The 202472-nt window shown below is 48.0% G+C and overlaps 6 protein-coding genes across 7 annotated transcripts in view; 4 read left to right on the top strand and 2 right to left on the bottom strand.

Moving 5' to 3' along the window:
• The first annotated feature begins 10593 nt into the window (after positions 1-10593).
• LOC104337213 (cryptochrome DASH-like) lies at positions 10594-34962 on the top strand. 2 transcript variants are annotated; one of them, XM_075419840.1, is made up of 14 exons: positions 10594-10735; positions 10860-11032; positions 12887-12980; positions 14236-14366; positions 15232-15380; positions 15738-15826; positions 18649-18722; positions 20417-20506; positions 22419-22498; positions 23926-23985; positions 25055-25212; positions 30846-30965; positions 32001-32177; positions 34344-34962. In XM_075419840.1, exons 1-14 carry the CDS (start codon positions 10679-10681, stop codon positions 34446-34448), a joined length of 1557 nt encoding a protein of 518 aa, XP_075275955.1. In that variant the 5' UTR covers positions 10594-10678; the 3' UTR covers positions 34449-34962. The 2 variants fall into 2 exon arrangements, with proteins under 2 accessions (XP_075275955.1, XP_075275954.1); XM_075419839.1 differs by having other exon boundaries at positions 34341-34962.
• Positions 34963-35670: 708 nt separating this feature from the next.
• MYD88 (MYD88 innate immune signal transduction adaptor) lies at positions 35671-50895 on the top strand. Its single transcript, XM_075419837.1, has 5 exons — positions 35671-36007; positions 40496-40627; positions 42745-42925; positions 44067-44158; positions 47202-50895. Exons 1-5 carry the CDS (start codon positions 35671-35673, stop codon positions 47354-47356), a joined length of 897 nt encoding a protein of 298 aa, XP_075275952.1. The 3' UTR covers positions 47357-50895.
• Positions 50896-61632: 10737 nt separating this feature from the next.
• Positions 61633-154845, top strand: OXSR1 (oxidative stress responsive kinase 1). Its single transcript, XM_075419836.1, has 18 exons — positions 61633-61799; positions 80713-80825; positions 91656-91764; positions 103918-104059; positions 119583-119638; positions 129081-129190; positions 132624-132725; positions 135234-135367; positions 137478-137526; positions 139777-139842; positions 140089-140211; positions 144229-144264; positions 145907-146062; positions 148644-148717; positions 149669-149721; positions 150137-150205; positions 151228-151292; positions 152203-154845. Exons 1-18 carry the CDS (start codon positions 61730-61732, stop codon positions 152275-152277), a joined length of 1602 nt encoding a protein of 533 aa, XP_075275951.1. The 5' UTR covers positions 61633-61729; the 3' UTR covers positions 152278-154845.
• Positions 154846-157698: 2853 nt separating this feature from the next.
• On the top strand, positions 157699-164029 carry LOC104337209 (solute carrier family 22 member 13). The gene is made up of 10 exons (XM_075419835.1): positions 157699-158093; positions 159142-159245; positions 159591-159745; positions 160311-160479; positions 160853-160973; positions 161547-161641; positions 161958-162172; positions 162660-162768; positions 162924-163134; positions 163668-164029. The coding sequence occupies exons 1-10, from the start codon at positions 157722-157724 to the stop codon at positions 163761-163763; spliced, it is 1647 nt and encodes a 548-aa protein (XP_075275950.1). The 5' UTR covers positions 157699-157721; the 3' UTR covers positions 163764-164029.
• Positions 164030-172087: 8058 nt separating this feature from the next.
• On the bottom strand, positions 172088-177802 carry LOC104337208 (solute carrier family 22 member 13). The gene is made up of 8 exons (XM_009943102.2): positions 177431-177802; positions 176122-176225; positions 175220-175374; positions 174923-175091; positions 174437-174557; positions 173768-173862; positions 173043-173257; positions 172088-172200 (listed from the first exon to the last, which is right to left on the bottom strand). The coding sequence occupies exons 1-8, from the start codon at positions 177800-177802 to the stop codon at positions 172088-172090; spliced, it is 1344 nt and encodes a 447-aa protein (XP_009941404.2).
• A 12634-nt stretch (positions 177803-190436) lies between these two features.
• Positions 190437-202472, bottom strand: part of XIRP1 (xin actin binding repeat containing 1) — a 13499-nt gene continuing 1463 nt past the window's right edge. Inside the window, exons 2-3 of the mRNA XM_009943079.2 lie at positions 202384-202437; positions 190437-200756 (exon numbers count right to left, since the gene is read on the bottom strand). Coding sequence (XP_009941381.2) covers positions 193059-200756 — 7698 coding nt within the window. The 5' untranslated portion in view covers positions 202384-202437 and the 3' untranslated portion in view covers positions 190437-193058. The remainder of the gene's footprint in view (positions 200757-202383; positions 202438-202472) is intronic.

Below are 202472 nucleotides of genomic sequence, written 5' to 3'. Positions count from 1 at the left end.
CTGGAGCTGGTAATGGACTGGAGTGGGATTTCAGCAGGTAGTCACAAGCCCGTGGTCCCGAAACCTCTGCATGGCAGCGCCTGGGCTGGGCAGAGCTGTGTCGGCTGCAGCTCCTCCTTGCCTAAAAGTAATCAGGAGGATGGGGCCAGACTCTTTTCAGTGGTGCCCAGTGACAGAACAAGGGGCAATGGGCACAAACTGAAGCACAGGACGTTCTGTCTGAACGTGAGGAAGAACTTCTTCACTCGGAGGGTGACGGAGCCCTGGAACAGGCTGCCCAGGGAGGTTGTGGAGTCTCCTTCTCTGGAGATATTCAAGACCCGCCTGGACAAGGTCCTGTGCAGCCTGCTCTGGGTGACCCTGCTTTGGCAGGGGGGTTGGACTGGGTGACCCACAGAGGTCCCTTCCAACCCCGAACATTCTGTGATTCTGTGATTCTGTAATCGTGGGTCTGCTGTTTGCTGTGCAAAATGAAGGCTAGAGCTATCCTGTGTCCCTCCTAGTGATATTACCTGCAGAGAAGACACGTTTATTTTGCTGAAATATTCCCCCATTCCCCACGTGCTCTGGCTGCTGCAGAGCTGAGCGGTCTGGGGACTGCCTGCTCGATAAACCTGGTCAGGAGCCGCAGACCCCACGTGTCCTGAGGGGTTTCTGCTGTTCCCAGAACGGATGTAGGCAGGGGTTTGCTGGGGACAGACATTCCAGTGTGGCACTTCGCCTCTGCCTCTGCTTCTGTTTTACAAAAGCCGCATCGTGGAGCGGTTGAGAAGGGTGAGAGTCAGTCTCTGAGCCCTGCTGCTGAGGGGCCGCTTGTTTCCCGCCTACCTTCGTCTTCCTCTCCTGCGACATTAAACGCTGCCTGGCTGGCACGACCCTACGCTCTGCGGGGCAGACGCCGAGATCTGCTGCGTGAAAGCCCTCACAAGCAGGCAGGAGCAACACGTGATCTCTCCAGCTCGATGGGTTTTGAAACCTTTCCTCTGCCCTGGCAGAAGACTTTTTCTGGCAAACAGCAGGTAACACCTTCTGCCCACACAACGGATTAACCTCGTGGCTCAGAGCTGGGGTTTCTACCCTCTGGGGCTGGGGAGGGAGTCCTGGGCTCCTTCCCAGGCTCGGTGTACAGGATATTTCTACATCCACTCTAGCATAAAAGGTAGGTGGCAGCAGCAGCAACCATATTTTAAAAGGAAAGGGTGAGTCCTGAGCTTGAAAATAAAATGCAGGGGCCTCACTCTAGAGGAGAGGGTTTGGAGCATGAAGAGCTAAGAGCAGAGGAGCACTCTCCATCCACCATCGCCCATCGACCCCTTGGGAATACTGCATCACCCTGTCTTGGGGAGTCAGGCCGTTGCTCTGGGAAGGGCAATGGGCACAAACTGAAGCAGAGGAAGTTCCAACTGCACATGAGGAAGAACTTCTTCCCTCTGAGGGTGACGGAGCACTGGGACAGGTTGCCCAGGGAGGCTGTGGAGTCTCCTTCTCTGGAGATATTCAAGACCCGTCTGCACGAGGTCCTGTGCAGCCTGCTGTAGGTGACCCTGCTTCGGCAGGGGGGTTGGACTGGGTGACCCACAGAGGTCCCTTCCAACCCTGACCATTCTGTGATTCTGTGATTCTGTAAACGGTGAAGGCTAAGTGTGACACGGAGAGGACAGCATGCAGCAGCCAGCAGTGTCGATCAACCAAAAGCCACAGATTTTTACTCATATTTCAAATGAGCTGGGGGTGACCACAGTGAGATTGAGTTGTGTGGATGATTTTTTTTTTCCTGGTAGTTGTCACGTGCGCTTTCATGGCTGAATGTAGCTTTCCATGCTGTCTTTTTCCATGACTCTCCTTCTCTGCCCAGAGGGAAAAACGTCTCCGAAAAGGACAAAGTGAAAGTGAAGAGGATCTGATTTCTGGGTGGGTTGTTAAGCAGACATCACTGGAGAGCATTTCTCTCTGATGCTTTTTCACGTATGCATGGAGCTTGGGACCTGTGTCCTCCAAACAGTGTTTGCAAGGTGACTCTATATATCGCACTGGTGAAAGGTGTGGAGCTGAAAGCCCTGGAGAGTTATACTGCCTGTCTGCAAACAGACCCAGTTTAGACTTTCTCAGGTAAGGTCAGAACTATCCCAGAATATTTATGGGCTCATCTGGCACCTGAATGTTGTGGAAAATAGCAAAAGAAATACCATCCCTGTGGCATTTGCGGTTGAAACTTCAGGAAAGCCATAAATCGCAGGGAACGTCCTGCATTTCCATCCCACCTTCCCAGAAAGTTCAGAGAAAATCTTCATACTTTCCTGAAAAGAACTAAGATTCTCCACCCTGAAACTGACCCCTCTCGAGTAAAGTCTGAGGGGTAAGAGAAGGACTGAAAGAGCCTTGGTCCAGACATGGCTTTAGGTAGGTGTCTCCAGCCTGCCCTGTTCTTTGATGCCACTGGCTTCAAAGGGGTTTTGCTCCTTGCAAACATGACCCTGTTTCTCCAGTCCCTCTCCTAATTTGAAAGGTAACGATCTACAGGGGTGTAGTCAAAGCCACCCATTATAATCACTGAATTACAGCTGCCATTTTGATTGGTATTCTGCGCTCCTTACTGTGTTCTTGATAAAGAAGCTCCTACCAGAACCCCTCCAGCATAATTGTACTCCTGCAGCTGAAAGGGAATCGAGCTGCCATCACGCCCGCGTTTCCTTGTAGTTCTTCCCATCCGCACACGTGGAGCTGGATTTTAGCTGACAGAAATCAAAGGAAGTAGAGACTAATTTACCGCAACTGGGATCTGTCCCGTTGGCCATAAACTTATCTGCACGCATCAAGTAGAAACCGACAGTTTTTCCTTTACATCTGTCACGAGGGGGAAGAAATCATCGAAACAATCAAAACCTGACTGTTTACACATGTTTTGTTTTATAAATGGACTTGTATAGAAAGTTGCAGCACTGTTGCACAGACAGCTCACATAAATCTCTTATCACAAAAGCCATATGTCCTCATTTCCTCATCTGCGGTAAAATACAAGCAGTGGCACTTGGATAATTAGGAAGCTGGGGGTAAACCACTCGGCATCCAGCAGTAGGAAAGTGTGCCTGCCTGAAGGTTACAGAACACAAAACAGAGCAGTTGGGTTTCGAGCGGTGTCGCTTGTCCGTACAACTTTCCGTTGCGTGACTGTCGTTTGTGTGTTAACAAGCCAGTTCCTCCACGGAGGAGATACTGGAGAAACTGGAAAGGTCTGAGAGGTGCCTAATCTTCTCCATTCGGTTTTCTCTGAGCTGGCAGCCTGGTTGCTCACCTTTGATGGGCTTTTGAAGGACTCAAAATCAGACCTCAAATGATCTGATGGTCCTTTGGAAGGACTCAAAATCAGACTTCAAAATGCAGTGAACTGACCTGCTCCCATTTAAGTCCCTTCGATACGATCTCCAGACACGTAGAGGGGTAGAAGAGCATCCATGGTTGGTCCCACTGAAAAGCTTTCTCCTTCAGACGGATGGCACAGTGTGGGATCCCCTGTTCCCTGGAAGGAGCTAACATGGTTTCGCCTGGGAAGGAGGAGCAGAAGGGTCTCACAGGACCACTCAGGCATTTTTGCCTTCTCCCTTACCAAAAACTTGGACTACTGTCACCTGTGGCCCTTGTTCGGCACTGGTAAGCCAAGCCAGTGCCACTCGCTAACTTTTAACTTCACCTGCGTGTTTCCATAAAGCTACTCTGAGATGGATAAAAATTAACCGAGTGCGTACAATTAGCACAGCTGCCTTTATGGGATGTGTAGAGTCCTTCCAATCCTTTATTTTTTCCAAAAAGGAGACATTTCCTAAATTTCAGAGCAGCCAGCAATGGTGAAATGCCCTTTTGCCCAGCTTGGTGTGCTTTGTGTAAGGGGTATTTATTTAATCCCTCTGAAACTACATAAGAAAGGAGAGAAATATCCCGGCGGCGAGATAAGATGATTATCTTCCTGGCAAACAATAGAAACACGGTCAAAATTAAAAATAATTTGATTGCAGATAGGAAGCCTAGTAAAGCAGCATGACTAGAGGAAACATGACTAATTTTTTTTTAGCTTGTCTGAACTCACACAGCAGAGCTTTGCGAGAGCCGTAACTTTGAAATATAGATCTGTAGAAAACCCGTGGGGGGAGGATGGCAACAATCCAACTGCAATAGTACAATAGCAGCAAGTTAATGCAGCTGGTTGATCCGACCTGAATGGCTCAATAGCAACAGACACAAGCTATTTTAGGTGTAATTTGGTGGGGACTACAGTAAATATGGTTCAGGGAGGAGTGGAGAAAGTGAAGACTTTTTTCTCAACTCTTTTTTGGTGTCCATTCGCTTCCCATTCTCCTTGGTAACACGTGGCCAACCCATGACGCCAGTGCCACCGGCAGGATCAGTACCAAGCTGTCTATGCCGAGGCAGCGGGCCAGTGCTTCACGTCCTTCGTCAGTGTTGGTTCTTCCCATCTCCAGCAGAGAACCTTATTTTCTGCAGGGGACAGAGGAGGTGGCTGCTCGACCACGATGACCTTGGGGTCTGTCTCCAAGAGAAAATTCTAGCAGATGTGAAACCTATACAGGGGCCCTTATAATTTCCTTCTGATCATGATTACCCAGCAAAAGCCTTTATATGATTCCCAGAAGTACTGCGTACTGAACTACTGCTTCCTTAAAACAAACTCGGCATGAACCAACCTCTATCCAGTGGGGATGTGAAGAGGAAAGTGCTGTATAGGACAGCTGCTCCTCAGCGTCCGTGGCAGGACTCTAACATCTTCCTCTGTCCCAGACAGCACTCGTATCTGCTGTAGACAGGCCATTGAGCTGGGCAGGCACTGAGACTCACCTAGGCTGCAGTTCTTGTTGTCCTTGCACCACAGCCTGCATGTCAGAAATGGCCTAGTGACTATGGATTTAGTCCAGCAGACAGTAACATTCGGATCTCTGTTTTTAAACGTCTAAGATGACTTGACTGTATCCTTCTAGAAATGTTATTGTCTAGACTATTCTGTGCTTTTATTAGCGTCGTTAGAGATGGGTCTCTAATACGAAGGCAGTCAACACTCAAAACGCCCTGTGTGCTAGGGAACTGATGTTGCATCCATTTCACAGCAGAATAAATTCCGCTGTAGATAGAGGGTTGAAATGATCCGTTCCAAGAACATCGGGAGAAGCATGGATCAGAACACAACAAAGACATGATGTTCCCAGGTCTGGTTTCGACCACAAAACCACAATTTCTTTTTTTGCTTTAAAAGCCTTTCGAACTGACATTTTTAGTCAACTGAGGGTTGAAGCAAATCCTTGGTTAGCTCCATTGAAGCCATGTCGAATTACATCAGCCGAGGATGTGAGTACACTGAACTGATACTAAGCTACCTCTGCTGCAGTTATGCATGTCTGGTCCTTTACCTGGGAAGATACGTTTTCTAGTATTCTGAGGGCAGAATATAAGTCAGGAGAAAGTGTGTTGCAGACCCTTGTGACAGCCATAAGCAGTAGCTGACACTAGATGCTAAATGCTATTTAAGCCGCTTGGCAAACCTCAGCCAGGTCCAGTAATTGTAGGTGGATGAGAGCTTGCCGAGGGTCATTAGGTTCCTGATGGAGGAAATACCGCTGAAAGGCAGAAGAGGAAATGACAGATTTAATGAATAGTGGTCACAAGCTGAACTACAAAGAGCAATCGGTCTGTATGTTTTCCTACAAGAACGATGATAGCAGAACCAAGGCCAGATGGTCCCTGCAAAGTACCTGATGGTAAAACCCCTCCAAACCAGAAGGCATGACAAATGGCACCAGGCAAAAGTCTCTGACCAGTAAGAAGAGTAGCTGCACTTATGCAGGCAGTGAACCGAACACTTTGAGCGGGGCTATGTCCTCCTTCTTCCACCACAAAGGAGAGTGCCAAGTCTTTCGCAGTTGAAACATCAAAGCATTGCCTCTGGAATGGGAGGTCTCAGCATTAAGGGCTTGTTGCCACTGTTACCAATGGTTCAAAAACCTGAAAGATAGATCTAGGTGGAATATCAGATATGCATGAAAAGAAAGAGGTGTTTCACGCTGATGGACAGGATTTAGCATGCTAGTCAAATCCAAGAAAATGAGATTGTACTTGTCATAGTCAAAGAGACATTAAAAGCCTATGCTTGGACAGCGCGGCACTGGCAGCAGAATCCCTGCAGTCTGTCTCTGAGCAGTGCTGCGCTGTGTGTTGATCACGGGGGTTTTACGCTTTTGTGGAAACAGCTAATGATGACATGATTCAAGATTCTGTAGAGGGCTCAGAGGGAGGCTTAGTAAGACATCAAATAATGATGTCAAACTTTTCATGCATGACAAGCTAAATGTAAAAGTGTCATTCTCACAGGGACTTAAACAACAGTTGGGATTTGCTTTCAAAATGGAAGAGGAAATCATCCGGGCCAATTTGTTAGTTTAGACACATGAAACACCATCCGAATGAAGATGGTGGTCTGCATCATGAATGAAGCGGGGCACAGACGTTTCTGCCACGGACATCGATGGATGATGTGTCTGTAATCAGCGATGCAATGACACAGCAGCGCTGGAGGCAAACTGTCAAGTGGACAAAAGCTTTATTGTCCTGGGGAAAGGTCATCAAGTCTGAGCCTTTAACATCGTCAAAACTTCTCAAAAGAACACACAGCCAACCACACACTATTCACAGATAGTCACCTTCTACCTTCTTGCCTGCCATGCTGCTCAGTGCACCGGTGGACCTGCTGCTGCTGTATCTGCTGTCTTGAACACCGTTCCTGTTCAGCAGGAGGCTGTCACTACTGAGGAAGAATGCCATCTTCTCCTGCTTCAGTGCTTCACTGCAGCCTGTTTCTGTCTAGGAAAACAAAAATGGTGGCGTCTGTATGTTGTTGAACATCCATCATAGCAAGCTAGCTGCAGAGAGGAGAGGAGAGGAGAGGAGAGGAGAGGAGAGGAGAGGAGAGGAGAGGAGAGGAGAGGAGAGGAGAGGAGAGGAGAGGAGAGGAGAGGAGAGGAGAGGAGAGGAGAGGAGAGGAGAGGAGAGGAGAGGAGAGGAGAGGAGAGGAGAGGAGAGGAGAGGAGAGGAGAGGAGAGGAGAGGAGAGGCTGGACCCACCTACATTGCTCCATCACAAAACGGCCTGTCTTTCTAACAGCTTTGTTCTGCACAAACCTGAAAAGGAGAGCTTACTGCAGGAGCAATGAGGTGCAATTCCATGGCTCTGTTGTCCAAGATGGGTGCAACAGACATTTCTGACTGTAACACTCAACTCCAGGAATAAACAAGATGATAAATGGCTTTAATGAGTAAAAATGAACATCTAATGCAGCAAGGGGAAGAGCAGTGCTAAATGATTATTGACTTGTGAGTTGGGGCCCATCGAAGACCTGGTATCCCATGAGGTTGTCTCTGAGGAACAAAGGGATAACGTGCTGCCGTTCATATTGCAAGAGGCAATTGCTGGATAAGGTCTGGCCTGGTCCCTAGGTTACACCCAGGACTGGATAGTCCATGGCCATCCAGTGCTTTTATCATAGGTCCCCTGTGGACCTTCACCCAAGCTCACAGGCCTCCCCCCATGTCTGATGCATTGCCTAACAACTTCAGGGCTCCAGGCAGGAAGCTGTTTCTTGGAGGATACTTAAGAGAACAATAATGACCATGGAAAGCTTGTTCCCCTGCGTACTGCCATGAAGACTGTTGGTATTGCAGTGCCTGTTGGCAAAGATTCTCTGCTTCCCAAAGGGAGAACGGAAAGCTGGAGCACCATCTTGGAGTAAAGAGACAGATGTCAGTGGAAAAAAACCCAAAGCTTTTGTTCTTCTTGACTGTGTTCATTGGAACGGAAAATCCAGGCAAGGAGACTGGAGAGCCTGCCGTTCACAATGCCAGGTCTCCTGGTTTCTAATTTTAGAACAAAGCACTCCTCACCGCCGCTTTTCCTAAACGCCCCCGTTACACGTATTTTCGGAGGATGATTTCATAAGGTCTCACAGCAGCAGGGACTGAGCAGACGTACATGCAGAATCTAAGAGGGAGAAACAGCTGTGTAAGTAAAAATCTACCATCTCTTGTTGTCAGGGTAGGCTACAGAGTAGAGGCAATCAGCACTACTTTAGAAAGCACTGGCTTGAGTGTGCAACAGGGTTTGTATCCGCTTACAAGAGTGCAAAGGAAATAAAACCGACCTCCGACCACGTGACGGAAAGGGTACGGTGTCGGGTGTGAGGAGGACGGGGTTCTGTTCTGGGCAAACTTCGTCCGTCTGTCCTTGTTGCCTCCACTGTCACGTTTAACAGCCGTGTCGGTGCGGAGTCTGCCGTGGTGCTCGTGTCACTACCGCGGTGTTGGGCACCTTGCGTCCTTGGTGTCTATACCGACAGCAAGCCGGCAGAGGCTCACTCGCTTTTAAACCCTCTTTTACTTCCTCATAGGCATATCGAGGGTTCCAAATCTTTTCTCTTCTCTTAATTTACGTTGCAGAGGTTTCTGTTCAGTGGAAAGCAGCCCTCCTCGCCAATGGGAACTAAACCCCTTTCAGGCAGCAGGGCTCTTGCCCACCCGTTAATTAAGACCTCTCGAAGCTGCAGTGCAAGTGGGTGGCTGTCGAGTAGCTCTGAGTAAGCTACAAGAGCGTGTCATCATTGCCAGGCTTGGCCCAGCTTAATGTCAGCCAAGACATTGTGGGGGAAACCTGACTGCAAACAAAAGCAGAGCCAACTGCACTGTTTGTCCTTGTCCAAATGAAGGTAAGGGCAAACGGGAAATATTTACAAACAGGATTCATAAAATCCCTCCATTTTTAATACAATAAAGAGAGGTGTTGGCTTCCACGGCACATGCATTGCAAGCTGACAACAGTGTTTTCCTTGGGCACGAGCCAACGCTTTGGCTCTCCTGCTCTTTCACCAGACACTAGCCCTCTGGGATGAGTCACTGGTTCTTCTGGCGGGGCTGCAACCTGCTGAGCCAGGAGAAGGAGCCCTTGTTGCACAGAACATGAGGAGATGATGCGCCGTGTGGGTCACACGGGCAACCAGCACCGCTTCCCACCACTGGCTGATGCAGATGGCACAAAGAGGACTTGCGGGCTTGGAGGAGATGGAAATAAAGCCAGGACTCCCCAGGACCTGACAGAATCACACAATCACAGAATAGTAGGGGTTGGAAGGGACCTCTGTGGGTCATCTAGTCCAACCCCCCTGACGAAGCAGGGTGACCTACAGCAGGCTGCACAGGACCTTGTCCAGGCGGGTCTTGAATATCTCCAGAGAAGGAGACTCCACAACCTCCCTGGGCAGCCTGTTCCAGGGCTCCGTCACCCTCAGAGTGAAGAAGTTCTTCCTCACGTTCAGACGGAACTTCCTCTGCTTCAGTTTGTGCCCGTTGCCCCTTGTCCTGTCGCTGGGCATGGGGTTTGGGTACCGCATGTAATGTCTGGTGACCATCTAAGAGTCCGCGTGGCTCCACCAGAAGCTCCAGTCCAGCAATTTCGGTACTTAAGTGAGCTGCAGCAATTAATTTCTGTAAACCTCGGTCCTCAATCACCTCCAACTCCTTGCTGTGATGCATTAACCCCTTACCTGTCCTCTCCCACCCCAGGAGAACCGGTGGTTACATGAAGGGAGCACGTGGCCGGAGACCTCCGAGCCAAGCAGGGTGGGTTTTGTTTGCGTTTCTTTTTATTCCGAGAGCCCTCGAATGAAAAAAAGAAGGATGATTCCGTGAGTAAGGGATGTGCGATCACGGGTGTCCAACGTCGACTTGTGGAAACTATAGGAAGAGGCAAGGCTCTTCACTTCGGGTGCTGCCATCAGTGCTAGGAGTCAAAGACATTAATGATTGCTAATCCACAGCTTGCCTTTTGACGGGTAAGTGCTAATCAACGCTAATTGCGGGAGCTGGGTGAGTGGGGTCCTGGCAGCGGCCACGCTTCCCTCTGAGGCGGTTCCCAGCCGCTCTCGTGTGGAAGATGAAGAGCTGAGAAACCCCGCAGTCAGTGCGGCCGGCCGGGGCACGGCTCTGTCAGCGGCTGCCATGGAGGGAAACGGCCCTCCGGCCCCGCCGCCTCCCCTGCGTTCGCGCAAACCCGGCCGACGCCGCTGAGGGCTCGGCCCGGCCCCGCCGCCCTCCCGGGACACGGGACGGGACCCGCCCGCCCAGCGGGCCCGGGGGGAGGCGGCGGGGGCGGCCGCAAGGAGCCGGAGGCGGGAGGGCTCCTCCGCGCCGGGCCGGGCTGAGGGGGAGCGGAGCGGGGAGGCGGGAACGGTGCTGAGGGGGAGCGGGGCGGAGAGGCGGGAGGGGGTGAGGGGGAGCGGAGCGGGGAGGCGGCAACGGGCTGAGGGGGAGCGGAGCGGGGAGGCGGGAACGGGCTGAGGGGGAGCAGGCGGGGAGGCGGGAACGGGCTGAGAGGGAGCGGTCCGGGGCGGGCTGAGGGGGCCGGGCTGTGGGCGGATAGAGCCGAGCCCGGTGAGGGAGGGCAGGGCTGGGCCGCTCTGAGGGAGCCGGGGCCGGGGAGGACAGAGACGGGCCGGGCTGAGGGAGCCGGGCTGTGGGCGGATAGAGCCGAGAGCCGAGCCTGGGGAGGGAGGACAGGGCCTGGCCGGGCTGAGGGAGCCCGGTGAGGGAGGGCAGGTCCGGGCCGGGTGAGGCGGGCACCCCGTCGAGGCACCATGCCGGGGACGGCCATCTGCCTGCTGCGCTGCGACCTGCGGGCCCACGATAACCAGGTAGGGCCGGGCCGGCCGCCCCCCGGGGTCCCTTTGGAAGTAGCCCCGCTGCTGGGCGGGCCGGGGAGCGGGGCGCGCCGCGTCCTGCCCCCGAGAGCTGCCGAGGCCCTCTCTGTGTTTCCAGGTGCTCCACTGGGCTCAGGGCAACGCAGATTTCGTTGTTCCCCTCTACTGCTTCGACCCGCGGCACTACCGGGGCACCCACTGCTACGGCTTCCCGAAGACGGGGCCCCATCGGCTCAGGTTTTTGCTGGAAAGCGTGAAGGATCTAAGGGAAACGCTCCAGAAAAAAGGAAGGTAGCTGAGAAAGCGCAGTGCAAATAACACGTCTGGGTTTGTTTTCTGTCTCTTTTTCAACATGTTTGTGCTGAGTCAAATCGTGTAAGATACTCGGGGCTCTGATGACGGCTCGTTTCAGAGAGTCACAGCCCATCTGTTATGTCCAGTGAGGTCCCTGACGTAGCCCCGGTTCAGATGACCTGCTGTGGCATCGGCAGGGGAGCGAAGAGCCATCCAGGCTGCGTGCCATGCGGGGTTTCGCTTTCTTGAGCTTAGATACCACAGGTGGACATCAGCCTTGAGCACTTTGCCCAGAGTCCTGATGGCTGGAGACAGGAATGGCAGTCTTCCAAGACGTAGGCGACGACATGAGCCACTGTGCGGTGTGTCCTCCCTTGTCCCTAGCGAGTTTTCCCTAGGAGCTGGCTTGAGACAGGCCAACATGGATCTTGGCTTGTGAGACTGGGGAGTTAGGTTTGCTCATGCCCTGTCCAACTAAACCCAATGTCTTTGTTAGGCTGCACTGTGGGAAGGGGATCTTCGGGGGTTCCTCCTTCGTTATGCCTTTAGAAACCATGACTGGGATAGGCCAGAGCCGCAAGGTCTACGTGCTGAAGAATCCCATTGCCAGATAACATCTGACTTTGCTTAGCAAAAGAGGCATCAGCCAGGCAGTCCTCTCCCCGAGCAGCATAACAGTGGTGGTAGAAGCAAGAAGAATGGCTCAGGGTTTGCAGTGCAATGTGGACCGTGTATATGGTGAATGTTATAGGAGACTGGAAGAACTGGTCAGTGGGTATCTGCACCCACACCTTGCACTGAACAGATTCAGAGGTGCTTGAATGCTGCTGTGCTGTTGTCAGTGGCTGATTAGAGATTGGTGTTCTGCAGTGAGAGATGTGTGGCTGTGAAGAGCCACACTAAGACCTAGGCTCCATTTCCACAACCGCAATGTATCTTCTTAACACAGTGGTGAACAGAAAAATCTCCTCCATGTCTGATCTGTGGTGTTCCCTGTGGGCAGCTTGGTCACTGCTTTTCTGTGGGAGGTAAGGGGAACAGCTCTCTCCGCAGCACCCCTTGCTCCTGCCTTCTTCAAACCCAGCCCATCTTTGAAGAAACTTTTCAGTTATGCTTTAAATTATTCTTGCAAAAACACTGTATTACCCCGTCAAGAAATTCTTCTCCAGCGTAGGCCTCTGTTAGATGATGCAGTAGCGTGTGTGTGTGAGCATGTGTGTTTGTTTGTGTGTGTGTGAGCGAGGGAGACAGGAAGGGACAGTCACGTATCAGGCTCCTCACAGAACTCAGCACCCACCTCTGACCAACTTTCTCACCACAGCTTCTCTTTTGGTCTGGTGCCCTGGGTACACAACTGGGCAGTTGGTGAGGTTGCAAGGTGGGAAGGAAGTTTTGCTGACCTTTACGAACACAGAGCATTCGGAGGAAGGAATTCCTCTGAGTATTCCCACATGAAAGCGGAGAGGGGTCTGCCCACAGGCCACCACTACCTGTGAAGGGGATTGAAAGAGGAATCAGTTCTTGAATCTCAGCCTCTGTGCGTGAGGATGAACAGATGTGACAGATTTACTGTTAGGTAACAGCCTGGCTTTCTGCCCAGTCATGCTTTCTGAGGCATCCGGAGTGGTGGGAATGTGTTTGACACAAACTCAGCACCAAAGGCTTACAAACTGTGTTCAGTGGGTCCTAAAAAATGTAGGCTAGTCAAATCCTGTCTGTCTGCTTCCACATGCTGTCCATGCTCCGTGGAAGACAAGTATGTGGGTGCCTGGGCTGGGACTAGGGCCTCCTGTATACACATAAATAACAATAACATCAAACCTAATTCAGACCAATCTTTTGTGTTTGCAGTACCCTGGTTGTGAGGAAGGGGAAGCCGGAAGATGTGGTCCGTGATCTGATTACTCAGTTGGGCTCTGTCAGCGCTGTGGCTTTCCATGAAGAGGTAAGGGAAATATTTTGAGTGACATTGTTAAAAGATAAAATTAGGTTGTGGAGGTTTCTTCTGCAGCCGAATGGTGATGCAGATCCTGTGTGCTCGGAGCCTTTCTTGTCTGTGCTGTTGTTAACCTTGGGCAAACTGGCTAGCTCCTGGGGTGGGAGTGGTGTAGGTGTCCGTGTGGGAGTCCTTGCTCAATGACAGTGGCTATTTGTGATTGACCACTTGTAAGTGCTGTGTCTTGAGGAAGAGGAGTTCCTGGTATTTTAGGTCAGCCGAGTCCAGTTCTCCTCCTGCTTTCATCAAGCTGCCTTTTCCTGGTGCCTTCCTTGCGCAGGGAGCTAGCTGCCAAGGGGCATAAGTGTAGAAAAGGCCCACGGTGAGTTGAGAGCACCCATATTTAGGCAGTTGCCTACCAATGTGTTAAAGAACAAAACACGAGTCCGGTCCTGGACTGCGGACGGGGTTGGTGTGTCACTGACCTTTCTTCACTGAGCCAACTTAGTGGTTTGACCCAGAGCCTGCTGATTTCAGCAGAGGGCTCTGGATCCAAGCCCCTGGGCCTGGAGGCTTTGTGTACACTTACACACACGTAGATACGTACGTAGATGCACTCAACATTAGCAGAGTCTGGGCCTCAGAGCGGTCTAGTGCAGGAGTCACTCTGTGACCTGCACTGCAGGTATTCCTGCTGTCGGGCCTGAGACCTTTGTAACCTGGCCACCTACACACCCCATAGTGCCTTATTCCATGCAGCACCAAGAACTATGACAGAGAATCAGACAAAAGGCCCCGTCTGACTCCATAGCCTTTTTCCTGACAGTGACCAATAACAGATGCCCAGAGAAGACCACAGGAGCAGGACAAATCTGTAAAGATACTTCCCCTGAATACTTTCCCAGCCTCCAAGAATCTGTGGCTCAAGGAATTCTTGAATCAGGAATGCTATCCTGATACTCAGTAACCCTCAGTGGATTTCTTTTACGTATATTTGTCCACTTTCCAGTATATGCAGGCTCTAAAGATCTGCAACGTCCTACGTTGAGGAGTTCCTTATTCTGGCACTGGCACTACTAGTGGAGAGTGAAAACACTTGTTGGGTTTGGCAGAGGGAAGTACCCAGAGGTTGTGTGCACCTCTCCGAAGGGAGGAAGCTAAATGTGGAGATGAGGAAGGAGGGCAAGAGCAGGGACCGGGGTCTGTGTGCATGCGGGAGCTGAGTCCGTGCGGCCATGGCCTCACTGCATTTTATCCTCCCTAGGCCACGCAGGAGGAGCTGGATGTGGAGAAGGGGCTGTGCCAGGTGTGTGGTCAGCACGGCGTGAAGATCCAGACGTTCTGGGCATCCACGCTGTATCACCGGGACGACCTTCCCTTCAGGCCTATTGCCAGGTGGGCTGCTCCGTGCTATCACTCACTCCTCCATGGTCCCGTTTGTTTCTCGCTCCAGTGAATGGCTCAGGAGGGGCCTTAGCCATGCGGTCCCATAGGGAAGGGACCCGTTAGTCCATCTGCATGTATGGAACAGTGCTGACATGCTCGTACACAACAAGGAGAAGGGCCACGTTCACCACTCTGTACTAGCAGGATTTACGCTTCAGTATGCATAAGCCGAGGGGTTTGTCTGACCATTGATTGAGGAACTGATTTCTCTTGGCCCTTCCACCAGCATAGTTTGGATACTCGGCCTGCAGCACTCGAAGTCCTTGTGACATTGGATTGGATTGCTCTGTCACCCCTTCTGGCTAAATGCAGCGGCCTGTGACAGTAGCTCTTTGCGTATGAACTCTTCATGGCTCCCTCAATCGTCACTTGAGGTGCAGTTGATGGAGTTGAGTGATTCGTGGTATCCTGTGGAAAATGTATAAAACAGGGCAGAAGTCAGGACATAAAAATGCCTGTTTCTCTCCACTGACTGAAAAGGCAGCGGGAGGTTGCAAATTTTTACACTGAGGTCAGCCTTGTGGGTAGTCAGAAGCTAGGCGAGATCAATCTGACCCTCATGGATTGCCCCACCAGGACACACCTTAAACTGAAAAGGCACCATTTGCATCTGAAGCAGAAAGAAATTGGGTGAAGGGCTGAGCTTCCTGTTGCCTGGGGGCAGCTACCTCTTTTGTGCCAGGGATCTACAAACACGCATCACAAATATGAACTCTAAAAAGCTAACCCTCGGTCTGCAGAAGCTGTGTGGTGCTGTGTGGAGGGGCCAGGGTGGCCTTCCTACGGAGATCTGACTGCGCTGTAACCTGTGCAGGTTGCCTGATGTCTACACCCAGTTCCGAAAAGCGGTGGAATCGCAGGCGAAGGTCCGGCCAACCCTGCGGATGGCAGATCGGCTAAAGCCTCTGGCTCCAGGGGTGGAAGAAGGGTGTATCCCTACAATGGAGGATTTGGGACAGAAGGGTGAGGAAACTTACTTTGGCAGTTGCTCCCATGAAATCGTCTCTTACTGAGAATCAAAACCTGGAGGCCTCCCAAAAGCAGTGGTCGCCCTGCAAACTGTAATTAAGCCTCTGTTCACTCACACGGCAAATGAGGGTAAATTCCCTGCATGGAGGAGCTGCCCTGCAGCTGGGTAGAAAACGTTCTTTTGGTCAGCAATTTTTAATAAGTTTGGTGTGGACCTTGTTTTAAAGGAAGACCAGGGCACAATCTTTTACGTCCCCAAAGCAGATTTCCATACTGCTGAGCGTCCCTAGATTTTAAGCTGTCCAGATGCTTTCCAAGGGGGTAACAAGGTGGTGGTGTTTTCTGTGGCAGATCCTGTGACTGATCCACGAACAGCCTTCCCCTGCAGTGGAGGAGAGGCCCAGGCTTTAAAGAGACTGCAGTATTATTTCTGGGACACGGTAACTCTTACATTTCCTTGTCTGCATCCTCCCCCTTGTACATAGGGCTGTGCAAGTGGGTGAGGCTGCAATTTCACTTTGTAATAATATTTCCTTAGCTCCTGTATAACACTGCACAAAGGAAGGAATTAGCATTATTTCAGTTTTTCAGAGAGACAAACTAAATCAAAAAGAAGTCATCCAGGAACTGGGAATGTAAGCCAAATACTTCGGAACCTAGTTTAGTGGCCATCCCTCCTAAATATTTTTTTCCATCAGCTCTTGGGAATTGGGACAATTTTTTAGCTCCTTTACTTTGATTTGTCCTTTCTACTCTCCCATCCTATGTCATCAGCGATGTAGTTCCTCAATGCTGGAGGAGTGAAAGTGGCCTGAAGGGCTGCAATTGCAACTGGTGAGGAACAACTGCCCCAAGCTGCTGCCTGGAGTTAAAAATAGTAGGAGGTTCCTGGTAGCCTGGTTTAAAGACTTACAGCCAATAATTACAGCTACTTGCTCCCTGCTTTGGTGGAAAGATTCCTGGGATTCTTCCAGCTGTGCTATGGAAGTGCCTCCATTCCCTTGCTGTTGGGGAGCATTGTTGTGGTTTAACCCCAGCTGGCAGCTCAGCCCCACGCAGCCGCTCCCTCACTCCCCACCAGTGGGATGGGGGAGAGAATCAGAAGGGTAAAAGTGAGAAAACCCATGGGTTGAGATAAAGACAGTTCAGTAGGTAAAGCAGAAGCTGCGCATGCAAGCAAAGCAAAACAAGGAATTCATTCGCTACTTCCGGCCTTCAGGCAGGTGTTCAGCTGTCCCAGGAAAGCAGGGCTCCATCACGCTTAACGGTTACTTGGGAAGGCAAACGCCATCACTCCAAACGTCCCGCTGTTCCTCCTTCTTCCCCAGCTTTATATGCTGAGCACCATGTGACATGCTGTGGGACATCCCCTTGGTCAGCCGGGGTCAGCTGTCCCGGCTGTGTCCCCTCCCAGCTTCCCGTGCACCCTCAGCCTCCTGGCTGGTGGGGCACCCTGAGGAACAGAAAAGGCCTTGAGGCTGTGTAAGCGCTGCTCGGCAGTAACTCAAACATTGGTGTGTTATCAGCACTGTTTTCATCACAAATCTAAAACATAGCCCCCTGCAAGGTACTATGAAGAAAATTAACTCTATGCCAGCCAAATCCAAGTACAAGCATGCGTAGCTTCTGCTCTTGGCCAAGCATTAATACAATCAGTGCTGGAAAAGCTGTTCCTTTTTTTTTGTTTTGTTATGCCAATGTTGCCATCCCCTGGTGAGCAAGAACAGCCCTTTAGCAGCTGTAACCTGTGCAGCGAAGGGGATCAAGGAGAGATCAGGCTTCCCTATGTCCTCTGCGTTGTCAGTGGAGTGCCCAGAAAATGGAAGATCTGCACCATGCTGTAAATGTGGGTGGCCCAGAAGTTGGAGGCTGGTAACTAGTGGTGTCCCCCAGGGGTCAGTACTGGGCCCAGTCTTGTTTAACTTCTCCGTCAACAACCTGGATGAAGAGTTGGAATGTACCCTCAGCAAGTTTGCTGGTGACACAGAACTGGGAGGGGTGGTGGATACACCGGCAGGCTGTGCTGCCATTCAGCGTGACCTGGACAGGCTGGAAAGTTGGGCAGAGAGGAACCTGATGAGGTTCAACAAGGGCAAGTGCAGGTCCCAGGGCCTGGGGAGGAACAACCCCATGCACCAGTACAGGCTGGGGCAGACCTGCTGGAGAGCAGCTCTGCAGAGAGGCACCTGGGTGTGCTGGTGGATGACAGGTTGACCATGAGCCAGCAGTGAGCCCTGGCTGCCAAGAAGGCCAATGGCATCCTGGGGTGCATTAGGAAGGGTGTGGCCAGCAGGTCAAGGGAGGTTCTCCTTCCCCTCTACACTGCCCTGGTGAGGCCTCATCTGGAGTACTGTGTCCAGTTCTGGGCTCCCCAGTTCAAGAAAGATGACGAGCTACTGGAGAGAGTCCAGCGGAGGGCTACAAGGATGGTGAGGGGACTGGAGCATCTCTCCTACGAGGAGAGGCTGAGCGAGCTGGGCTTGTTCAGCCTGAAGAAGAGAAGGCTGCAAGGGGACCTAATAAATGCTTATAAATATCTCAAGGGTGGGTGTGAGGAGGATGGGGCCAGACTCTTTTCAGTGGTGCCCAGCGACAGGACAAGGGGCAATGGGCACAAACTGAAGCAGAGGAAGTTCCATCTGAACATGAGGAAGAACTTCTTCCCTCTGAGGCCGACGGAGCCCTGGCACAGGCTGCCCAGGGAGGTTGTGGAAGTCTCCTGCTCTGGAGATATTCAAGACCCGGCTGGACAAGGCCCTCTGCAGCCTGCTGTAGGTGACCCTGCTTTGGCAGGGGGGTTGGACTGGGTGACCCACAGAGGTCCCTGCCAACCCCAAACATTCTGTGATTCTGTGTTTCCTGCAGCTGAGTGCTGGGTGCTGTCAGCTGCTGTGGTTCTCAAACCCAAGCGAGCAGCCACATGGACATGGGAACCGGCCGCCAGTCCGGATTATTGATCCAGAGTCGGATGGGTGTGGGCAGGGAGCAGCACAGCCAGTTTCATAGTGTTTGTAGACAGATGTGGTACGGGCTGAAGTGGGGAGCATAGCCTGTGACACGCATCCCACAGCTACAGTGAAAACTGCTGGCCTGATTGATTCCTGTGCGCTGGAGGCAGTAATTTGGCAGCTCTGTAATCCTTGCAGGCAGCCATGAGAGGAAGCCCAGGCCTGCCAGATTGCCCTGGCTCCAGTATGAAAGAAAACATATTTAGCACATCGCACGTAAAGTATTAAAACCTTTTGTCCTTTTGCTCGCACAGAACCTGGTTGCCTCTTACAAGGAGACTCGGAATGGACTGCTGGGAATGGATTACTCAACTAAATTTGCACCATGGTAAGTGAGACTGGACGCTCGTTCTCTGCTCCCATCCCAAACTGATGTTACCTGTCTGCTGAGTGCTCCAAGGGCAAGGGTAGGGGTCTAGGTGTGATTCCCTTGCCTTTTTTGTTGGGGCAGAGCAGCCTCAGAGCTGCTTGTTTTTGCGCTTCCAGGCAGTGGTTCCCTGGGAACATTCCTGCTGAATTAGGAATTGCTGAAGTGTAGCAGTACGGTGCGCAGAGCCCAGTGTGTCGGGAGCAGCGATGAGGGCAGGACGCTGGGCAGACACACCACTTGTCTTTGGCTTTGCCCAGTTATGTGCATCCAGCGGGGCTGAGAGCCGCCCAGGAAGAAGTGCAGCTTCAGGATGTTGATGGGGCTGTAGCAGAACTCGATCCAGTCCTGGTTTGCTGAATTCTGTGGAGCAAGTCACCTCCCTGCCATTCCATCTTTCTGTGGGGTGAAGAGACGCTTCTGATTATTCCTGTTGCAAAAGGATCTCGTTTGGGTAGATATGATGACTCTAATTAGGAGTTTTCGTGTCCGGTTCTGGAAGGGGCAGAGTTAATTCTGGACTGAAACCGCAGCAGCAGAACTCAGTTCAGCCTAATACTGAGAACATCTGGAGTGTTTTCCCGACAGTATTGCGATGTGAAACGATTTTCTGAGGCTGTTAGAGGTCAGGATTTCTTAACGGCTTTGTGCTTCAATGGTTGCAGTGGATGGCTCCACCTGGTGGCACTTTGGGGTTCCAGGACCACTGGCACTGCGGAAGTTCTTTATTTGTGGCCTCCATTCGAATTTCTCCAAGGTGGCCATTTGCCCAGAGCAGACAGTCCTGATCTGCCTGCCCCAAACTGTTCCCCTGCCAGATAATGAAAATCAGACCAGTTCAGATTGCAGCCAGTCATTTGCATCTCATGCTGGCCATTTCTAAATGTTAGGTCAACAGTTAAGGAAAAACTCTTCAGGCCCTTTCTTCCTGTTTTCCAAAATTCATTAGAGCATCAAATGTTTCCACGAGCCCTAGTAGGAAATTGCAGTAAAATACATTTCTAGGAAAATCAAGGTAAACGTTCCTTATCGCGCTTTGTGATGGGGTTGGAGCCTACAGGCTCTTCCTGTCTTGCACAGCACTGGTTTGGAACAAAGGGAGGGAGGTCAGTGGGTTGAAATGGCAGAGCTGCGTTCGATGCCCTAGTTCTCCTACCCTGCTGGAGATTTTCGGCAAGTCACTTGCCTTCTGTGGTTCCTCAAATGAGACACTAAGGTGCTGCAGGAAGAGGAGCCGTGGGCATATGACAGATAGGTTTGTAGCAAACGGAGGGCTGTTGAACAGCTGGGACAGTTGATGTGGAGGTTGACATTTGAGATCCATTCCTGGGTTTGTCATGGGTGCACTAAGTCACCAGCTGATCGAGTCGTTTAGGCAAAGCTTGTCAAACTTCTGTAAAATGATTTATCTCAGTAGCTTGGAAACTCCCCTAACAGTTACACGCTGGCAAGGGGAGGATTTCGAATCTCAGATTGAAGAGTTGCAAAGAAGCCAAGTCAAGCTGTTGGGGAAGTCAGTGGCAGAACTGCAAACCAAGCGGAAGTTTTCAGACGACAACTCTTAGACACAAAACTATCCCCTCCACTTGACGTCTCTGCAGACAGCACGCTGTCCGGCCTGCATTGCATTCAGGACATCGTTCTTCTGCTTTCAGGCTGGCGCTGGGCTGCATTTCACCTCGATACATCTACGAGCAGATCCAGAAGTATGAAGGGGAGAGAACGGCAAATCAGAGCACATACTGGTATGTCCCTGCACGATCACTGTGGCTTGTGTTCTCTGAAAAGGAAACTGGCATCTCACGTACAGGAGAGAGCGATTTGTTAGCTTTCTTAATTACTGTTTGTTTTTTCCTGTGCGTGCTGTCTGGTTTCTCTGGGTTGCTTTGCAGTTCTGTTCCAGTATGGATTTATTAGTCTGCCTTTGACATCCAGAGGCTTTAGGCACTTTGTAAGTAAAGATTATTAATGCTAGTTGTCATTATTATTGCTGGGAAATTGCAGTTCTTGATGTTTAATAATGATCTCTGTAAATCAACACCATCCCTCTCTGTATTGTTATTGTGGGCTAGGTGAGAGGGAAGAAGAATGATTTAGAAATAAAAGCCAAAGGGTTTCTCACGCCAAGGATGTGAGCAGGGTTTCACCCAAAAGGCTCAGCGACTGTGTGACCTGTAGGAATCACCTGGTGTCAGCAGGACCCCTGGCCCAGGCAGCAAAGGGTCCCATAATTGCTCGGCTCCCTGGTCATGACCACACCACCACGGCAAAGGCGGAGAGGGGACTGGGAAGCGGGATTAATGCATCCCGCCGTGTCACCCGTGCTCCTCCTCACCCCGCCACTGGCTGCTCGCCTGCCTGCAGGCCGTGCTGAAGGAGTCAGGGGACAGCTGAGGTCAATGTATCCATCCCTGGGGTGGCCTTCAGCTTGCTCACGCACTCTGATCTGCCCGGACACTGTGAATCAGAGCCTGGCAGGGAGCTCTGACGGAGAAGCAGGTTCATGTTAAGAGCCTGGCATAACACTAGACCTGGATGGGAAAAAAACCAAACTAGGAAGTCTCTGCAAACTGTAGAGCTATATTTTCATATTGTTTTGCTACATTTGCAACATGTCAAACAGCGCAGTGGTTGGTGAAGAATAGGCAGAACATTGCCATCAATTCCGACCAAAATGCTCAATGTTTCATTAAAATTCAAATGACAGATAAAATATTGACCTTTTCCTGTTGACGTGTATGCTTTTTTTTTCTTCAATGACAATTAAGAGAGGAAAGATTTCAAGAAATGAACACACTCATGTTTTTCTGTCTAATAGCCAGCCAGCCTGCCTGCAGCCGGGGTGCCATAGTGATCCGAGCATTTTAAAGTGATAAATAATTATAAAAAAGAAGCCTTCAAGCTCCAGGCACTGCAGTCAGTTGTACAGTGAAGTACAGGTTGTGGTGGCTGCACGTGAAGGACTGATCGAAGCTCAGTATCACGATACTGGTTTTTAGCACTTGGACAGTATCCTGTTTCTTAATCAGATTTTCCAGAAAGATCTTGTGAGCCTAAACAGCAGCCAAGCAGAACATTTGCAGTATGCCAGAGCGCTGAAGCAGGTCTCAGAGGCTGAGGTGCCATCATTTTATGAGAAGCTTTTTTTATATAAAAGTTTTAATATAAAACAAAACTCTTATTTTCTGTTGGCCTAGCACCTGACGTCATGAGCTAGACCATTGCAAACCGTTGTGAAAAGTGCCTTTAGCTCCCTTACGAAGGTTATTGCGTAAATCAATGCAAAGCTCTTCAGAATGTGCTGACATGCTTGCTCAGGCGGGAGTGTGAAGCTGGATCAGGTCGTCACCCTGCTCTTTGGAGAATTGCATCCCAGCAGGGACGAAGGAGAAACAGGTTTCCTGAAATTCTGCTCCTGCGCTGGAGTTAAGGAAAGCTTCCCAAGGGATTCCTGCCAAGTTTGCTTTCACTGTATTCACCCAGCTGCAAGCTAGACAAGTAGGCTTGGGGCACGAATAGCTATTATGGGAAGGTACGTGAAATTGCTCCTTGTGCATAAACCTCACGGTGCTGATCATGGGTGCTATGGAAGCAAAAGCTTAATTTGGTAATTTTATCTGACCCACAGTGAAGTACAGACACGGCTTTGTGTTTTAGGGTCCTGTTTGAACTGCTGTGGCGGGATTACTTTCGATTCGTGGCCCTGAAGTATGGCAAAAGGATTTTCTCATTAAAAGGTGCGTATGGATCACCGGATTTGAAGAGGAAAGGGGCAGTCTTACAACAGGTAAAGCAGGAGAAGCGGCTGTCGGCGTTGTGTGTTGTACAAATGTTCTTCTCGTAGCACTTGTGTCACCACCCCGGGATGTGGCTGGGGACTCACCGTTGGCACAGAAGTGCCTCAACACCACGGTGCTGGGGACACTGTGTAGACACTGAGACTTTTGCCCCAAATCTGATTAGATACAGGGATTAATATTAACACATGTCAGGGGGAAACAGCAGCACAGGAAGAGTAAAGGTGCTGTTTCTGGAAACACTCCACCTTTGGAGAGAATCCAGGCTTCGGGCTTGTCCGACTTCACCAGAGAATCTGGGACGGAGCAGGAATCGACCCAGCAGTGTGAATCCCAAGACGCCAGATACCCTTTCTGCCTTGCGCTACGTAGCAATCAGAGTGACATTCAGCTCCGGACCCTGTCACTCGCGTGCAGGTGTCTGTACATGAAACGGGAGTCTGAATTCTCAGCGCACCAACAGATATCTAGTCCGTGTAGCCAGGAAGCCCCACAGCTGATGCCCGTGTTGGGTGAGCTGTTCTCCATGTGACGTAGCTGCCCACTCTAAGCATACAGCACTGGTTTAGATGCCCTGGGGCGATCTGCCTGGCATCCAGCTGTGGCTGCAGAGGAGCACGTCTCCTTCAGGGCCTGTGCCACATCTGCCAGGCCTGGGTGGCTGTTTCAGATGCCCTACAGCATCTCCGATGGCGCTGGATGCCAGCGATGGGCCTCAGCTTAGATGTCTGGAGCCAGAGCGGAGTCGTCCCTGCTGCCTCCATTCCGCTGTACGGAGGGCTGTAATTGCCACTGGACCCCTGCACACATAAAGTCACCCCCCTCGTCTGTTCATAGAATCATTATGGTTGGAAAAGACCTCCAAGATCAAGTCCAACCATCAACCCATCACCACCATGCCTACCCCGCCGCAAGAGCAAAATGTTACTGGGGGCTTCTGCTAGAGAGTTCTGGGTTCAGGATCTGCTGTAGAAATGGATTTCACATAAACGTTGCCCTGGAGTAAAACTGAAGGAGAAACTACTAGCTTGGACCAGAGCACATCTCCAGCTACCTGTGAGGTCTGAGTATTTCTAACTAAAAAAAAAAAACAAAAAAAACAAAGAGCAAACGCCAACAAAACAAATAATCAAAATCTGTTATGGTTTGAGCGCGTGAGATGCCCCTTTGCAACACTTGAAAGGAGGAAGAGATCATCTCTAAATCTTTCCAGAAGGAACGTGGCTTGTTTGTAATACCACTGAGAGGGCTGGCTTCATCCTGGTGCCTGGTGTCAACCAAGGGGCCTCAGGCTGTCATTGTTTTATTAATAACTGCCTGTGTCAGCATTTGTCTTCATTAGTGGTTGATTTTTTTTTCCTCAATAGGGCTTCAAAGTAAAGAGGTCCCCTGGAAAAAGGACCTTCAGCTCTTTGACTCTTGGAAAGGTCAGTAGAAACCACCGGTTTGGCTAAGCGTGCTTTAGTTTCCACGTGTCCGCATGCTAACCTGTGCCCAAATGCTAACTCAGATCTATGCAGGGGAATTGTCAGCGTGATCAGGCTCTGTCATTTAAACTGTCACCCCTCGGTTCGGTGCGAGTGCGGGATACTTGGCTTCCCTTCGGAGCCCGAGCGCCCCAGAGGAGCCGGCCCACGGGGTACGGGGAGTGGCCAGGCTCTGTCTGGCTGGCGTGCGCTCTGCGAGATGTGCGGCGGTTAGGTTTGCCTGCCCCGGTGGAAGTGCTGATGGCCTGCTGGTCCCTCCTGTTCCGTCACACAGAGGCTGACCAGCACCACCAATGCTAGATGGCCAGGCCTGCTACGCTTTGTTCTTCTGATTGGTCTGGGTTAGAAGATTAAAACGGCGTTAGAAGACATCATATCTTGTGTTATGCCACAGCCTTTTAAAGTCCTGGCTTTTTAGCTTTTATAACTTTGCTGTCACGTGAATATCAAGCGTAATACCTCACGCTAGAACTTGGAGGGGCTCACAGATTGAAGCAGCGGTGAAATACCCGCCTGTATGTCTTCCTTCGCAGTAACGCCGTGTGTGTCCGTTTGCACACAGGCACAATAAATCCTCCTGCCTGACAGCAGAGACAGCTCTCTGCTTTGCAGTGCTGACCCCTGGGACTCGCCCAGTACATCCCTCTCTGCGGTTAGTCCCCTGTCGAGAATTTTTCTGTTCTCGGCCCATCTCACTATTGTGTGTATATTTATTTTGCTCTGCAAAATGCCCTGCAGTCCACGTGATTCATTGTTTTTCTAGTTTGAGATTTTCCTGTTCCGTGTTTTTTTTTCTTGCCCAAAATTCTCATTTTCAGTATAATTTCCCGTTTAATTTCCAGTGGATCTGCGTTGCTGCTTGCTAGCTAAACCTCACTGAAATCTCTCCCTGCTGCTGCACACTGGCACTGCCTTACCTGCTCAGATGGCTGTGAGTGCGTGACCACGGGTTCGTTTACGAGTGCCCAACGACGTCGTCATATCCCAGCACCGTCTCTTGTCTCTGCAGAGGGCAAGACGGGCGTTCCTTTTGTCGACGCCAACATGCGGGAGCTGGCTGCGACGGGCTTCATGTCGAACAGAGGGCGGCAGAACGTCGCCAGCTTTCTCACCAAGGACCTGGGTCTGGACTGGCGGATGGGGGCGGAGTGGTTCGAATACCTGCTGGTAAGACTGAGCCCTTTGTGTGCCTGGGGTCGTTCCTGCTCCCTGCCCTGAGCGACAGGCAGGAGCACAGCTCTGCCTAAGAAGGAAGGATACAGAAGACCATCAGTAATTTTCGGGCTGGTACAAATGCGTGTACATACTGCTTCCACGGTGTGTACTTCCCAAAGCCCACGTAAGAAAAGGGAATCCATCAACTGAGGTGTAGCTAGGAAGGTTGCAATGACAGTTTTGACCTTCCATGTAGGGTTTTAGCCAGACATCTGTCACACTTCAGACTTTCAAGCGTAAATTACGTTAACAGTGCTCTGATTTGCTCATCCCAGAGGCTGGGGAGGAGGACAGCCCAGAAATAGAACATAAAAAGAAATGTGTACAGGCCACTGGAGCCACTGTTGGCACAGCGTCTTTGCACTGATCGCTGTGGACAGGGAAGTCATCTGGTGAAGAACAGGCGAGTGTGGACAATAGCTGGGTCAGCTTCCAGAGAGCTCCACCTGTGCTGGTGAGTCGCAGGCCACCCTGCCGGCTGGGGCACCAGTCCCTTCCTCGAATGCCCATCAGCAGTCGTGCGAGCTCAGCTCAGCCGCAGGGTGCCTGCTCCATCCTCGGGCCCCACAGCTGCTCCCCACGGAGCTCTGAGCAAGCTGGCAGCCCCCGGTTGAGAGGCACAGGCTCTGTGCCCCTGCGCAGCTCGGCGTCTCTGCTCAGGTGCCGTTGTCTCTGGGGTTACTGATGGAGACACCGTCGGCAGCACCAAGCTGAGCGGCAAAAACAGGGTGAGGAGATGATAATCTGCATTTGTTCTTCACCAGACCCAACGGTACACACTGAGAAAGACTAATATCAGCCTCACATTAAAGATCTCGTCCGTAGGATACAGGAGACTATTAGTAATCAGGAAACTTTCTACTCACTGGGACGGCTGGAAGTACAGAGAAAGCCCAGTCACCTCACCGTTACCTGCAATTAAAAGAGCTTCCTTGGAGCTGGGCCCTGACATGGGTTTGGCTGCGGAGATCTACAGGGAGATGTGGGTGCTCTTCCCATTGCTGGGCTCACGCCAGTGCTGTGAGCAGCGGGGGGCTTGCGGAGCGACACGGGGCAGGGCTCCTGCGGGATCCTCCAGAAAGAGGTGCCGGTAGCTCCGTGCAGCAATGCTGTTCTGGATTGAGAGCCCCCAGCAAATGGCGCCAGAGAACTTGTAGCAGAAAAGCGGTGGCCTTACCCGTCATACCCTGGCTGGAATTTGGGGTGCAAGGTCTTACCTAGAGTGCATTTTTTCTGCGGTGTCAGTGGGTTGTATAAGATAGCTGATACCCCGCGTGCCCCAAGCTTTGTAGCAGTGAAGTGCCAAGCAGGGGCTGCATTTCAGCATGGACCATCTAAGTCCTGTAGCCTGAGGGCATTGTGTGTGGCACGTGGTGGCCCTCCAGGAGAATGGTGCTGCACAGGCAAATGTGCAGACACGCCTGTGCCTGCCTCTCCTGCAGAGTGAGCCACCAGGACTGTTCTGAATGTTTAGCAGTATCTGCCCATCTGTCAGCAATGGCTTTCAGAGCAGTTACGAAGGTGGCTTCATTTCACAGAGAGGGCAGCTTGCTTCAAGTGCGAGCAAGCCTTGTGCTCAAAGTCACCAGGTGATTAAGAGCTGAGAGTGAGGAATTGAGGCTTTGCTCTGAGGGGCAGGCAGCCTCGCCTTCACAGAATCACAGAATGGTTGGGATTGGAAGGGACCTCTGGGGGTCACCTAGTCCAACCCCCCTGCCGAAGCAGGGTCACCCAGAGCAGGCTGCACAGGACCTTGTCCAGGCGGGTCTTGAATATCTCCAGAGAAGGAGACTCCACCACCTCCCTGGGCAGCCTGTTCCAGTGCTCCGTCACCCTCAGAGGGAAGAAGTTCTTCCTCATGTTCAAACGGAACTTCCTGTGCTTCAGTTTGTGCCCGTTGCCCCTTGTCCTATCACTGGGCACCACTGAAAAGAGCTTGGCCCCATCCTCCTGACACCCACCCTTCAGATATTTGTAGGCATTTATAAGGTCCCCTCGCAGCCTTCTCTTCTTCAGGCTGAACAAGCCCAGTTCCCTCAACCTCTCCTCGTAGTGGAGATGCTCCAGTCCCCTCACGATCCTCGTAGCCCTCCGCTGGACTCTCTCCAGTAGTTTCTCATCTTTCTTGAACTGGGGAGCCCAGAACTGGACAGAGTACTGCAGATGGGGCCTCACTAGGGCAGTGTAAAGGGCAAGGAGAACCTCCCTCAACCTGCTGGCCACACTGCTGGCTCATGGTCAACCTGTCATCCACCAGGACACCCAGGTGCCTCTCCACAGAGCTGCTCTCCAGCAGGTCCGCCCAAGCCTGTACTGATGCATGGGGTTGTTCCTCCCCAGGCGCAGGACCCTGCACTTGCCCTTGTTGAACCTCATCAGGTTCCTCTCTGCCCAACTCTCCAGCCTGTCCAGGTCACGCTGAACGGCAGCACAGCCTGCTGGTGTATCCACCACCCCTCCCAGCTTTGTGTCATCAGCAAACTTGCTGAGGGTACATTCTAACTCTTCATCCAGGTCAATGATGAAGAAGTTAAACAAGACTGGGCCCAGTACTGACCCCTGGGGGACACAACTAGTTACCGGCCTCCTCAGATGGGAGCGTGGTTTACCATGCAGTCGGACTCAAGAGGACCACGGGAGATTCCAGGTTCTGTTCCCCAAGCGAGGAAGGCCTGGAAGGTCTCACACTGGCAAGATGCTCCCTGGGCTGCTTGCCTTTATTCGTATGGGCATGACTGCTGGAAGCAGGATGTAGCACTCTGCGCTCGGCCTTTCATCTTGGGAAGCCCCAGGTGCTGACTGCCGCTGTAGGCTGGCGTGGCGTAGGCAGATCCTTGTGTCCTTCTGTCCTCTCCTTCAGTCTGTGTCGCACTGATCTATTGCTGCACAGCTCTGTTGCTTTAACCTGGTGGCATCCCCAGAGTTACACGCCGGAGACATCGGTTTGGTGGGGGAGAGACGGCGAGAGAATGGTAAAGGCCAGTACAGAACTGAAACTGGGCTCACTTGCCTCCGAAAAGGGAAAATAATGCATTTTCCACCTCTGAGACTTCCACCAAAGGCCCACTGAGTGTTTGTGCGTGCCTGCGAAGAAGAGGGGGTTTGTCACCCACACCACGTGGGCAGGGAGACTCGGGCCAGCTCTCTGCAACTCGCCAAAGCTGGCGAAAAGGCCAGAGACCCCTGATGTCCTGAACAGAGAATATCTCGGCTATGATTGCATTCCCAGGGTCAGGCCCCAAGGAAAGGGAGAGAAGCAAACAGAAGAGAATGCCAGGAAGGGACAAGGCTGAGGGGGAAATGAGCCTGCCTCCTCCAGTCCCCCTCGGATTTGCCCTCGCCTCCCACGCAGGCTTTCCTGGACGTTAATCGCACCCTCAGGCCTCCGGTGGCATCGTTCTCCCCCTCCTTATCTCCCCGGCTGGAGGAAGCGCTGCTGGGAAGGGGAAGCGAGTGGAGCTGGCCATCGATCACCCCGACCCCAGCTCTGGCTGGCTTTGCACAGCCCGTTCCCCGGTGCCTCCTGCCATCCCCACTCTAAGGAGGGGCTGAGATTTTCGAACCGCCGCTGGTTGTTGCTGCCAGAAAGGGAGGGGAGGACAGCACTGAACCTGCTTCGTGACGTGTCTGTGCAAACCTTCTGCCGCTTTCGCAATGCGAGCACCTCTCGTAGGAACGCACAGAGGTCCCATGCCCTGCTTGGTATCGCTGCCACTCCCCGCCTGAGCTACGTTTGAGCTGTCTGAACGTTTGGATTGAATTTGAACTGAACTGGAAAGCTTCTGGTGTTGGATCGGAGCCGCCCTGCCCAGCTGGAGACCCCTCAGACTGAACCACGTTCCGCTCTCATTCGTGGCCATTTCAGGAGCCTCGCTCCGTTCTACATAAGCACCCTCAGAGAGCTTTTTATTTGTTTGGATGTAGAATAGCTTGATGATGTGCAGCCTGCTGAGTACGTCACGAGAGCTCTAGTGTTTCCCGGAGTAAAGCACCTCTCTCTGCCAAGTCCCTGCGAGTGGAGGCTCATGGCCTGATGAAGGCCGAGTACGGCAGGGAAACCACTGCAGCGTTTGTACGGGCTTGGTACACTCTGCGTGGTCCCTCCGTACAGCCTGAGCTGCACTTCTCTCCAGCCTGCAGAGATGATTTTGTTAGTCTGTGGTCTCTATCTTCCCATCAGGAAGAATTTTCTCTCGTGTTTGAAATGTGCTGGGCGACTGTCCCTTGGAACGTGAGCGCTCAAAAGCTGGGGCTATTGTCGTGAAGTCTGCCAGATGATAGTGGAAAGAGAAGCGTTTTTTTTTTTTTTAAAAATGAAACTGAGAGACTTTGGCAGGACTTTGCCTGTCTCACTGACCTAAGGACCGTGAAGTGAAGTAGCCTGGGAAGCTGACCCCAGCTGTACAAAACAGCCAGGCGGCACGGAGCTCCTCAGAGCGAGGTGGCTGGACCTCCATGGGCGAGCTCTGACTACCCCGGTGCGGCCACACTACTTCCCACGCAAGGAACGTGGCTGGTAACTAGTGGTGTCCCCAGGGGTCCGTACTGGGCCCAGTCTTGTTTAACTTCTTCATCAACAACCTGGATGAAGAGTTAGAACGTACCCTCAGCAAGTTTGCTGGTGACACAGAACTGGGAGGGGTGGTGGATACACCAGCAGGCTGTGCTGCCATTCAGCGAGACCTGGACAGGCTGGAAAGTTGGGCGCAGAGGAACCTGATGAGGTTCAACAAGGGCAAGTGCAGGGTCCTGCACCTGGGGAGGAACAACCCCATGCACCAGTACAGGCTTGGAGCGGACCTGCTGGAGAGCAGCTCTGTGGAGAAGGACCTGGGTGTGCTGGTGGACAACAGGTTGACCATGAGCCAGCAGTGGGCTCTGGCTGCCAGGAAGGCCAATGGTGTCCTGGGGTGCATTAGGAAGAATGTGGCCAGGAGGTTGAGGGAGGTTCTCCTTCCCCTCTACACTGCCCTAGTGAGGCCCCATCTGGAGTACTGTGTCCAGTTCTGGGCTCCCCACTTCAAGAAAGATGAGGAGCTACTGGAGAGAGTCCAGCGGAGGGCTACAAGAATGATGAGGGGACTGGAGCATCTCTCCTAGGAGGAAAGGCTGAGGGAGCTGGGCTTGTTCAGCCTGAAGAAGATAAGGCTGTGAGGGGACCTAATAAATGCTTATAAATATCTCAAGGGTGGGTGTGAGGAGGATGGGGCCAGACTCTTTTCAGTGGTGCCCAGCTACAGGACAAGGGGCAACGGGCACAAACTGAAGCAGAGGAAGTTCCGTCTGAACATGAGGAAGAACTTCTTCCCTCTGAGGGTAACGGAGCCCTGGAACAGGCTGCCCAGGGAGGTTGTGGAGTCTCCTTCTCTGGAGATATTCAAGACCCGGCTGGACAAGGTCCTGTGCAGCCTGCTGTAGGTGACCCTGCTTCGGCAGGGGGGTTGGACTGGGTGACCCACAGAGGTCCCTTCCAACCCCGACCATTCTGTGATTCTGTGAACTTTCCCCTGGAGGTAAGGGGTGGATGGGGAGAGGAGATCCACCAAGCCCAGCTCTGCTGACTGTTTTCTCCCTCTGTTCTCCAGGTGGATTACGACGTTTGTAGCAATTACGGCAATTGGTTGTACAGCGCTGGCATTGGCAACGACCCGCGGGACAACAGGAAGTTTAACGTGATAAAACAAGGCCTGGATTACGATGGCAGCGTAAGCCCCGTTCGGCTGCCTGGCGATGAGCAGCGCGGCAAAGCAGCCGCCGTAGTTTCAGGGAACAGAGGAGATCGGTCTGCTCTGCGGATGCTGCTGCAAAACCAATTCTGCGATCTCCTCGCCGACGGTCGGGCAGGTTCCTCGTGGTTGTACGGGAGGACATGACGTTTACAATCTGCTCCTGTCCCCGGAGAGGCTGGTGTTCTGCACGCCCTCCCTGCCCGGCCGTTGGTGTTCGTGCTTCGTCACCGTTTCTTCCGGGTGGCAGCCACATCCCAGCCGTATCTCACGCAGCCATTTCCCTTGGCGCAGAGCAGCTTCTTGGGGAACTCGGCAGTGACGGCAGAGACCGAGCTGCTCCCGTGGCACCTCGGGAGGCTCTGGAGAGTAGATTAAACCTCTGACTCTCCTCTGTGAGCGGTGGGAGACGCTAAATCGCCCTTTCCATGTGCTTAGCCGGTGCTCACACACCGAATTAGCTGTTTCCACCCTACTCTCTATCTCCCTGGCAAGCCGGCAGTGTTGCCTTCCAGCACTGCAGCTGGCAGGACGTGGCCAGGGGCGAGAAATTCGTCCTAGCATGGGACACAGCAGTGGAGTTAACGGGAGGTGCGGGCGCGGGGGGGTTCGTCTTGCCAAGCACAGAGGTGGGCGTGCAGCTGACCCAGTCACCCGGGTTTCCTCCACAGTCACTGGAAAGAAAAAAAGGGACATCTTGGGAGTGACTTCACCTCGCCTTGTCCCAGGCAGGGCAGGTGAACGGTTCCAAAAAAGCTCCTCTGTCTCCCCTCACTGCCTGCAGAGTGAGCCCGGGAGGGGAACTCCTGTCTCCGTGGCTCGCTGTGCGGGCACTGGCTCTGGGGAAGGGGTTTGACAGGAGGGGCTGAGACTGGGCAGAGGTCACTGGTGCTGCCCTGCACCAGCTGCCTCCCCGGGAAATCCGGCTGCTTCCTTTGCTGGTGAGAGAGACCCTGGCTGGGAAGCACTCAGACTGTCCCTGCACAGATCCTGTCGGTTTGGCTCTGTCCGCAGGGGGAGTACGTCCGGCTGTGGGTCCCAGAGCTGCAGGGCCTGAAGGGAGCGGACGCCCACACCCCGTGGGCCCTGGGCAGCGCTGCGCTCTCCCAGGCGGGAGTGACTCTGGGCGAGACCTACCCGCAGCCGGCCCTGACAGCCCCGGAGTGGAGCCGGCACGTCCGCCTGAGGCCCGTGAGTACTGGGAAGGGTCGGACAGGGCGGGAGCGCTCCCGGCGTGTGCTCTGCCTGCGGGAGCGGCTGTGAATTCCACTCCGCTTCCTCAGGTATGAAGGGAAAAAATGGCTTTAACGCAAAGTCCCGTTGCCTTATGGCAGAGGGTGACCCGGGGTTGATGCACAGTTTCCACTCCGTTCACGAGGCGGGACTCCCACTACGCCTGCGTGCAGCCGAACTGGAGCCGGCAAGGGCAGTAAATAGAGGGACTGGCCCTCGCACTTCCCGTTCGGGGCGTATCACCTGCCCTTTGCAGCGGAGACCGGTTAAGGTGCGGGTGCTGCGACATGTCGCGACTTGCCGTCTGCTGACGGCGCTGCTGTGTTGGAGGAGATGGGGCTGGGAGGGGAGTGCTCCATAGGCCTGGGTGGGGTCATAGAATCACAGAATGGTAAGGGTTGGAAGGGACCTTAAGGATCATCTGGTTCCAACCCCTCTGCCATGAGCAGGCACATCTTCCACCAGACCAGGTTGCTCAGAGCTCCATCCAGCCTGGCCTTGAACACTGCCAGGGAGGGGGCAGCCACAGCTTCTCTGGGCAACCTGGGCCAGGGCCTCACCACCCTCATGGGGAAGAATTTCTTCCTAATATCTAATCTAAATCTGCCCTCTTTTAGTTTACAGCCATTCCCCTTGTCCTATCACTACACACCCTTGTGAAAAGCCCCTCTCCATCCTTCCTGTAGGCCCCTTCAGGTACTGGAAGGCTGCTCTAAGGTCACCCCAGAGCCTTCTCTTCTCCAGGCTGAACAGCCCCAACTCCCTCAGCCTGTCCTTGTAGGAGAGGTGCTCCAGCCCTCTGATCATCTTCGTGGCCCTCCTCTGGACTCTCTCCAACACATCCATGTCCTTATTATGTTGGGGGCTCCAGAGCTGGACGCAGGACTCCAGGTGGGGTCTCACGAGAGCGGAGTAAAGGGGCAGAATCCCCCCTCACCCTGCTGCCCATGCTGCTCTTGGTGCAGCGCAGGGTACAGTCGGCTTTCTGGGCTGCGAGCGCACATTGCTGGGTCATGGCGCTGGGGCTGGAGAGGAAGAAGGACGTGGAGGTAACCAACGGCTGCGTGTTTCAGGGGGTTTTCAGCATTTTGTCCTGCCCCATGCGGCCTCCCTGCCTCCTCCCACGTCAGGCTGCTTTGGGGAGGCTCAAGTTGTACGACGCTCAGTGAAGTGTGAAGCAGCTCCCCACTGCGGGTGTTCATCCCACGGTGCAGTACCAAATTTCTCAGGCCGGATTCCTTCGCCCATCGGTGGGAAGCTGTGCAGCAGCAAAGCCTTCTGCTTCCAGCCACGCTGCCACAGGGCCTGGGCCATGACCCTTCTGTTTCGGGGTGCACCTGAGCTCAGAGAACAGGCTCGGTGAAGGAGCCCCTCGGCGAGATGCTGGTCTGAGGCAGGGATGAAACTTCAACCTCACAAGCTGCTCTGTCTGGCAGGAGTTCCATTCTGATCAACTCTCCAGCTCTGCAGGCCCACGCTGCGCTTATGAAATCGAAATATTCCTGGGAGGGGCTGCTGGCCCGATGTTACTGGTGCCTGGAGAAGAACCTCTGCCCTCAGCCCCCATAACCTTTGAAAACACCAGCCCACACCTCACTGGAAACCCTGGTTTCCTGCGTTGAAGCCCAGAGCTGTGCCCAGGCCTCGCTGCCTTTTTGCAGACAGAATCACAGAATGTTCGGGGTTGGAAGGGACCTCTGTGGGTCATCTAGTCCAACCCCCCTGCCGAAGCAGGGTCACCTACAGCAAGCTGCACAGGACCTTGTCCAGGCGGGTCTTGAATATCTCCAGAGAAGCAGACTCCACAGCCTCCCTGGGCAGCCTGTGCCAGGGCTCCGTCACCCTCAGAGGGAAGAAGTTCTTCCTCATGTTCAGACGGAACTTCTTCTGCTTCAGTTTGTGCCCATTGCCTCTTGTCCTGTCACTGGGCACCACTGAAAAGAGTCTGGCCCCGTCCTCCTGACACCCACCCCGCAGATATTTGTGAGCATTATAAGCAGAGGCGGGGTTAGAAGTGCACGCGCACCTTTTTTTGGTCAGTAGTGCATGTTGAGGCCGCTTGGTGATCAGATTCGCGCTTCGGTGTCAGGCAGTATCTCACTGTTCACCTTTCCTTTGCAGCAGGAAAGACGTCCCCACCCTGGGGGCAGGAGAGGACCCGCACCCGCGCCAGCGCAGAGCAAGGGCAGAGGGATAGATTTTTACTTCTCTCGCAAGAAAGACGTCTGAGGAGGGCGGTCTGGCTGCCTGCTGGAGAAGCGCTCCCTGGGGGCTTTCGCTGCTGAAGGTGCCTGGTAACGGTTAATGTCCTCGATGCAAGCAGACGATACAGGTCTGGATCTGCCTCGTCGGTGGGGACAGGGACAGGAGGTGGCCGTGGGTGTCCAAGGCTGTGTCCTGGCACCGACCGTGGCGACGGGTCGGATCTTGTGTCCTCTCCGCGGCTCGCCTGCTGCTCTGCTGGAGCGGCTGCCCCTCGGCACCGAGGACGGTCTGTCATCGTGGTCGGACGGGGCTGTCTGGCTCATCTCTGGCTGGAGGTGGTGTGGCTGCTTGTCCAGTGCCGCTTGCTTCCTGCTGGTGCTTGCAGCTCTGACAGCGACGTTTCTGCCTCTGTACAGCCTGGAGCAGGCGGTTTACGTGGCAGGCGGTCAGTCAGAACTGTCTAGCAAATTTTCTTATGCTAATATTTCATGTTTTAAAGCTTTAAAAATACCAATCATTGCGCGATTAAAAGTTTTGCTACTGGAATGTTTTATCTTTCTCATTTCCACTGATGCAGTGGAGATCATGGAGTCACAGGATGCTTTGGGTTGGAAGGGACCTTCAAGAGGCAACCCCCCTGCAGTGAGCAGGAACATCTTCAACCAGACCAGGTTGCTCAGAGCCAATCTGGCCTTGAATGCTTCCAGGGATGGGGCATCTCCCACCTCTCTGGGCAGCCCGTCCCAGTGCCTCACCACCCTCGTGGTAAACAATTCCTTCCTTACATCCAGCGTAAACCTCCCCTTTTTTAGTTTAGACCCATCACCCCTTCTCCTGTCGCAACAGGCCCTGCTGAAAAGTTTGTCCCCAGCTTTCTTGTAGCACTGGCAGCTGCTCTGAGGTCTCCCCGCAGCCTTCTCTTCCCCAGGCTGACCAGCCCCAGCTCCCAGCCTGTCCTCCCAGCAGAGGGGCTCCAGCCCTCGGATCATGGCTGTGCCCTCCCCTGCCCCGCTCCACCAGCTCGCTCCCCGCGGAGGACGCGGCTCCGGGCTCGGCCCCGCCGGGACCCGCTCGGGCCCCTCTGGCCGAGTCACCGCTCACCCCTGCGCCGCGCGCCGTGCGGGGGCTGGGGGGGGGACACAGAGGCGGGCGGCCCCGCCCGGCCCCGCCGCGCTCCTCCCGCGCAGGCGGCCCGGCCCCCGGCGGGGCGGGAACCGCGGCGGGAAGCGGCGGGCGCAGCGCGGCCATGGCCACGGCGCCGGCGGGCCCCGACCCCGGCCCCGGCCCCGGCCCCGACCTCCACGCCGTGCCCATGGTAGCGCTGAACTACGGCGTGCGGCGGCGGCTGGGGCTGTACCTCAACCCGCGGGCGGCGGCCGCGGCCGACTGGACGGCGCTGGCCGAGGCGCTGGGCTGCGAGTACCTGGAGATCCGGCGGCTGGAGGCGCGGCCCGACCCCACGGCCGCGCTGCTGGAGGAGTGGCAGGGCCGCTGCCCCGGCGGGGCCACCGTCGGCCGCCTGCTCGACCTGCTGCGGGGCCTGGGCCGGCACGACGTGCTGCTCGACCTGGCCGGCAGCGTGGGTGAGGACGGGCGGGACCCCCCCTTCGCGCCCCGGGGACGCTGCGGGGGCCCGGTGCCGGGCAGGGAGGGAGAGGACGCGGCTGCCGTCGGCCTCTGCGGCTCTGGCTGGCCGAAAACGCATCCCCCGGCAGGCGGGAAGGCTGCCCGGGCCGCGGAGTGACCTCCCCGGTGGTCTGCGGGGAGAGGGGAGGGCTGCGCGGAGCTGGGCGGTGGAAGGGGAAAATAACTCCCTGGGTGATGGGAGGGAGAGAAAATCAACCGGTAACGGAAGGGGAAAATACTTCCTTGCAAACTGAAGAAAGCGGAGGTGGCTCGGCGGGAAGCGCGAAGGTCCCAGTGCCGTTCGGGTAACTTCTTCGCTGTGGGCTCGTAGCGTTCGTCACGGTGGCAGAAATCCGGCGGGGAGGCGGCTGTCATCGGGAGGGGAAACGCGTTGCCGGAGGATTTCCGAAGCCAGAGGCTGCGCTGGAGCCCCGTGCTGTGGAACGCAGCTTCCTGGGTCAGCGATGAAGAAATAATAAATCTCATTTCCTGTTACTCGCGGAGATAAGCGTAGATGGAGAAATTCATCTGTGTGGAGAAGCCTGACCGCGAAGCGATGGAGGGCTTTCCGTACTCCTGCGGTTCTCCCGACTCGAGAACACGCGCTGAAGGCTCGGTTTTGGGAAAGACAACCAAAAAAAAAAATAATCAGCGTGCTGCTCCGTGATCCAGCGCTCTGGGGCTCGTCACAAAGGGCAGAAGCTGCGCCGGGGAGCTGGGGCGTCGCAGGAACGCTGGGCATGGCCTGGGCTGCTTCTGGCCCCGAATTCGGGGGCTGGCCCGCAGGAGGGGAGCGTGGTGGGCGGCAGCAGGGCGGGCGGGGGGAACCCGAGCTGCAGGAAGGTCGCAAGCCTGGCCCGGTGGGAGGCCACGCTGATAAGAGGAGACAAAGATAAGATAAGAGGAGATAAATCCTTGGACGGAAGACCCGCTGAGGGCTATTCGACATGAAAATATTGCCTCTGACTGAGGAAATTCCTTAGCTGCAAATTGCCCGAAGGATAAGGGATAAAAATGGATTGTGGATTGTACCTAAAAGGTAGATTATTTCAGGAAAATCTCACTGTGCGCTGATTTTACTCTTATGTTCTCCCCTCGGCGTCCGTTTTTGACCGCTGCTGCAGTCAGGGTGCCGGGGTCGCTGGACCCTCAGCCCAACCCAGCAGGACCCTTCCTCTTGTTACCGTTTTTGGCTGGGTTTCGCAGCTGGGGCTGCGACCCGCGGCCAGCGGCCCGAGCTCTTGCAGAAGTGGGAGGCGTTCGCGCTCGCCAGGGGAAGGGAAGTGGACGGTTGCGTGCGCTCCCGTGCGCGGGGTTTCCTGACGCTGAGGGCATCTGTGCGCGCCGTAGGCCTCCCGCGGTGGGGTTCAGCTCAGCGTCGGGAAGCGTCGGTACTGAGGTTTCCACAGTTTGTGCTTTCGTTGCAGGGGGTGCAGATGTGGGGCACGGCTCGGCTGCCCACACGAAGGCGTCTCAAGTCATTGGAGAGGCCTCGGGACTTGCCCTGCGGCCTCCACCTCCTGATGGACACGGGTCATTCGTGGGTCCGGCGTGGGACCTGCTGGCCCAGAACAGATTTCTGGGACGCTTCGGGATCTCTGGAGTGACGCCTGATGCCTTTGTGCGGGCAGACGAGCCACGCTCCTTCGGGACACGGCATCCCCGTTGAGCAGGACTCGGTGGTGCCGTGCAGCGCCGGAGGACACCTCTGGCTTGTGGTTTCCACTGCAGAACCAGTTCACTGTCTTCTCGTCGCCTGCTCCATTCCTGGCTATGCTTAGGATGTTAAAATGGGTGTCTTCTGCAGGCGTGCCGTGCGGTGGGGCTGGGTGTAGCAGCTCCCTGGTTACGGGGTCTGGAGCGCAGCTGCTTGCGGGGTGCCACTTCCCCACCCCAGCAGCTCCGCCCCGTGAGCGAGCCGTCTCGGCAGCGCGTTTCGTTGCACGATCGTCTTAGGGATGTGAAGCGCTCTGCTTCGCTGACTCTTTGCTGCTGAAACTCGGTGGTTGTTGTTCCTTCCTGGGCTGTTGCACAAGTGCTGCTTTCCTGCTTGACAGTTGCTGGGTGTGTTTTCTCTCTCTTCTCATCGCGCTCAGCATTTTGCACTTTAGGTTTCATGTTGTTGTTCTTTCTCTCCGATACCTCAAGCTTCTGTTTGACCCTTAGGGAATGTAAAGCCTGCGCTGTGTTAGTTAGATGCTGGGTGGAGTGGGCCAACTTCACTTGTAGGAGTTTCTTGCTACTTCTCTATGTTGGAACATGAGGAAGAACTTCCTTCTGAGGGTGACAGAGCACTGGAACAGGCTGCCCAGGGAGGCTGTGGAGTCTCCTTCTCTGGAGATATTCAAGACCCGCCTGGACAAGGCCCTGTGCAGCCTGCTGTGGGTGACCCTGCTTCGGCAGGGGGGTTGGACTAGATGACCCACAGAGGTCCCTTTCAACCCCTACCACTGTGTGATTCTGTGTGATTCTGTTTCCAGCTGGGGACTAATCCATGCCACACCAGTGAATGTCTTTCATCCCTCCCGGCTCACTGGGCCTGCTGGCAGTGTCAGTGCCATAGGGCCCCGGGTTTGTGCTTGCAGTGGAACCGCGGGGCTCCGGTGCGTTGCTTTGAAAGCTGCGCCCCAGCTCTCAGGTTTATCCTGTGGGGAGAAGTGGGGTCTGGGAGTGCAGCACGGTGCCATCAAAGCTGCGTGCCTAGGCTTGGCTGCATCTCCAGATGAATCGGGAGAACACTTGCATTAACGAGTGCTGCGCGTTGGCCGCGGGCGGTGTGGTGGTGAGCTCCGGGCCCCAGTGCAGAAAAACGCAGGTCGGGCCGGCCGGCGTAGATGCCACTTCTGCAGCTGGGAGAAGTGAGGAGAGAAGAATGGGGCAGATACACGTCAAATGAGCATTTCTGTGCTGAGCACTAGTATTAGTGTGCCTTTAAATAAATGCCTGCTCTTGCCTATTCAGCGATGTTTTGGATCGTGACCCTGGCTGTCTCGGGGACCACGGCAGATGTACGGTGGTGCCTGTCCTTCCTGTGGAACTTCGGAACTCGCCAGCCAATTCAAAGTGGCTTCAGTCCTGATTTCAGAGCCACTGACTTCCCCAGCACGAAATGCACACACCTCACGGCGAGAGGCAGCTGGCAGGGAGGTGGGACGCCAGTTTGTGCCTCGGTGAGGAAGGACCTGAAGCCGGAACCTTCTGGCTGGTGAAGAAGGCGTTGGATTCTGCTCTCTGCCACGGGACTGGGGAGGAAGCGGGAGGAGGGAGGCAGGCTGGGAATGGCTCAGCCGTGGGAAAAGCATTGGTCGGAGCGGACAGCTTGTTAGGTTGTGGATAATCCAGCCACGAGATGCAGAACTGGGAGACAGAAGCAGAGGATGGGGCTTCAGGAGCTGGGCTGCTTTGCCGACCGGGGCTGCGTCCCGGCAGCGCTTCCCAAGCTCCCACGTGCGCTTCCAGCAGATCCTTCGCTCTGCGCTGCGGTGGCTCTGCAGCTGTGCCAGCCTCGGAGGGATCAGTACTCTCCTAACTGAGACCTGGGTTTTGTGTTTTTAATCTTTAGTAAAGGAGAAGGCTCCGGGGAGTTTCGTCTTTTTGTTAATTCCTGGTTTCAAATCTCCTTTTACTTTCCAGTTCTTCTGTAATTGCATATTGCAGAGCGGCAGAGGCTGCGGGGTTTCTTGTCACTTCTCCAAAGACCTTACATTTAGATTTATCATTCATTTCTAAACGAAATCTGTTCACGACAGATCTGTGTCCGTCGCTGTCCTGTTTGGGAAGCTCGCGGCAGAGGAGGTGATGGCCCTGCGTGCCCCCCAGTTACCCAGCGGTGACTGGATCCCCAGGCAGAGCGGATCTCCGCTAGCTGGTGCAGGGTACAGAGCCCGCGGCAGGGGCTCGCTAGAGCTGTACGTGGTCCTGCTGTGTGCGGGGCGTGTACGCACTCATCGTCACCTGCGGCTCGCTCTGACGAAGGCCGGTGGTGTGAAGCAGCCAGCGCGTGTCTACGTTGATTAGAGAAAGACAATATGAAGGCTTGTAATTGAGATTCCCCCCGTAGTTATTTGATGATTTTAAATGCTCCGGAATGCTTAACAGTGAGAGCAGCTAACAGAGTTGAGACCTGTTACGCACGTGATGCGTGCTGTTTAAAGTGTGCTGGGATATACTAGAACTAAGGATAACAGGAGGAGATTGGTTTAAAACAAATAAAATAAAGCACTTCTTTACACAGTGAGAGTGAGCTTTGGGAGCTTATTGCTAGAGGAGGTGGTGGAGGCAGAGATTCCAGGGCATCGGGTCCATAAACAGGTACCAAAAACCAGACAGGAGTTTCCCCTCTGACATCCCTGATCCATGACGTAGCTATTCATGTTTTAAAGAACACCAGCAGCGTAAAACCGCTGCCACGGGAGCCTCTCACCCTGGGCTGTGTGTTTTCACAGAGGAGGACTGTAAGAAGTACTTGCAGAGGAAGCAGGAGCAGGCTGACCAGCCGCTTCAGGTGCCAGCGGTGGACAGCAGCGTGCCGAGGACATCCGAGCTGATGGGCATCACCACCAGGGACGACCCGTACGGTAAGCGCCCGCGATTACATTGCGGCCCGATACCGCATGTTGGGATCGCCTTCAGCTGCGGCAGGTCCCCAGGAGCAGTGCAGGAATCCTGTTTGCTCTCATTACTCCCCGTGGCTTTCTGTAACCCAGGCCAGAATGCTTCAGCTGGTCATCTGCGGGCATTTGTGTTTTCCCTGTTCCCTAGGGCAGAGAGGAGAATCACAGGATCATTAAGGTTGGAAAAGACCTCTAAGATCACCAAGCCCAACCGTCACCCCAACACCACCATGCCTGCTCAACCATGTCACAAAGTGCCACATCTACAGGTTTTTTGAACCCCTCCAGGGATGGGGACTCCACCACTGCCCTGGGCAGCCTGTTCCAATGCCTGACCACTCTTTCAGTGAAGAAATGTTTCCTAATATCCAATCTGAACTTCCCCTGATGCAGCTTGAGGCCATTGCCTCTCGTCCTATAGCTAGTTACCTGGGAGAAGAGACCAACACCTGCCTCACCACAACCTCCTTTCAGGTAGTTGTAGAGAGCAATAAGGTCCCCCCCTCAGCCTCCTCCAGACTGAACAGCCCCAGCTCCCTCAGCTGCTCCTCATAAGACTTGTTCTCTAGCCCCTTCACCAGCCTTGCTGCCCTTCTCTGGATGCGACCTTGGAAGCGACCCTGGGGAGCGGCGTACCCAGAAACAGGCCGGCACAGAGCCCACGGGACGCGCAGGGGAGGGGGCTGCCCAGAAATGCGTCCCATAGCACGGCCCGGCCCAGAGCGACAGCTGCCGAGAGCGCGGGGGCTTGGAGGCGAGGGGGAAGGATGCCAGCGCTCACTGCCTTGGCTGCGCTGCCCTGTCTTCGGCAGATTTAACCATCCTGAACGAAACGGAAGCGGGGTTTGAAGTGCAGCTGGGTGTGAAGCGGGGGGAGAGGGGAAGCGCGGTTCCGTGTGCGCGCTGGGCTGCGTGCGCAGCTGTGGGCCGAGGGGGGATGCGTCAGCTCACCCCGTCGGACGCTCCCTGGCCGCTCCGACTCTGCGCGCCCACCTTTGTTGTACTGGGGGGCATCATTAGCGCTCCCCAAGTGTCCGTCGACCAATATCGCCGGTGTTTGTACGTGGTGGCTTTGCCTGGCGTGACCCCGAAGTCAGCGCTGTGCCCCCAGAGCAGTGCCCTCGGTTTGACTGACCTGGCGGACAGTTACCCTTCCGCTTGACTGGATGCTTCTTGGGCTGGATTTGCCTGCTGGCTTGATAATTTTCTCAGCAGCTTTTAGAGCCTGACCTATTTTTTCACTGTGGTAGGCTTTAACTGGCATAAAAACTTGAAAATATATACAGTGACATTGATACGGGGGAAAAAAATAACACAGTGGAAAACTCTCCAGCAGTATTAAGGCACTTAATTGCGAGAGACGTTACCCCTAAAATATAGCACTTCAATATTTGGATAACTGCTGAACAAACAAGAGCTGCCGGCCTTGTTTATTAACAGGGCCCTTTACTTAGGATGTGACTTCAGGTACCCAAGTTTGACCTCGTAGCCGTAGAAATTGCAGGTTCCAAATTTTACAGCCTGCCCCGTAGCTCAGTGGGCAGCGGATGTCGGGACGCTGCCGGATGGAGGGCCTGCAGGAGGGCTTTGCGTGGCGAGTCTGGATCTCTGTGAGCTCAACTAGAGGACTAGGAGCTGGAGCCACAAGGCTATCTGAGACACGTAACTCCCAGCGAGACCCCAGAGCATCAGGGCGCTGAGCTGCATCCTCTGGGGTCCCCTGCTCCCGCCGGCGCTTCCCAGGCTCTGTCTCCCCTCGGCTCGCTGCGGCTGGATGCTGTTGGCGTGTTGGTGTCCCAGCTGCCCTGCTCGAGCCCTGCCAGCAAGCCTGGCTTTGTGCGAATAGCCCGGGCTGTGGAACAAAGCGGTCAAGGCACCGACGTGTGTCACCTCCTGCCAGCCCTGTGATGGACACGAGTCTGGGCTGGGAAAATGTTAAATTACCTTCACGAGTTTGGCCAGAGTTTGTCTGCCGAAGCTCCTCGTCCTGAGTGAAAGTCCGTGGGGGCTAGCGAAAGGTCACTACAGGAGTTCACTTCATTTACAGTAGAAGTTGACAGCTAAATTTTTAATGGTTTCAGGGAACGGAACAGAGATGTTTGATGCCTTCATCTGCTACTGTCAGAAAGACCTTCAGTTTGTCCAGGAGATGATCAGAGAGCTGGAACAAACAGAGTTCAAACTGAAGCTCTGTGTGTTTGATCGGGATGTCTTGCCAGGAACGTGTGTGTGGTCCATCACCGGAGAGCTGATAGAGAGGAGGTAAGTGAACCGTGCCTGTTTGGGACGGCTGATCGTAACGAAAGGTTATGTTCGTTTTACCGTGATGTCTGCGGTGTGGTGCCAGTGAAGCTGTAAAAATCCCCGAGGGTGTCTTTATGGGGTTCGTTTTATGCTCTTGGCTCAAGAAGGAAGACTCGGGCATTCCCAAACGTGTCGCTTCGTTGTGTTCACGAGGAAGATGCCGCTCTGGTGATGCTGCGTGCGTTTGATCCCTTTTCTTTGGGTGGAGTATCTGCCGTCGCATCCTTGGAGCTGACCTGCAAAGGAACGCAGCTCTGGGCTGAGTTAGCTCCAGCCCGCAGTGTGGAGTTTGAGGCGGCAGCGCTGGTGTTGGCTCTGGCGCAGACTTCAGGGATCCTCCAAACCTTTGTGGGTCTCGGGCGTGGTGGGAGCTGGGCGATGTAAGAGCAGCTCCCCAGACGGAGGCTTACCTAGAGAAAGCGCTTTCTGGTGTGAACAGTGGACGTGCTGGCCCTCAGAGCGATTTGCTCTCACAGTCCTGCCAGATTAGGCTCAGTGAAAAGTCCCGAGGCGGGTGTTTGGGTTTTAAGCATTGGCCTGTCAGAGGGAGGCAGCTTGGCGTTAGCAGAGGCCCTCGTGAGGCCTCGCTGTCTGGCTGGTGTGCAGCGCAGCCCTCCGCAGGGAGTCTAACGCGCGCTTTGCAGCCAGGCACCTCAAATGTAAGCAACAAATGGGAGAATAAAGCTCACATTTATGAAATCAGGTGAATTCGCAGTAGCAGGAGTACGATAAAGCTCTGTCCAGCTCACTCTAACATTAACAAGTAGGGGTTGTGCTCAGTCAGTAAAGCAGCACGCAGGCAGACCGTGAAGATGGCATTGTTGGTGACATATAGACAGAGGATCAAGTAAAGATTGCACAGACGATCCGGGCTTTGCTATTCCTTTGTTTTTAGCACGTGAGTGGGTATCTGTCATCAGATTTTTGTGTGCAGCATAGCCAGCTGCCTGTCAGTAGTCCTTGCTCTGTAGTTCATTCCTGCTGGAACACGGCTGGCGGGGTTATTTCTCCGCGAAGGAATCCGTCCTTCTACCCGTGCGAATGAGAAGCATCTCTGTTGACGTTTTGTTTTTTTCTCCCCTGACTGGTTTATCTTCAGGTGTCGGAGGATGGTGGTTGTCATTTCAGATGATTACCTGGAAAGTGAAGAATGTGATTTTCAGACCAAATTTGCTCTTAGTCTTTCCCCAGGTAAGATCTCACAAATATTTCATTTAAAATTGCACATCAGCATTGTGATTTTTACTGCAGTAACATCTCCAGCTGAGATCAGTGCTGTACTGTCGGGCACTGCACAAAGGTAGAATGAGGGTTAGTCTCAGATGTGTTTCAACAGGTTAGGCAAATGCAGGTGAGAAAGGAGAAAACAAATAACTGGTAGTTGCAGAACTGCTAACTTGGTCTCAGACCTGGATTCTCACCACTGAGTGACATTTCCCATGTGTGAAAGTCCACCCAGGCTCGGGGCTTGCCCTGGGTGCAGTGCCCTTCACTAAGCAGAGATTTGTCGCTGTGAGGTGTAGCCACGAAAACTAACGGTGGCTTTAGAATGTTGTTGTGCAGGCAGGGACCTGGGCTCGGTTCCTTGCCCTGCCGTTGACCTTCTGCGTGACCGCGAGTGAGCTTCACTCTCTGCTTCAGTGCTCCGGCTGTCAAGTGGGCTGACGCTGCCTGCTTCGGAGACATAGCTACGTGTCAGGCTTGTGAGTGCCTCAAGATCTGTATGGGAAATATGCTGCTAAAGAGAAAAATATTGTAATAAATTCAGGGTGTGAGTAAACGCTGAGAGCAGGGTAGCAGCTAATGAACACGCAGCTTTTTGCAGAGATCCTTGAGTATCGTGGATGGGCAAACAAAATATGGAATGAATGCTCAATTTGGATTGAAAAGATCTGTTCCCTATTTTGTTCTGAACTGAAAAGCCATCAATTTTTTTCTGTCGAGTCTGTTCAGATTGCTTTTCTGTAACCACTGGTTATCCTACGCTTGTGTGTGTTCCCGAGGAGTAAGTGCAGCACAGCCTAACAGGATGGAGGATCTCTTTTCTAGATGAGGTGCCTGACTTGGTTTTATAAGCGACATGCCAGAGGTTAAACTGGAAGCCAGTGGCAGAGCTAGGAATTAGCTCTATCTTCCTTGACACAGTAATTTCATACGATGGCCGTTAATCCACTGCACATCTCTAGCGTGTGGCCTCAGCCCCTAATCGTCAAGATTTGCAGCAAAGTCCTTTTAGTTCTTCACCATTTTTTTGTTGGTGTCGCACCTTTCGTTAGAACGGCAGGAAAAGAAGCGCCCATCTGTGTGCGATGACCTGAGCGCTGCCAGCAAAGACACGCGTCGAAGTGCAGGCTTATGGGAATCGCGGAGTTACGTGTCTGTGTGGGGTAACTGATGCACAGCAGGGTTTGGTGGCAAGTTCTGGGAGCTCCGCCGATGGCTTAAGCATCTGCTGCAGCTACAACATCAGGGTTTCTTGCCTCACCCAGGTCTCGGCGTCATCAGTCACAGAATCACAGAATCACAGAATAGTAGGGGTTGGAAGGGACCTCTGTGGGTCATCTAGTCCAACCCCCCCGCCGAAGCAGGGTCACCTACAGCAGGCTGCACAGGACCTTGTCCAGGCGGGTCTTGAATATCTCCAGAGAAGGAGACTCCACAACCTCCCTGGGCAGCCTGTTCCAGTGCTCCGTCACCCTCAGAGAGAAGAAGTTCCTCCTCATGTTCAGACGGAACTTCCTGTGCCTCAGTTTGTGCCCATTACCCCTTCTCCTGTCACTGGGCACCACTGAAAAGAGCTTGGCCCCATCCTCCTGACACCCACCCTTCAGATATTTGTAGGCATTTATAAGGTCCCCTCGCAGCCTTCTCTTCTTCAGGCTGAACAAGCCCAGTTCCCTCAGCCTCTCCTCGTAGTGGAGATGCTCCAGTCCCCTCACCATCCTTGTAGCCCTCCGCTGGACTCTCTCCAGTAGCTCTTCATCCTTCTTGAACTGGGGAGCCCAGAACTGGACACAGTACTCCAGATGAGGCCTCACCAGGGCAGTGTAGAGGGGAAGGAGAACCTCCCTTGTCCTGCTGGCCACACTCTTCTTGATGCACCCCAGGATCCCATTGGCCTTCTTGGCAGCCAGGGCACACTGCTGGCTCATAGTTAACCTGTCGTCCACCAGGACACCCAGGTCCCTCTCCGCAGAGCTGCTCTCCAGCAGGTCCACCCCAAGCCTGTACTGGTGCATGAGGTTGTTCCTCCCCAGGTGCAGGACCCTGCACTTGCCTTTGTTGAACCTCATCAGGTTCCTCTCTGCCCAGCTCTCCAGCCTATCCAGGTCACGCTGAATGGCAGCACAGCCTTCTGGTGTATCTACCACACCTCCCAGTTTGGTGTCGTCAGCAAACTTGCTGAGGGTACATTCTAACTCTTCATCCAGGTCGTTGATGAAGAAGTTAAACAAGACTGGGCCCAGTACTGACCCCTGAGGGACACCACTTGTCACCAGCCTCCAACTAGACTCAGCGCCGCTGATGACAACCCTCTGAGTTCTGCCATTCAGCCAGTTCTCTATCCACTTCACCGACTGTCACGCTGGGCAGCGCAGTTTATGCGGTAGCGGATGTCCCTACGGAGAATTGTGAGGGGAGACATTCCTCTATAGAGGAGCTGCTCCTTCAAGCAGTAGCCATCACAGGAAGAGCTGCCTGATGTTGTGCATGCCTCAAAAGAAGCAGCTCACGTTAGCGGAGTGATTCCTCGCAGCCCCTTGTAATCGGTGGGTGCTGTCTGCAGCCTGAGTGAGTCGGGGTAGGAGGAGAAAGAACTGGAGGTAGCCCAGCAGAGCTGGCCATCTAGAAGCAGCTTCGTCTCTCAGTTTTCTCTTCACGCACACCTGGAAGCAGTCAGGACTGTACACTCCTGTTTGCGTTCCGCAAGAAACTGTGCTCTCTTCTTTTACGTCTGCAGTTCATTAGGCCGTTATCACTCCCATCAGCGCAAGCTGCCCTACGCATGCCGTGTGGGGCCCTGCTACATGTTTGAGTGAAACGTTCTTAGCGAGGGGCTTGGGGTTCAGAAACTTGCTCTCCAGGGAAGAGAGGCAGTGGCATTGTAACGAGGTGACACAAAATCAGGAGCAGGCCTGGATCTTGTGATGCGTGTGCTGCCCTGGGGAGAAGATGGGTAGAGGATCCGACCGTGGCTCTGGGTAATCCTCTGCCTGTGTGTCCTCTCTTGCAGGCGCTCGTCTCAAGCGGCTGATTCCAGTCAAGTGCAAAGCCATGAAGAACGAGTTCCCAAGCATCTTACGGTTCATTACCATTTGTGATTACACCAATCCTTGCACCAAAAAATGGTTCTGGATGAGACTGGCAAAATCCCTCCTGCTGCCGTGATGCAGAGTCATGAGAGCTAGGTGCTCTTTTGTAATCTGTCCTGGCTGCGCCGTCAGACCGTGGTGGTGTGCCCGCGGGGCCTTTTATCACTTCGGAACCTGAATCCTTGCAATCGGTGTTTGGAGCCTGCGACTGGGAGCAAAGAATTTTCTCTAGCACTTTTTCATAACTCGGAAGGGGAAATAAAGCAACTGCGTGGGTGTTGCTGTTGAAGTCAGTGAGCAACAGCATCCAGCGTTCTGTGTAGTAAGCACTTTCACTGAAAATACAGAAAATATACGTTTAAAGACGGAGTGTCTAATACAAGAAGGCTCTATTGGAAGCATTTAATAAGACTTCAGATCCTCAAACTGCAGGCTTTCTTAAACAAGTATTTCCTATTATTTCAAAAGTGGTTTAATCGCTACAGTAACGTCTGGTTGTTTTTTTCTATATTCCAGTGAAATCCCGTGGCTGCTTGGCAATGTGCAGGAACTGAGGTTTCAGACTCTGTTTCCTGCTTTGTGACCAGCCAGCGCCACGAGAATGACCAGTTTTGGGCAGCCTTGGTGGGGAAGGAACGACGTCCCCTGCCCTGCGCCGCAGCCCTGCTGCTGGGCAGCACGGGGCCAGGCGCGTGGGCCCTCCCTGGCCACGCTTGTGCTGAGGGTAGGCAGTCTCCGTCGGTCTGGGCTTTGAGGAAAGCAGAAGCGTGTTTTAATTGTTAAAGCACTGCAAAGAAGTCATCAGTTCTCCTATTCTTAGCAATATCTGCAAAATTAGAGCAATTATCCTTGTAATTATAACTAATGAATTACGGAGCTTGGTTTTATTTTCTGCGGTTGCTTTCCTCCTCCAGTCACAATATTCCTGTCCCGTGTTCGTTTACAAGGTAAATCCCTTGTCACTAGTGTTTTCTGAGGCAGTCCCTCAGATTTGCTGGAAATGGTTATTTTTTCCTTGTTGAAAGCAAGAAGTGTGAGGAAAGACACACACTCATACGATGTTGGCCATGTCTGTCTGTGTTCAGGTCACATTTCAGTCAGTGCCTTTATACCAGCGTTTTATATTCCCGGATCTTGTTAAACGTTTACAACAGAGCCTTTCTTTAGTAGATATTCAGTCTTAAAATAGGTGTTTTCAGTGAAAGTCCTTACTACACGAAGTGTGGGATGCTGTTGCTCATTGACTTGACCAGGAGCAGCACTGTGCACCTGAGCAGGTCCAAATCTTAAATTGTTTCATTTCTAAGAGCCTTCCAGAACACATCAGCTTTTAGGATGCCTCAAGGGTACAGGGATGAATATTGAAGAAAGAATGTATTGTCAGTTGGGCTGTTTAAAATAGAAAGACTAATGTTACATTAATAGGAAAGAGCATATTTTAATTAACCACCAGGGTCATGAATGTATTTCAGTGACGAAGGCTAGGAGCAACCCTGATGCTGCCCTGCTTGTTAGGCTTGGCCATGGATTCTGCGCAGTGACTAGTGGATCTCATGGCGCCCAGGGGAGGGGGGCAAGACTTCTGCCCGAAGTAGCATTTGAAAGTAACCCGTTGGTGTATTAAACAGATTTTCAGTAAATATTTACTTTCTAGATTGGGAAGAGAGGAATCTTGCTTATATATCTGCAGTTGCTTGAACTCTGCCGCTTGGTTCATTACTTCAGCCACTGACTCACGTTGATTTTATGGCTTAATGTTTTACTAGTTTACATTTTTAAGTTTGCATCTGAATGTGGTTTTTGTTGTTGTTGTTAGGACTTATTTTAAAGCATTACCAGGGCTGAGGGGCAGACAGACATCTGTGCTCCTGCCTTTTCCTCACCCACCCTGTCGGTGAGCGGTCCCTTACCAGGCGGTGCGGCAAACTCCTCTCCATGAGTCGCTGCTGGCTCCTCCTGGCTGAGAGCAGCCAGCCCTGGACCTGAGCACGGCCAAGCTCGTTCGTGCACCTCACGTTAGTGTCAGGGGCCGTTTTTGGATAGCTTGGCCCACGAACTGGGTGGTTTTCAGTCCCTGCCTACAAATGTCACTGCTGCCATCATGCCAGGGGCACGTTTGCACCTCTCTCTCTTGCTAGTACAAGTGAGAAGTCTGCGGGCATGGGAGGAGAAAAGTTAAGCTGATGATGGGTTTCAAAATAGTTTGTCTTCATGTCCTGTTGCCCTCAGGCCTCTCCTGCAGAAGCGGAGACAGCTGCTTGCCTCGGGGTTTCTGCATAATCGTTAAATGTTAATTATAGAAGAGTTTCTGGAGGTTGCTTGATCCCCAGGCGCGCCGGGGGCTGGGTGAATTCTCATACTCTGGCGTGTCTATAAACATTAATTACGGGTCGTTACTCGAAGGACCAAACCCGATTCCTCTGGTGTGAGCTGAGAGGGCTCTGGTGGCTGCGGAGCGGGGAGCCGGTGGAAGGGCGGCTGCGCGGCCGACACTAGAGGGAAGCAATGGCCCACGCTGGCACCCTGCGAGGGCTTCTGGAAGGGATGGACCAGCCGCCCACTGAGCCCTCTCACCGCCGCGATGGAGAGTGGCTGCCTTCCTCTGCCCCTTCGCACCCTCTTCCAAGGAGGCTAGAGCAAAAATTTTGAAGAATTTTGGCAAGATTGAACCTGGTGCAGTGTCTTCTGCGCGAGTCTTGACGGGTGGTTTGGCGCTTGGGGTGTTGCAAATGAGGAAGAAGGAACAGCAGGAAAAATCAAAATGTTTGTAGCGGATGGTCTGGTGATCGCCGAACAGAGAAAGTGCTGCTTCTGCAAGGGAAAGCAAAAACAACAGCTGAATTTCTAAATTTTCTGACTTCCAGTCGAAAAATGCAATATTCCAGATAATTGTGAAAGATGTCAGTGCCTTGGCCGGAGCTCGTCATCACCCCGCTCTCTGGGCCCTGGCCCTTCTGCCTGCCTGGCTCGGAGGCCGGGCAAGTGTTAGGGTTGCCAGACTGTTACTTTATTGCCAACAGTTACAACTGTCTGGTAGGCTAAAATAATTATTTGGGGCTAAAGTGAAGTAACAGCCCTAAATCATAAAATATGTGCTTTAAATACATATCCTACATAAAAAGCAGAGTTTATGCACTTCTGACATTTTCATATCGGTCTTGTCATGAAGTGACTTGAAGTGTGACGCCCGTGAATGATACAAAATCTAGTTATTGTAAACACATTTCAGTGGCAATTGCGGTTCTCCTCCCCTCTTTCACGCTCAGTGGAAGGTCAAAATTTTGAACACCTTTAAAAAAGGGATTTACAAAATTGTGATGTTACTTTTTTTTTTTCCATTTTGCTTCTTTCCCTCACTGAAATTGTGTTAGTTGAATCTGTTGGTACTGAATCATTTATTTTTATATATATGCATATATATTTATATTACTTTCTATCCTGATGCAGATCTGTGGAAAAGCATACGTGTTGTATAGCCACTCTGAAAATAGTCAACAATTCTGTGGTTTTTCCTCCGCAAAAACCCAAACTTTTGCTACTTGTGTAAACATTTTAAAATAAAGAATTAAAACCCAGCCCACTGAATGTCCTTGGGCATTGGAGAATAAACACAAGGTCTCACAATCAAGTTAGTGAGAAACGATACAGGCTAGTTCTTTCTTGTTTTCTTGCTTTGCCTAAACAGCTTCTTCAGTGGAGGTTTTTGGCCGTGCCTGAAAGAGGGAGGTGTAGAGTTGTGTCAAACCAGGAGGAAAATTACCAAGGAATCGTCTCAGACACGCGTGGTTCCTCTCCGGGTCTCATTTTTGGCTTTGCGGTCTGTGTCTGTCGGCAGGCCGGCCTTCCTTCAGCCCTGGTACCCAGCAGGCTGGAGGGGACGGAGCAGGGCTTCCGCTGCCCGCCGCCAGCGAGCAGGGATGCTGGATGGCTGGCTCTGACAGGGGGATGGAGCCCGGGCTGCATGGTTGGCTCCTGCTCGACACCCTTTCTGGAGGCCCTGGCAGGGGATATATTGCAGTGCAGCGATCTGGAGGATTTCGGCAGCTTTATTTCCTTTGGCTGGGAGTCAGCCCAAGACAGGGAAATAACTTAGAAACCCAGCAGCTGTCAGGCCAAGGCCCTCCCTCAGGAAAAGATGAAGGATCACTGAATCGCTGGAGCGTTGGTTGGAAGGAATTTCTGGAGGTCAAGGACGAGCTGCACTTCACAACAGGAGGGGCTATGCGCTAAGCCGCTGTAGGACAGTATTCCCTGTAGAGCACATGAAGTAACGTCTTTGCTGTGGCTACTACGAGTGAACATATGGACAGCGATACAGAAACCATCCCTGAATATATTATTCTAGATGGAAGTGGCTGATGAGAGCAGCCTCCCGGGAGACTCCCGCTCCCAGAAGCGCTGGCATCCTATCGCTTTCAGTGTGGCTTTGCACCACCCGCCTGTTTGCCTGGTTCCAAGCAGTTAATGATTTCTGTCTGTATTTGGCAGGAGCTCAGACTCAGGTGGAGTCAGGGGGTTCGGCTGCGGTAGCTCTTTCTGTCTGTCACTCTTCTTGTGCTGAAGAAGTATTCCCAGTCCTCTGTTTCACTTCGACACAGGAACGTCGGCACCGTTTCCTTGTTTACTGGAGGAGAGCATTTACCTGTTGAAATTCAGTAACGGCTGCAAAGTGTTCTAAGCTTCAGAAATGGAGGGTGAGAGATGAAGTGCTGCCATTTGACAGATCAGATTCTGTTCTGACGTGAAAAGAGTTGCTTTACCATGATCAAGGCACTGCTTGGTCCAGAGGGCACGTTCACTAGTAAAAAATCAGCATAGGGAAGAAAATGTATGCATAAAAAATGGCTGGGAAAATGTTTGAGCATCCTGGAAACATATTTTAATTAGGCAATGAAAAGAAACAAAACCTAGAAGGTTCACACTAGCGGCAAGCATGCTAGTAGAGCTTATTAAAAAGCACCTCTGTCAGACCTGTTGGGGTTTTCCTAAACAACTAGACATGCACTGTGTACAAACATTTCTCTAATTTTCTCCGGGTGCTATGTTATAACCATTTTTGGTTCAGCTGATCCCCACCAGGATTTTGAGATGACTTTGAACCCGACCCAGCTTCCTGATAAGCACTATCAAGCCCAGCCCAGAAAACTTGTTTATTTAGTAGCAAAATCTGCGGTCAGGAGAATGGATATTGTTGTATCCACGCCGGAGCTGTGCTGCTCTGCAAAGCTGTAATTAATTGAAGGTGTATTTAAGTGTTAAGCTGTTCCAAAGTCTGATGTACAAACAATGCGTTTTCTGTTCCTGCAGCAGAGCCTGGCTTAGCGAGGCGCCTTTCCCTCCTCCCGTTCCTGCTGGTAAAGCTGCTCGTGCAGTGGCCGAGGTTGGGGCTGTCCGTGCCCACCGGACAGCGGTTTATCACAGAATCACAGAATGTTTGGGGTTGGAAGGGACCTCTGTGGGTCATCTAGTCTAACCCCCCTGCCGAAGCAGGGTCACCTACAGCAGGTTGTACAGGACCTCATCCAGGCAGGTCTTGAATATCTCCAGAGAAGGAGACTCCACAACCTCCCTGGGCAGCCTGTGCCAGGGCTCCATCACCCTCAGAGAGAAGAAGTTCTTCCTCATGTTCAGACGGAACTTCCTATGCTTCAGTTTGTGCCCGTTGTCCCTTGTCCTGTTGCTGGGCACCACTGAAAGAGTCTGGCTCTATCCTCCTGACACCCACCCTTGAGATATTTATAAGCATATATTAGGTCCCCTCACAGCCTTCTCTTCTTCAGGCTGAACAAGCCCAGCTCTCTCAGCCTTTCCTCGTAGGAGAGATGCTCCAGTCCCCTCACCATCCTCGTAGCCCTCCGCTGGACTCTCTCCAGTAGCTCCTCATCTTTCTTGAACTGTGGTGCCCAGAACTGGACAGAGTACTCCAGCTGGGGCCTCACCAGCACAGAGTAGAGGGGGAGGAGAACCTCCCTTGATCTGCTGGCCACACTCCTCCTAATGCACCCCGGGACACCACTGGCTTTCTTGGCAGCCAGGGCACACTGGTGGCTCATGGTCAACCTGTCGTCCACCAGCACACCCAGGTCCCTCTCCACAGAGCTGCTCTCCAGCAGGTCAGCCCCGAGCCTGTACTGATGCATTGGGTTGTTATTCCAGCTCAGCTGGATATGAGGGTTTCCACCAAGGCCTGTCATGGTGCACCAGCAGCTGGGAAGGGCTGTCCCGATGCATCCCTTCAGAGCATGGACTTTTCATCAGCTGCACCTCGGGCTTCTCCTGGCTGGCAGTCACTGGAGGGGGTTCAATTCCAGTTTCCCCAATTCCTAGGCTTGCTTAGGTTGGGTTTTTGATGGGGCTGGACTGGAAGGAGGGAATCAATGCGGTCTGCGTGGGCTGTGGAGCACTTACTATGTCTCTTTACAAAGGGTTGCTCGGAACATTTTCCCTCCTCCTGTCTCACGACCGCCTTCCCGCTGCCTGGCAGAGTGGGGACAGCCGAGCGCGGTGCCTGGGACTGAGCCTGGGGACAGCACGGTTGCTCCAGGCTGTGCTTTCAAGCCTCCCCTTCCCAGCAAACGCAGAATCCCGCCCCGGGTGAGAGGCAGGTGACAGATGGCTGGAAGCACAGAGGCGCTGGGAGGAACGTGCCAGGTTTTCCTCAACAGCCAAGCATCCAGACCCTCCCCGGACCAGACAGACTTCGTAACAGCTCTCAGCTCTACCTACATTCACGTGGGGAAAGAGCAAAGCAGCGTGCCAGGCTGGGAGCCAGCCTGCAGGGAAAGGACCAGCGGGTCCTGCTGGCTCCTAAGGCCGATGGCTGCTCGTTCTGCTGCGTCGAGGGAGCAGGAGGGCTCTGCGGAGGAGGCAGACGGCGAGACCGCGCAGGACCAGGAAGAGGAGAACCCTTGCTGCAAGCCCAGTGAGAACGCATGGGCTCTTGTCTGGTTTGTTAATGGAATCAAAGTCATGAGGCGATGAAACAGGTCCTCATCTGCTGTTTAGGGTGCTAAAGTTGGACTCACGGGAAATATGTTCAGGCAAATGTAGGGGTTACGATGAAGTGAACTTTCACAAAGTTTCTGCAGCATTTTTCTGGCTCTAATCTGCAGCTATGTTCGCCTTCTGTTTGTGTCAGCCGCAAATGTAGGAGCCGCAAGTCCTAAGGTGCTTAACTGCTTGTGTGCCAGTTTGCCATCTGTTGCCTCAGAAACAAAAAACACCATTCAGGAGCGGAAAACTGGGTAAGCAACCCTGAAGGTCCACGTGCCATTCCCTGTCCTGCCAGAGCCATGGTGGACCCTGCGGACTGCTTTACAGCGACGTCTTCAAAAGCGTTCAGAAATCTGGGTGACTGATTTAAAACTACTGAATCGTGGAAGATTTAGTGTTTGGTTTTCGGCAGCACTTGGCAGACACCCCCAACTGAAACATACATGGAAATGAGATTTAAAGTGCTTTGAGCGGGGGACTAAAATGGACGTTGGCCTTAAAATGTCACTGTCTCAGCATCTCCAAAACCTCACATGGGTATTCAGAGAATGTAATTTTTCAGTATCAGTAAAGAACTTTTGAGATCTTTAGAAAGAAAGGCAAAGAAGAGAAGAATCACAGTTTTTTTACTCTACAGCTATTTAGTCTAAAAATGAATATTCCCTGTTTTCCCTAACAGTTATTCTTTAGCCTCCTTGGTGACTTAACCTCTCCTAGCACTGCACCTGGCATCTGCTTCGCTGCATTGTCCTACTGAGCATGAGGAATGGAAGCTTTTAAGGTTTTCTGTCTGAGCTCTCAGAAATCTCGCCTCATCAGCATGCTGCTCTCGGCAGACGGGTTTTTCTTCAGCTCCAAGACATGCATATTGATCAGTCATTTTCTTTTGTTACCTAGAATCCTGTCATCGATTTTAATTGTTTGGTATTGAAGAGGAAGTATTCCATACACGTAGAATTCCCGGCGATGAAATTTTGCTTTCCGCGCCTTTCACCAGACGGTGCCCGCAGCTAAGCCCTTAGGAGCTGTGGATATCTCTCTCTCTCAGCTAGCAATCTGCACAAATCATGCAGCTGTCAATTTTTCTCTATTAAATCAATTTCTGATTCTCTGCGACAGCTTTCCCTGCCGCATGATTTCACACTTCAGCAGTTTGTTTCTGAGGTGCCATGCATTTTTTTTTCCCCAAAGGGGGGGTGGTGGTAATCTATTTAATTTGCAGATAACTTACTCGTGTCTTCCCAGTTCCCCTTTCCTACTGCTGTCCTGAAGAGATTTGTATGACTTCAAGTGCCTCCTGGTGAGTCCCCTCTCGTGGCTCCTCTCTGGCTCCTTGTCAGCCCACAGGGCTGCTCCTGGGCTGTTCCCTGAAGCTTCCTCTCCTGCTGCTGAAATGGGACAGCTTCTCCAAGACGAAACTGCAGCTTGGTCCTATATCTGATAGAAAGATGAATCTTCCCATCCCCATGGTGCAACATATCAAAACTGGGAGCCGGTGCTATTCATTAACTCTTCTCCTTCTTAGTGCAAAATATCTTCTTAGGCTTAGATTGCTCCCATCCTTTGAAAACATTCCTGCACTCTCAGAGGGCTTTCATTACAAATATCTCCTGAAGGCTCTGTGTGTAAGGACCTTGGTCCCCTCCTACTGTCTCTCTGATTCGTGGTTTTCCTTTGCTTTAGATACACAAAAAGGATCCTATTTTTAGCAGCTGGCAGTCAATGGCACAGGAATTCATGAGTAGGGAGGAAAGGATGTGAACTATCTAAATAGATTTTCTTTCAGATGAGATCTCTTTACATTCCTATCTCCATAGTAATAAGCTATGAGTCACTGTTACACTGACTTTTATTGTAAACTCATGTCATTAGAATCTGCTGATGTGAACCACAAACCTTGCCTGGCCTCAGCTTAGTTGGGTTCGAGAAGATGTTGGCTGTTTATAAGGATAAGAACAATATTCCCTCACAAATCTTATTCCCAGATGACAAGAAGCGAATGAAATCTTATTCAATCCTATCTTTCTGTTCCTAGGGTTTCTCTTCTCACCGCCTTTTAAGCGAATTTATCTTGCTTCGTTGTTATGTCACAAAAGATGTTTTGTTTTTTGTTTTTTGTTTCTTCTTCCAAAGTTTGCAAGCTGTAAATTGGGTCCAAGGGCTCCCAGCTGACAGCGTCCATGCTGCATCACCTGAGAGCAGCAGCGTCTGCTCCAGAAGCTGCTTTCTGTGCTCAGTCCTGCCGTGGCCAGCCCTCAGAAGGAGATTTAAGTACCCAGAGACACTCGGGGCCTCTCTGCTGCAACAGCAGGCGGCAAGGAGGGGATCTTCTCTGGCATTCCGAAGCTGAATTCTGTCAGCAGCTATGTCCAGACGAAGTATTTTTCTGGAAGAGTTTTGTTCAATAAGAAAATATCTGAAACAGTCTTAAATACACACACAAAGGTTTACGTAATAGACGCAACAGTCCTTGCCCACCCTTCATCAACTGCAAAAGAGGAGTCAGGCCAGGTGTACCCGCTTGTCTGTCAGGGTCTGGATGCCTGCATCAGGCTTATTTTGCACTTTCAACAAAGAGGGAAAAGCCCTGAAACACATTCTCAAAACTTCCCCCCCCCCATCCTGCTCAGCTGCTTAGAAAATGTTTTATGATCGAGATTTACCCTCCACAGAAAAGGCCAGTGGGAAAACCTTTCTGTCCTTAGAAGCTGTGCCATTCCCAGGGTGAAAAGAGGTATGGGCTTGTGAAGTGTCTTTCATGAGCCTCTTTAAAGACAAAGCAGTATGAAGGAAGCATTATTGAGAGCAGAGCAAGAGCTGATTATTAAACTGTGGCTCAGGTATGTGGCAATCAAGATCCTATAATTATTTCTTAAACCTAGCATCGATTCTATATTAGATCGGAAGGAGGCAGCAAGCTGTGATTTGTTACAGAGAGGGTTAACCGGCTTTCAGTTTTTACGCTAAGAAATCGTAAACTTAGAAGACTAAGAAGAAAAAATCCTGTCTTGGTCATAAGCTTTTCGCTTTCGTTTCCTGGAGCTTAAAATCTGGGGGATATTTTCAGTGAGGAAGTAAGAAAAGAGCTCAGCATTTCTGTTGAGAGGCAGCGGTGATGGGATAAGAAGTGTGTTTGCAAAGCGAAAGCTGTTTTCAGTAAACATACTGTGAGAACCAGAATTCACCTGTTAAAACCAGGCCTTCAGCTTCTTGACTTCAAAGTGACCTCAAAGGTGAATTTAAAATGACATCGCACGCTGGCACTCAATGACGGGGCGGAGATACGTGGTAGCACACAGGGTCACCTAGGAAAACCTGCTGGTGTGGTTTAGACCGGCGTTTGGCTGGTGTTTTGAAAACAACTGTTATGAAAACTTGCTCCAGCTGGAGGGTTTTAAATCACTGCTCCTTCCTCCACTGCATGGTCCTTGCCTTATTTCTCAAAACTCAAAGCCAAGCTGCCAGGGGAAACCCCTGGAGATAAAGTGCAGTGCCTGCCTCCGTAGGCTGGTAACTCCCTTGTACTTTGTCAAAAAATCAGCTGCTGTTTGACAGGGTAAGGGCCTTTCAATAAACCTGGAAGTGTTTCCATGAAGAAAGAATAGCGGGCAAATTTTGTAGCGACACAAGGTCAGGCATTTGGCTTGCCAACGCACACTTGCCCCATTCTGAACACAGTAAGACAGGCATTGTTGGGCTCCCCCTCGCTTTAGCAAACCATGCCCGTACCAAGCCGTTCAATAAGCACATTAACTGCTGCTGTTCGCAAGAATCACGGTAGCTAATGCCCAGTCGCTTACAAACAGCGGTTTATGATGCTTTTTAATAAAAGCCTTTAACTAGAAACAAGGCAACAAATGCCGTGGCCCCAAACACTGCTGAACTGTGACAGCAAATGCCTCTGCGCGGCTGTTCTGAAAGAGCAAATTTGACTTGAGCTGTAAGAAGAAAATTATATATCTGAGAGCCTACATGAACAGTAAGATAAAATCTGTAGTGCCTTGGTAAGCAAACTAGAGTTTAGGCTAGTTTTCTATAGCCCAAGTATAAATGAAGCTAGTTTATGTTCACACTTGTGATGATGATAAAATACATCAACCATCAAGGATCCTCTACAGGTACTAAAGCTAGTAACATCTGTGAGCTGAGTATTAGAATCACCAATCTATGCATTAAACATCAGTTTTAAGATAGCCAATATTACATGAATGGGGGGGGAGGCAAAGAGCTGGATAGTGCCAGTAAGTTTCATTGAAACAATACGTAATTGGCCCACAAAGGCAGGAAACCATGTGCCTTACGAGCAGGTGACCCTTTTGTGCGAATGCGTGCGTTGTGTGCCTGTTGTGTGTGAAAGCTCCCAGCCAGTCGACGGGGTACATGAGCCCCAGGGACGTCAGCGAAATGCAGGTGTCAGAAGAAAGCTGTTACTCTGCAGCAGAATCAATGGGAGGAGGGCACTGCCTGCTCTCATCACCGTGGTGTTTTACTGGAAGTCAAAAAATACAGGAAAGCCAGCTCCGAGCAGCCTTCCTACCTGAAAAACGTCTGGAGTTTTTCCACTTCTCAGTCTCCCCTAAAGCCTGGTCCGGAGGAGAGGTGGATACACCAGGAAACTGCTTTTCCACTTCAGATTTCTACTACAATTTCTTGTTACTACAACAAACCACTCCATTCAGCAGCACCACTACATAGGCTCTTTTATAAACAGAGATATTGCTTCTGCCCTGAAGAGCTTACAACCTACATGAGACAGACAAAATAAAGCAAATCAGGAAAAGCAGAATAGCAGAATATTAACGATGGAACAGGAGAAGGTGCTGCTTGGAGATCTGAAGTGGGCTAAGGATTAAGATCTTCGTGGAAGCCAGCTCCATCTTTTCATCCCTCACAGGACCTGAGTTGAAACAGCCCGCTGAATGAATGAATGCAACAGGAATGCCTGACTTTTGAGGGACCCAAAATGCTGAGTTCATTTAAAAAATAACACAAAATTTGTGGGACCTGGATTCTATGTAGATGAGAGATTTTGGGTTAAAAATGTGGAAATGTATTTTTCACTGCAGAGCTGGAAAGATAAAATACTTCATTCATCTGTGTATGCTCACGTGGCCACCAGTGGTCTCATCAGTGCACATTTTAAATTTTAATTTCGATCAAAGTCTGTGCTAATTCTTAAAGAACATGGTTCATTGTGGACTTAATCCAGCCCCATTGATCTAAAAATAGAGTTTTAGCATTGGCTTTAGGGGGAGGATTTTCAGCCCAAAAGAAGAGAATTCAAAATATGGTTCTGACTTTAAAAACATTGTGGCAAAATTAGGAATATATAAGTCTCCTTTTTTGTTGGTGCCTGGCTCAGATCCAGTTTTAACATGCTGTTAGCTATCAGAAATATGACACTGGCCACCCGAGTACACGCTCTGGGGTAAAACCTGTTTTTAATTGCTACATAAACTCCTTTTATAACATGGTTAAAAGATCACAGAGACAGTCTGGGCGGTAATTAAAGCGTATTTACCAAATATTAAAAATTGCTCAGCAGAGAAATGTTTAACACAGACAAGTAGGAAACACAAACAGCTTTTCAGCTGGAAGCTCTGCCTTGCAGACAGAAGATCGTTGCTGAGCGCCTGCACAGCAGCAAGCGAGATGGGAGTGTGAGCCTCTTGCTTCTGTAGGACAAAGCAGGAGTAGAAGGAAGGAGCCTGTCAGAAGCAGCCTGCTGTAGGTGACCCTGCTTTGGCAGGGGTGTTGGACTAGATGACCCACAGAGGTCCCTTCCAACCCCTACCATTCTGTGATTCTGTGAGTTAGTGTCCTGCGTTAGGTAGCACAAGGGAAAACACTGGAGTCAGACCACGCATTTGGCCAGGTACAGTGGCCCTCTACAAAGCCTAGTTCATTAGAGGCATCTCAGGAATTTGTCCTAATAAACTAAAAATATGTGTAACTGATGTTCTTTGACTCACAGTAGTGCCTGACGTCAAGCTACAAGAAGAACAGTGACCAGCAAACAAGAATGAAACCTGATACAGGAATTCCCAATCAATTCTCCTGATCGTTATTATCAGGCCTGGTGATAGTGAGAGACGCATCGTTTTATCTATTTTATGTCGAAAAAAAGTAGATCCCCGGACTGCAAGCACTTTAAATCTAAATAGATAGACAGCAGCCTTCATGGTACCAGTTAGCCTCACATTCCTCACTCTTTTAGTCTGACTTTTTTCCTCCACTGACCACCAGATGTACTTCTGGACGTATCCAGATCAGCAAAGCTCCGGCTCGTGGGCCATGAACCATACCATAAGGGCGTTGGGCCATATCCACCCATGTTGAAATCGCAGTGTGGAGCAAGCAGAAGCATCCGGCAGCTGGGAAACCGGAGAACTGCTCACCCTGGGAGGCGGCGAGGCGAAAACCAGACCTCCTGATCCCTCCATACCCATCATAACCCAGGATTTATTTTTAAATGCGGAATGTGGATCTCCGAAGTGCCTGGGCCGGGCTCCACACCTGCCCACCGCAGGGCTGTGGCTGGTCGGGGAGATGTGGCTGGAGATGGGAGACAGGGGGCAAGGCCGCGCCATGCCTTCCTGCCCTTCCGTCCCTCCGGCGGCTTCCGACAGGGCCGGCACACCAGGCACACACCACAGGGCTGCGGCACCAGCCAGCTGCTACCGCGTTTCGGAGAAGGCTGCTGGCACGCCGCGCCCGGGGCCACCTCCCACCCGCCAGGCTCCGAATCCCCCTCATGGCGGGGCCAGGCCGCCCGCTCCCGCCGCTCCCGGCCTGCACTCCCAGCCCTGACCAGAGGCCCCACAGGCGAACGGGCCCTGGAGGAGGACGAGACTCGACTGACAGCCTCTCCTCCAATAGGAGCTGCGCATTTGGCAGTTGACGGCCAATCGCAGCCCACAGGTGGTCTTAAGCCAGCAGCCCCTCCCGCCTCTTGCCTGAGGGAGGGGAAGGTGTGGGCAGCCGCCATCTTGTGTGTGGCATCCCCGCCCTTCCCTTTCTCTTCCTTAGGGACTCCCCGCTCCGCCGCCCGCTGTCTCCAGCCCGCCGTACCAGCCCGTCCCCCGAGCGCGGTGGCGGCAGCCGAACAAACCTCGGCGGGGCGGTGTGGCGGCGGCGGCGGCGGGGTCGCCACTCTCAAAATGGCGGCGGGCGGCTCCCCGCCGTGGCGGGCGGGCGGGCGGGGCGTGAGGCCGGCGGCGGCGTGCATGGGTGACGTCAGGGCGCGCTGGCCATGGGCAGGTGGAGGGAGGAGGCAAAGTTTGGCCGGCGGTAGCGGCGGGCGGAGGCGGCGGGGCCGGGGGAGCCGGTGTCGGCGCGGGGCTCGGCGGCGAGTCGGGGCGGCCGGGCCGGGCCTCGCCTCAGCGCTCCCGCGTTGCTGCGTGGCGCTCCCCCTCGCGGCGCGGAGGCACGGCGGGAGGGCGGGCGCGGCGCGGCCATGGCCGAGGACCCCAGCGCGCTGCCCTGGTCCATCAACAAGGATGACTACGAGCTGCAGGAGGTCATCGGTGAGCGGCGGCGCGGGAGGACCCTTCGCTGAGGGGTTTGGGGGGTGGTGGTGTCTGCCCGCTCTCGCGCGGGAGAAGCGTGGCGTGGGGTCTGCGGGAGTGCGGGGGGGGTCTGTGGGTCTGCCCCCCCCCCCCTTCATGGCGGGGTCCACGCTGCGGGGCTCCCCCGCCCGCCCGTCCCGCCGCGAACCGCCGCTGCCGTGGGCTCCCCCCTTCCAGGGCACCCCGGTTCATTAGGGGGGGTGGGGGGGGGATGCCGGCCCCTCTCCCGGCAGTCCCGGAGCCCCGCGTCCCCTCTTCATGGCTTCACGGTGCCGCCCGGCAGCCTCTGACCCCGGGATTTTGCTGCTGTGAGTTTTCATTCATTGTCCTCACAGCTCGAGGCCCCAGCCCTCTCTCCATTAAATGATTTATTAATTTTTTTTCTTTTTTTCTTCTTATTTCCCCCCTCCTCTGGCACTCCCGACTTCAAACCTCGCAGTCACCAAAGCCCTCCCGCCGTGCTGGGGTGTCGGGTGCCCCAGCCGTTCTCTCGGGGTGGCTGCTGGAGGGATGTATCGCTTCAGGGCGAAGGTGTGACACGTCCCAGGTGGTGCCACAGGTGACGCGGAGGTCAGCGGCTCCATCTCGCTCTCCGGAGGCACGAAATAAAGCGAGAGCCGGCAGGGCAGGCTCCTGGCCAAAAGCTTGTAGGAAGCGAGTTAATTATTTTAGAGTAATCCTCGCGGCGTGTCTTTATTTGAAGTTTAGAAATGATGCGGTGCTGCCATGCCCAGGCCTTCCACCGCCGCCTCACGGGGAGACTTGTTTTCTGTTAAGGAGGGTGGGAGAGTTTTGTGAAAACGCTGTTTCAAGAGATTAAATTCTTGGCATTGTTTAAAAGTAGGAAGGAACTAAAGCTGTGCGTGTGGGGGGAAATCCTTCTGGAAATCCCTGTTGCTCTGTGGGATGAGGCTTTGTCCTCTCCCTTTGCTCAGTAGGAGCAGCAGTGCTTTAGGAAGGAGGCAAACTCCCCGTAAAGAGATGTCGTAATCTTACGGATCAACCCTTTAAACCTCTTTTGGAAAATGCACCCTGGGGGGAGGATGGATGATGTTCAGCCTCTTAGAGGAGCAGGAGATAAAGGTGCGGGGAGGAAGGGGGAGAACACGCCACCCGTTTCCAGGAGAAAGGGAACTGGATCTGTGTGTGTGTAGGAAATGCTTTTTTTTTCTTCTGGGAGCCTGCAAAGGGGTGCTCTGGTAGCACTAAGCAGGGATTTGAGCTTGAGTATCCAAGGACAGGAGCAAACGGACTGTCTGCCTCTCGGTAGCTGGGGAGCAGAGTGGGGCGGGAACAAAAGGGGATGGAAATGCACTTCTGCTCTGGGGAGAACTTGCTGCCAGAGAGGCACAACCTACAGCCTCGGAGTGTTAGGAGGAGCACAGAGATGTGTTGTCGGCTCACGTTAACGGACAGAACTTGGGGAGTAATCAGGAAAGAAGTATTTAATTTCTTCTGTATCTTTTCCCTGTCGCTCTGTAAACCAAGTTTCGGGGTGTCGCCTGCTTATTGAAAGATTGTGTTGGCATTCTGGTGTGTGATGGAGTGTACACTGAAATGTGTGTATTGCAAACATATGGTTTCTCTTTTTAACTTTTCCATCCCCCTTCCCCCACTTACTTGGTTCAAACTTTGGTGTGTCTGCCAGCGTCCTGGATGGAGATGTGACGTAAGTTTCCTAGTACGTATATGACTTGTGGGACAAAATGTCACTGTGTTAACTGAGCTGGACTGCCTTGCCTCCTGCTTCATCTCTCCTGTAAACCTCAAAGGGCTTTTTTTGATCTCTCTCTACTTCTGTAGAGCTGTAAAAGTCTTTCAGCAGGGAACAAAGAGACATCCTGGTGTGGAAGGAGATGAACCTTGCACCGGTGCTTTTAAAGGATTTAACTTGTTTCCTGATGAAAAACGTTGCTCTTTACATTTGGTGTTCCAACATTCAGTAGATTACCAGCTCAGCTATTTTTCCACATCAGAATAAAGGAATTCCACGTGCAGTCCAATTCCTTAATTTGTGCTGGTTTTGCCTGAAAACAGCCACGTGTGACTTTCATTTGGTGTGGATGGCTCCGTACCATTTCGGTGCAGGAATTGAAAGAGCAGATTTTCTACCTGCTAAGGGAACTTCTACTGTCAAACTGCCCTCCTGATTCTGTCTAATACTAAAAAAAAGATTACTCAGCACTGGGGGTGACTCATGCCATTATAAAGGTATAGATTAATGCCTGTGTTTATTATGCTTGGTTAGTGTTAGTAATTGCTGAGTAGTCTTAGGCTTAAATAAATTCTCTTGCACTGAATCAAGGAACCTTGCTCAGGATCAGAACCTGACTTTGATTTCAAAAAAGGATAAAATGGATGTGGGGTGGAAGAAGCAATTTATGAGTGTTTCTGTGAAATGTACCCTCAGAGTAGCAATAGTCTTTGCAGGTGAATAGCGTCTCTGGAGACATCTAAATTTTCATCTAAAAAGAATAATGTCTTCTGTGCTGGTGGTTGTGAAGGTGTTCTTCCAAGCGTGGAATGCATATAAATCATGGCAGTCTTCCTTTTGAAACCTGAAAAAAAAAAAAAAATTATACCTCATGCTGCTTGTGCTGATCAGATCCTTGCCCATGCGGGTTCCCTCGGATCTCACAATTCCTGTTGGAAATGCTGGTAGCAGTAGTGAAGCTGGTTCGAACTGGGTCATTCTCATTTTGCTGCTTTTTTTGAAAGAGGAGAGCTGTGCTGGCTGTGGCTGTTTGATTTAGGAGCATCCTCTTTGCTGTGAACAGTCTGTGCCAGAAACAGAAGATAAATTAGCGGTGGGAGTGCTCCCTTGCTATGCTCCTGTGCCCTTTTCTCCCCTGACAGATTCCTTCGCAGCGATGAGGACAACGCGGGCTGTGCGAACAGATGTGGTGGGAGTTTCTTCTCCCCTCAGAAATGAAGCTTAAATTGAAAACTGAAGTCACCATTTACTGAATGATTAGGTTTTTTAATGACTGTGCTTCGCGTTGCTTTGGAATTGAGCTTTGCCTGTGAACATGTTGATCTTTTTGGAGTTGAATATTTAGATTTCTAGCCCTGTTCTTCCCAAGCTCTACTTGTGAGCGTACGCACACCCGTGTGTGAGAAATCTTCTTTTGCAAGTATAGAGGAACGGCTTAGAATTAAGATTTCCGCTTCCCCAAATTTTATTAAAATGTCTGTGGTCACCCATGTTGTGCTTGGGTAGTAATCGCATGGTCATTAGAAAAAAACAGCCTGTAAGTACTCAGCAGGTACGATCAAAGTATTTGGATGTAAAAACCAGGCTGGAGTGGGAGGCTCTTGTCCAAGGATAACTTTTTAGGTTTCTTTTTTGAAGCGTGGTCTTGATTTTTACCTGTGAGTCTTACGTGCTAGCTGCAGCCAGTTTCATATGCCTAACTATTTAAAACCCATTCCAGAAAAACGTTACACTCTGTAAAATATAACTGCTTGAGAACTAAATTGAGTGTTTAGACTTCAGGCTTAGTGCCATATGTTTTGTTTTAGCATTTCCTCGTGGATTCCCACTCCTCCCCCCCAGCCTAGCTAAACAAAATTGATTCCTGCAGTGTATTCCCAGTATTCAGGCTGGTTAATTCATCTGAAGACTTGCTTTGTGTGCTCGTCTGTAAACTTTTTCTGCTTGAAGTTGGTAGAAAAAACGGTTTGTTGTTTTATATTATGTTAAAGGTTATATGAAAATTATCCTTGGGCAAATGTAGATTGGTTTTTAAAACAAGACATGTTAGTGGTCATTCATAGCACTTAGCCTGCCCTGGCACTGAAGTGAGTGGTGCTCAGTAGCGCAGTTTCTCAGCCGCTTGGATGTAGACAAATAAATCGTGTGCATTCCTGGGTGACCCTGAATAGCCAGGTTACTCCTGCATCCAGGCTACCCTTCCTTTGAATACTTGGCACATCTCATGTCTTCCAAGACCTTCGATACCATCGCTCTGCTAGAATAGGGCTAAACTGAGTCGATCTTCACCTCCTGGGAAGTGAAAGCAAAAGGTGTTTAGCGTGCCTGTGTCTGTTTAGTGTTTCTGTTGTTTGCTCTCTGATAGGAAGGGGGATAAAATGCGCATGGAAGCAGAATGAGGACATACAAAGCCAAGTGGTGGTGAGAGAGGCTGGCTGGGAAGAATGCATCGTTGTTAGCGAAGCGGCCTGGCTGGCTTGCCTGCTGATTTGAGGGGAGGGCAGAGATGGTTCCTGCTGTTTTCAGCTATTCTGGGGTATTAAGAAAATATCAAGTGGGGCGTTTCATGTGGAAGTAGTTCATGCTTTCCTGTGGTTGGTTTCTATGTGGTAGTTGCTTCCAGTACTACCAGGTTCCCGGTCTGATTAATGTTTAACACTTTCATTTCTCAAGAATACTGTTTAAATAGTTTCAGTTTAATGCAGATATCTTGGCTAGTGCTGGGAGATTTGGGTGTGCTGTGCTCTTGAGCGCACCTGAGGGGTGTATGTGCTGGCTGACAAATGCACGCCTGGGAGGCTGCTTCCTGCTGCAACTGATGAAATCTTGGAGCGAATCAAGTCTTCCTCGGAACACTCGTCTATTGAAACTTGGCAGCATCTATTTTATATCTGAGTGTTAGCAGCGTGCCCACCAAGTCAGTGTCTGGAGAAGTAATCTTTTGTTAAAAGTTGGAGCTCTTTAAAATGACAGGCAGTAACGCTGGTTCTTATTGCTAATTATGTTAGTGAATTGCGAAAAACTGTATTTTGGTCAAATTTTCTTGGAAGGCTTCCCTTAAAACGCACGATACCCATCATAAATCTCTGTAGCAGTAAATTTAGCTGTGGACATGCTAATGGAGCGCTTGTAAACTTGGTGTTATTAAACTCTTTTAATAGGGAGAGACAGACTGGAGATCTTTGTGGGTGTAGAAGAATAGCTGTTGGAGCAGTGGAATTTGGCATTGCAAAATCTTTGAAATATCAGGATCTTGGGACTTTCCAGATGAGTTCAGCCTATTAGTCTAAGCTTGTTTTAGAATCAAACAGAGATGCAGATATGAAGAACTTGGCTCTAAAAGTTGCTGCAGTTTCCTGTGACTTCACCTATGGGAGTTCAGCCTTGACATTTCTAAAGAAACATCAAACTCCATCTATCTTTCTGGCAGTTGTGTGGGAACGTCTCGGAGGCAGGGTTAGGTCCCTGGCTGACAGGCAGTCTAGGCTCTTTACTGGAAGGTCATGGCTCTTGGTGTATGAGAGGAGATGGTACCTCTGATGTGCAAAATAATGCATATGCTAATGAAGGGACGCGTACTAAGAACAAAATCAAACTTGTCTGAGTAAGACAAGATCACTGTAGCAAATAGTGTAAATACAGCTAAATGACAACGGGGTTACAGGTACCTGACTAGGTCCATGATACTGCTTCGGTATTTCTCGTGTTCCTCTCATGCACGAATACAAACAGAGACTGACCTTAGTGTGAGATTGTCAGCTGTAAGTTTGATCCCGTAGGTTGGGTGCATTGTTTGCCTTGAAACACTGCTCATGTGTGGGGTTGTCATGTTAATCATCACAGCCTGCATATTCCTTGTTTTTAACCAGTTTATGTGGTCCTGTCACATAGTACAAGCAGTTGGCGATTTGTGGTGATCCAAGTAGAGGAAAAAAAAATACTGAATTTTTCCTTTTTACTCAATAGCTACAACATCCAGCAACTTTTTTTTTCCCCCCAAAGTCCTTTCTTTCACCACTCCCCACGGTTCCTGAAGGTCGTTGTTTCCTGATGTGCGTCACTGCATGCAGAGTTTTTGCTTAGAATAGATTTTCTTGCAATTAAGAGAAATTCCACTGTGGAAAAAAATACTTGCTTATTTGTCAGCCTCCACCAAATCAGAATCTAACGCATCTTGGAAGGATTTCTTAGACCTCTTCGGTTCTGCACCCTGGGAGGTCTGCAGGGGACAGGTGTCGTCAGGGCTTAAAGGCTTCACGAATCTCGTCCATGAGTGGAGTAAATTCAGAGCACTGATTCACTTTCTCACCAACTTGCCAGATTAGCCAAATCTTCCTTCCACCTCCCATCGTTCATAGTTGTATACAGCTTGTACTACATGCTTGTGAAACGACATTTTCAACCTCATAACTCAGATGAATTAAAATGCATTTTTGAGGGAATACAGAAGAGCTCATGTGAAGAAGGTTTTCATTTCATACCAAACTGCAATTTTCTGCCCTGTCCAGTTTGTCTTGAGAGCTACTGAGTTAGGGGCAGGGGAGAGAGAGATTTCTTGGTTTGTTTCATTTCACTGTTTCATGCTAAACTGACTTTATAGCGTTCTCCCAAATGGGTATTTCTTTCAGGCAGGAGCCGAGCCTATGTAAATTCATCCTGGGGAGAAAAGGTACGAGCAGCTATTGAAGAAGAATAGTGAGAGCTGAAATACTTCAGTGATCGTCTCTGACTGTAGTACATTCTCCTTGGGTTTCGTCAATATTTTACCACTGTGTAAGAATGAATGGTAATTTAAACACAAACTTTACTCTTTTTACTGCTAGCACCTTGCTATTAATATAGCTGTGTGGGAGGAAACTCTGTTTTCTTTTCATCCATCCACAGAATTGTTAATGAAGTTAAAACTGCAGAGTGAAACTTCAGCCTTGAGTACCTGACTGAGTCTTTTGAGCACATGGCTTGTCCTATGGTACCCACTGCGAGCTTATTGTGTGGAAGCATTTAAGTTGCCTTTTGTCTTAGAGCAGAGTTAATTGACAAATTTTGCAGTTCGTTAGAGGGGAGAGTGTTGTCAAATAGCAAAATGTTCTAAAACTCAGTTGTTGTGGGATTGTATTGACGTGGTCGGGGTGTGAGATTATTTGGTTTTGTGGCAATTCAACGTATGTTTTGTAAAACTGAAGTTTCCCTGAACTTTGGATGAAAGCTCCATAGTTACTGTTGAACAGGTGGTGCATTTTCATTTTCGATTCGGTCAAAGTTACGCTTTTACTCATTTTTGGTCTTCAGGGGATTGCAAGTCCATTTTCTCGGGATCCAGGATTCGTTTGAGCTCTCTGAAAAGGAGGCTGTGAAATCGGTGCAGGGAGTAGTGGAAAATTATAGTGTTTGAAAAGTGAGAGAGCAAGTTAATAACTGTGGGATGAGAGCACTTAAAGAATATTTTTCTTAAGAAAAGGAGCTGGCCGTGCTCAGAGCTGATACCTGTTGAGGTAAGTGGGGCAGCTGAAACCGCAGTCAGGCATTTCAGGCCATCTCCAGCTTCAGGCAGACAACACAATGTTAGGTTATTTGATGGCTTAAAAACTGATAAAGAAGATGCTTCTTGTTGTGGAGTAGATGCCTTCCCTGCAAAATCCCCAGGGATGGATTTCATTATGTCGATTTTCAGAGCACTGATGGAAAGCTACTGTCACTCACTCTGCCGAGACGCCGAGCTAGAAAGGGCTCCCAGGGTCATGGAGCCCAGTTCCCTGCTGTAGCTGGTGCCAAATTGTATAATCCCTATACCAAATTAATGAGTGCTTGTGTTTGAAATGGCGCATGGGGGAATTACAGGCACATGTTCTATTAAACACTCAAACCTCCGTGTGACCTTGTCATCGCTGTATGAAACAGCTGCTTAATGGATTCCCTACAACAGTGGGAAGGAGCAATGCCTTCTCTTTTAGAGGAAGCGTCTATAGCTCTGTTTTTATGCTGCTTGCCTTGCGTTCAGGCTGTATCTGCAAGGATGCTTCTCAGTGAAGGCACGGGAGAGCTGTAGCTTGGCGTTCGTGCTGTCTCCAAACCTTAAACCTATTGACTACAAATGTCTCTGATTTGTGATTCCTTAAGATCTGCCCGTGGAAACTGAGTCCTTTGGAAACTTGATGTGTTGTGTGTCCTCACCTGTAAGAACTTCACTTCCTAGGCCACTTCTTTGTGAACTTCCTTCTGCCTCTCACCTTGCGAGGTAGCGTGCCAAGCGAGTTGAAAGCCGAGACAGTAAGTTCCCTCCTTTCACTAAAGTGAAAATTGCAATCGAGGATGCCAAGTGCTGTCTAATAAATAACTTGGTATTAATAGCAAAGAAATACCTGGATATTACAGGATCACAGAATCTGTACTTCGCTGGAAGAAGTGTCTTGAGCATGAACTCTTTTCCTGTTGGACGACTCACTGGTGCAAATTGTTGTTTGAACAGCTGAGAGGCTGATGGACTGGCAGCCTGAGCATAGTTATTTGTCCAGATTCTAAGGCTCAGGATGGTTCTCATTGCTCTTGGTTAAAGAATGTAATTTTTAACCAGTGGGATAATCTTGTGTGCTGAACACACTGATAGATGCAGAAAAGACTTATTAGATCAAGCTAGTCCCTGAAAAGGAAGGATAATAGCCTTCAAGAGAGGACACGTCTGATATTTAAAAGCTTATTTACCTAAAATAACCACTGCACTATCAAACATCTGCACTGTATGCAGACAGATTGTTCTGTTTAGTGGAATCCTGGCCAAATAAAATATCCTCTACAGCTGACAATTACAGTTGAGACAGAGTTTAGAGATAAAGGTTGGGAGGGAAGAAAGGAAAACGCTGGTTTGGCTGCTGTACCAGGGCTGCGTTTCGGGCCTTGGTAATGCCTGATGACAGCCGACATGGTATTTACATTGCTGCATATACCATAAAGACAACTGACAGTGACTGAAAGGGAAGGCTAAACCTTCTCCAGTAATATTGCTGTGTTTGGAAATGAGACGTATGAGCCTGCTGTACATCACGCAGAATTAACACTGCATAGCTGCAGTGCCCTTTAAATTAGCCAGAGATGCTGGCATGAAGTCGAATAAATATAATAGGTTTTAAACTGAAAATCTAATTTGGGCATGCTAATAGCATCTTAAGTAAATGTAGCAGGTCATGCAGGACTTGTGTAGCTGGCCCTCGGAGCTTGCTGTGGTTACTGCCATGGGGAAAACGGTCGCAAAGGCATTCTCCAAATCACCTGGACACCTTGTGCAACTGGAGGGTGTTTGTGTTCTCTGGTGAGGTTCTGCTCGGACCGTCAGCGTGTCAGTGGAGTCTCTGTATTTTTCAAGGTGGGCTTCAGGTTAAATCCTGCCTGCGTAAGGGTGTGATGGGATATATGCTAGTTTGAACTCACTGGGGTGTCGTAGGGGCTGCAGGAGATTAGGCGTACAGTCAGCAGCAGCACACTCTGGCTGTAGCTCTCTTCCATGCTTTGGTGTTTGCAGTGGAAAGGTTGGGGAGAGTATCAGATGAGCTGAGACTCGCCCCTGTTAATACCATCTGTGACCAGTGGCATTTTCTCTTGTCTCTTTTTTTTCTTGCCTCTCTTTCTCCAGCGTAGAGTCCGATGGCTGGGCGGATGCAGCTCTTTGCAGTGTACAGCACGGCTCCGTCTGAGGGAGGCGGCTGAAAGCCTGGCTCAGCTGCTCACACAGTGGACTGGAGGCTGTAGGTGAAGCAGTTCCTTGGTGGAATCAGACAGCGCAGTGACCCGGTGACAATTTTGTCAGATATCTTCAGATATCTTGCTAACGTGCTTTGCGTGGCCAGCCCTATTCCTCACCCTCCGTTCCAGTCCTGGCCTGTGTTACGTTGACGGGCTGACTGTTTTCTCTTCAAAGCTGTCACTGCTGTGCTTAGTTTAGGCTGTAAGGATTCCCAACCTGAATGTTTGCCGAAGGTGGGAAAACAAATGATGTTTTTCTGTGTTCGGGGCCGAAGAGATATCGAAAGAGTTTCAAGAGAACAATGCGGTGTGGGGTGGGGTGCAAATTTCCATAAGACTCCTCTTCCTTTCTGCAGAAACCTTGGCGCTGAGTTGTGCAGTTTACAGTAGTTGGATCTCTCTACTGCTTAGAAATCAGAGTCATTTATTTATAACATGGAGTTCAGTGGGGCCATGGGGAGATGTACCCAGTCGCGGCTTTGCCCATCAGTTGCTGATGGCTCTGAAAATGGTATTGGACTCCTTACAAGTGACTGGATACAAGTTTGTATTCCTCCTTTTGTGTTTGAGAACGGAATTAAGGACCTGGGCAGTAAGTCTGCAGTGCCGAGTGTTTCTGTACTGATGGACCACTGGAGGGGAAGCACATTTAAACAAGTGCTGGCAGCACTGTATGAGCTTTACTGGCTTATCCTTGCGCTCCGCCGTACATGAAGTGTTAGGAGTCTTGAGAAAGACATTGTCTTACATGGGCAGAAACCTCTGAACACAATGTGTGGGTTTCCGTGGTATTGTCAGCAGCGAGAGCTCGCATCAAGATGGTGAATAATTCATTGTCAGCAAGTTTACGTGTAGTTCAGATTTTTTGACTGTATATCTGAGTTTCAGAAATCGACTTCTGATTTTCTGGAATTTTTTGAACATGCTGGATTAATGCTGAAGTATTAGTTGTCTGGTGGACACTGCAGGTACTAACACGAAATGATTGAGCAAAGATTCTCGGGCTTTGAGGAAGACGTGTAATTGAGTCTTAACAACAGAAATCCCTGGTGTGTGAGTACCGTTTGAAATAAACGGCCTCGCAACTTGCACAGAATCACAAACTGCTTGAGCTCTGGCTATACTGGAATAAATGACCAGAGGTCATTACAGAGGGATACACCTGCAATTTAAATGAAACAAAAATAGGATTTCACTAGTTGTAACTATGCTTTGTTGCATTCCTCCTACCAATTCTTTCATTAGAAGGTCTAGACAGTAGTCATCAGACGTGCTGATGCGAAACAGAAGTCACTTATATTTTAGTCTTAATTGTGTGGCTGGACATGCCACCTCCCAATTATCACGCTTTCTCAGTGTCGTCCAGTGCGTGCTCTGTGCCTTAACGTACGGGCAGTCACCTTTGGCTTGAACCCAGCTAAATGTTTGCAGCACTTGGCTGTGCTCAAGGTGAGCCTGAAAGAGGAATGAACGTGCCTCTTTCAGTGATGAATTATGCCGTGTTGAAGGGCGCAGTGACATTTTGACATTGACCACATGGAAATGCAATGTTTTAGAATAATTTATTTAAAAAAGGGTTGAGCTATTCTTTTTAAAGCCTTTTCCCCAGAAATACAAAGGTAGCTATTTTCTTGTAAATGTGCGAGTTCAGATATTACACCTGCCTGTGGGAGTGCTGCACGCTCGTAGCACAGGCATCTTCATATATAATGTGTACTTATGCTGTGATATATAGCCAGTGGGGATGGCTGATTGTCCTCCACCCCCCAGTATGGGCTTTAAAATTGGCTTGCTCACAACTCTTCAGTTAAATCTGCTTTCACTTTCTGGCTTCGCCTGTGCTGCTTTATTATAATAGATGATTTATTTCTTCCCTGCACAGTATTAGCAAGTATTTATTTCCCTCTTCTTTACTCAATATCTTTCTGCCTCCGCTGTAGATCAGATACCGCATGACTGGAGTTGGGAGAGGGTACACAGAGTTAAGCCTGGCCTTTTACTGCCTCTGTCAGGGTTTTAGGTAGGATATTGCCATGTTGTGCCGTGGATGTGTCATCCTTCAGCTTGCGGAGAGATCGGCATAAAGCCCTGGTTCCTCTCTCCGTGGCAAATGCTATTTGTAGTGAACCCATACCAGGAGTGAGCGGTGGAAGGGTCTGGGAGTGAGTGTGGCTGGGTCGGTGCAGCTCTGGGAGCTTCCCAGGGGTAGGTGCGTGTCCATACTCCCTGTGTTCCTGCAGGAAGGGAGCTCTGCTCACTGTTGGGGTTTTGTAGCCTTTTTTTGTTGTCTTGGCCATGGATTGCTCTGCTGCTGCTTTAGTTTCCCACAGGTTTTCCAACAGAAGCAAAACCAACTGTGTTCTCCCTTGCTGGTTTCACTGCTGCTTGCACATTTCGAGCAGCAGCGTTCAGAGTGGTCTTACTGTGTGGGTTCGCTCTGAGCAGTGCTAGAAGCACCCAAGTGATCTTCCTGCTGATTCAGGGCTGTAACTTCACTTCCAGGGTCGTTAACATTTCCAACACTCCTCCTGCAGTACTGGGCTGAGTAGACGATGCTTTCCTGTGAAAGCTTTCTCTTCACTGTGGGTGAGCAGATTTTTTTTTTGTCCACTTTGTGGCAGTACTATTACTATGCCTTGAGTCCCGTTCCGAACTCCCTTTGGTCTTATTAATGCTATTTGTAACTGTCAGTGTGGATTGCATCTTTCATTTTGCAGCAGGAATTTGACACATAGTGGGGAGATGGCTTGAAGAACTATGACCGTATTCAGGGATGATTCATGTTGCATTACCCCACTGAATCGTGGGGCTTGTGCCAGGAAGACTTTTGACACCGTGTGGACCCTTCTTCCCAAGTCTTGCTTGGGGAAAGGGGTGTTCCCACCCCATACTGAGCTGCGTACAAATTTAAGAGTAGGGTTTTTTGCTAGCTTGTATTTAGAAGAGGCCCATTCTTTGCAAGAGAACTATCTTCTCACCAGAAACCTCAAATGAGGTAGAGAAGATAGAGGTGTAGCTTTGCCTTTGTAGCAAACGGATCAAGCAATGCAAGATCAATCTGAATTTGCAATCTGATGTTTAATTTCTCCTTTAATTAGATTTGTATATTCCCTGTGCTTTGTAAGAGCACTTAAGAAATTCTATTCCCAGTCTTGTAGCTTCTTGTTTTATTACTGTATTGTCCTTGGAACAAGTAACCGTAGAGCAGGGCTCCCACAGCTCTTTGGCATGAGGCTGTCAAAGAGTGGAAGCACCCAGAGGTGGAGGTGGCCGTCCCCATGCCTGTGGTGGCAGATGTGAGTACTGAGTCTGTGTTATAGAGCATTAAAGGTCTCCTGGGCTTTGGCTGTCCTGTCTGCATGATCTGGAGTGAGGACCGTTCGTGTCACATCCTTGACCAAGAGGCCCTGGAAGGCAGGGGGGTGTGTGTGATTCCATGGCTGGATCTTCTGCTCATTATCGTAGATGGGTAATCCCGTAAAAAGATGTGAAGTGAAGCCAGCTGTCTGCTTCTCTCGCTGCTTCTGCAGCTAATCACAACAGGAGGTTTCTTTGGTGGGTGTGTGATAAATCCATTGAGAGACTGTGCCAGAGCCCACAGGACTTGATTCTGAATTTTTATCTTTTTTTACCTGAAACTGGATACCTGGAGCCTGAAAGCCATTTCTTGGTCCAGAGCAGCCTTGCAGGGAAGTGTTTTGTGTGCATTGTTCATAAGAGGAAAACCCGGGCTCACAATTATAAACAGAGCCTGCGTCACGAGCGGCTTTCTGGCACTGCGCTCCAGATAGTGGAGGATGGATTCCAGATCTGGCTTAAAAATAGAGAGCTTGTGTGTGCTAGGGAATGGTGAAAGGGGAGGGCAGGGTTGTGCAGAGGTCTTCAGCTGAGTGTGGTCTAATGTTGGGGGAGACTTGGGAATGCAACTTACGAGGGCAGGCTGGGAGAGCTGGGTTTCTTCAGCCTTGGAAGAGTGAGCTGAGGAGGGATGCTGTTGCTGTCCTTTGCTATATAGTGGGGAGTTACAGAAGAGATGAAGCTGGACTCTGCAGAGATGCACGGCGAAAGGCCATAGTTGTAAGCGATGTTGGGAAATCTGATGAGATAGTGAGGGGGTGAAAAAAGCTTGATTATGAGGGTTGTCAAACACAGAACAGCCAAAAAGGTTGTAGAAATATCTGTTAAAGATATTCAAAATGAGATTGAATGTGATGCTGCTGGAACCTGATCTAACTTGGGATTTGGTCCCTGCTTTCAGCAGGAGAGCGGACTAGAGGCCTCCAGAGGTTCCTTGAATTGCTTGTAACATTCAGCTGACTCCAGAAGAGTGTATTTGCTCTACAGAGGGGATTTGATACTGCAGTAAGATAAAGACTGCTCCAAGACTGTTACAGAAGGTGTTGATTGAAACAGCTGAATTACCCTGAAGGGAAGTTTTCACATCTCCCAGGGTACCTGAAACTCAGTTTCCAGTGGTGGGACAGATTTAAAGTTTGGGCCACCCTGTTTTGAGACGACTCTTCTTGTGTAGCTACTTTGAATTGCCATTGCACATGGTGGGCGAATACAGTTCTAGAGCCAGGATTTGATGTTTGTCTTGTGATGGTTTGGCATAACCATTCCCATTGCTTAAGGAGATATCTCTGCCAAAAGGACCTCTGGCTTCAATTGCGTTTGCCTGGGAGGAGGCATCAGTGCAATTCATCCCAGTCTGACTGGGAGAGCTGCAATGTCCTTACGTGGCTGCAAAGATTCTGTTACCTTTGGAAACAAAGTGTATTTGAACGGGCTGTGGCCTCAGGTCAGTCCCCTGTCTCTCCACTCCTCCAAATGGCCTTGAAATCGTTGGTTGCCATTAACAGAGTTCTTGGAGGTTTTTTTGTTTTTTTAAAAAAAGCAAGCTTCATATGAGTTATGTGACAGCAAGTGACTGCAGAAGAGGTGGCGTGCAGCCTCCCTTGAAGGCTGTCAGTGGACTTCTGCAGGGAATTTTTCTCAATCTACGGAGAAGTTCAGGCTGGCGCTCTGGATGCTGAAGATACAGGAAGCATGGATCAGAGGACCAGAGGAGATACTCTGGGAAATCAGGCTTCGGTGTCTGCGTGCTTGAGGACTTTTTGGGTTGGGCTGTTTTCATCGTTTCAGAGGTTGGTTTTATTTCAGAAAGAACCATTTAATCACAGACATGAAAGAAGCAAGGGTTAGAAAGGGTACGTTTTCCTCCTTAGGCAGTGTTTCCTAAAGCAGGTCGTGACCCTCTTATGCAGGAATTTCGCAGCTGCTATCCTGAGGGTTGGAACTGTATCTGAGAGCCTACAGAGGCGAAAGCAGGGGGTATTAAACAGATCCTAATACCCACTTGGGGTCTCTTTCCTCCCCCTCAGCCCTCAACAAAATACTCTCCTGCTTTTCAGGAATAAAGCAGCGAGCATGTGGCCGTGCCCAGTTTTCATTGTTTTGCTAAGCCGTTCTGCTGGAAGAGATTAACTAGGGAGCGAATTTTCTCCGAAAGCTGATCTTGAGGAAGGCGGAGGGAAGAGCCTCGGCACTGACCTTGATCAGTGTCTTGAGGTGGGGAGCAACGGTGAACAGAGCAAGTTAGACAGAGAACATTAACCCAGTGCTGCCCATGGCGCTGCAGCTGAGCAGCGTGCTGGACTGCAGCTGGCTCTGATTGCAGCAGAGAGTTGCTTTGTCCAAGTTGTCCTACCCTAGCACAAGCTGCTCTTGTAGGTTTTTTTCTCGTTGAAGGTGGTTCATAGCAGCCAGGGAAACAGCTTCACTCCCCACTTTCCCCATATATTTGTTACCTGCTCCTAAAATTTAAAAAACTTCCTTGCCAGGCTTTTTATTTTTTTTCTCCGTTGATGTTATCATCTCTATCTGTGCTTGTTTTCACTTAGCAATGTGTTTAGCTTTGATACACCTTTTTTCCTTTCTTTCTCTTGCCACCCTGGAATTTCACAAACAAATTGTATGGCTGCAAAGCCTGGAGTGGCCGTGTTGCTATGTTTTCTGTACTCTTCAAGGAAGCATGGAAACCTGTCTTTGTTCTGTCCCAGAAGCATGGCACGCTGCCGCCGCTGCTACCAAAGAGCAGCTTGCTTGTGGCACATCGTGCTGCAGCTTGGATTAATCCTTGCTTGATATGCTTTTGAGATTTCATTGTTTCTCTGTAATTAAGTGCTACAGAGGAGCTGAAAGAAATGACGAATTAGTGGGAGAGGGGGGAGTGGGGAGAGCAGGTGGTGATCGAACTGAAGAGAGCTGCCAGAGAAGTAGGAGCAGCAGGGAATTAAATGGGAGGAGTCTCGAGTTCGGATGATTCCCTGCCATGTGCCCAGAAGGATTTAGTTTGGAATTTTGTTACTGTTCAAATAATGCCGTACACCCATAACAGATCGGGTCCCTGTAGGCTGGGGCATTGTCCAAACACTTTTTGAGAAGCAGTTTTTGCCCTGAAGTCCTAGCAAGCATTGATCAGGCAGGCTTGAGGACTGGGAAGGAACTGCGGCATGTATGGTCCTGCGTTTAATTAGGCTGCATCTATTGTTTCTGGTAGTAACATCTTAAAAAAAACAAACAACAGAAAAAAACAAACACAAAGCTGTTCTTTGTGTAGTCACTTCTATAAAAGCCTGGACTTCACTGTCATCTTGTGAAAGACTTGGTGTACAGTAGTGGCATCACGCCTGGATTGCAAGAAGCATCTCTGCCAGTCATGCCTACACCAGCTGGGTTTAACTGGCACAGAAATCCCGGTACATCATGTTGTGGGGGGAAGCAGGTATATGCTGAAACTATGGAGTGTCCGAGATATCTGTCCTCAAAGACTCTTTCTGGATACTCTTGTGGTGATGAGGACCGGGCAGGTAGCTTGAGAGATGAAAATACGCACTGCAAAACTGACGGAAGAGTGAAAAGGGCTGCGTGACAAGACAGTTGAGGTGCATCCTCATATATTCTTACAGCATCTGGCTTGTGTTTTCAGCCTCTGTCTATTACTATGCACCAAGACATCCAAAGAAAGAAATCATGATACTGGTGCTTTGAATGTGTAAGCAGCAACGTTTCTTCTGGGATCTAACCCTTTCCGAAGGAATAATACAGGCACAAGTGTTTGTTTTTTGTTCTGACTTTCAAAAGGCTATTGCTTTAGGGAGACCAGCAGTGCTGGGAAACACAAACTCACTTCTCCTGCCTTTTGTCACCACTTCTGTATGCTTTGCTGTCGTTATCTTGAGTTACTTTATGTGTTTTCACTTTTATCCCCCCCTCTGCAAGAAGCTGCAGAAAAATTTAGAGAAGCAGGTACTGGGTGGAGAGGAGCAGGTCAGTGCAACCCAGGATTCCCAGTGGGTGGGAATACCCCTGTGCTGGGGCTGCTGCTTTCAGGTTGGAGTCCTGCAGCTCCTGCACCTCATACCTGCTGGGCAAAACGACCACAGGGAGTGGGTGTGGAGGTTTCTGTTTGGGATTTTTGTCCCCTGTGTAATATTGTGTATTTCAGCCGTACTCCTTGCAGTCTAGCCAAACTCGCTGTTAAAGCCTCCTCCCCTTGCTTTTTCTGAGTCCTTTTTTGTTAAATGTCTGCCTAAACTTTTCCATCATCTCCATCCTTTGCTCAAGACCTTGCTTATGACACTGAAACTTCATTTCCGAAGTCCCTTGTAAATATTCTTGCCCCTGTTGCTATCCTTTTTTTCCACCGAAGCTTCTCCTGGTAGCTTTGTTTTGCCCTGTGCGATGAATAGTCTCTGAAAAGTAATATGCGTGCAAGTAATAAATGGTCTCAGTCTTGAACTTCTTAAAAACCCATTTGCTTCATGAAATAGTACAGCTTTAGCAACCTTGCCTTTTTGTGTTCTGTGCATTGCTGCCTTCTGCTGTTAAAATGTAAACTCTTAGGTGCAGGGAATCAACTGATGAGCTGATGCTGTTGTCCAGGGTACACTTGCAATGCCATATAAAGTGAAGTGAAACTCCTGTAGCTCCGCTGTGGCGGGTGCTGGTTGACGATTAGAGGAGCAGAGTCCCGTAGTTCAGGGCTTTGTAATTTATTTCAGTGTGACTTTGGATGGAGCAGTCTTTCCTGTGTCTTTCAGGGCTGGGTTTCAAGCTCTTTCCCCCACCTGGCATTTCGAGTTTGGCTGTGACTTGGTGGAACTTACTGCGGAAGGCCATTGGTGGTGGTTGTAGGAAGGCTCAGCAGCCTTTGTTTGAAGAGAAGATTGAAAGATTTTGCCCCCAGTTTGTCTGAACATACTAGAAAAAAAAGTAGTTTTCAAAAAAGTGCTTGACCTGTATGGCAGAATCTGGAAGCAGTTTTTACAGTGTTAAGAATAGGAGAATCTCGTAAAATACGTGTGTTATTCCAAAATGCAGAATAGCTGTTCTCATCTCCCTCATCAGCTCAAAGGGGCTCAAGAGTTATGCCTGGGATAATGAACTAAATTGCTGTGGGTTTATTTTTAATAACACTTTTAAGAATATTGACAATAAGAAGCTATTCCTATCTTTTCTACCTGTCCCACTCCCTTCTTTATTCATTTCAATGTGTTCCTTTCCAGTGAAGCGTGGAAATTTGGGGAAGCAAGATCAGGGTAGAGAATAAAGCAGTAAGGCCATCCTGTTGATGAGATGTGAATGTTGCAGCTGTTTCTGGAAGCCGACAAATACAGCTTTAACATCAACTAGATTTTAAGTCTCATTGTTGCAAAATCCCTGTGATATCAAAGGATATGATATTGCTGAGCAGCTGAAATCCAGAATTCTATCCTTACTTCTAGCCATTTGAGCAACTGTACATTAAAAGACAGTGTTTTTTTCCCTATTTGAATTTAAACGTTCTCTGGCTGTGGTTTTCAACTCGGACACCAAGGCGGTGTGCTACGATATGAGAACTGGAGCTGAACAGGCTTGAGTGAAGCCTACCTCTTGTCTTTGCATAAGATGAGGGGAGATGAGAACAGCAATTAGGACATAAAAATATTTGAAGAATCTCATTAGTGTTGGTGGCAAAGAGCGTGGGTTGTTTCGACACTTTGGGTGAACACATCAGGTTAAAAGTCTGTGTGACCTCAGTGGCCTTTCGTTTAAAAGCACACAAGAAGAATCACTCCTCTGTTATAAGTAAGCTGGATACTGTTTTTTATTTTTCTGTCTGCGGAGCTATAATGATCCTTGCAAGGGATCGTGAAGATCCACTTGTTTTTGTTCGGTTAGCCCAGTACTTCGATGTTGCAGCTGAGCCGGTGCACAGAGTTGCCCAGACCTGGAGTGGCTGTGGGGGTTGCCTTCGCTGGGTTTTCACCTGGCTCCTGCTGCCTTTACTCACCAGCACTCGTGATTTTGTTATCTGACCTCCCTCCCTTTCTGCAGAAGTCCTGTAAGATGTTTCTAACTAATTTTTTTCACCCACAGGGAGTGGAGCAACTGCAGTGGTGCAGGCAGCCTTCTGCGCTCCAAAGAAAGAGAAGGTGGCAATTAAACGGATCAATCTGGAGAAGTGTCAGACAAGCATGGATGAACTCCTGGTATGCAATCAAATTGTCTGGGGGGTTGTATTTCTGTTTGCATAATCTCCGCGTTTGCTAAGTGCCTTAACCTTTCTTGAGGTGGTGTGAGAGGACTTGACTGATTTCACTAGAGACAGTTCAGTTGTCCTGGTTGTGGGACACAGTATGTAATGTTAGCAAGATGAACTATTAGAGAACTGCAGGCTGTTTGTTTAGAGCTAAGCACTTTGTATAATCCCTTTGTTTTAAACGGAGTTAACATGCAAGTGTGAAGCTCAGCTCTACCCACGACAGCTCTGCAGTTTGAGGGGGATCCAGAGCTACGTGCTTCTGGAATCTTTAAAATTTAAGGGAATAGTTTTGCTTTCTTTTCCTTTCCTTACAGTTCTTTACTTTTTTCCCCCTTCACCTGTGAAGAGAAAAACTGAATGAGTTAGCTCTTGTTCCTAATTGCTTTCTGGTATTGATGCCAGCTGAGGGATCACTCCCTCGTGTTGCAGGCTGCTGTATGGAAACCTCCACTATTTCTGAGTTCAGGACGGGAGGTAGAGTCCTTTGGAGCTGTAGCTCTGTAATTTTCTTCTGCCGTGTGCCTTTTTTTTTCTCAAGACTTTCTGAATGGAAAACAGTTTCTGGCAGGTAGCTGTGGTAACTAAAATTTCCTTTTCTCATCTGACTTGTATGGGCTTCGTCTTCTGCTTTTCTGTGTGTGGGAGCTGGTGCTTCTGTCGTGCAGCAGCTGTTGCATCCACCTCATGTGTGGAAGGTCCCTGGATTTAAGCCAGGCAGAAACAGGCGTTCCTGTGAACATTGAGGCGTCTTTACTGGAGCTGAGAAAGCTCTCTCGGGTAAAACTTTCCATAGTAAATACTAGCTGGCAGGGGTTGAGGGAAGGTGGGGAGATGAGGCCTTGTATTGCCTTTCCTTTTAAAGCAACTCTCTAGGATTTTTTTAATCCTACCTGTCTTGTCTTTCCACTTGCATCTTGACAGCTTCTGTAGCATTAACCCAGGCTTTTGTTTTGGTGATTGCAATTAGGAAGTAGAAGAGAGAATTCAGGAGTGCTGGCTGGCTCTACACGTGTATGATCTTCAGCAAGTCACCTGAACCACAGTTCCAGTTTCCATCTAGTGACTAATGCTATTTTTACCATTACAGGTGCCTGCAAATCTGCTCTTGTAGTGAGGAACGACTTCATTCAAGCTGTCACATTTTAGTGTGTGTGAAGGGTTGCATGTAGGACTTTTGAGATGACCTGCCTTCAAATCCTCTTATGGCTCGTGCTAGTGTAGGAGTTCGAGATCTCTTCCCTTTCCCGTCAGGTCTTTTTGTCCTGATACTATCCCTTGGTACTCTTCTCAGATCTTATAAGTGGCTTGTACATACTGCTCTGCCTCAGTTGTATTCCTGACTGAATGGTCATGGTGTAGTAGTTGAGAGAGCTGGAATTGGCAATTACTAACAAAAAGGGTTAAGTTCAGACAGATACGCTGTGGAGAGTTGGCATCTAATTTTAGATAAGTACTTCTAATTGCATATTTTAAATCTCTGGCTGACCCATTCCTCCAAATGATTTTTCTAGTTATGGACAGGACTGCAATGAATTGCTGTTGTCAGCTCTCCAAAGCTTCCAGCTTTGTGACCACATCTGGTGCAGGTCCTGGTGTAGGCTTGTGCATAGGTCTGCTGTGAAAGCAAACGTTTATGTCTTGACATCATGTATGAAATACTGTTCGTTAGTGTCTGGGATGGAGGCAGGAATTTGAGGTCTTCCCATACCTGCTGTCAGTAAACAGACTTTTCATGACTTGCCTTGTAGCATTTTACAGGCAGCAATGCAGGCGTTAAATGACTCCAACTGACAAACTTGGGCATGGCCTATAAAAAGAACTGCTTTAGTAGTGAGACATTAGGCCAGGAGGCTGGGCAAAAGTGGCGAGAGATCCTGATGATAAACTGTTCTTCAACCAAACCAGTCAATATCTCCTCAGAAGCCATATTTCAGGCTGAAGAATAGCAAAGATTTTATTCTAACGGTGTCGTATAGCTCCTTTAGGAGGGTAAGGCCTAAGGGTGGTCGGTGAGTGGTTCTCCTTTTCTGCATACCCCAGAAAGCAGATTGTGAGCCTGGTCTTTGAAATAAGCCTCTGTGCCATGCCTTTAGTTGTGCCCACAAAGTTTTGTAGCCCCTCTAGAAAACTTGTACGTGATTTAAGAAGCACGGGTAAGTGATTAATAGCTGGTATTTCAGAGGAGAGTGGAAGAATCAAGCTATGGGCAATTTTGGGATAATTTCTCCCCAAACAGGTTGTTGTCTGGACCTGTAACAGTTGAGCTTTACTTATCCAATTTTAAGCTGATCTCTTAATTATTTCTGAAAGCTCTTTAAAATGCAGCTATAGATATTCTTGAACTTAAAATCATGGAGGGGTGGAGGGGGGAAGAGGATGGTTCTGAGCTGTAGCAGCTCCCTGGGGCAGTGGTCGCCAAGGTGTCTGTATTGTGTGAAAAAATGTTTTCCCTGGGTTTGTTCTGAATCCACCAGTTTATTAGATGTCATTTCCTCGTGTGAGAGCCAAAAGGATGGAGGTTCCCTGCTCTCTGCTCTTACCTGCCCTACTTTTTATCTTGTCTCCACATTTGCTTCTTCCCCAAAGTAAATACTCTCAAGCTTTTCAGTCTTGTAGTCTCCCCTCATGGCAGTTTCCCTGATCAGTTTAATTACCTTTCTTTGAACAACTACTTCTTATTGCAGGATTGGTGTTTGTTTTTCCTTCTTCCAAAAAACATAAATGCAAGTCCTTGAAGATTACAGTGGTTTTAAGAAGCAAGTGTGAAGAGAAATGAGTTCAAACTGGGGTATCTTAGGCCCCCTCCTTGCTTTTTCCTCTTCCCTAATGCCGTTAAAATAACCCGTGAACTTGGGTTTTTATTAGATCCATTATCCTTCTACTGTGCTGAAGGTATCAGAGCACAATAGTCAGCTTACGGTAAACTTTGATGTACTGCCTGGGGTCAGGGCAGTGCTCTTGTGTTACAGCACTGCCCAGTCATCAGGCTGTTGGATGGAAAACAGAAAATTGTACTTAAATCCTTTTTTATTTTTTTCTGTTTCAACAGTGCTTCAGACCCATAGACTTCTCTACTGAAGCCAGCTTGTTTATTCGCAGAATCTGCGTAGGGATGAGGGTAAAACAGTGTCATGGTGCTTGGGAGAGGGTAGGGAGAGCAGCAAACAGTTCTAGCCATTGATGAGGATGAGTTGTTTCTTCTGTGGCTCTTTCAGTGTCCATAGTGCGTAGTGGCTGGCGCTTCTATTCCTCGGGTGGAGGGGAAGAAGGAGGTTGGTTTGGAGTGCAGTTAGGAAATGCACGGTGAGTGCTCTATCGCTAGCTGAGTGGAGGAGTAGCCTTGAGCTTCCTTTAAGCTTCTATAGCAGCAGGTGCCCAGCGGCCAGGGAATCTGGGAGCAGCTCGTAGCTTGTGGAGACGCCATGCTTAGGGTATTGATCTTGATCTGTGTATCTTGACATACACTTGAGCCGTGTGGGTTGTCAGGGATAACCTGCACACTTTGCAACTGCTGCATGACAGTTTAGGTTACTGCAATGGATTAATTTATTGCTGCTACAGGGTACAGAAGTGTAGGAAGGAACAATTGTGTTGCATCATGAGCAAAGCAAGTTAAGGGCATTCAGCTTTTCTGCAGAAGTGCTAGTAGCTATTGTAAAGAACGTAGACAGGCAGAAATAATGCAGTGCAGAGATGTGCCTCTTTGTAGCCCAGCCACTGAATCAGGTGATGTCAGTCACAAATTGATTTCAGTGCTTGATTTCAGTCTTTTTTCTATATATTTTTGAATGCTCCCAGATGTTTTCTAGATGATAGGTGGGGTTCAGCTGGAAGGGAAGTACAATATAGTTCATAATGATTCTTGCTCACCAGCATGACTGGGAGTGGAGTGTAAGGACGAGTGGTCAAGTACAGCATTGTCTACAATTTGTCTTGGACTTTTTGTTATTAAAGTTACACTTCTTGCTTGTCTTGCAACCCACAGTAGTTAACAAAGTTATGCAGCATTTGGTGTGGGTTTGAAAACAGTGTGCTCGTGTGGTGTATTTCACAGCTGGACACTGTTCACTGGTGTTTTGCTCTTACCTTTCCTTTTTGGGACGCTGGTTGTGTTGCTGCTGTTGCCGATCCTTGAACCACACTGATATAACATCTCCCTCAAAATAACCATGCCTCCAGCTTTTTTTTTCTTGTATAAGTGTTTTCTTGTTTTAAAGAATTATTGATCTAAAAGACCCTAAATCTCCCCTCTGTCCAGCAAACTCTCCTTCATTTCCAAGCGATTAAAACTGAGCTAGCTTTCGTTTGTCCAGATGGGTTTTTCCTCTATGCTTTGAGTAGCAGATGACGTGGGTTGTCAGCTTAGCAGTTCGCAGGAATGTTGAACGGCAGAGCAGGAAACATAAGCTAAGGGATATTTCACACTGGGCTTTTCCAGCTGGGGGGAACTGCTGCCTGTTTAGTTCCTAGGATGATTCACCAGGAGATGGGTTCAGGAAGGAGCATGGGAGATGTAGCATTGCTGCTCCTCGGAATGGACTGCAAACTCTTCCTAGTCCAGAGACTGATAGGACTCAGCCTGGCAGGTCTACACAGAAGTGGAGTGAAGTGAAGGTATGGTCAGAATGCAGTTAAGGAGGCCGAGGGAATAAGTTTAACTATAGTAAAAAGAAATGTCCTTTTGAATTTCATGGAATTTACCTGGGGAGCTTTCTGCCAATAATATGGAGATCAAACATTGTGTGAGATTAAATAAATCAACCTATAGTTGAAAAGGTTAAATTAGATAGGATTTAAAAAAAGGATTATGATCTCCTCTGGTTTAAAGCATAAGCCAACTGTTAACTGCCCAGGCTTAGTCAGAAGTCTTCCCTCTGGGCAGATAATCGTGTAACTGCTTGTTATAGGGTTTTACACCTTCTTTTGAAGACTTGGACAGGATATTGAACTGGCTTTGATCTGACAGAGCAGTTCCTACAAGTGGATTAACCACACTAGAAGGTTGTTGGGAACAAAGCAGCAGACTGCTGTAGAAGTAATACAGACATTTCATCCATGCCTGTCATCTTATGGGAATTGCCATTATAATTCCATTTCCAGTCCTGAGGACCTTTAAACTTGCTCTGGGGGCAAAAGTCCCGAAGTGTCAGGACCAGAGAGTCTGATGTATACTATGTGGTTTCTGCACGGTTGTTTGATGTGCCATGTTATGTGTTTCTTGCATGATGAGATTGCAGCTTTACAGAATACTTAAACCTGAGTACACCTTGGTCGTATTGTTTCTCAAAGCAGCAACAAAAGAAACCTTAATGTGCTAGTTGAAGTTGGTGGTTTTTTGTTTTTTTTTTTGTTTTTGCAAAGTTCAGTGTGAACATCAGGATTAATGGTGAGTGAAATTCCTAATGCACGATGTCTTCCTCCACTTGTACTGTATGAACATGAGATGGTGCCTGAAAATAACTTCAGAGAGTTTGCAATTGACTGCATGGACTAATCACAGATTTGAGGCGTTATTGAGCTGTAAACACTGGGTATTGGTATGAACGACTGTAAGGGTCAGTGATATGTTAGTTGGCAAAGTGGGTAAAGCTGGCTTCGCTTGTGTCTAGGAGCTGAGTCAGTCACTCGCCCATTTGCTTTGTGGCTGAAACCAGTAAAAAATGGGTGCGTATGAATTGCTACACCCTAACAGTTTTAAACATTTGCTTCCTTCAGTATTTTGTCACTTGATACTGCAGACCTTGAAAGAGGGAACAACCACTGAAGAATAGCCATTGAAATGGGCAACTGCTGAGTGACTTGCCATAGGGGTGGTTTGTTCCCATCACCTAAGATTAACTAATTTATGGATGAAGACTTTTTATCCCTTTCAGAATAATTTTTTATCCGCTGTTGGTCTGGACGGGCTAATTTAACCCCTTTTTATTTGTGCCAGTCTATCTCCTGTAGCCACATCTTGAGGTAAGGAGTTGAACTGAATAATCCAGAGGTGGAAGTTAGATCAGAATCTCTGATTTTGAGCTTTGTGCTCTTTCCCCATCTCCTTCAAAAAATATTTCTCAAGTTGATTATGGTAGAAGAACAAGGGTTTTTTTATGCTGATGTTTAAAAAGGGGAATTAATTAATCTTCTCATTTTTACAACCTTTTAGTTAAATCATTGGAATTTCACTTGGAGCAAAACTTGAACAGTTATGGCTGCCTGTAGGACTGGAGCTCTAAATCCTGCTTTAAAAGGTTGAAGAGAAGCTTTAATGCCTTATCTCTCAGCAGAAATCTCAAGGTGTAAGTTCTTTGCCAGCCATAGTTGAAGCATTTGTGTTTTCAGGGGGGAGATCACACCTGACCTGCTTTGATTTCCCCCCCCCCGGGGCGTGCCTTCCCTCCTCAATTCTCTTATTGTTGTGATTTATTGTGTTGCGAATGGGATAGCCAGGCTGACAGCTTTCTGGATTCCTGTGAAGCGGCAGGTAGCCATATAAAAGCAGACTGCTGCTGTGTTGTATCTCTTGAGTTCTTGTCAACATGTGGGAAGTAAATCTAAATAAAGCACATTTTTCACTGTTGTATTTGAGAACAAGTGTCTTTGAAACATGCCTCAGGGGCGAATAAACACAAGGAGTAGAAAGTGATGATGTGAACAGAAAATACCAGTTAAGAAAGTTCAGCCTAGTAGCTTAGCTGCAGCCTTACCAGCTTTGTATCTCTGCTCCTCGTAACTCTACTTCAGTTGGATGTCAGTGGGCAAATAAACGCGCTTCCGAAACAGCAGATCTCCAGAAGGATGCCTGACTTACAGGAGACTAATAGGTTTCTTATGATTGTAAATTAAACTTCACAGCAGCTTTAGTAGTGTTTTGCAAGCCTTGAAATGCGTCTTTTATTGCCTGCAGGATTACTAGAAACATTCATCAGAACCCTTAATGGAAGACATGGAGGCCTTTATAGCTAATCCCAGTCTATTTGCTTTTGGTATTTGACAGTACAGATATTTTAAATATCTAGCCCAGGGTGAGCATGTAACCATCTCCAAACCATTGCCTGTGTCTGGACATGTTCTTGTCGCTAATTCATTCTCTGTAGCTGAGCAGAAGGAGGTGTAGCTTATGGATCCTGCCATGGGGAATTGGCAGTAAGGCTGTGTCTCATCACTGAAGCCATCTAGTGTGAGGAGTGTCGGTGCGTAAGCGACTGGGTGGAAGATCTCTGGATCTGCGGATGGTTTGAGGGCTCTGTATCAAGTCACCCATGACTGTTGGCAGGGCGGGAATAAAGCAACGTCTGCAGCTTAAAGCTTGTATGTAGCAGTCCAAATAAATTCTGATGTTTAGCACTGACATTATTGCAGTAGTGTAGAAATCGCTGAGATTTTTATTAGGAGTCTTCCGATATAGTTTTGGTGCTAGTGAAAGTGAGGGGAGCACAGTCGCAACTCGGTTATTTCTTCGTGTAATTTGGGGGTAGCAGTCTTGTTAGGGAGGAGGTAGGGAGAGGAAATCTTTACTTGCTGTGACTTTGTCATGTTTGAAGAGCGGCAAACTCTGTGAAAAGCTTTAGAAATGGTATCAAAGCTGCGCTTGCTACACGCAGAAGGGCTGTTGCTGCATTTTGTCCCCTCCTGCTCCCTTTTCTCTAAGTGTCCTTTTGAGTAGAGCTCTCTGGTGATCCTTGACTGGGATTTCTGCCTGAACTACAGTTCTTCCACCCTGGCGTTTGTACTGCCGTAGCAGAGACTGTTGTATGTACGACAGGACTGGCTTGGTTTCAGTTATACGAGGAAATGTTTTAACTGCAAAGCCCACTGATTTGCCTCGATCAGTTAGAATAATTGTATGTCTTGAGCTTCCAGGATGGCGGTACCCTCTGTGGGGGTGAAGAGGAACGAAGCTGTGATGTACCTGCTGTGAGACTAGCCAAGAAAACTATTGAAAATGGGATGGGTGTGTGTGGCTGAGAGGGAAAGTCTGCTTGACCGCTGCTCTTTCTTATTGGCAATAATGTAAAAACACTGGAAATCATGGGCTGTGCTGCAATTAATTATTCAGAGCTGTGCTGCACTGTGTGAGAAATGGTTTAATCTGCCTGTGTTACACATCCACTAGCAGAAGGAGGTGTTGTATTGCATAGATCAGGTTTGTGGTTATTTTCCACATCTTTTTTTGTAAACATTTTCCACATCTTTTTTTGTAAAATGTACTGCTCAGCCTGGGGAGCAGGCTGTGGTAATGAATGAGAGAGGAAGTTCTTGGAAAATAATAAAATAGTAACTAAGTGTCACGGAATGCCTGAAAAATGCTCTAGTACAGAGCCGCTAGACTGGCAAAGATCTGATCAGGTCTAGGCTCCTAAGTAAACTTGATCCAGACTTTGTCTCACTGTCTACTGAATTCTGGTGGGATACACTAATATATATAAAATATACAGTGTTTGTGTATATGTCTTTCTTCTTTCTACTGTCTTGATCTCCCAGGAAGCTGGTTCAAAGTATTTTGAGTGGTCTAGCTAAGAAAAAGTGAAAACAGCTTCTCTAGATCTTTTCTGCAAATGGTGGATTTGGGGCAGGTCTGGCTGATGGGGTGATTCACCAGTCAGCGTCCTGCTTGCTGCTTTCCATCCGTGTTCCCTCTGGTGCCACTTGTGCCCGTGTGATTTTTTTAGTTGTTGGAGAGTGAAGTTAGGCACCTGGATTTTGCTTGCACATTTAAAAGAAAAAAAAATCATCTTTAAAGTTAGTTTGAAGCTTTAGGCTTTAAATTAAAATGCTAATTTCAGGCTCAGGGACCAAGATTGTGTCCGGTTTATGGATCCCTTAACTAGGGGCTCAGTCCAGTGCTCTGAGCAAGTCCAAAATGGTCCTAGGATAAGCAAAGAAGTTCAAAACTCTGAACTCAATGAGTTTTGGAAAGGTTGTGTGAATCAGAAGTGTTGCGCTTATGTTTACAGACAGCAGCCCAGCGCTTCCCAACCAACTGGATTTTGTGCAAGGAGTGTGATGGAAGGCATGAACCAGTCACTGAGCCTGACCTGTTTTACCCAGGGCCCCAGTTCCCATCCAGGCCCTGTTAGAAATTTGAGGCGGGGAAGTGAAAAGAATGTTTTTGTTGCCATCTTTGTCTGGTGGGGGATTTTCCTTCATTGTGAAGAAACCTAACTAAAGACCTTAGAAAGCTCCAAAGGTGCTGATTTATTTCCTTTTTGAAAAATAGCTTGACACAAGGGAGTGTTTGCAAGGAAGGGAGCTGGAGCTGTCAGAGTAAGCAGAGGATATTGTTTCAGGCTGTATTTATTTTCAGAGTGGTTTTTAGTCAATGAGTATGCTGCCCTGAGATGAATAGCCTACTGCCCACTCTTCAGATATCCTTTCCTGTTTAGAAGGATTCTGCTTTAATCTGCTTGTTGGAGCTTCCTGGAAAGTCGATGCCTCTTCTGGGGAAGCAGAAAGGGGAATCCATTGCGTTTAATTCCTCAAATGCACCTACTCCCTGAAAAGCAGTACTAAAGTGGAGAAATCAACATTAGCATGGTTTTTTTGTAGCTGTCATTGCCAGCTAAACCCTTGCCAAGGGGGAAGCAGTGTGCCTTTACGCTACACTCAGTCACAAGCAGAGCTTTGTACGTAGCAGGAGAAGGGCGTCCTAGACACAGGGGAATCCTTCTCACAACATTTTCTTGTACTTTGATACCAGGGAGGTCTTGTGCTGAGGGGGAGGTGTGATGGGCCCTTGCTCCTCTCCTCCTTCGCAGTGTTTGGGATTATGGCACTTGGCTGAGTCTGTGTCGTGGGCAGGGGGCTGACAGTGAGCAGTGATTAAACCTTTGAAAAGTAAGTGTCATCCACATCTTCTGCTCTCAACCAAGACATTCCTGAAGTTCAGGGTATCAGGGATCAGTGTCTGGCATGGGTGATGCTGGAGAGTACAGCTTGGCAGGTTGGGGGGCTTGGCTGAAGCACAAAGGCCCAGCTGGGTGTAGTGCACGGTGCCAGGCTTGGCTTAATGGCTGGCTTTTGTCTGTGGACAGTCACGAAATTGCGAGGATTTCTGTGCAAATTGGTGATTTGTGCTTCCATAGTGAAAAATCAGTCAGTGCTTTCTGTGGTGGTGGTCCCCCTGTAACCTGGAAAACCTCAGCCCTTAATTAACACTCAAACAATTTAATGTCTGAGCATATTTCGTATTGTACTCCATCCGTAGTAGCTAGCGACTTTCTAATCTCAAACTGATTTCCCTCTTCTTGCAGTATGACATAAGATAGAGCTGTCCTTTGTGCCTTCAGCCTGATTGAGCTGAGCCATCTGCTTTCCTGCTCGGAAGAAACATTAGGAATAAGAGACCTTTCTTTTTTCTTAGAGGCAAATATTTTCCTTTCTTATCCAAATGATAATCTTCAGCAGTTTCAGCATCTGTTGTGTCATGTCTCACTGAAAGGAGGAGTCAGCATGAGCTTCTTAGGTAATAAACTGGTGTGAATTTTCGGGAATACAGCGTTGTATTTGCATGCGGGTGTTTCAGTTATGACCGCTTTGTTGCCCTTGCCAGGGGCATTTTGGTCAACTTTTTCTTTCTTCTAGACAGACAGGAAGAGCACCCTAAAACACCTTGGGGCCCTAGTATGATGCAGGCTGCGTGTTCAGTATTTCTGGGTTTTCTACGTTTAGCTTCTAGGTATCCTTTTTCTTCTCACCCTCGTTGAACATTGTCTCTTGAGGAAGATAACTTCTGTGCCTGAGGAATAACAATCACTGAGTCCAACTGATAATGCTTTATTTTTCTTTACAGAAAGAAATTCAAGCCATGAGTCAGTGCCATCACCCCAACATTGTATCTTACTACACATCGTTCGTGGTGAAAGATGAGCTGTGGCTGGTGATGAAGTTACTTAGTGGAGGTGAGTGGTCCAATTTCTTTACGCTAAAAGGTCACGTAAGAAGCTGTCTTCCTCTAATACCCTTTTGCTTGTTTACTTCCTAAGCTTCCCACTTGTGAATTGAGATATTTGAATAACAATATTTAACTTAAGCCATTTCAGCTCAGAAATAGCTTTTCATGTTATGCACATCAGTAGTAACACCTAACCACATGACTGTGCTAGCTTTTTTCCCCCCTCCTATTTTGTGTCTTTGACAGTATTTTGTAGAGTTACTTTGAATGTGTTTGCTGAATGACTCATTTGAGTGTTTGAAAACTGGAGCGTGTGACTTCAGACACTGACAAGAGAAACTTAAATGCAGGCGTAGTTGTTGGAACTATCCTAAACTTCTAGAAAACAAATCTCCTTGTCATTTTCTCAAATGATGGGTCCAAAATGGTGCTTCTCAGGTCATGTTAACAAATGTTTCTTCATCTTGCTCTGTAAGCCTAGCATAAGCTTTTGAACTGGAGAAGTGCACAACTAACTGCACTGAGCCCAACCATTCCCACTAGCTTTATCGTGAGAACTGCAACTCCTCTTGCAAGGCCTTGACCTTTTTCTCACTTGGAGGCCTGCATGGTGCTGATGGCTTCTTGGTAACCAGCCGTTCTGTTGATTTTTACTGATTTACATGTTGGCTGCCCTTGTGAGGAATTCTAAAACACCTCTATTTTGGGCAGAGCTACTTCTAAAATGTCAGGGTATGGCCTTAAAAAGAGAGGAGAACATCAGAGTGGGTGCAGCTTGATTTGTGTAGCATCAATCCTCTAGAGCTTGGGTTACTTTGTCCACTTGATCTGCTTGACAAAATAACTGGGAATACTTGGGGCAATTTCATATTACTACCCCGTTAACACGGAGCCAGGGAACTTGCCTTTTCTGCATTTATTCTCTCAGACATTGGAAAAATAGCTTTTGGGAGAGTTTGAAAACGTCTTATCAGTAATGCTTTATTTGATGTCACAGTATTTTCCAGGATCCCTGTTTAAGTTACAGTCAAGACAAGAAATGGAATCAAGTTTCTGGATGATAACACAGAGGACTGTTGCTACATCTTAGGCCTGTCTTTAGGAAGACATGATTTTCCTGGCATGCTAATGAAAAGGAATCAAAAGCTGAAAAAAACCCGCCTGTTTTCTCGCTTTTTAAAAATACTTCTTGGCTTCTTTGTTCTTGGATTAATACTGAGGACTGTAAAATGCGAGAAGATGATGTGGAAAAATCTGGCTAAACCTGCTGGCTTTTTCCAGAGGGGCTCGACAAACGACCATAAAACATGTGTCTTTGAAGATCATCTTCAGAGAATTTTAGCAGTTCTCTTGGGGGAAATCAAATTTTGTGCCAACTGAAGTCTGTCTTAAAGGGCTTTTAATGTCTCATGTGTCATTAAGCAATACTCCCTCTTTTCTTGGAGGCACATGTAGCAGGTCATTAAAGATATGGTGGCTGTTTGTGTAGAAAAGAAGCCCCTGCCAGCTTAGTGCAAGTAGTTTTGCTGTGTATGTAAAAAGTGTATTTATGGGAAGGTTTCCACAGTGTGAGGAAATGGTGTTTCAGGGATGCAAGAGAGGCAGCACCCATCTTCTTGGCCTTTTTCAGGAGAGTGCACAACCTCTTTGAAGAAAACGCACAGCTATTCTCACAGTGGTTTTCTGTCAGAACCAAGTCAGGCTCATCCTTAAACCTCCAAATGTTGTTTCTGTTTGTCCTCATTTTTTGTGAGGTTCTTCTTTGTGTAAAGGTGGAAAAAAATCAGACTTTTCATGGACAATCTTTTAATTATCAAGGCACCACAAATGCGAAGACCACAGCGGAAAATGTCTGGAAAAATAATCATTGCTTCAGAACCAGGCTCTTGATGGTGTGAATGATGACCTGCTTGTCATTTAATATTCACTTTGAATGGCCATCTTCCTTAGACTGATCATTGACCCTTGTGCAGCTCTGGCATGAAGTGGGGTACTTTTAGTGCAGTAGTACTGTGAAATCTCACTGCTTCTTACTCTGTTGCATACATTGAAGACTAGGGTCGTACAACAAAAGATGGACTAGTAGCAGTGTAACCCTCTGCCCCCATAACATTTCCGTGAGCCAAGTGTTAAATTTTCTCACTTAAAATGAATCATCTGGGGGCTGGGGGAATTGCTAAAATAGACCGAAGGACTCTGAGTATCACCTGTCAGTACTATTTATGCAGGAGGGTACCCTGAGAGGTGTTTTTCAGCTGTTTTCACTTTGTACTTTTTTTCATGGCTGTACTTCAGAAATCTCATTTTACATTTCTCTTGCAAATTCTACAGGATGATTGTGAGGATGGGGGCAGAAACTTGTGTATTGGAGGTTTCTGACTGAAGAGCTTTTTCGTTCACTTATAATGAGACAATTTCCAGTTGGTTTTAGGCTGAGTGATGTATTTAACAAGAGGTAATTTAAAAACTGCTTCTCATTCCTTTCAGCTTACTTCTTATCAGTAATAAAGTGGCTAGTTTTGTGGTCATCTGTCATCCAGTGGGAAAAATAATGATCTGAGTTTCTCAACAGGAAAAAACCTTTGAGCTGTTTTTATAAACCGGAAAGCAAAAAAAAAAAAACCAACCCCAAACCAGAGTGCAGCCTTACTCTTTCATTCTATCTAACTGTTCAGAGAGCATGGACCCGAGACTTGTACATCCCAGTAAGCACACATGAAGTCTGGTTTGATGTCCATTCTGTATCTTGACTATGGCTTTTGTAATAGAGAATTGCTTCTGGGCTAAAGTTCAGAGTCTTATTGCTTCTCTTCCATCAGTGTCAGGGTATGCTGGCATGTGTTTTCAGGCTGAAACTAGTTTTAATTTCAGCTTACTTAGACTGACTTTATTACTTTGATAAACAGCCCATGAGACGGGCCAGTCTGTAATGCAAGCCTTTTTTTCTTGTTGTAAGTGCAATTTAATTTATTTTCTGATTGCTGAATTTTTGTTGAAATCTTAACCTAGTCATATATGCAAGTATTTTAGAAATGTCTCTAAGGGAAAATACTGTAAATCTGTGAAGCATTATTGTCTGATGACAGTGCCTCGCTCCTCTGAGCAGCCAGCCCGTGCACTCAAAGGTAGCTTAATTGTCTGGTGGGCGTTGTCGCTAAAACTGAACTCTTTGTCTGCACTTTGCAAGTACCATGTTGGTGGAAGAGACCATTTTCTATCTTAGACAGTTGTCAGCATCGAGGAGGTAACGTACTGGTGAGCTTCTGGGGAGCAGCACGTAAAACTGCTAATCTGCTTCAGAGCCAAGTCAGACAGGCTGGCTGAAGTTAGTGCCGAGAGCAGTTTGAGCTGGCAGATTTGACACCAAAGCAGGCGTAGCGCAGAGTTGTTGCTGATGGCAGAGACGTGCCTGTGATGATACCCAGCTGGGAGTGACAAGAGGTGCTGGTGTGTCCAGCTACTCTCACACCCTCTTGTAGGTCTGGTGCTGCGTGCCTGAGTCAGGTTTGTGAAATATCTGCTGTTTCTGTTCCCTTCAGGAGGAATTTCAGACCCTTTCCTCCAATGACAGAACTGTTTTGTAGGGATCTAACCTTAGCAATGTCAGCTTGGCACCCTGGCCTTTTGGTCCAAACTAAACTCCAATGGCTATTTCTAGATAGCTGCTGACCCGCTCTTTGCCTCCCTGGCATTCCCGTTGCGGATTTTACTCATGCCTCTTTAAAGCCATCTGAAGCCCAGTCCCGCTCTCTGACTCTCGCAGCTTCTTAGTAGGAAGAGGAGCAGCTGTCCTTTTGTTCTTGTGCTTTTTCTGATTGTGACCTGTTTGCTCCTCTAAATTCTCGCTGGTTTTAACAAGAGCTCTCATTTCACAGGTGACCCAAGGCCATGACTAACTCTACAAAACAGTTGCTCCTGTGAAGCAGACGCCTGTGGTGGCTTGCCACATCGTACAACAATTTCTACTGTCCTAGCCTACAGCACATGAGACTTCCAAAATACTTTTAAACTGTTTGAATCCTTTAAGTATTGAAACGTTGCAAGATAGGGCTCTTGGATCTCCTGACTTCCTGAAGGCTCCTAATTGAGTCTGCTAAGGAGATTACTGTACTGAAATAGTTAAACCTTGTATTTTCCAAAAGTTTTTCAGATTATCTAATCAACTTCTTACTTCAGCCTTTGATCTTGATTATCTGATGAAGTGCTTGGCCAGCAGTTCAGCAAGCCAGACTGAAAGGGAGGTATGGCAAGTTTTAGTCCTATCTCCCTGGCGGAGACCTGCTTAGTCTACTTCTGCCATCTTAATTTCTGATCTGGCCACTACTAATTCCAGCAGTGAGCTATGATCAAAGTATAAGCCACAGGTTCTTAGAAAGCCTTGTGCTTATGTTTAATTATTTTGTTAGGATAAAGCTATGCTATTTTGGGTCCATCTGGAGGTTTTCTAATTTTATTTGTAGAGACACAACTTAATTTCAAACAATTAAGGATGGGATAAGTCAGAGGCAGGAGATGGTAGGCTGTACATGATTGCAAAATGCAGAGTGTGTGGATACATTGCCACTCCTAGCTATAATAAGAAAAGTATGAAAAAAAAAAATAGTCTTCAGATTTGCTCTTATAAATGTCTCAGTCTCAACTGCACTAGGCTGTTTTGCTGCTTTATTATGTTACCTTGCTCCCTGCCTTAATCTTGTTGTATTCCTTACACATCCATGGAAGTGCTCTAGAGGGAAGGAGGCAAGAACTGCAGGTTTCCTTAACTCTCTCCCTCTGTACTGAGGTGGTTTAACCAGGGTTAAGAAGAAACTTCGAAACCAGAAACCCCAGCAATCTACTTGGATATCTTTTCCTTTGTTTTGTATAACTTGTTCTTTTCTTTACTTGGGTGTTCTTTCGCTGTATCTGTATCCCTCAGCCCCAGAAGTACTGAATCCAAGCAGCTGTTCCTTCTTCTTTCACATTTTCTTCCTCCGTTTGTCAGAGACTGACAAGATGCAGATTCAGTTCTTGGCTCTGATGACCGTCAGGCTCACCGAAACCGCTGGCTTCGGCCGAGATGTCTTAAAAGAAGCAGCACTGAATCCTGCCAGCTCCTGGTTCTCAAAGATGCGCGTGTTCAGCATCAGTGTCCATCAGCTTTGGGGCAGGTCTTGATTCTCACAAAATTGTGTAGTGATCCCCAGCACTGTTTTCCAGCCAATTTATGCCAGGCCTTTAAATGGCAAATCAATGCAGGTACTGTTACCTGCTTTTTTGTTGTTGGAGATTAAGTTAGAGTGTTAAATTTTCTTGTTCCGCTTGCCAAATTTAAAGGAGGAGTTTTCTTTGCACCTAACTTGTCCTGTATCTTTGTCCTGACACTTAAGTTATAGTGTAACATGCAAGATGTGGTTCCCACAGCAACTAGCTCTGCTGTACATTTCTTTTGCTTCTCGGGGCACGTAAAATTCCAGCCCTAATACTCCTGCATTTATCTGTAATCTTGTTCTAAACAAGCTGTCCTTTCTGCTCAGGTTTTTGTACTCTTCAGCCCCATGCACTGAAGCATTAAGCAGCGTGGCTGATGACTGTCGCGTGGATACTTTCTTCTCCTCCTGAGGAGGAGCATCAGAAGCAAGCTTCCTAAATGCCATTACGCGTGCTTGCCGATGTAGGTGAGGTCAAGGAAGTGTGCTCTGGATTTGGAACAGGAAGCCTCGATGTTTGTGGTGGCTTGCTGTTGAAGGTGAATCAGTGGAACAATTAGGACTTCTTGCCTCAAGTGCAATTACACACAAGTTTTCTCCAGCAACAAAGCTGGTTTAAGAAGTTCCTGGCTGCTTGGTCTCCACCCTGCCTGGAAAACTGGATTACCAGTTACTGATGTGATCTCATTTACAGTATGGCTTTGCAAGCAGATGTGTTGGCACAACAGGGAGGTGGTGAACTGTGGAACTCTCTCATTTTGCTGCGAAAGAGAACACTGGCGTAGCACGTAGTACAGGGCATTGAAGGAGACAGTTTTACTGGGTACCTGTGTGCGGTGCAAGACAGGACTGCGCTTGCTGCGTTTCAAGACCATTTACAATGGACTGCCTGGTGTCAGTATACGAAACCTGAAAGTTGCTCTCTTACAGATTCAGGATATCGCTCTGCTCCTGGGTTTCTTGTGTCTTCGTTGCTCAGATACTGCTGTCATGGGTGGAAATCAACTGCTTGCTTCTGGGAAGTTGGAACTGGCTTCTGTGGATCGAGTCAGGCCTAATCAGATACACTCCAGCCGTGGCAAAATGGGAAAGGCGAGCTGTGGGGCTTCCTGCTCTTCACTCCTGGGGGGCAGCGGAGGGAGCAATGGGATGTCTGTTCCGTTCGTGCAGCTGGATGGACATTCGCCTGTCTGCTGCAGAACTGGTGTGAGCAACAGGGACTCCAGAAAAAGTCGCTCTCTGCACGTTTGTCTTCGACCCGCAGCAGTTATAGGTCGGGTTTTACCGAGTGAGGGTAAGGCTGAGTACAGCTCGTTCCTGGTGACTGCTGCTGTCAGTAGGAGCTATTGCCTTAGCAGCTTTCAGAGCAGACTAGGAAGCTTGTGAGTTTGAGCAGAAAACCACTTAACTTTCAATTGCTGTACAGCATGCACTGAGAGATTGTGCTTTACTAAGTAGATGTAAGATGGTTTGCGATTGGCATCAGAATGTACTGAGACACTTTAATGGTGAATGATAAATAATGCTAAATGCTTCATCAGATTGCACAATATTTTGTAGGCTTCCTGTTGGTGTGCTGCTCGGTGTATATTGATGGACAGGAGTTTGTTTATAGATGCATTTTTTCCATATCAATCTGTAAATGTCCTTTCTTTTGTTTTCTGTTGGGCTTTGAAATCGGTTACTCATCACCAGACTTCTTTAAACATCCTTATTAATGACAGCATTATTTATATTTATGTTTAGGCTCCAGTTCTGGCTCTTCCTTCTGTCTTTTGTTTTTTCCTGATATCCTTCCCCTTCTGGGCTTGGAAGAGCTTTCCAGTCAGCATCAGCCAAACTCCATTTCTTTCTCTCTCAGCTTAAGCCTGATCCCCTGTTCTGCAAATCTGTAGCTTCTACTTGTGCACTGGAAAACTCAGGAGGGAACTGTTGTAACCAAACCTAGTACCGTGTATAATACACACCATTAGCTGAAATAGAAGTTATATTCTAGGGAGTAGCCAAAGATTTTTTTTTTTTTTTGAAGACATTGTAGTAGATTTTTTCCTCTCCAAAATTTTGTAACTGTTCTGTAATGTGGAGTGGATGCCTTAATTTTAGTGCGAACCTCGTCATCTGGCCACTATGTTGTGGGAGACATTTGTCTGACGTGATTGAACAGTTTGCACATGGAGCAGAAGTCCGTACCGACACTGCGTTTTAGCAGAACTCCAACTGTCTGTGGATGTACTCTCAATTCCCCAGTTACTCTTAAACTGGTTTGGAAGCTGGCTCAGAAACTGGCAGTATCTGAAATCATGCTGGTGTTTTGAAACGGGATGATCAGTTTATAAAGCATGTGCTCTTGTGCAGATGGGATCTTGGTTCCAGTTCAGCTGAATTATTTTCCAGTTAGTTACTAGCAGTTAATGTATTGCTGGGTTGGGAACAGGCCAATTTATGCAAAACAGTCATTTTTGCCCTTAGGCTAAGGATGGGGCTGCAACCTACTCATCTGTTGTTTGAATGTAATACAGAATCACAGAAAGGCAGGAGTTGGAAGGGCCCTCTGTGGGTCATCTAGTCCAACCCCCCTGCCGAAGCAGGGTCACCTACAGCAGGCTGCACAGGACCTTGTCCAGGCGGGTCTTGAATATCTCCAGAGAAGGAGATTCCACAACCTCCCTGGGCAGCCTGTTCCAGTGCTCCGTCACCCTCAGAGGGAAGAAGTTCTTCCTCATGTTCAGACGGAACTTCCTGTGCTTCACTTTGTGCCCATTGCCCCTTGTCCTGTTGCTGGGCACCACTGAAAAGAGTCTGGCCCCATCCTCCTGACACCCACCCTTCAGATATTTGTAAGCATTTATAAGGTCCCCTCTCAGCCTTCTTCAAGCTAAACAATCCCAGCTCCCTCAGTCTTTCCTTGTAGGAGAGATGCTCCAGTCTGCCTGCCTCCGAAGGCAGCAGAGGCCTTACCTTAGTAAGGGTGTCACACGCTTAGCTGAGATCTTCAATGACTCCATTTCGGCATCAGCCTGAAAAACTCAAGGCAGTATCCACCTTCTAGCAGAAAGCGTTTCCCTCTGTGGTGAAACTCCTGTGACTTCTGCTTTCAAAGTAGCTTCGTGCTTAGCGATGGGTTTCTGTGTGGGGAGCTGGGTATTCAGCTGCTCCACCTCAGGCTTCCTGAGCCAGAACGCCAGAAGATTTCGAACACGGCACGCAGCAGTGCGTGGAAAGGCAGCTTGGCTTCGTTTTTCGTATCCTGTGGTGCTGTGCTTTACGAAGTTGCAATTGAGTCAGAAATCGGTACCTACCTTCCAAATTTACTGGTCTGTGAGGTGGAAAAAATCATAACTTTATTGTGTTGTGGTGCCAGTAGCAAAACTTTTTTCCCTGTGCAAACAAAGTGGGGGTGATCCGAATAATGCTGCCTTCAACAGGAGTGTGGCTCTGGGGTTGCTTTTCTGCCATTTCCTGAACTAAGCATTTTGCTGATGGATTTTTGCTGTTCTCCTTTCTCTAGAAGACTGGCAAATTCCTCCACTTCTTTGAACATCTCAGTGTGAAAGTGGTTTTTAAAAAATGTGCTTAAAAAGTGACAGGCTGGACTGGGAGCAGATATAGTACGGGTGTGAATCAGCCCTTTCACAATGAAGGCTGGCTCTGTATGTGCCCCCCTGTCTGTCTAACCCCCACCTCCTTTTCTGGGTTAAATGCAACCTTTAACTTGGCTAAATACAGGATTTTTTTGACCAAATGAATTTGAGCACCATATGATCTGCCTCCTCATGTTCCCTGAGCCCTTTGCAGGAGACGGGAAATGTTTTTGAACAAAGTCTGCTAACAGAGTTGTGGGTGGAAAGAGGACAAAACGAGTACGTGAAGAACCACATATTTTCACTGGACTTTTAAAACAAGTGACAGTTTGTTCTCCAGATAAAGGCACATTTGAGAGGAAAAACCTGAACAGTGGAAGTGGACGTTTTCTTGGTGGGATTTTTCTTAAGTGTTGCAAAAATTCTTGTCCAAAATAAGAAGCATTGAGGCTTGCCAGCACATACTTTTAAAATATGAATACGTGACAAGCTGAATCCCAGGTGAGTCCTCAAGACACACAGCAGAGGGTCTTTTTCTTAGACACTAGAACCTAAAGGTGAGATTTCAGTGAAGGGGAGCATACTCTTACATCTGGGGTTTTACAGTTTCCTTCGGTAGAGATAATCTTGCTCCCATGCAGGAAGTCCAGCATATGTCGAAACAAACTCAGTTACAGCTGGGTGAAACCTTTGCCTAACTACTGAAGACCCATGTGAAAGCTCACTGAAGATGTTTCTATGCTTGGACAGAGTAAAGGAAGGCTGAACACAGCTAAGAATATTCTTGCAGAAAATATTGGGGGGAAGTTACACAACTTCATTTCGATTTTTTTTTTTTGTAGTTTGCCTGGTTTTTTTTCTGTTTTGTTAGTGTCTGCTGTGTTAAGATCGTGCCTTCTGCAAATATCTCAAACCAAGGAAGGTGATCGTGCCCCTGTACTTGGCACTGGTGAGGCTGCACCTCGAACACTGTGCGCAATTTTGGGCCGCTCAATACAAGAAGGGCATTGAGGTGCTGGAGCGTGTCCAGAGCAGAGCAATAAGACTGGTCAAGGGCCTGGAGCACAAGTCTTATGAGGAGCGGCTGAGGGAGCTGGGGCTGTTTAGTCTGGAGAAGAGAAGGCTGAGGGGAGACCTTATTGCTCTCTACAGCCTACCTGAAAGGAGGTTGTAGTGAGGCAGATGTTGGTCTCTTCTCCCAAGTAACTAGCTGTAGGACGAGAGGCAATGGCCTCAAGTTGCATCAGGGGAAGTTTAGATTAGATATTAGGAAAAATTTTTTTACTGAAGTAGTGTTCAGGCATTGGAACAGGCTGCCCAGGGAGGTGGTGTAGTCCCCATCCCTGGAGGCGTTCAAAAACCGTGTAGATGTGGCACTTGAGGACATGGTTTAGTAGGCATGGTGGTGCTGGGTTGAGGGTTGGACTTGATGATCTTAGAGGTCTTTTCCAACCTTAATGCTTATATGATTCTGTGATTCTAAGCAAAGGTTTTTTTGGGGTGTGTAAGCTGGAGGTGCTGTCCAGGGCAGCCAGGGAGCTGGTCTAAAGGCTTGATGCTGACAAAAGGGGCCTCCTCCGCCACTCACAAATGTGTTTTTCCTCCTTATTACCCTCCTTTTCCTCTTATTGGCTCCGAAATTCATCTGTGTAGAGGTTATGCTCACTGCCAACCAAACATAGCTTCATCCCCTCCCAGTTTATTTTTCAGTAGATGTAGTGGGTGGCTTGGTGTTCACCATGAGCACTGACACTGGTGGGCCAAAGAAGATGGAAAGCCTGCAGCTGGGCAGAATGGGGAAAGGTGGCTCTCCTGACTGCAGCAAGCAGTTTGATGAACTCAGCACACAGCACTTACCACAAACTAAGGGACACTGTGCACCCATGTAACTGGTTCCTCTGCAACTTGAATTGGGCAAAACAAGCCTTTCCACGTGGTGTTCGGATTTGAACCTTGCAACCTTTTTGTTTTCATGTGAGAATCCAAAAGTAAAATACTTTGCTAAGCAAAAAGCTATCTGCGTGATTGTTTTGGCCAAGAAATTCGAATAGGATAGTTAATAAAATGATTTTTAAAGGGGGAGAATGTTTTTGTCAATCTGAACCGTAAGGTTGAAAAGAGAAAACAAAAACCTCTATTGTCAATTCTTGAAGCAAGCAGAAAAATAGAAGGTGGAACTTGTTATTTCCCCATTGAGCAGATTCATGAGACTAAGTTTCTTAGCTTTTACTGTTCTTCAGCTACAAAAATGTCTTTTCTATTACCTTTTTTTTTTTGGTTGCAAATGAGGAAGAATGAACTTTCAGCTTTTCTGCTTTTCTAAACAGAGTTAGTACTGAGATGTTCTTTCCCTGTAAGCTTGCTGTTCAGTCAAGGCTGGAATTTGTGCTTTGCAGTTGTGCCTGCTGTTCTTATTCTTTAAATACTTCCTATTACTGCTGACATTGCTTTGTGCCTATAGCTGTAAAAATCCTACTAGCTGACTATCCAGTCATTAACCCATAGAAACCCAAGTTTGAAGGGGCTAAATAGCATGAGCCTGGAAAACAATGTCAGACATCCCATACTGAAGCAATAAAAATAAAGTTCTGAAAAGACTGTCTTTAGTCCAGATGCAAATATGAAGAATACAGTACCAATATATCATGAAAACAGGACCTTACTAGTCACTGATTCTGTTTATTCCTGGGTGCAATTCAAGGAGGTGGTTCGCTCTGTGAAGCGTGGTTTGTCATGCAAGATGATGTAATTCCCACCATGGCTGGGAGAGAGATGAAACACGATGTTTCTAGGGAAGGACCTAAGCCATTCTAGTTTTGCATGCAGTGAAGAAGTGACTTGTTGTCAGAATTCAGCCTCATTTGTTCTCTATTTAATTATTACCACTTTTTTCCTGCTAGGGCAGTGTCATCCCTTAACGTGTTAGAATTTTTTCCTTCTGTTCCTCTGCATAGAGTTTGCAAGAGCTGAAAATAGTCTAACTTTATCAAGCTTGCTGCCTTGTGAGTCCTGGCAGCCCCCTGCTTTTTCCATTTCCCTCTCCTGCTTCTCCAGTACTCAGTACTAAAACAGCTGTAGCATCGGTACCTACTTAAAACCCTTCCAAGAGTCCTGTGTATGTACACTTTACATTTTGGCTTGTTCAGATAACTTCTCAGTTACTTGTGGTTGCAGGGATTTGGCAGCCCACCTTGAAGATCTGCACCCCTGCATGGCTCGTGTGCGCTGTTGCTGCTGCTCGCCTGCAGCAAAAGCTTCAGCTACCGACTCTCCTTGGTTCCCCTCCCAGTGAATCCCTTGGACTTGTACATTAAATGGTTATAAAGCACGCTGAGCTGTGAATCAGTTCTTCTAGTTTAATCTAACGTGTTTCACTCTTTTTTTTTCTAGGCTCAGTTTTGGACATTATAAAGCACATTGTGGCCAAAGGCGAACACAAGACCGGTGTCCTGGATGAGCCCTGTATAGCCACGATCCTTAAGGAGGTGCTGGAGGGGCTGGACTACCTGCATAAAAACGGGCAAATCCACAGGTATGTCTCGGTTTTTCTTATCTTTGTCCCAAAATGTATTTCACTGAAACAGAGCAGGTGAGCACATACCATCTCATCCTACAACTAGCTGTGAGGGCATGGAAAGAGGAGAATAAAGGTGAGAGCTTAAAGCTCAGAATTCAAATGTCTGTGTAGTAGCTGCTGCTTTAAGAAATATGATGACTAGGCCAAGCTTGGGTAAACTTTGGGGTATCAAAAGTTCTGATACAGAGAACCTCTCTCCAAGTGTGAATGTCGAGATGCAAAGGGTAGTTGTTGGAGCTGGAAAACTTCAGCTGGTTTTGTTTCTCGCAGAGCTACAAATCACCAAGAGCACTGCAGAAGAAGTGTTGAGCAATTTTAATACAGAGCCCTTCAAGCCCTGTTCTTTTTTTTTTCAAGGCTAGTTGCAAGATCAACATAATGAAACTTGAATTTGGTAATTTCATGTAAAAAAAAAAAAGATAGAAACAAAATTAGTGGAAAAACTTCTTCTGTAGGCAAAACCCAGTTAACTAATGGCCTGTGATTTGATGGATTGCTGAAATGTGTGGGTTTCTGTGCTGCTGTATCATTTGGGAGGTATTTTTAAATCATGTTTTCCTCTCCCCTGGTGTCAAGGTGTGGTATAGTTCAGGAAGAGAGGATACCAAGTCAGTATATTCTGCTGTTTAGGAAAAAAAAAAAAAAAAGATGATTTGAAATCTTAAATATGTGCTGAAAATAGAATGTACTGCTTGTGGGTAATATGCATCACCCCAGCCAGAGACTGCTGCTAGGAGCAACAGCCTCCTCTTGCTTGGGAGTTTTGTGAGCTTGGCAGTCTTCTGGTACAATGCCATCATAAGCATTACTGCTGCTGTGCTGGAGTAAGTTTCTGTCCTCTTATGATAGCTGCAGAAGAAGAGGTAACGCGCTTTGCCAAAATGTTACTTTAATTGGAAAATCTGAGAAGTATTTATTTCATATTTTTGGTCGAACTGACTGGCTTTTGTAGGTGGTTGTGGGTTACAAAGACAGAAATGGTTGGAAACAATTCTGGTGGAATTCTTTTCTCTGAAGGAACTCCTCAAATTTCGGTTTCCAGTTGCCATTAAAATTCTGAGTTAACAAGAACAGTCATCTTCAGTCAAGACAGCTTTGATTTCATAGCTGGCTGCTTGACTTTGTGTTTTAGAGATAAGACTTCAGACAGCTCTGGGAATTTAGAATAAAGTAATAGGCCAACTTACTTACAGAGTACACAGTAATTTTTCACCCTTCCCCGAAGTAATTGACAAAACTATGTTCCTCTGACTTGCAATTGATTTGTTTGGCTGATTTAGTTGATGTTTTCAAAATACATATCTTAAAGCAGTAGAAACCTGTTAAATTTCAGTTTTTCTGAAGATGTCACGTAGTGAATTCTGTATTAAAAGAGGGAGTTCTCCATGTGACTTGCTGTAGGGAAGCTGCAAAACTAGTAATTGCAGTAAAGATTATAGAGGATGTACTCATGTTGGGGTTTTTTTCACTCCACTCAGCGAAAATATGATGTTCACAGAAAGTTCAAACTGCGTGGTCTGAAGAAAATGTGATTCATTTTGAATCATTCGGGAGTGGACTGAACCAAACCTGCTGCAGCCATTCTTGTCCTGCTCGTTTGAAGCTTTTTGCCCTTATTTAGAGGACTTCAGCAACGGAATCAACGCTGTGTCACTGCTGCAGCTTAAGGTTGCGGTTGTGCGTCAGCTGCTCTGCATGTGTTGCATCCTTGTATTTTGGGGCTGCTCTGCCAACTGTGTAATGTTTTAGAATAACAAAGCATTTTGGATTACCTCATGGTGTTAGGGCATGATGGTCTGGGAAATCTGGAGAAGTGGTAATAGTCACAATACAGAAGGAACTGTGTAGTTTCCTACCTGCGATGCAAAGGCTGGGAGTTTAACTGTTGGCAGAAGGCAAGCTTGCATGCTTTTGAGGGATGAAACACGTTTGCTTAATGGGGTTAATTGTACTGTCTTGCATTTTATCCAGATGCGTGTACACTGCTGAGAAAAACTTGGTCTAAAGTTGTAGTGCAGATGGGTCCTTTCCACATACGTAGGAATATCTGTATGGTTTTCCCATTTTGCTTAATGCTAGTGGTCATAATATGGGGCATGCCTGATGTGAAAAGCAGGTGGAAATCTTGCAGACGTGCCAGAGATGCTCTGAGAGAAAGTGTTTAAAATAACTGAACTTTGGTCCCCTGGGTCAGCTTAAAGAATCTGGCTCTAAAGGAAACGGCATGAGGTGATGGCTGAAGCACAGAATGTAGTGGCTGTGATGTGGGGCAGCTGTGGCTGGGGTGAACTTCAGGCAAAACAAGGTCACCTGTGAAGGGTCAAAAATCGAAGGGCTTTGGTTAGACCTGAAAGAACCAATGCAAAGCAAGCAGCCATCCAGCAGAGCAAAGCGTTCAGCACTAAATATCCCAACTCCGTTTGTGTTACACCTAGGAGAAAATGACTTGAGAGAGACACAGTGTGTGAATGTGACTGGCACATCTTGGACAGCCAGGCTGGTGGCAAAGCCTGAAGGATGAGTATCTGAGCCCAGATGTGATTCTCTGGGTACTGTTGACCTGAAACGGGGACAGCTTGTTACTGCTGTAAATCATCAGCGAGACCAGGGAGTATATGTCTGACAGTGGAGCTGCTTGATACTCTTAAATTATGCGTCATCTTAAATGGGTAAATTAAGTTAACGCGTGGAAGACTGTCTTAATGAAATTCCGCTGCTCCTCAACCTTACTCTGCGTAAGCCCGCCTTGAACTTAGTGCCACTTCCAATTAAGGTTTGGGGAGCTGGCTTCACATGGAAGTGTAAATCCCCTGCTTCGGACAGGAGAGTAGCTTGACAGTATGCTCTAGAGGAGATTAGAAAGCCAAATGTCTAGTGAAGGCTTAAATTTAATTTTTTTTGTTTACTTTCTTAATTAACAGCCAGAGCGAGGTTGAGACTTGAGTGGGTGCCGTGGTTCAGCAGCAAACGCTTGAGTCTCCCACATTGGCCAAAGTGGTATTTTTTTGCTTCCGTCTTGCAAGGGCTGTAGAGAACAGTCTGAGGCCTTACGGAAAACACAAAGGAGAAAGCAGAGTCAGTTTTATTTTCATGAAACACTCTATACCAAGGCAACGATTACAAATGATCCCTGTCTTCCTCCAGAATCACCGCTGCCTGCTGTGTCTCAGAGCTGGCAGCTCCCTGCTTTCATGGCCATGTCCCTGTCCCTGGCTGTGTCTCCCGTGCCAGCTGCCGCCGTCCCCGTTGTGGTTTTCTGTGTAGCACAGTGATCCCAATGACAATCCGAAATCCCAGTGATCCGGCTCATGTTAAGTGAGTTAAATACCTGGGCCCCAGCCAGCGTGCTGAGGACAGGGCCAGGCTCGGAAACCTTCGGATGAAGGTGTCCTGCAGGGATCTGCTCGGACAGCTTTTTTGTATGGAAGTTGAGCAAGACTGACGTACTGCGAGGGGTCGCTCCCGGGCTAATCTTATCTAGGTGACCCACGGGGTGTGTTGCCCCTCTTCCCCATCTGGACTCTGATTCCTCCGTGTATTTGGGGATTAGTGGCAGTTTGAATGACTTGGAAATAAAACTAAAGCAATACCAACCAAAGAGGTTTTATTGCTTAAGAAGACTTACTGGAGGGAAGTTCAAGGCTTTTTTAGGTGGTGCTCTTTATGGCAGTCTGACAAATGAATCATGCTGCTTAACTGTTACAAGGTCTCCCCGTCTTCCTATTTTTATCTCTCAGCTTATCTTCTGTTCTTGATTAGCTGTTGTGTAACTGAATATTTCAGTTAGTCCAGGTGAAATGATATGCTGCTCAAATATAATCTGATTCTTCTATTGCAGCATAGTAAATGTGATACTCCCATGCATTTTTCTAAAAACAAAAAAGCTTAGGAAGTGGTTTACGGTTGCATGCACTTGAGATGTTGGCATGGCAGTGATCCAGCTATTAATTTGTTTGCTGCTCTGCTTCTACAAAGGTGCAACAGCCCATTTGATACGCTGAATTAGGTCAGCTTGTGCCCCCATACTGAATGTTTCGGGGTGTTTTTTGATGTCATTTCAAAATCACTTTTATGAGCATGGGGCAGCAGGGAGCCGTGGCAGCTGTTTGAATGTTGCTTTGAAGGGACCCTGGAAACAAAATTCTTGCTGTGTTTTGATGCCAAATATATTAGCTTATTTTTTTGGGACCTTAGGATGGTTTTGACACAGGTTCAAAGTTTAGTTGTCTGCATCTTCTACCTATATTAAGAGAAAATAGCTTCTGAAAGAAGGTTGTCTGTATGTGAGCACATGCACATCACCAACACTTGTGTTGGGGGATGTTTGCAGGAGCGCTCCTTCAGCAGTGAGTTTCAGATTTAAGACGAAGAAGCTGATGGATATATTTTGGCAGAACTCAACTGTCCTACAGGATTCAAGCTTAATTTTCATGTAGCTGATTAATGCATTGATAGCCATGCTGGCAGGTATTGTGGTTAAACTGTATTCCAGTATGTCTCTGATTATTTTGACGACTGAAATGCTGTACTTTTATTTTCTGTACCAATACTGTAGGAGAACTTCACAGCGCTCCTCTCCACAGTGCTATAATTTTGCTTTGGGGAGCACATTTTGGAACTGAAGTTTGGTAGGAGAGAATTGAGGGGAGTGGATAACAGGATGTGGAGCCTTTCACCTCTCGTTGCCAGTTTGATTTTAGGTCAGGACACTAATAATTTGAAAACTAGCTATTGCTTAGCTGTGGGAAGTGGAATTTTGTATTCAGAGTAGTGCACTTTGGTGTCTTCTCCCCTGTGGTACAGGATGGCAAAAGTAACCTTTAGAGGTAGTTAATATCAATTTTAATTTGTAAACAGTTCAGTAGCCAGAATAATAGAAATGTTACTCTTGGATGTCTCAGTGGGAAGGAAGAAAAGATGCTGCTCTAGATTGTAGTGGGTGATTTGTTCCCCCAAATAAACACCTTGCTGTGCAGTGTCAAGGGCCAAGAACCACCGAATCTGCACGCTGTCTGCAGGGCAGTCAGACCAAGGTGCACTGCGGTGGTTTGGTAAAGCAGCATGTTCTCCTGATGGCTCTTTCTTCCACTGCTTCATCCAGAAATTCATTGTTTAAAAAAAAAAAGTTCCTGTGGTTGCAGACAGAAAATATGAACCAGATGTAAATCCAAAATCTGCAGACAGCCAGAAACAATAGCTCCTGTGGAGACAGTTTTCCTCGAAGTGAATAAAGACAAGCTTTTCTCTGAAGCCTGAAAACCTGGCAATTAGAACTCTAATGGTAAATATTGCTGCTGCTGAAGGCAGGGGAGTGCAGTGGCTCCCAACTAAGGCCAGTGCCCCAGCCCACAGGGGCTCTGTGCATTGCGAGGGTCTGCGTCGCAGCTCGCGGGGGGTTGCCTGGAGCCGGGGGGTTGCTGTACGACTGTTGCATTCCGGTGTCTGTCCCCGCGTCGTTCTCCTTGGACCAGGGGCTCCCTCCGGAGCTTGTCACTGTGGGTCCTGCAGTTACTCAAAGTAACTTCAGTTTACTCCAAAGGGAAAACAACTTTTTGGTACAACTACTATGTACCGCGTTAAAAGGGAGGTGAGTTTTTAGGTTTTTCTGCCCTGCTTGTTACACGGAGATGAGAAGCAGGAAAAATACCATGAAGAGCAGGAGATGGAGGTTGGGGTGATCTCTGAAAAGCGCAACAGCAAAGACAGACTTTGGTCAGTGACCCGTGACTGAGTTGCACACTCAGCTGGTCTGGTTTCTAGCAATTCCTGAGTTGTCAGGCATATTTGGGCTTGGCGTGTTTCCAGGGGGAATAATCTTCATTTGCTGTCTGCAGCATTAATTGTATCAGGTGAAAGCGTAGCAGACTCTCTTAGCTTCTGACTTTGAAGAAACAGAGTGCCATTCACATGTGTGTCCAAACACTCTGTTTGTGGTGACCTTCTCATGTCACTGCTTTTATCTGATGTAGCTTACTGGGACCGAGAGCACCCAGCATAGGGTCTCACAGCATCTCTCCAGCAGTAATGTAATGGTTTAAGTCACTGGTGTTCATCCTCTTCATCCTTTCTACTGTGATGCACAAAGCAAATAACCCACTTCAAAAAGATAGCTTTGAATAGTCCCCTGTTGTAATGCAGCAGACTTTCTGGCCTTCAAATCCTAAAAGCTGCATATGTGGAGATGCAGCAAGTGTTTATTCAGACCACTACAGTCTTTTCCTTCACAGAATCACAGAATCACAGAATAGTAGGGGTTGGAAGGGACCTCTGTGGGTCATCTAGTCCAACTCCCCTGCCGAAGCAGGGTCACCTACAGTAGGCTGCACAGGATCTTGTCCAGGCGGGTCTTGAATATCTCCAGAGAAGGAGACTCCACAACCCCCCTGGGCAGCCTGTTCCAGTGCTCAAGTGTGAGAAGGTCACTTGCTAAGTTTGTGCTGCAACACATTAAGCACACTTGAAAATTTTGCAAGGCTGCACCAGAAATTATTTTTTCATGTTTACTAAGTCAAATTATATTCTGTCTTGCAGAGTTCTTATAACACGTTAAAAAGTAAAGCTTAATAATTTAAAAAATAAAGGTGAGACAAAACCCATACATGTTTAGGACAACAAATAGGGACCTGCCACAGAAAAATCTGTCATTTCGTGGCAGCCTGGAAAGCATCACCAGGTTAGACTGGGAGTGCCGAGAGGACTGTTTCCGTTGTACAGATATATTTATAATGGTTTTCTCCATTTCATGGGAATAGCTGGATGAAATAAGGAGATCTGCTTTTCTCCTATCCTGGCCATGCTTAAAACTGCCGTCTTCTAGATTTTGGAGAAGGAAATTGAGCTGGCAAGTCTCTCACGAGCACTAGTGGTCTTGAATTTCTCCTTCTGTGTCACGTTGCAAACGTTGCTGAGCGAAGAGCTGCGGGTGGCTTCGTAGATACGGGCAGCTCTTGGCTGCCAAGTGGAATGCCTTGGACCTCCTGTGTGTATAGATATACATACTGCTTCTCCAGAGCAGGGGGGCTTATTGCCTTTTGGACATTAAGACCTTTTCGAGCTGCCCTGTGTTAAAATTTTTGGGCCTTATTTGATCCAGGTTGACTGTGTGTTTACTGGAATGAACTTTCTCTCCAGCATGGCAGGGTCAAGGCAGGGAGAGCCACGAATTGCTGGCTTTCCTGTTTCTTCTGCTTCCTGATCCATCTTGTACTCAAACCGGGGTGATCTCTGTGTGGTAGTTTTGGGGAAATGCCTGTTTCTGAGCTCAGCAGGAACGTGCTTTAGCATGCAGGAGATGGCACAGCATGGTAGTGTGCAGCACTAGGGTTGCCATGTGAAGCATGCCCACCACCTTACATGTTAAATAATTTGACATGAAACATTGAAAGAAGGCCACCTTATAACTTGACTATTTGTCTCTGTTACCAATGATTAAGGCACGGCCTCCCAAAAATATCTGGACCTCCAGGGGTAGGAGGCAGACCCTGTGACTCCACAGCTTGTTGTGTGTGTTGCTTTTCATGCAGCAGCTGTTAAAGGAGCTTTGTGCCTTGTCCCCATGGCAGCCCTTAGGAAGTGGGGTCAGGAAATGGAAGGGCTGAATAGATGAATTTGTGGAAGAATTCCTGGCACATTTTTTAGCTGCTGTTCAATGGTATGAGAACTTGACTTTAAAGCCTGCTGGGCAGGGTCATTCCCTTATGGGGATACAAGAAAAAAAACTGCAATTCTGACTGAATAGAGAAAACTTCATAAAGTGATGTATGAGGTCAGAGATGTGGCCTCTGTCTTGCATTGACTGCTGAAGGGCTGTAGCTTGTCAGAAGCCCTAGCTGCTTGGCGAATCCTGCTTGCCATAAGCTGATCCTACAACAGTGATGTGTGTTGGGGTGAAAATGTGAAGCAACAGCCTCTTCTGTAGGAGAAAGAAGTGGGGCTGTGAGGCTGGTACAGTTGGATTGTCTCCATGCTGGGAGACAGGGCTAGGTCTGGTGTTCGTAGCGCTGTTTCTGGCTGAAGGAGCTGATCTGTCTGAAAACTATTTTTTAAGGTTTTCATTTTAGCTGAGTGACTTCCCTGACACGGGTGTGCAGTTGAGGTTAACTGAGCACTGATGCTGGGCTGGAGGCATGGTGATGGATGGGAGGTAAAGTCCAAGGCAGATGGGATCCGTCATTGAACCGCACCTCCCTTTAGCCATCGTTAGGCTTGTAAACACGTGGGAAGAGAAGGAATTAATGAGAGCACAAAACCATCAAAGACGAAGTTGGCACAGGAACAGAAAACATAAGCTGGATATAATTGGCTGAGATAAAGGAAAGTTGCAGGCGCTGTGATAACAGTGACTGTGTGACAGGCAGGACTGCATGAAGTGATGTGACGCACCGCTCGCTGTCTCGCTTCATGTTGGAGACTTGCACCAAGTTAGCCCAAGGTCTGCAACTCTTTCTTTGCTGCCTCAGCATCTTCCCAGCCCCTGGAGCTATTCGGATAATGAAGATGACAGAGTGAATTTCAGGAGGATCCCCTGCGGCTTTCTTTGGTGAGCCCTCCCTTGTCGGAGCTGACATAGCGACTTAACCTAAAATGAATCAAACTTCTGAGTCATGGTTTCTTGGATACCCCAAACCCTCTACTTAAATTAGCAGTCCACTTCGGCAGCGTTGGAGGGCAAAAAATCAGGAGGAATTGTACCTAGTAAGTGCATCATGAATCCTCTGAAAGGTGTTTTATGTTTTAGCGAAAATAAAGTACAGTAGGAGATTAATTTCTCATGTAGCCCATACTGGACTTGCCGTTGGCCTATGCCGGGAGACTGGATGTAGTTACCTTTCCCAGGAGGCCTCTTCACTGCGCTGAGTGTGATCGGCCTCAATGTTAAGGGTAGGGCACGGAGAAAATAAGTCCTCGATGTGCTTGTATAGCTTGTCTTGTTGGAAGTTGAGAATCCTTTCCAGTAGGCTTTGTCTACACACCCCTCTGTTTGCAAAGCCACAGGCTGTCAATCACTTCTCTTTCAAAGCCTTGCTTTACACTGTTATGAAGAACTTGATTTTTATTCCTGCTACAACTGGATTATTCATCTAACTTTCTCCAGCTGTTAGATGAAGAGAAGTTAAAAAGACAGTTAAAGTCCTGGAATATTCCTACCTACCAATGTGAAGCTAGGGCTTTAAAAACATGTCTGACGTTTATGAGACACTGAGTAAATCACTATTTGCCTAGTGCAGCTGGCATTTAGCTCCTGTGTTGAGGCCCTGATCTTTCACCACGGCCCGGCAGCCGGTGGAGAGGCTCAGAGGAGTGGGTGGAAGCAGTTGCTGTGCATCCATGATCCTGGGCAATAAAGCGTGTCACTAGGCTGGTCCCCCGCTGTCATTTATAGCAGCCTGGCTGCTGCTGCTGGTCCCGGCTGCCAGTGGCCACGGGAGCCTGCTGAGAGGGCTGTGGATGAGCAAGCTGTGGACTTGGCCCTCTCTTCCCTCAGCTTATGCCTGTCTCAGCAGGGCGGCTGGAGAGAGGAATATGGAAGCTGCTCTGCCAGCTCTCTGCTGTTGGAAGACCTTCAAGCTTTGGGAGATGTTCCCAAGCTCTGCAGAGTGAACAGGCAGTGACTGCATCTCACCCAAGAGCTTGGGACTTCAGGCTCAACCCTGTGGCATGAAAATGTCAGCACACATGGGTTTTCTGGCAGGAACAGGGAGCATGCAAATATACATCTCTTTGAATGCAGTTGTCTTGAATGCCTTCTCCTCCATTGCACTGAATATGCTGATATTTGAGGACATAAAAATACTACTACTCTGCTTGCGTGCTCCAAGCCTAGTTTCTGTTTTACAGCTCTGTCTCAAAGGGTAAAGCTCTGCGTATAGCTGGCTTTTTATATCTTGGCTTTTAAGGCAAAGGGAAGAGGTGACATGGGTAACAGTGTATCATTGAGGGAGAGTAATGTTCAACAGTAGGCAATAGTGCTCATTTGGTGATAATGTCACAAATTGCTTCATATTTAACTGTAAGCAGAGATATTGTCCTGGAAGTATTTTGCAAATTACTCAGAACAATGTCGACCCCAGAAATTGGTTGCATTCAGTATAAATATTTCGAGTTACTCATTACCATTAACAGAAAATAGTAATTCTTGTATATTGTACCTTTTTTTTTAATGAAACTTGGCAGGTCCAACCACTCCTTCCCCGTGCCAAATTATGCACTATAGAGTTCAGTCCATGAAAATTTACTGCTATGGTTGATGTAAATTGCATCTAATGGGCAGATGACTCACGGCTGTGCTGACAGCCAGCATTGCATCCTAAAGGCACATACGAGCAGGTTGGGAGCGAAGGCATAATAAACAGGGCTTCTCTCCATTTCCCCCTTCACGTGACAGTTTTCTTCTCAATGCTGGGCTAAGCAGCTTCTGGGATGCCGCTCTTTGCTCAGGTCACTTGTATCACGGTTGCAGTGGCCTTAACAAATTTTCCTAGCTATTGTTCCCAGTGTAGACTTCTGAACACAAGCCAAGTGCACCCTTTTCCATTTCCAAACAATATTAAGAGGCTTGTTTAAAAAAGCAGTAACTTAACGTGCTTCATTGCTTTTCTTGGAAACGCCAGGTTTTTAAGTCTGCAATATGAAATTTTGCTACACATACGGGATTTGCAGAGTTGCAGCTGGTTATTGATAATGCCGTGCTCCGTTGTGGACCAGCAAGTCTTGCTTTTCCCCTTCGTGTCGTCACTGCCATGACATGACTATATGCAGGTGCTAAGGACTGAGGGCTATGGGTGAGGGCAGATCTGATCATTGAGCAGGATTTTAAAGACTCATGGCATTTTTTAATAGTGGGAACAGACCATTAGGATACAGTTCCTCCAGTTCCCCCCTACCCTATTGAAAAATTAATTGGGGGGAGTGTGGGAATGCTGCACTCAAAACTGGTGAGCATCATCTCCTTGTTTTGCCGTGCTCCCAAGCCTCCTGCACCTGGATGCCCGATTGTAATTCTGTTGGATCGGGGATTGGTTTTGGTTATATAGCACCTAATGCCTATGGCCCAGCCCAAACCTGGAGGCATTAATGTGATGTAACTGGTATATTAGCTTTTGATCACACTGGGAAGCTAAACCAGTTTGAAATGTAGATGAGGAGGGATTTCTGCCCTGCTGTGAAACCTTTCAGGGCTGTTGTGGAGAATCCAGCTTTGCACTGGAGCGAGTCCAAACCCCTCTTCCCACTCTGGTTGTGAAGTACGAAGTAAATAAAAACATAATCGTTATTTTGCGGAAGGGCTCTTGGAGGCTTTGGGAGAGAGGAAGATGACAGCTATGGAGCAGGAATGTCCAGAACTACAGTAGCGTTTGTTAAGCTGCTGGCAAGAAAGAGTTTAATCCAACCTTCTGCAACTTCATTTAAAATGTGATATAATTACTGTTTACGCTACAGCCTAACGCTCCTTCCTGTTTCCAGTAATTATGCCAGAGGCACCCCATTTATTCCGAGTGTATCAGCCCAGGATATGGTCATTACCGCATTAATGGGAAGTACCTTCAAATTGTTGTATTGGCAACAGCTATATCCTGGAGTAACAAACTTCTCGCCATTTAGCACCGTTCCTCTCCCCCACCCCATTGCTTTAAATGCAATAAATTAATCTTAAAGATGGCTTTAAAGAAGAAAACCTCGTTTGAAGATAGGATTCACCCGGTGCTATTGCTGCTCGATGTTCACCGGTGCTGTTGCAGTGGGCAACACGATGCCAACACACTGGGGTGAGGAACGGGAAGTCTGGAAATTGTCTCTATGGTACAGTAACTCCGAAACGGATTCGGAGTCCCCAGACAGCTTGCTGCCCTGGGGTGGAGTGTGCCACGCTGGGGTGAGTAATGGCCTTTTCGGAGGGTTGGTCACTGGGAGGAAATGCCGCATCAAGTGGTGATTTAATTCTGCAGCTTGACTTGGATGCTTGGCAGTGACTCGTGTTGGCCTCCTGGATTTCTTATTGTAGCAACAATTTATTTTAATTTCTTAAACTAGCTTGAAGCACTGTGTTTACTGACTTTTGTTTCCAATGAGAAAATATGTAAATTTTAATTAATCCAAGCTGGAGTTAAAAAGAAACCAAGCCTCCGCATTGGAGGGGGTCAAGGGACTGGAGTCTTTTGGCTCTTTTTTCCTATTGGATTCAATCCGAGTGCTTGTTTCACCACTACTTTGCACTCCAAACCTGTCCAGCTTGCTCTGTTATGGTAGGATGGTCTGGTGGTATTGAATACGTGCTGTTGTCTGGCCGCTCTTGCTACGTCAGTGAAACCTGCCTGAGGTTTTTTGGAGTCTGAAGCACGCGATGGTTGAGATTTCATCCTTAGTTCTGCTTAAAAACTTCCCTGGCGCTTCCTTCATTGCTGAGCATGGTCTGCTTCGGGGACTTGGTGAGTTGCCCATGCTGTCGTGTCGGCAGGAAAGTTTGGAAAGGCTGCACAATACTGCACAGCCCACCTTACCGGGGAAACGCTTCAGCATCCTGGGCTGCCTTGGAGTACAAATGGAAGAGGAAATTACTCTTACTTGCGTCCATCTTCAGTAAGAGGAACAATGACTTCAGCAGGCAGCCTCAGTGCGTGCGATTCCTTTTCCCACAACGGGGAACTGACAGGCAGCTTTGAAAGGGCCTCGTGTGTCCTGGCTGTCGCAGGAGAACCAACTGTCTGGGTAAACATTTCCAGTAGTTGGAGAGTTTCCTGAACACCCCCTGTTCCCTCTGACTTGGTGCGATTCCTGGAGATGGTTGTGTCTGTGCCAAGGACATTTGGTGCTGTGTGACACAGCCCTTTACCTAGGAAGCCACAGCCTTGGGCACCGGCTCCTGGGGTTGGATCCCAAACGCATCTTCTGCTTAAATAATGGCAGGGAGCTGTTCCATTCCCTTCCTGTTATGGACCGTGAGCACTTGGTGGGAGTGCATAGGTTGGTCAGGTTGGTGTATCTCATGGCAATTAACTCTCTAGAGCTCTGATTGTATTGGATTTGGCTGACGGTTGCTAAGGCGGGGTAGTGTAGCTACGCGCTTAATGTTGCATTTAATCCCTTCAGGTCCCTCCATCTACTTAAGAGTCTCCATCCACTGCAGTGCTGATGCTTTCTTGTCTGCAGCGGCTGGAGATTGCAGGAGGAAAACAGAATAATGCTTCTTGGAGGGAAAACTGACTCGCCCCTAGATGCCTGTTCACGTATTTGGACAATGTATAATGAGCCGGACTGGAGCTGACTGGCAGCGATCGTTTTGCGTTTGTCTACTTATTCCAGCGTCACTGCATTCTTCTTGCAGCTTTGAATCCCATTCTGCTATGAAGTCAGCTTCTCAAGGCTGTCTCGCCCTACAACTTCAGTGTTTCCGTATAGATCTGTCCAAGTGTTCTTGACCATTAAAGCAAATCAGTATTTTCCTGCACTTGCTCTTACACTTGGCTTCAAACAGGGCTTAGGCTCCAAGATGGTCACTGCTAGCGAGAGATGTACATTTGGCAGGACTTGAAATACTTGTTTGAAGGCTAAAGGCTGTTCGCTGCTAAAGTAATCTTCAGCAGGGCTGTCTTACGGGCAGTTGTTTCGGTTTCGGCTGCCGCCGGCAACAAAATCGCCACGCGGCCGCCCCTCCCCCCGCCGGCGTGCGGAGGAGAATGGAAAGAAACGGGCAGAAAACTGGTGGGTCGGGATAAGGGCAGTTTAACAGAACAGCAAACAGAGGGAAACAGGAACAACAACGATACAAATAAGGAGAAAACACAACCACGAACCGTACAACAGCCGCTCTCCCGAAACCGGACCGGCGCTGTGCCCGCCCAAGCCGCGAGTCCGTTCCCGCCGCGCCGCCCCCCCCACCGGAACCCAGCGTGACGTCACATGGTATGGAATACTGGGCTCTGTTTGGCCAGGTGGGGTCAGCCCCCACCCCCCGGCTGTGCCCCTTCCTGGAGTCCGGTGAAAATTAACCCTGTTCTGGCCAAACCCAGGACAGCAGTCTTTGTTCACTTTTGTTCTGCTGTGTGCTGGGGGAAAGCCTTGCCATGCCAGTGTCCTAGACTGGACATTAGGAGGAATCTAACAAATGCTAATGCTGGAGAGGATGTGTTTAAAATTATCCTGGTTTGGAACTGGCAGTGGCTCAGGCTCTTCTTCAGGAGACCGAAGCCAGGAAGGAGGAGATTTCCAGGGCCTGAACCAGGGCCTTTTGGCCAGGCCATCACACTAGTTCTGTTCTAGTGAAGCATGAGGGAGGAGAGGAAAAAATAGCTTTTGACTTCTTTTTTTTTTTCCGTATGTGTCTGTGTGAAAGGATTTGGAATATTGGCAAAAGAATCTCCTTGTCTTGGTTGGGGTTTTTTTTTGTTTCTTTTTTTCTTTTCTCTTCCATGCAGGTGGTTGCCATAAAGGTGAGGTGTGCTGGGAATTGCTGTCTGTTCAGTGGCATCCATTCCCCAGGCAGTTGCTTTGCTTGCAGCCTGTCTTGGGACAGCACCTGCGTGTGCTCTGGGTCTGCCTGGCGTCCTGGCCAGCTCGAGCACAGCAGTCATGCTGATGGATGTGCGTGTCAGCTATAAAGGTGCTTCTCTTGGCTTTGCCAGGGGAGCAGCCTGCGAAAATAAGCTGTAGGACTTCGAAGCGTGTTTAGAGTGAAAGTAGCGTTGCCCTCGAGGATGGAGAAGTGCTGCTGGTAACCTAACAAACCAGAGCTTTTTTGGGTAGAAGGGGGGTAGGCCAATAACTGTCATAGCACATGCTGGATGTTCTTTTCTGTTTGGTAGTGGAAAAAGTCTGTCTGAGTTTTCTTCTGAAGTTGGGACTTCACAGGACAGCTGAGCGCCCCGCTTTCCCATTCTCACCGTCTCTGTTGTGCCAGCTCTCCCTTGACCCTTGGGAATGTGGTTCGGTTCATTAAGCCATGAGCAAACAGCATTTTCCTTCTGTCTGGAGCTTCACTGGTGTATGGAGCTAAACTGGCTTCCTGAGGAAGCAGATGAACTCCTCAGGGGCTGGAGAGCAGTGAGACTTGGGGCTGGGGAAGGATGGGATGAATTCACTGGCAGCGAGACATAGAACAACTCGCCGTCCCTTGGAGTCTCCTTTCCCGCCCTCCCCAAAAGGGTGCGTGAGTATCAGACCAGTGCTAGGTTCTGTTTTCACGTTTTTAGCTAACTTCAGAACCTGGGACAAACCACTTCCCATGGATTTTTGAGGGTATCTTCTGCTATGTTTTTCAATTATTTTTTTTCCTGTACATAGTACTTAAAATGCTACTGGCTATAAATCTTACAAATACCACTTTGTGTCTGTCTACTGAAGTTACAATTGGTGTTAACTCCCTACAGAAGCAGGAGGTGCTAATGCAAGAAACAAAATGTAAGAAATAATGGCCTTTTAATATATTTTTATTGGTTGAAGATTTAATGACTTTCACTTATTGTTGCTTTTTATCTTTCTGCAGGGATGTGAAAGCAGGAAATATTCTTCTTGGAGAAGACGGCTCAGTGCAAATTGCAGGTAACTTTCTTGGTAGCTTTGAGTAAACATAGGCATAATGGTGTCTAAAGAGATGGCTTAATGGGCAAGAAGAATCCTACCTAAAAATGTTAGCTTCAGGAAGCCCCACATTTCTTAAAACAAATCCAACAGCACCAAAAAACCCAAAACAAAACAAACCCTAGGGTTTGCTACATCTTGTTATCTTAAAATACTGTTCGTTGGAATAGTGACAATCAGCATGAATAAATCCTTTGACTGTGAAGTCCTCAGAATCAAGAGATTAGATAAAATTTTTGGCATAAGCTAGTCAGATTTTTAAAACAGCGAGTTCATGGGCTGGGAAATGGACTGCACAGACATTACTGATTTATCATCGATGTGTGTCATTGTTTAACCCAGCAGCAACGTGTAAGATAGTTTTCAAAAGGACCACGGTGAACAGTGGATAGATTCCTCGGAAAGAAACTGGTATGTCTGGCGGTAAAAGTCACTTGCAGCTTTGCCGTGACCAAAGATGTGGCGGTCTCATCCCTGCTCGTGGGATGCTCCCTGGCCCGCTTCAGTGGAGCTGAGTGGCAGAGTGCGTGTTTAACTGCCCTGACCCAGCCCAAACTGGGGTGGACTGCAAGTCTTGGAAGCAGTCGTGCAGGCAGCTGAGCGGCTGTAGCAAGGGACGGGGTAGGGAAGACTGTTAAAAGAGTTGCTTTAGCTAATGCAGATGTGCCCAGAGGGGACGTCAGCTGTAGTCGTTGCTGTCATGAGCTGCATCAACAGGATATGTTGGAAACAGTCCTTGGCGTACGTGGATCGTGTGTGGTGGGGGGTTTTGGTGTTTCTTCCCCTGTGCTACTTTTCTGGTCTTTTGTTTCATACATGTTCCTACAGACTTCACTCTTCTTTCCAGAGATCAAGATGATGATGATGATTATTGTAGACTGTTGAGTAAGACAAGATTTTTGGAGAGTACATTTAGAACCTGTAAGACGTGTTTTTCCTCTTCTTCCCAGTGTGCTGTTTTCCCATCGCGCATACAGAAGATTCCCTAATAGACACGCAGGTCCCTGTCCGACTCTCCTGCCCCTCAGGACTGTGCTCTTCCCATGAATCTTGTGGTGCCGTTCCAGCCCTTGTGCCACCTCTAGCTGGAGGGCAGAGCTCACGTCTGGTCCTGCCTTCGTAGCAAACATCCTTGCACATGTTTAACTTTCGCAGTCTTATATTTAATTGGAAAGAGCCGTATCTGCTTGTGATGAGGTCTCTTTTTCAGTGCCCTGCCTTGCTGGTGGAGGCACAGCAGTGGGTCACGCCAGCATGCTGGGGGTTATGGGACAGGGAGCTTGCAGCTGGGTGGTAATGCCTGTCGTGTCAGATGGGAGTGCCTGTTGCGTTGTGTGGTGCTGAGGGGTATGGACTCCGCTGGTATATTTATGCCTGGATATGTGTCTTGGAATGAGAGGTGTTAGATTTTCCACCACGAGGCAGAACACATTGCAGTGCATGGGTTTTTTTAATAAGTAGCTCTTCTCCCTCTGCAGAAGACAATAAACCCTTTTACAGGACATAACACCTACAATACAAGACTTCTGTTTAAAACCTGTAGTTGCTTTATTTTCCCTTGTAAGTCTCCCAGTGCTCTTAATGCCTCCTGTTATATTTCTAATGAGGTGTAAATAATTCATTCCATGTGGCAGCTGATGGAAGGTAGGGAGTGGCTTCTAAAATGCTCAAAGGAACAAACTTTATACAGTGGAATCCTACCGTTTTTTCCATAATGGAGCCAAGATGCAACATTTTAGATTTATAATTCTACAGAATTTTAGATTATGCTCTGGAAGAGGATGCAAATAGCTGTTGCATTAGAGCAATGCACTGTTATTCCAAGTGTTTCTGCCAGCCTAGCAGAAAGCTGCTTGCGTTTCTCTTTCAGAAGCGTGCCAGGGCTTCGCTTTTTTTTTTCTTTTCAATTAAGGCTCACTGGTAATAGGTACATGTTTAGCTTTTTTTTTCCTGCTGAATAAGTTTTAGTTCATAAGTAGTTTTAAGGTTGACTGGTCTTACTTGTACTGATTTCAGAGGGTTTATTTTATCTGTGATTTGTTTGTATTTTCCTGCACTGAACTGTCTACTAGTGGTTTATACATTTATAACGTTTAAATGATGAAATCCATCTCTCTGCATATCCTGCGGAAGTAACATTATGAGGTGTGCAGAGTTCCCTCTTTACAAGTTCTTTCTCTGAGCATGCAAAAGGACTAACGCTGTAACCTTTCATGAGACGCAGCAGAGCGACTGAACTCAACCAAGGTCAGCAAGTTCACCGCAGTGGCAGGAAGCACTTTTCGTTTCTGCGAAGGCAGCTGGTGACTTGAAAGAAACAAAAATAAATGCATGACTGAATACTAGAAAGAGCCTGACCTGGTCCTAACATGAAATTTTGTTTCTGTGGGAATTTCTGACACTTAAGCTTCCTTTCCTCCTGACCCAGGATGAAACAGCAGAGTTTCTTGTGAATTTTTTGAGGAGGGAAAAATACTGGAAGCAAACCAATCCCAATAAAGTGAGTTTTTGTTTTGGCAAGATCAAAGCACTTGCCTTTGACAATATTAATGCGTGTTATGAATAATTCCGTTGATTGTTGAGTGCTTTAGTTATCAGCTGGATGACATCACTGCGTTCCCATGAAAAAAAAAGTGTTGAAGTTTTGCTGGGAAGCTACATTGTGAGGGGAGAAAAAAGATTGATCAGCTGTGGAATGAAGCCTGAGGGTTAGAGTGAATGGGGCACCTCCCTTGGAGGAGCTGGTCTGGTGCATGTTACAAAATGCAAATAATGTAGCAGGAAAGAATGATTTCAATTCTGTTATAACGACTCCTTTCCCTTTTGCCATCCCTCTATAAAAACACTGCCCATGAACAGTTGTTAAGAAGGTCTTTTTCAGTGTTTGGCCTTTGCAACCCCTTGTTCCTGTGTGTTTCCTACTGCTTGACACTCAGAATAAATGTAAATCCTGAATGTAAATGTAAGGAATGTAAATCTCAAACTGGAAATACTTTGGGGAAAAAAGCTTCTTTCAAGTTTGTTTAAGAAAAAAAAAAGTATAGAATTCATGGCTGTAACTTTGCTGCAGGATTACACAGTTCTCACCAGTGAAGCTAAAAGCCTGGTTTGTTAATTTGGGCTGCACAATTCTGCTATGGCTGAACAGCAAATGCACCTCGGTGAAGGTGTGTCCCACGTTTCTCAGTTCCCTTTGTAACTCCGAAGCGGTGGCTGTGCGTCGGACGTGGAAGCTGCTGGCAGGAGCACTGTGAGCTGAGGCGGGCGCAGGTAATGCTGTGGAGGAGAAATCTGTGAGCTCAGGGGCATTTGCTCCAAGTAGGAATTCTAAAAATTCCTCTAATGGCCTGCGCAAATGCCCAGCTGCAGACTCCTCCCCAAGTCCTGGGACTTGGTGTTTTTACTCAGAGCTCTATTTTTAACTGTGTAGCTTTTACTTTTAAAATGTGCATCCACTGAGCCAAGGCATAGAATTGCCTTTAACGGATCCAGCTGACCAGTGAGACCTCAATGGAGGCCGTTTGCCTCTATCTTAACTTTTTTTTTTACCCCCCCTAAGGGCACTGGCTTGGACTTGTGGCTTGGCACCAAATTTTTTGGAGTCTGTTACAGTTCAGAGACTATCGCTTTCTCAGTTTGAAGTATTTTCTTGCACATTGAATTAATTAATATATCTTCTGGAGAGAGCAGGACTCTTTCCCGGATACATTGGTTTGGGCTGTGCTGACGGTGGTTGTTGCAATGTAAATTGAGATAGCTGCTTTCTTTTGTGTTGCAGCCTCTCCATGGCAATTGCTGTAATTTTTTTTTTGTCTTCCCAATCAGAGCATAAAACCTCTTTGCCCTGGCATTTGTTGGCTCCCTGCAGTCTAAAAGCTGCACAGGTAAAAACCCTCTTTGTCAGCATAAACTGCATTGGCACCAATATTGCTGCACAAACCAGGAGACTTCTCATAGTCAGCAAGGCTTAATTTTCTTCAGTTTATTTAACTGTGCAGGCCCTGTAAATGACTGGGAAATGAAGCAAGAGTCTCGATAGACTGTGAAGAGATGGGAGAGGTTGAGGGAAACTCTCCCAGGGTGCTTGAGACTTGCTTGGTACGAACCATACCCCAACCATGGCATGGTAAATGGCATTCTGCTGAGACTGGGTGCAGATTAGATCTTTTTTTCCCCGATTTTATCCACTGGGATATTAAATAATGTTCTCACCCACCCCTCTGTGACTGAACATGGAGGAGCAAGGGTCTACTGAAGGCTGAAAGGCACGTGTCCCTCCACGTGTGGGATTTTTCTGTTGTAGGGTTTTTAATCCAGTTGGGATCATTAACGCATACTCCAAGAGGCGCTCGGTGTGCCTGCCATGTCCCAGGCAGGCCGTGTTGCCAAGCGGTTGAAGTAGATTGAGATTTCATGAAGTCCTTCAGGACTTGCTAATTGATACTGGGCAAATTGCCTAACCCCTCTCGCTTTATCTATTTATAAAATGGGGATAGTTAAGGCCAGGCAAAACTTGTGTAACTGAATTTGTGTAACTTTCCACAAATCCATGCCAGCTTGTCACCGGTTCACTGTGTTCCTGACTGCTCTTAATTCATTGTACTAAAATAGCGCTCTACATAAACATCGAGCTATGATGCAGGCAGTGTCATTCACCCACTTTCCCTTAGGAAACTCTTAACTTTGGGAGATTAAATTGCTTTAACAAGGGGCAAGGCACGAATCTCACTTGGGAAGAGGAGAGCCGATCGCAGGGCGGACTCGAGCAGCCATTGTTGTGCCATGGACACCTCTGAGCTTCTGCTCTCTCGCGAAAAAGGGGCCAAAGTATTTTTCTCTGTGGCTGGTGGAGAGTTTTGGTGCCTCCCCTGCAGCACCATGGTGTGAAGTAACTTATTCTTTGTGTCACTTGTAAGATCTGCATTTCCTGAAGAGGTGTTGCGCTGTTTGGTGGTTGAAACCACTTGTGAACTTCTGCAGGGGGCAGTGGCTTCACCCGGCCTGGGCTTTGTTGTCCTTAAGTTACTTTGTGCAGTATTAGCATATCTTGATTAACATGCTGTTGGGGCTTGGTTTCAGATGTGGTCTTTATGTTTACTTGGGAGAGGGATCTCGTACATCTTTTATGTGCCTTGACATTATTGCAAGAGGCTGAGCTTGTGATGCATATAGAAATAAAGATGCTGTTCTGCATGTGAATTGAGTAGAAATGTGTGTGACTGTAGAGATCTACCTTTCCAAATGAGAACTTGGAAGAACAAGTATTTATTTCTAGATCCAATACCATGCAGTCCTTAAAGGAAAGAATTGTTCTTCGTTAATCTTCCTTTTCCCTGGTGTCTTTACCACCCTGCTGCGTTCTCAGCACAAAACTGCAATTTACCACTGCCTTCCTCCTTTTCTTGGCAGGCTTTATTCATCTTCAATGCTCTAAAAGCTGTGAGGTTTGCAGAAAAGCACTAAGTACAACTGCAGGTATTTTCTGATGGTGAACTGAGCAAGAAGGAAGGTGACCAGTGAAGAAACCACTTAGCACTGCCTTCTGAAATGCTTCTATTTTTGCTTGAGGAGGGATAATATCTCAGCTACCCAAGTTTAAAAACAGCTCTGAGTGGTTTGAAGTCAGGGTTGGTTTATTCTGTTGTTCTGCCTCCTCTGAAGCTGAGGACTGCTGCTTTAGGGTCTGATCCAAACCCACCAAACTCCGTAGGAGCCTTTCTGATGCCAGTAGGCTTGGGTCCTGGCTTGTGATCAGTGCCCAGTCACCTGTCCCTTGTGGTAGCTACCTACACTAGCGGGTACTTAGGCTTTTTAGGATTAAGGTAACATTACAATACCAGATGGCCAGGGAGAGATGATTTTTTTTTTAACAGCTGACTTCTAGATTTGGATGAAATAATCTGATTTACGATACTGTAGAACTCTGTCTTCCTGACATACGCAGCCGCAGTGGTGCCTGTTGTGATGTGGTCCTGCCTCAGCATTCTTGCCTTGGTGAGTTGTTTAGACTGCGTCTTTTGTTTTTGCAACGCAGAATAAGAAGAGAGATTTTCCTTTTCAGTTTTTGCATTTCCTGAGTGGCTAGAATAGTTTTAAAGTTTGTCAGCTTGGTTACCTTAATAGCAGGAGTTGTTGCCTGTATCAGGCTTTTTCAAACACTAGCCTGCAACTTCATTGTCACTGTAGAGTGTTTTGTAGGGTCTGTGGTTTGGAACATGTGATGTTTCTACTGAAAAAGACAAAATTGACCATGTTTTCTGCAGAGCCTCCATCAGCAGAATTGTCATTTCCATTCTGGATAGGTTTTGCTGTGATGTGAGAGTCTGGATTTTCTTTTTTTAAAGAAGTCTTTGGTTTATATCACTGAAGCATGTCCAGCAGATAAATCTTTGCAATGTTGCTTCAGAAAAATGATTAAAAAAAAATGATCCTATCACTTGCATCCAGACATCCTGGAGACTATTATTTGCTAGCAGACTGCTGGAAGTCTGCAATTTTTTGGGCTCCTTTAGAATATCTGGCAGTCTTTGGATTCCCAGCAGTGGTGGTTGCTGGTATTGCAAGCCAGGTCCAAACATTTCCAGTTCCTCCCTGTTTCTGATGATGCTGTCCTTTCCAGTTATCACCGTGGTGCACTAGTATAAAGTACAAGCTACCAAAGAGGAGTGCAGATGTAAACACTTCTGGGCTGTTGTACCACTTGAATTTCATGACTTTCCCCATTTTCTAGAGTTAAATTCATTTGCAATAACCTAATTCTGGTTTAGCCTTTCTGAGGGTGGTTAACAGCAGCAGAGAGAATGAGACACAGACCATACCAACTGCTCAGAAGTAAGAACTGAACCCTAACTTGTGGCTAGGATTTTATTTTATTGCTTTACAGATAGTTCTCAAGAGCAGGCACTTTCTTATCTTAGTACCTGGGACTTGGATAAAGTTGGTAGGATGGCATTTGAGAAGACAGTGTCAAAGTCGTTCCTCACAGCAGAGTAGCCCAGCCTGGTTGTGGCTCTTCAGCCCCCTGGAAATGAGGGGAAATTGAGTGGGAAAACATTGAATAAATCAACCATGTAACGGAATACAATTTAATTCCATTTAAGCTTTCTGCTGACCTCAGATAGCAGACGTAGGGGCACAGCTTCCAACTGGAATTTATTAAACCCATGTCTGATGTGCAAAATGTGGTGAATGCTGTGCACGCTGTGTAAAGGGCTTGTGTTTTTACTGCTGGAATGCTTTTGCTTTGAATGGCGTTTCCTTTACCCTCAAAATGACTACATGGAAACTTGAGGTAAGATAATATACACAAGTTGAAATACAGCAAATCACAATAATATGCTGATGGCACTTGGACATGTTTCTGTTAGTATTATCTTATTTGAAAGAACTTCTGATGGCCTTTGTGTTTGGAACAATAGATCTTGTGAGACTACCCGTAATGAGCAGTAAAGTGCAAGTAATTTTACTCTGATCTTATTAGGAAGCTCATTCAGTTTTCTGAGAAAAGCAGGGGTGGTGGATACACACGCAGAAGATCTCAAAGCAAAATCACTGTTGCAAAAAGTGGGTTTCCAGAAAAACACAGATTGCAGTGCTGACGGGGATAGTGATCCATCTAGACGTGCTAAAGCTTTGAGGTCAGCGGGAAGACAGGATGCCTCCGGGAACAGGGAAGAGACCAGGGCAGCGCATCTGACAGAAGCTGAACCCTGCTGATAGGTGTTTGCTAGTGTTTGTTTCAGCCCTGTGATTTCTGTGCAGCTTTCTCTAATGTCAACTTTCAGTTATCCGTGTCTAGTATTTTACTGAGTACAAAGTTCCTGTCCTTGGAAGCCTCGAGCCAAAGCGAGCAGGAAGATTTGAGCATCTTATTCTTCTGAGTGATAATTTTGGTGGTGTTTCTCAACTGTTGAAGGGCTGGTGAGAAGGAGCTCGCTGCACTGCTGGGGGATGCAGAGGGAAGCTTGGGACTGGCCTCACGTGGATGCCACTGCTTGCAAATTGTAGAGAGGCATCTTTTGTTGCAGTTGATTCCTCAGTTAGGGTAACATCCTTAAGCCATGGAGTAACTCCGTGGCTCCTCTAAGACATTTGCATTTACAGTTAACAATGTCAGTGGAGTTTTAAGAATTTTCAAACCATTTGTGGTCAGTAATGTTCTGGTTTTGTGAAATAGCCCTCGAATGTCAGAGACTTATCTTCCAAGCCTCTCATCAATCTCAAAAATGGCATTCAAGATTTTTGTTTGCTTGTACTATGTTATAGAAAGGGGGAGTGTGTGTGGATAAAATGCAGTTACGGAGAATGACCCATTGCAGGTCTGTAATTCTGCAATACATAAGCAGTGTAGTTTGGAGCAAATTGGGAAGAAATACCTATACAGTTTTGTGTTTACAGTTTTCCTGTCACCTGATGTATTTTTTTTTCTCTCCAAGGAAAGTCTGCCATCCTCTCTTGAATGACTTCATTGCCAAATCTTGTGTAACACTGTTCTCTGAACAAACATCCTGTATCCCACTGCTATCCCTGAACAGGACTGCTGCTGTTCACAGATCCTGTTTTCCATGCCATTCTTACTCGCATAAAACATCGGTGTTATCTTTGAAAACATGGTTTTCATGCAAAAGAATGATTTACTTTAAGTAACACAATTACCAGCGAGTGCCCGAGGCATCCCTGAGCACCCTTCATCTTGTGAAGGGTGCTTCCAGTGGAGGCAACGCTGTCAATCCCAGTCTGCAAGGCTTCCCCCGGGCTGGCCGGGCTGGTTAGCAACACGTGCTGCTCGATTCAGTAATGCTGCTTTGTTGTCAGGAACTGGTCCAAGTTCCCATTAAAGCACTGAGCATCTCGGCGACGGAAGATTACCAAGCAAAGCATATTCTGGTAATAAAACATCCAGAATAAGGGGCTGATGCCTCGAGGCTGCCAGAGGCAGTTAGGACAGTTAAATGTTACAAAGTGGAGTAACTTCTTATGTACCCGGCTTCATTGCTGCAAATATAAGCAGGATGCTAACTGAAGTGCAGCTATTCCTTGTTACATATGTGTACAAATGTAACGGCGGCACTGGCTGCCAGAGGCAGGTTTGTACAGTCGCGGGGCTGCTGGGGGAGCGCGGGTGTGCTGTGATGGGACCAGTGGGCTGTAATGGAAAGTGGAATTTTCCTCTCTGCCAGCCAGCGCTGAAAGCTCTGCTGTCCCCGGTAATTGCGTGGTGGACTGCAGACCGCTCGTGTACCAGCACTCTTAGCTGACTGTTGATCATTCTTCCTTCGTTAGGAAACTCCTCATGCATAACTGTGCTTAATAGATGGCTGGGAATGTGAGGGGAAAGAGGGGACAACCCTTCAGTTTGCTCAGGATGTCTTCTTAATAAAATCTGGTTTTATTTTCGTTTCAGACTTTGGTGTTAGCGCATTTCTGGCCACTGGTGGTGACATTACCAGAAATAAAGTCCGGAAGACTTTTGTGGGCACGCCTTGCTGGATGGCACCAGAAGTTATGGAACAGGTGAATTGTTTTTCCTAGTGTCCTTGTAGCTGATCTGCACCTGGAATTCCCTGCTGTCAGCAATGGCCGTATTTACTTCAAGCTAAGATGATAATTTGGCATCCTGTAAGGCTTTCTTAAAACCATAGGGTTTTCTTCGATTTGCCTATTTGCAGCCACACTTGTACTGGAGAATAAAGTAGATTTTTGCCCTGTTGCTTCTCTTCAGTCTGCTACCTAAAGTGAGGATGAGACAGCTCAGCTGTTGCATAAAGAAGATTAACCTGCCCCTCCCTCTTGCATGAATGTGAGGTAGAACATAAATAGTTTCAGATGTGGTAAATATCCACAGAGACAGCTCGGTAAAGTGCTCTTCTGCACTTGCAAATATTCGAATTGGGGGCAGCTAATTGCAGCATGTCAGAGTGGGGAGTTATTACAGGAAAGTAACATGCAGTTAACTTTATTCAGCTTTTTAGTTTCTCTTGGCTTGTGGGTATCCAGACTGTAAATGCTGAGGAATGCTTGCCGCTCCCCCTTCCTCCTCTACTCTTTTGGCTGGCTGAAAGGTGTCGTACTTATTCCTGTTGGATGGAGATACCTCACTTTCTGTCCTCCATTACCTCTAGACTAAACTACAGGGATAAGCTTTGTCTGTGTGACTACTGATGAAGGCCACCTGGAAACTTTGTTGAAAGTAAAAGATCATTGCCCATTTCTGAGCAGCATCCACAAGCAAAATTATGCTGCAGTCCTGACCGGGCATTTTGCAGTAGCTGTCTGCACTGATGTTCAGTGCCGTAAGCACTTGTAATATTGTCCCTCATCGCCTGGAGAAGTTTGACAGAGGGCTGGACTCGGGGTTTGACTTAACACGTGCACCAAGCAGAATTACAAATGACTTATGTTTTTCCTTTTTCCTTCCGGAAATCTTTGAAACAAATACTTTGGGAAAACATTGTTTTATTAAAAGAAACCCACTGTGTTACTTTTTTCCTTGCTCTTTTGAAGTTTCAGAGGGTATTGCGACTTCCCCCATAAATATATATATATTTAATATATATATATATAAGTGACGTGCAGCTAAAACAGTGGTGAGACTTCAGGGCAAGTGTTTTTCCCTTATTTATATTTCTGAGGAACTGAGATAATTTTGGAATAGCTGAAATATGCTGTTGATGAAAGACTTTTTCACTGTTTGGCCTTTTCAGTGGCTCCCCGTGGTGGCATTCAGCATTACAGCTCCGCAAGTACCAGGCTAACACTGTAGAGTACAAGACATGCTCCCCAAGCCAGGAATGGTCTTTGTGAACTTGCTTCTGAACTACTTCCCTTCATATACTTCTGGATTTTTTTTGCTATGTCGATTAAAAAGAAATAGAGATTATTCAGTATTTCCAAAACCAGATCGGCGTTGTCCCTTGTTTTTCTGTCCTGGTGCACAGGGCACATCAGGCTGGCCAGGACCTAACGGTGCTGCTCCCAGCTGGTTGTGGTTAGGGTGGCTGCAATCCACAGGACAACAGGGATAAGAGATCTTCAGGAGGGTGCTAAAAAGGGGCAACGAAGGTTTTGGTGACAAAGCGGGGGTTCTTGATGCAACAGATGTGTTTCCGAAGGAGGCAGATTTTCTAGGGAGTCCAACACTGCCACGAAGGCTGTCCACATCTAACTTGTTGCAGATTTAGATGGTGAGGAGGTGTTTTGGGTGCCAGTGTGAAATCCTTCAGTGTCCGTTTATATCATCTTGGTGTTTTCCAGCAGGTGTCACTCTGAGCCGCTAGATCCGAGCCGGGGAAAGGACCGAGGGCTGGCTGTAGGGTAGCCTGCCACACGTAGATATTATCGACCCCATTCCATCTGGCTTACTTCAGCATCATTAAGTGCCTTTAGCATGTTAATACGCGATAGCTTGGCACTGTCCCTTAACGTACGTTCACTTGACAAATTTATGGTAAAAAAAAAAAAAAAAGTTGATGGGAAAAATAAATGTTGGTGTAATCTAATGCAGTTAGGGGTAGTGACTAATGTGTGTTGGACAGATGTCAAGATGAACGGCTGTAGACAATTTTGAACTTCATAGCTTTCACTTTCAAGCAGGATAATATGACATAATTAAATCCTCCCCACTAAACAGTTAAAATCCCGATGGGGAGTGGGGAGTTGTACAGCGTATAGATGTGCTGCAAGACTAACTGAAAGGTAAAGCTAAGAAATGTCCCGAAGTTATTCTCAAAACCTAATAGTGGGGGGCGGAGGGGGTGGAACCACCCTTACAGCGTATTTCTTCCTGCACTGTAATCTTTTAAATTGTGCTAGATATCTGTGCTTGTTTAGTTAAATGACTTGAAATCTGTTCCTAATCATGGTATCCGTAAACTGAGGCACTTGAAGAAAACTTTCAGACCTTTAAGGCTCATCAAAATGATGCCTAGATTTGAAGAAATTAGTGCAAGATATGCACTACTGTTGCTATAAGAAATTTCAGTTCAACTGTAGTATTATATGAAAAATAGTGCAAGGGTTTTTTGTTTGTTTGCCAAAATTCGAGATCATCTTGAAGGCAGTCTGGGGAATGTTTCTGGCTTCATCACAGTGAGTGTCTGTATAAAGCTTGTTAGGTTAGCTGAACACAATATCCCTATTAGCTTTGCACTGATTCAACATTCACTTTTCCATAATCTAGCAAGAAGAAACACAAACCATTCTAAGCAGCCAAAACGCTTTGATTTTTTTTGTGGCTGCACTTGAAGTTAGTACATAATGTCTCTCTGCTGCCGCAGGGAAAGCAAGTGCCAAAATATTACCTAATGATAATGAGGATGTAAGCGCTTTGGCATATGAAGTATTTTTTCCTGTGCATGAGGGGAAGTAGATGCTATAAATTTTCCTCAACAAGTCTGTGTTTAATGTCAAGTGCAGAAGCTACTACTGATTAGTGACGGGAAATACTAGTCTGCAGAGAGGAATGAGGGGCTTTCTACTGAGCTGGTGCGTGCTGAAGTTTCAGGATTGAGCATGTTTGCAGGTAGATTGATTAAGCAGTAGACTAAAAGTGTAGTGAGGCATATATCCCAAGGGGATGACAGTCCACCTATTAACAATGAGAGTTTCATTATACTGTTTAATGACTCTCTGTGTCTTTGTGTAGACATCAGAACCTGGGTTAACTCACCACCCCTTTACGTTCTACATGTGGAGAGGCTTGTGGCAGAGTCCACAACCATAATTTTTATTGGACTGTGGTGTCTAAAACCTCCTCAAAGGTATAAGGAGCAGGGGGAAGAGGAGGGAGAGAGTGTGCTTTCCATCTCTTGAACACTATAGTGCTGGTCTTTCCAAATTCGAGGGGGAAGGAAGGAAAGGGCGAGAGGATGTATAATAGGCTAAGGAAAAGGAGACTGTAGCGTAGGATAGCAAGAGGCACATGCTAACATCCTCTGATATTTTTCAGGTCAGAGGATACGATTTCAAGGCAGACATCTGGAGCTTTGGGATCACTGCTATCGAACTGGCTACAGGGGCAGCTCCTTACCACAAATACCCGCCGATGAAGGTGAGCAGGTCTCCAGATCCTTGTGCAAGATAAAGGATCAGTGCGTTCTGTGGGTGTTTCCAAGAATTTGGCTAGCATGCTTTGTTGAAGAGTTTGTCCTCTTAGCTTGCACTCGTGGATCACTATGTTCTTGGATTTATCTGAAGTCACCTTTTGAAAATATGTCACTTAATCAGCATTGTGTGAAACTGTGCACAGTTCTTACTTAGATCCCGAGTCTCACCAGCATCACCGTTCTTGAGGAAAGTGCTGTGTGTTTTAATCCTGGAGCCTTGGAAGGCAGCAGATGTTTTTAGGGGTATAAATAATGATTCAGAACGTGTTATCTGGCATCCAGTGACACTGGGATGGAAAGCCATTCCTTCTCCTGCACTGATAATCCGTCTTGATACGTCTCAAATTCTGTTACCAGTTACCCAAAAGAATGTCTTGTTTTATTTAACACCAACGCAGTCCTATCAATCACCGAACCCATGGAAAGTACCACATCAGTATGAAATGATGTGGTACTGCCAGCATTAATATCTTATTAAAGTTGAGGTGGAGGAAATGTTCTTGTTTAAACACTGACACTTCAAAAATCTTTTTTAAATGTCTTGAACTCCAAATTGCCTTATAGTTTGGCTAACTTTCCCTATTTCCCGACTCTGAACCAGGAGCTGCTTCCAACATGCTGCTCTTTCAGGGAGCTTGCATCTTAAAGTTAAGAGTTGACCCCATCAGTTGAGGTCTGCAGCATCCTGCCTTTCTACTGAGCTTTGAGATCATCTTCCTTAACCCCTTTGTGATGGGGACCTGTCTCAGTCACGAAACCTTGAGCCCCTTTGGATCACTTTGCTTCTACTCCTGGGATGCACACTCCCTCGAATTGAACAGGGACGGGGTGGAGAGCCCATTCAGTAATCCTGTGGCCTATGGTTAGACTAGTTACATGGGATATGAGGCCTGTGGGTGCTGAGTCCTTCAATTTTAGGCGTACCATGGGGCAAGCTTTCCTTTTCTGAGTCTTCTCACTCGCACTCCGCAATTACAATAGGATTTGGGTATCCAGTAGCTCCTAAGTCATTAGAACAGGCACATCCATGTACCACTTTAAATGACAGGACTGCACTGGTTTAACTCTTGTAGAACAGAATTAATTTTAAGACTTGTCACATCTATGTAGAGGCTGTTGAGTGGTTTAGAAATGCCGTTAAATTTCGTACTGTTCCAGTGATTGTGGCAGAGCAGCGAGGAGTTCAGGGCAATGTGCTGCTGATTTAGCTGTTGCTGTTTTCATTGATGCTTACTTCTGTGCTGTGATTACTGGTAGCATTTTGCAGTAGCCTCTGCAAGCTGTACTTCTCTGTTTGGAATGCATGGGTTGTAGCTTTGAATACAAAGGTCGCCTGTTTAGTATCGTGTGTGTTGTTGTATGGTAGATAGAATTATGAGTCTCCAATTCTATTAGGTGTGTGCAGTTTGCAAGAGGACTTCTGTGGTTTATTTATTAAATGTAATTTCACTGCAGATTAATTTTGTTACACAGCAGAATGACCCATGCATTAGGTGACCCTCCAAGGAGAGGGTAAAAAAGCAAGGAATTCTGTCATGGATTGTATAATTTCAGCTAGATTGATGGGCTCATGCTGCCCTAAGCAATATAGCTCTTGAAAGCTATTTAAATGTGCTATGCGCTGCTTCCTTTTCTAAAAATAGATATTCATCTGTATGTAGGTGACAAGTGAAAATGGAAATGAGTAATTTTCTTCCTTTCCTTCAGAATGAGTGATGTGAAAGAAATAATGTTTGGCTTGATGGGTGCTTGTGTGAGCAATGTCTTCACCTGCTGTTGCATTGGTACATGGAAGTGAACCCTCATATTTTTTTTATGTTGCCCTTCTGCTTTTAGATTAATTTCATTTCTAGCTAAGAAATACCTCCAGGGAGATCTAAACAGAGCCTTTGAATCATATGCCTTGCACAACTGCTCATCTCAAATGAGGAAGGCTGGTAGGATTTCTGCTATGCATATACCTTTAATAGCACCAAACAGGCCTTGAAAACACATCCCAGCCTTGTGTTTGGCCCGCAGACTGCACTGTGTGCCAGGAGATGCAATGGCAAACAGCAGCACAGGCTGTTGAAGTTAGCCTGGCTTCCCAGTTGTAAGAGTCTTGAACTTCTCAGCTGGCAGTCAGAATTTGCAGAGGTGCAAGGTAAAGGTTTGGGGAATAATTGTTTTTACAAAGGTAGTGAATGCAGGAAGCAGAGGGAAAAGGAAAGACCCTGTAATTGCCTCGAGGAAAGAGTAGGTGAGTTCTTGCTGTGTCTGGTGAATGCGAGGAGCAGTCAAAATTTTAAGAAATTTCTCTCTGAGCTCAGGCTACTCTGAGAGAGCCGTTATAATGAAACGGTCCTTGTGACTCAGATGCTTGATAAAAATGCTTGTCTGAAATAGTGTTCCCAAGATCTGTCTCTAACAAAGGCCAAGAAAAATCTCATTGCCAATAGACATAATTCTTTCAGGTTTTGATGCTGACGCTACAAAATGATCCTCCATCTTTGGAAACTGGTGTGCAAGATAAGGAGATGCTGAAGAAGTACGGGAAATCATTTAGGAAGATGATTTCATCGTGCCTACAAAAAGACCCCGAAAAAAGGTAAGAAGAGGTAACATCAGAACAAATAAGTAATAATAAAAAACCCCCTAAAACAAAACCACAAAATTAATTGTATTCTGTATTTTTTAAAGCCAGTATGCTCTCCTGCCCCTCCAGCCTTTCAGTCACAATGAACACAGCAATCTTGCTGTGTGGCAGCAAACTCTCTTGGCTGTCGTTATTCTGAAGGATGAATGTCTGGCATCGCGCCTGGCCTGGGCACACGTCTCCAATTTGGGTTAATGAGAGTGCATCCCAGTCCACCGCATGTGTAGTGCCTTTCTCCCCCTCGCCACCTCCAGCAGGTGACTGCAGTTCATGTTTTGTTCACAGGCAGAACTGCTCTGTTCATAAACCAGAAGTTACACCTTGGGCAATATGTGTTTACTTGTGAAACTTCATAAGTAAACTTTTTAAAATCTGCCAGTGCAAAGAAGGCTTTCAGCGTAGTTCTGACTTGCTTGATTATAACTAATATTTGTTTTGGGACGGGGGGGAGGAAATGAGGGAAAACACTGACAAATTTTACCAACATGTTTTCATCAATACAGATTGCTTAAGTGACCTGACAACACTTTGTCTCCTTGTAACGGTAGCTTGACTGCTCGGTGATGTTAGAAACACCACCGAGGGGGTGGTGTGTATGTTGTGGTTCCATGGATAGCGTTGTATCGTTGCGTTATGGCCATGTTCAAAGCTGCATGAAGGCCCAGCTGCCTACAGCACTGTTTAAAACCCACAGCCTGTCATATAGGATAGTTCAGATGTGTTTCTGTACATGGCAGTCATAGCATTTGCCCGTCTGTGAAGCTGTTTAAAGGAGTGTTCATCCTGCATTAAAAATAGTATTCCTTAAAATGCAAAGGTAAAGAAGCAAGCATTCCCACAGATCAGTTTTTATACCTCTTCAGTTTCTTTTTTCCTCAGTAAGCAAAGTCGTTCTGGAAAGGGAAAAAGTCCCTTCATAAAATAATAATAATGAAGACATTTTTCAGTTCCATCTTGTGATGGATACAGGAACAAAAGCTTCTCATGCATCGTGAGGTGGGATCTCTCTCTTCTCACAAGCTTTACACTTGAAATGCGTAATGAGTCCAGTGGAGAGCTTGATAAATGCTGATAGCAGGGTGTTTTTTTTCCCAGCATGATGGTTTTTTTCCTCCATTCTAAAGCATATCCTATCCCTGCAGGTTAGAATGTGTGCTGATCAGAATTGGACACGCTCGCTTTGAATCGTGGCAATGCCCCTGCTGTCTTCTCAAGCACCACCAGCAGCCCCTGGCATCATCTTGACTATGGGGCAGGAGGTCGCCCTGTAAACAGCAGCTGGCAGAATCAGATATGCTTATGCATGTTGTAGGGGTTCTCAAAGAGAAGTTAGAGCAATTACTTTTAATTATTTTTGGGGCTCTCTTGCTATAAGGCAGATGATTTTTGATAGAATAGTTTGAGGAGAAATAAACCCTATAATGAATGGCCTTTGCAAGTTGCTAATTAAACTCTGTTACTAATTAAGAACAGTTTGCACTTTGTCATGTAGGCCTGAGTCTTTAGAACGCTTCTTCTAAACTGACCAAGGGATGTCTTCTACTTTCCGGTATTTATCCTAAAGTCTAACTTAAAGGGGAAAATAGTTTGTACTTGTTCCTTTTCTATTAGAGAATGGATGGGCATCCTCCCTGTGTTAAATAGAACTAATTACATACATGTAATGAAGTGTCTCTGAAGTAGCTCTTACTTGCACATGGTGAGTACAGCACTCCTGCTGTCGGTGCTGATCCTTCGTTTCAATTTTGAGCAAATTATTTCTGTGATCTTATCAAACTGGCTCAAAGAGACTCAAGTTCAGCATCAAAATGGGAGCAACTTCCCCCCCACCACGCCTGGGTTATTCGCTGCTTTTGTTTTGATCAGAATACACTGAGTATTTAAAAGGCTGCTGGTGTAACGTTTATTTGGAATACAGTGACTGATTTTTAGGGGAGTTGTGCAGAAGCAGCCAGTGCCCTTATAAGATGCCATGTTATGAAGAGCTGCAGCAACCTGGAAGAGCATTGTGTCAAAAGGGAGCCTTTGTAATTATTTTTTCTACATCTGCTTCTATTGACAGACCGACAGCAGCAGAACTCTTAAGACACAAATTTTTCACGAAAGCAAAGGTAAGAAAACACTTACTAATCTGCTCTGTGCAGAGGCTGTGGAGAGGACTCGTCAGAAGTATGATGGGTATGGTGACAGCTTTATTGGCATCAGCGTGGGCTGTTTCACTTGGGGCCAGCATAGCCGAGTGAGTTGAATGGGTCGTTGTGAACAAACAGAATGAGACCCCTCTTCTTTACCTCCTTGTGTATGCTGCTATTAAGAGAAATTATCTAGAAATTCTTGAGCACTTAAATGTCTTTCAGTGGCTTTTGGGGTTTTTTTCCTCTCTTTTAATGGTGCCATGCTGGCTGCGTGTCCAACCATAAAGGTCTCTGTGGCAGTAAATGTAACTTATATTTTAGTAAACTCTATAATCAGTCTGTGTGCAAAGCAGTGAATGAGGCCCACTGTGCGGAGGGCTGCCTAAAACTATTTCACCCTATGTTGCCTTATGGAAAGTGAAGATCCTGTAATATGAAATAGTAGCAAACTCCTATTTCTAGCTGTGAAGTGAACTGCCAGTGAGCATTTATGTATTTACTGCCTGAAGATCAGTGCATATGCAATGTGCAAGGTCTTGTTGGGGAGACACAAATAATATAGGGGAGAGTTTGTAGTTCCATGGGAATGAGGAAATGTTTTCATTTTCTTGTTTTTTTCTGTGGCAAGCTTGTGATCAAAAGACATGGGGTTTACAGCAGAACACAGATTAAACTGTCAAAAAGATATCTCATACTTGGGATAGCACAGCAGCATCACCAATTAACCAAAGTAGTTTTCAGCTCCCAGATTAAGATGTTGAAATGGAAGTGGCCACATCTAGGTATCTGTACAGGAGCTGGATGTCCTACTAAAATCAGCAGTAGGAGTTTGCTTTAGGGCAAGTTTAATTGATGCCTGGGCTCTTGACAGGATTAACTAGGTTTTCATTGTCCATAATGGGATTTTAGGCAGCTGAATATTTTGCATCTGTACATTGGATACACCCTTGGTGTCCAAAGTGACAGGACGGTTTACACATTGCTGACCTTTCTCCGTTTGGTTATGTGAGTTCTGGCTCGTATTATAGTTGATGGTGTGTAAAATCTCCTTCATGCGTTTGTTAAGCTGCTGCAGAGTAACATATTAGCATATGTGGTGATAGAAAATTAACATTATTGAGCAGAGGCAATGCTTAAACCAGCACCCAGAATGAAAACGAGTGCCAGTTAACACGCGGTGTTAATTTGCTTCCATACATCAGCCACTGCCAAACTGACATCTGTAACTTGAGGACAGAAGAGTCCAAATTCTATATGTCTGTGTTGAACCATGTATTTAAATGAAGTCTATGTTATCTGAAAGTAAATTTTGATAATGCTGAGAACCACTTATCAGGAAGTGGCAGAGTGTGTCTTGAGGCTGGCTGTCCTGTGTGTGAGAAACCATCATGGGGAGTTATGGGAGCACTTCACGGGCCGGGACAGCAGGGCTCTCCAGCCTCATTCGTGTGGTGTGAAGTACCCGGCCAGATCCCAGCACTAAGGCTGGGGTGGTTGCCTCCCAGCTTACCCTGCAGCCAGCAGGTTGGCTCTGCAGGCAGGTGGCTGGAAAATTGTATGCTCAGGGCCCCACATGTTAGCCAGTCTGGAGTGGCTTGCTGAAGAGGAAATTTAATACAGTAAAGCATCACAGCAGTTTCCCAGTATTTAATCTGTTGTGATCACTGCATTTACTTCCTCTCTAAACACCACATAATATACGTGGTTTTTTTTTTTAGCCACTCTAGATCCTGTTGCCCTAATGCCTGGGTCTTGTTATTCCAGATATATAGAGGTTCCTGCATCCCAGCCTGCCTCACATCAGAGGTTTGCCTTTGACAGTTGGACAGGCATAAACTTATGGGCAAGATAAAGCAAAGGGGCTGGATCCAGGTGGTGTAGTATCTGTGAATGGAAGAAAGCCAAATGTCTCGGCAGGGTATCAGATGCTGCAGTATAAGTACGTTCCCTGGTAAATCAGGCAGAACAGTATACAGCTCCTCGATAGTTAATGCCATATCACTTTGCACAGGGCAAGTGGCACCTCTAACTGAAAAGGTATGTAGGATGGAACGTCATATACTGTAGTCTAAAGGAAGAAAGTGGTTAATGTCTTTGGAGGAGTGGAGGTGAAACATGTGAAACATTTTCTGCTAGAAATAACGTAGCATTTTCTTTATCAGAGGCACTGAAGGAATCAAAGGACATTTTCAGCAATGCAAATGTTTGATATTTTTTCTTTTGCAGAATAAAGAATTTTTGCAAGAGAAGATGTTGCAAAGAGCACCAACAATCACTGAAAGATCCAAAAAGGTACTGAAAACCTGCTGGGCTCTTGTTACAGTTGTACTGGTTTTTTATGCTTGTGTTCACATTTTTAATGACCATTACTGTGATAACGGTACTTTCTAGATACAGAGCTAGACATTTCAATAAAGTACTCAAGCACCCTGGCAGGTGATGCAACCTGAAGGTGCTCTTGATCTTTTTTAAGAGAAACAGCACAACTGTAGGAACTGTCTGCTTGACATATCGGTTCTCTGTCTTTGTGCTGAGCAGGTCCGGAGAGTCCCAGGTTCCAGCGGACGTCTGCATAAGACTGAAGATGGTGGCTGGGAGTGGAGTGACGATGAACTAGATGAAGAAAGTGAGGAAGGCAGAGCAGCAATTTCACAGCTCAGGGTGGGTCCCCGAACGCTAATAACTCTATTGTCTCTGTTTTGTTTTCTAACTGTGGTACATCTAAATATCCCTGGGAAGCATGTGGCCTTGTTTTAAGTATGATACACAGTAAGTTATAATCCTTCCTCTCAAGTTTGTAGCCGAATCGGAGAAAGCAGGCTGAATGTTGAAGAGATGGTATTGATCTCTTTTCTGTCTTCATTCTGGGACACAGCTGGTCTCATTCAGGGACGTTGAGCATAATTAGGAATGTGAATTCAGACACTCTGGTCCCAGCTCAGCATAGTAATTCACTTGAGCTGGGATATTCCCTTTGTTTTTAAGTTAGTTGTTTGTTTTTGTTTTTTTTTTTTTTTTTTTTTGCTGAGTGTTGGAGATGCCTTCTTCTGGAAGTGTCAGGAGAGGTTTTGTCCCATTGCCCTCTCCAGGATGGAGCTGAAATCCATAGGGCCTGTGCTTATGGCCAATACTACAACACACAGGGCCGGGTTCTCTCCCTGAAATCGATTAGCCCCAGCAGAAAATGTTACAGCATCCCTGAAGTCACAAGGAGTGATTGGTCTAGCACTGAAAATCCTCCAGTAAACACCACTTCCCCCTCTCCCAACACATACATGAAAACCCCCAAACCCAGACTAACCCCCCGTAACACAGAAGAGTAATGCACAATAGTCAGCTGAAAGATTACAATAAATTTCCAGATTGTCTTCCGGAAGTCAGCAGTGTGAATTTTGACTGTAATGGCTTGCCTGTTTTCACTACAGCAGGTAGCTTGAAGTGGGCTATGTGTTTTAATGATTCTGTAACTGAATTAGTGAGACAGTGAAGGATTTTTAGAGGAAGCTTTTCAGTATGTAAGGGGAAAAAAAGCAGTATTGGTTTGAACCACTTATCCCTTTACAACTTTAACTTTTCTCATTTCTCTTTCATTGGTCTTCCTTCTACTGGTGTTCTGTATAGACACTTAAATATTAAATGCAAGCTTTTGCATCTTTTTAGCATCCTTTGAAATGCTTGGGTTTTTAAAAGCCACTATAGATGTAGTAATTCCATACTTCGGGGCAACAACTATTGTGATGTTATAAGGAGCTTACTACATCCAGCCTCGTATTACACAGTCAAGGAGGATGTCTTGGTACCAGGTGGCTACTACTGAAATTCACAAAGCTTTATGAGCTGAAATCTAGATTCCTTTTGTAGGTTAAAATATAGTAAAATTTTAGGAGGCAATATTGTAAAAGACCCTAACTCTGTTTCAGAGATTACGTAGAACTTGTTCTGTCTTGTGTCTAAGTTCAGGTTACTATGACTTAATACTGTTTACTGTGTTTGAATAGTACTTACTGGTTTCTTTCCTCTTATGCATAAAAAAGGCAGGTTGACACACATGTTTACAAGCTCATTTTCAAGCCAGTTTTTTTATTCCTGGAGCTCTGGCATATTTTCTTGTACTGCTCTCTGTTCTGATTGCTCTAATTTGGGCTGGGCTTGGCCTTTGCTTCTTAGTCTTCTGGTCAAGAAACCTTCAGGATGGGTTTTGGAGCAGTAGGCCTCAATTCAGTTACCTAAATGTAGCTGTACGTTGCAGTTTTGGAAGCACCTCGTGTAGATATAACGCAGAACTTTGGGAGACCTGTACCTTGCTGGAGGTCAGGAAGGGCACCATGGTGTCTTAGACCTCACTACATGTCTGCCTGGGTACTTGGATCCTGACGTGGGTGTGTGTCTTCTGCGTAGCTTTGGAGTCATGCTCTTCTACCCCAAGAGGAAAGGATAGCAGCGCCTGTGCACCTCTTGCCATTGATCCCTTCTCAGACAAGTCTGAACGCTTGTATCCAAACTGTCAGGTTTTGGCACGAATATGGTGCTATTATCGAGGACTAGTGTGCGTCCTGCGGTTGTGGCTGTATTTCAAACACTGGGTGTAAGTTCCACCTGCCTGTAATCCCTCTTCAATTTTAACTGAGTTGCAGGATTCCATATGTACCTGCATTTTATTGCTGTCAGCCTTAAAGTAAAAGGATGCCTTGCAGATGGACTTAATTTGCTAAAATACTTAAGTATTAACCTGCCTAAAAGCATGTACATAAATGAAAAGTGTTTGTATTTTTTGCTTGTCTCCACTTTACAAAAAAATAGGGTGAATTTAATATGTACAAACTTGTATTTTACAAGTCTCCTGCTAGGACTGAACCTGAAAGCAGAGAAGTATTTATTACAAACAGAGCCAGACATATCTGCTCAATTCATTGAATATGGTGACTTGCTGGCTCAATGTTGCGTTTTGGATATAAAGGCGTTCTGAACTTTTCCTCTCTGCATTTCAAACCTTGAATTCAAATTAAAGCAGTTGTGCTATGCGGGCTCTTAAATCATTCACCTTCCATTACTCAATAAATCTGTGCAGTGGCATGCCGCGTGGTCACATTTCACTGGTTACCCGCATCATCTCTGATTGCACAAGCAAAAAGAAGTTAGAACTGATATATTTCAGCACATTCCCAGAGTTGTCCGGCTTGTGCCTTAATTAGGTAAACGACTTTTAATGTTTGTCCTGATTCCTTTCTGTCCATTCGTGTTTTTCCTTAGCTTCTGTTTGCCGTTTATCTGGGTTGGTTGTTAGCTGTGGGGCAGGGCCAGTGTTTCCATCCTTGTCTGCGCAGTGTCTAGCATGCTGTGACCTTTCAGAGAAGCTCCTTTTGAGTTATTCTTTGAGGCATCCAGGTACTCTTGGATATGAGCTTTGTGCCTGAAAGAACAGCACTGCAGTTGTGGCCTGCAGATGTGGAGGTGACTGTTTATCCGTGGGAGCAATGCCACGTTTTTCATCTTGTCTGGTAACTGTCAAGTGAAGGCTCTACATACCGAGATGGATTTCAGGCTTTACCTTTCCAGCTGTGTGACTTTTTTCCTGACACTCTCTGCTCATAGTCATCATGAAGAAACTGTTTCTTCTCCTCCTGTCCAGAGGGCTTTTTGCGACTTGCTGTTCTGAGAATAAGACTTTTTAACCCTCTCTCATGAGAAACCTCTTGGTCATATGTTACAAATTGCTCTGATCTGCATTTGTAAAGGTAGTGGCATTGGTTAGTGCATAAACTGGCTCACAGTAGTGGCATGGTGAGACTTACGTTCTTCTGTCGAACCTGGGTTGTCCTAGACCAAGCTGTCCCACCTGTCCATCTCCACATGGTAATTGATCCTGTTAGAAGTCAAAGCTGCAGGCTCTCTTAATTGCAGGGCTTTCCAGGAGTACTTGGCAATTCCTTCCTGCTCATGTGAAATAGCTAATGCAGGTTATCTTTGTTTTACTGATAAGCAAAGATTGGTTGCATTGCTTTGCACTTTCCCCTCCATTCCACTGATCTCTTTGTTTCACTGCTGGACCTGTGTTACAGCTGTCAGTTCTCTGCTTTCGCTGGTGGAGAGCATAGCACAATGCAGAGTCCAAGAGCAAGGAGAGCAGGCAAGAGACTTCTTTCTATAAAGCAGCACATGTAAGGCTGACTTTTTTTCTTTTCTTTTTTTTTTTTTTTCCAAAATTTTGTATGGTTTAAGCAAGTTGGCTTGCAAACTAGTTCCCTAAGTGTACGAAGGGGATTTGTTTTCTAGCAGAATTCAGCAAGGCAGATTTGTGTGGCTTATCGTTTTCTGCAAGACTTGGTTAGCTTAAAATGAATTTTGCCATGCTGGTGCACAAGCAATTTGATTTGATCTGAGTGATCTTCAAGAGTACTGGATTTTGCTAATGATTAACAATGATAGTAGCTTAGGGTATTGTACACCACTGTGTAGATACCAACCACAAGTTTTGAAACATGACTGTATGTATTCTGGGTGGTATGATACAATTAGGTTGCCAACAAATAGTGTGGTGTCCCTTTTATTATGCATCTTAATGTGTAACTTGAAAGCAATTATGTAGATTTCATACGTTCAGTATTGCTCTGACAAATCCTTCTGGTCAATAAATTTCACTTTTATCTAGGCAATAACAGCTTTTTCTCTGTTTTTCAGTCTCCCAGAGTGAAAGAACCTGTACAGAATTCCGAGGTAAGTTATAATTGGCAAATGGCTGCCCAAAATGATGACTCCTAGTTATTTCTATTGTTTCGAGGAACGTGTTTTTATTAGCCTTTGAAAATAATAGTCTGTGAGATAGAAGCTAGTATCTCGTTGAGCTGTGCTTTAAAACCTCCCTATAAAAGGAATCACTGGCTGTGTAATGCCAAGAGGTCCTTCTGAGGTAAGTTTGGTGTTTATCTTTTCAACTTGGTAAAACTCTATGTCGTAAGGTAATGTATTGGTCACAAGAATAATCTAAGGAAAACAACGGTGTTATGATTTCCTCACTTAAAGAAAAACAACAAAACACAACTTCAAAATATCTGTTTTGTATAGTCTAATTCACTGGTTTGGGAACCTATGCTCAGAACTCTGAAATAAATCTGTAGTAGTATTTGATAGCAAATGAAACTTCCAGTTGCATTTTATAATCTGCCTTCAGTTCTGTCCTGTGTTTCTTACGTTATGAATGTTAGTATATCTTAGCTTTCAGTGATAGAAACTGATTATCTTCTGGAGACTGTGCTATGTCTTTCTTTTCCCTGCCTGTGTGGAAAGATAAACAGAGCGGTCTAGAAATTAGTCTTGGGTTAGGCTGTCCTGTTCTTCCTTCATCTGTTTCCAAGGATTGATTATAAAGGGAGATCTCAAGAAAAACTACAGTTCTGGCACTGTAATTCAACATAAACTCTAAATTCAAAGAAAAAGCTGAAAACCAGAATCCCTTTGGGATGAGTTTCCCCATTGTGATACATCCCTTAATATATATTGTGATTTGGAGGTCTGTTGCCCAGGTTTTTAATACTGAAGGTGATTTATACTTCCTACAACTTAGCAGAATAAGTTGGAGGGCGCGCTGAAGAATTGCCATCAAGCTTATAGTTCTTTGGGTAACATGCCAAAATCAGTTTTTCTTTTCTGAATAACACAAGAGGTTAAAAAGGGCAAACTGTCATTTAGCTCTTTTCCCCCACCCTCAAATTAATTGTATATGATTTTTTTTTGCTAGGGACTAACTTAAAGTCCAGTCCTAAACAGTCTTGTTTTGTGTGTTTTGAAGTACTTAAGCTCTGAATTCGCTTTTCAGTTGAATATCTGGATTGCTCCGACTCTGACACTTGTTCTACGAGTAAATTGGTGATAGTCACCTTAATGCTTTGCTAGGCTGTGTTCTCTGAAAGGAGCTACAAGTCAAAGCAGCATTGCTGTGCTGTGACTGCATGGCTACTTGGAAATACAAGTAGGACTCAGATTCTGAGAAAGAAGGAAGCTAAAGGAGAGGGTGCTCTCGTCCAAGCTAGGGTATGATCTGTGTGCATTTAGCCTTGCTAGCTGCAGAGTGTAATTTTTGTCCAAGATCCACAGTCATGCTGCTATCTAGATTTCTTATCCTTCTTTACAGGTGAGTAAAACTTGCAGATGTTGGGGCAGAAGGGGTCCCTGGACATAAGGAAACATTACACCCCTTGAACACCAACTTGGGATCAGTGTCAGTGTCCTGGAGGCCTGGGAATGCCCTTGGCATTGAACTTCTCTGATCTATGTGGCAAACAAGCACTTTTTGGAAAGCTGTTACATGAGTTGGAGCTCTTGAGTTCCTTTTCTCATTAAAATGCCTCTTTACTTGCAGCTATTTCCATCAGCTGAGCCTCCAGCTCCTTCACTCAGTGCTCCAGCACAGGCACCTACTCAACTACCTCAGGCTGCAGGACAAGTACCTGCACAAACTCAAACTGCTGTACCTCCACCTAGTCAGGCTCCTCCAGCAGCCCCAGCAGCTGCCCAGGTAAGAGCAGAAACCCTTCGTACCAGCTTTCGGCTTTGCACTTAGCTGTTCTATTCCAGGCATGCTAAAGTGATCTGAAGCCATGGAAGTTGCTTGTCTGGAGTTGATTTAGTGCTGCTGCTTGTGCAGAAGTGGCAGCTGGCCTGGTGGCTTGCGAAAGGAAGACAGTCAGTGTGGGTGTGGCAGATTTTCATTCTTACTCTGTGCATGAGCAGTGACCTTTTATGCTGTTTAGGGAGTGGACTCTGGCTTGAGGCAAGGTTAAAGGTAAGAGGAAAGGCGAGTCTCATTTAAGTGGCAGCTGCTTGTTCTTGGTGTTTAATGTGCAGCACAAACTGGTTGTGTCTCTCAGAATGACCAATCTATGGGATATCCCGGCATCCCCATCGATGGGATAAAAGTGGAGAGAAGAGTGAGAGGAAGAAACTAGAGCGTGCGAGTTCTCCAGACTTCAGAAGAGAGACAGGAGGCCTGGGTTAAAACTGTCCTTGTAGCAGTCAAAAATCAGGGAGAAACTCCATCTTTAGGAAGCTCTGAACCTTGTGGTGCTTTCAGATGCTTCCATTTCAAACAGAGAGGGGAGAATGGACCTTTGAGGGAAAGTACAGGGACAGTGAAAGCTTGACAAGTATGTGTTTAATTCTGAGCTACATTATCCCAAAGTGCAGGACATAAGTCAGATAGGCAGACGTACCAAAGTCAGGAAAGAGCTCTGACTTGTGTTGGAAGAGAAAGATGGCCAACCCTATTCGTTACCGAGATACTTGGAACATGTCTTGTGGCTTGCTGGAGTAAAGCACTGCAGAGTTTGCCAGACTCCTGAATGATGGCACCTCTTGTAGGAAAGACGCTCAGGTTCATATTTGTTGGCGGGGAGAGGTTGTCACAGTTGGAGGGGGCCAAGCCACCATCACCCGTGGGCAGACCCAAGGGGAAGAGACTTGGCGGTGTTAGTCAGAAAAATAACTCTTACACTTACTCCTTCCTGGAAATGTTTCATTCATTTTATTTTAAAGAACATAGATACGTATATCACTTTATTGCAGTCAGCTTGTGTTCCTGTATACAAAACCGTTAAAAACAGTGCATTAGTCGTTGAACAAAAGTGGTGGAGTTGGGGTCTGACACATTCTTGGCTACATTGAAAGTAGCTTTAATACTTAAATCAAACCCCTTCAAATCTCTTGAAAAAGGGCCAGTATTTAGTCTGTGAATTTTATGCAGCAGTTGAAACACCAGCAGCAGTGAAGGCCGGGACTGTCAGTTCAGTAAAATGGAGTAGCAGTGTTGGTGGCAATGAGTGTTTTGATTTCCACTAGCAGTGTATCTTACTCCCTGTCTCTAGGGCCTGGTAGCTTATTTGTGGGTACCTGTCCTAGGTGAACTTCATATCTTTGTGTCATTGTGTTCTTTATAGCTATTTGTGTCAGCACGTTCATCTTTAAAGCTCTTTTTTGCCAATAGGTTCTTCTTTACAGCTCTTTGTATCAGTCTGTTCTTCTTTATAGCTCTCCTCTGGTTCTTGGAGTTCATTCGTTACTGTTTTGCAGACCTGTGGGCTTCTCTATGGGCCCTTGTTGGTTTCGCTGACCTGGTAAAGCTTTCGGTTTCAACAGAAACAAGATTGTGATCGGAAGCCCTGAGCTGCATTGCTGCCACAAGAGCACTAACAGATGGAGTAAAATACTAGTCTTAACAAAGGATTGGTTTTTTATTCTGTCTTGAAACAGCAAGTGATCTAGATGAAAAAAAACTTGGTCAAGACTTCTAGGCTGAAGTTATCAGCCTAGTGTTGTGTCTGTCTTGTTACTGCAGATTTTAAATCCCTGCCTCAGCACGTGCAGTACAGATTACTTGCGCAGTGGAGGAGTGACTGACCCTTCTCTGTTTTGTGGGTGTTTTTTTTTTTTTTGAGGAGATTGATTCACAATTAGCCCTTTCACTGGAATAATCACCAGTGCTATAAAGATGGACACCTCCTGGATCTTTCCCACTGGAAATCTGCTGCTGACCAATATAAAATGATTTGGTTGCACGTTCTAAGAATTACTCGGAAGTAATTTAGAAATGAAAATAGGCAGCTGTAAAATTGCTGCTAGAGGCTCTTAAAGCCTTTGATTTCACAAAAAAAGTAACAGAGTGTATGCTAATCTGCCAATTAAATTATTTCATAGGTACTCTTCAGAATTGTATCAGGTTTTAAAATCAGATATTTTGGACAGGGATTAAAACACAGGAGTTCTTGAAGTTGTCATGAATACACAGAAATCTTAAACTTTGATGCACAACAGCAGTCTTAACATTTAGTACTTCTTTTGATGTCTCATGCCATTTTGGTATTTCTCAGAGTTGTGTATCTTTTATTCTTTTCAAGACAATTGTGGAGAGAACCTCCTGGGTTACTATTTAAATGTGAAGTTCTCCTGTTTCATTAGCCTGTCGTCTTTTTCACTGTAGTGTCTTGATTCCAATGATGAGTTAAACTTTAATTTGTATTTGTAGCTGATCAGGGTTATGTCTAGATTTAAAACCAGAGAGAGGAAGTGTTAATCTTCTTTAAAATGATGTAATCCTGTTGCAGGCCCCACCTGCTCCTGCTGCAGCTCCGGTACAGGAAGATACGAAAGTCCCCATCAGCCTCGTACTAAGGTTAAGGTAAGGGGGCAAAACTGACCTGTTCTGTCGAAGTGAACCTTTGTGGAGAGGGATGCTGGAAGACTTCGGTAGTGCATCTTGCCACCTGCCCTTCTAATTAAAACGGTTGTGGTTATGTGTGTGTTTGTCAGCTTGGATTTCATCCACTCTGCTGAACCCAAGATCCAGAAAAGCAGTTTTTGTCTTGTCCGCTTCTTCAGTTTAGCAAGAGCTGTAAATTGAAAGAGATTTTGATACTTGTATAAATGTTCCTAAACTCTGATGGGGTGGAAAGGAATGAATTAGCTGGGTTCCTTAAAGGCGATCAGGGATCCAGGGGTTCTGGTCTTGTGCTGGACTATCTGACTATTCAGGCACAACTTCAGACTTCAGCCAGTTCTGAGAGTGAAGAGCATTTGCCTGTTTCAGGGCATGGATTCATGTCTGTGTCCCTAGAAATAGGCAGAAAAAAGGATTGTAAGCACATTCTGCTGTCATCACGTGTAGTGGCATTTCTCACTTAAGGAACCTGCCTCTCATCTCTGTAGGCATCTTGATTGACAGGCATTGGACTGGGAGTTCTGAGCATCACCTCCCAGTCGTTTCTGGATGGCTGCTTAATGTGTGTGCATCTGCCGTCAGTGAGCGCTTCCTTCCTCTGAGGACCATGCTCCAAGGGTATATCTGCTGACAGAGAGGAGTTCCCGAGGCAGCAGAACAAGGTGGCCTTACACCAGAGAGGTGGCACTCTCTTACCTGGACTTAGGCCCACTCAGGTTCTGTCAGGTCGAGAGGCAGAGTGTGCGGAGAGCCCTGCACACACGAATGATTAGCTTCTGCCCGGCGAGGGGGAAGTGTGCAACGAATTCAATTTTCTTCACAGACTGATTAGTCAATGACAGCACTTTCTTTTGCACACCAATCAGTGCGAAGAAATGGTCTTTTCTACATAAAATTCTCTTCTTTCCACAGGAATTCAAAAAAAGAGCTCAATGATATTCGATTTGAATTTACCCCAGGGAGAGGTGAGCTGGTGGGGAATTCCAGTGTGTGAAGGTGGTTCTCGTGCAGGGGAGGTTTTGTGTCCGGTGCTGTGCAGTTGTGTGTGTGGAAACCCTGTAGGAGTGTCTGTCAACAGTGCTGTCCTGAAGGGCTTGCCTGGTGGTTGGGCTTGGAGCATAGCCATTGAGAAGACCGTTCCTGTAGAACTGTTTGTAGATATGACCAACCTGCAGCCCTTCAGTGAATTCCAACTCGGAGGCTGACAGCACAGCTCAGAGCTGTCTGACTGCACCTGGTGTACACCCTAATATCAGTCTTGTGTAAACAACACTTTTGCTGTTTGGTTTGTACAAGCTCCTTTAGGTTTCTATGTGATGCCTTCATCAGCTGGACAACTTCTGTTATGTGGTGACTGACTCTTGGGTTTCTCCCCAACAGATACTGCTGATGGCGTGTCTCAGGAACTCATTTCAGCAGGTCTTGTTGATGGCAGAGATCTGGTAATAGGTAACTACGAATTTTTTTTGCTGCTCCAACCATTTCAGTCATTTTTGCGTGTTTGAAGTGACCCGATTAGTGGTTACTAGGAGAGTTTGCAGTGGCCTTGGTTCTCTACCCCAATGGGTCTACAAAACTGCTGTTAATTTTGGCGGCGGTTCTGTGCCAGTACATTTAGGCAACCCCCAGTCCACAAGAATATGATCTAGTTGGAAACATTATGAAGCACGTGTTTGAATCACAGAATCACAGAATGTTCGGGGTTGGTAGGGACCTCTGTGGGTCATCTAGTCCAACCCTCCTGCAGAAACAGGGTCACCTACAGTAGGCTTGTAGTTTCTTGTAATGCAAGATGAAGGCTGATCGATGCATTAGCTAAATCGTTACCATCTGACTTATGTGCATTGCCAAATTGCTGCACCAGCCTGTACTGCTGACAGGTCCTGCGCAAGAGAGGTCTGGGACTGGAATCCGCCAGGCTTTTTTGTTTGAAGTAGGGCTGGGGAATGCAGTGGGAAGTGCGCACGCACTAGGGCAGCAGCACTGTTCTGTGGGTGCGAACTGTGAGATGAGCAGCTGCCTTTAGCAACAGTTTGCTAAATAAACATGTCCTTCTGTGCAGCAGGTGAGACTTTTAAACTGTCAGCGCTGCCTATATCTTTTGACTACAGCAAGCAGAACTGTTCCTTATACACAGGCTGCAACATCTGGAAAGGCTGCTAGTGCAAAATTAGCTGGATTTCCAGGTGCGGTTGGGCAGTTTGTTGCTTTGAATCCCACCACATCCAGGGGAAAAGAACTACCTCCAGAAAAGAAGCATAGTAACAAATGACAGCATGTTCAGTGTAAAGCTTCAGCTTTAAGTAGATTGAGTCTAATTGAGACCTAAACTTTTATTACCATTTAAAAAAGTTCTAAGTTTGCTGAGTCATAGAAAGAGGCCTCTTTCTATGCCTAATGAGTTTGGGATGTTTTTTCTCTACCCTGTCCTAATATTTGCCAATTTTCTTTGTGTGTGTGTGTGATTTCAGTTGCAGCTAATTTGCAGAAAATTGTGGAAGAGCCCCAAGCAAACAGATCCGTCACTTTCAAACTGGTATTTATTCCTGTTCCCTAATTGAACAAGTAGTCACTTGCAAAGACAAGGCATTGCATATAGATGCCTGCGATGTCTGCTGTAGGCACTCTAAATCCTCCCTTCCTTCCCAGATAGCTTCCTACTGGTTGTCTAACAGGAGGCAATGCGGGCTCCCCGCCTATGTCCTCTAAGCAGCACGTGGGTTAAAAAACTGTGTGAGATGATCTGCTAATGCAGTCATTCCCTTATCCTGGCTAATAAACACAGAAAAATTTTATGAAAGGGTGTTTTCTGGACTTGGAACATACACTTGTCCAGAATGGGTAGAAATACTTCAAGGCAGGTAAGTGGGCTGAGAAATGCCATGGAGTCCTTGCTTGGAGAAGGAGAACGGGAAGGGTGCAGATACGTTGTCTCTGAGGAGGAAATGAGCAAATGAAGGGGGATAAAAAAAAAAGAAAATAAAATAAAGGGAGGGTGGGGGCAAAAGAAGAGAGCCCAAACTAAGAGGAGATAGGCTAGGAGAGGAGGAAGAACAACAGATGAATCCTTCAGAGGTAGTTACAATGACAAAGCAAAGGTGTGACCAGTTCATTGGTAGTGAAGCAGTGAACGCTGTGGTTTTTGACTCTCTCTGTAAGGAATTTTCATTTGTTTCACCCCTGTTGGTGCAGGTAGCCCTAGGCAGAGCAAATGTTGGCAAAACTTCACTCCCAGCCCTTCCTAGCTTTAAAAAAAAAAAAAAAAAAAAAGCAGCACTCAATTTTAACCTTGGGTAGTGCGAGCTGCAGAATGCAGTGTACAGCTGTCCTGGGACTGCTCCCTTCCCAGACCGTGTCTGAGACACCTTGTCGTGATGCGCAGCGTGGTACGTGCCGGGGGGAGAGCGTGTGTGTTGCTATTTGGATCTCTGTTCCTTGTGTTTCAGGCGTCTGGTGTCGAAGGCTCAGATATTCCTGATGATGGCAAACTTATAGGATTTGCACAGCTCAGCATCAGCTAAACAATGGTCCCAGGAGATGTTTCCCAACCGAGAACCCACATGTGCATATTCGTAATGCTTCTGTTAGCCTAAAAAAAAAAACCACTACTGCCAAAGAATTGAACTACAGCCCCCTTCCTAGAAGCTTTAACATTTTCCTCAATAGGATCACAAACCTTCCTGAAATTACCGATGGCGTTTACACCTTTTTTGTAAACAACTCTCATGTTTTTGTATCTGTCATCTCAGACATGCAGATCCAACACGTCATTGCCTGCATGTTCATTTTATTATTGCCTTACTTTAAAGAAAAAATACTACTGAGTACGAAGCAGGGGGTTCCACTGCTCTGATGATCTTGCCTAAATGTTTGCTTACATGTGGTTTCATTTTTTTTATTCACTTGCTATTTTTGCACAAGTTTGAATACTGAACGGATCTTTTTTGTTCTTTACCTGCTTCTCCTTCTATCTGAAACACCGATGTACATGTTGTTTGGGTCACCTGGAGTGCCGAGAAATCCGCTGCTCTTCAGCTGTGTTTTTTAAAACTGCTGGTTCGAATGCTTGCGCCTGAGGAAGCAAGCCAAGTCTTAACCCACGGGAGGGAGAGCCACCTTCCCTTGTGTTTGTGTTTTTGAGAAGTTCCTTGACTTTGAGGTGTTAGAAGTCAGCTTCCCTTTGCCTTAATTTTCTTTATTTTTTTTTACCCTTTTGGTTCTCTCCACATGAGTGCCAGGCGTGGCATGAGGGCTGAACCTTTTGATTTACGTTAAGCAGTCCTTCTTCAAAACGTCTTTCATTCTGCATCTTAGCTGTAGTCTGTTCTTGAAGCAGACCAGTGAGGCACTGCTCTCTGGAAACTGGTCTTTCAGATGACCAACAAAATACTCGTGGTCAGAGGGAGAGGAGACCTGTGTCACTCTGCATTTGGAAAAGATGCACTTCGAACTGTTCCTGAAACCCAGTCTGTTCTGCCTGGCTGCGCGAGTCCTCCCGACGTGTTTCCCAGTCCTTTGCAAACTGGTACCCATGGAACCATCCCTGTCGTGTTTTACAGCAATAAAGAATCGCCAGTAGAGTGGGAGCACTGGGCGAGCGAGCGCCGGGCTCTGTCCCTCCTGCACTAATGGCTTGGGTCGTCAGCCGTCTCGTCGCTCCAAGCCTCGACGTTTGATCAGGATGTCACTGAAACCCCGTCACACACGTATTTAGCTTTTCTTTCAATGTGGTGTTGAAGTTGAGTTTCTACATGAATAATATAAATTATACTCTGAGTTTGATAAGAGACACTTGTAATGCAATATGTGAATAATACATGGTGTTGATTTTTTTTTTTTCCCCTACTGTTTCACAGTTGGCCTTTGTAACTGCTATTGGCTCTGGAGTGTTTTCTACACAGAAATGGTAAGCCTGTAATCTAACGCACAGACGGAGACGTGTTTGGTTTCCATCAGCCACAAACAATGCAGAAACAGAGTGTTAAAGGGGAACGACTGAGTTCAGTTAGGACTTTTTTCTTTATTTCCAAGTCTTCAGATGAACAGTCTGTATTTATCTGTTGTTCTCTCTGAGCAGCTGTGGAAGCTTCCCGAGTTGTGCGTGTTCTTTTTATACCGCCCTTGTTGCTCTTAGCCTCTCGGTGGATGTTGGGCATGTCCCCATGGGCTATTGGCAACCCCATGGCTGGTGGGAGAGGGGAAAGGGTTTGGCAGCGAGATCATCCCTGGGTGTTGAGCAGACGCTCACAAGAGCCGAGGACGCGGGTGCCCGTTACCAGGGAGTCGGTGGTGACTGGGGTTGGCCAAGTGTGTGCCTACACCTGTGGCACCTTCCCCTGTGGTCTGACACAAAGCACTCCCTGCGGCTTCCCCCATCGAGCTTCCTGGCTTGGGAGGAGCACGCTGGCATCTTGATTTTCATGTCACCCCGTGGTCGACACGGATGTGTTGGAAACCCATAGGATGCATAGGCGAGGTAGCCTTGGTTCAGTATTATTTTTCCCTTCCACCTTCATGCCGTGGGGACCTCCTTGTTCAATTGCGTACTGGTGCTGAGAAAGGTAGGCCTCGAACTGCTCAAACGGAACAATGCAGCGTCTATTTATTAAGTTATTCCCCACCTTCCCAAAGCCAGGACTTGGAGAGCTTGAGCTACACTAACCCAAGGCTCCTTAGTTCTTCGATGGAGAAAATAAGGAAGGAAGAAACTGGTGGTTTTTGCTCTGTAGATCTCCAGATGTCTTGGATAGGGATCCAAAATAATTACTTGGGCTATTACAGTGCTACACAACTGTCTTTTCTGATGTTGTTCCAGTAAGTGCCAATACTGTTCATAATTGTTTCCCAGTGTCATTAAGAATTTGGTTTTTGTGCAAATTTCTGATCTGAACCTGGAAGCAGGTGGTCATTCTAAGTTAGTTCCTACTTTTAAGGACAATGCTCTGTTAATAAAAACGGATCCTCTTCACAACTTTGGTGTATTGTAGATTACAATGAAAGATGTAAAATATTCAGGCTTTTTTCCTTTTTTGGACTTTGTATTTTACTGCATGTCTAATTTTTAATCAATAAAGAACAAATTGTCCATTGCCACGCGTTTGGCCTCTAGTTTACACATCATAGGGTTGGAAGGCATGTTGGTGTATTGTGGTGAAGGGGTTTGAGTGGTGTCTGCAGCCCCTGGGGTGTTTCTGTCTGGAGTGGTGGGAGGTTGGACAACCCTCGGAAAACTCAGTGAGCAAGGGGTGGGGATGCTCTGCAGGAATTGTGTGCTGAAATGGAGCTGGGATGGCACTTAGGATTGTACCTGAGGGCTTGTCTCCAGTTGGAAGGTTTGCCCCAAGCTCCGCATGCCCTGTGCAGCTGGGGCTGAGACTCCCCTGTCCCGGAACACCTCAGTGTGACAGAGGCTGGTGTTGAAGTGGGATGATTTATACCCTGAAAAGCATTTGGAGCACGAGCTGCAGACCTTCCTCTCCACCCCCATGATGGTTGTTCTTTCTAAATTTGAAGCTTCAGGGCAGGTCTGATCCAGAGGTGCCTCTGAGGTCTCTCCCTTACATTTAACCCCCGCTTTCAATACAGGCTGGAAGATGAAAGGGTTAAGAGCAGCCCTGAGGAGAAGGACTTGGGGGTGCTGGGTGACAAGATGCTCAAGACAACAAGCTCAACATGACCTGGCAGTGTGTGCTTACAGCCCAGAAGGCCAACTGTCCCCTGGGCTGCGTCAAAAGAAATGTGGCCAGCAGGGCAAGGGAGGGGATTCTGCCCCTCTGCCCCACTCTGGTGAGACCCCCCCGGGAGTCCTGTGTCCAGCTCTGGAGCCCTCAGCACAGGACAGATCTGGACCTGTTGGAGTGGGGCCAGAGGAGGCCACAGCAATGATCTGAGGGCTGGAAGCCCTCTGCTGTGAGGAAAGGCTGAGAGAGTTGGGGCTGTTCAGCCTGGAGAAGAGAAGGGTCCAGGGAGACCTTAGAGCAGCCTTTCAGTACGTGAAGGAGCCTGCGAGAGAGCTGGAGAGGGACTTATGACAAGGGCATGGAGTGACAGGACAAGGGGTAATGGCTTTAAACTGAAAGAGGGGAGATTCAGACTGGATGTAAGGAATAATTTTTATAGAGTGAGGGTGGTGAAACCCTGGCACAGGTTGCTCAGAGAGGTGGGAGATGCCCCATCCCTGGAAACATTCAAGACCAGGTTGAACGGGGCTCTGAGCAACCTGGTCTGCTTGAAGATGTCCCTGCTCACTGCAGAGGGGTTGGGCTAGGTGACCTCCAAAAGGTCCCTTCCAACTCAAACCATTCTGTGATTTGTAGTGGAGTTAGGACTTCAAGAAAATGCACTGACAGAGGTAGAGCCCAGACATGTCCCCATCTCTCGTCATGCTGACGGCTCCTAGCTCTAGCTGGGCTGTTACTCTCTCAGCAGCAGGGTGCCCCGCTGCAGCGTGTTCGTCTGCCAGCAGTCGTGCTTTGGGCTGCAAGAGCAAGGAGGTGCCTGAAGTGAAAGGTCTTGTCCAAGCAAAGCAGCCGCATCCGCTGTTCTCTGTCATGGTTTAAATGGTGAAGCCCGGGAGTGTTTGAATCAGACACCAGTCCTGGGTCTTGTGGATCTGGAGAAGCAGGAGCTAAGAGCGGATGCGGCTGCTTTGCGTCCTGGACTCCTTCTAGTATGCAGTCAGGGGAGATGGCAGGATCTGGCTTGGAAAAGGCTTCTGAGGTCCTGGACATGCATGATCCTCCTTTTAGCAGAGTTTGGCCTATCTCATCTCCTGCTGATGAAGGTGCCCAAAGTGGACAGGGACTTCTCAATGTCATCCTCCATCTGAGCTTATTAATGGACTTGAACAGGCCCAGTTTGTGTTGCTCAGCACCTTTGCCTGGTTCAGTGTTTGCCTGCTTAGCTCCATCTTTGGTGCTCTCTGCTTGTGGCTGATGAGCCGGGCTCATCCTGAGGGCAGCACCTCTCCTCCAGCTGGCTGAGAAGCTGGTGTGCCTCCAGGTTTGACCCATACGTGTGCCTTTATCAACCCAAATGGGGCAGCCATGGTCTGGTTTCCATCATGCTCACACAATGCTCTAATAGTCTTCCCACAGATCCATGGGCAGGAGAAGGAGCATCCAATTTGCTTTTGGGCACCTCTGGAGGCTTTGCTTCATGGACATCCCAAGGGGGCCCTGGGCAGATGCTGTTTCTACATCAGGGGTGGGCTGAACAGAGATGGTTTCATGTTCTCCATGGTGATTTTACAGCGTGAAGGCATTTGAGCTGAGATTTGCCAAGCCTGCCTGAAGCGACATTGCCCTGTGTCACATTTCTCCCATCCCCGTACGCCTTCCCCAAGTCCTCCCTGCGTATAGCCCCCACCAGCCTGGGGGGTGGCCGAGAACTGGTGAGAAGGGAGGACATCCCGTGCGTGGCTTGCTCGTGGTTGCACGGGGAAGCTGCAAAAGATGAAGGAAATGGAGTCTCCCTTTGCCTGGGACCACAGCCAACTGGTTGCCCTTCGGTGTCTCCAGTTCTGCCCACCCATTAGCATCACGCCCCTTATTCCCTGGGGCTTTTCCCAGCTCTGCATCACGCTGGGCTGTTTTGGCCCCCTTGAAACTTGCTTTCCCGTGTGGAACTGCTGGGGACAGTCTCGGCGGTTCGGCAAACCCTTGCAGTTGCTTTGGAGAAGAGTCTCCACCCCTGTCAATGCCACCTGGCCCTGGCAGAGGGGGTGACCCAGGTTGCCTGAAAGAGGGGTCCTTCTGCTCCGGCCGGCACGGTGTTCGTGGGTGGCACAGAGACGATTAATGTATTACATGGTGTACTTAGGACAGGTAAGACATCAGGCATGAAGTCTACTCTGACTTTGCATATTTGTGGTGGCTGCATGCAGAGCTTATCTTAGGTTTAAACATTAATTGAAGCCCTCTGGGAATCCTGTCCCAGCACTGTCCTGCTCCAGACGCAGCTGCCAATGTCAGGCATCGGGGAAATTTTGAAAGCAGTTGGTGATTTTGGGCCATTTCAGAAATGGCTGGTGCTGCTCACCTTGTTTCCCTGCCTCAGCATGGCTTTCCACCAGTTTTGCCAACTTTTTATGGTTCCAAAAGTGCCCCATCACTGTGACACCAGCTGGATCCATGCCATCGGCCCCAACCTGACCGAGGAAGAGCAGCTGAACCTCACCCTGCCCCGGGACGCGGACGGGGCGTACGAGCAGTGCTCCATGTACTCGCCGGTGGACTGGAACCTCAGCTCCATCGTGGCATACGGCCTGAATGCCACGGAGAAGTGCCGCAGTGGCTGGGTGTACCCCTCAGCACCACCGCCGTCCCTGCTGACCGAGGTCTGTAATCGCCTTTTGACGTGCCGGGGACGCGGAAGGGACGGGACACCCAAACAACCACCCTGTCAAAGCTGGTGCCAGCCGTGATGCAAACAGGCTGGGCCAACGTTTATGTCAGGTGTATTTTGGGGACCTTGGCTCCACCGCCCAGTCCCCAGGAGTGGTTCTGAAGAGGCTGCATGCAGGCTGGCTCCAATATGGATGCCCGGGGGGTCATAGGCAGAGCCAGTGGAGAGACTGATCCCTCCTGGTGGGACCTTTTGGGTGTCCCTACCCCAGCTGCCCCTCTGTGGACTGAGGGTAACCTTCCAGCTTGTCCCTGTGCCCAGCTTTGTGCTTTGGGCACGCCAGCCTGGGCAGGGGGCCAGGGGTCAGCGCTTGGTTTCTCCTCCCATGCATGGTGGGGAACCTGTCAGTGTGAGCAACTGTGGGGTGCCTGCCTAGTGGGTCTCAGCATGGTGACTCCGGCTCAGGGTTCCTCACCGCTCCTCGCTCTGTGCAGAGGTACCTGGTTTGATGAGGAGAGGAGAGCTTGCAAAGCCACACATTTGAGAGTCACCAGGAGCTTCAGCAACACCAGGAATGCTCCAGTGAGCAGTGCTAAACTTGTTTCAGTTCTTTCTGACCTCTCTGTGTTTCCTATACCTGCTCTTCCCTATGCATCTCTTGCTATAGATGCCCTCTGGACGCTGGCAGTTGCAGAACATCTCTTTAACAGAAACTGCTTGGGCCAGGAATCAGCGTTGCAGTCATCCTTTCTCCTCTGGGAGGGAAGGCAGTCTAGGAGGAAGCAAGCAGCTGGGAATTCTGTCCCACTTTAAGCAAAATTTGCCAACCTGGAGTCTCCCCTGGGGGTTCCTGGGCTGGAGGGGCGATTCCTGCAGGTCCCAGTGCTCAGGAGAGGAGCACCACTGAGTGCCCCACGGGCTTGTCCCACTGCTGGTTTGTGTGGTGTGTGCACACCGTGAAGACTGACATCGTTGGAGGTGGGATTAGAAAGCATCTGGAGCCTGTTGAGTACAAAAGCAGCTGTGTTTCCTTCCTCCAGTTTGACCTGGTGTGTGACCGAAAGGACCTGAGTGACATCTCCCAGTCTGTCTACATGGTGGGTCTTCTCCTAGGAGCCATGATCTTTGGGCCAGTGAGTGACAGGTGAGGAGACCCAGCCGCACGTCCAGGGTCTGGGCAAAGCTGGCAGCACGCAGAGCAGCATGCTGCTCCCAGCCTGGCTGGGCACTGCACCCTGTGCATGTTGTCGCTGCTCCTCACTGACAGGGACCCTGACCAAAGTCCTCAGGTCCCGTGGGGACATGGCTGCATGGGAGGTGGAAGGGAGAAGGGCACAGTGTGTGAAGAGAGCTTCACAAGTCAACTGGGAGTCTAGTGTGAGCCTCATCACCCTCAAGCGAGGGTGAAACAACCACTGTGCAACCCCCTGGGCTCTTCCCTGTCTCCACGGGTGCTTTCCAGGCTGTGTCTTCCCTGTTTCCTCCCCAGGATCGGCCGTCGGCCAGTCACTATGATCGCCGTCTTCCTCCAGATCTTGTTTGGCTTAGGAATTGCTTTTGTGCCCCATTTCTATGTGTACATGGCCTTCAGATGTGTCGTGGGGGCTTCGGTGTCAGGGATCTCCATGTCGATACCAGCCTTAGGTGAGTAGGACACCAATGCCCTGAGGCAGACAGATGTGGCTTCTCACGATGCAATAGGAAAGGTCTGCAAAGAAGTAAAAAGTCATCATACTTGACTTGGAAAACACTGGGATGAGGTCACATTTTTCTCTGCACTGCCCTTTGGCACTTTGGCATCTCCCCAACCCTGAGTGAGAGCCGCAGGAAGCATCTGTTCCATGCCAGTGCTCAGAGGAGGGCAAGGGGACAGCCTCCCAGCGCAGGAGGCCAGTGGGGGGAGAGCGCCTTGTGGCTCTGGGACGTGACTGATGAGGTTCCCAGCTCTGCCCCAGTGAGGGGCTCTCTGGATGCTGACAGGAGAGGGGTAACGTACCTCTGCTTCATGTCCTCTTGCAGAGGACCAGGACACCCTGATGATAAGGAGAGGTGATGTATCTCATGAAATACTGGTGACTTCTGTGTATGACTGGTGCCAGAGCTCTAACTGCTGGCCTCCTCTCCTAACCTCCTGGAGAGCTCTTCTCCAGGGGAAACACCCTGTTTGTACCAGTTGCATGGATGACTGAAACTTTGCTCTTCTTTTCAGCTATCGAATGGGTTGGTGTCTCCTTCCGGCCAAGAGCAGTGATTTTCTCTCACTGCTGTTTCGCCACCGGACAGATGCTTTTGGCTGGCTTGAGTTATGGTATCCGCAACTGGAGGCTGCTGCAGATTGCAGGATCAGCTCCAGTGTGTGCCCTTTTCTTCTGCATCTGGTAAGCAGGAACGGGGCAGAGCTCCTTGCAGCCACCACAGAAGCAAGTGTGAGGGGTGGCAGTGAGGAGGCAGCAGCTCAGGAGAAGGCTGGGTCTTTGCCATTAGAGTGCAGATGCTGCAGGGGCTTCTGCAGAGCTCAGCCCACCTCCTTGGAGCACTGGACCTCTGAGAGCAGCAGATGCTTTGCTTCAGGTCCTCAAATGGAGCCCTTGGAGCCTAAATGTAGGCATGGAAAACCTGACCTGGGGAGCTATTTAGACCCTTCCACCACATGTGATGCTCATTGCTTGCTGGACATGGTCACAGGGGAGCTGGGCTGTGGGGAAATTGAGATGGTCACAGCAGCATCTCCCCATTTCATCTCCTTGGCAGGGTCCTACCAGAATCAGCTCGGTGGCTGGTGACAAAAGGCAGAATAGAAGAAGCTAAGAAGGTCCTTCAGAAGGTAGCATCCATCAACAAGCACACCATCCCACCAGCACTCCTTGAGCAGGTACCTGTAATGGCATAGGCAACTGCTTGTTGTCTTCAGAGACTTTCCACTGGGCTTTGGTTTGTAGCAGCCACTGGAGCTGAGGTCATCTGATATAAACACCTTTCTGTGCTCACTGGGGATGATTTGGGGATGGGCAGTGGGTGTGTGACTCCAGCTTCAGCTGCGTCACACAGAGACAAGGTCAGGGAAGAGGCACAGCTTGTGCTGCGGCTCAGCCTAGAGCTTTCTGGAGTCCACCTTGGGATACGGAAACGACTCAGATGCTTCCCTGGCTTTTCTTCTGTAGGATAGCAGAGAATGAGCACGAGGTCTCTGTTTAGTCTGTGATTTTCCATGCATAAATGCCCAAAGGACATGCCCACCCCAGAGTCCCTACTACTAGTCCAAAGTGCTGTGGTGGGCAAGGAGAGCACGGGTGCAGGAGACCTGTCCCACTGGGCTGCCCTCCCTCCCAGAGCAGCTGGGGTCACAAGCCTGTCCTGCTGAGGCTTTCCTTTGACTGCAGCTGCAAAAGGAGCTAGCCATGGGCTTCCTTTGCCTGGTTTGACTCTGTCTTTCTGCATTTTGAAGTTGAAGCCTGAGACACAGAGCAAGCCTGGAAGTACTCTGGATCTCTTTCGGAAGAAGCACCTCCGGAAGGTGACTTTAATCATGTTGTGCACCTGGTAAGACATCCCCTGGTCTCCTCCTTCCAAGCTTCTAGGTGACAAAAAGAAGGGGTTGATGGTTAGTCATAACTATAAAGTCACCTTGTGGTTTTTGGGTATTACTGATGGGTATTTCTGCTTCTGGATATTCACGATGCTATGTGGTTTGTGGGAAAGTTTACAGCCATTCCAGCTTTGCAGTCCTGTGGTGTTCATCTGGTTTTCTGTCCCCTTGGAAATGCCGTGGCTTGGTCAAAATGTTGTCATTGGAGTTCAATATTGTGTTTGTTCATGGGAAATAGATCTGCTCAATGCCACCCTGCCTGGCTTTCAGGTTTGTTAACAGCCTGGTCTACTATGGGCTGAGTCTGAACGTGACAAATTTTGGTCTGGACATCTACCTGACACAGCTTGCATTTGGAGCAGTGGAAATCCCAGCCCGTGTTGGTTGTATCTTCATACTGCAGTGGTTCGGGAGGAAGAAAACCCAAGCCGTTGTCCTGCCGCTGAGTGGCCTGGTGTGTCTGATCATCATTGGCATCCCTGAAGGTGAATGACCTCTTCCCATCCTGAGAGGACAACCTCTGGTACAGGGAAGCACCAAGCCCCAACCCTTCCCTTTCTGGTGCAGGTCCTGTCCTCCCAACTGGTCTGGCTCACATTGCTCAGGGCTTTAGCTGACCCTGGTGCCATGGCCACAAGGGACTTGGTTATCTCTCCAAGGTCCTTTCTGACCAAGAAACTTTTATTTGCCAATTGCGACAGGAGAGGGTAGAGCTGAGCCCGGTAGGCGACATACTAGCAGAGTTTCCCTCTGGGAAAATAAGTGGGGAGGTAAAGACGGTGGATGCAGAGTGGCTGAAGGTGGCCCCCAGGCAAGAGCTGCTCTTCAGTCCACATTGAGGCACTGTTCAGAGGTGATGGCTCCCTGCAGGTGACACAGTTGTCACCATGCATCCCCAGCCTCCATCTCCATCCCAGAGTGGTGCTGGTCCCTCCCTCACAACACAGCAACGGTGTCTTCTCCTCCCCTCAGACCAGCCTGTGGCGACCACTGTCCTGGCCATCATTGGCAAGTTTATGGCCTCGGCCTCCTTCTCCACCTCCTACGTCTACTCCGCAGAGCTCTTCCCCACAGTCGTCAGGTGAGGTCTCCCCACACATTGGAACTTCCCTCTACCATGGCTGGTGGCAGTGCTGGGGCAAGAGCCTGACTGTCCCCATGGCTGCACTCAGTCCCTCAGTGGCCCAGGGGTTGCTGAGTGCTGCCTGCACCTCCCACTGCCCCTCGCTTCTCCAGGCAGACTGGCATGGGGCTGTGCTCGATGTCGGGACGTGTGGCGGCGATCCTGGCCCCACTGATCCGCCTCCTGGGCCAGTACCACCGGGCCATCCCCATGGCCATCTTCGGGAGTGCCCCTGTGGTTGGGGGCCTGCTCTGCATCCTGCTGCCTGAGACCCGCGACACTGACCTGGTGGATGACACCATGGGCAGCTGCCCCGCAGCTGAGGTGGGTGCCTGTTGACGCCTGTGCTGCCTCCTGGGCATGGGCACCATCTGACCTTATTGGGCAGGGAGATGAGGTGCCAGTGCTGCGGGAGGCATTGGAAGGGCTGTGGGGTTCTTCGAGGGTTTACAGTGGTCGGAGGGTGGGGACCAGGGCTGTCCCACTGCAGAGGGAGGGGAGGAGGCCCCATAAGCCTGACCATGGTGGTAATCCCTTCATTCCCATCCATGGGATGGAAGGACTCCAGGAATGGCTGGTGCTTTGCTTGCCTCCCCTGCCCTCCCCAGGGAAGGGCCGGTGCCTCGTAAGTGTGCTTTCTGGCTTTTGGCCTCGTGTAGCTCCCAGCACCCCATTACCCTTGGGAAAGGGTGGAATTGCACCCCGATACTTTTGTTGGGAGGAGGGTGTCCGTGGAGACCCAGAGAGCAAGTGGTGAAGGGGAAGCCAGGTTGCTGAAAGCTGTATGTCTTGGAGAAGGCTGCCATTGTTTCATAATGGGTCTATCTTTGCTTTTAAACTCTTTTCCATTTCATTAGGTCTGTGAAAATGCTCACAGCAGCTCTGAAAATGGACACATGAAGGGGAAAGGTGGCGTCCAAGACAAGGAGGACACTATGACCACTTACTTCTAGCTGCACCTGCAAGCGTCTGCAGCTGAAGGCAGCTGAGCGCTGGGCGGCACTGAGGACAGGCAGGGTCTCTGTTTGCAGGACACCACCGCCTCTCCCACTTGAGTGGTCACTGCCAATTCTTGACTTTCCTTTTCTTTTTTGCCTGCCTGTATCTCCCTCTATAGCTTGTCCTCAGGCACTGCACGCTGTCTCTGGCGTCCAACAGTGCTCTTGCTCGAGAAGATCCGGTGCTTTTAATTTCAGGGAATAAAGAAAGAAACTGTAAACCAGGATAAATGGAATGTTTTCTCTTCCCCTTTCCTGTCCCATCTCCAAGAACGTGAGACTATAAACTGTCCGAGTGAGACATCTGCTAGAGCGTTGGATAGACTTGCCAAGAAATATTGTGCTCACGAAGGAGAAAGCCAGAGCATATGCAGCGCTTAAGACAATCTCACACTTGCAAGAAGGAGTGATTTCTCTTGACTGTCTAGCATGGTCTTCTCACCCTCTCTTAAAAACACTCCTTTTAAATTTTTTTGAAGATTTGAGACACTTAGCTGAAGAAAAATCAAAGATGTAATGGAAGAAGCAGCAGACAGTGAGCAAAGATGACTAACAGGCAGCAGAATTTTTGCCTGAGTGCTGGTGGCTTTGAATTAATCATATAATCATAGAACCATAGGTTGGAAAAGACCTCTAAAATCATCAGGTCCAACCATCCAGCCAACACCACCATGCCTACTAAACCATATCCTGAAGTGCCACAACTACATGGTTTTTGAACACCTCCAGGGATGGTGACTACACCACGTCCCTGGGCAGCCTGTTCCAATACCTGACCACTCTTTCAGTGAAAAAATGGTTCCTAATATCCAATCTAAACCTCCCCTGATGCAACTTGAGGCCATTGCCTCTCATCCTATCACTGGTCACATGGGAGAAGAGACCAACTGCTGCCTCACTACAACCTCCTTTCAGGTAGTTTTAGAGAGTGATAAGGTCCCCCCTCAGCCTCCTCTTCTCCAGGCTAAACAGCCCCAGCTCCCTCAGCTGCTCCTCATAAGACTTGTTCTCCAGACCCCTCACCAGCCTTGTTGCCCTTCTCTGGACACGCTGCAGCACCTCAATGTCCTTCTTGTAGTGAGGGGCCCAAAACTGAACACAGTACTCCAGGTGCAGCCTCACCAGTGCCAAGTACAGGGGCACGATCCCCTCCCTGCTACTGCTGGCCATGCTATTCCTGATCCAAGCCAGGATGCCATTGGCCTTCTTGGCCACCTGGACACACTGCTGGCTCATGTTCAGCCGGCTGTCGACCAGCACCCCCAGGTCCGTTTCCACCGGGCATCTCTCCAGCCACTCCTCCCCAAGCCTGTAGCGTTGCGTGAGGCTGTTGTGACCCAAGTGCAGGACCCAGCCCTTGGCCTTGTTGAACCTCACACAGTTGACCTCGGCTCATCGATCCAGTCTGTCCAGATCCCTCTGCAGAGCCTTCCCACCCTCAAGCAGATCGACACACCCACCCAACTTTGTGTCATCTGTAAACTTACTGAGGGAGCACTCAATCCCCTCATCCAAATCATTGATAAAGATGTTAAACAAGCACGTCACGATGTTTTGTGCATGGAAAATTGTGATGTCGGGCTGTGGCATAGGACCATATTCATTTGTCTGTGCCAGGAAGCTCAGAGATGTTGTGGCAGTTGGTCTTTTAGAAGAAAATGCAAAACTTTTTCTAGAACTATCAGGTCCATTCTCCTCTGTTCCAGTCCATTCCTTCTTGGTGTATCCATTTCTGTCTTTAAATGGTTTAGGACCACTTTTGTCTTACACTATGAAGAAAAAACAAGTGCTTTTCCTGTGCTCCCCCTCCTCTTATCTCCTGTCGCTGAAGATGACTTTCACAGAATCGTACAATGGTTTGGGTTGGAAGGGACCTTATAGATACTCTAGTTCCAACACCTCTGCCATGGGCAGGGACACCTGCCACCAGACCAGGTTGCTCAAACCCCCATCCAACCTGCCCTTGAACACTGACAGGGAGGTGGCAGCTACTGCTTCTCTGGGCGACTTGTTCCAGTGCCTCTCAACCCTAGAGTAAAGAATTTCTTTCTTACACGTAATCTAAATCCACCCTCTTTCAGACTTCTTTTATTGCTGGCTTGGTACAGATGAAGCCCGGGAGTTATACAGTGGTGGTGTTCCAACTTTGTCTCTATAGAGCTCAAAGGCTATTTTCTGGTAGTGTCAAGAAGCTTTTAAAGCAGACTTGATTTCTTCTCCCTTTTGTCATGCCTATATGTTTTCCACAGATTGAAGTACCCCACAGATATGCAGTTTGATAAAGACAGAGTTTAGAATAAAATCAATGACATAGGACAATGCCCCACCAGGACAGGCTGCCTGTGGGACCATCTTCTCTCTGGCATTGCTTTTCAAAGGATTTGCTGTGGTGCTCCTGTTCAGTGGACCTGAGTATAGAGGAGCTCAGTCCTTTGCCTAAGAATGCTCATTCCTTGGCAAAGGCTGGGGCTACCTCCTCCAACCTTTTCTACCGTGTTGAGGGCAAAGGCTGAGGGAAGAGCTTGGAGCAAAATGCAGTTATTGAAGGAACCGTGGCTCCTTGTGGGAATTCTGCTCTGAGACACTCCATTTCACAGAATCACAGAATCACAGAATCACAGAATGTTCGGGGTTGGAAGGGACCTTTGTGGGTCATCTAGTCCAACCCTCCTGCCAAAGCAGGGTCACCTAGAGCAGGCTGCACAGGACCTTGTCCAGGCGGGTCTTGAATATCTCCAGAGAAGGAGACTCCACAACCTCCCTGGGCAGCCTGTTCCAGTGCTCCGTCACCCTCAGAGTGAAGAAATTCTTCATCATGTTCAGACAGAACTTCATCTGCTTCAGTTTGTGCCCGTTGCCCCTTGTCCTGTCACTGGGCACCACTGAAAAGAGCTTCGCCCCATCCTCCTGACACCCACCCTTCAGATATTTATAAGTATGTATTAGGTCCCCTCGCAGCCTTCTCTTCTTCAGGCTGAACAAGCCCAGCTCCCTCAGCCTCTCCTCGCAGGAGAGATGTTCCAGTCCCCTCACCATCCTTGTAGCCCTCCGCTGGACTCTCTCCAGTAGCTCCTCATCTTTCTTGAACTGGGGAGCCCAGAACTGGACACAGTACTCCAGATGGGGCCTCACTAGGGCAGTGTAGAGGGGAAGGAGAACCTCCCTTGTCCTGCTGGCCACACTCTTCTTAATGCACCCCAGAATGCCATTGGCCTTCTTGGCAGCCAGGGCACACTGTTGCCTCATGGTCAACCTATCATCCACTAGGACACCCAGGTCCCTCTCCACAGAGCTGCTCTCCAGCAGGTCCACCCCAAGCCTGTACTGATGCATGAGGTTGTTCCTCCCCAGGTGCAGGACCCTGCATTTGCCTTTGTTGAACCTCATCAGGTTCCTTTCTGCCCAGCTTTCCAGCCTGTCCAGGTCATGCTGAATGGCAGCACAGCCTTCTGGTGTGTCTACCACACCTCCCAGTTTGGTGTCATCCGCAAACTTGCTGAGGGTACATTCTAAATCTTCATCCAGGTCGTTGATGAAGAAGTTAAACAAGACTGGGCCCAGTACTGACCCCTGGGGGACACCACTAGTTACCAGCCTCCAACTAGACTCAGTGCCACTGACAACAACCCTCTGAGTTCTGCCATTCAGCCAATTCTCTATCCACTTCACCGACCACTCATCCAGCCCATACTTCCTGAGCTTCCCTAGGAGGATATCATGGGAGACTGTGTTGAAAGCCTTGCTGAAGTCGAGGTAGACAACATCCACGGCTCTCCCTTCATCTACCCAGCCAGTCATGCCATCGTAGGAAGCTATTAGATTGGTCAGGCATGATTTCCCCTTGGTGAATCCATGCAGACTACTCCTGATAACCTTCTTTTCCTCCACTTGCTGGTTGATGACCTCCAGGATAAGCTGCTCCATCACCTTTCCTGGGATGGAGGTGAGGCTGACCGGCCTCTAGTTCCCTGGGTCCTCCTTCTTGCCCTTTTTGAAGATTGGAGTGACATTGGCCTTTCTCGAGTCCTCGGGCACCTCTCCTGTCCTCCAGGACCTCTCAAAGATGATGGAGAGTGGCTCAGCAATGACATTCGCCAGCTCCCTCAGCACTCGTGGGTGCATTCCATCGGGGCCCACGGATTTGTGGATGTCCAGATCGCTTAAGCGATCCCTCACACAGTCCTACTCGACCATGGGAAAGTCATCCTCTTTGTAGGCTTCTTCTCTTACCTCCGGGGCCTGGGATTCCTGAGGGCCTGCCTTGGCACTGAAGACTGAAGCAAAGAAGGCATTCAGTAGCTCTGCCTTCTCCGCATCCTCCGTCACCAGGACACCCGCCTCATTCAGCAGCGGCCCCACATTGTCCCCAGGCTTCCTTTTGCTGCTGATGTAGTTGAAGAAGTCCTTCTTGTTGTTTTTGACATCCCTTGCCAGCTTCAATTCCAGGTGGGCTTTGGCCTTCCTCGTCGCATCCCTGCGTGCTCTGACCACATTCCTGTATTCTTCCCAAGTTGCCTGCCCCTCTTTCCACATTCCATGGACCTTTCTCTTCTACCTGATCTCCGCTAGAAGCTCCTTGTTTAACCATGCAGGTCTCCTGCCTCCTTTGCTAGATTTCTTTCTCAGGGGGATGCACTGCTCCTGAGCATGGAGGAAGTGATGTTTAAAGAGCAGCTAGCACTCTTGAACCCCCCTGCCTTCGAGAGCCCTGGCCCACGGGATTCCTCCCAGTAGCTCCCTGAAGAGGGCAAAGTCAGCCCTCCTGAAGTCCAAGGTTTTGATCCTGCTTATCGCCCTGCTTCCTCCACGCAGGATCCTGAACTCGACCATTTCATGGTCACTGCAGCCGAGTCTACCTCCAACCTTCACATCCTCCACCAGTCCCTCCTTGTTTGTTAATACAAGGTCCAGCAGAGCGCCTTTCCTTGTTGGTTCCTCCACCACTTGCATCAGAAAGTTATCATCGATGCTCTGTACGAACCTCCTGGATTGCGCCTGCCTAGCTGTATGGTCTTCCCAGCTGATGTCAGGGTGGTTGAAGTCCCCCATGAGAACCAGGGCCTGTGATTGTGAGGCTGCTTGCAGTTGCCTGTAGAAGGCCTCATCAATTTCCTCCTCCTGGTCAGGTGGCCTGTAGTACACACCCACCGTAATGTCACCCGTGTGAGCCTGTCCCTTAATTGTAACCCACAAGCTCTCAACTCGTTCAGCTCACTTCATAAATAAAGGTGTCCAAGCACATCTGATGTGCTTCTGCTTCCATCTCATTCATGCCTCCAGCAGGCTGAAGATCCATTACATCTGCTCTTCTCTAGACCACTGCACCTGGTTAGTTTAAAGACCACTGGATGGTGCACTTCTGACTGAAGAGCACCTGAATAGCTTCACTTATGGTATTTCTCCCAGCTCAGAAGAAATGGGAGGAGGTCCAATGATTTTACTGTGCCTTAATGTCGCTGCTACCCAGTCCACACATGATCTGGCACTGTAATAAACAGAGCTCACGGTACAGAGTCGAGCTAGGTGTGGTGGAACAGCATGTGAGAATGAAAACACATTTTTGCACACATACAATGGGATGTTTTGTGCTCTTATCACGATGAGGCTCTGAGAAAAGGGTAAAAAGTGCCTCAGGCAACCTGAATGGATAACTAAGGGGAAGAGGATGACCCTATAGCCAAGGTGAGGGAGCCAAAATGCTGAAGAGAAGGTGAGGAGAAAATGGGGTAGCAAGGCTTAGCTGGGAAGAGAAGATGACAGAAGTTAATGGAGTGGCTTACCAAGCCATGGCTAGAGGGCCAGTTGTGACTGGGTGCTGAAGGTGGCAGCGATGAGCAAATGCCAGGGACACTGTGAAGGGATTGCTGAGGTAGATCAGTTAATGTCTAAGCCGTCTTCAGGACCTCCTATATCAGACACGGGAGCGAGGCCCTGCTCCTGTGCTTACACTATCACTGTCCAGGTCTGAACCTCTCCACCTCCACTTCCCCTTTGGAGGAGACCCAGGTTCATGTATCGCAACCTCACCACTGCCGAGGAAAGTGGTCAGGCAGGGACAGAGGTATCTAAGGTGTGGAGGGGCAGCAGAGCCTGGCCTGGCCCTGTTCACCGATGTGAAGCAAGGAGCTATGAGGCGAAGCAGCTCCTGTTGCCAGAGGAGCCCCACAGGGACCACTGAGACAACCAGCACATCCTTGGTTTCAGTGACACCAACAAACTATGCTGCAACCGTGACTCCTGGATGTGGGGCAGAGATGTCAGGGTCCCAGACCTTGCCTTTGACTAGAGGATATTGTCCTCTTCTTCCTCCTGTCCCCATGCTGGGAAGGCCCCACAGCCAGTGGTGACCAGAGCAAAGCTTGCAGAAAGGGACCCAGCAGGTATAGGCTGAGGAGATGAGCAGTAGCAGTATCAACGCTGCTCTCATGACTCTGTGCAATAAGTCAGTGGCAAAGCTCAGATCCTGTAAATGCCATGCCCCATGTCCAGTCATGGCCAGGTCTCAGGTGATGCTGGGGAGATTTTGTGCACCAAAGCCAAAGCACAAAATGAATATCATCTCCAGGCATGTCTGGCCAGGACCTGGGACACCCCAGCATTCAAAACAGCACTTACTATGGCGCAAAGTGATCAGAAACGAAAGGATGCTACAAACCTGAGTGACCAGCCTTCTTCTTCGACCAAGAGTAGTGCTGTGGTTTGAGGAGGTAGGTATCTTCATGAAAGAGCTCCAAATACATTCTCTGCTTGCAAACAAGAAGTGTAGGAGAGGAGGCTAACCTCCTCTTTCTTTTGTGTGACACTAGATGACAATAAAATGTGGCTGAGCTGGCAGTAGCCGACCAAGGTGGCTGTAAAGGCTGACCATGACTGGGGAAAGCTGTCCAGATGCCCTCTCAGTTAAACTGACATTGAATTGCAGTGTACACCACAAAAATCAGGAAAATCTCACAGCTGCTAGTAAAGAAAATAAATATAGATTTTTCATCTGAAGACTTGGAAATAAAGAAAAGTCCTAACTGAACTCAGTCGTTCCACTTTAACACTCTGTTTCTGCATTGTTTGTGGCTGATGGAAACCAAACACGTCTCCGTCTGTGCGTTAGATTACAGGCTTACCATTTCTGTGTAGAAAACACTCCAGAGCCAATAGCAGTTACAAAGGCCAACTGTGAAACAGTAGGGGAAAAAAAAAATCAACACCATGTATTATTCACATATTGCATTACAAGTGTCTCTTATCAAACTCAGAGTATAATTTATATTATTCATGTAGAAACTCAACTTCAACACCACATAGAAAGAAAAGCTAAATACGTGTGTGACGGGGTTTCAGTGACATCCTGATCAAACGTCGAGGCTTGGAGCGACGAGACGGCTGACGACCCAAGCCATTAGTGCAGGAGGGACAGAGCCCGGCGCTCGCTTGCCCAGTGCTCCCACTCTACTGGCGATTCTTTATTGCTGTAAAACACGACAGGGATGGTTCCACGGGTACCAGTTTGCAAAGGACTGGGAAACACGTCGGGAGGACTCGCGCAGCCAGGCAGAACAGACTGTGAATCTTTTCTAAATGCAGAGTGACACAGACCTAGTCTCCATCTGACCACGAGTATTTTGTTGGTCATCTGACAGACCAGTTTCTGCTGTAAGAAGGATTGGATCAGACTAGACCTTTAGCATATGCCTGTCTATTCATCACTTGCTCTCTGGGCTTCTGTAGACGTCCTCCTCCAAGTCTACTCCATCCTGTGTGATGTCTCTCTTGGAAAAAATTTCCACTGTTCTGCTGCTGAAGAAAATAAGGAAAGAGCAAGAGATGATACTGCTTCCATCTTGGTTTCTGATGTATTTTTCTTTACCTTAAAATTAAACCTTTGGATTTTTGTTTCCTTAGATTCAGAGCCCCAGGCACTCACCTCAGTTGTGTGGCAGCCACCTCCGTGTTGTCCACCAGATCAGTGCCGCGAGTCTCAGGCAGCAGGATGCAGAGCAGGCCCCCAACCACAGGGGCACTCCCGAAGATAGCCATGGGGATGGCCTGATGGTACTGGCCCAGGAGGCCGATCAGTGGGGCCAAGATCCCCGCTGCCCGTGCCGACATCGAGCAGAGCCCCACACCGGTCTGCCTGGAGAAGCGAGGGGCAGTGGGAGGTGCAGGCAGCGCTCAGCAACCCCTGGGCCACCGAGGGACTGAGTGCAGCCATGGGGACAGTCAGACTCTTGCCCCAGCACTGCCACCAGCCATAGTAGAGGGAAGCCCCAGTGTGTGGGGAGACCTCACCTGACGACTGTGGGGAAGAGCTCTGCGGCGTAGACGTAGGAGGTGGAGAAGGAGGCCGTGGCTGTAAACTTGCCAGTGATGGCCAGGACAGTGGTTGCCACGGGCTGGTCTGAGGGGAGGAGGAGACACCACTGCTGTGACCTCCATGGAGAAAGTTCATTTGGGACCAAATGTCGCTGCAGTGTGATTTCTCTGGACAGCCCTTTCTAATGGACTTACCAAGCGAATCTACCACCTAATGCACTGGAAATAATTCCCAGTGCACCCTTTCCTGAAAAAAATCCTTGGGACAACTGGCAAAGAGAACTCAGATTTATCCTGAGGCCTTGGGCATTTCCTAAATCTGCTACTGGAATGAGCCACTGAGCCATTGTAGAACTTTGAGGAGTGCTCAGTTGGAAATACCATGTCCATGAGCTTGAAAAAAATTTTGCAGCCCCTCTCTTGCCTTCAGACTTACTCACAATGCTGGCATAGCATCAGGGGTGAGGGTACGGACTGTAGCAATGAGTAGGTAGAAACAGATAAAGTGAGGGACAGACATTTGCTTTACATCTAATGAAGGGACACATGGTGGCTTTTAAAAGGCCTCTTCTGCTACACCTTTCTGAGAGGAGGTGATGGTGTATTGCAGGTGGAGGTGATGTGCATAGCGGGCGGAGGTAGTGGTGTATAATGGGTGGAGGTGGTGGTAAGTAATGGGCACTGCCCGCCAAGGGCCAGGAGCTGTTGAAGGACCAGGCACAGCTCTGAAGGAGAACAAAGTCATGAAGCAAGGAAGCCAGCACGCTGGGAGCGCGGCCCCTTGATCTGTGGCACTCGTGGCAGCTCAGACCCTGAGAGCAAGTGTAGGTCTGCTGCCACCCTGGCTGGGAAGATGGGTCTAAACCAGGACAGAGCTGGATGGGGCTCTACCCAGCTGTGCTTTTGGGTTGGGAAGAGGTTGTTCACCTTCAGGGATGCCAGTGATGATGAGACACATTAGGCCAGACAGCAGCAAGAGGACGGCTTGGGTTTTCTTCCTCCCGAACCACTGCAGCAGGAAAATGCAGCAAAATCGAGCTGGTAACTCCACTGCTCCAAACGCAAGCTGTGTCAGGTAGATGTCCAGTCCAAAATTTGTCACGTTCAGACTCAGCCCATAGTAGACAAGGCTGTCCGCAAACCTGAAATTCAAGTAAAGTGGAATAGAACTTGCAACGAGCTGGGTTTTCCAGGGGTTTGCCCTCAAAAATTATGGTGATTTGACCACAAGCACCTCATTTGAACTCCCAGTAGTCTCTGTTTTGCTTCTGGTCACTTCCTGTGACAATTCTGTGGGATGTAGTTACATGAGATAAAGCAGTATGGATCCTCATATGCTCAGCAATGTTTAGACTGCACACAGAACGTCTATGGGGGCACAAACTCACTCCAGGGCACAGGGATTACCAAAAGATGGGATTACTGCAGCCTTCCTCACATATCCCACAGCATATTGAACAATCAGCTTCTCCCCATGCCCAGACAAGGTAGATCTGGTACAGTATACAAAGACCGAAAGATGGCAGATGAACACACAGACAGAAGCAGGACCACAGAAATTGTATGAAATCAATTTATGGTTTTCGTCAACACTTAACCCCTTCTTTTCTTCACCTAGAAGTTTGGAAAGAGGAGACCGGGGTATGTCTTACCAGGAGCACAACAAGATTAAAGTCACCTTCCGGAGGTGCTTCTTCCGAAAGAGATCCAGAGTACTTCCAGGCTTGCTCTGTGTCTCAGGCTTCAACTTCAAAATGCAGAAAGACAGAGTCAAACCAGGCAAAGGAAGCCCATGGCTAGCTCCTTTTGTAGCTGCAGTCAAAGGAAAGCCTCAGCAGGACAGGCTTGTGACCCCAGCTGATCTGGGAGGGAGGGCAGCCCAGTGGGACAGGTCTCCCGCACCCGTGCTCTCCTTGCCCACCACAGCACTTTGGACTAGTAGTAGGGACTCTGGGGTGGGCATGTCCTTTGGGTATCTATGCATGGAAAATCACAGACTAAACAGAGACTTCGTGCTCATCCTGAACTTTCCTAACAGAAGAAAAGCCAGGAAAGCATCTGAGTCATTTCCGTATCCCAAGGTGGACTCCAGAAAGCTCTAGGCTGAGCCGCAGCACAAGCTGTGCCTCTTCCCTGACCTTGTCTCTGTGTGACGCAGCTGAAGCTGGAGTCACACACCCACTGCCCATCCCCAAATCATCCCCAGTGAGCACAGAAAGGTGTTTATATCAGATGACCTCAGCTCCAGTGGCTGCTACAAACCAAAGCCCAGTGGAAAGTCTCTGAAGACAACAAGCAGTTGCCTATGCCATTACAGGTACCTGCTCAAGGAGTGCTGGTGGGATGGTGCGCTTGTTGATAGATGCTGCCTTCTGAAGAACCTTCTTAGCTTCTTCTATTCTGCCTTTTGTCACCAGCCACCGAGCTGATTCTGGTAGGACCCTGCCAAGGAGGTGAAATGGGGAGATGCTGCTGTGACCATCTCAATTTCCCCACAGCCCAGCTCCCCTGTGACCACGTCCAGCAAGCAATGAGCATCACATGTGGTGGAAGGGTCTAAATAGCTCCCCAGGTCAGGTTTTCTATGCCTACATTTAGGCCCTAAGGGCCACATTTGAGGACCTGGTAAAGCATCTGCTGCTCTCAGAGGTCCAGTGCTCCAAGGAGGTGGGCTGAGCTCTGCAGAAGCTCCTCCAGCACTCTAATGGCAAAGACCCATCTTTCTCCTGAGCTGCTGCCTCCTCACTGCCACCCCTCACACTTGCTTCTGTGGTGGCTGCAAGGAGCTCTGCCCCGTTCCTGCTTACCAGATGTAGAAGAAAAGGGCACACGCTGGAGCTGATCCTGCAATCTGCAGCAGCCTCCAGTTGCGGATACCATAACTCAAGCCAGCCAAAAGCATCTGCCCGAAGGCAACAAAGCAGTGAGAAATAAGCACAGCTGTTGGCCGGAAGGAGACACCAACCCATTCGGTAGCTGAAAAGAAGAGTGAAGGTTCAAAGTCATCCTTTTCAAAATATACGGGACTATCTTGTATGTCCCTTTTTCTGTTGCATCTTATGAGGCCATATCTGTCTGCCTCAGGGCAAGGACATTCTACTTACCTAAGGCCAAGGCAGTAATCAGAATTCCTGACCCTGCAGCCCCCACGACACATTTGAAGGCTATGTACACATAGAAATGGGGCACAAAGGCAATTCCTACACCAAACAGACACTGGAGGAGGGTGGAGATCAGAAAGATCGGCCGACGGCCTACCCTGTGGAAGAAGAGAGATGACACAATTGGTATCTGAAGAGAGCCAACGGAGAGGTGGCAGAGCCCCGGTGGACTACTCACGCCAGAGGAGATATGACACCTACGTGAACAAAACTCTTCTACACATCCCAGGAAGTAACTGTCAGGAATAGCAACATCTCCACTTTTGACCTGTCACAGTTTTAGCAAAAGCAAAAGGAGATTCTGCTAAAGGAACTAGCCCTTGAAGGGCCTCCATGTCCCCTCTCTTGAAAGCAGTGATGATCAGACTGAAGTGGCCTGTAGTGCTGGTTCCCCCGTGAGGCACCCTGTACACATGCTGTCCCCTATGTGGCTGTGTCCTCTAGGGAGCTGAGGACTTTGGTCCAGGTCACCAGGAGCTGAGAAGAGCCACAGGAAGGAGGTGCACATGCTCTGGTTAACACAGCTGAAAGTGGGCCCAACTCTACACAAATGTAAAGTTCTGGGATTCCTGGATACACCCTTGACCTGCTGAGACACCAGCTGGGGCTGGACCCGTGACTCCTGAAGGACATTCCCCAGAAGTTGTATCTAGTTCCCTCTCTTTTCAACTCTCAGATATCTATAGACCTGAGACCAGGTGGACCCTGATGCTCTTGCTCAGGCAAGAGGATTAAGTCCTGTAGAGGGAGTATTTCATGCTCAGTGTATGGACATTCTGAACTCTCATCTAGGCTGTCCGTGGGTGCCAGACAATAACTCTGGGAAGCTGGCTGTATCTCCTCACCTGTCACTCAGTGGCCCAAAGATCATGGCTCCTAGGAGAAGCCCCGCCATGAAGATAGACTGGGAGATGTCATTCAGGTCCTTCCTGTCGCACACCAGGTCAAACTGGAGGAGGGAAACACAACTGCTTTTGCTCTCGAAAGACCCCGGCTACTTTCTGTGGGTGGGCAGCCCTTCTGCTCCATGGTGGACCCAGGAGTTGGGAGCCCAAGCTCCTTCTGCAGCCCCTGGGAGCAGACAACCCACCCCCAAGGACGAGCCTCCATGGTGCACACACAGGACAGAAGTCAGAGGTAGGACAGGTGTATGAGGTGCTCAGCCTGACTCTTCATCATGATGCAGGTCCCGAGTGCTGGGACCTGCAGGACTCCCCTCCAGCCCAGGCATCCCCAAAGAAGCCTTCTGGCTGACAAGTTTTCCTTCAAGTGGGACCTTGGGATAAGAGTCCCAGCAGCTTGCTGCTCTTGCTACAAAGGCAGGACAGGGTGGAATGAGGAGGAGGGTAGGAAAGCAGTGTTTTCTCTGATAAAGGAGGGCTGGAGTAGGAGTGGGAAGGAATGCAGCAGCTGCTGCGGAGGAGCCTCTAGAGAAGCTGGCTATGAAATGGATGCAGTACTCCAGGGACCCCAAGGAGCCTTTGCAAATGCCAGAGGCCAGACTCTCTCCTCTGGTTTCAGCTCAGAGGAAAGTACTTGCAAGAAAGTGCTGGAGCTGGGAGTGAGGAAAGGAGGGAGGGAGGAAGGAAGAAGGGAGGAACGAGGGAAGACGAGAGAGGAACGGAGGTCCAGAGAGGGAGAAGTTGGGGTGCTGACAGACAGAGCCTTTGCTCAACTGCCTGGCTCGTGGAATGTCTTCTTGCAGCCCTGAAGGTCTCTGGAGGTCCCAGAAATATCAAAGACAAGCCCTTTGAAAGTAAATGTCTTTCACAGACAAGGTGATGTGAGGAGTACCAGGCTATAGAATAAGGAAAACTGTGGCGGAGAGACCCAAAAGGTCCCTCCAGGCAAGCTACATCATGGGTTCGAGGGCCTGGACACCAGGAACGGGAGGGATGTGGGCAGAACGTGTGCAGGACTCACACCCCACCATCTCTGCCTGTGTCCCCCTTCAGCATCTACATCACGGTCTTCCTGCAACAACCTCCTAAGGGTTACAGCTGTCATCTGTGTGATGGAGCCAAGGTCCCCAATGCCTGGTATAAATCGCAGCCTGACTGCACCACAGCTGGCATTGGTTTACCAAACTGCAGGACAGGATATGCCTATCCCTTCCCTTCTGCGTCCCCGGCACGTCAAAAGGCGATTACAGACCTCGGTCAGCAGGGACGGCGGTGGTGCTGAGGGGTACACCCAGCCACTGCGGCACTTCTCCGTGGCATTCAGGCCGTATGCCACGATGGAGCTGAGGTTCCAGTCCACCGGCGAGTACATGGAGCACTGCTCGTACGCCCCGTCCGCGTCCCGGGGCAGGGTGAGGTTCAGCTGCTCTTCCTCGGTCAGGTTGGGGCCGACGGCAAGGATCCAGCTGGTGTTGCAGTAATGAGGCACATCCACCACCATGAACACTTGACCAATCATTTGGAAAGGACCAAGAAGTAGAGGGAGGGAGAGGAACAGTACTAGCAATTTCTGATACAGCCCAAACTCCCCCAAAGCGCTTATAAAATCTCCAAACTCAGTCATGGTGACTACCTCTATGGCCAGGCTGTGCTAAGGCACATTGCTTAAATAGCCAAAAATTAATATTTAAACTATGTGAGCAGTAAATCGATAATCAAGTGTGATAAAACGAGCACTTGTACCAGCATGTTTCTCCTTTACGATGATATACTGTAGTCCTCTGGGGTGCACTTTGTCACCTGCCATTCCCTCCCTGTTCTTGGGGACAGAACAAAGGTGCCAGAACGTTGCCACTCCTGGGGACAGTGCAGGGACAGATTCTCTTGTCCCAGCCTGGAGTGTCTTGCTGGGCCTTCTGAAGGCAACTGTGCTGCAGCGCAAGATTTTTGCCTGAGAAGTGAAGTTGTGACTCTGCAAATGAGGGCCAATTTTCTAAGTGTGATGAAACAGAGTAAATTTACTGCTCTTATTAATGACTTAATGGATATCCCATCCTGGAGACTATAGGAAAGAGCAGCAGAAAAGCACTGCTCCTCTGGACGAAGAAATATGGCTGGTAGTCAAGTAGACTTGGTCTTGACAGCTGTGTCCCAAGCTGTTGGTTTTCATTTGCCCCATGTAGAAACCCTGGTTAGTCACAAAACTATACCTAAAATGCAGTATCTTGGGGAGAGTCCTAAAATAGACTTGGCTTAGAGAGTACTCTTAAGAAAAACACAGCACGTTATGCACACAGACATACAGAGCACACAGGATCTGGGGATAAGAAATCACACCAGCTTGGCTTTGCGCGAGGTTCTGATGTCACTTGAAAAGCAGATTGACCTGATTTCTGCTGCGTGTCTGAGCTGCTGCTTGGACAGACTCCTGGAGTGGTTTGTGTCTTTCTTCCTGGAAACTGGGAAGCCAGAGTGCCCTCGGTGTAGGAAATTTGGTGTGTAGTTTGGCAAAGGTCTCCTGGCTGCTTTCACCTGAGCAATAAGGACAGGTCACTAGACACTGACCTGCTCACCTCATGTCTCCTCTGAAATTCTTTGTCCTGCTCTCTCAACCCAGATAGTACGTCTGAGCCTCCAACAAAGTTACTCAAGGGTCACACAAGTCTGGGTGGGTATTTCATGAGTGGATACGGCACTGGCATGCTTATGGAAGTGGGAAGAGGGGTAGCAGGTAGAATCTTAAAACTTCACCCCCTAAGCTGGGGTGGGAGGGAGAGGCCATATTGGTTAATGCTATTGGCAGTAAAGGAAGAGATGAATAAATAAGAATTGTGTATATACAGCAGTGACATGCACATATCACGTGCATGACCACACAGCCAAATACATCACTGGGCTCTGGATCCACATCCTTGGATGAGAGGACTTGCTATTATTCAGAGACATGCCTTGAACAGGAGATTGAGCTAAGCAACCTCCAGAGGTTTCTTTTATTCTAAATCCACCTCTGAACATGTCGTGGGACGACTTGGCCAAGGAGATCCACAGTGGCAGAAGCCTTTTGACCCTGTCCTGCTGAACAGGGGGTAGATGCCTTTTCCATCAATGTGCAACAAGCTGAAGTCTTCAACCTTACCCCGTTGTGTATGGCTCGTGGTTTTCCCTTCCGCTTCTCAGCCATCAGCATCTCCTATGGCAAAGAGGTCAGATTTTGACTATAAAAAACTCCTGGGGGGCAACCCAGACATGACTGTAGTCTCAAGCGCTAACGCACATGTGACTGCTTGAGGCTGTTCTGCCTAACGCCACCAGACAAGCTGTTCTGAAACCCTGGGAAAGCTTCAGCCCTTGCAAACTTTGTCACCTTAAGATGACATTTCTTATAAAGAGTCATTGTCCTGATGACTGTCTCCATCATCTGGGGCTGAGTCGGTCAGTCCTGCATGGTGGACATCTCTCAGGGACAAAGGCTGCGTCATCCCTGCAAATCTCTGTTTCCTGGAACCGCACTGCTAGAGTTTCTGTGCTTATTTCTCTCTGGCTGACAGTTTTGCCCAGGTGGATTACTAATGCTTGCAAAGCCTCCTGAAAATTAAAAGACCTCTATCAGAGGACATGAAAAATCAGCAGGTCTCAGGGAAGACTTGGGATGGAGAGCTGGAAAGCCTGTGCATCAATGTACAAATGTCAAGGACTAGGGGAAGGGAGAGGGAGCATCCAAGAGAGTAGTTCAGAAAAAGAAACCCTTGCCTGAGGAGGAAGGCTGATGCGGGCAGTAAGGCGTTGTTGCACTAATTCACGGACTTGGCTTTCATCTTACATGGCTCTGAACATCAGGGGTGACTGTGGTTGGAGACTCGTTCGGACACTTGCAAGTTGGGGTGAATTGCGGCCAGAACGGGTTCATACCCACCAGCTGTGGAGGTCCTGCATTGTCCCTCTTCCTCTTAGTGCTGGCAGGGAGAGGTCAGGTTTATGGGTCTCGTGTGCTAGTGACAGCTTGGTCTGGGGTGTCACTCAGAGCATCTTTGGCACAGGTAACAGGTCACACCCTTCTCACTGCTTCAGCCGAAGGTCCTTCATCCCTGCAAGATTTTAGGTTTCGTTTCTCCATCTCTAAATGGAGAAACGACCAAGTTTCAGGGAGGGTGTTGAGAAGGCAGCACCTCTGTTCCACATCTCTCACCCCATCCCAAAGTGAGACCGACTTCAGCATATAATGAGTCATGCAACATTCAACAACGTCTCTCTTTTCCCTGATTCATGTTAATTGAACAGTCTCCCTGCACAGGGCACTGAAATCCTGCTTTGCAGCAGGTGCAGTCACTAAGCAGCTTTATTCCTCCAGCAGGTCTGACAAAGCCAGGGTTACTTCAGCATTGATGAGGCAAGGAGGTTATTTTGTTTGTTTTTTTCTTTATTTTTCAAAATTAATTATTTTTACATTGTCTTTTTTTTTTCCACAGACAGCTGATTAGAACAGGTGAAGTGATACGATCCATGATTCTTTTCATAATACAGGTGTTCTTGCTTTGACTCTGTGATGTTTCTCGTTAGTATAATTGTTGACTCCTGTTACATTTATGTTATGGCAGCAAAGGGCAGTCAGGGAGGTTTAGAGTGCAACCACAAAGGGAGAGGGGATGTAGCAATGTCCATACACCCCAAGACTTCAAGACCCCTGGGTTTCCTTTCCTCCTCTGCCCTTCTGACCAGGTGACCTTGGTAAGGTTATTTCACTTATCTTTGCTCCTCATCGTATAATGAGGCTAATGATGACTATCTCCTATGTGAAGCAATTTTGCAGTCTACTGAAGGAAAAATAAAATGAGGGGAGTGAGCTATCATTATTACGTGTAGGTAAACCATGTGTATGATGTTTTGGGTTGGATTTGTCTCTGGATGTCTAAATGTAGTTGTCTGTATGTGATATAGATACCTAAGGCTGCACTGTATTTAGTGAAGAAGGATCAACACAGTTAACAGAGTCCAGAGAGCTGTTAGTTTTGAATGCGGTTGTCTGTTTTAGGGTGGGTTGTACAGTCCCCAGACTGTACTTGCTAATTCTCTGTTGACTCTGATGTGGGCTTAAGCATCTGGTTTACATTGAAATGTTAATATTGTAGACGTTTAAACCTAATTTGGAGACAAATCTTCACCCTGCTCCCCTCAGCTTTGCCTTTGCCAATTGCATTTTACTTGTGTGCTTGTGGTGAAGGATTTGGTGCCTTCCTGATAATTGCATTCTCATCTCATCTGAGTTTCTAGTTCCTGATTAGCTTATTGTTTGTGGCTGCTGGCTGGATGAATCTCTTTGGAGGTCTGCCTCCCCTCTGCCACGCAGTGGCTATGCAGACATCCTCTGAGGGACCTCGGCAGCAGGTTGTGAAGAAGATCCTCTCTGCAGAAGAAACCTGGGTGCAGAGAATGGGGTGCTGGTTGGTGTCTCCTTGGAGTTTCCTCACAATGAAATCAGTTCTTGCAATGTTCTTTTTTGGAACTGAGCACTGACCCACTTATGACCAGGATAGAGATGTTAAATTTTGCTCCTTAAGCCATTAATGGATAAGCCTATCTGGACTTCTGTAAAGCCTTTGACACAGCCCCTCACAACATCCTTCTCTCTAAATTGGAGAAATATGGATTTGATGGGTGGACTGCTCAGTGACTGAGGAATTGGTTGGAAGGTTGTAGCCAGAGGGCAGTGGTCAACAGCTCGATGTCCAAGTGGACGCCGGTGACAAGTAGTGTCCCTCCGGGGTCCGTCCTGGGACCGGTGCTGTTTAACATTTTCATCAATGACTTAGTGAGATCGAGTGCACCCTCAGCAAGTTTGCAGACCACACCAAGCTGAGTGGTGCAGCTGACACACCAGAAGGATGGGATGCCATCCAGAGGGACCTGGACAAGCTCTAGAAATGGGCCTGTGTGAACCTCATGAGGTTCAACAAGGCTAAGTGCAAGATCCTGCATCTGGGTCGGGGCAACCCCTGCTATCAACACAGGCTGAGGGATGAGGGGATTGAGAGGGATGATCCGAGGGCTGGAGCACCTCTCCTGTGAGGAAGGGCTGAGAGAGTTGGGGCTGTTCAGCCTGGACAAGAGAAGGCTGTGGGGACACCTTAACAGCAGCCTGCCAGTACCTGAAGGGGGCCTATAGGAAAGATGGGGAAATATTTTCAGCAGGGCTTGTTGCCCAGAGAGGTAGTGGAGGCCCCATCCCTGGAAACAATCAAGGCCAGGTTGGATGGGGCTCTGAGCAACCTGATCTAGTTGAAGATGTCCCTGCTCACTGCAGGGGTGTTGGGCTAGATGACCTCTGAAGGTCCCTTCCAACAAAAAGCATTCTATGATTCTGTACACATCTGAATTTGGCTCGTGCCAGGGGAGTGGAGGTTTTCTAAACCGATTTCATGAATCAGTTTTTGTCCCGTATCAGCTAACTTGTGCTGCAGGGGTGGGTGCTTTTTGTAGTCTACTTTTTTTTCAGCTATATGAAGAACTCCTGGTCTAAAAGGCCATCATTCAGGTCTGCAGAAGAGAGACTTTCGTAGTCGTCTTCAACTCCTGATATTTTTCTGCTCCTGTTCATTTCTTCAGTAGCCTCCTGGCCCATTTTGGTTGAATCAGCAGTGGAAGGATGAAAGACACCCTGATTAAAGGTTTCAGAAGCATGGCTGCTGAACAGGTACACTGGGGGAAAATCGTCTTCCTGAGGAGAGAGATGCTTGCTTGTCGAACTTTCAGCACTGAGACCCAATCCAAATGCATCTTCTGCAGCCTTTGAAGTGTGGCACTGTGGATTCAACTGCTGCATCAGCTCACAGCTCTGAGTCCCTTCTGGGTCTCTAATATTAATCTCATCCCGTCCAGCAAGAAGCGAGTGACTGGAGGTGTCCCACGGCACTAGTCGGGCATTTGTTTCTGCTGAGATTTCCTGGCATAGTTCTGAAGGATTTGGATCAAAGCAAGGTGGAGTTTCTGCCTCTGAATTTTGCAAGTCTGAATTTGGGGTTTTACTTGCTATGCTGGCAAAACTATGTCCTCCAGAAAAAAACAAGTTGTTGTGCTCCAGAAAATCCACATTGTCTAACAGAAGCTCAGCTTCCTTAGGTAACTTTTCTGAACCACCTGGTGAAAAAAATATCCCATCCTGTATGACTGTGTCCTGGACATCCAAACTCAATAGATTCTGTGTTTCTAGCAGATGAGCATCATGAGGATTTCCTTCCCTGACGAGATTTTTGCCGTTATCAGCTGCAGGCATAAGCTCTGAAGGAGGGTGTAGAGTGTTTGTTCCACCTGCTGAGGTTACTGCAGCTTCTTTCTGATTTTCCTGTGCTGGCATAAGAGAGGGCCAACAGCTGTCCCATTGCTGCTGAACCTGGCTATTTAAAGCCAGTTGTTCATGAATGTCCAATTCAGTGTTCTCATTTTTATCACGGCACGAAATGCTTGTGCCAAGAGCTAACAAAAGCATGTTGGTCTTTTTGCCTTCAGTAAAGTCTGAGAAGCCTCCAGAGGTCTCCTGGATATGCTTAGGGAAGACCTCCATCTTTCCTGGCTGTGGCAGCTGATCATTCTTGGAGGCCTTTTCTTTTGCCTGGCTGGAGGAACTGAGGAGGCCCTGGCGCTTTTCTGTCCAGTTGTCAATCTGTGTATGTTCTGAGGATCTTGCAGGTTTTTCTCGTTGATTCTGCTTCTTTTCTGAGGAGTAACCAAACAAAGTGACAAGAGCTGACTGGGGCTTAGTGGGTTTTCTTTGGGTTGTTGTTTCCTTCTTGGGAGTGCTACCTTTGTCTTCAGAACCAAAAAGCGTAGTGAAGGGGTTTTTCCCAAGCCTGAAATCTTTACCTAACACAGCTCTGCAACCTTGACTGCTTCCGGTCTCTTTGCTCTGGACACCAGGCCTTGACGTATGCCTAGTCTTTTCCCCTGGGAGTTTCAGATCCATTTTTTCTTCACTCGTTGGAGGACCTCTGGTTTTATCCAATGATATATTCAATTTGGCAGAGTCTAATGTCTTGGCTGGTTTCTCAGCAATGTGAGAGGTGTTTCCACCAAGAACTTCTCTGGGATCCTTTGACTTGGAGTTGTTGACTTCATCATGTGAGGACCAAGTGGCACAGGTTCCTTTCAGAGGTGTGTCTACTGATACTGGAAAATTCTTGCCAGGTGACTTTACATCATGTCTCAGAATATCCTCATGAGGGTTAACTATCAGTGGGCTGCATGTGCCTTGAGGTTCTGTTTCTTGTAGACAGGACATGCTGTGATCATCTGTCTTATATGGCAAACCAGATGAAGAGACTCTGCTCTTTCCTGCACTGTTTTCCTGAGATGTATGCTCAGGACTGGGCTTTTCCAGAAACCCTGATGTACTTGTTGGTTTGACTTCTGTTATCTTCTCAAATTCTGCCCCTTTGCTCTCGATTCCATGCAAATAATTTATGCTGGATGGCTGCGTATTTTCCACCAAAGTTACTGGTATCTGTTTCCCAGGGAACTCCTCAGTGTTTGGCTTTGATTTCTCATTCACTGGCTCAGCATTCTCAGGGGATAGACTCAGCCCTCCTGGCTCCAAGGAGCAAGAAGAAACATAGGCGGTCCTTGACACACCAGAGAGGCAATGGGCTTCTTCAGCTTCATTTTCAGGGGGATAAACACCCTCAGCTCCACATTTTAGCGCTATAATTGTGGTGTTTCTGGTTTTGGGCTCTGTTGGCACATAGATAGGCTGTGGGCTGTTCATTCTCTGGCCAAGATGATGCTTGTCTCCTGCAGTAGCTGGGGTGGCTATGGTCAGTTCAGGCTTGTCAGCAGTCATTGCAAACATTGTGCCTCCTTTCCTGGGTGTACTTGGAGACCCACAGACCTCATTTTCCTTCACTGGGAGCTCTGCCGCAGAGAGGACGCAGCTCCCTGTGTCCCCCAGGTACATACAGTTGGTGGGTTTAGTGCTTTGGTGTGTCATTTGGTGAACAACAAGTGAACCACGAGGCAAGGATTTCACAGGCCCCAGGACTGGAGGGGATGAGGAAGAGACAGGTCCTCTCTTTGACTGGGATTTGTTCTGCTGGATCGCAGCCACTCGCTGGGACACTTTGCCCCCTCGCTTCCCTTCAGGCACGTCCCCATCCCCAGTCTTTTCACTGTCTTTCTGTTCTCTGGTCTTGGGCCAGGAACACACTTGATCTCTTTCCTTGGTATAGGTGACACCAGGTAAGAAGCTTCCCTTCTCCACTGCTGATTTTCCTTCCTGACCCCTAAGCAGCATCCTGCCTGCTCTGCTCCCTGCAGCCTGGTAGGTTTGCAGGCTCAGGGTGGGCTTTTTCCAGGAATACACTGCCTTTCCAGCTTTTCTATCTACAGCCAACAAGGCTGTTTCTGAAGGTGGCCAGCCTGTTCTGAGCTTGTTCCCTAAGAGGATAGACCTGCTGTTCAGCTCTTGCCTGTGCTCAGCCAGCCGCAAGCTGCACTGTGCATTGAAGGATGTGGGTTTCTCTCTTGTTTCAATCTTCTTTTTGGCCCTGTTATACCAGTCCTGGGGCTGTGGCCCTCTGCCTACCACTGCTACTCGCTGAACCTGATGGTCTTCTAGCCTTTCCATCTCACTTCTGCTTTTAGCTCCAGCCATCTGCTTGTAGTGGACTTGGCAGTAGAACACCCCATGGAGGGCAGCATAGTTTTGCAAGCTGGAAAACACACATTGGCATAGCTGTTAGCGGCTGTGTGGGAGGCAAGGATTAACAGTAGCACTGATGGACAGGTTTTCAGCAAAATTGTTTTTCAGTGGAAACTGTTGGGGAAGGGAGGGGGTTTGAAGAATGAAACCTTTCAAAGGTAGTGTCATTTTTCTGAGGATATGTTTGATTTTTCTTTCAAAAACCAAAACACATGAAAAATTAAACATGTCCTTGCAATGCCTCCAGGAGCTGTAGTCCAGGTTATGTGCAATCCCTTTCTCCTTTATGGATCAGGCTTCATACCAACACTTCATTTCTCCCACCGTATGCACAGCATGGACCATATGGGTAAAACTGCGCAGGGCTGCTGTGATACAACAACTGCATGATGGGAGAAGGCGTCTATACAGCTGGGGAGCCAAGATGATGGCAAGCAGCCTCACAGAAGAGGACCAGGGTATCTTGGTGACTGACAAGCTGAAGACAAGCCAGTAGTGTGCCCTTGTGACAGAGGAGCCAACTACATCCTAGGCTGCATTAGCAAAAGCCCAGCCAGCTGGCCAAGAGAGGTGACCGCTCCTCTGCATTTGGCATTTTTAGGACCACATGTGGAGTGCTTTGTTCCAGATTTGGACTCTTCAGTGCAAGAAAGCCATTGATGTGTTGGAAGGAGTCCAGCAAAGGGCCACCAATGTGGTCAGGGGTCTGGACCATGTGTCATCTGAGGAGAGTTTGAGAGCTGGGTTAGCTAGGTCTTATAAGGAGAGGGTTAAGAGGGAGGAACTCATTGCTCTGTGTGTGTCTATTTTGTGGGAGGTTATAGGGAAGACAGGGCTGGAGTGCACTTGAAGGTGGACAGTGACAGAATGAGAGACATTGGGAACAAGTTGTAACATGGGAAATTGTGATGAGATATAACAAACCCCTTTTCACTGGTGGTCAGGTTTTGAAAGAGGGGCCCCAACCTATAGGCTGTGGAATCTTCATCCTTGGAGTTGTGCACACCTCTCCTGGACATGTTCCTGACATGGAACCTGCAGGAGGCTGGATGGAGACTTCCAGAGGTACCTTCCAACCTACCCAACTCTATGAATACGTGAGACACCCAAACAACTCCTCTAACTAAATTCCATGTCAGCATTCCCAAACTGTAAGTATTTCTTGTATTTTCAGCTCACCCTTGCAACACAATACGGATTCCTGATCCACAGGTATCTACAAGCCTGAGGCGAGTGGTCTTCAGATTCTAGTGGTAGATTGCGTCAGGAAAGCTGTCTGCCCTTTCTCGTTTTCTGAAGCCTGCTGTGTTGGAATTACCCTTGGACTACTGCGATGGAAAATTCTTGGACATCCCTTAAAAATAAATTCACCTGGGTCCACCACTCACCTCAGCTTCCTCCCACAGACCTGGCAGCAGAAACATGAGCGGTGAACACAGGCTTTGTCAGTGACCACACGCTCCACGGAGTAGACAGGCTGCAGGCATGAGGCACACACTTCTTTCAACATGGGCTGAAGAAGAAGGAGAGACTGAAGTTAAATAACTCCAGACCATGACCATACATCTGCATCTAACTTGCTGAAACTTTTGATTGAATCTGATTTTCTTGTTGACATTCTTTTGCAGATCTGTTGTGAGAGTTCGGATTCCTGCCTGACTCAATTTACTTGTCATCTTGTATAGATCAGCGTTAATTTTCAGACAGGACAGAAAGACAAGACAACCTTGGCTCCCCGATGAGAGGAATTATTCATTTGATTGAGAGCAAATGATTGAATCATTTAAAAGCCTTGAGTGAGGTAGGAAACATTGTTCAGAGGCTCTGACTCAGTAACTCTGGCTGGGCAACTCTTGCAATCGCTGATATCACATGGCTGCTCACACCAACCACATAGTCCAAACCCTAAAAAGGCAGCACATATCAACGTTAAAGCTTCCGCAGCTCTGTAAACCTGGTGGTTTGCTCCAGTATGTTTACTCTGTGGACTGTATTTTATGCCATGACCTGATTCCTCAAACATCACTTTATGCGAAGAGTCCAGGGAATCTCTCTGGAAAACATTGCCAACACCAGCTATTTTGTTAGTAGAGACAGAAAGGGAATAAGGAAGCTTGGACACCAGCCTAGCTTCAGAAATATCTCCAGGTTTTCTGCATGGTCAAGTAAACCAGAGGATGCTGGTGTCAACGTGTTATCTCTGTGCACTCCTTTTCACTGCGGTGTGAAGCAGAGGCTCAGTTTACCTGGTGAGTCCATGCACAAGTCAAGTCTGTCCAAAGCCCCAGAAGCAGCGCAAGTGAGCCTAACCTCACTCTGACTGACCAGGTCAGTGTTCTGAGTATGGATACTCCCTCACATGAGGGCATCTCTGCCTCTTTGTTGGGGGTAATTTGCCGCAGTTTGATTTGATAGAGTTTTGCTGGTGCTTTCTGATCCCTCCAGCTTTTTTTTCTGTGTGGACTCGCCCTGCTTAGCAGTGTTGTCAGGCCAAAGAAAAGCCAATTTTACTTTCTGCTTCTATGTGGAGTGGGCTGATGGCCAGATTTTAGCTTTGACCAGAGGAAATATGTTGCCCAGAGAGGTGCAGATGTCCCGTCCCTCGAAGTGTTCAAGGTTAGGTTGGATGGGGCTTTGAGTAACCTGGTCTGGTGGAAGGTGTCCCTGCCCATGGCTGGGGGTTGGAACAAAATGATCCATGAGGTCCCTTCCAACCCAAGCCATTCTGTGATTCTATGAAACATGAAAGGTCTTTCTGTATCTCAAGAGGTGAGTTGACGAGGAAACAAGAACCCTGTCTTTTATTTGCAACAGAGACCTGGGGGGATCATTTTTTTTTTAATTACTTTCATTCTGTCTGAATATACCAGTAAGATCAAGTCACCTTTGTTTTCCTATGACCACACTTTCAAGGAGAAGAGTTGAACGTCTTCAGTTTCCTTCCCTTTGTCTAGAGGGATGTATACAAACCAAACCCCTGTCTTTCCTTCAGTCTTTGATGATCTAAGCACACCTCTGCTATTCCAGTCCTCTACAGAGAGGAGACCATAGTTCTGTAAGTGTCTCTGTATGTAATGGGTGTCTAAACTCCCAGTATATGCCGTGGAGGTCCAGTTACGGGAATCTAGAAGGTGACACAGCTATACTAACACAGGTCCATGTAGGTGGACAAAATCCATCAGTTAGGCAAGATGAATTTCACCAGTGTGACTACAGAACCGTGCTGATGCCAATGGGAGGGCAGTGCTGGTGAAGGTGGAGCAGAAATATGCTTTTGTGCAAAGATTAGACAGATCTTTCTAGTGGAAAATGGTAACAGAAACCAGATGGAATTCAGTGCTGCGTTATCAGGTCTCTCCAAAAGAAATTGAAGCTCTGCACCTTTGGCACAGATGTCGTTTCACCGGAGAAAGTGAGCAGGCTATTTGCTAAAGAACAGTGAGTGATGATGGGCAGCTGCATGAACCTGAATCATCTGTGAAGATGAAGCAAAGTGACAGTCCTGGTGACAATAAATCCCATCCAATGGATCAACTTTGCTGTACGTGGCAGCACCGATCTCAGTTACGCCTAGGTGCTCTGGCAGGCATTTCCTCTGACAGTGATGAGTTCTCATACAGCGCAAAGGTGTGTGTCCTGGCAGAGAGGAGAATGACTGCTGACACCTCTCTGTTGTATAAGAAAAAAATGCTTTCCTTTAATCTTGACCAAGGAAGGCAGCAGAGCTGTTTAGCAGAGAAACAAGCTCTCTCTGCTCTTAGCTGGGAATGAATGTATGTGCTTCTGGAGTGTGTTTCCAAAGTGCGATAATCTTTTATAGGGGATGCAAGTCTCTTTCACCAGGGGATTTATTTTAAGTGCTCACTGCCTGATGTGTGGTAAATACTCTTGCTCTTCAGAGGTATTTTTATCAGCCCCAGGAAGAAGTCTTGCTTATGGTTTGGAAGATAGAGAGGTGATCAGCAGCAATCAAACGTCACTGTGGGCAAGGAAATTATCTTAAGACTTCTGTGAAAAGCAGTTACAGAGTGTTCCTGGAAAGCTCTTCAGGTACATGGCTGATTGCTGCCACGCTGAAAGTTTCAGCTGGCTTATGGCTTATCACTTGTTGCCTTTTTTCCCCTAGGTGAGCTAAAATCTTTATAGTAAGAGGGGTCAGCCTGAAAATGCCTGTGTTATTGATAGGTGGAGAAGGCAGTGAGCACAAAGCTTTTTAACCAAAGACTGAGCATCCTCAGGAAGACCAGTGGCTGAAATGGAGCTGGGAAGGGTAGTACTTGCTGTAGGCACTTTAAATGTGGCATATTTCAGGTCTACTGCTGTCAGAGAACCAGATCCGTAGCTGAATTTGTCCTTTGAGCACTCGGGGAGGTACAGTTAAGACAAGGCCATCTGTCCACCGGCCCATCTAATTCTCCCAGTCATTTTGCTCTTGAAAATATCTACCTAGCACTGGGTGAGAACGTAGTGACGCACTAGGGCAAGGAATGGTGAACAAAGCCATGTCCTGTATCTAAAGATCACAGAAAAACTATGACAACACATTCGGGATTTGAAAGTTTGTATGTGCTTTTCTGGTTTATTATTGTAAGGTCTGAGAACATGAGCTGATCCTTCAGCTTGTATTTGAGTTTCAAATCTTTTCATTTTTTATTTTTCTCTAGCTTTTTCAATGCTTCAAGGAGCCATGTATGGTCCTGAAATAATGCGGCATCTGTCCCCTCATGACATTTCAGTTCCTGGCAGACAGAAATACCATGAAAGAAACACATCTCAAATGATCTTAGCCTCACAAATGGCTCACTGAGATATTTAGAAACCGTGTCACACCAGAAACACAAACAGTAAGATCAGTATTTTCAAGCACTGGCAGTGCAGGATATTTGGGTTTATTTGAGTTCCTGTGAAATAATTTTCATTGCCCAAGCAACCTGTTTGCAGCTTACTAAAACTGCTCTACAGTTGTCCTTGAAAAGAAATGAAACAAACATGGTATGGACATCTGGAAACGAGTTAAGATGAGAAACAATCAAGGATAAGAAAGCAGAACTGCAAAAATTGTGAAGACCAACTCTAAATTACTAGTTCTCCCCTGTTTCTACAGTTGGTCCTACTAAAATAATTGAGAAGGTCCAAGCAGCTATTTTTTCTGATTCCCTGAAACCAGATATGCTCAGTTTATGACAATCTGCTCTTCTACCTCAAACTTTGGTGTATTCTTTGGTGAAAATGAAAACATTATTTTTTTAGCATATCTCACTTTCAAATTCATGGGGTCCTATAGGCAAACTAAAGAGATCTGGGTATGTGCCTTCTTTACTGGGTGTTGAAATAGAACTTCTATTTATTCTACAACACCTTGAACAAGGTATTGCATGATGTGAGATGTTATTTGCTATTTAAAAACTTAGCTATGGACTCAGGGATATGAAGTGATAGATGCTGAAACAGTCTATTCCTCCCCAGGGTCCTGCTCTTCAGTCACCAGTGTGAGCTCTTTTCCCTCAGAGGAAAAAAGAAAATACTAATCACAATATCTTACTGAAACATGATGGTTTTTTGAATGAGGTTGCTGTCCCTTTCTGCAATAAACTGATGCACTGAGAGATGAGACGGCTTGCCATAGACCGGCCAGAAGGTCTACAGTCAGATGCAGGGGTCCGTAGCCTAAGCCTGAGCCAGACGGTGGGAGACAGCTCCCTGAGAAATCATCCAGTCACTTGGTAGGCTCCTCACCTTCTCCTACACCTGGACCAAACTCTGTGCTTGCTTGCCTCGTTCCCAAGCTGAGGCCAACCTGTAATGTGAGTTGAGGCACAGCACCGAGCCATGGCTGGTTCGTCAGCTGCCCCTCCTTGTAAGGTCTGTGGAGAAACACCACCTCTGCTGCCTTCTCACATGGAGGAAACGGGGACAGGCAAGTGTTCAGACCTTTCTTGGTGTACACAACCTGCCCAGTCTCCACACACCTACACAGGGTCCTGGATTGGGTGGTGTACATCACCCTGGACTCAACTCAGTTTTCAGACATAAGTATAAATGCTGCCTGCTGCAGAGCTGTTAATCCACCCACACTGTGAAGAAGACACAGACTAAATCATGCCAATGATTTAGAGTGCTCTCAGTATGTCATTCGACTGGTTCTTTGAGAGATGATTTCTAGATACTTTGAAAGGAAACAAGGACTCGACAAAAGAAACTCAACCAGACCAAAGTATTTTTAGAGGTAATGTTTACCTTCAGAACGCAGCAATAGAAGTTAAAAAAAAAGCCACAAAATATCTAAAATCTGGAGTTGAGAATGTACAAAACAAAGTCATAATAAAAAGAAAATTGCTTTACAAAGTCTCAAAATGAATTTAAACAGTAAACACGTATGAAATCATGGAAAATCTAAAAGAAATGTTTTGTATATATTGAATAATAAATTACAATTCTGAAAATAAAGAAAGGAAAGCAGTAACCATTCTGACTCAGGCAGAGAATCTTTCATAGAGTCTTTCTTTGGGGGAACAGCACTCGTAATAGCTGTACGTCTTGGCTTGACAATTTTCAGTAGCATCGAGTACTTTCCAGGAACTGAAAAATAAACTGATAAATACCTCCCCCCAACTCTGATAGTGACAGCGATTTGAGATTTTTTTTTTCCTTTTCTGTTATTAATGGTAAAGAGAAAACCTATCCAATCCACCCATCAATATGAGCATGTGTCTATATGTGAGTTTAGGATGCCCTTCTTGGAAAGTCTGTATTGAAATCACAAAAAGAAGATAATGTAAAGGTGTTTTTTTGCCAGTGACCAAATTGATTGGTTCTTTAGTTGATCCTACCTATCCTTTCTTCTGCATTATCTCAGAGAAGCCCAATACAAACCTCCCCCCACCCCTCAAAACACACCAGGGGGAAGAAGCTACTCTAAGGTGCCCATGGATGGATTTATCCCTTGTGCTTCTGACAGTGTCAGGGCTCTGGGTTGTGGTGCAGCACCAAGTCTGTTGGGTTGGCCAGGGGAGGGCTGTTCCCCTCCAGGGTCAAGGCAGACTGCATTTGTCCTGTCTACGTGCAAACACCAAGACGATGACCCTGAGTAGTCCTTATGGTGTAGATGAATCCCTGTGTGTAATGTGGTTAAACCAGGAGATGTTCCTATTGTGGACTTTTTTTTTGTGAGTTCTCTCTTGCTCTCCAGAAGCTTCTATTTCTTTGGCTTGGAGTTGCCAAAGGTGACAAAGACCACTCCTGGCTCCTGAAAACTGCCGTTGGTGTGGAAGTCTTCCCTTGGGCTCTTCAAGTACCTCCGAAACACGGGTGAGGCAGATACCTCATATTGCGGATGAGAGGCCACATTGCATGTGGAAGATGTTTGTGTCTCAGACTGCTTGGTGACTGTGGTGGACGAAGTGATGATTTTGTTTCCAAACTGGTCCATTTCCTCGTACTGCTCCATGACAGTCCGGGTAGCTCCGTAGAGCTTGGACCCATCGGGCCCTGTCTGCAACTCCAAGATGCTTTTCTGTCTCCGTGGATTTTGGGGGCTGGGAACATTCAGGGAGCAGTAATCTGAAAAGCCTCCTTTCATCCCACAGTGGCAGCTGCCTTTGGAGATGTCCAGAGGGCACCTCTCTTTCTCATTGATCTGATGGCTGGCATTGCCAAGGGTGTGCTCTTTCGTTGAACTCAGCCCAACTTTTGTTTGGACAGGCTCTGGTCTCTTCTCACAGGGGGTCATGTCATGCCCAGTAGACCCTCCTGATGGATGATTAAAGGAGCTAAAGCTGTCCTGAGCAAAACCATCCCTCTTTCCTGGAGTGTCAAGACAGTCTGATGAAGGGATGTCCCAGGAAGAATGTGCTGCCTTGGGTGATTCTGCTGATTTCCTGGCAGCAGACTCGATAGAGATATAGGAAGGTGAGGAGGGAGAGCTGACGCGAGATTGAACAAGGCGGGGGACCTCTAGCTCTGCCTTGGTTACCTCGGTCTTTTCTACCACCTTTGAACCCTTCACAGATGCTCCTTCCCCTGGCTCTAGTGTGATTCCATCCTGCTTGGCTTTGCTTGAGACAATACTGATTTTACGGATGTTACTGCTGCTCATAGAGCTTTGGGTGTTCCCCAGAGACTCCTTGAACAGCCCTGAGAGCCCAGCGATATCTGACTCAGACTTGAGACTAGAGACAGAATAAAGGGCTTTCTTGATGGCCTCCTCAATGTCCAGAAGCCGGGCAAGTGTCTGCTCCTTCAGGTGGATAATCTCAGCACTTGCTCGTTCCAGGTCTCCGAAAACCAACTCCACTGAGGAGACACTGTCAGTGTCCTCCTTTGCCAGTGTCTCAGCCCTGTCCTGTTGCTTGGCCTGCTGGGCATTCTGATGAACAACCCAGTCAGGGACCTTCTCAAAGAAACTCTTCAGAGCTTTCACGTCCACTTTGCTTGTCTCCTCCTCAAACTCCTTCACCCGAGTCAAGATCTCTTGCAGCTCCTCCTGTCTCCTGAGGTTCTCAAAGATCTCCATAGCCTCCTTGACATTGCCTTTCATGATCTCCTCTTTGTGTACTGACAGCCTCTTCCGACGCTCATCTTCCGTTTCTCTCTTGTTTTTTTCTCTCATAACAACCACTGGCTTCTCCTGGGCAGTTGTCTCTGCCTTCCTGTCAGGACTTTTCAATTGCACACTATTTCTCTGCTGTTGCTGCTCAAAGGAGTTCATTGGCTGCTGATGCAAGGAAGTTGAATGACACGTTTGCATCCTCTCATTCACCTGCTGCACGACTCTCTGACTAGCCCACGATTCATAAGAATTAGACACACTTTCCCTTTCCACCTTGGATGAGGCATTTTGTGCAATGTCATCTCCTCTCTTTGGAGGAGTGATATGACCCATAGGGGAGGTGTTTGGCTCAGTCTGTCCTGGCACATGAGGCGGCTGTGCTCTGCCAGGACATGTTGGATGTGATACTGAAGAACACCTGTTCTGGTCTCGGCACAGCTCTATATGTCTCTGAACCACCTCACCTGGGCACCTCATTGGAGCTGCTGCTTTCCCACTCGTCATCCCCTGCTCTGCCTCAAAACTAACTGCTCCATTTTTCATTGACTTTGAAGTCTTAGCACTGTCTGATTCCACCTTTCCTTGTCCTGCTTTGCTTGCCTTGTACCTTTCCTCTGCCATTTGAAGAGGGGTTTTGGCAGTGTTTCTTGGCAGCTTTCTCTCAGGGCTCATACCGTTAACTGTGACAGCCTTGTCCACAGATGTCTCCAAAGTGCAGCATTTTGCCTGAACATCCCCATGGGCTGATTGCTCGTGTACTCCCTTGCAGCTTAATCCCAGCTCTGCAGGGAGAGGCTTTGGCTTGCTGAGCTCGCTCAGGCCTGGAGGTTTTGGAGGCAGGGGTGGAGGGAAGGGCTTGGTTAATCTGCTTGTGCTGTTATTTGCAGAGGCAGACTGCACCTCATGTAAGAGGTGCTCAGGTTTTGGAGGGGGAACAGGTTTTTTCCTGCATGGGGCAGTAATTTCTGGTTTTGGAGGAGTCCTGGGCTTCTCTGCAGGACTATGATCACTGGGTTTGCAGGAGAGAGAAGGGAGGGCAGGAAGAGGGTTCTGGAGTGGTGCAGAACATCCTGGGGCTTCCTCTTTGCTGGTTGGTAGTGGAAGGGCACCTTCTCTTGTTGCTTTAGTAGAGGGTGGGCAATGCTCTGCTTGCATCACAGCAGCTGAGGGAGGAGGAGGAAAGTCATTATCAGCCTGCGACCCTGAAGCCACTACAGCTGTCTGGTTACTAATGACTTGAGTCTCATTTTTCTTTTTACACACAGAATAGGACTGCCCTGCATTTCTGTATATCATAGCAGCTTTAAAATCCCCTCTGGAGACATTAACGTTAGACTTTTCCAGCGACTGAAGTGCGGCTTTTAAATTACCTCGAACAACATCCTCCTTTTCTACCACGCGCTGTTCAGCGGCGGCACTTTGCAGTGCTCTGATAGCTGTCTGTACATCCCCTCTGACAATAACATCTCTTTCTTCTTGCACTGATTGCTCTTTGTAATCAGACTCAACGAAAGGGTTTATATAGGTTTTCACGGGTGTGGCAGTATAAAGGCCATCCTTAATGCTAAAATCCCTACTGGGCACAACTCGGCTTTCCTGGCTCAATTGTTGTCCTCCCTGTACTTCCTCTGAAGCACTGACCTTTTTGTGTGACGCTATGCTCTTCTGAGACATGCTTGTGTGGGTCTTGGATGCCTCCTGGACTCTAGAGGTGGTGGTCCTGATGGCAGTGCTGGTGTTCTGCTGCTTGGTGGACGCAGAGTCTTGTTGGCGTACGGTTGATTGAAGGGTCACTGTCCCCTGTGTGCTGGATGCCTGCTGCCTGCAGGCCATGTGGACCTCCTCCCTGTTCCTTTGTAGCTTGCTCTGGACGTGACTTTGAATGTTTTTTGCTTCTGCTGTTGCTAACCTCAGGCTTTGCATTGCAGCCTGAAGATCACCCCCAAGGGTCTTTTCTTCAGGCTGTATCTGGCTGGCTTCCCCAGTCACCAAACTCTGCTGTTTCCCAGCCACTTCTACTCTCTGAGCAGTCACTTCGGTTGGAAATTTGCCTTGTGTCGTCATTTTGGGTTCCTTCAAACTGATGGTGGTGCCTTCTTCTTTCTCTGCCTTCTTGCTGACATCTGCAACCTTTTGAATTGATTTTGTAGTCACTTTAAGCCCTCCTGACAGAATTTCTTCCTTTTCCATCACTGTGGGCAGGGGCTTTCCAAGAGAATGCACGGTGGTGCCTGTTACACCTGCTGCATGCACAGCCTCTCTCTCTAATGCACCCTCTTTGCCCATGCTTTCACATGCAAATACCTTTTTTGCTCCCACCAGAGCCCCTGACTCACCCTCTGCAATTTCTTTCTCTTCTTGTTCTTTATTTGGTAAGATATGCATCTTAGACCCCTGCACAACCTGCAGGACACTCTCATCCACCCCCTGCTCTGCTTGGGAAGAGATGAGGGACTGTATCTCTGACTCCTGCTGGAGACTCTTCAGATAGTTTAGATCTCCCTTCTCAATGCAGCTCGCAAAAAGCTGGACATTTCCCTTCTCATTGTCCTCACGCTTAATGGTTGCTGTTGCTTTCTGTTCCTGAGAAGAAGCCAACAGGTTCCCTATCGTTGACTTCACATCCCCCTTGACAACTTTCTGCTGGACTGAATGGAACAGGAGGGAGTAGAGAGTCATCTTCACTGATCCTGACTTTGTCTCTTGTAAGACCATCCCCTTTTTGATGGACGCATCTTGACTGAGGAGACCCTGTAAAGCCTTAGCTACATTTCCACTCAAGTCCTCTTTGCCTTTAGCAGCTTCACTCTGGTCCAGTAGCTGCAATGGGCTTACTTTGATCTTGCCCTCTCTGTCCTCCTCCACCAGCACACTCTGTGCATCCACATTGGTTCTGTGCAGAAGCTGCAGCATGATCCTTTGCAAATGGCCTCCCACAATCTCCTCCTTCAGGATCTCTGGAGCACCTGGGCTACTGAGCTGGTACTTCACCATCTTCACACTCTCCATATCATTGGCTTCAATGAGGATCCCATCATGCTGAATAGCCTGGCAAGTGCAGAGCATCTCTAAAGTCTCTTTCATGGTCCTTTCTTTCAGTTCTGTTTCTATACTACCTTCTGAAGCTCTAAATTTATCCAAGGGTGTGCTCTCGAAGAGCCATGTTGTACTTTTCACATCTGCACGTGGGATCGCTTCTTGGGCCCCCACACTGGCCGTCACCTCTGGGTCCTTAAGGGTGTCCATTGGCTGGGTTTCAAACAACCAGGTACAACGTTTTACATCCCCTTTCTGGCTGTCCTCTCTCTGCACTGTACTGATAGATGAACCTCTCTCTGCATCTCCATACAGGGAGTCTATGGGCTGGTTTTCAAAAAGCCAAGTGGATGTCCTCACATCACCCCGCTGAACATCACTGACACTGACCATCCTCACATACTTCTTCTGGCCTACTTGCTGGGACTCAAAGAGCTGCTTGTTGGACTGAACATCTCCCTTCTGCACATCATCTACTGTCCTTGGCACAGACATCTTTCTCTCTGAGAAGGAGTCAAGAGGCTCTGTCTCAAATCTCCATCGGGCGGCCTGGACATCTCCTTTCTTGATGTCCTCTTGGGTGACAGCCCTAATCACAAAGACCTCTTCCTCCTTCTTGATCTGATCCAGGGGCTTAGTTTCAAACAACCACCGCGCACCTTTCATATCACCTTTCATGATTTCTTCTTTCTGCACTGAGGTGACCTCATGGTATCCCCCTTCTTTGTCCTGGATAGCATATAAGGGTTGGCTTTCAAAGAGCATTGTGCAGGACTTGATGTTAGCTTTGCTCATGGTATCTTTCTGGATCTTCTGGAGCTCTGTCTCATCCACTTTGTCATGGATTTGGTCAAGGGAATAGGTTTCAAATACGAACCTTTTGCCTCCAACATCTCCCCCCTTGATATCCTTTTCTGGAGGGATTTCCTGGATGCCCTCAGAGCTGTCCTTGAGGGAGTCCATGGGGTAGTTCTCAAAAAGCCAAGTGAACTTGTGCACGGATCCAGCTTCAATTGTCCCATCATCCTTCTGGGATGTTGGTTTGGTGGCTGTATCCAAGGGCTTAGCTTCAAAGAACTCCTTCACTCTGGACACTTCCCCAGACTGTATCTCCACACGACTGGAGTACCTCATGGTTTTCTTTCGATCAGCTTCACCAACAACACTGCTGCCCAAGGGTTCAGTCTCAAATAGGTGCCGGACAGTTTTGACATCAACTCCCTGTAATTCCTCCTGACTGTATGCCTTACTGACTTGTAAATACTGTTCCTCCTGGCCTTTCAGGGAGTCCAGGGGCTGAGTCTCAAACATCCATGTGTATGACTTCACATCAGCTTGGGACACAATACCATCCTCCTCCTCCTGTTTCTTTTCAGCCTTCTCATACAGGGTGTGGATGGGCTGGGTCTCAAAAAGCCATCTGCATGTCTTCACATCGCCCCGCTGGGAGATCTCCCGCTTCACTGAGGGATGCTCCTCACCTTGCGTGGCTTGGTGATGAATGACATCCATGGGCTGAGTTTCAAAGAGCCACTTGGCTGTTCTGACATCACCAGCCACCACCTCTTGTTTTGTGATCCCCCGTATTATATCCACTTTCTTGGTGCTTTCACCAAACTGGTCCAGAGGCCTGGTTTCAAACATCCATTTGTAGTTCTTGACATCACCACTGATGATTTGTTCTCTGCTTACAGAGGTGACCTCATGGAAATTGCCAAAGCTATCCTTGATGGCATACAGAGGTGTTGTCTCAAACAAGATTTGGTTGGCTTTGACGTTGCCAGCTGGAATCTTCTCCTCTTCTTTGGTGACAGGCTCAGCATCAGCCTGCTTAATGCTGTCTAAGGGGAGAGTCTCAAACAGGGTCTTGAAAGACTTCACATCCCCTTTCACTACCTCTTCCATGCTGGTGGCTGGAATTTCTTCCTCAAATGCCTTGGAGATGTTGCCAAGGGGACAGGTCTCAAAGACATGTTTTCTTTGTTTTACATCTCCCTTCTCCTCTGCTGAAAGCTCTACTTTCTTTAAACTTCCCACCTCAAAATTTTCTTTCAGGGTTTCCATTGGCTGCGTTTCGAATAGCCATAGTGTAGATTTCACATCACCTCCAATGACGTGTTCTTTGGTTACAACGCTTTCTGAAGTTTCTCCTTTCAAAGAATCAAGAGTCTGGGTCTCAAAGAGCATTCGCTGCTTACTGACATCTGCCCCTGTGACAAATTCTGTTGAAGCCTTGAAATCCTGTTCTTCAACTGTGATTTCTCTGATGGCATCCAGAGGCTGAGTTTCAAATATCCACCTTGCTCCACTGACATCTGGCCTTCCAATTTCTTCCAGCGAAATCCCTCGAATTATCTGCACTTTGGAGGTGTCCTTGTTGATGGTATCCAGGGGCTGAGTCTCAAACAGCCAGCGAGCCGTTCTGACTGCATTGCTCTGAATTTCTTCTCGGCAGACAGACTTGATTTCATGGATGTTCCCAGTTTTATCTCTGATGGCGCAGAGGGGCTCTGTTTGGAAGAGCCTGATAGTCTTCTTAACATCGCCTTTTAGCTCCTGGATTTCTGACTTGAGTTGTAGGATGCTCTTCTCCTCCACTGAGCAACAGCGTCCTATAGCATCCAAGGACTGCGCTTCAAAGAGCTGTCTGGCACCTTTCACATCACCTCCCTGGACAGGTTCCTTGAGAACTGCCTCCTGTACTTCAGTTTCATCCGAATACAGTTTATTTAATGAGTCTAGTGGCTGGGTTTCAAACAGCCACCGTGCAGCGTGTACATCCCCTCTGGCAAGGTCTGTTTCTGATACCTTGGTTGATGTTGACAGACTGTCCCCGTTGATTGACTGGCTTTCAAACCTCAGGGAAGTACTTTTCACATCCCCACCGGGAATAATCTCTTCTTCTGCCAGCTTCTTTGTGGCTTGATGGTCCCCAATAGAGTCAAGAGTCCAGTTCTCAAAGATCCAGCGCATGGACTGAACCTCTCCTGGAAGAACTTTGTCCAGGTTCACAGACGTCTGTGCATTGGCATCTTCGGTATTCAGTATTTCTGCCAGGTCCTCAGTCACAGCTTCTTCCAAGTTCTTCCTGAGCTCAGGATGCATGTGTCTGTAGAGCCTCTTCAGCTCATTCACTTGACGCTGCTGGTAGAACTTGGAGAAGGCTTGTTTTGGAGGAGGCACAGGGAGTGGGTTGGGATTCTGGCTGCCTGGAGCGATGACCTGTACTGAGCCAGGGGCAGGAGGGGGTGGTAAGTCGTCTTCCATTTTCTTGATGGCAGCTTTAGATGATTTCTGAGCCTCTGCCATCTTTAGGGAAACAGTTTTAAAAGTCAGCATCATCTCTTACCACCCAACCCCGTGGCTGTTAGTAGTGAGAATGGCAAAGGAAGAAGACAGCCAACAAGGAAAATCCATGCACCTACCGAGCTCCGTACCTTTGGTTCAGTAGCACACAGCACTCCAAAGCATCACACCACTGCACACGCTCCAGACTTGGTGTTAGCTCTGGTTCCACAGCAAGGCACTCTAAAGCAAGTCTCTAATCCAGGCACGTGTGGTGGTTAGTCTACAGTCCCCAGGTTTCCATCCAGCTATAGCCTAACAGACATGCCCGATTTGGGCTGCGTCAGCAAGAGAGAGTCACCACAAGAATAACATGAAGAACACTGTCTTAGAGTAGCAAGCTAAGAGTTAACTTCTCCCTTCTGCTCCCAGGTGTCCAGGGCAATGTGAGGACCTGCAGAGAGTCTGGGAACATAGGATATGGGGGCAAGAGAAAGCCAAGGAGCTATTTTGAAGAGGTCTCAAGAAGAAAATTGGGAGAGGGAACAAAAGTGTCGAGCTGAGCTGATGAGGACAGCCTATTTTTGGGTAGGCAGGCAGCATGGTGGGCTTTTGGTAGCATTATGGGCTGCCCACTGCACAGGGGTGAGGGCTTGGAGAAGGACATTTGTCTGATTGATGATTTCTTCTGTTGGACTCACACGCTTACCCCATGTCATAATTTCCATAAAAATAGATGCACAGTTATACAATTAGAGACTTAAATAAAGCTTCTTTGACTTGCAGACTTGTACAGGCTAGAGGCTAACTAAGGTTTACAAACTGTTGGAATTAGCTGGCCAAATCCTGTCCTCTGTTAGGAGGAGCAAGCAAGGCTTGGACCAGAGGTTGGTCAAAGACCCGAAGCTGGGGCCCAGCAAAAGTTAGACGTGTTTAGACTCAAGTCAGCCTGAGCTCAGCTGAAATTCACCGCAGCATTGGCGCAGAAGAGAACAGAGGGTGCAGTCATGATGGGGTGGACTGTAGTTGTGTAGCCTACCTTTGAGCCTCAATTTCTGCATTTTTTCCCCTTAACTTGGGAAGCCTGGGCACCGAACACTGAGCTGAATACCTGCAACTCACGCTGGCGTGGCATTTATCCAAAAGGAAGGTAGCTGAGGCCTCTAATCATTATCTAAAAGAGACTGTAATCCTGGTGGCTTTCCTTTCAGTAAACGGATCTGCTGACCCTTGGCATGCCTTTGGAGTTACGTCTGCAGAGTTATGCCTGGAATATTATTAGTTGTTGCTCAAAGCAATGGCGCGTGGTGTTATTTCACTCTGTTGCACACAGATTGTTCTGGCTAAAAATAAGTTTTGAACATTAGTAAAAAAAACCACCCCAGAAAGCCAAAATCAGCATATTTTGCAGTAAGTGTAAAATGCAAATCTTTCATGGGAGCCAACATACTTTGAATGCACTTTTTAAAATAAGGGGTTTTTTTTGGATCTGTGAAGAACTTCTGAAGGTGGGGAAGGGCGACTGAGCAATTGATAGCTATATTCAGTATGAAAGTGCTCCTTGCTGCCTTGTGTGGGTATTTAAATCACATGCCACTACAGTCCACAAATATTTGGTTAGATAACGGTGCTTATCTTTAACATTTCTTACCTCGCTTTTTTTCTGGCTGTGGGGAGAGTGAATGGAGTTGTCCTTCACAGTACTCTGGAAAAGACATGGGGAGAAATGACATCAAACTG

The sequence above is a fragment of the Opisthocomus hoazin genome, chromosome 4, assembly GCF_030867145.1.
Source record: "Opisthocomus hoazin isolate bOpiHoa1 chromosome 4, bOpiHoa1.hap1, whole genome shotgun sequence".
NCBI classification, from domain to species: Eukaryota; Metazoa; Chordata; class Aves; order Opisthocomiformes; family Opisthocomidae; genus Opisthocomus; species Opisthocomus hoazin.
The sequence above is the reverse complement of the archived record's forward strand: the minus strand, read 5'-3'. Positions and strand labels throughout refer to the sequence as shown.

Excerpts from the sequence above, each read along its gene's own strand:
- LOC104337213 (XM_075419839.1), top strand. The coding sequence starts at position 10,679 with ATGCCGGGGACGGCCATCTGCCTGCTGCGCTGCGACCTGCGGGCCCAC. Across the intron at positions 23,986-25,054 it reads GCTCTTTGACTCTTGGAAAG|AGGGCAAGACGGGCGTTCCT; the intron begins GTCAGTAGAAAC and ends TTGTCTCTGCAG. Across the intron at positions 32,178-34,340 it reads GGCACGTCCGCCTGAGGCCC|CAGGAAAGACGTCCCCACCC; the intron begins GTGAGTACTGGG and ends TTTCCTTTGCAG.
- MYD88 (XM_075419837.1), top strand. The coding sequence starts at position 35,671 with ATGGCCACGGCGCCGGCGGGCCCCGACCCCGGCCCCGGCCCCGGCCCC. Across the intron at positions 42,926-44,066 it reads GGAGAGCTGATAGAGAGGAG|GTGTCGGAGGATGGTGGTTG; the intron begins GTAAGTGAACCG and ends GTTTATCTTCAG. Across the intron at positions 44,159-47,201 it reads TGCTCTTAGTCTTTCCCCAG|GCGCTCGTCTCAAGCGGCTG; the intron begins GTAAGATCTCAC and ends CCTCTCTTGCAG.
- OXSR1 (XM_075419836.1), top strand. The coding sequence starts at position 61,730 with ATGGCCGAGGACCCCAGCGCGCTGCCCTGGTCCATCAACAAGGATGAC. Across the intron at positions 129,191-132,623 it reads CACCAGAAGTTATGGAACAG|GTCAGAGGATACGATTTCAA; the intron begins GTGAATTGTTTT and ends GATATTTTTCAG. Across the intron at positions 140,212-144,228 it reads CAGCAATTTCACAGCTCAGG|TCTCCCAGAGTGAAAGAACC; the intron begins GTGGGTCCCCGA and ends TCTGTTTTTCAG.
- LOC104337209 (XM_075419835.1), top strand. The coding sequence starts at position 157,722 with ATGTCAGGCATCGGGGAAATTTTGAAAGCAGTTGGTGATTTTGGGCCA. Across the intron at positions 159,746-160,310 it reads CATGTCGATACCAGCCTTAG|CTATCGAATGGGTTGGTGTC; the intron begins GTGAGTAGGACA and ends TCTTCTTTTCAG. Across the intron at positions 162,173-162,659 it reads CATCATTGGCATCCCTGAAG|ACCAGCCTGTGGCGACCACT; the intron begins GTGAATGACCTC and ends TCCTCCCCTCAG.
- LOC104337208 (XM_009943102.2), bottom strand. The coding sequence starts at position 177,802 with ATGACTGAGTTTGGAGATTTTATAAGCGCTTTGGGGGAGTTTGGGCTG. Across the intron at positions 175,092-175,219 it reads GATTACTGCCTTGGCCTTAG|CTACCGAATGGGTTGGTGTC; the intron begins GTAAGTAGAATG and ends TCTTCTTTTCAG. Across the intron at positions 173,863-174,436 it reads CACCAGCACTCCTTGAGCAG|TTGAAGCCTGAGACACAGAG; the intron begins GTACCTGTAATG and ends TGCATTTTGAAG.